Genomic DNA, 267,589 nt, shown 5'->3' with positions numbered 1-267,589 from the left:
CCTGCAAAGAAATTCCCCACCCTATCCTAAAAAGGTTTCTCCCCTTTTGTGCTTATGGAAATTAAATCTAATGAGCAGCGCATATTGACAATGAATACTGCAGTTAGTTGATGCCAAGTGTGAATGTGTTGTTCCACAGCTGTTAACATTAGGTTTTGAGCCATGAAAAAATTACAGTGAGGCACAAATAAATGAGACAGAGAAAGACCAGCTTGGAATATCCAGTCTGCACAGTAAAGTGATTAGGGATGTAATAATGTAACTGCTTCTGTGCACCTTCTGTTGCGTCTCCTCCTCAAGCAGTAAATGATGGGGCATGAAAAGAAGTCCCTCAAACCTTTTTGCAGAGGCTGCTGAACTCCAGTTTACTCAGTCCAGTCAACAAATCATATACAAATAAACTGTGTGCAAAAAATGTGTGTAAACATAGGAAGTGTACAGATCGCCATGGAAACATGTGCACGTTGGGCTTACCTTAGCAGCAGAGTCACTATTTTGTACAGAGATTGTGCTGGGACCCAGAGAAGCTTCTGCATATATGGATGTGTAAAATTTCTGCAGTTGAGTGCATTGCCCTTCATAAATAGAGGTCAGAAATCAAAAGTAATCAATCAATTCACTTTGCAGTTAACATCATTCATCCCGTTCCTTGTGCCCTTGTTAGGTATCACATATCCAAATAGAAAGAGGTTTTATGTTTTTTTTCTCTCTCTCACACACACACTTTAGGATGTATTTACCACCTTTTTGAAGGAATTCACTCAAGGCAGTGTACAGCAAGGAAAGCATGGCATAGTATGCTATGTTACAATGCCAACACAATACACAATAAAACATTTTAATAGCATAGGGTGTAAGCAAAGAGATGGAACCTCTAGATAGATAAAAGAGCAACAGGAGTGAGAAAAGAAGGGACATATAACTGTATCTATCCATCTATTGTACCTCTCTCCATATAAATATATATAAAGCCACCATTTCGAATGCACAAAGTGGCTGACAGCAACATACATACATCACAAATGATACAAAATCAGCATACCACATATACAGTGGGGGAAATAAGTATTTGATCCCTTGCTGATTTTGTAAGTTTGCCCACTGACAAAGACATGAGCAGCCCATAATTGAAGGGTAGGTTATTGGTAACAGTGAGAGATAGCACATCACAAATTAAATCCGGAAAATCACATTGTGGAAAGTATATGAATTTATTTGCATTCTGCAGAGGGAAATAAGTATTTAATCCCTCTGGCAAACAAGACCTAATACTTGGTGGCAAAACCCTTGTTGGCAAGCACAGCGGTCAGACGTCTTCTGTAGTTGATGATGAGGTTTGCACACATGTCAGGAGGAATTTTGGTCCACTCCTCTTTGCAGATCATCTCTAAATCATTAAGAGTTCTGGGCTGTCGCTTGGCAACTCGCAGCTTCAGCTCCCTCCATAAGTTTTCAATGGGATTAAGGTCTGGTGACTGGCTAGGCCACTCCATGACCCTAATGTGCTTCTTCCTGAGCCACTCCTTTGTTGCCTTGGCTGTATGTTTTGGGTCATTGTCGTGCTGGAAGACCCAGCCACGACCCATTTTTAAGGCCCTGGCGGAGGGAAGGAGGTTGTCACTCAGAATTGTACGGTACATGGCCCCATCCATTCTCCCATTGATGCGGTGAAGTAGTCCTGTGCCCTTAGCAGAGAAACACCCCCAAAACATAACATTTCCACCTCCATGCTTGACAGTGGGGACGGTGTTCTTTGGGTCATAGGCAGCATTTCTCTTCCTCCAAACACAGCGAGTTGAGTTCATGCCAAAGAGCTCAATTTTTGTCTCATCTGACCACAGCACCTTCTCCCAATCACTCTCGGCATCATCCAGGTGTTCACTGGCAAACTTCAGACGGGCCGTCACATGTGCCTTCCGGAGCAGGGGGACCTTGCGGGCACTGCAGGATTGCAATCCGTTATGTCGTAATGTGTTACCAATGGTTTTCGTGGTGACAGTGGTCCCAGCTGCCTTGAGATCATTGACAAGTTCCCCCCTTGTAGTTGTAGGCTGATTTCTAACCTTCCTCATGATCAAGGATACCCCACGAGGTGAGATTTTGCGTGGAGCCCCAGATCTTTGTCGATTGACAGTCATTTTGTACTTCTTCCATTTTCTTACTATGGCACCAACAGTTGTCTCCTTCTCGCCCAGCGTCTTACTGATGGTTTTGTAGCCCATTCCAGCCTTGTGCAGGTGTATGATCTTGTCCCTGACATCCTTAGACAGCTCCTTGCTCTTGGCCATTTTGTAGAGGTTAGAGTCTGACTGATTCACTGAGTCTGTGGACAGGTGTCTTTCATACAGGTGACCATTGCCAACAGCTGTCTGTCATGCAGGTAACGAGTTGATTTGGAGCATCTACCTGGTCTGTAGGGGCCAGATCTCTTACTGGTTGGTGGGGGATCAAATACTTATTTCCCTCTGCAGAATGCAAATAAATTCATATACTTTCCACAATGTGATTTTCCGGATTTAATTTGTGATGTGCTATCTCTCACTGTTACCAATAACCTACCCTTCAATTATGGGCTGCTCATGTCTTTGTCAGTGGGCAAACTTACAAAATCAGCAAGGGATCAAATACTTATTTCCCCCACTGTATATCTGCATTATCAAACCAGTCTGCCATCCATCTCACAGCCATTTTTGAATAGGAAAAAAGTCAGGATTTCCTGTTCGAAAATGGACAGCCGTTTAAAAAAAAATCCAAAATATGAATGCCAAAAAAGCAGGCACAAAACATTCCTGCAGAGCAGAATGGCAGTCTGTGGTCAATGCAGTGGACTTTAAAAAACAGGAACCAGGTACAAATCCCACTGAGGAAGATTTGTGAGAAATACCGGTGCCAGAAATGGTATTCAAAGCTGATGAGTCAGAGAAACTGAATGAAATCTCTAGACCTGGAAGATGTAATAGTGCAATTTGACAAATTGAAGAGTAGCAAATCACCTGGACTGGATGATATATATTCCAGAGTACTGATAGAACTGAAAAATGAACTTGCAGAACTATTGTTAGTAATATGTAATTTATTTGTAAAATCAAGCAAAAGGTTCCAGAGGTGGTCTGGGAAATTATAAGCTGGTGAGCCTGATGTAGTGCCGGACATAATGGTAGAGACTATTATAAAGAACAAAACTACAGAGTGTATTCAAAAGCATGGATTAATGAGACGTGAGCCAACATGGATTTAGTGAAGGGAAATCTTGCCTCACCAATCAAGTACATTTCTTTGAAGGGGTGAACAAATGTGGGTAAAGATGAGTTGGTTGATATTGTGTATCTGGATTTTCAAAAGGCATTTGACAAAGTACCTCATAAAAGACTCCAGAGGAAATTGGAGAGTCATGGGATAGGAGGTAGCGTCATAGGTGCCCGGTATAAGAGGCTTGGGGAGGCTAAGCCTCCCCAGCCAGAAGTGCAGCAAAGGCGGGGCGGACCGCCCCGGGTGCAGCTCCCGCTGCCTTGAACATCTCCCTCCCTCCCCCCCAACTGGTGTATGGACCGTGCGATCTTTACCGCCCCCCCCCCCCCGACTACTGCGGTATCGCTCTCTCCCTTCGCTCCTGTCCTGTCACGTCATCTTTGAACGTTGAGGATTCCTTCCAGTAGCAGCAGCAGCATCGGCAATGATGTAAGCACTGCTTTCAGCCTGCCCCAGAAGCCTTCTCTGGACAGTGTCCCTCCTACGCGGGAAACTGTACAGAGAGTGCTTCCGGGGCAGGCTGAAAGCAGCGCTTACATCATTGCCGATGCTGCTGCTGCTGCTACCGGAAGGAAGCCTCGAAGTTCAAAGACATGACAGGAGCCGAGGGGGAGAGCGATACCGAACTAGTCCGGGGGGGGGGGGGGAGCAATGCATCATGCCAGCCAGCTGCCAGACCAAAGGGAAAGGGGGTGGAGAGAGGAGAATGTGAGGTGCCACATCTAAGGGGAAGAGGGAGGAAGGAAAGCAATGGCAGGGAATGGGAAAAGGGGGGTGGAGAAAGGAGTGAGAGTGATGGAAGCAAGAAGGGGAGGGAAGAGAAAGGTGGGATGCATGAGGACACTAGAGGAGAGAGAGAGAAAGTGGAAAAGTGCAGGGGAGAGCCAGGGACATGCAAAAGAGCAGGGGAGCATCAGAGAGAGATGGGGAGAGAAATAGGGGACATGGAAGAGAGCAGGGGACAGGCAGAGAGAGATGGGGAGCAAAAGAGGGGACATGGAAGAGAGCAGGGGAGAGCCAGAGAGAGATGGGGAGAGAAAGAGGGGACATGGAAGAGAGCAGGGGAGAGCCAGAGAGAAGATGCTGGATGGAAGAGGAGAGAGAGAGAGATTAGTGGAAAGATGGGGAGAGAAAGAGGGGACAAGGGCAGGACAGAGAGAGAAGCTGCTGGGGAGAAACTGGGGGAGACCCTAGCTGTCAGACGGAGAAATGCTGAATGAAAGGAGGGAGAAAGAGGGAAGACACTGGACGTAAGGGTAGGGAGGGAAAGAGGAAAGACACTGGAAGGATGGGGATAGAGAGGACATGCTGAATGGAAAATGGTCGAGAGAGAGAACTGTTTAGAAGGAAGGGGAGACAATGGATGGAAGGAGAGGGAGACAATGGAAGGATTGGGAGAGGGTAATGGGTAGAAGGATGGAGAGAGAAAGAGGAATGACATTGGATGGAAGGGTAGAAGAGAAAGAGGGAAGGTGCTGGACATGGATGGATGGAGGGGAGGGAAGAGAGGAGAAATGTTGGACCAGGATGGAGGGAAGGAAAGACAAAGGAAGGAGATGCACACGGATGGAGTGGAAAGGAGAGAGGAGAAATGCTGGACATGGATGGAGGGGAGGAAAGACAGAGGAAGTTCATGCACATGGATGGAGGGGAGGGGAGACATGCTGGATATGGATGGAGGGATAATTGCTGAATTTAAGGGCTGGATTGGAACACTTTGAGGGCAGATGCTGAAACTGGAGAAAGGATAGGGACAGGGCTACAGATGGTAGACAGGACGCATAAGGACACAGGAGGATGGTGGACATGTTGAGAGAAAAAATATCAAATGGAAAGAAGACACTGGGACCAAAGCGAATAAAAAAACTGAATGATCAGACAACAAAGGTAGAAAAAAGTATTTTATTCAGAATTTATTAACTGGAATATGTCAGCTTTTGGAAATGTGCATCTGTGATATTTTGCATGTAAGTTTCAATTTTTCTAGTATTGCTGCATGCTAAGTCTGACTTCTTGAGGTAACTTTCCAGTTTTGCCTTCATATCTGTTGTGTCATGTGTTTTTCATGTGTAATCAAGGCACAGTATTCTACTAGTGTGTAGTATTTACAGCCCTTTTTGGGGTTTTTATTTTGTTTCACTAGGTTGTGTACTGGTGTTTTAGAGCCCGGTGTAATTACAGTGCTGCTTTTCCACGCATAAGGTTGTAGCTCGCCTGTCCTTGGAATTAGTGCTGTTATGGTTTGCTAAGGTTATGAGTGTGTTTTTGCACAAGTTTGTGTATAGTGTTTTGCAGTGGAGAGATTGTGTATTGGCATTACTGAGGTGGCACCAAAACATCAAAAAGGGTTTTAGAGCATAAATCATGACACATAGTAACATGGTAGATGACGGCAGAAAAAGACCTGCATGGTCCATCTAGTCTGCCCAAGATAAACTCATATCTTGAATTTGTACCTGTCTTTTTCAGGGCACAGACCGTATAAGTCTGCCCAGCAGTATTTCCCGCCTCCAACCACCAGTCCCGTCTCCCATCACCGGCTCTGGTACAGACCGTATAAGTCTGCCCTCCCCTATCCTAGCCTCCCAACCACCAACCCCTCTTCCCCCCACCTGCTCCGCCACCCAATTTCAGCTAAGCTTCTGAGGATCCATTCCTGCTGCACAGGATTCCTTTATGCATATCCCACGCATGTTTGAATTCCGTTACCGTTTTCATCTCCACCACCTCCCGCGGGAGGGCATTCCAAGCATCCACCACCCTCTCCGTGAAAAAATACTTCCTGACATCTTTTTTGAGTCTGCCCCCCTTCAATCTCATTTCATGTCCTCTCGTTCTACTGCCTTCCCATCTCCGGAAAAGATTTTTTTTGCGGATTAATACCTTTCAAGTATTTGAACGTCTGTATCATATCACCCCTGTTCCTCCTTTCCTCCAGGGTATACATGTTCAGGTCAGCAAGTCTTTGGTCATACGTCTTGGAACGCAAACGCCATACCATTCTTGTAGCTTTTCTTTGCACCGCTTCCATTTTTTTAACATCCTTCGCAAGGTACGGCCTCCAAAACTGAACACAATACTCCAGGTGGGGCCTCACCAACGACTTGTACAGGGGCATCAACACTTCCTTTCTTCTGCTGATCACACCTCTCTCTATACAGCCTAGCAACCTTCTCGCTATGGCCACTGCCTTGTCACACTGTTTCGTCGCCTTCAGATCCTCGGATACTATCACCCCAAGATCCCTCTCCCCTCAGTACCTATCAGACTCTCCCCGCCTAACACATACGTCTCTCGTGGGTTTCTACTCCCTAAATGCATCACTTTGCATTTCTTCGCATTGAATTTTAATTGCCAAACCTCAGACCATTCTTCTAGCTTCCTCAGATCCCTTTTCATGCTTTCCACTCCCTCCCGGGCGTCCACTCTGTTGCAAATCTTAGTATCATCCGCAAATAGGCAAACTTTACCTTCTAACCCTTCAGCAATGTCACTCACAAATATATTGAACAGAATCGGCCCCACCACCGATCCCTGAGGCACTCCGCTACTCACCTTTCCCTCCTCCGAGCGAACTCCATTTACCACCACCCTCTGTCGTCTGTCCGTCAACCAGTTCCTAATCCAGTTCACCACTTCGGGACCTATCTTCAGCCCATCTAGTTTATTTAAGAGCCTCCTGTGAGGAACCGTGTCAAAAGCTTTGCTAAAATCTAAGTAGATTACGTCTATAGCACGTCGATGATTCAATTCTCCAGTTACCCAATCAAAGAATTCAATGCGATTCGTTTGGCACAATTTCCCTCTGGTAAAGCCATGTTGTCTCGGATCTTGCAGCTTGTTGGCTTCTAGAAAATTCACTATCCTTTCCTTCAGCATGGCTTCCATTACTTTTCCAATAACCGAAGTGAGGCTTACCGGCCTGTAGTTTCCAGCTTCTTCCCTATCACCACTTTTGTGAAGAGGTACCACCTCCGCCATTCTCCAGTCCCTCGGAACCTCTCCAGTCTCCAAGGATTTATTAAACAAATCTTTAAGAGGACCCGCCAGGACCTCTCTGAGCTCCCTCAATATTCTGGGGTGGATCCCATCCGGTCCCATGGCTTTGTCCACCTTTAGCTTTCCAAGTTGTTGATACACACTCTCTTCCGTGAACGGTGCTATATCCATTCCATTCTCAGGTGTACTTTTGCCAGTCCCTCGCGGTCCTTCTCCAGGATTTTCTTCAGTGAAAACCGAACAAAAGTATCTATTTAGTAAATTGGCTTTTTCTTCATCATTATCTACATAGCGGTTCGCTGTATCTTTTAGTCTCACAATTCCCTTTTTAGTCCTTTTTCTTTCACTAATATACCTGAAGAAATTTTTGTCGCCCCTCCTTACATTTCTAGCCATTTGTTCTTCCACTTGCGCCTTCGCCAGATGTACCTCTGTCTTGGCTCCTTTCAGTTTCATCTGGTATTCCTCCCCGTGTTCCTCTTCTTGAGATTTTCTATATTTCTGGAATGCTAACTCTTTAGCCTTTATTTTCTCAGCCACTTGCTTGGAGAACCATATTGGTTTCCTTTTCCTCTTGCTTTTATTTACTCTCCTTACATAAAGGTCTGTGGCCCTATTTATTGCTTCTTTCAGCCTGGACCACTGCCCTTCCACTTCCTGTTCGTCCTCCCAGCCCATCATCTCCTTCCTCAGGTATTCCCCCATTTTACTAAAGTCAGCATGCTTGAAATCCAGGACTTTGAGTTTAGAGTGGCCGCCCTCCACTTCAGCTGTTATATCAAACCAAACCGTTTGATGGTCACTGTTTCCCAGATGTGCACACACTCGCACATTTGACACACTATCCCCATTTGTGAGCACCAGATCCAGCATCGCTCCCTTACTCGTGGGTTCCATCACCATCTGTCTGAGCAGAGCACTTTGGAAAGCATCTACGATCTCTCTACTTCTTTCCGATTTAGCAGACGGAACCTTCCAATCTACATCCGGCAGATTGAAATCTCCCATCAACAGAACCTCTTTTTTCTTTCCTAATTTTTGAATATCTGCAATCAGATCTTTATCTAGTTCCTCTAATTGTGTGGGGGGTCTGTAGACAACACCCACGTGGACAGAAGTTCTATCCTCTCTTTTTAAGGTGATCCATATCGCTTCTTCTTTTCCCCAGGTCCCTGTCATTTCAGTCGCCATGATATCATTCCTCACATACAGAGCTACTCCTCCACCTTTACGACCCTCTCTATCCTTCCTAAATAGATTATAGCCTGGTATGCTTGCATCCCATTCGTGGGAACTGTTGAGCCATGTCTCTGTGATTGCAACAACATCTAAGTCTGCCTCCAACATCAGGGCTTAGACTATGAGCATTTGTGGCCATTGCTTTCCACCTATATTTCTTGGTATGTGTTTTAACATTAGTGATTTGGGGGGTGTCTTTTCACTTTGGGTACCTTCATGTCTTTTTGTTCCAACTTTATTGCTTTTTCCTCTGCTTCAGTTCTATTTTCAGGAGCATTACAGTGCTGTAATGGAGCAAAAGAATTCTTTAGTGGCAACACTTGTGCGGGTGGATGCTTCTGTGTCACATGACGAAGTCTACTTGAGCCTACTGTGAACCATCTGTTCTTATGTGGTTTTATTCTTTGAGGGAGTGGTGAGAAGCTATTTCTCTGTGCAGTCCTAGAAGCTGCTTTAATTGTATCCAATTCTTGCATTACTTTACTGAGCTCTTGTTTAAAACTAGATAGTTGAAGACAGATAGGGCAAGCTTTAAGTCTCCAGATGATTGGCCTTGAAACTAAAGTACCACAATTATTGCAGAGAATAAAAGTCATCCTGATTTGTTGAATTGGGTATGAACAGGTGTACTTAGTTGGGGTTAACAGTCTGTAAGACTGCCTGTATATGATTAAGTTAATGAGGTTTGGTTTGTCTATAAATGAGTGGAAAACCCTGGGGTGGGTGGGATTATAAGTCCCAAGTGCCAGCTAACTACTGTTAAGGCAATTCTCTGGGTGGGACCAGAATTTTCAAATGATTTAACTTCCAAAATTGCCCTAGAATATAAAAAATAAACTTTCCTTGTTGTAATATAAATCCAGATATTCCCAATAATTATATCAGTTTCAACAATGTAAAATGCACTTTAGAGCCCCAATACAATACAGCCTCCCTCTCAGAGCTTGGTAGGAAGAGAAAAAGAAAGAAAATAAGAGGTTTCACAGGGCAAAATTAATTAAGCACTAAGCATTAAATTAAAGAGAATATCAGGAATTTCACCTATAGCCAGAAAGTTGAGAAGTTTGGAATTTAAAAGGTCCAAATTTGTTATTCTTTGGAGGAGTTTGCTTCAGGTACAGAGAGGTCAGCACCTGAGCAAAGTTAGAAATGGTTTGACCCCTATTCAGAGCTCAACCCTTACCTCCTGCTGTGTAATGATTAAGTCCCAAGTGCCAGCTAACTACTGTTAAGGCAATTCTCTGGGTGGGACCAGAATTTTCAAATGATTTAACTTCCAAAATTGCCCTACCTCTTGAAGGATCTACATATATTTGTTAATAAAAGGAGCTCATTGTGAACACTATCCACCCTAAAAGGGTGTTTTGTGATATGATCCCTTGTTTCATATTGTTGACGGTCTGCATTTTCTATATGGGTGGTATATTGGTGTATTAGGGTCTGCCTAGTGTTATGGTACAGTAAGGTTCTGAGTGTGTTTTTGCACAAATTTGTGCATAGTGTTTTGCAGTTGAGCGATTGTGGTTAGTATATGCTTTGAGCAACCATTTTATTCTTTGACATATGATACATATCTAATATCTAAATTTAATAAAAGGTATTAATTGTGACTATTTTATTTTTAATTTTTTTTTTCTGTTAATTGTGGCTATAAGCTCCTCCCCTGGCTCCACCCCCAACCCCGCCCCCTTTAGCCTCCCCAAACAGTTGGGCCACCGACCGCCTATGGATAGCGTTCTATTGTAGATTAAAAACTGGTTAAAAGAAAACAGAGTAGGGTTAAATGGTCAGTATTCTCAATGGAGAATGGTAGATAGTGTTGGGATTCCCTAGGTTGTCTGTGCTGGGACCACTGCTTTTTAAGTGATCTAGAGATGGGAGTAACTAGAGAGGTAATTAAATTTGCTGATGACACAAAGTTATTCAAAGTTGTTAAATTGCAAGAGGATTGTGAAAAAATACAAGAGAACTTCACAAGACTGGGAAACTGGGCATCCAAATGGCAGATGATGTTTAATGTAAGCAAGTGCAAAGTGATGCATGTGAGAAAGAGAAAGCCGAACTATAGCTACGTAATGCAAGGTTCCACATTAGGAGTCATGGACTAGGAAAGGGATCTAGATGTCATCACTGATGGTACGTTGAAACCCTCTGCTCAGTGTGCGGCGGTTGCTAAGAAAGCAAATAGTAACATAGTACATGATGGCAGAAAAAGCCCTGCACAGTCCATCCAGTCTGCCCAACAAGATAAACTCATATGTGCTACTTTTTATGTATACCTTACCTTGATTTGTACCTGTCCTTTTCAGGGCACAGACCGTATAAGTCTGCCCAGCACTAACCCCGCCTCCCAACCATCAGCCCCGCCTCCCACCACTGGTTCTGGCACAGACCGTATAAGTCCGCCCAGCACTATCCCTGCCTCCCAACCACCAGTCCCGCCTCCCACCACCAGCTCTGGCACAGACCGTATAAGTCTGCCCAGCACCATCCCCGCCTCCCGCCACCAGCTCTGCTTCCCAATCTCGGCTAAACTCCTTAAGATTATTATTAGGAAAGGAATGGAAACAAAAATGAAGACATTGTAATGCCTTTGTATTGCTCCATGGTGCAACCGCACCTTGAATGTTGTGTGTAATTCTGGTCACCGCATCTCAAAAAAGATATAGTGGAATTAGAAAAGGTACAGAGAAGGGCAACAAAAATGATAAAGTGGATGGGAAAACTTCCCTATGAGGAAAGGCTAAAGTGGCTAGGGCTCTTCAACTTTGAGAAAAGATGGCTGAGGTGAGATATAATAGAGGTCTATAAAATACTGAGTGGAATGGAATGTATAGATGTGAATTGCTTGTTTACTCTTTCCAAAAATACTAGGACTAGGGGGCATGCAATGAAGCTACAAAGTAGTAAAATTTTTTTTTAAAAGGGTGGGTATGTATGTTTGTTTTCAAGAATGTCTTATAGCTATTTACATTTGTATTTCTTTCAGACGCTCCTGTTATTCAAATTGTTGTAACTGGCTTACTAATAAAAACACTTATAAAAAAAAGTGTGTGGGGGGGGAGGGGGAGGAAGAAGGCCGATAGAATGAGCAATAGGGCCAAAAAATGGTTACATTGTATTCTTGGTATACTTTGCCCAACTATTGAAACTGAATCTTGCTAATTCATGTTACTTATGGATCAGTAGAAATTGCCATGAGGTGTCCACATTTCCATCTGTTGAAGGGTTTCCACTGAACTGAAAGGAAGTGGATAGGAATTTAGGTGTATTGTTAGACAATGATCTGACATTGACAAACCAGATTTCTTCAGTGGTGAAGGCATCTTTCTGTAGTTTATGTTTATTGTGACAGATTTATTTCTTGTTAGAAAGGATTTGATTAAATTAATCAATGTTTTATAATGTCTCAGCTGGATTATTGTAATCGCCTTTGTTGTGGCCTTCTAAAACACCAGCTTTGATAACTTTAACTAGTCCATAATACCACAGCTCAGTTATTGATGAATTTGAAGTCTTCGGACCATGTTACCCCTGTTTTGGCATCAGTTCATTGGCTGCCCATTGAATACCGTATTCAGTTTAAATTCTTTGGTATTTCAAGCTCTGTTCTTTACAATCTGTAATTCAGGCTTGTTAGCCTTCATGGAATCTTCATTACAATGATTCCTCCTCCAGGGCCAGGAAGGGTTAAGTTGCAGCTAACTAGCCAGTGTGTCTTTTTGGTGTGTGGCATTGGCTTATAGAATGCTTTACCAATGGAAGTAAAAGCCTGGTTTTATTCCAAGGCTTTTGGTTAGTTGGGAAGTTTTGCACTGGGTGAGGGGGGTTATGCATTTTATAACAATTGTTTAATTAGGCTAGGTAGGTGGTGAGGGAGGTTTAAAAAATTTTTTGTTCCATGCTTCAGGTTCTTTTGGTAAAAGAATGTTATCAAATATTGTAAAAGTAAAAAGTAAAGTTCCACCATTTTAATTCATCTGAAAGTCTGCAAACTTCAAAAGAGCCTAAGGAATCAGACCAGCACCCAGCTCAGTAGATAGGCATATATGGATTACCAGGTTAGCTGCACTACCTAAGGATCACTACAGTTAAGTTGTAAAACTGGAAACCATTAGGAACAGCACTTCCATGTCCCCCTCCGTTTTTCTTCATTTCTCTTTCTAGCTTTTGCTTCCGAAATCTTTCTTCCGCCTTTTCCCAACAAACCACAGGCGCTGGATTTCCATATTAGGATCTATTGAGTAGTTCTTCAAGGGACCTGCTGAGTTCAATTGATGACCTAGTTTGGCGGTCTTGATGTCCTTTTAATCTTAGGTTTTGGTGTTATGGAATACATTTTTATCCCTCCATATGCATGTTGATATTTGTAGTAGTATTTTGATGCCTGATTTGTAAAATATAATTGTTTGCTGCAGTGTTCTCACTATGTCACTTTTAAAATGAGGGAGATCTGGAGAGTCAGCAAGTGTAATGAGAAAAAAAACATAAGGTTGATACAATATAGGGGAATGATGTAGGGAAGGAATCAGTATAATGAAAACTGGGAAAACATTAAATGAAATGATCATTTATCCCTATGTAAATAACTAGCAAAAGTAGAGATTTATTCAGGCTTTACTGTGTTGTTAAACAGGAGCTTGTATTGAAGTTGTCACTGTCTGAGCCATCTGCTCCAATCCAAAGCCTCCCACAGGTAATTGCATAAAAGAAACAAAATAACACCATGAGAATGCTATTAAAACTGGTGCATAAATTATAATAACCTGAACATTGTGAGAATATCAGCCGCATTCTGCCAGCTGCCTAATGCTGCAGTGGGCGTGACAGCAGGAAGTGAAATTTCGTGGGTTGTTTTTAGTCATTTAAAGTTGTATAAATCAGTGTTGAGTACTGGTTGTGACAGCACTTTTGATCACTCAATGCTTTCAGAATCATGTGTTATGATACCAGGAATATATAATGGTGCTTATATTGAAGCACCATTATTTCAGAGAATCAAGACTCAAAAGTCTCCAAGGGTCTCTGTGAATTTTATCTTGTCTTCGCAGCCCTTTGAAAACATAAATTAAAATCACAAGTGCAGGCACACTAATCAATCTGATAGCTCTTGCCAGGGAAACAACTTTTATAGCACAACAGCAGAAAACTGTCTTTGACCAATGTTTAATGGAAGCCTGAAACCACCTGCCCCCCGCCCCCAGGTCCTATACCAAGGGCCTTTGCTGGTTGTGAAAGAAAGAAGCTTCAGACAGTACAGTTGGCGCTGGCTCTGGTACCAGGTGTCAATGCTTCTTTTTTTTAAATTCTATATCATTTTTTGGAAACAAAAAATCATTACAAGGGAAAGGGATTTGATACACCACCTTTCTGTGTTTTTTGCAACTACATTCAAAGGTTTACATTGTATATGCAGGTACTTATTTGTACCTGGGGTAATGGAGGGTTAAGTGACTTGCCCAGAGTCACAAGGAGCTGTAGGGGAAATTGAACCCAGTTCCCCGGAATCAAAGTCTGTTACACTAACCACTAGGCTACTCCTCAGTAAGGCGTATAAGATACCTTGCTGAGGAAAAGCAGAACAGATTTAATCACAAATACAAATAGGGAAAATCAGAATTAAAAGAAAGAAATACTTATTCTATTTTTCTTTAGAGCACAAATAAAAAAAGGGCATGTGGAGCTTTTAAGTTATAAAAAAAGGAGAATAGAAAAAAAGAAAAGAATAAGGATTTTTGTTTTTCTTTTTGTTTATGGAAAATTGGAATGCTTGGTTGTTGTTGTGTTGCCATGGCTGTAGTTAAAAATCTAATAAATAAAGAATTTTTAAAAAGAAGTAAGGCTTAGCATGAGTTATTCCCTGATTCAAAACATAACAATCAAAATTATCAACATGAACCAGCGGAGAAATAAAGTCTAAGAAATATCTCAATTGGTCTGATGAAAAGAAAACATATTTAATTCCAGAATATTGAACTATTTGCATGGATAGCACAAAAGAAATGAAGGGCCCTAGTCTCTAGTCTAATGCCTGAAAGCCAAAGAGCCTTCCTCTTCTCCTGCATAGTTTTAGCAACATCAGAGTATAACTAAACTTTCTGTGCCGTATACTGGGACTGAGAAAAGTGGAAGTGAAATACTCCATTTAAATCTTGCTCAAAAACAAAAGAAACCAACAATGTTGCTCTAGAAGTTTCCTCAGATACTGTCTCTTCAAGAAATGCTGTTTCTTCTTAGAAAAGGAAAAAATTGAGAGGCACTAAGAGGTCCTTTTACTAAGGTGCGCTGAAAAATGGCCTGCTGTAGTGTAGATGCGTGTTTTGGGAGCACGCAGAATCAATTTTCAGCGCACCTGAAAAAATGCCTTAAAAAATTTTTTTGCCAAAAATGGACGTGCGGCAAAATGAAAATTGCCGCCCGTCCATTTTGGGTCTGAGACCTTACCGCCAGCCATCGAGCTAACAGTAAAGCGTCATGCGGTAACTGGGCGGTAATGACCTACGTGTGCCAAATGCCACTTGGCGTGCATAGCTGACGTGCACCAGAAAATAAAAAACAGTTTTTCGGCGTGCATAGCAGACGCGTGCCACAAATGAAATTACCGCAAGGGCCACACTGTAGCCGGGCGGTAACTCTATTTTGGTGTACGTTGGGCACACGTAGATGCTTAAGCAGCTTAGTAAGAGGGCCCCTAATTATACAATGGCCATATTAAAATGTATCATGTAAACACGATGGTAGAAAATGTTTTACTACACCCAAGCACATCACTGAAAATCCTTCAAATGAGAGAGAGAGAGAGTTGACCAGATTAGGTGGCCAACATGCATACAGATAATGGGACTTTTGATAGATTTTGTTTGATTTAGGGGCTCATTTTTGAATCAAATATCCAAAAAATGACAAAAGAAGCAGATAGACATTTTTCTAGCAGAAAAACATCTTAATCATATAATCAAACATAGGGAAAAAAACACCCAAGACCACAAGCCGTTTACAAGAAAATGTTCCCAGAGAGGGCGTTTTGTGAGTGTGGCATGGGCAGTGTTACGTGATGAACATTTCCAGGCCATAACGGATAGCAAAACGACTTCCTAGAGGTGGGAAGAAAAATGTCCAGGATAAGGCCAAACCTGTCTTTAGCCCCATTTGTGATTTTGCTGAGTTGGAGAGGTGAAAGTGGTCATTTGTGAGAATGAGTGGAGGAGAGTTGCTGAGTGCTTTATTAACTTTGTCTGTTTGCCCCAGTCTGAACCTTTTGACCTTTACATTTTCTGACTTGCCTTCTCTGTGTCTCACCTCCTCAAGTCCTTGCCCACACCTGCTATCCCCCAGCCACACCCGTCCCTTCCTCTGTATTTTACCCCGTCCCTTAACCCTCACTGTCCCCAAACCCCCACACCTCATAATCTACATCCCTACCTGCTTGTCCTCTGTTTGTCAAGTCCCAGTTTGTCACCATGCTCTGTGCTGCTACTGTGTGTGTGAAGACTCTTTGCTAGTGCTGAGAGAGTGAGTGCTTTGTGCTGCTGCTGTGTGTGTCTGGATCGCTTGTCGATGGTGGGAGAGTGAGTGTTTTGTGCAGCTGGTGTGGGTCTCATGAGGTGCAGTAGATGGAGGTGTGCATAGTGGTGTTTCTGGGGTCAGAGGGTTGCACCTGTGGTGGTGGGACACTAGCACGCCAATCATGGATGTGCTGAATGTTTTGGTGGCTCATGCCATGCTGGAAGTGGATGAGAGTTTGGAGGAGAGGCCCTGGAGGAGGTATCCCTATCAGAGAGTCTTCAGGCCCCACACTCACTTCCTGAACCTCACTGACCAGGAGTGCCTTGCTAGGTTCTGCTTCAACAGTGCCTCAATACAGCACCTCTGTGACCAACTACAAACCCTCCTAAAGCCCAGCACACACAGGAATAATTCTGTGCCTGTCCACTTGAAGATCACCGCTTCCCTCGCCTTTCTGGCCAGCGGCAGCTTCCAGTAAGTGCTAGCAGTCAATGCAGGCCTCACCGAGCCTGCCATCTCCAACTGCCTTGCCAAGTTCCTTGATGCCTTCCTCACCCTCACCTCTGACTATATTACCTTCCCCACTACCACCCAGGGACTCCGGAACAATATGGCTCAGTTCTGCGCCATAGACTGCTTCCCCTCAGTCATAGGCATCATCAATTGAACACATGTCGCACTCATACCCCTCCCAGGCACACAAATAGACCTATAGAAATATGAACATGCATGTTATGTGTGATACCCAGGGGAGATTATGGATGTGTGTGCCCGCTATTGATGTTCCACCCATGATGCCTACATCCTCCAGCATTCAGGAATCTATCGCAGGTTTGATTGAGGAGAGATCACTGGCAACTGGCTCCTAGGTAGTCAGTACAGGGATTCCCAAACCCCATAGTCCCCTCCCCCTCCCCCTCCAAACCTTCAACACACTCCCTCTTTCTAGATGCCCCCAAAATCCACAACCGTTGTCCCGCCTCCATAAGGTCACCAAAGCAGCCAATATACACCCATATCTGTGATTCTGCTCCTCCTCACAGGTGACAGCAAACTTGGCTCTTAACTCCCATAATCCACCCCCAAATGAGGCAGAGAAGGAGTACAACAAGAGGCATAACAGCACCTGCACCATCACTGAACGCACCTTTGGCCAGCTCAAGAATAGATTCAGATGTCTGGACCATTCAGGAGGGGAGCTCCTCTACAGCCCTGAAAAGGTGGCAAAAATATTCATGGCCTGATGAATGCTACACAACCTGGCTCTCTGAAGAAGACAGGCCCTGCCAGAGGAAGGACAGCAACCACAACAGCAGCTGCCAGACCCAGTGGATGAGGAGCTTCCCTCCACCTCTGCCCACAGAGCTGACCAGAGAGCAGAGGGTCCATACTAAGACTCATTCTGGCAAATTTTCAGTGAAGTTAAGCTTACAAGTTATGTGAAGAAACAAAGCTTGCAATGTGACTTTATACTGCGCAACGTCTTATTATATGCCTTTAGGAATCACATGTTCTATGAACAGAATAGGATAGATATTTTATGCCTTGCTGTGACAGATAACAATAGGCTAATCAATGACCACATCTGCAAACAGAGCTTTCCTTAAATATTGACAACCTCAATCAGCACATTGGATCACACTCAGTCAAAATCCTCCATTGAACCACTCTGTCCTCCTAATCATATTTAATTGTGTGGCCTCTCTGTCTGGACTAGATTATAAGGACTAGGAACTGCCCATTATGCCATTCTGTAAAGTGTTGCACTATATGAATCATGATATTAAGAATAATAACAAGTTACCTTGAAGTTCTGACTCAGGAACACTAGAAGCATACTGTTTCACCCATGCAAAAACGTTCATTCCTATGGCTGGCAGAAATACAGAGAAGAAACATTGGCACTATATCTGCATTTCTCAGCTTGGCAGACCGTTTCCTTTCCAACATTTCAATCTTTTCTATTTCAGTTACTGCAGTTACTGTGCACTGTGAGCCAACAACTGGACATAAAGTTGAATGGGTTTGTGTGGTTGCAATAGTGCACAATACATGTGGTATCAATGTGGATGAGAGGAACAACATGGTGAGATGCAGGACTGCTTCTTGATAATACTTGAGGCAGGTCTGGATATGTTCTGTTTCCCGTTACACTGTTAGAAAAGATTTACCTTTCCAAGGCTCTATCCTGAATTCCAGGCCTTTATGCAGCCAGCAGGTCTTCTGGGCACTTGTAGTTTTTACTTGTTTCCTAAGCTTAATTTTGCAGTGATTATTCCAGATGGCTGCAAGTCATCTGAAAACACAGGAAATAGGTTTTATGTTGTATACTGAAGCCTGACCTTTTTCTGCTTGGAAACCACTCAAGATCAGAACTCTGAAAAAATTCAGAACATAAAAGTCACAGTCTGTATCAGTATTTTTCCACAATGGTAATGCTTAAAAAACAAAACTTGAACATACCTCCAATTTTCATGTTAAATTTTACTCTTACTAGAAGAACAGTCAATTTCATAAATATCACACACCAAGAACAACTGCTACGGCTCCCTTGCTATCAAGGTTTCATTTTGCAACTTAGGAGAATTTTCTGATGCTCAAACCGAGAAGTTCTGGCTGTGAATATGAGTAGGGCCCTGAGACTAGAAGTCCATTTTCTTAATAAATGAAATTCCCAGAGTCTCAGATGCTTGCCTTGACTAGATTTTAAGTTCTAGTAGCATTTTAGAAATAAGCTCTAATAGTAATTAGTCGTTGTTTCTATTTCCTGTTTTACAGTGTGTCTGCATACTGTAATTTCAAATTTAAGATCTGCTTTCTCTTTGAGCACCCATGCCCATGTCATTGAAGTGTTCTAATTAGAACTTACATGTCTCTTCCCTAAATGAAAGATTCTAGATCACATTTAAACATTTTGAGAAAGCTGCAGTTGTATGACATCATGCTTGAAACGTTTATTTAAATGTGGGGACAATATTAAGAAATTCATTGTGAAGTTTCTGAAAAGAAAGTGGGTAAATCTATAACACACAGAGGGGCATAATCGAACGCGAACGCCTATCTCCATGGGCGTCTATGTCCGAAAACAGGTATGTGAAGAGGCGGGACAGACTGTATTTTTGAAAAAATGGATGTTTTTCAGCTGGGCGTTTGTTTTTTTTAGCGATAATGGAAACTAAAAACGCCCAGCTCAAAAACGTCCTAATCCGAGCCATTTGGTCATGGGAGGGGCCAGGATTTGTAGTACACTGGCCCCCTTGATATGCCAGGACACCAACTGGGCACCCTAGAGGTCAGTGCGGTGGACTTCAGACAACGCTCCCACATGCATAGCTCTCTTACCACGGTTGCTGAGCACCCAACCCCCCTCCCCCAAAACCCACTACCCACAAATGTACAACACTACCATAGCTCTTAGGGGTGAAGGGGGCACCTACATGTGGGTACAGTGGGTTTTGGAGACCTCCCATTTACCAGCACAAGTGTTACAGGTAGGGGGGATGGGCCTGGGTCCTCCTGGCTGAAGTGCACTGCGGTACCCACTAAAAGTGCTCCAGGGACCTGCATACACGCAGGCCTCTAGGTCTTGTTGCTGCTATATAACATTGGCACACCAGTTGACACCTGCAGACTAATCTCTCCGAAAACGTCCTTTATTGGAATAAGCACGCTTACTCACAGTTAACTGCAGATCAGAGGTTGTGCCCCACTGGCAACGAGTCTCCCTGGTACTGAGATTAGCAGTAGGTCAGAGCTGGCAGAATGGCGTACAATGCCCTCTTTCAGCCACATCCAAGGTAAGAACTAAGTTCTGTAACGTGGCTAACACGTGAAAGGGATCTAAAACTGGCTTACAAAAATGGCCACTACCTTATGGTCTACCGGAAACAAAACAGGGCACACTCTGACCCAGTAAGCAGGGGGAAAAGCACCATGGGAGTAGAGCCTACCAACTACCAACATCGTGAGCATTTGCCACAAGCTAGTGGAATCATGGAGCCCAGTACCCTACACCCACCACAATGCATTGCTGATGTGACTTTGCAGTGCGCATAACAGAAAAGGTGTCACACTCACCGAGAGCCACATCAAAACCAGGGAAAGGCTGTCACAGGATAGAACACATTCTGCTGTCATGGAGGTGGGTACAGCATTTGAGGCTGGCATAGAGGCTGGAAAAAAAGTTTTAAAGTTGGGTTTTTTTGGTGGGAGGGGGTTAGTGACCACTGGGGGAGTCCAGGGAGGTCATCCCCGATTTCCTCCAGTGGTCATCTGGTCAGTTGGGGCACTTTTTTGGGACCTGTTCGTGAAAAAAAAGGGTCCAAAAAAAGTGACCCAAAATCGCGGTAAAAATGCCTTTTTTTCGATTATCAGCTAAAGACGCCCATCTCTCCTTGGCCGATAACCACGCCCAGTTCCGCCTTCACCACGCCCCATCAACTTTACCCGTTTCTGCGACAGATTGCAGTTGGAAACGCCCAAAATTGGTTTTCGATTATACCAATTTGGGCGCCCATGGGAGAAAGACGCCCATCTCCCAATTTGGGTCGCAATATAGGCGTTTTTCTCTTTCAATTATAAGCAGGACAGGCACTAAAATTTATGTGTCCACTCTGCACATAAATATTTATAGTACTAATATATACATGTCATATGCTAGGAGTGTAATTCAGAGAGGGAGAGGAACACACCTTACAGTTGATAGCAAGTAAAATGTCAGTTTGCGACAACGTGGTGTGGCTCTGGACGCCTCGTTGGGCAGACTGGATAGACTGTGCGGGTCTTTATCTGCTGTAAACCCCCTAGTCGTGGAGCAGGTAAATTTGAATAATTGAAGAAATAACTATATGAGTGTCACAGTTTTAAATAGGGTTCCCAAATAAACTCCACACAACCAAGGGATTTAGCAAGAAAAAATATTAAAGATTTTATTAAAGGGTAAAATGAATAGAGGGTAAAGTAAATAGAAACACTTGTTGGTTATGTTTCTTAAATGTTGGTACTAATTTTTACAGGTTGATGGTATTAAATAAAATTAGTGCAAGATGTTAAATGCTTTGAGATAAGTTACAAAGGAAATAAAGGCAATAACAAGTTTAAAACTACAATCACAGTCACCAAGAATCACAGTTATCAAGGATCACAGCTATCAAGACCCCAACTCCACATCTGCAGTAACCCAAAACATCCCACACTTGTACACAGCACTAATTAGTGTACTCAGATCTGATATATATAGTTTTCAATTTGTGTGCACACAATTTCGTTACCAGTATATTAAAGTCTTCGCTAGCATCGCTGCTTTCTTGTGTTGGGTACCTTAGTCTTCTCCACTTCCACGTCTCCTCGGTTGGTGAGGTCAGTTCACTAGTTCAGGAACTACAGGGACTCCACGATACCTACTACTCTGACTCAAAAAACTCAAAAAAGGAAAACCTTGACTTTCTGTGGAACTTGTGGACTAACTAAATTCAAAATAAAAAGATAAGCAAGGAAAATTCCTATCTCAACCGCCCAAAACATGACCCCTTTTGTTTTGTTCTGCTATACAACCACCCCTAATCTCACTGATGGACGGCTACACTAAATCCCCTAGAGGCAGGCACTCGCAGGACTCAAGGCTTAGGCATGGGCAACTTTCCCCAAGGCAGGCTTTTGTCTGGATCCCCAGAGGCAGACATAAAAAAAAAAACACATGTTCAATTTTAGTCTGGCCACTCAGTGCAGGGAGATGCCCCTTTCTCTCTCTTTGTGGATGCTCAAACCAGCAAGCTTCTGGGCTAGATCCCTTCTGAGGCAGGCACTCAAAAAGCACAGTTCCTTTTCTTATCTGGGCACTCAGTGCAAGGGGGGGTGTCTCTTTCTCTCTGCAGCCTCTTCTTTACAGTACAGTCACATGGCTGGCTTTCTCCTCTGCTCTCTGGACAGACAGACAGACAGACACACACACACACACGCGGATTGCCCTGGGTGGGTTCCTCTGGGGTTCTATCCAGCTATGCACTGCTCCCAGCACATCCCTGTGACCACTGTAACAGCAAATCTTCTGCTCCGCTCACCTCAGGCCCCCTTTCTTCTGTTCCTGTCTGCTTCAATGCCCAGCCACACTCACCATCTCTCTTTCTTCATCTGTGGATTCCAGCCTGCAGCTGCCTCTTCTTATTTGAGCATGCCCTGCTTCTGCCCCAGCTTGCAGCACATTCTTCCCTCAGACCATGCTTGTAGCTTCCATTGTCTCTAGCCTCGATTGCCTTCTTCTTCCCAGGCAGCCTCTGCACTGTAAAACTTTTTTTCTTTTTTCCACTCCTCCTGTCCCCTGGATTGGCTCAAAATTCGCGCCAATCTAAGGATCAGACTGCCTCCTGCCACCTCATTGATCCAAATTCGTGCCTTTTTGCAGATCCTGTCTCCTACTGGCTATCTCATACACTGTCCCCTCCTCTACTTCCAGTTCTCAAACAGCAAATCAGGAGCCTTGTACTGTGCTCTCAGACAGCCAATCGGGAGATTTGTAACAAGTTTCACTGTACCCTCCATACAAATTCAAACTCATGAAACTTTAAAAACACACATCTAGCAGCCATGGACATCTGGGTTCTTTGTACAACAGTGCTGGAGCATTTTAAACACTCTAAACATTTTAACTAAAGGTGCTAGCATTGTTGCTGGCTCTCAGCTTGTCCTCTGTGTCTCCCTGCTCTCTGCAAGATGCCCCCTTCCCAGGAAAGAGGGGGAGGGGGGACAAGGTAAAGGCTTCTTTTCTTCTCTATATTTACATCTGCCATCAATTACTATGGGGATTATTTTCAAAGCACTTAGATTTACAAAGTTCTAGAGGTTACTATGAAACTTTATAAGTCTAAGTGCTTTGAAAATAAGCCTCCATGTGCACATGCCAATATGGGGAAAAGGGAAATGGGGAAAAGGGACTTGAAATGGCACCTAAGCACTATTGTATTAATACGTACTTACATAGTGGTACAGTAGAGTCTTGCTTATCCGACATTCTTGATTATCTGACATAACTCAGTGATGTCACATCATTGTTACTGAGTTGCATGTGAGTTTCTCTTTCTTGGCATCACTTTTAGTTAAAGGCAACAGTGCTAGGTAAGATTCTTGGGGACATTAAGTTTTACACTCCTTTTATCCCTTACCCACCTGTATTATTCAACTTTTCAATTATCCAACAACCTGTTGGTTCCATTTACGTTGGATAATCAAGACTCTGCAAGGGGGACATATCAGGACACATGTAACTGACAGAACACTATAAGTTACATGCTTACCTGCTGCACTTAGGTCCCAATGCTCAAAAATAAACGCAGGCTCTAGAAGCCATTAGCGCCGTACTAGCGCCTGCATTTACCCGCACAGAATTTTCAGAGGCTTGGAGCATGGGAACAAATGAGCGCACAGGCAAACAATGCAAATAGTATGCTAATGTAGTCAAGTTCATGTTAATGAGGTCATTCTTTATTCCTCCCCAATGCTAAGAAAAGAGCGCCTGAAAGAAAACTGCCTTACTGCTACAAAAATAACGCCAGGTTGAAGCAGGCATTAAGGTGTTGGAAGAGAGGCTTCTCTCATGATTCTTTCTGCAAACTCTGCTGGTTTTGATTGCTTTTGGAAGCAGAAGGAAGCCCATGCAAGACCTTAAATGCTGGTCGTGAGAAACAGCAGGCCCAAGCGAAAGCACACGTGATCACCAGTGTGTGCTTCATGTTCAGGTTGTACCAGGTGCACACGCACAGGAGCCAAGCTTACTGCAGAACTCTTTTGCACATGCACCAAACACAATCTTCCTGTGCCAAAGCACAATCCTGCCACTGAGCTCCCTGATAATGCTATGAGTGTGCCTATATTTGCATCTCGGTAGCACTGAGCATTAGAAAGTTGTTCTCTGCTGATCCGGCAGTATTTTTACAGCACTATTAGAACAGCCCCAGAGTCTTGAGCATCGGGGCCTTAGGCACTCACACATATACCAACTTTATGCCTAAATGTTAGGAGCATTAATACCCAGTTATGCTAGTATTCTATAAAGGAAAGTAGGTGCCTACTTTCCTTCACAGAATAGGCTCTTCCAGTTTGCCCACCAGACACCTAATTGGGGATGCTGAGTTATAGCATTGCCCTCACAGTGTTCAGCCTTGATGCATTTTCTGGAAGGTTATGGGTGTGTTAGTCCTTCCTTATCTTTCTCGGCTTTAGCTACAGGCACCTTGACACAGGCTTCCAAGAGTTCCTGTCTGCTACGTGCTGTCTCTCATCTCTCCCCCTGGTTGTAATATGCCTTTTCCTTAATGTGGTCTCTGACTCAGAGCTGGCATAACTTGATCAGCACAGAGCTAAATCTGATAAGCATGTTGAAGCCTAGTCCAGAGGAGCCCAGTGACTGCATACTGTGAATGTCAGAGGCCCTGAGGCAGTCAGGCCTGCTTGGTCCACAGTCACCCAATCTTCAGCAACAGCAGATGGGAAGCTTTCTGCTCTTGATCTAATTTGCAGTGGTGGTAGAGATGCATTTCACAGTGACTGGAAGGTTGCTGCCTCCACAAAAACTTCATTTAGCACATCACAACCATTTAAACCAGTTACCTGAAATTGTCTGGGCCACAGATACCTTTGCTCAATAAGGTACACAATGTTATGACTTTATATGACTTTAATGATAATAGCTGTAATAAAAAATATGTCATGTCCCTGTGTGGAATATAATGCCACTATTTACAGGAAACTTAGGATGGGATTGTGGTCTATTGTTAAGAGCCCTGAACTGTAAATTAATAGAAACCCTCAAGCAAACAAGAGTCCACACTCCGCACACAGCAAACAAACAAAGGCAGCAGCCACTTTTGTCACCTCCGCTGTTGCCTTTGTTTGAATAGACATTGCCTCTGTATGTGACCTTAGATAAGTCATTTTGCATCAGTGCTTGGATCAATTTACTCAAATATAAATGATTAATAATAATGACATTAATAATAAGTTTCTTCTTTCTATGTAGTCCAGGTGCTAGAAATGTTCTACCAAAGCATCTACCCCATTCAAGGCTGCATGCATCTTTCTGACTTACTGAACTGCAAAACACCTTTGTATTCTCTTTGAGTGGAATGTGTTTATAAATTCTTGCTGTTGTTATTATTATTTATCTGTGTCTTCTACTTCTGGAAGAAAGGACCTTGTGATCTTAGAAGGTGAGATACAACATTATTGCTGCAATTTTCTAAATTGGCACTTCAGTCTAGGCACTCCAGTGCCACGATTTCATTATAGATTACTGGTGTAAATTGGCATTTGCTTGCCCATGTTTAATCCTCCTCAACCAACCAACAAGAAAAGGAAACAGTGAAAGTGATGAAAATCAAACAATACACCAAAACTGCTCAAACGTCCTTTAATCAAAATTTTCACTTGACTTGGCACGAGCCGTGTTTCGGCTAAATGGCCTGCATCAGGATTCTAAAGAATGCCTTGTCATTGATCCAATAAATGCTAAAGCACCAAAGCACCTGGTAATTCAAACTTGGCAAGCTTTGTTTTCAAAGATATAGCACGTAGTTTCAACAATGGAAAATCAGACAGTTCACAGGTTAAAAATGCGCCGCTCTCGTTCAAACACTCATCGGTAAAAAGGAGCCTTCTAAAACTCACAACATACCAACTGTACCTATAGATAGAAGACATCTACAGATCTGAGGGCTTTTGTCATGGTGCACAGTTAGATACAGTAGAGGGTCCTTTTACTAAACCATGGTAAAATGTGGCCTGCGGTGGTGTAAGCATGTGTATTGGATGCGCGCCAGGCTAGATTTTACCGAGACTGCAAAAAAGGGTGCTTTTTTAATGAAAAGGGAAAAGTGCATGCGGTAAAACTGAAACCGGTGTGCATCCAAAACCATCCGGAGCCCTTATTGCCCCCATTGATCTAATGGTAAGGGCTCACATGATGCATATGCGGTGACCAGTTGGCGCATGCCAACTGCTGCCAGAAATGACACGTGTGGGCGGAAATAAATAAATAAATCATCCAGGTGTTATGGGCGAATGCCAAATCTAAAATTACCACCAGGGGGTGCAGTAGCCTGACGGGAGTCTGGTTTAGGCATGTGCTGCACACACATAGCGCCTAATGCGCCTTTGTAAAAGGGCCCCTAGGTTTTTAGATGCTCCTGGAGGGCTCACAATACAAAATAAGGGGGTTAAGGTGGGATTTGTACCTGGGTTCCTTTATTTTGAGTTCACTGCACTGACTGCTAGGCTGTCCCTCTGCTCTGCTGCTAGAGTGTTTGTGTGGCCAGTTTACAAGGAATGGCACCACACAGCCATCCCTATTGCTTCTTTTTGTGCATTTTTTTCCTAGGATATTTGGTTTTTTTGAAAATGGTACCTAAAGAAATACGGACTGAGCACAAAAACGTCTGGAAAGTAGTGATTTTCAAAACAAAAAAAGAGACATTTTTCCAGTTCCAAAATTGCTGTGTTCAGGATGAGAACTTTAGATGTTTTCAGCAAAATGTCTACAATTGGACTTGGATGTTACATCAAAAATGACCTTCCATGTCAATGGCAGAAGTAATTTGGTGCACTAACGTGATATGCCTAGTTTATTTATCAAACATATAAATGGCAAGTGACCGACTCACCTGCAAAATGCGCAGTAGAGACTTCCCTCTCTGTCCCGCCCTCGTGTCAAGATGTGATGACGTCAGAGGGCGGAACAGAGAAGGAAACAGAGTCGGACTGTCGGCCGCTACCGCTGGAGCCTGGAAACGAACATCGTGCGCACCAACTTCCACCCTCCCCCCCATCCCCGCCGCTGCTCCCGCCCCCCTCCGTATTGGGCCCCCTGCACTGACCTGACAGCGCCTCTCACCTCCGTGTGGAAGCGCTTTCACACGGAGGTGAGAGGCACTGTCAGGTCAGTGCAGGGGGCCTGGCACGGAGGGGGGAGGGAGCGGCGGCGAGGAGGGTAGCTGGAAATCTCGCCCGTTTTAACGGGCTTAACAGCTAGTCAATCATATAAATGACAAGTGACCGACTCACCTGCAAATGCGCAGTAGAAACTTCCCTCTCTGTTCCACCCTTGCGTCAAGACGTGATGACGTCAGAGGGCGGAACAGAGAGGGAAACGGACACTGTCGCTGGAGCCTGGAGACAAAGCAATATCGCCGGCGCACCAACCTCCACCCCCCCCCATCTCCGACTTCGCCGCCACCGCTCCCACCCCCCTCCGCGGGCCCCCTGCACTGACATGACAGCGCCTCTCACCTCCGTGTGGAAGCGCTGCAGGCAGCAACAAAGCGATCTGCTGCTGCCTGCAGTGCTTTCACATGGAGGGGAGAGGTGCTCTCATGTCAGTGCACGGGGCCCGGCACAGAGGGGGGAGGGTGCGGCAGCGAGGAGGGTAGCTGGACATGGGGGGAGGGCAGGGGGGAAAGAGGAGGGTTGCTGGACATGGGGAGAGAGCAGGGCAGAAAGGAGGGGGGAGGCCAAGGGGAAGAGGAGGGTTACTGGACATGGGGGGAGGGCAGGGGAGAGAGCAGGGTTGCTGGACATGGATCGATGGAGGGGAGGGCAGGGGAGAGAGGAGGGTTGCTGGACATGGTGGGAGGGCATGGGAGAGAGCAGGGTTGGTGGACGGGGGGGGGGGGGGAGGCCAAAGGAAAGAGGAGGGTGGCTGGATATGGGGGAGGGCATGGGATAGAGGATGGTTGGTGGACGGGGGGGGGAGGCCAGGGGATACAGGAGGGCTGCTGGACATGGGGGGGCAGGGGAGAGAGCAGGGTTGCTGGACATGGATCGGGGGAGGGGAGGGCAGGGGAGAGAGGAGGTTTGCTGGACATGGATGGATCGAGGTGAGAATTATTACATTTTGCAAAACACAAATCTCACCCGTTTTAACGGGCTTAACGGCTAGTAGTATTCTATAAACTACAAGTGTACCTGGGAGACACACCCATGGTCCACCCATGCTCTGCCTATGTGTACTCCCCCTTGCAGTTAGGCACTATAGTACATAGGTGCTACCTTATAGAATAGTGTCTAGTGCACATAAGTGCCTAACTATTAATGGATCCTTTTATGCACCTAAGTGACACCTACTGCTAGGTACCAATTTATAGAATTGCCCCAGTTGACTGTTTGTGTCCACGTAGCAAAACAGATACACTGAACGGTTAACTCTTCCTCTTTAGAATATGTATTATTATTATTTTTTTTTTTATTATTATTATTTAGCATTTCTATAGCGCTACAAGGCATACGCAGCGCTGCACAAACATAGAAGAAAGACAGTCCCTGCTCAAAGAGCTTACAATCTAATATGTAGCTCTCCTATTTGGCCACTCGTCATGTTTTCACTGAGTTTTCCTTCTTCCATTGCACTTCAATAACAGATAAAACATCAGCTCTCTCTTTCCTTCACCAAATCTCCTTCTTAACAGCTTGCAAATGCTCGCAGATATGAGAACAAGAAAATGTCCTTTTGTCTGGAATGAGGCCAAGCAGAGAGGGACACATTAAGGAATTATTGAACTGCCTCGGCATTAGATTACTAAGTGTCTTCTATCTCTGTTACAACATACTGATGGAAGTAATTAAGGATTCTGCCATGCCTGAACCAGTCACTGGGCCTTTACCCAAGGTCATACTAAGCAAAAACAAACCCTTTTTGATTTCTTATGGGTTTTTTAAATACATTTCCTTCACCCAAGTCACTAAGCTCCTAATCATTTTCATTTTCTTAAGAATGTAACATAATAATGTGGAGGGGCATTATCAATATGACTTCCAAGTTCAATTGTAGATGTTTTGGTGAAAATATATAAAATTCTCATCCTAAACATAGCAATTTTCAAACTGGAAAAACGCCATTTTTTTGCTTTGAAAATTTCTATTTTCAGATATTTTTGTGCTCAGTACATATTTTTTTAGGTACCATAAAAACAAAAAGTACTAGAGAAAAACACAAAAAAAGAAACCATAGGGATGGCTATGTGGCAACATCCCTACTAAACTGACCACACAGACATCTCAGCAGAGCAGAGGAGCAGCATAGTGGTCAGTGCAGTGGACTTCACATAATGGGACTCAGGTACAAATCCCACCTTAAAACCCTTATGTTTTATTGTGAGACCTCCAGGAACACCTAAAAACCTACTGTACCTAAATGTACATCACTACAAAAGCCCTCAGGTCTGCAAGTGTCTCCTATTTATAGGTACAGTTGGTATTTTGTAGGTTTTGGAAGGCTCACAATTTCCACCACAAGTGTACTGGTTAGAGTGGGATATGGACCTGGGTTCCTTTCTCTACAGTCCAACCCAAAATTCTGGGGCTCATCATTGACTCAGTGCTTTCTTTTTGTCCCACAGGTATCTGCTGTGGTTAAACTTTCATTTTTCGAACTCTACATCATTCGCTTAATTAAAGCTCTCTTACACCCTCCAGCGATCAATATCCTCATATATTCTCTAGTAATTAGTCAACTCGATTATTGTAACATGTTATAACAAGGGCTTTGTGTCAAGGATCTTCAACGACTGCAATTAATGCAAAATACGGCTATTAAACTAATTATAGGTCATAATAAATTTGATCATGTCACTCAGCTACTCAAAGCAGTTCTCTGGCTCCCATTGAGCCATCATATAACCTACAAGTTACTGCTACTCATCTATAAAATCCATACCTCTGGTGAACCACCCTATCTATCCTATTTTCTCACCCCTTACTGTCCCTCCTGTACACTTAGATCCGCCCACCAGACTCAACTTGTAGTCCCATCCTTTCAAGAAATCAGATCTGATATGCACGAAGTTCCATCTTTTCTGTTCAAGGTCCCGAATTTTGGGGTAAACTACCAGCTCACTTGCATCTAACATCTTCCCTATCCAAATTTAAGACCGACCTCAAAACCTTTCTATTTACAGAGGCATATAGCTAGAATCATCTCTTAATGCTCAGTGCACCTCCTTGCTGCTTGCACCTGGAGCAGACCGTATCCATCGCCCCATCCTTGATATGCCACTGTGAGGGGCATAATCAAAAGGGGTGCCCAAGTATTCCTGAGGACGTCCTTGCAGGGCATCCCGGTAAAGGGGCGGGGAAACCCGTATCATAGAAACAAGATGGGCGCCCATTTTTTGTTTCGATAATACAGCCGGGGACGCCCAAATTGAGAAATTTAGGTCAACCTTAGAGATGGTCGTCCTTAGAGATGGTCGTCTCCGATTTTCGGCCATAATGGAAACCGAGGACGCCCATCTTAGAAACGATCAAATCCAAGCCATTTGGTCATGGGAGGAGTCAGCATTCGTAGTGCACTGGTCCCCCTGACATGCCAGGACACCAACCGGACACCCTAGGGGGCACAGCAGTGGACTTCAGAAATTGCTCCCAGGTGCATAGCTCCCTTACCTTGGGTGCTGAGCCCCCCAAATCCCCCCAAAACCCACTACCCATAACTGTACAACACTACCATAGCCCGATGTGGTGAAGGGGGGCACCTAGATGTGGGTACAGTGGGTTTCTGGTGGGTTTTGATGGGCTCACATGTACCACCACAAGTATAACAGTAGGGGGGGGATGGGCCTGGGTACACCAGCCTGAAGTACACTGCACCCACTAAAACTGCTCCAGGGACCTGCATACTGCTGTCAGGGAGCTGGGTATGATATTTGAGGCTGGCAAAAAATATTTTTAAAGGTTTTTTTTTAGGGTGGGAGGGGGCTAGTGACCACTGAGGGAGTAAGGGAAGGTCATCCCCGATTCCCTCCGGTGGTCATCTGGTCAGTTCGGGCACCTTTTTGAGGCTTGGTCGTAAGAAAAAATGGACCAGGTAAAGTCACCCAAGTGCTTGTCAGGGATGCCCTTCTTTTTTTCCATTATTGGTTGAGGACGCCCATGTGTTAGGCACGCCCCAGTCCCACCTTCGCTATGCTTCCGACACGTCCCCCGTGAACTTTGGTCATCCCCACAATGGAAAGCAGTTGAGGATGCCCAACATCGGCTATCGATTATGCCGATTTGGGTGACCCTGGGAGAAGGACACTCATCTCCCGATTTGTATCGAAAGATGGGCGCCCTTCTCTTTCGAAAATAAGCCTGTGTGTTTTCTAGGTCCTAAGTGTATATATTTACAAGTGGAATTCATCGCAAATGTACAACCAGGGTTCTAGTAAGCTCATGCAAAATGATAAAACTGTACTATCTTGTAATGTGTTGCCACAGTAAAACAGAAATGAGTCAAAAGAACTCCCAGACTGAGGAAACAATTTCTGCTTTGACGCACTAGTAGCCTTTTCCACCAAATGGAGATCTCAGGTATAGCATCTGGGTTTTTCTGGCAGGTTGCTCATCCTGTAATAACTAGAAATTCTAGTGGAAATAGACACACATCCTGGTCTGTCTTCACACTATGTGCCCTTCATTTTGACTGCATTGGAGCAGCAGATTGATCATGGCAGGGCACTTTCAGGAAAGGCCATGGGATCCTTGAAAGCTGGATGTTCAGATAATAGCTGAACCAGTGTTGGTGGCTGTTTGCATCATTGTGGAATCTTATAGTTGGACATGGAAGAGGAGAGGGGTTGGGTGCAAACTAAAAATGGAATCTTGCATGCCCAGATACTTGGGATGGGGGTGAGGAAAAGAGGTAAATGACAAAATCTGTTCTGTTCTATAGATGAAAGAGTGAACAGAAAAAGCTGGACAGAATGAATGGACCAATTAGTCTTTTTCTGCTTTTCATTATGGTGCTACTGTTTTACTACAAGACTTTTCTCAGCTGTGCAGGCAGAGAACAGGAGTAGCCCGAGGAAACTACATACAAAGCAGCAGAATATGACGCCTCATTTCTGAGAAGCTACAAGGGCTCCTGGTCTAGAGTTCTGGAAAATCGGTGGGTCAAATACCAAACCACTCCCACTGCAAACAGGTAAAAGGATGAGGGATTTGGGAAACAGGGATACTGGGAAGGAGAAAGCAATATGGTAATTTGCAGCTAGTATCCAATGGAAGTCTGGGAGCTGGAAAGATGATCACAGTGTGCCAACTGAAAACATGGTATAAAGGCTTGCTAGAGACAGAGAACATGGATCAGGACCAGGGAAGTACTTTTGAAAGTAAAAACTATTTGGCAGGGCCTGGATTAAATGCAGCTGATGCCCTAAGCACTGCCCAACAATGGTGCCCCTCGGCCCTTCTGTTGCTTAACTGAAAAGACATTTAAGACTCAATAAGTGCTGAGAAATATCATTATTGTACGAAACAAAACATCATATATATTTATACTGATTAAAAAAACACTGAAATTTATCTTGGATAATGGGTGTGTGGCAGACGGCAATGAAAGAGTTAAGGGCATCATAGCTAGGAGAAAAAACTCTGTGGTGCCCCCTTCCCTTGGTGTCCTAAGCACGTGCTTATTTTGCTTGGTGGTTAATGCAGGGCTGCTGTTTTGACTTGACAACATTTTTTTACAGGGGAAGGGAGATGTTAATGCTTATGCTTAATAAAAAATGTTTATACCACTTAACTTTGATTCAGCAAAGCAATTTAAAAGCTAAATTTACATATAAATAAAATCATAAGTAAGAAATCCATAATTATGATAGGAAAGCTTAAAAACTTTTATTCTAGAGACCTCATATACCTATATCAATCCTTGCTGATCATGTGTTCTGAGAAAAGCCGGTAAATCCTGTTAATATATCTCATTGTTGTATTCTACGTTGGTAATAGAATGCATTAGACTGAAATAAATGGAGACCACCTCACAAAGCCTTAAACTGGGAAAGGTGCAGGACCTCCACCTAGTCATCTGCGTGCTTGGGAGGAGCACAGTATGGCAGCACACTCCTGGGTTTTACCATTTATGTACTGATCTTAAGTCTACTAAAATTTGCTTCTGCTCTTAGAGAAGATGGCAGATTATTCCACAGTTCAGGCACCACATTAAAAAAAGGTCTTACACTGAGCAGACACCCATCTAGCTCTCTTCAAACTCAGTATTACCATTCTATTATCTTGTGAGGACTGTAAATTTCTGATTGGTGTATACGGGAGTGTCATGGAGTATAAACATCCAGGAGATTGTCCATAATAGACTCTATGGGCCAAAGCCAGCAATTTAAAATTGATTCTATATGATACAGGCAGCCAGTGATACTTCAAATAAAAAGGGGTGACACAATCATAAAATCTGTCATTTCCTAACAATCATTTCACTGTGTTTTGTAATGTTTGCAGCCATTTTAAATGAAAACTAGATGTTCCAGCTAACACTATATTAGCATAGTGTATTCTAGATACTAGGAAAGCATATAGTAAAGTTTGTAATGTTTTTTCATCAAAGTAGTATTTTATCATACGAAGTAATCTCAAGGTGTATAAACTGAGTTTCCTTAAAGAATCAGAGCTTAGATTTTAAGTTCTAAGGGGTTAGAGCCAAAGCCCATTCATCACAGACCAGGACTGCCACAGCAACTGATCAGCAGCTTAGGGACAAGCAAGTGGCTGCCGCAACACAGACACCCACAGCTTGCAGGTGAATAGCTTGTGCTTTTCAGATCAGTCACTCCTAAAGATTTAAAAGATGATAAAATCCATTTAGTCGACTTCAATTCTCATTGACAGTGTCCATGTGCAATTAGAGGCAATTAGGCAGAGGCAGAATGAAAAGTGTTTGACCAGGGGGACAACACAACAATCAGATTTCCCAACAGCTAAATGTAATTAAAGAGTATTACTGCCCCAACCTGCCCAGGAGGGCCAGTACATAAATGGTAAAACACAGGAGGGTGCTGCTACACTGTGCTCCTCCCAAGCATGCAGATGACTAGACAGAGGTCCTGTGCCTTCCCCAGTTTCAGGCTTCGTGAGGTGGTCTCCATTTATTTCACCATGGTGGCTGTCTTCCTGCTGATCCTTCTACTGGCCCTGCAAGGAACAACTCCCACGGAGAACAGCTTCCCCTACAAGGTACCTCTGGACCCTGAGAGCACTCTGATGTTGTCCTGGAATGTCACATACCCAGAGGAGATGGTGTACTTCCAAATTTTGGCCAAGGAACTGAAATTTGGGGTGCTTTTTGGGATGTCAGACCGGGGAGAGTTTGAAGATGCAGATCTAGCTGTGCTCTGGAGCGATGGGCATAGCTCCTATTTTGGGGTAAGATCATGTTTTGTTGTTGTCTTATGGCTGACATTTGGTAATGGGCAGAGTCTTATCTAAATGATGCAATAATCATGCCTGGACCCAGAGAGAAAAATTAGAAACCATATATCCAGAAATGTATCAGCTGAGTCTTTGCTGGTCTTCTCTCTGCTAGAACCTATGTGTGTCCATTGGGTAGAATAGGGGATATGGGATTCATGGATGCCTGGGTTGGGTTCTAGTCCCAGCTCTGCTACCTTGTTTAACTTTCCTATGCATCATTCTTATCTCAGACTGGGCACTTGATTTAAATCCATTATGTATATTAATATTAGCTTCTCTTTTTTTCACACTGCTATTATTTAATCTAGCTTTATATCATATGAGCTTCCATTCCTGAAATGGCTGTTTGTTATATGATTTATTCAGTATGCAGACATTAATGAGAAAATTTTAATGCACACCTCTGCTTCATTTCTTTGCAATCCCTGCATTTCTATGGAATCATTGTTATTAAATAAAAGAAGCATGCTTGCAACTTTTTGCTGTTATCACAATGTATATTAGGTGTGGTCTGTGACCACTGAGTTGACAGTTACTCCTGTAGCCAAAGAGGAGAGAGAGACAGTAAACAGAAAATGTGTGTTCAGGGCTCAGTGTGACTGTCTCACTTGTATGTTAGTTGTATGTATACCAGCAGGGCTCAGTATGGCTAATATAAACAGAGGGGATATTGTGCCTTTATGTGAGCAGAAGTGAGCCTTATATACCCAGAGGATTGTGTAGCTTTGGCTTTGTTTTTGAATACTATATTTAGTGTACCTAAAAACAGCAATTTTCTCTTTCTGTACTGCTGTATTTAGGATGCATGGAGTGACCAAAAGGGAAAGCTGCATATGGACTCCCAACAGGACTATCAGCTTCTGAAAGCTCACAACACACCTGAGGGCTTCTACTTGCTTTTCAAAAGACCCTTCAACACCTGTGATCCCAAAGACTACCTCATTGAGGTACAGTATACAGCACAGCCCCATTATAATTCATACCTTGACTGAATACTGAAGCAATGCAAACTGGCCTTATCTGTCACAGGCCTCGTCTCATAAAGGGTGTTTCCCTAGCTCTGTGTCTGTGCACTTCAGAAATAAGGTTGGACATCTCAGGTAACATTTTGAAGCTTCACAGTGGTAGAAGTTGATTATCCTTCACTCCATTCCCTTTGTTAGCATGGAACCTTCATTCTGATAAATTCCTACATATTTCTCACCCCCAAGTCACATTTACATCTTAAGTATGTAAGGCAATGTGCTTCATGCCTGCACCAGAACTACAACAAACTGTTAGCTGTGCTGGTTTCAGGCACTAGAGGGGGCTCATCACTTAATTGTTCTTCGGTAACAAATGCAGATCCACATGCACATACAGGTTAGTCCAATGCATTCTATTACCCAGCCATTTTCACATACAGTTGGTATACTGCAGGTTTTGCATGACATGTTATGTTTTCCTAGCAGAAGCTGACATGAGATCATCTAGTGTGCACAACAGTGGTTCTCAAACTTGTTCTAGGAGACTTCCAGCCAGTTGGCCTTTTACCTAGTAACATAGTAGATATTTCTGCCAGGTGTTTGTGACCTGGATTGGCCACTGTTGGAAACAGGATACTGGACTAGATGAACCATTGGTCTGACCCACTATGGCTATTTTTATGTTCTTATGGCAGATAAAAACCTGTATGGAACATCAAGTCTGCCCAACAAGATTAACTCATAGCATAAGGTATGATGTGATATTTCATATTTTTTTTAAATTTATTTTATTTATTTGTTACATTTGTATCCCACATTTTCCCACCTATTTGTAGGCTCAATGTGGCTTACATAGTACCGGAGAGGCGTTTGCAGACTCCAGTGTGAACAAATACAAAATGATGTTGTGGTAAGATAAAGTTCATGTGGCATAGCCACATTAGGGAATCGTGCAACGGAAGAGTTCTGTTATATCCATTACGTACTTTAGTATTGTTGTGTTGCAGAGAGCAGGCATTTAAGTTGGATCGGTAGGGTATGCCTTTTTAAACAGGTTAGTTTTTAGTGTTTTCCGGAAGTTTAGGTGGTCGTACGTCATTTTCAAGGCTTTTGGTAATGCGTTCCACAGTTGTGTGCTTATGTAGGAAAAGCTGGATGCATAGGTAGATTTGTATTTAAGTCCTTTGCAGCTTGGGTAATGCAGATTTAGATATGTTCGTGCTGATTCGAATGGGTTTCTAGTTGGTAAGTCGATCAAGTCTGTCATGTATCCCGAGGCTTCACCGTAGATGATTTTGTGAACCAGGGTGCAGATTTTGAAAGTTGATTTGTATCCTGATCTTCATTTGTCCTTGCCATTTTCAGAGCAAAAGCTGTAGAATTCTGCCTGGCACAGTCCTTGTTCTAAAACTTCTGAAGTTGTCATCAAAGTCCCTGAAAAGCTCCACTCCAGTCCATCCAAATCTGTACAGCTATGATCAGAGCACAGACCGTAGAAATCTGCTTAGCAGAGGCCTTGTTCTTCAGCTTCTGAAGTTGAATTTGTCCAGCCACAATATCAACTATGAATATTCATAAGTTAGATCTGAATGCATTACATTGTATCCAAATCTATCTCATGCATATTCATTGTGGAGAGAGATTCCTGAAAACTCAACTGGCTGAGAGTCCTCTTAGACAGGTTTAGAAATTACAGCTCCATAGGCTTAAATGTACAGAAATCAAAGACGAGTCTTACTTATTGGCAGTGGGCAGACCATTATTGCTATCCTTCCAGAGCACAGTCAGTAAATATCCAGTCACTGGGACTAGAAATAAGACCACTACCCCTCCGAAGGGACACCACCTTGTAAGTGGTGGAGGGGCTTCCGTGTTTCAATGACTTAGAGGGCTATGCTGAAGGGTTACCCATATCAGACAGGCCTCTGAGGAGAAACCAGACAAAGAGTGTCCCAAACTGGAGGATCCAAGATGGCGTCGAGGGAGGACGTACGTTAGTTGAGTTCCCGTTTTACACCAGAATACCTGAAGAAGTAGGCACACTCCCCAGAGAATGTGGAAGAAAAAAGGCAAAGCCGTGGTGTTGTCCTCCTCGAACACGGCTGGGGTTCCCACCACTTCTCAGTCTACTTTGGAGAGATTCGGGGTCATAACGTTGGGGATATTGGTTCCTGCTTCGGGGAACAGAAAGGCTTTATTGCCGAATTTCAGTGGAGAGGGAGTGACTTTGAGTCCCTCTGTTGGCATGACCTCTCCAAGACCCGGAAACAGTAACGCTTCGCTATGGAGGTCGACAGTGGAAACGCCCGAAGTGGGTTAGGATTCTCACGTGATCCGAGGAGGTCCTGGCGCAGCATTGACTCCGGATAATAAACCAACTGGGGGATTGGAGAGTGAGCTCTTCCCCCCGAAGATATCTGGAGCAGTTTCTGTGGAGAAATTGGACCTAGTGAAGCCAAAAAATGTCATAATGGACGCACTATGGGAAGTGCTGCAGAGTGTGAATAATTCTCTTCAGATGTTAAAAATTTTTCAGGAATAAATATGTGATTCTATCAATACTTATCTAACAAAGTGGAAGTCCAAGATATAAAAATAGAGACTTTGATTACGGAAATGGTTTCTCTACGAAAATCAGTTAATCTGGTAATGAAGGACAGTCATGTTTCTTGTAAAAAAGTGGAACTTCTGGAGAACCAATTAAGGAAAAATAACTTGAGAATGATAAATCTTCCTAAAATACCCTATATAGAGAGTTATATTACTAGTGGCTTTTGCCTTTGATTTAGATAGGAACAATGTTTTGAAATTGTATTTCCGATACATGGCTGATAGTTTTTTGGGTTCAAACATAAATATATTTCCTGATATATCAAGGGAATCGCTGACTAGGAGGTGTGAACTCTTGGCTTTTAAGCCAAGAATCATTGCCCTAGGTGGGACCTTCCTAGAGCGATTCCTTTGTAAGTGTTTTATTTCCTTATTACTTATTTGTTGAACCCAAGAAATTACAAGAGTTTGTGGAGTTAAAAGAACAGATGAAGAACCCTCTGCAGCAACTTCCTTTAGTTACCACTGTACCGGCTGAAATTACCGATTAACCTTCCTGCCTCAGAAAATATGAATTTGTAAGATTAACCAGTTGCTGTTTTTCTTATTTTCTTTGAGATTGTTTTCCTGATCTTGGATCCCCCAATTGTGGACAATTATATATATTGTTGTGAGAAAATGTTTTTTCTTTTTCCTTATATTAATTTCTGTTTTTCCTTACATTTACGTGATAAATGTGAATGTAATTAAGTAAAATGATAAAAAAAGAAAAAAAAAAAGAAATGAGACCACTATCCTGGAATTAATGCAGAGATGCCAAGTGTCACTTATTAGGAGTGTATCATACTCATGGGAAGGCTCTCTAACTCTCACAGTCTTTTAAGTCCCTTCTCTTACTTATTAAAGGCTGAGTCATAGGAGCCAGTTCTATGGGTGCTGTGGGTGTTTGAGCACCCCCAGTATTGAGCAAGCTCCTTGACTGTGTCCAGAAAGGGGTAATTGCCATTGGTTTTAGCACTTCATATAATTTTGAAAAGTTGATGCCTATGGCCTGAGTGCCACTACTTTCAGAACGGACAAGCCTAAGAGAAGAAAATCCAGGTGGCCCCATCAATAGGAAAAAGTTTGAGCACACCCTCCTGTGTACTTTGCCTCCCACTTTTCATCTCTTTTTTTCCGCAGCTAGAATTGCATGTACTATAAAACTGGTGTACTTACCTTTAGCCACTAAGTAGAGAGAGTGGTCAGCCTGGAGAATTTACCCAGGGAAACAGTTACCTGGGTAAACTCTTTTGCAAGTTGTCCTATTTCTTCCACTCTGTCTATTTTCTTTCAGAGGCACCAAAGAAAATGAAATATAATTTTGAATAGCTTCTCATTTACAAAACAATAGAACATTTAAATCTTTCTAGTTTTATATCCTGGACACACTACCTGAAAACTCTCACTCTTTAGGGTGGTAAATCTCACTCTTTGTTATAGTCCACCCTTGTCATCTCTGTTACTTTTATCTAGGTGCATATGTGACTGTGGGGGTGGGGATTGCAGGAGCATTTTAAAGCTTCTGTAGGGCATATTTGGAAGAGAAAAAAGCTCATGATTAACCTTCCAATAAGATACATTATAATAAGGAAACTTTGGACTAAATTAAAGGGCGTCTGCATCCTGAGAGTGGGCTCCTCTAAGGGAGTGATGATAACCTTGACCTATGCCTGTCGGTTGATATCACAACCATGCTCTAGCAATGACGGGATTTAGCAATGGAAAGTTCTGAGGTTCAGTATAGCAAAGGATCTCCAGGCAGCACCGGGAAGAGCATCTGAATTATAGCCCACTGCATTAAGGAGTTACTATAGCTCTTATTTTCCTAATTAAAAGCAGGACTATAAAGTCATATAATGATGATGCAAAAGAGAGTTGGATTCAACATCATTTGAGGAGACATAAAAAACACATGGTATCAAAACACAAGTGTTGTAAAATCTGTATTTTTTTTGTTACATTGTTTGCATTCAATTTGATATTATTTAGATTTTAATTCATTACATACATTACTTCATGCTTTTGTAATTTCCCTTCTAGATTACTGCAATACAGTCTATGTGGGTCTTCCTCAATTTCAATTACATCGACTTCAAACCCTTCAAGATTCTGCAATTTGCATGCTGTTTAGGGCAAAATGTTTTGATCCTGTAGCTCCATTATTTCTTGAACTTCATTAGTTACCTGTTCTTTATTGAATTTGGTTCAAGCTTTTGTTTCTTACTTTTAAGGCATTACATACATTATTCCCTACTCCCCATCTCGTATTCTTTGATCACTCTGCATTTTATTTTTAGCTCCGTTTCTATGGAATAATTTACCTTCAGATATTCAGTCTGAATTTTCTTTGACAAAATTTAAAAAACAAATTAAAACTCTTTTTTTTCATTTAGCTTTTCAGTCTAGTTCTTGTTGGCTTTATCTAGCCTGTTCCTGTTTAGATTGTACACATTATAACTTGTAATTTTTAAATTAGATACTTTATTTTATTTTTGTGTGGATGATTGTCTACTTTTCTATTGATAATGGTGTTCTTTTTCTTTGATTTGATGCTAATATTTTATATTGTTAACCTCTTTGACCTATTATGTAAAGGCGGTATATCAAGTTTTAAATAAACCTAAACATAAAACAGGAAATATTAAAAATAAATTTAATATCCTCTACTTAAAATTATATGACACAAACATCAAGTTGATGAAAATTGTATGCATTTGAATGGCTGGAAGAAAGGAACATGAGGTATTCTTGTGTTTTTGGATTTTTAATGACATTTGTGTCATACATATCAACTGATTTAGTTTTATCTGTTCTTTCTAGGAAATATACTTTGTGGGGTTTATATTTACCCTGTTGCAACTGTAAGTCAAAATATGGCCATGTTGGGTTTTAACCACCTCTTTTTGAGATACATTTTATGGTTAATATATATTTTTTTATTTTTTGTTACATTTGTATCCCACACTTTCCCACTCATGGCAGGCTCAATGCAGCTTACATGAGGCAATGGAGGGTTAAGTGACTTGCCCAGAGTCACAAGGAGCTGCCTGTGCCTGAAGTGGGAATTGAACTCAGTTCCTCAGGACCACAGTCCACCACCCTAACCACTAGGCCACTCCTCCACTCCAGTAACTTATGTTTAGTACTTCCTCTTGATTTTTGGTACCACAGGTTCTGTTTTTTGTGTCTCTATAAATTCATACATTCATACACCCCTATGTCATAAGGGACAGGCTGGGCCAATCCTGGGACTTCTATCCCTAATTTCTTTAAGAAAAGCAGGACTGCAAGTCCCTAAGTGCAGCAGAGCAAAACCAGGAGTGACTCAGATTATCCCCCCTTAATATGGAACTAGTCACCCTAAGAAAAGCAGAAGTTGAGTCCACTAATCCAAAAGGGTAAAACCAGGGCCAACCCAGACTTTATTCATCAGTCCTTGGTGATTTGGAGTTCTCTGTAAGAGAAAGCCCGGAGAGCTAAACAGAAGTAATAAAGGAAACAGATACACAGGGAAAGCAAGAGTGTGTGTCACAAAAAACCCTGAAACCTTGTTTCTTTCTATTCCCAGGATGGCACTGTTCATCTCATCTACGGGTTCCTGGAGAAACCATTTCACACCCTTGAGGCAATCAATGTCTCTTCCATTCGCAAGGGGCTCCAAAGGGTACAGCTGCTGAAACCCAACATTATCCTCCCTAACCTCCCTGCAGATGTGAGGACCATGGCAATAACAGCACCCCATGTGACCATTCCCAGCCAAGAGACCACTTACTGGTGCTATATTGTTGAGCTGCCCAGCAACTTCCCAAAACACCACATTGTCATGGTAAGAACCCAGTCAGAAAGTACCTTAGACTATCCTTTATAAAGCTAATAGAATCTGATAGCAGGTGCCCATCCTATCATTTCTATGCATTCCTCAACAATGTAAACAAAAAGTCATTTGAACTACAAATCAGACAAAGACACATGATCAGATAATGCAGGCCAGAAGTCAGGACTTTACATTCATTGAATATTGTACAGTTATTAATATTGATTTTTAATTAGAATTTTAATAATAGCAAGCAATAATAGCTTGCTGAGAAAATCACATTTCAGTAATAAAAAAAAGCATAGAAAAAGAACATAAGGAAATAGCAGTGCAAAAACAGTTCACAAACAAGGTAGGAGAGAATCCAAAAGGAAAATAAACCCTTGAAGAATCAAGCAAACATAATGAAATATTTGAGAGATATCAATCATTCATCACAAATTGCTATTTTGTATTCCATTTTCAATTGCCGAGACAAAAGCGAAATATAATCACAAAATAGAATAGGATAGAATTCCAAGCATAGCAAGTTCTTAAACAGTTACACCTTCAGGTATAGGAGACTCTATCTTCCCAGCATCCAGATATGTCTTCAACTGATTGAGATCAAAAAAAGTATATTTATAAGAAGAAAGTGTCATACAACATTTACAAGGAAACCTTAACATTAATTTAGCCCCAAGTGAAACCACCTGTTGCCTCATAGATAGAAATTTCCAGTGCGTTTTTTCTAGCAAAAAAGGTGCTGGTACTCAAATGCTAGGCCATCCTTCAGGGGTGGGGTGATCACTGAGGGACTCATCCCACAATAGCCAGGCCCCCTGCAACCAGTCACAGAATCTATGACAAGGCAGAATTGGTGTGTAGAGCCAGAGCTCTTTCATTAAAACTTGGGGGTCCATAGATCAATTTTAGCAGACAATGGAAAAGGTGCTGGTACTCAGTACCCCCAATACCCCCTCAAAAAAAGCCCTGGAAATTTCTCTCTCCAGTCTTGTATAATCTTAGTCAAATCATGGAATATCTATACTTTCCGTCATAAGCAGACGGAAGTAAAGCTTCATAGCAAGCTCCCTGCCTTGTAGAAAAAGAAAAGTGACCAAAAAGAGTTTCTCAAGACACCGTCTCTGATTCTGATTTTTCAAGAAACGCAGTCAAATCCAAACTGTCCTGGGATATGTCCCACCAAATTTGGAGTTGCACAAGTAGACACTGCCTGAGCCATCAAAGCTTTGGTTTTAGTAGTAAGATAGTAAGACTTTGCTATGGGAGGACAAGCTTCCTTAGGTTACATCAAAATTTCCTCAAAGGAACTCTTTAAGAGCTGCTCAGAGGAAAAAAAATAGGGTGTTTCGGAAATTTCAAAAAGCACAGGTTTAGGAACCTCATTGCATTCTCCACATTTTCAATGTGTCTATTAGAAATAGTCTTGTCTTTTACCAAGGCAGACTGCACTTTCAGTGACTTAGAACACTCACTGTCACCTTTCTGGACCAAAGAATGTAGAGATGAAACAGTACTATCATTTTTAACCACTATTGAATGAAGGTAACCACCGCCTTTAGCATCAATGTAACTGCTGCATGCAGGGAAGACAAGCCTTCCCAGACCAAATCCAGAGTAACATTGTCTGGTCTTATCAATGGGAGAGGAGCCTTCAATGCCTTGAAAATAGATTCATGTAACAATGTCTGAGGCAATCCAGAAGAAAATGGAACAGCACCAGAAGACACTCGATCTCCACTAACCGGAGCTTCACCCTCCCTCGAAGATGTTCCGAGAACCACCTCACACTGCGGGTTCCCCTCTCTGGCTAGGATGCTGTCATGAAACATTTGCTCCCGCAGCCCCTTCTTGGTCAGGAGTTCCAAAACTGGGAGGGGAGGTGCTTGTCGCACGCTGATCCAGGCTCAAGCTGACATCAGCATCCCCCATAGTCGCTGCTTCCTGTGACTCTGCAGAGGGGGGCAGTGTCTTTATAGCAGCGAAGGCCTCAGCAATAGACACTTGCTGGTTAGGGGCAGCCTGCTGAGACTCAGAGGGAAAGTCTCGCTGCTTCCCCTTCTGCTTCTTTCCCATTTCGACAATCAGGGAAGTGCAGAGCTGCTCCTTCCCTACTCTCAAGCGGCCATCTTGGATTCTTTCAATAATATATATTTTTTAAAAGACTGAGGAATGTATCAGGATAGGCCTTTCTCTGCACTCCCAGTAAGAGACATCAGAAAACAGGCAATTGACAAGTGGATCACTTCTGTGCATCTGGATTGCAAAGTATAATATAATAGCTTGTAAAGGAAACAATAACACCTGATAATTCAACTAATATGTCTGTTCTCCTGTCTAATTAAGGTTTACAGTTTAGAATTATTCATGGCAATGAGCAAAACTCATCAACATTAAATTACTTCTTGAGTTGTTATTTTTAAATTTCTTTAAGACACTGTCCTGTAATTTGCCTGCACCTGCAGGAGAAGGTTATATTTGCAAGAGTCCCAAATGGCATCACACACAGAGACCAGTTGTTTCTTCTAAACCTCTTTGTGAATAGGGCTTCACTCTTGATCTGCAGGATCCAGTTCTGTGGCTAAGAGATTCATTAGTTTCTGTGATGGTTAAGTCCTAATGTGATAATGGTTTATTTGTCCTCACATTGTGGACAGATGTCCACTGGGCCACCAGGATTGTATTCTCACAAGGGGTAGAGAGAGAAAGCACAGCGAAATGTTAACAACTCATTTCAGGTAGGCCACCAAATTATTTTTCAAGCTAAGAAATTCAGTGAGAATATAGGGGAAAGGTTAAACGTATTTGATAGTAATGGGTAACCAATTCACAAATTTAGTTGATGCAGAATGTGTAATTTTGAATATAATACAGAGTGCAAACTTCTGCATTTTAGATAAAACATATAAATCAGAACTGAGACATCTGGGTCAGGATGTGTGCAATTAATCCGGTAGTATTTTAGAAAAGGATCTGCCAGCATAGATCCTTTTCTAAAACACATGCAAGAATGCACATGTATGTACTGGCAAAGTGCAGCAGAAGCAACTATTTTACATATATCAACATCTAAAACATCAATGGAGGCAACTCAGCATCTGTGTGTCAGTTCTTATGTTACAAGAAATGATTTACTTGGGGAAAAGAGCTCTAGAGCACTCGCTACTGTTTATAATTTAAGAGCAGGCGTTGTATTTATAAGTTTTAGGATATTAATTTCTCCACCAATCACCAAAGGTGATAATTGCAATATTGCAATAAATTAAATAAATTAAGTATATATTTCTGTTGAAATGCAGTATTCTGTACTGTAAGATTTGAAAGCATGTACTCAGAGCATGGCACTAAGTTTAAAGGTGTCCATGCACTATCAGTATAACTTTAAAAGATACCATATACTCAGAACACAAAGAGACCATATTTTTAGCTTCAAAAAGGCTGATTTAATATACAAATCATGTAAATAATATTGCAAACCAAGAGGTAGGTCTTACAGATCTTTACAGATAATCTGTGCTTAAGTAAAGTAAAGTAGCAGGTCTAGATCAAAAGTTTTGTTACTTTCAAGTCCTTGTTACATAGTATGAACAGCATGAGGTAAGCATATGTTTGCAGAAGAGGTCCTCATAGCAGGCAGGTGGGCTACAGGTTCCAGGAAGAGAGAATCTGCAGAGAAGGATCTGTGTTGCAGTTGAAGGGAAGCATTCCCTTGTCTGGAACAGCTTCTATCTTTTATACTCTTGCAAGCTGCAGGAAGACATGCCATGTGGATCTTTGTCTTGGTTTCCTGGTTTGCACATGACCCTTGGGCATTTGCAAAGCATTGTGGTATCTTGGTCTCATGTCTTATGACATCACAAGACTTGCTGTCTGGATCTTGCTGACAAATGGTCTTTTAATGTGAAAAGGCTTCCTGCTCAGTCTCTGGAGCAGATACACATTATAAGTCCTTCCTTTCTGCACATGTCTGAAAGCTGATGGGAGGGGGCAGGTATACCTCTGATGACAGGCAAATGTTTTGTTTATGCTTTTCCTCTGAGTACTTTGTTTTCAATGGGGTCCCAGACTTTCTGTCTCATGGGTCTTTGGTTTTCGGAGATGTTTGGATGGAGTATTCAGGTACCCACCTTAGTCAAGCTTTTGTTAGGTGGGAGGGCAGAGGAAGCTATATATCTCTCTTTTGTCTTTGTTAAGTGTTTGTAATTGACTATCCCTGCTATCAAAAGTCCCCAGGAGAAAGGGAGGGGGAGAGAGGGGCTTGAAATGAAACTATTTTCTCTGCTGTAGTTTAAAACTGTATTTTTAAAGCTGTATGTTTGTATTGCTATATATGATCCAGCAAAATATCATGCTACATATTTCAATAATAAACTGATACCATTACACTTAAAGGTATAAATTGATAGGTCAGAACCTAGATGTGTACGTGCCCATACTTAGATATGTATGTCAGTCGTGTTGGAAACCTACATGTCTAAAAACTCTCAATTAAGTGCAGAGGCTATAATCATTTGGCATTATCAATTGGGGGGGGGGGGGCACTGGAGGACAAAGAAGACAACCTCCTCTAATCCTTCCTATAAAGCATGTCCAAAACAACCATTTTACAAGGTATCCAGGAGCAGTTATAAATCCCGATGCTGATATCTGTGATCACTGACTGGGGAAATCCATGTGCCTTTTTTGGTCTCACTCAAGTCATGCCCCTTTGCCATATGCGTATAGTTAAGATTTACACATGTTAATCCCAGCTTTCTAAAATTTGTTTTTTCATATTTATTCTTGGTATATGTATAAATGTCAGCATTTACAGGTTTATATCACAAATATGGCTTCTAAAATATTGGAAAAGGGTTAAATAGGTAATACTGACCATCTTGGTTGGTGACTATATTGCTTGCCTGATGGTAGTGATGACAATTACTGCTTGTCCTTTGCAGTATGAGCCAGTGATCACCAAAGGTAATGAGGCCATTGTTCATCACATTGAGCTCTTCCAGTGTGCTCCAGAATATAACACCTACCCTCAATACAATGGGCCCTGTGATTCCAAGATGAAACCAGAGCGACTGAACTTCTGCAGACATGTCCTGGCTGCCTGGGCTATGGGTGCTCAGGTACGTACTGCAGCCTAACAGACACCATTACCCTTTCTCTACTCTTGTGCTGGCCATTCCACCTTTTACACCCTCTCCTCCTGCCACTTGTAGGCATTTCCCTACCCAGAAGATGTCGGACTGCCTTTTGGGGGAGCTGGATCTAGGTCTTTACGTCTGGAGGTTCATTACCACAATCCGCTCCAGATAGCAGGTAAGATAATCTCAGCATGCAGGAGTGTGAAAACCCTACAGAAAGAAGAGGCTGAAAACTGGTGACTTATTATTTTCTCTTTAATAATTTAGGTCTTATTAATTAATATACATCTAGAAATCATATAGTAGCCATTAATATAATGCTGACTCTATAATCACTTGCTTAGTGACTACTTGAACTACCAGTGCTCTGAGCATGAGGTGCCAGAATATATTGGTCACAATACAACCGGGAAAAAGCACAAATTCCCTTTTAAGTCTATATAATTTAATGTGAAACCTACTTTTCCAAGGAAAGAAAGCTGATATATACACAAGCCATTAAGCCCATTAAAACAGGCAAGATTTTTTGCTAATCTTCAAGATGAGTTACCATCAATTCTTATATGTTAATGCAAGCCATTAAGCCCATTAAAACGGGCAACATTTTTTTTTGTGAAATGTAATTCCCTTATTGTAATATTTTGTGTGTGTGTGTGTGTGTGTGAGAGAGAGAGAGAGACAGTGAGTGTGTGTGTGTGTGTGAGAGAGAGAGAGAGAGAGAGAGAGAGAGAGAGACAGAAAAAGTGTATGTGTGTGCGTCTGTCTGAAAGAGAGAGCGAGAGTCAAGAAATGAGGAGATAAATTTCTCCCTGCTTCTGTTTGTCTTGTAAAAGTACAGGAGGTAATATTTTGTGTGTGTGTGTGTGTGTGAGAGAGACAGAGTGAGTGTGTGTGTGTGTGTGTGAGAGAGAGAGAGAGAGAAACTGTGTGTGTGTGTGTGTGTGTGTGTGTGTGTGTGTGTGTGTGTGTGTGTGTGTGTGTGCGACTGTCTGAAAGAGAGAGTGTGAGAGTGAGTTCAGAGAGAGAGAGAGAGAGAGAGAGAGAGAGAGAGAGAGAGTGAGTGTGAGTGTGTATGACCATCTCCTCCTGGCTCTCTTCTCTCCAGGTCCCTTCGCCTCCATGGGCACCATTTCTCCCCTTCCCACTCACAGTCTCCTCCTGTTTTCTCCTCTTTTCCCTTTACTTCCCCTCCATGGGCACCAGCTCTCCCCTGCCCTCCATGATCACCATTTCTCCCTTCCACTCCATGACCACAGTCTCCCTTGTTTTTTTCATCCCCTATTTCCAGCATCTGTCCCTCTCAAACATCTCTCTCTCTCTCTCTCTCTCTCTCTCTCTCTCTGCCCTCCTTCTACCAGCAATTTTTCCTGCTCTCCTAAATCCCTACCCCTCCCTGTGGTCCCCTTTCTCTCTCTCTGTTCACTCCTGAACCCTCACTCCTCCCCCACAGTCCACGTTCTCTCTCTTCTTATACCTGCGCCTCTCAGCCCTCCGACTTTGTCTTTAGTGCTGCAGGCGTGCTTCTCCTTTCAATCACCCAAAAATGCTGTAACGTCCTGCCCGGAAACAGGAAGTTCTGTCAGAAGAGGCAAGACGCTAGAAAGGCTTTGTCCAGCAATAATTTTGACCTCCAGCAAACCTGACAGCTTCAAGCAGCTGAAAGGAACAGCATGGCTTCATAACTGCAGAGCTAAAGGCAAAAATTGGAGGGCTGACAGGAGCAAGTATAAGGAGAGAGAACCAATGCTGCTGCCTACAGCCTCTCAGCCAGTGGTTACTTCTGGGAAGCGAGACGTTAAAGTTCTGTGGGTGGAGGGAGGGGAGAGCAGGTAATTATCCAGATAATGGCAATATTCTTTGAGACTTACTGAGCTGCCGACATGCCCTCAGGTGACTGTCCTGGTGGGATCGTCCGCGTGCTGGCTCTTGATTTGCCAGGCAGGATCGATCTGGTCCTGCCTCTAACAACGTCAGGAGTGATCTGTATATATATATACAGTGCAATCCGCTTAAGTGCAAGGGTCTGGGACCAAAGAAATACATGCAGTTAACTGGAGCATGCACTTAACTGTTGTGACCCAAAGAAGCGTAACATCTGATAAACATATGTACAGTACTGTTTATTATACGTACAGTATGCAGTCTCCATTAACTGACGTTATACAGTCTCCGTTAACTGACATTAGGCTTACTTGAAGTAATCAGTCATAGTTCTCTGTACACTCTTGTGTCAATGAGTTCCATAGACTACATATGCCAGATGGTAAAAACCGTCATAGCACTGACATCCAGTGGCCTCCAGATAGGCCTGCACGGTGTTGAGACTTTCCAGCGCTCTTGCAAAAGTGACAGGAGGTTGTTGAATTTCATCAGCATGTGCCTTGCTGCTCATTTCATCATCTGTTTCATCATCAGCCGTTGCCTGCGTGTAGGCGCATATCTCGACATCAGTGCTGTCGTCAGCTGTTTGTAGATCGTAATCAACAGCTATGTAGTGATGCAACTCCTCTTCAGTAACACCAGCTGGATGTCAATAGCCTGTTCATCTGACGCGTTTGCAACAGCTGCATCTGTTTCGTCCTTCTCCACATCCTTAACAAAGCTTGCCCGTTTGTAGCAGTTCACAATGGTTGCCTGTGTAACATGATTCCAGGCTTCTTTCTGCATATGTGGGGAATCCAACAGTGATAGATTACGAGCCAGTTCAACAGCATGTTTATCCTTGCCAGTCTGGTCATTCATAACGCTCATCAGATGACGTTGCACAAGAGCCTGATAATGTTGTTTGAAATTGGCTATTATGCCCTGATCCATAGGTTGGATCAGAGAGGTAGTGTTTGGTGGCAGGAAGACCACCTTGACATTAGACAGCCTGACATCATCACTGTGTGCAGCACAATTATCACAAAGCAACAAAATCTGATGCTTTTGTGCCCACATTCTAGTAACTTTTTTAGCCACTGCTTCCAAATTTCCCCAGTTATCCATGAATTTGTGTTAGCCTCGTATGACACAGGAAGTCGCTTAACATTCTTGAAGCAACGGGGCTGTTTGCTCTTTCCAATGATGAGGGGTTCCAACTTCTCACTCCCATCCATATTGCAGCAAAGGAGGATTGTCAGTCGGTCCTTCGACGTTTTACTTCCTGTAGTTTCGGCTTGTTTGAATGAAAGTGTTCCATCAGGAATCGCTCGCCAGTAGAGACCGTTTTCATCAGCATTGAAAATGTCACAAGGTGCAAACTCATTCAAGATGGTAGGAAGAACTGAAACAACCCAATTTTCAGCACCAAAGTCATCAGCGTCTTGTTTTTCACCTTGCTGTTTCTTGAATTTTATGTTGTTCCTCTCCTTCCATTTTTCCAACCATCCAACAGTGGTTTTGAATTCAGTTAGTCCAAGACTTTCAGCTAACTGATTAGCTTTCTCCATAAGCAGTGAACCACTGACAGGAAACTGTCTGTTCCTGACTTGAGAAAACCACCGAAGAAGAGCATCTTCTATATCCTCTGCTTTTCCTGCCCGTTTACGTTTCCGGTGTGGATTTGTATTGTTTTGCCAGTCTTCCAGAAGCTGGTCTTTCTGCTTCAAGATATGTGAAATTTGACTGAGATTGACACCATATTCTTTAGCAATAGATGCTTGACTTTGTTTTCTAATTTTTTAAGAACTTCTATTCGTTCAGCCAGTATTAAAGTCTTACGGTTGCGCGACGACGACGACTCCAGTGTACACTCTAACAACATTCTTTTGCTTATTCTGCCTGTGGCAGATAACCAATGAGATTTCAAATTTACCGCCCTTTTGTCACACGCCAATCGGCTTCCATATTCCGTGCGTGCACTTATGCGGAGTCTTTCCTGCAGAGGAGTGGTCTTAAACCATGCATATAAGTGAATCTTGCACTTATCAGTGGTGTACTAAACTGAAGTTTGTCCCCATAGAAATTGATGGCGCCAAAAACGGGACCAAAGTACGACATGCAGTTAAACAGAGCATGCGCTTATCCGATGTGCACTTAAATGGAGTGCACTGTATATAAAAACATAGAAACATGATGGCAGATAAGGGCCAAATGGCCCATCCAGTCTGCCCATCCTCAGTAACCACTAACTCCTCCTTTTCCTAAAGGATACCACGTGCCTGTCCCATGCTTTTTAAAATTCTGACACAGTGTATTGTATGTCTCCACTACCTCCACCAGGTGATTATTCCACGCATCCACTACCCTTTCCATGAAAGAGTATTTTCTTAGATTCCTCCTATGTCCTCTTAACTTCATCCTATGCCCTCTCATTCCAGTGTTTTCCATCATTTGAAAAAGGTTCTCCTCCTGTACATTAATACCACTGAGGTATTTAAATGCCTCTATCATATACCCTCTCTCCCGCCTCTCTTCCAGCATATTCGTATTAAGGTTCATAAGTCTGTCCTTATATGTTTTATGACAGAGACCACCTACCAATTTTGTAGCCACCCTCTGGACCTACTCCATCCTGTTTATATCTTTCTGTAGTTGCAGTTTCCAGAATTGCATGCAGTACTCTAAATGGGGCTTCACCAGAGATTTATACAAAGACACTATCACCTCTTTTCTTGCTGGCCATCCCTCTCCTTATGCACCCAAGCATCCTTCTGGCTTTGACTATTGCCCTTTCAACCTGTTTGGCCTCTTTAGGGTCAACAGACACAATCACTCTGAAGTCTTGTCCTTCTTCCATACATAGAAGCACTTCACCCCTTATATTGTACTGTTCTTTGGATTCTTGTAACCCAAGTGCATGATCCTGCATTTCTTAGCATTAAATCTTAGCTGCCAATTATCGGACCATTCTTCAAGCTTCGCTAGATCATTCCTTATGCCAATCACACCTTCCGGGGTGTCCACCCTATTACCGAGTTTGGTATCATCCACAAAGAGAGAAACCTTACCAGACAGTCCTTCCGCAATATCATTCACAAAAAAAATAAGTAAAAGAGAGAGCCGGCCCGAGGACCGATCCTAGGCTTCCACATCAGCTGCAGCAATGCGCCGGCCCGGAGACCGGCTAAAGAGGACTTCGGCTGGCGGGGGTTGTGGACCCCCGCCAGCACAGGTACCTGACAGCGGCGGTGGGGGAGGGTTGGCGGGGCGCCGGGGGGGGGGTCAAAGGTGGTGGTGGGGTCTATAGCGGGGGGCTAAAATGTGCCCCCTCACCTCGGCTCTGGTCCTCCCCTCCTGCCGAGGTCTGGCTACGCCCATTAGACAGTGTATTAGACAAACTATATTAGAAGTGTCACCCTTGGGGTGGTTGGCTGAGGGGCGGGGTGGGAGGGCCTAAACAACCAATGGTCTGAAGAATGTGTATGTGGTTGAAGGGCAAGGTGGGAGGGACTAAACAACCAATGGTCTGAAGAATGTGTTTGCTGTGAAACCTATCTCCAATGCTGTATTTTAAACCACCTTACCACACCTCTGCTTGATAACAAAGGCCTGACTCCAAGGCTAGGTGACTGCTTTAGAGAAACTGTGGGGGAGAGGATAGGAGACTAATAACACTATTGCAGAAATAAGGCACAGAAAAATCTGATTTCTTCAAAATCAGTGCTATCAAATAATAGAAAAATTAACAGGTTTAAGATAGTAGGAGCAGGGCACAAGCTACAGGTAAACAATCTTATATCAGGACTAAGTTTAAGATAGGAAGCAGTGCATAAGATATAGTGGAAGACAAGTTTGAAAATATTTAGAGAGAGGGAGACAGAGGAGAGAAGGAGAGGGATGTGTGTGTGTCCCTCATAACTTCTTCCCTTAGAGTATGATTCTCACAAAGATTCATCCCCAATGATCAGCGACCAGCGCGCCAAAGATTTTAGGACATGTGGGGGAGGACATGAGGACTTGGGCTGATCCATGTATGTCTGTGACCTATAGGTGTGCATGTGTGTGTCCCAGAAAGTAGACACCTTTGGTTCAGAATGAAATTTCTTGAATTTATAGTCATTTGCCTAAAACAACTGGTGGGCCTGGGAATAGAGTCTTGTAGATTCTCAGTTTGCAAATGGAATCAATTGTGAAGCTCTATCTTTTTTTTTTTTTTTTTTTTTTTTTAGTTTATTTATGCTTTTAATTACAATTTACAAGGATTACCTTGTTTAAGATAAACAGGTAGAGAAAAAAATAAAGAAATTATAAACATTCATGTTCATATCAGTTTACAACATTTTCATAAAAACTTAAACAAGAAGAAATTTTTTGCTTTAGAATGTTTTTCAAATAATTATATTAACCTTCCTTAGAGCTCGGGTAGGGGTGCAGAGAAAAGAGTTAGGGAAGTATTATAGAGTCTTGTAGATTTTCAGTTTGCAAATGGAATCAATTGTGAAGCTCTATCTTTGCACCATTTTGGGCTCTTTATCATGGAGAAGATGCACCATAGGGGGAGTGGAGGAGGGGGAGGGGGAATGGCAAAAGTTTATTCAAAAGTATCTTTGAAAACTGTGTGCTTGCGGGCTCTGAACGCAACTAGCATGCAAATGTATGCAAAACAGGGCTCTTAGCGCAAATAGTATGCAAATGCATGCTAAACCTATTCATCCCCAATGATCAGCGACCAGCGCACCAAAGATTGGCATGCTGACCACTGCAAACCCTACGCCAGCTTGGAGCTGGCGTTAGGGTTTGCAGACCATTGGGGAGGAATGGTAAGCCCTGTTCAGAATGCATTTGCATGCTAGCAGGCCCCAATTTCTTCAAATGCAGCAGCCCCCTACAGGAACCCCAACCCGACCCCCCCAGCAACAGGGGGCTGGAGGTCCGGCAGACCTCTGGTCCCCCCCTCCCCAGCATCCCTCTGATGTCCCTGGTGGCCCAGTGGGTAGCCGGTCAATTCCTCCCCCCACTTGGTGGTCTAGAGGCCCTTCCTCACCCCTCTATCTTCAGTTGGGGGAGGGAGGTGGCCTCCCTCCTCTTCCATGGGCGCTGCCTGGAGAATGGCGTGAAGCCTGCCCAGCGCATCCCACCAGATCTCCAGCCCCCCCTGAACCTGTGATGGGGGGGGGGGGTCGGAGGGACCTCCAGCCCCCATTTTGCTTGGCTCAGGGTGGGGGTAGTTGGGGTCTGGTGGTCTCATGGACCTCGAGCCCCTGTGTTTGACAGGCCTGGGCTTTTGACAGGATCCTTGAAAACTTTCCATGTTCCTTCCTTATGTCTGCTCCTACCAGTAGTTTACCAAACATAAATCCATGCTAACCAAATGTGTCTTTTGTGACCTTTGGAAATGTGGAGAAACTCTTCAGTAGATGGCTCCTTGCCCAAATTACCCCATCCAGTCAGTACCAACCCAGTTGAAATGTACAGAAACAGAGACATCACCATACAGGTGCAAATACTGCAGTGAGCATTAGCAGTAAATTTGAAAGACTGAGATCATACTCCACATAACCTGGCTTAGAAGTGAAGTTCATTACTGTCAGTATGTGCAAAATGAACTCCATTAGGAGAAATTGTCCCTAAGAGCAGCTTCTGAAAATCTTCATTTCCCAGCCCTGCACTATGATGATCCGATGTTCCCTCCTTCCATACCTTCCCTTGTGCTTCCTCTCTCCATCTCTTCTCCTCCTTCTCAGTGCTCAGCCTATGAAAGTTTGGCAGTCTCCTTTTAACATCTGTTATCGTAGCCATGAATGCAAACATATCAGCACTTTCTCCTTAAACATCACCACAATTTACCTAGACATGGCAGCCTCCACATTCTACCCTCTTACACTTATTCCTCCAGAAGTTAGAGAAGGTGCTGAAACTGCACCATAGCAAAAGTGCATTCATAGGCAGATGATCAAAAGCCCCGCGCTGTTCCAAACAGCGCTCTAAAAATAGCGCTGGAACAGTGCGGGGCTTTACTGCACCTATGATCAGAGATAATTGCATGCAAATTTAAGCACACAATTCTCTCTGATCATGGGGTAGAAGTGGAGTGGAGGAGTGGCCTAGTGGTTAGGGTGGTGGACTTTGGTCCTGGGGAACTGAGGAACTGAGTTCAATTCCCACTTCAGGCACAGGCAGCTCCTTGTGACTTTGGGCAAGTCGCTTAACCCTCCATTGCCCTAGGTACAAATAAGTACCTGTATAAAATATGTAAGCCGCATTGAGCCTGCCATGAGTGGGAAAGCGTGGGGTACAAATGTAACAAAAAAAAAAAAAAAAAGTGCGGGAGGATTGTGCCTGACCATGAACTCAGGCACAATCCTCCCGCACTTGACAATCCTCCCGCACTTGTTTGACAGGTCTGGGCTGTCAAAAGCCCAGACCTGTCAAACACAGGGGTTGGAGGTCCATGGGACCACTAGACCCCAAGTACCCCAAGTACCCCCACCCTGAGCCAAGCAAAATGTGGGTTGGAGGCCCCGCCGATCCCCCCCCCCCCCTGTCACAGGTTCAGGGGGGCTGGAGATCCGGTGGGATGTGCTGAGCAGGGCTTCATGCCATTTTCCAGGCAGCGCCAATGGAAGAGGAGAGAAGCCACCTCCCTCCTCCAACTGAAGATAGAGGGGTGAGGAAGGGCCTCTAGACCACCAAGTGGGGGGAGGAATTGACCAGCGGCCCACTGGGCCACCAGGGACATCGGAGGGATGCTGGGGGGAGGAGGTTAGGGTGGGCTGGAGACCCACCGGATCTCCAGCCCCCCTGAATCTGTGATGGGGGGGTTGGAGGAACCAGAGGTCTGCCGGACCTCCAGCCCCCTGTTTCTGGGGGGGGGTCAGGTTGGGGTTCCTGTAGGGGACTGCTGCATTGGAAGGAATTGGGGCCTGCAAGCAAGCAAATGCATTCTGAACAGGGCTCACCATTCCTCCCCAATGGTCTGCAAACCCTAACGCCAGCTCTGAGCTGGCGTAGGGTTTGCCGCAGCCAGCATGCCAATCTTTGGCGTGCTGGTTGCTGATCATTGGAGATGAATAGGTTTAGAATGCATTTGCATGCTACTTGCACTAAGAGCCCTGTTTTGCATGCATTTGTATGCTAGTTGCGTTCAGAGCCCGCAAGCAAAAAGTTTTCAAAGATACTTTTGAAGAAACTTTTGCCTTCCCCCCCCCCCCCCCCCCTCCACTCCACCTATGGTGCATCTTCTCCATGATAAAGAGCCCAAAATGGTGCAAAGATAGAGCTTCACAATTGATTCCATTTGCAAACTGAGAATCTACAAGACTCTCTTCCCAGGTCCACCAGTCGTTTTAGGCAAATAACTATAAATTCAAGAAATTTCATTCTGAACCAAAGGTGTCTACTTTCTAGGACACATACATGCACACCTATAGGTCACAGACATGCATGGATCAGCCCAAGTCCTCAAGTCCTTCCCAACGTGTCCTAAAATCTTTGGCGCGCTGGTCGCAGATCATTGGGGATGAATAGGTTTAGCATGCATTTGCATGCTACTTGCGCTAAGAGCCCTGTTTTGCATGCATTTGCATGCTAGTTGCATTCAGAGCCCGCGAGCAGATTGTTTCACGTGCTCGGGGCTCTGATCATAGGGCAGTAGCAAGCGCAGGCACTAGTATGGCGCTAACAGCTTCTAGCACCTGCATTTGCTTCTGATCATCGGCCCATCAGAATCTTTTCTGGTCCAGTCACTTTTCACCCCTAATACTAGTGTTATACTACTCTGCCTATAATGAAATAAGGACTCCTCAGTTTATCCCATAGAGGACAGGAGGTAACATCCTAAAACTGGATGGGAATATCAGTGTACCGATTGTAAAGCTTCTCCCAAATTAATGCCTTCAGATTATGGACAAGGCTATTAAGGAAGCCTCACTGTATCAAATGGTTGTAAGACAAACAGGGTCATGCAGGAGCAGTAAAACTAATCAGGATCCAGGAATCTCAGGAATGGAAGGATCTCTCTAGGGAACAGGTTGTACGATTTCACTTTCTCAATACTACACTAAAGTTTGCAGAAAGCCGAGGTGTAATAATTTTTGTCATTAAGTGGTAAAAGCAACAAAAACCAAATCAACAATTTTCATACATCACAAATGGATGCAGTATGTTCTCTACTGCTAAGGCTATTTATACTTGTTGGCAGTGTTGTTTAACGTACTAGGTAAAAGTACTTAAGTAAAAGTAAAGATAAATGCACAATGAAAATTGCATTAAAATGTACTCAATTAAAAGTGAAAAAGTAAGTGCCTAATATTATACTTTTGAGTAAAAAGTACTTTTTGAGACTACAAAATGTGTGTTTGTTTATGAAATATGATGTACTGCTAATGGCAGTTGTATCACAGCAGTGAACACAGTAAATTATCATATTCCCATGTAATTAAACATATAATAAAGAAAACATAACAAATGATCAACAACAAGTATCTAACCATGTTTCCCTTTTTCTACTGGGGTCCTTCTCGACCCCTCAATTCGTCCTTGTAGCCCAGTATCAATCCTGCCCTGCCCTCCCCCGTAGTCTAGCATGATGGCATCTCCCCTCCCTTCCCAATCTGGCAATCCTCCACCCAGATACCCACCAGCATTACAAAAAAAATTTTTTTTTTTTTAAATCTTGGTTGGAATAGAGACTGACAGAGCTAAGGGAAGCTGCAGCTGTAGCAGAGGCTCCTGACTCTTGAACAGCAGGAAACAAGGAAGGGGAGAAGGGCCCACCTGTAGTTATCCGCCTGCTCAAACTTTTTTTTTTGTCCAATGCGAAGCTGCAGTATTGAAGATCTGAAGTCATCTTACCTCGGGGTCCTGGCGGCAGCAGTGAAAGGTGAGCAGGCTCGGCGCTTCAGCTTTCCTTTCTCTCTCAGCTGTGGTCCCGCCCTTGCGGAAACAGGAAATGAGGGCGGGACCAGAGCTGAGAGAGAAGGGAAGGCTGAAGCACCGAGCCTGCTTGCCTTTCACTGCTGCTGCTGGGATCCCGAGGTAAGATGACTTTTAAATTCTGGGCGGCACGCAGGAAGGCGAGGGAGAAGAGGCAGGCACCGGGCAGGTCAGGCTGGCTGGGAAGGGAACTTCCGACTTCCAGCGGGTGAAAATATTGGGGGTGCTCAAGCGCCCACAGCACCCATGGAGTCGGTGCCTATGGTACTCGGTAACAAGTAAAAGTAATGAAATGTTTTACTTAAGTATTGAAGCAAATTACTTTAACTTCATTACTATACAACACTGCTTGCTGGGGGGAATATTCAGCCCTCAGCAGTAAATGCCTTGCAAGCTGTTTCCAGCTGTGGGCTGAGCTAACCCTGGAGGTTCAATGCCAGGGAATACATGGTTCCTGGCATTGAATATCCAGGTTTGTCAGCTGACCTGGAAGTTAATCTGGCACTAGCTATTATTCAGATGTTTTGCTGTCCTAACTTTATGTGGTTACTTAGCTAGTTAGCAGAATGACTATCGCCATTAACCGGCTACGTTGATATGCTGTCCCCAGCTCACCCCTAACCTAGCTGGTTGGGGCATGGCTGATTAGCAGGGATATTCAGCAGCATTAACTGGTTAAGTGCTGCTGAATATCCAGGACTGGTTAGCTTAGCAAGTTTAACCAGACAGGAGCCTCTTCTGCCTGTTTAAACCCTTTTGGATATTGACCCTGCTGTTTCTATCCCTGCTTGTCACATCCTAATGGTAACTAGTTCTCTCCCTCTGCTAGGGCGTCGTGATTCCTCTGGGATCCTCCTTCATTACACCCCCACCTTGCGGAAGTACGATGCTGGCATCATGGAGTTAGGCTTGGTGTACACCCCAGTGATGGCAATTCCACCACAACAAAAGGAGTTTGTGCTGTCTGGTTACTGCACTGAGAAATGTACTCAGCTGGTGAGTGTGGCAGCAATGCCCAGCCAGTTTGGCTCTGGAAAGAAGCTAAGGCACACCCCAAAATATGTCCTTCCAAGCCCGAATACAGTATTAGTGCCAGGGTAGATATATATATAGGGAGATACCTGAAGTGCATGTTAAGGCAAATGTTGATAACATAAATGGAGTCCAGCAAGATTTGTGCAAACATTCTCTTTAAGAGTAGATCATAGTGACAGCCACACACAGAAGGATTATGCCCCCAAAACATCCAGCACCGAGCTCCATTATGGAAGAAGGGTGGTTGGAGTCTTACTCAAATCCCATTGGACTCCTTTTATGTTTTTTTTGTGGGGGGTGGGGGGGTAAGAAATACCAACTGTCATGAATTCTTACTGCAGCAGGTCTCTTTGCAAGATGTTTTGATTTCCTTCTTTGTGACTAATGCTGAATTGGTTTAGTATTCAGCCAGTGGCAGTCAGTGTTTCTTTAAATGTTGACTGCCTCCAATTAATTTGGACCTGGATATTCAGTAATAGGTCCTAACCAGGCATTGGCACAGAATAACTGGTCAAAAACAGAACTGCCTTTTAAGAGTATAAATACATACAATACAGGCATAATTACAACTCCAAGTCATTTAAGATGATGGAGCAGATTTGAGCAGTCAAGGTGTCCAGAAATGGCGCCCAGAGTTTAAGAAACTGCTGCCTGGCCGGTCGCCCATTTCAGTTGACTAATAGTCTTTCCATGCGCAATAATTCATGCATATAACATCTCCTTTGTGCCAAGTTCGGGAATTTTGGATAAATCCATTGCAAAAGTATGCAGTGTTTTGCTAGGAGAAAAAGCCTTATGGAGAAAAGTCCCTTCAAGCAGGAGCCCTCTGGGATAGCGGACACATTATCAAGGAGACTGGCCTCACTGACATTGATACATTCCTGCCAGATGTGTCCATAATGCCTGCCAAAAATGGGAGATTGAAGGGCAGAACCATATGCAATGTTTGTATGAAGCATTGGGGGCACCACATTTAATACAAGCACCATCAGTTGGGCAGCCCATCCGTTTGGCTTGTGAAGGATGAATGTACATACATAAGAGAAACTTGTAATTCTTGTATTTGGATACTTTCCGCTAATAGTGGGGCTCCTGAATAGCTAGTCAAAAACTTGTCAGTAAGCTGATATCCAGAGACCATCACCCTACAGAGTGGGTGAAGTTGTCTTGGTATTTTCAAAATGTCATAGTGACAGCCCACCAAGACTTTAGTGACCACCAGGATCGGCCAAAAATCATCAAAATCTGGTTCATAGCAAGGAAGAAGTATAGTAGCGCACCTGTATATACGGATACCAGTCCGTTGGTTGGAAATGATATGTTCTCCTCAGTTCCTCATAGGATAAAAGTGCAGAGTCCTCCTCATCTATCAAATAGTGAATGTGGGTTAAACCTCTGTACAGCCAATGTTTAAAGCGTGCGTCCAGTATGCCCGGGACAAAGTCAGCATTACCCACTATAGGCAGATATTTGGAGCAATGGACTGGAAGATGAAAACAGTACATGCAAATCTCTCTCATGAATATTCATTGTGGATATCCTGAAAATCTGACTGGCAGGGGTGCCTCCAGGACCAGGTTTGGAATCACTGGATTAAGCCATTCAGCGCAGTTTGTATCTGGCGGTACTGTTCTTTATTTGTCGTTGTCCTGTCCCATTGTGCTTGTCTAAGCTGATTCTGTAACAATAAAATTTGGTGATTGAGACACCTCCCGCCAGTGGCCATATAAGAGATAATCTCTCCCCTCACGGCCTTGCCCGCTTCCCAAAAGAGGCCTGGGGTAGATCTATGGCGTGCATTCATTTGGCTATACTCTTCCCACTTTCGAGATAAAAAGTTCTGAAATTGGACATCATCCCTCAGATAATGGGGCATGCACCAAAGTGGTCAGAGTTCTTTACGAGGGATAGTCAAAGCTAAATGGACCAATGCATGATCAGAAATGCCTACCTGTACTATATCCACATCATCCACATTTGCAAAATCAGATACAGACATAAGGATAAAATCCAGCCTACTGTCTGAGAGGTGGGCTTGGGATACATGAGTGAAAGCATATTCTACTGGATGGAGCATTCTCTAAACATCCAGGCAATGAGGGAAGTTGAGTAGTACTTTAAGGATTGTTGGGAAAAATGTTCTATCATAGATGTTAAGGGCACATAAAGATACCAAAAGATGGGGATGCCCATACAGAGAGCAGTGCACTATGACACAGCAGTCCTGTTCATCCGTACAGCATTGATATTCTTCAAAGGGGACAGCTTTGTTGATCAAGATTGCAGCTCCGCCCATTGATAGATCGGGTTCAAGAAGTGGAAACAATGACCAACCCATTCCTGTCAAACAGAACTGCCTTTTATGCAGTCCTCCATGCCTTATTAACTGTGCAAGCAATGGCACTGAATATTGCCAGTGTCTGCATAACTCCCGGCTCCTCTCTGATTCTGCCTCTACACTTCCCTAGCAGAGTGTTGCAGTAGTCGCACTGTATGGTTAAGTGCCACTGAAAATCTAGGTATTGTCTGCTCATCATGATTTAACCAGGCAGGAGTCTATTCTACCTAGTTAAAAATATCAGCCCCTATATTTTTAGTTACACTCAGGTCAGGCCTTATGCCAATAAGAAACCTGCAGTTTTTATTCTTGTGGTACAGGAGCCACTTTAGTATCTAACTGAACACCTTTCAACCCGAGAAAGAAGGAAGCAATATGTCTTATAAGTTAAAGAGATCCCTCAAGGATCCTAGAAATATTTGGATAAAAATCAACTTTCCTTCCTCCATTGTGTTCTTCACACCCACCAGAGCTGGCCTGCTGAAAGAGTGTATCAAGAACAGGCAGGGGACTATGAACCGTCAGCTTCCTTATGCAAGGATAAAAGCCTCAGTGTGACTGAGAGGTGTAATAATTATCGAGGAGTATGAGCTGAGCCCTGGCAGCCTGTCTTATCCTGCTGGAGTGAGTGGGCAGAAAGGGAAATTATTTTTAGATGTGGCAGCAGCACTGACATTTAATTATTATCAGATTTTTCCTCCCCTTCTGTCAATATATAACCACCATTTCCACCTGTCAATAATAGCAAGAGTTTAAGTAGCCATTAATAATGTGCAGGAGATAATGGGGCAGCTGTTGGTAAAGGAGAACCAGGAGAGATGAGTAGGGAAAAGCTAAGGCCTCCTTCCTTCTTACAAAACTCTTATTCTCTTTCATAATAGAAAACCTGCAATTATATAATCACTTTTTATTGTTTTTTATACAGTTTAATTTCTGTACTGAAGACAGTTCTGAACCAGATTTTTGGCTTTAACCTAAAGGTGTTCTTAATGATCAGGCAAGTCTAATGCAAAAGACGACAGTAGGTGCCATAAAGGTGCCCTTAAAAGGGAGTCAAACTTCATATGCAGAATCTTGAATAGACCAGCAATTATACAAAGTCTGTGAGGAAGTTTTGAACTTGAAAACTGCCTAGGGAAAAAGTATGCACAAATACTATACAGTGGGAGCGGGCTAGCCGGAGATGATCCAGGCTGCTGCCATCATCAGATGTGTATAATACGTAAAATCTCCCCAGAGATCCTTGGTAAAAATGACTTCGAAACTACAAAACCAAAGATATAACTCCAACAGTATGGGCTAATAGCACCATACAAGTGGACACTCTCTTCAATAGTATTATTTTTCAATATTGTTGTTCTTTTAGAATTAGATGTCCACACTCGCCTAATCAAATTGAGTATTTGATAGAGAACCCTCAGAAACAACCACCACTTTTAAGGCAATATCATTTGTTTTTGCCCGGTGGCATAGCATATCTTTCATAGGGCTATCTCTAATATATAAGTGTACGTGCTATTACCACAACGCAAGAGTGCTCAAAAAATGAAATGTGTTCAATAAATAAACGTGAACTTATCTTTAGACGTTTTTAGTTCATGCTGTCTTTTTTCTGTATATTTGCTCTTTTTTCTTGCTGGAGGGTAACAACTCCAAACATTTCCCAGTCTCAAAAATTTAACAGTCCACAAGGCTTCCCCTGGTAGCGCTACCGTGGGAAGCCTTTATTTACGAGTACATTTCATTTTTTGAGCACTCTTGCACTCCAGCCCATCCATATCTATTCAGTTACGATCAGGGTGTAGACCGTAGAAGTCTGCCCAGCACTGGTTTTGCTTCCCAATTACCGGCGTTGCCACCCAATCTCCGCTAAGATTCCGTAGATCCATTCCTTCTAAACAGATTCCTTTGTGCTGTAACCTAAGACATCTGAAGCTTTGTGCATGTGCTGTCAGCATCATGCTAGCTATATGGATTGGCAGGGTGTCACACAAGTGGGGTGGGAATAGGGGCTGGTTGGCAGTGTGGGTCTGTACCTTGCTAGGCTCCTCCCAGACCCTTCTTGCTGCTGTGGGACCCTGAACCTCCCCTCCATGAAGAGGTGTTCCTCATTTTGCATTACTAGGATTGCCAGGAGGTCGCTTTCCTTCTCAGAGAAGATGTGCTCCCTCCAGCTTCTATCTTGCACATACATATGACAGGTCCCAATACTGGGCACTGTATATATTGTAGGGCCTGAACTACTTGCAAATGGCTCTGCATAGTGCCTTATGGCTTCCCTAGGCAGTAATGGGAAAAACCATGTATGTGTTGCCTGGAATGGCATTTGGACAGTGAATCTCAATATATATCGCTGCTACCAGAGACTGGATAGCAAGCATTGCAAGCAGCATGGCTGCAGGATGGCTAACATTGCATATGTATGACTGCCGCCAGGACCAAATATACATTTTTCCCTGCAGGTGCTACCCAGGTTTCTTCCATGGCTAGGGGTCTTTGCCACCACTGGGTACTGAATGTATTGTCCAGGCATGCACATATTTTCATATTTGGACCCACTATTTACGCCCCGTTTATGAACCAACATGACACGCTTATTGTATTTTGCTAATATTCACATGCATCGCCTATACGTTTTCTCAACTTTTTCAACATTTTACCTGGGGTGGGGGGAGGGCAGATATGTCAGTTTTACTTGGCACTTACATGTACAGCCATTGTATGTTCCATTTTCTGCATATTTTCACTAACAAATTGAAAGATTCATACATTCACAACCTATCTAAAATGGTATTATAAGTGACTTGATCAATGTCATGCAGTGAGTAGCAAAGATGTGGCTAGAGTCCAGGTTCCTATGACGATGCTACCATGAGTCTTGTGAGTGTAACTGCAGTGAATATCAGCCAAGAAGTGAAGATAAAACATATTAGGTCTTAGAGAAATTCATTGAAAGAGAGAAGGGGACATTTGGCTGATTGCACATACACTGAGAGGATAATTTTATAAAAGGGAACCTATTTTATGCTTTATCTTATAAAGGCTTGAAGAAAACAGTTCAAACAAACTCAAAGGAATATATCTAGGAGAATATTATTTATAGTAGGAACATCAGAAGAGCAATAAAATTGGAATTATTTATTAAAGCTTTCCAAACTGTGCTCTTAATTCTCATTCACTGGTCCAATTTTAAATTACAAAAATAATTTATATTAAACATGAATTTATCGGAAGAAAAATTCTTCTGCAAAAATCCATTCTCTAATGGGTCTTCAAGATTCATTCAATAATAAAAAAACATTCCATTCCAACACAATCATGTTTCAGGATATACTCTGCACGAGGGAAATTTCAAGAGTATGAATCATGAAACCAAAAAAGGAGTGGAGATATATGGGAACCAGGAAACTCTTTATTGCCAGCATTCAATCAAGACCTGACACAGCTATGTTTCAGTATAAGCATATGTCTGTGTCAGGGGTCACAAGACAAACTGAAATATAAACATAATTCCATGAGAAATACCAGATGGATAACATTGAAAACAAATAATCATAAAAACGTATTAAAAATAGATAAGCATTAATTGCATAAAAATAAATAATAAAAACGCATAAAAATACCAGAGAATCAACACTAGAAACAAATAATCAGAATATATTATCATATCTAAAGCCTAAGCGAATGCTCAAAGGAATGTATAATGGTATATAAAAGGATATGTAATATACTCATGATGTATATGCAAGCTCATTACAAACTATTGTAACATGCATATATAATATTCCAAAAGACTTAATAACATATAAATCAATAAGAGACTCAGACACACCATCTTTCCTTTAGATATCAATTAGACTGCTGATGATTTGTGTTTTTTGCCATAATTTGTACTAATAAATGAAACTGTGGCCTTTGTTACTACAAGTTGGTGTTGTGTCATGTTTAATGCAATAAATGGAGTAGTAGTTGTGGTGCAGGGTGGGGACATGGAAGGGGGGAGTTGGACCTAAGGTTGAATGGGTCCCAGCTCTGAGTATTATTCAGTTTACTTGAGAAGTCTAGGGGTAGGATCCTCAGATAATCGTTGATAAAACATATATTTAGATAACTGTCAAATAGCTTCTTCCAAAGAAATTGAGTGATGCAAAACTACAACAGTGCCACTTTTATCCACATGGCTAATCACTAGATCTGGGTTAGACCAAAGCAGATGTAGAGCTGTTTGCTGATCAGGTTCCAAGTTGGCACAACCGTTACCAAAATATTGTGGAGTTTCCAAATTCTGTATCTCCTTTAGCAGTAAATTTTGAAATGTCATAATATGAGAGTCAAAAGGATCTGGAGGTATTTGTCTAGATTTTGGTACAAAAATAGATAAATCCAGTATTGGTTCATGATTAGCAAAAAAAAATTATTAATTGGAGTTTATGAAAGAATTGATGTAATGCAATTCTCATTTTGAAAGGATCATATGAAACTGTATGAATAAAACCCAGATCAAGATTTAAAATATTCAGTCCAACTGTTGATCTTAAAGGAGCTGAATTGTTCACTGCTGATTCTGAGTTCGATATTGTCTTGTAACTGGGCTTGCCATTTAGATTGAGGGGCAACTCCTCTTCAACGTTCTCACCCTCTCACTCGCCAAAGCAATTGTTCATCTAAAAAAACCACATGTGTAGGTAGTCTCTCTCAGATAGATCACGACCACTACTAAAATGAGATTCATCCGAGAAATCCTAAAAAGCTACCACTTATATGTTCTGCTGGATGTGTTCCTATTAGTTTGTTTGAATTGTTTTCATCAAGTTTTGATCTCATAGATGGACTATTTGGTATCTTGTAAAGATGCCCATGTGCCTTTATAAAATAAACACCAAGAACCAGCCCCAACAGCACAGAAATTATCCTCTGAATGCCTTACTACTCCATGAATTGGAATTGATTGCTGTGCTAGCCAAAGGGGAAGCACCCCATGCTGTCTCTAGAACAAGGTTGCCATTGTGATGGCTCCCAGAGAGGGGAGGGGAGAAGAGTCACTACAGGAAGATAGTGAGGTAGGAAATAAGGAGCATTCAGTCAGCCTCTTTCAGAATATGGCAGAACCAAAAATTCTTTATGTTGTGTTGCTGGCTACAAGGTATAACATAGATAGGCGGCACACCCACCCGGCACTCCACTCATCTCCTTTAAGGCACATATTTAGCAAATGAAATACATCTAACAAGTATGTGAAGTCTTATGGGCCACAGCTTTATTATTAACCAACAACCCTCAAAACACCATTCAGGAAGCACCCAAGCCACATTCTACTGTTATTTTGATATACTTGACCCGCCATTCCTTTCCAGCTAGGTGGTTGTGTCTTCTTAGGATGTGCACTGACCTGCTTCCCAATTATCTAGCTGGGTCACATGACGTCAGCTTTTAACAGCAGGACAGCTCAAATTGGCGAATGCCTTTACGGTACTATGTAAGCCACATTGAACCTGCAAATAGGTGGGAAAATGTGGGATACAAATGTAACAAATAAAATAAATTCATGCCCTCTTTTTTCCTTCAGCTGTGCATTTCGCTGAACAGCTTCAGTCCATGCCCGCCTTGCACTAGCTAGGTGTTCCAGTAGCATCAAGGCACCTGTACTAGGTCCCAAGTCTTTGAGTCGCATTCCATGGAAAGTTGCCTTTTTGTACATACTGCTCCAAGGATGCTTCCTTGGCTTGGGTGTTCCTGCAGCTGGGACAACCAGGAAGATATAATAAAATACATACAATGCTCCTGATAAACTCAGCCCTTCACCAGAACAAGCAACATGAAAGAATCCTGACCCTGGGTGGCCACAGATGACATAAGTACATAAGTACATAAGTAATGCCATACTGGGAAAAGACCAAGGGTTCATCGAGCCCAGCATCTTGTCCACGACAGCGGCCAATCCAGGCCAAGGGCACTGGCAAGCTTCCCAAACGTACAAACATTCTATACATGTTATTCCTGGGATTTTGGATTTTTCCAAGTCCGTTTAGTAGCGGTTTATGGACTTGTCCTTTAGGAAACCGTCCAACCTCTTTTTAAACTCTGCTAAGCTAACCGCCTTCACCACATTTTCCGGCAATGAATTCCAGAGTTTAATTACACGTTGGGTGAAGAAATATTTTCTCCGATTTGTTTTAAATTTACTACACTGTAGTTTAATTGCATGCCCCCTAGTCCTAGTATTTTTGGAAAGCGTGAACAGACGCTTCACATCCACCTGTTCCACTCCACTCATTATTTTATATACCTCTATCATGTCTCCCCTCAGCCGTCTCTTCTCCAAGCTGAATAGCCCTAGCCTCCTTAGTCTTTCTTCATAGGGAAGTTGTCCCATCCGCGCTATCATTTTAGTCGCCCTTCGCTGCACCTTTTCCAATTCTACTATATCTTTCTTGAGATGCGGCGACCAGAATTGAACACAATACTCAAGGTGCGGTCGCACCATGGAGTGATACAACGGCATTATAACATCCTCACACCTGTTTTCCATACCTTTCCTAATAATACCCAACATTCTATTCGCTTTCCTAGCCGCAGCAGCACATTGAGCAGAAGGTTTCAGTGTGTTATCGACGACGACACCCAGATCCCTTTCTTGGTCCGTAACTCCTAACGTGGATCCTTGCATGACGTAGCTATAATTCGGGTCCTTTTTTCCCACATGCATCACCTTGCACTTGCTCACATTAAACGTCATCTGCCATTTAGCCGCCCAGTCTCCCAGTCTCGCAAGGTCCTCTTGTAATTTTTCACAATCCTGTCGTGAGTTAACGACTTTGAATAACTTTGTGTCATCAGCAAATTTAATTACCTCGCTAGTTACTCCCATCTCTAAATCATTTATAAATATATTAAAAAGCAGCGGTCCTAGCACAGACCCCTGAGGAACCCCACTAACTACCCTTCTCCATTGTGAATACTGCCCATTTAACCCCACTCTCTGTTTCCTATCCTTCAACCAGTTTTTAATCCACAATAGGACATATCCTCCTATCCCATGACCCTCCAATTTCCTCTGTAGCCTTTCATGAGGTACCTTGTCAAACGCCTTTTGAAAATCCAGATACACAATATCAACCGGCTCCCCTTTGTCCACATGTTTGTTTACTCCTTCAAAGAATTGAAGTAAATTGGTCAGGCAAGATTTCCCCACACAAAAGCCGTGCTGACTCGGTCTCAGTAATCCATGTCCTCGGATGTGCTCTGTAATTTTGTTTTTAATAATAGCCTCTACCATTTTCCCCGGCACCGATGTCAGACTCACCGGTCTATAATTTCCCGGATCTCCCCTGGAGCCTTTTTTAAAAATGGGCGTTACATTGGCCACCCTCCAATCTTCCGGTACCACGCTCGATTTTAAGGATAAGTTGCATATCACTAGCAGTAGCTCCGCAAGCTCATTTTTCAGTTCTATCAGTACTCTAGGATGAATACCATCCGGTCCAGGAGATTTGCTACTCTTCAGTTTGCCGAACTGCCCCATTACGTCCTCCAGGTTTACCGTGAAGTCAGTAAGTTTCTCCGACTCGTCCGCTTGAAATACCATTGCCGACACCAGTATCCCACCCAAATCTTCCTCGGTGAAGACCGAAGCAAAGAATTCATTCAGTCTCTCCGCTACGTCTTTGTCTTCCTTGATCACCCCTTTTACCCCTCGGTCATCCAGCGGCCCAACCGATTCTTTTGCCATCTTCCTGCTTTTAATATACTGAAAAAATTTTTACTATGTTTTTTTGCCTCTAATGCTATCTTTTTTTCGTAGTCCCTCTTGGCCTTCTTTATCTGCGCCTTGCATTTGCTTTGACACTCCTTATGCTGCTTCTTGTTATTTTCAGACGGTTCCTTCTTCCATTTTCTGAAGGCGTTTCTTTTAGCCCTAATAGCTTCCTTCACCTCACTTTTCAACCAGGCCTGCTGTCTTTTGGAGTTCAGTCTTTCTTTTCTAATTCGCGGAATATATATGGCCTGGGCCTCCAGGATGGTATTTTTGAACAGCGTCCACGCCTGTTGTACAGTTTTTACTCTCTCAGTTGCCCCCCTAAGTTTTTTTTTTACCGTTCTTCTCATTTTATCATAGTCTCCTTTTTTAAAGTTAAACGCTAACGTATTTGACTTTTGGTGTACAGTTACTTCAAGGTCGATATCAAAACTGATCATATTATGGTCACTGTTATCAAGCGGCCCCAGTACCATAACATCCCTCACCAGATCATGCACTCCACTAAGGACCAAGTCTAGAATTTTTCCTTCTCTCGTCAGCTCCTGCACCAGTTGCTCCATAAAGCTGTCCTTGATTTCATCAAGGAATTGTATCTCTGTAGCGTGTCCCGATGTTACATTTACCCAGTCTATATTTGGATAATTGAAGTCACCCATTATTATCACATTGCCCATTTTGTTCGCATCTCTGATTTCTTTTATCATTTCTGTGTCTACCTGCTCATCCTGGCGAGGCGGACGGTAGTACACTCCTATCACCGTTGTTTTCCCTTTTATACATGAAATTTCAACCCACAATGATTCAAAGGTGTGATTTGTGTCCTGCTGAATTTGTAATCTATCTGAGTCAAGGCTCTCGTTAATATACAATGCTACCCCTCCACCAGTCCGGTCCACCCTATCACTACGATATACTTTGTACCCCGGTATGACAGTGTCCCACTGGTTATCCTCCTTCCACCAGGTCTCAGTAATGCCTATTATATCCAATTTTTCGTTTAGTGCAATATATTCCAACTCTCCCATCTTATTTCTTAGACTCCTAGCATTTGCATATAGACATTTCAGAGTATGTTTGTTGTTCTTATTTGCATGATGCTTAGTACCTGACACTATTGATTTGACATCTTTTGTCTGATCTTTAGTTGTATTTAAGGGCACCTGGTCTACCACGGTCTGTTGTGCAACCTCACTATCCAGAAACCCTATCTTCCCTGTTTGTGAGGTATCTTTGCAAGATACCTTTTCCCGAACCATGCGCTTTTGAGAGACTGTCGGCCTTCCCCCCATTTCTAGTTTAAAAGCTTTCCTTTACCTCCCAGTTGCTGAGTACATAAAGAGGAGGCCAACCCCCATTTGACCCACTGAAACAGTATGAAATGACCAGAAAGCATGGCTGCACCCCAAAACCACTGCTGGACAAAAGTGCTTAGAACCTGGAAAATAATGAATAGGACAATGTAAGAAAGAAAGCATGAAGGGAGAAGGACAGCAGAACAGGCAACCACAGAACAACAGCAGCTGAGATAGCAGAAAAGCAAATCGGGAGTACCAGAACAAAGAGGTCACTGTGTGCTTGCTGCCACACTTTTATTTGAACGGGCAACTAAGTTCCTCTCCCCTGCCCTGGGCTAGCCACCAACCAGGTCAGGATGTATTGCCAATGTAAGGGGTGAGCCCCTCCCAACCAACTGTAAGACAGTCCATGAGATTGATGTCTGGTCCAAAAAGGAGAGGGGAAAGAAAGAATGACCGTGCCTCTGTGAACAACCCCCGCCATATTATTTCCAGCCACAGGTCTTCTATTTCTGATCTGCAGAGCAGTCACTGGACAAAATAGTGCCCTGAACAAGGGTTGCTTTCAACCCCCTTTTCCTTTCAGGCTCATGTTCTCACAGGCTAATTCCAAAGGATGACAAGGCATGTCCCCTCCACACCCAACCTGGCACTTCAGGTGGTTATTCTTCTTGTTGACTCTTTCTGATGGCCCTCTTGATTGGTCTCTGAAATACATCTCAAATAATATTGCCTGGGGATACTCCAAAAGTTACAGCTAATAAATATTCTGGATATAGTCTGCTTAAAAGTATCTCAGTTTCACTTCCCTCAACTGTTCATTTAAAAACAGTTGTGGATGGTAATGTAAAAACTGATTTGATGCCTATATTCCCCCCCCCCCCCCCCCTTCAAAAAAATAAAAAGCAGAAATGGGATTGTTACTTTTTTTTAAAGTAAAAAGTAAAAGTACTGGCTTCAAAAGTAGTGAAGTAAAACTAGAAAGTTTTATAAAAAAAATACTCAAATAAAAATAATAAAGTACAGCTCTTAAAACTACTCTTATACTACAAAGTGAAGAAGTATTCTTAACAAGTTGGACCACAGAATCTACTATCTTTACAAGCAAACTTCCAGGGGGTCACTTCCTAGGAAAAAAAAAAAAAAAACACCCTGAGCATTGCAGTGGGCAAAAGAACATTAATACACGTATTGGAAAACAAAGCAAGCTGGATTAGTACAGATTAGTCCTACACAGACACTTGATGCTAACAGAATACCCAGCCTTTTCCACACATGAACAGAGGTAACACCTTATGAAGTATAGAATAATTAACCACAAACAAAAAATAGAAAGATGTAGACAAAACCCTCAAGAAATCATACTCTGCATACAGTGCAATACCAAAGAAACAGTGACACATCCCTTTGTACCATGCAAAATGTAAGGAGAGCAGATGTAAATTTCAAAAACTTATATATTCCAATTGCTACAGCTCTGTGGGTATTTGAGCGCCCCCAATATTGAGCAATGCTTTGACTATGTCTAGGGAGAGGTACTTTCTATTGGGTTTGGCATCCCCAATCATTTTGAAAAGTTGACTCCTATGTCCCCATGTATCCAATCTTGCCCAATTTTTCTCACTCTCCCCAACCCATAGCTTCTGTCCCCCCTTTATCCAGTATTGTCTCAATTCTCTCTAACACACTCTCTCTCTCTCTCTCTCTCTCTCTCTCTCTCCCTCCCCACCTATCCAGTCTTGCCTAATTTCTCTCTCCCCCACCCCATCCACTGCAGCACAGTCTTCCTCCCTCCCATGCACCTACGCCAGACTTGTGCAAATAAACTACCATGGGAGACACATGGGACCCAGCTTTCTGCAGTACCACTAGTGCTTCCTGTGCCAGTCCCAGAGGTTTACATCACAGGAAAAGGAATGGCACAGGAAGCACTATTGGCACTGCAGAGAGCCAGGGCCCGCACATCTCCCATGGTAGTTTATTCATGCGAACCCGACAGAAGTGCAATGAGAGGGATGGAGGGAGCAAGACTGTGCCGCAGGGCCATGGTGGATGGATGGGGAAAGGGAGCAGGCCCTGCACATAGTGAAAGTGTAGTTCAGGCTGGGGAGGCAGCTGAGCCTGACAACAACAAAGTAATAGCAAATCAACAGCTGTTCTGGGAATGTGTAGCGGGTGAGGACTAGAGTTTTCAGGGATGTCAGACCCTGGCTTGCTTCTGATTGGCCCTGAACTTACAGTCCCTGCTCAGCTGTTTTTGGGACCAGAAGTTCGGGCCCAAGCTGCAAGCCATGTCTGACATTTATTTATTTATTTATTTGGTGCATTTGTACCCCACATTTTCCCACATAAGCAGGCGCAATGTGGCTTACATTAAGTCAAGAGTATACAATTCAATATAGAGATGGCACAGAAACAGAATGTGACAGGAGGGGGAGGTACACGGGATGACACGGGCAAAGGACAGGGGTGAAGAACCAACAAATGGTAGAGGTTAAATGGTAGAGGATGAAGGTGAAAGGGGAGAGACTCAGAAATAACCTGAGGAAATACTTCTTCATGGAAAGGGTGATACAAGGGCAGCCCGACCATTAGGCCACCTGAGGCACGAGCCTCAGGCGGCACTCTTTAGGAGTGGCATCTGGGAGGGCGGCTTTGCAGCATTTTACCAGTATTTTACCTGGTCATGGTATCACTTGGAAAGCCTGTAGAGGGGGAGAAGGAGAAGGATGGAAAATATATCTTTTTTTTAAACTACTTTCCAAATTTGTACTTTCTTACTAAGTACAAAAGTACAGCTTAAATGTAACTAGTTGCAAGTAAAAAGTATATATAATTGATTACCAATAAAAGTACTGCCAGTTATACTTAAGTACTGTAACACAGTACAAGTGCTTTGCTATTACCCATTTATGCCCCAAAGTAAGCATATATAACACACCTATGAAAGGAAACCAGTAGTAATATATTCCTGAACATTGAATGTTTTGTTTTTTTAAGTGTCTAAGATGGCCAAAAAGTTTAGTCAAAGAAGAAAGTTGAAGCAGGGAAACACAAACCAGTCAACTTTTGCTTCTTTACTCTCCAGAGCAGAAGTCTGAAGATTTCCCAACTAACTGTCTTTCTAGGCTCTGCCCCCAGATGGGATCCATATTTTTGCATCCCAGCTCCACACTCACCTGACAGGAAGGAAAGTGATAACAGTTTTAATCCGCAAAGGAAAAGAAATAGGAATTGTGAATCAGGACAACCACTACAGCCCACACTTTCAGGTACGCATAGGGATAAGTTTAATTTCTGTTCTGCAACTATCACTCAGCTGAGTTTACTGTGTTTTGTGGGAAGCCATGTGGACTAGAGCTGGGTGAAGGCTGGAAACAGCTTGTGTGTTTATGGTGAAACCCAAGTGAATTAGTTATCAGTGTGACCTCCCCTGAAAAAATGCCCCTGCTGTTGGGCACTGGGAGGGAGGATTTTCAGGGAGGTCACTAAGGCAACAAGGGCTGGGATTGCCAGCCTGGTGGGTGGACATAGGAGAGGCCAGCTCACTTGAGCAGGGCCAAAAGTTAATAAAAGGAATGGTTGTGAGAAGAACATGGTCTTTGGTTGCCTATCCCCACTGAGACCCAAGCACTGAGGGGGAAGTCCTAGACACTGAAGGGAGGACTTTTGCAACATCCAGTGGTTGCAGCCCCTGCCGCACGGCAGAGGGTACAAATGGGGTGTTCCCAACTTGGAAACATAAGGGAGTGCCTGGGGAAAAGACACCCCCAGTTGAAGAAATGGGAATGGGGGAGCCAAACTTCTGGCAGGACATTCAATGGGTGTTCGGAAGGGAGTCCTGATCCGGGATGGGACAGAAGTAAGAGAGAAACCATGCTGCTGATGATCAATGACTTCATTTCTTTTGGTGATTAGAGGAGATTATGTTTGAAGCTGATCTTGAACTATTACATGCTCTGACTAAACATATCAATTTACATTTCTGAACTGTTTTCAAGTTGTTAAAGTAAAACCAGTGGGTTGTTTTTGAATGAATGCCCAGAGAAAGATTACCCTTTAGCTTACCAGGATTTAGCCCAGGCCCAGCCTGCACCCAGCTCCAACTCAGGGAGTTCAACTCAGGGAGCTTAGCTGGTGGCTCTAACTGAAGGGCAAGCCAGGGGTTATATTAAATTCCAGGGGACCATATAAAATTAGACTAAGAAATTAAAAGATGCTCAGGGTCGACTCCATCATTAGGCAAGACTAGGTGGTTACCAAAAGCAATAGTTTCATGAAGGCAGAAAGAGCAGCTTCAGTCAAAGCAGAATAATACATTCTGATAACCACACAAATTCAAAGAACCATCAATAAGTACTTTTACATCCAGGAAGGGTGGGCAATTTTCAAATAGCTCTCTCATTATTCTGGTGTGGGTGATATACATACACACTAACATGAAAGCATGATGTCTTGGAAGGGGGCAGATTAGGGGCTTAAAAGTTAATTGAGAGGGTGCAGAGGATAAAAATTTGCCTAGGGTACCCAATATCCTTGCACCAGCCTGGAAGAAAGACATACATACAAAAAACAACATTTTTATTTGCACAAAATCTACATAAATAATAATGGTGCCTTCCACCAGACTTTATAGTGTTGGATGATAGATGAGGACAGAGCCCCGGGCTTAAAATGAGGCTGCTGCACTAAAATGAGATTGCTGGAAGGTTCACTGCATTTACTGCTAATTTCATTCTGCTAGCCTTAGTCATTCACCAGATCTTAGAACTAATGAGGGAAGCAGAGTACAGGAAAGGGTGACAGCACTGACAAGGACTCACCAGTACTGACAGTTCTTCTAAGTACCACATCAGTGCCCTAAGAAAATCAGCTCCAGGCCTGTAAAACTGTGTGGAAAGATATGAGCATTTTCTCTCCAACTTTGTTTTTATCCTACTTACATTTGAACCGTTGGTTCTGCTGACAAAGACTTCTGTTTTGTCACTCTCAGGAAATTCGCATGCTAGGAAAAATGGTTGATGTTCTCTCGGTGAGTATGCTCATAGTATGGGGTAAGGTCAACTAATTAACTCTATTCTGTCCACTGCCACATGACTACACTTGGAACTTGTTTCCTCCTACCCTCCTCTTGCTCTGTTTGGTTGCTGTATATTAAATAGTGTATAGCAACATATACTGTAAGCCATATTTGTAGAGATCCCTGAAAAACACATTCCTAAGACACCCAATCTATACACTAAATATTCTTAGAGGATATGTTCCTTTAATTCATGCCAAATCAAAAAAAAAAAAAGAAAACAATCTTCCACAAAACAGCACAGCAAAAGCACAAAGGTGGAAGATGCCACACATACAATATCAACAGGAGCAAGTCAAAAGTTATTGTCCATAAGTGCAAAACAAATGCTGACATATTGACCCAACAGAATCCATATTTCGGCAATCCTGTCTTCTTCAGGGGTCCTGAACTATCAGCAATAGAACACTTGCACTGTAAAATCAAGAACAGTGTAAAAGCTTAAGAAGCACATAAAATGCTAAAAACGCCTGCTCCAGTTGACGTGTGTGAGTGTGGCATCTTTCATTTTTGTACTTTTCCTTTAATTCATGTTCCATAACCCTTATGAGTGAGACAAGATCTAAATATATGTAATCATAATAAATAAATATACCCCAAAGAAGAGAAGAGAAAGGAAAGATATGTCTCAGAGGTATAAATGGATCTGGATTTGGTAACTCTTTTCCCAAAACTAGCTCAAGGTAAGTTAAAATTGGCCCCCCCAGAGGATTTACAATTTGTACCTGAGGCAATGAAGGATGAAATGACTTGCCCAAGGGCACAAAGAACGTCACTAGAATAAGCACAAATTTGAATCCTGGCATTTCTGCTTCTCAGCCTGTTGCTCCAACCACTAGGCTACTCTTCCATGACAAATAGTACACAAAAAGCAAATCTTCAATGGGAAGGAAGTGCTGCCATAAGTGGTCATTATATGAAACTAAAATATAATAAACTTTAGAGCTTAGGAAAAAAAGTCTGAATGGAAGGTGGACAACTTTCCAATTGAAGCAGCAAAGGCAAAACAACACTACTGGAATTCAAAAAAAGCTTGGGACAGGCACAGCAGATCCATAGTGGTAGGGAATTGGAAAACAAACTGAAGTAGCCTATGAAGTTGCATCAGAAAGAGAAAATAATCAATCTAAATGTGATCTTTATCTACCATATATTCTCTGCCTCTGAGCTGTAATGATCATCTTCAAAAGAAAGACGAGAAGGTAAATAATCTGACTCCTTGCCCCATTACTTAATTTTGTTCTTCCTGTTTGCTGTATTCTGCCTGGGTTTTGTCTCAGTGTTTCCTGATCATACCCAGTTCTCTCCATCACACTTTTAGCAAGTAATGTTATAAAGCATTTTACACGTGGAAAAGGGCTTTTATAAAACTGAGTGTCTGAAAAAGCACATATTTAAGTATCCACACTGACAAGTTAGGCAGCTATATTGGAGTGGAGAAGTAGCCTAGTGGTAAAAGCAAAAGTTTTAACATCCGGAGGTGGCCAGTTCAAATCCCACTGCTCCTCCTTGTGATCTTAGGCAAGTCGCTTAACCCTCCATTGCCTTAGATACAAATTTAGATTGTGAGCCCTCCAGGGACAAAGAAATACCCAGTATATCTGTATATGACTCACCTTGAGCTAGTACTGAAAATGGTGTGAGCAAAATCCAAATAAATAAATATTGTCTTGTAACCAGGTACCTCTCGTGTGCAGCCAAGGATAGAACAATCTCCTCCAGCCACAGGCTCCCGGTACAGTGAAGAAACAGATGTCCACCAGTAACTTCAATCTTAAGGACTTTTATTCCATGCAGGTTTCTAGTACACAGTTCCAACAGCAGCATAGCACATACCAGGATTCAATACAGGCTTACAGGCTCCAGTCTGGGCTCTTTATCCAGTGCACAATAAACAGTAATTCAATTCCCAAGACAAACAGTTCTTTCAGTTCATCATCACAGTTCAGTCACCCAGTAGCAGTTTCTACCTTCTATCCGCTTTACCTTCAGGAGAGTTCAATATTTTAGGGACTCCTTCTACCCAAGGGTTTTCCCCTGCATCCGCTTCACAGTAAATTCAATACTTTTGGGACTTCCTCTCACCCAAGGAATCTCAGCCTGCTTCAGTACTTTAGCGACCTCCCTGCCCAAGGATTCTCAGCCTGCTTCAGTACTTTAGGGATCTCCCTGCCCAAGGATTCTCAGCCTGCAAATACTTTAGGGACCTCCCTGCCCAAGGGTTCTCAGCCTGCAACTCCTTCTCTCCTTCTGCTTCTCTCTCTCTTGAACTGAACTGAACTGCTGGGACTCCTTCCCACCTGCCTAATCAATCCCTGGCTTCAGCTACCACCACCAATCATTCTCCTTCCATTAGCTTCCCCACACCCATACCAGCTGAGTTGAGCATTAAACTAATGAGACCAATGATGAGCTCCTGCACACAGGGTTTCCTAACTCTCTTTCCGCCTAGTGGCAGCCACTCTACACAATCTGCCAGCTTACACCCATGTCTTCCCCGATTGCAGCTAGGAGTCCAGTCCGGGTTTTCTATCTCACCCCCTGGCTCCTTGCCTGCAATGCCTTCTGGGACTTGTAGTTCAGACTGAAGCTGCCTTAACCCAGCTATCCTGGAGGTGACTTTATCACAATCTTTATGAAACTGGCCTAACTTAGGCACCCTTCTATAGCATTACCACCTTATATTGAGCAATTATTTTCAACATTAAACTGTTCAGGTGTAAACATAAAAATAGTTTGTATTTTGTCCAATTCACAGGGAGATTTACTCATCACATCTTGCACATATAACACAGAAGACAGAGACAAAGCTACTGTAGTAAGTTATTAATTATTCTGTAATTATTACTCTATTATAACACACTCTGTTCTTAATATCTAGATCTTAATATGCTGCAGAACCCTACTCACTATTCATTGACTCTTCTCTATTCTATGTTGACACATGTACATTCCAAGTTGAGAGATATTATTCCCTAATCCACCAACCTGCCTTCTCTTTCCTACGTTACAGGGTGGATTCAGTATATTTGAAGAAATGTGTGTGAATTATGTGCATTACTATCCACTGACAAGACTGGAGCTCTGTAAGAGTACCACAGAGCTCAGCTATCTGCAGAAGTATTTCCATCTCGTTAATATGTGAGTGCAAAGAGTCTATGCTGCAATTGTATTGCTTGTGCAACTGATACATTTCCAGATATCTAGAAAGATCGAGACACAAAACTGGGAATGTGTTGAGTAAATGTGAGACTGATAGGTCTGTCTTTCTCTGGCTCAGTGTTAAAGGAAAGCAAAGTTCTGCTGATGGGCAATAAAGGGGTATTAATGGGAATGGGACTTGATATTATTATTATTATTATTTATTGCATATGTACCCCACATTATCCCACCTATTTGCAGGCTCAATGTGGCTTCATGACAGGATCTAAGATACAATCGGTAGTATTCAGAAGATGTATGAGGGATTAGAGAGGTAAGTGATTAGGTAGGGTGGTGTAAAAGGTGTATTTTAATCCTTAAATGGGTTGGGTGGGATTAAGTCATTAAGGGTTCTTTTTGTAAGCTTTGTTGAAGAGATGTGTCTTCAAAGATTTGTGAAAGTTGATTAGATTATCCATGGTTTTCAAGGTTGTGGGTAGTGCGTTCCATAGCTGTGTACTTCTGTACGAGAAGTTAGTGGCGTATGCCTGCTTATATTTAAGTCCTTTGCAGCTGGGGAAGTTCAGATTGAAGAATTTGCGGGCTGATCTTTTGGCATTTCTGGGTGGCAGGTCCACTAGGTTTAACATGTAGAGTGGGGCATCTGCGTGTATGATTTTGTGTACGGTCATGCAGATTTTAAACTCAATGCGTTCCTTGAGAGGGAGCCAGTGTAGTTTCTCTCTTAAGGGTTTCACGCTTTCGTATTTAGTTTTTCCAAATATGAGTCTGGCTGCGGTATTCTGAGCTGTTTGGAGTTTTTTAATAGTCTGCTCTTTGCAGCCAGCGTACAACGTGTTACAGTAGTCCAGATGACTTATTACCATTGACTGTACCAGGGTGGGGAAAATGTTTCTCGGGAAGAAAGGTTTCACTCTTTTAAGTTTCCACATCAAGGAAAACATCTTTTTCGTCGTGTTCTTCACGTGGGTATGAAGTGTGAGGTTTCGATCGATAATGACTCCAAGAATCTTCAGATTTTCTGAGATGGGAAGAGTGCAGTATGGTGTGGTTATGGTGGAGTAGTTGCTTGTGTTATACTGGGAGGTGAGTACTAGGCATTGAGTTTTTTCTGCATTGAGTTTTAGCTGGAACGAGTCTGCCCAGGTGTGCATGATTTGGAGGCTTTGGTTGATCTCGTTGGTGATTTCATTTAGGTCATGTTTGAACGGGATGTAGATTGTGACATCGTCTGCATATATGTATGGGTTAAGGTTTTGATTGGCTAATAGTTTGGCTAATGGAGTCATCATTAAGTTGAAAAGAGTTGGCGAGAGAGGAGATCCTTGAGGAACTCTGCATTCTGGTATCCATGGAGGTGACATTTCAGCGTTCGTTGTTACTTGGTAGGATCTGGTGGTGAGAAATCCCTCGAACCATTTGAGAACTGGGCCTCCGATTCCGAAGTATTCTAGTATATTAAGTAATAGTCCATGATCAACCATGTCAAAGGTGCTAGACATGTCAAATTGTAATAGGAGTATGTTCTTACCGTTTGCAATTGTTTTTTTGAATGAGTTCATAGCAGACACTAATACCGTTTCGGTGCTATGATTTGATTGAAATCCTGATTGGGACTCATGTAGAATTGAGTGTTTAGTTAAGTATTCAGTAAGTTGTTTCGTCACTATGCCCTCCATCAGTTTGGTTATGAGTGGAATGGAAGCAACTGGGCGGTAATTGGTTACGTCCATTGTGTTTTTCTTGGCATCTTTTGGTAGCGGGGTGAGTAGGATGTTTCCTTGATCCGTGGGGAAAAGCCCATTTTGGAGTCTGTAGTTTACTTGGTTCGTGAGGTCTTTTTTGAATTGTTTGGGGGCGGCTCTTATTAGGCTAATGGGGCAAATGTCCAATTTGCATTGAGACTTGGCGTATTTTCTAAGCCACTGAAGTTGGTCCATAGTCGATCGGCTGGGTATTCCCCAGGTTTTGAATCTAGGCATTCAAGGATGGTTGTGTAGTCGATGGTTTTGGTGGGTAACATGCGTCGGAACTTTATAACTTTTTCGTTGAAGTATTTCACTAAGTTGGTGGCGGATGGGGTGTCTGTGTTATTGGAGGTAACCGGTGTGGTATTTAGGAGTTTGTTTATAAGTGACAAGAGTTTGTGTGTATCCTTGTAGTTTGGTCCTATTATGGCTTTGTAGTATGTTCTTTTAGTTTGTCTGATGTTGTATTTGTATTTTCTTTGTAGTTGTTTCCAGTCTTTGAGAGAGTGTTCATCTTTTTTCTTGCTCCATGCTCTTTCTAGTCTTCTGACTTGTGTTTTGAGTTCTTTTAGTTCTTCGTTAAACCATGGTGTTAAGTATTTTCTCTTTGAGGTTCTAGTTTGGAGCGGTGCTATATTGTCTAGTACTACTTTGCATCTACTGTCCCATTCTTGTAGCAATTAGGGTGAGTCTGTGGGTGTTGCCCATTCCTCGGTGTAAAATTGTTGCCGGAATATTAGTGGGTCTATTTTGCCTCTAGTAGTATAGGTTCTTTTTTCTTGTTTTTGTTGTGGCTCTTTTGTTTTCCAGGAGAGGGAAGTTCTTGCTTTGTAGTGATCGGACCATGGTGTGGCTGTCCATTTTGTGTCTGTGATTGTGAAGGTGGGTTCTGACAAATATTTGTGAGTTATGATGTCTAATGTATGTCCTTTTTTATGGGTGGGTTGCATGTTTGGCCAGTGGAGCTCCCATAGTTGGAGGAATTCTTTGCATTCATGTACATTGCTTATGTTAATATCTTCAAGGTAGAGGTTGATGTCTCCTGCTATGAGAAGGTTCTGGGTGGATATGCAGGTGTTTGATATGAAATCCATAAAGTGTGTTTGAGAATCTTGCCAATTGCCAGGAGGTTTGTAGAATATAATTAAGTTTAATTGGTCACATAGGTTAGGGTGGTTGATTCTAACAGGCTATTTCAAGTTGTGGAAGGATGGATTCTGCTATTGTTGTAACTGTGAATTAGTTTTGCTGACTACTGATCTGGCATTAGTGTAGCCTATTTGTATTAATTGGTATTGTTCTCTTGAATTCGGGATTGTGGTAATATTTATCAGTTGTCTATCTCCTTGGTGTGAAGGTTTGGTGCGTTCTTTCTTACCTATCCTTTGATGGTATCCATGGATATTAGGTTTTTCGTGGTCTTCTTTATCTTTTTGGGTGTGCATGTTATGTGCTTGACATAGGCGCCCCGTATAAGAGGCTAGGGGAGGCTAAGCCTCCCCAGCCCAATCGTGGACTTCCGTTTGTGATGCAGCCCACCCCCCCGCCCCGCGCATTTTGACCTTTTATTTCCGTGGCAGCGACGTCAATGAAGAAAAAGACTACAGGCTCGCCGCCAGCTTCTCCCTTCTCTCTGCACACAGTGTCCCGCCTTCTGCGGTGATACATTTCCTGTTTCCGCAAGGGCGGGACACTGTGTGCAGAGAGAAGGGAGAAGCTGGCGGCGAGCCTGTAGTGTCTTTTTCTTCATTGACGTCGCTGCCACGGAGCGTATGGAGGTAAGCTCCACCCCCTTTAGCCTCCCCAAACAGTTGGGCTACCAACCGTCTATGGTGCTTGAGTAGTTTGTGGCTTGTGAATTGTGGGGGTGTTGTTGTCTATATCGTGGGTTGAAGATGCGTGTTGGAGTAGGGTGAGATAGTAGATAATTAGGAGTAATTTATTGGCGTTCATATCAGTGTTAGTATGTGTGTTAGTTAGTGTGTTTAGAATATTAGGGATGTTAGAGGATTGGCAGCCTGCAGAACGAGATCTAATTCATTGTAAACAGTGTGCTCAGCGCAAGGCGAGCAGATTTTAGTTCATAGTAAACAATGCATTCAGATCAAGGCAATTAGAACCTAGTTCGGTATTAGCAGTGCATTCGAAACAAGGCAGCAGTATTTAGCTTGTTGTAAGTAGTTCAATCAGAATAGAGCAGCAATTTGTTTAGTTCATTGTAAGCAATGCACCCAGAACAAGGCTATAATGTTTCGTTTGCTGTGGGCAGTACACTCCCGGCAAAGCAGCAGTCTTAGGTTTGTTGCAAGTAGTGCACTCAGAGCAGAGCAGTAATGTTTAGTTCACTGTGTGTAGGACCTATTTGTCTCTCTTGCTCTCTGGAGGCGTTTTCCATGCTCTGGGTCCCAGTATGTTAGGCATTCAGAAAGCATCCAAACTACGTATGCATGTCAAACATTTAAGACCTATATGCATAAACATATATGCCTAGACACATGTGCATACTCATATGCATAAACTATTTATGTATGTCATACATTTAAAACACATTTAAATTACAGATGTGGTAATCCCCTGGAATGCCCAACAGACCTTTAAAAGCATATGTATTTAAAGTAGTTTCAGCAACCAGGCATTGAACGTTTATAATGAATGCACAGTCTAGCAACCCACTATTAAGGCATTTGCAGCATTTAGTACAGGTATCAGAGTATTCAAGGCAGTTTAAGAGCGGTTTTAGAGCGTCTATGTCGATCAAACCTGCAAACCATCGAGTTTCTGGTTTCTATCCTTCTGGGTCAGCTTGCTTCCATCTCTCCAATCGTGAGGGCTTGTCTCGGTTTACCAGCCAGAAACGATTGGTCACTAGTTCTGTCTGTGTTCGGGCCCAGTCTAGTGGAGCCAGGTGAGCGGTGGATTTCTTTGTTCAGGATCCACGTGGCGCTCCGAACATTAGGCCGTCGGGCTCCTGGCTATGGGCTTTTATCGGACATGCAGGCTCCCTCGAATCTCCAGTTCTCCCATCCGACAGTGACGGTTGTTTCCGGTTGTTCAGACCTGGTAAGAGGCGGCGTGAAGCGTTTGCAATTGGAGTTATGCCGTTCCTTCCACGTGCAGCCGGGTGAGCAGTTTTCCTCCAGTTTCTATCAGTTTCGGAGGTTCTTATCGTTTGGCCACCTTGCTGTGTTTTTTACAACCACATTCAAAGCAGTTCACATAGTATATGAACTGGCGGAACTATTGTTAGTAATATGTAATTTATCTTTAAAATCGAGAGTGGTACCGGAAGATTGGAGGGTAGCCCATGTAACGCAGATATTTTAAAAAGGTTCCAGAGGGGATCCGGGAAATTATAGACCGGTCAGTCTGATGTCAGTGCTAGGCAAAATGGTAGAGGCTATTAAAAACAACAAAATTACAGAGCATATTCAAAAGCATGGATTAATGAGACAAAGTCAACATGGATTTAGTAAAGGGAAATCTTGCCTCACCAATCTATTACATTTCTTTGAAGGGGTGAACAAATGTGGATAAAGGCGAGCCGGTTGATATTGTGTATCTGGATTTTCAAAAGGCGTTTGACAAAGTACCTCATGAAAGGATCCAGAAGAAATTGGAGAGTCACGGGAAAGGAAGTAGTGTCCTTTTGTGGATTAAAAACTGGTTAAAGGATAGAAAACAGAAAGTAGGGTTAAATGGTCAGTATTCTCAATGGAGAAGGACAGATAGTGGGGTTCCTCAGGGGTCTGTGCTGGGACCTCTGCTTTTTAACATATTTATAAATGATCTAGAGATGGGAGTAACTAGTGAGGTAATTAAATTTGCTGATGACACAAAGTTATTCAAAGTGGTTAAATCGCAAGAGGATTGTGAAATATTACAAGAGGACCTTATGAGATTGGGAGACTGAGCATCTAAATGGCAAATGACGTTTAATGTGAGCAAGTGCAAAGTGATGCATGTGGGAAAGAGGAACCCAAACTATAGCTACGTCATGCAAGGTTCCATGTTAGGAATCACCGACCAAGAAACGGATCTCAGCATCGTTGTTGATGATATGTTGAAATCTTCTGCTCAGTGTGCTGCGGTGGCTAAGAAAGCAAATAGAATGTTAGGTATTATTAGGAAAGGAGTGGAAAACAAAAGTGAGGGTGTTATAATGCCTTTGTATCAGTCCATGGTGCGACCACACCTCGAATATTGTGTTCAATTCTGGTCGCTGCATCTCAAAAAAGATATAGTAGAATTAGAAAGGGTACAGAGAAGGGCAACGAAAATGGTAAAGGGGATGGGACGACTTCCCTATGAGGAAAGACTGAAGCATCTAGGGCTCTTGTCAGCAGGCCACCACCTTCAGGCCTTCTTGCAGGTATGAACTTGGCTGACCCTGGAAGGGCCCTTCCCTGGACACAACACTCTCAGAAGCAGACTCCAAAAATATGCTTAAAACCGCTTTATTCCATTAGCAAGGCCAAGACAATTCCTCTTCCAGACACAGTCCTTGGTTACAGCACATATCACCCCTTGTTCCTTCCCCCCCCGCCGGCCACAGTTTCTGAATACAGTTTAAATCATTCACTGCTTCCCCAGCATGGTCTGATTCCTGGACACAGTTTTAAATCACTCACTGTTTCACCAGCGTGGCAGTGTTCTGAACACAGCTGAAGTCACTCACTGCTTCCCCAGCATGGCACCACTTGTGGACACAGTTGAAATCACTCACTGCTTCCCCAGCGTGGCACGACTTCTGGGACACAGTTTAAATCACTCACTGCCTCCCCAGCATGGCATGACTTCTGGACACAGTTTAAATCACTCACTGCCTCCCCAGCATGGCACGACTTCTGGACACAGTTTAAATTACTCACCGCCTCCCCAGCATGGCATGACTTCTGGACACTACTATTACTACTACTATTTAGCATTTCTATAGCGCTACAAGGCATACGCAGCGCTGCACAAACATAGAAGAAAGACAGTCCCTGCTCAAAGAGCTTACAATCTAATAGACAAAAAATAAAGTAAGCAAGTCAAATCAATTAATGTGTACAGGAAGGAGGAGAGGAGGGTAGGTGGAGGCGAGTGGTTACGAGTCAAAAGCAATGTTAAAGAGGTGGGCTTTCAGTCTAGATTTACAGGTGGCCAAGGATGGGGCAAGAAGTAGGGGCTCAGGAAGTTTATTCCAGGCATAGGGTGCAGCGAGACAGAAGGCGCGAAGTCTGGAGTTGGCAGTAGTGGAGAAGGGAACAGATAAGAAGGATTTATCCATGGAGCGGAGTGCACGGGAAGGGGTGTAGGGAAGGACGAGTGTGGAGAGATACTGGGGAGCAGCAGAGTGAGTACATTTATAGGTTAGTAGAAGAAGTTTGAACAGGATGCGAAAATGGATAGGGAGCCAGTGAAGCGACTTGAGGAGAGGGGTAGTATGAGTAAAGCGACCCTGGCGGAAGACGAGACGGGCAGCAGAGTTTTGAACCAACTGGAGAGGGGAGAGGTGACTAAGTGGGAGGCCAGAATGCAGTAGTCTAAATGAGAGGTGACAAGGGTGTGGATGAGGGTTTTGGTAGAGTGCTCGGAAAGAAAGGGGCGGATTTTACGGATGTTGTAAAGAAAGAAACGACAGGTCTTGGCGATCTGCTGGATATGAGCAGAGAAGGAGAGAGAAGAGTCAAAGATGACCCCAAAGTTTCGAGCTGAGGAGACAGGGAGAATGAGAGAGCCATCAACAGAAATAGAAAATGGGGGGAGTGGGGAGGTGGGTTTGGGGGGGAAAATGAGAAGCTCGGTTTTGGTCATGTTTAATTTCAGGTGGCGTTGAGACATCCAGACAGCAATGTCAGACAAGCACACTGAAACTTTGGTTTGAATGCAAGGTGAGATATCAGGGGTAGAAAGGTAGATTTGGGAGTCACAGTACAAATCATTCACTGCTTCCCCAGCATGGCCAGGTTCCTGGACACAGTTCAAGTCACTACCTGTTTCTCCAGCCGGGTCTGACTTCTGGCCACAGCTGAAATCATTCACTGCTTTACAGCACGGCACCTCTCTCCCCCTTGAGTGGAACAGCTGCTTAACTTTTCCTCCAAGCTTTCCCAAGCCTTGAAGAAGATCTGTTATGAAGCCTTTCAACTTCTTCCCTTGTACCTGAGCTAGAGCAGCAATCTCCATGGGCTCACTTCCCCAGTCATCTTGGGCTTGGATCTCCTCTCTGACCTCTTTCTCCACCTCCCATTTCATGGGCTCCTCTCCCTTTATGGTCCCCAGCTGGTCCTCTCCTGCCTGATTATTCCTCCTCAGCCAATCCCCCTCCTCTCCTTCAGAATCCTGGACTTGTAGTTCCCTTGCTGCTCCCTTTGCTTGCCCCCAGGGCTTTGCAGGGGTTCTTGGGAACTGTAGTCCTCCTCCCTTCTCCGGCTCTTGGGAAACTTATGCCTCCTTGGGGGCATGGCTTCCCAGCCCCTAGGATCCTGGGACTTGTAGTTGGAATCCCGGGTATGAAACCTACCCATCTTGCTCCTCTCCCAGATCCCTTCTTCCCTGACCCTCAGGGGTTCCTCACACTCTTCAGCTTGGAGAAGAGACAGCTGAGGGGAGATATGATAGAGGTCTATAAACTAATGAGTGGAGTGGAATGGGTAGACGTGAATCGTTTGTTTACTCTTTCCAAAAATACTAAAACTAGGGGGCATGCGATGAAGCTACAAAATAGTAAATTTAATTTGAATCGGAGAAAATATTTCTTCACTCAATGTATAATTAAACTCTGGAATTCATTGCCAGAGAATGTGGTAAAGGTGGTTAGCTTAGCGGGGTTTTAAAAGGGTCTGAACGGCTTCCTAAAGGAAAAGTCCATAGACCGTAATTAAATTGACTTGGGGAAAATCCACTGCTTATTTCTGGGATAAGCATCATAAAATGTATTGAGCTTTCTGGGATCTTGCCAGGTATTTGTGACCTGGATTAGCCACTGTTGGAAACAGGATGCTGGGCTTGATGGACCTTTGGTCTGTCCCAGTGTGGCAATACTTATGTACTTATTTGTACCTGGGGCAATGGAGGGTTAAGTGACTTGCCCAGAGTCACAAGGAGCTGCAGTGGGAATGGAACCTAGTTCCCCAGGATCAAAGCCCACTGCACTAACCACTAGGCTACTCCTCCATTCCATGCTAATCTGATCGACAATTCCTCAGGCCTGAAGAAAAGATGCAATGGTGACCAATAGGTTTTGAAGGCATCTAACTTTATCTACATTGTGGGATCACTGACTGTTTTTGTAGGTGACGTGGAGGCATATTTTCAAAGCACTCAGACTTACAAAGTTACGATAGTAACCCATGGATTTTAAGTCTAAGTGCTTTGAACAGAGCCCCATAATGCATGATAATTCCTTCTTCTTACTGGAGTAATCCGGATCCAAAAGAGTCAGCTGCACCCTTTTCTCATTATTTTCCTATACAATTATATTGTGTTAATTTGGTGTTTCTGATATGATGACCAACTTTACAATATCTTTTGGTTATGACCTTGGACAAAAAGAATGGTTTGGACTGTAAAAGTAGACTTAAAACTTGAATGCACAAAGCAGAAAAAATGCACAAGCTAGCAAGACTCATGTGTCTGACAAAATCACTTTGAGGTCAACAATCAGCTTAAGGAGATCATTTTAGAAGACTTGTAAAGTTTGTACACATGTACATACCCTAGGAAAGCCTGCTATTTCCATAAATAGATCTGCCGTGTGCACAGCTTCAAAAGAAGCGAACTGTGTTCATTGTTTAGTCAAGACCACAAAGTATGCATATATTTCCAATTTTAAAAAAACAAAACATACATATTTAAGAAAAAAGAAAAAATATCAAATGTCGCCATTTACAACTGCTCTGACAAAGATGTGCTAGCTAACTGCTCATTTGGACTTGGGGTTTGTACAAATAATTAAGGGGGTTATTTGTGTTTACCTCTCTGATATTTAACATCCTCTCAAAATTTTTTAGCTTGGCTCCTTTATTGGCTCTTCTTGAAATATCCAGTTTTGTAAAATTTAGCGCTGGTATTTACATGCATGTGTTATAAAATCAGTATTTACACGTGAAAGTACGGGTACCTACATGTTCAAAGTCCTGAGTGATGTCACTTTTTTTTTGAAAATCATATAAAATGACTGTTCTCGCTGGATGTGCCAACATTTACATATATATTTCCTTGCATCCTTATAAATATTTTACAAAAAGCTCTGTGTTCAGTGAACCTTTTATAAAATACTTGGGAAACCTAATTTGGACTTACGATTTCTTACCTAGATGCTGTCTGCAAAACCAGGCTTCATACTTATAAAGTCATACATATTTTCATCAGCATTATTCGTATATGTGCAAGCTTGAAAATCTATATTCAGCCGGCAGTGGTCAGTGGCAGGCTAAATTAACAACAGATACTCAAATCCAGGCCATATCTGGGCCCTGGCATTGAATATCCAGGTAACGTTAGTCACCCAGAAGTTAACCAGGCACAGGCCAGTATTCAGACTGGTGCTTGGTTAGCTCAGTGGATCCATGTGCCTAACTGGTTAGGAGACTGAATATTGCCACTAACCAGTTAAGTGCTGGCTATGCCCATGGACCTTCCCTACACTAACTGCACAGTGCATTGGCAGTCAGAGGGGATATTCAGTAGCACTATCTGGTTAACTGCCGCTGAATATCTTGGAATGGCCAGCTCAGCAGGGTTTAACCGAGCAGGAGCTTCTCCTGCCCAGTTATACCCTTTTGAATATCAGGCCATAGATGTTTACAGTTAGACCTGTTATTTATCCACTGGCACTTTGACAGATAAGTTACATGTTCAATAACTAAATTTCACTGGTAAATATTTAACTTTTGTTGCAGCCCTCACCAAACCAGTTCTCTTTTCTGGATGAATAAATTTGCTCATTCTATATAAGACATGAACAAATGTATCTGTAGAACCACTAGACATTTTATTTCAAAGTGTTTTTGAATAATTGCCTTGTGTGTGTAATTAGGAACAGAAAGATGCTGAACTTGAAGTTCAAAAGACCCAATCTGTTGTCTGGGTTCCTCACTGTAATTCTATTAAATAGCTACATTTTTAAAAATGAAATCAAATATTATGGAATATGAATGACAATATGAAGTGGAGGAGTGGCCTAGTGGTTAGGGTGGTGGACTTTGGTCCTGGGGAACTGAGGAACTGAGTTCGATTCCTGGCACAGGCAGCTCATTGTGACTCTGGGCAAGTCACTTAATCCTCCATTGGCCCCTGTAAGCCACATTGAGTCTGCCATGAGTGGGGAAAGCGCGGGGTACAAATGTAACAAAAATAAATAAAATAAATATATCTTCCTAACAGTACTCATCATATGCTAAAGAGCACTATCATATATGGTTAGTACAGATGAACCCAAAAATACATAAACACAGCTTTCTATCTGTTCTGCACAGGTTTGATGATAATGAGATCTGCACATGTCCCCAGGCTTTGGTCACCCAACAGTTTTCCTCTGTTCACTGGACCACCTTCAGCAAAGATGTCTTGAAGGCCCTCTACAGCACTGCTCCCATCTCCATGCACTGCAACCAGTCCTCTGCAGTCCGATTCCCTGTAAGTTCACAACACGGCTTAGATGTTTGGAGAGTGGAAGTGAAATTCTTATGTGTATAATGGAGAAGGAAGTGAATAAGAGATGCTTAAATCACATTTGTGAGAAGTGAATTGTGGAGGAGAGGAAATTAAAATTTTAAGCTAGCAATCCATTCATGTTTTACTATATTTACGCTTGAAACTTGTATTGCTATTTGCCGTGTATGCTTCTTACAGTGAAAAGGTGGAAGATACATCTTAAAATGTGCGGACTGAAAGGTCTCTAAGTTCCCATGGGGAGGAATTATAATTTCAAGCAGGACTATAGCTATCAAGAAACCAGCACAGAGCTATAGTGTAGTGAAAACTCCAAAATGACTGAGCTCACAGTATCCACACTTTCTTCTCCCAATGTGTCTTTAACAGCAGCTACCATGTCATGAACTGAGACCAAGGGAGAGGGACTGCTGGGGGCCATCTTGCAGTAATTGTGAGAGAAGTCCTTTCACCGGAGCTCAACCAGGGGCGTAGCCAGACACCCAATTTTGGGTGGACCTGGGCCCAAGATGGGTGGGCAGAAGAACTCCGTCTTGTCCCAAAGTGATTTGGTCTCTCCCTCTCTCACCTGCATGCCATATGATCTCTCAAACATCCCTCCCCTTGCATACCTTTTAAATAGATTTTCACCAGCAGTGAGCAGTAACTAATACACCTGCTTATGTTGGCCCCACAGCCTTCCCTCTGATGCAAATTCCTGATTCCGCATAGGCGGGAATACATCAGAGGGAGGGCTGTGGGGCCGGTGCGAGCACTATGCATCAGTCACTACTCACTGCAGGCAAAGATCTGCTATTTACAAAGTATGCTGGCGGGACAGTTGTTGGGAGTTTTCGGATGATGGGGCTTGGGGATTCCTGCCAGCCACATCATAGGTGTGCTGCTACTGGGTGTGCCTGAGCCCAAAGTGGGTGGACCTGGGCCCACCCGAGCCAACCCTTGGCTACGCCACTGAGCTCAACACCTCCAGCCCCTGGGGAAGTACCATTGACACCCTGCTCCCTCTCAAAGCATCGGGCAGTCTGATCTCCCAGTTCGCACGAGGAAACAGTGGTTCACTGAGCTAGAGATAAGAAGAATCCTAGGTATTATCATTCTTTTCCTCTGCCTTCCCATGATGATAAATGGGTCTTATTCCAGTGGCGCTCCTAGAGCTGAGAGTTATGAATCCATCTTATGCACCTCCCCCTCTCTCTATCTTTACCTTCCTCACCCCTCTATTTTCCCCCAATCCTTTTCCATATTTTTCTTTCCCTTTATTTATTCATTCATTCATTCATTCGTTATTTACATTCTGCCATATACTGAGGTGGATCATAACCGAATATACATGATACTAAACAAATATTTGCTCCTTTTCATCAAACCTTCCTTTGGAGAACCAATATCCCTTCAAAGCTTCCATCAGAATTTTATGTGGAAGCCCTGCTAGGCTCTACAATCATAGCCACTGTGATCCTGACTCATTTATTACTCTGCAAAACAGGAGTTGTCAAATGCGCACTCTCCAAAAAGGCTAAAAGGGGAAAGCGTCTATAAAGCAGAGTTAATTAAGATACCCAAGCTCATTTTGGAGATTTCATTGATTTGCAGACAGAAACAAATTAGTACCCTGCTGCAAATGGTGTTTTTGCAAGCATAATTATAAAGCATTTATTCTCCAGACTAAAAATATGCAAAAAAATAAATAAAAAGATCTGTCAGAATTTCCACCTACATAAATAAACCCTGACAACCAAAATTATTATCAAAACTGCAGCATCACGGTACCCCTAGCAGGGGGTTATGAAACATAGACCTGCAGCACTTTTCTAAATGTCAGCCATCCAGTTCCAGGTTTGTTTTTTTTGTTGTTGTTGTTGTTGTTGTTTCATTCAGGAGAACCTGGTCACACTCAGGCTTCCTTCTTTACTGATAAAGAATCCAATCATGCTTTCAGTGGCTTGTCTAAAGAATGCCATTGATGACTATCCAGTGTGTAAGATAGATTTGCATGCAAGTGGGATCAGTGCATGCAAATCTATCTCATGCATATTCATTGTGGTGATCGTAAAAACACAACTAGCAGGGTATGTCCTTCATCCAATCTACTTATTCTCAACTCCCACTTAGCATTATTTTCTCTTCCCCATCCTCTGAAAACCTCTACACTTGTCCTACATCATCTTGAACTATGACCCTGTTCTCATCTCTGGCACTTGCATTTGATTTTCATTCCACATATCCTCAACCTTCTCTATGAAGACATATTTCCTTAGATTCCTCCAGAGTCTTTACCTTCATTTTGTGACCACTACCCCCCATTTTTTTTACAGCAGGGGTACCCAACCCAGTCCTTCGAACACACACAGAGTCAGTTTAGAATATAAGAATAGCTATACAGGGTCAGACCAATGGTCCATCTAGCCCAGTGTCCTGCTTCCAACGGTAGCCAATCCAGGTCAAAGTACCTGGCAGAAACCCAATTAGTCCAAGCAAACAAAAACAGCACAAAGGGCCTTTAAAAACAAAAGGGACACAGTTCTTACATTGTCACACCAATGACAAGGAGGCTTTCAGACAAATTCAGAACATCTGATGATTTTCAAGGTTGTCTATAATATATTCCTCCATATATCATACAATATAGAGCTCACGCACACCTTCAGTGTCTATTTGATACTCACACTGCTGTGACCCCTGACGCAGGTGCGGTAGCACCGAAACAAGGCCCGTGTCGGGTCTCTCTTCAATCAAAATTCATTATTAAAGGATTTTTAAATGCAAGAACTGTGTCCATTTTGTTTTTAAAAGCCCTTATTGCTGGTTTTTTTTTTTTTTTTTTGCTTGGACTTTGCTTGTACTCAGTTCCCTCTCTTTGTTACACTATAGAAACCCAATTAGTAACAACATTCCATGCTACCAATCCCGGGGCAAACAGAGGCTTCCCGCATGTCCAACTCAATAAAAGACCATGGCCTTTTCCTCCAGGAACTTGTCCAAACCTTTTTAAACCCAGATATGCTAACTGCTGTTACCACATCCTCTAGCAACGAGTTCCTGAGCTTAACTATTCAGTTAAGAGAAAAAAAGTTCCCTCTCTTTGTTACACTATAGAAACCCAATTAGTAACAACATTCCATGCTACCAATCCCGGGGCAAACAGAGGCTTCCCGCATGTCCAACTCAATAAAAGACCATGGCCTTTTCCTCCAGGAACTTGTCCAAACCTTTTTAAACCCAGATATGCTAACTGCTGTTACCACATCCTCCAGCAACGAGTTCCTGAGCTTAACTATTCAGTTAAGAGAAAAAAATTTACTCCTATTTGTTTTAAAAGTATTTCCAAGTAATTTTAGTGAGTTTCCCCTGGTCTTTGTACTTTTTGAAAGAGTGGAAAATCGATTCACTTTTACCTGTTCTACACTACTCAGGATTTTGTAGACCTCAATCATATCTCTTTTCCAAGCTGAACAGCCCTAACCTCTTTAACCTTTCCTCATATAGGAGCAGTTCTAACCCATTTATTATTTTGATCACTCTTCTTTGAACCTTTTCTAATTCTGCTGTATCTTTTTTGAGATATGGTGACCAGAATTGAATGCAATACTCAAGGTGAGTTTGCACCATGGATATAAAGGCATTATTTATTTATTTTATTTGTTACATTTGTATCCCACATTTTCCCACTTATTTGTAGGCTCAGTGTGGCTTACACAGTACCAGAGAGGCCTTTACAGGCTCTGGTGTGAACAAATACAGTGTGATGTTGTGGTAAGATCAAGTTCATGTGGCCCAGCCACATTAGGGAATCGGAGAACGGAAGAGTTGTGTTATGTCCATTATGTGCTTTAGTTTTGTTGTGTTGCAGAGATTAGGCATTTAAGTTGGATCGGTAGGGTATGCCTTTTTAAACTAGTTGGTTTTTAGTGATTTCCGGAATTTTAGGTGGTCGTACGTCATTTTCAAGGTTTTTGGTAATGCGTTCCACAGTTGTGTGCTTATGTAGGAAAAACTAGATGCGTAAGTTGCTTTGTATTTAAGTCCTTTGCAGCTTGGGTAGTGCAGATTTAGATAAGATCATGTTGATTCGGATGTATTTCTAATTGGTAGGTCGATCAAGTCTGTCATGTAACTCGGGGTTTCTCTGTAGATGATTTTGTGAACCAGGGTGCACATTTTGAAGGCGATGCGTTCTTTGATTGGGAGCCAGTGTAGTTTTTCGCAGAGGGGTTTTGCGCTTTCAAATCGTGTTTTACCAAATATAAGCCTAGCTGCAGTGTTTTGAGCAGTCTGAAGTTTCTTTAACGTTTGTTCTTTACATCCCGCATAAATTCCATTTCAGTAATCTAAGTGGCTTAGTACCATTGATTGTATCAGGTTGCGAAATGTTTCCCTCAGGAAGAATTGCTTCACGCGTTTGAGTTTCCACATTGATTGAAACATTTTCTTTGTTGTGGATGCCACTTGGCTCTCTAGTGTTAAGTTACGGTCCATTGTAACACCGAGGATTTTCAAGCTGTCTGAGATAGGAAGGGTGTGATCTGGGGTATTGATACTTGTGGGGATGTCCGCGCTGTGTTGGGATGAAAGGATGAGTAAGTTTTTTCTTTATTGAGTTTTAGTTGAAATGTATTTGCCCATGAATCCATGATGTTCAGGCCAAGCTTGATTTCGTTGGTGATTTCTGTCAGTTTGGTTTTGTAAGGAATGTATATTGTGACATCGTCTGCATATATGAAAGGGTTAAGGTCATGGTTGGATAAGGACTTGGCAAGTGGGGTCATCATCATTATAGTATTCTTGGTCTTATTTTATTTATTTATTTATTAGGATTTATTTATTGCCTTTTTGAAAGAATTCACTCAAGGCAATGTACAGTAAGAATAAATCAAACATGAGCACTAGACAATTACAGCAGTAAAAATATTCAAATAACAATACAAAGTATGGCATAGTATACTACTTACAATGTCAACACATACGTAATAGAACATTTTAATAGACAGCTTAGGGTATCCTGCTGCCACTGCCTACTGAGCAAAACATTTCAGCGTATTGTCCACACTGACACCTAAATCTTTTTCTTGAGTGCTGACTCCTAAGTTGGACCCTAGCATTATGTAACTATGATTTGGATTATTCTTCCCAATGTGCATCACTTTGCCTTTGTCCACATTAAATTTCTTCTGCCATTTGGATTCCAGTTACCTCTACCTGCAATTTTTCACAATCCAAATGTGTTTTGACACTTTGAACATGAAGAGACAATCCCTGCTCGACAGAGTTTACAATCTAATTAGGACAGACAAACAGGACAAATAAGAGATAAGGGAATATTAAGGTGAGGATGATAAAATAGGGGTACTGAACAAGTGAATAAGGGTTAGGAGTTAAAAGCAGCATTAAAAAGGTGGGCTTTTAGCCTAGATTTGAAGACGTCCAGATATGGAGCTTGATGTACTGGCTCAGGGAGTCTATTCCAGGCATATGGTGCAGCAAGATAAAAGGAATGGAGTCTGGAGTTAGCGGTGGAGAAAAAGGGTGCAGATAAGAGAGATTTACCCAGTGAACAGAGTTCCCGGGAAGGAGTGTAGGGAGAGAAGAGAGTGGAGAGATACTGAGGAACTGCAGAGTGAATGCACTTATAAGTCAATAAGAGGAGTTTGAACTGTATGCGGAAACAGATAGGGAGCCAGTGAAGTGACTTGAGGAGAGGGCTAATATGAGCATAGCAACACTGGCGGAATATGTCGTGCAGCAGAATTTTGAACAGATTCAAGAGGAGAGAGATGGCTAAGTGGGAGACCTGTGAGAAGCAAGTTGCAATAGTCTAAGCAAGAGGTGATAAGAGTGTGGATGAGTGTTCTGGTAGTGTGCTCAGAAAGGAAAGGGTGAATTTTGGTGATATTGTAGAGAAAGAAATGACAGGTTTTAGCGGTCTGCTGAATATGTGCAGAGAAGGAGAGAGAGGAGTCGAAGATGACCCCAAGGTTACGAGCTAATGAGACAGGGAGGATGAGAGTATTATCCATAGAAATCTGCAAATTTAATCACCTCACGCATCATTCTGATTTCCATATAATTTATAATATATTAAATAGCACTAATCCCGTACAGGTCCCTACAGAACTCCACTATTCACCCTCCTCCATTGAGAAAAGTGGCAGTTTAACCCTACCTTCTGTTTTCTGTCCAATAGCCAATTCCTAATCCACAGAATGACTTTACCTTCTATCCCATGACTCTTAAATTTTCTCAGCAGTCTCTCATGAGAACTTTGTCAAAAGCTTTCTAACAATCTAGATACACTACATCAACCAGCTCACCTTTATCCACATGTTTATTCATGCCTTCAAAGAAATGAAGCAAATTGATAAGACAAGACTTTCCTTGGCAGAATCCAAGCTGATTCTGTCCCATTAAACCATGTTTGTCTATCAGGGGCATTTTCGAAAGAGAAGGGCGCTCTTCTTCCAACACAAATTGGGAGATGGGCGTCCTTCTCTCAAGGTCGCCCAAATCATCATAATCGAAATCCGATTTTGGGTGTCCTCAACTTCTTTCCATCGCAGGGATGACCAAAGTTCCCGGGGGCGTGTCGGCACTGTACCAAAGGCGGGACGGGGGCGTGCTTAACAGATGGGCGTCCTCGGCCGATCATGGGAAAAAGAAGGCAGTCCCTGACAAGCATTTGGCCGACTTTACTTGGTCCCTTTTTTTTTATGACCAAGCCTCGAAAAGGTGCCCAAACTGACCAGATGACCACATTAGGGAATCGGGGATGACCTCCCCTTACTCCCCCAGTGGTCACCAACCCCCTCCCACCCCCCAAAAAAATTAAAAAACATTTTTTGCCAGCCTCTATGCCAGCCTCAAATGTCATACCCAGCTCCCTGACAGCAGTATGCAGGTCCCTGGAGCAGTTTTTAGTGGGTGCAGTGCATTTCAGGCAGGCGGACCCAGGCCCATCCCCCCTACCTGTTACACTTGTGCTGGTAAATGCGAGCCCTCCAAAACCCACTGTACCCACATGTAGGTGCCCCCCTTGACCCATAAGGGCTATGGTAGTGTTGTACATTTATGGGGAGTGGGTTTGGGGTTTTGGGGGGGGGGGGGCTCAGCACACAAGGGAAGGGAGCTATGGACTTGTGAGCAATTTAAAGTCCACTGCAGTGCCCCCTAGAGTGCCCGGTTGGTGTCCTGACATGTGAGGGGGACCAGTGCACTAAGAATGCTAGCTCCTCCCATGACCAAATGCCTTGGATTTGGTCATTTTTGAGATGGGCATCCTTGGTTTCCATTATCGGCGAAAACCGAGGTCGCCCATCTCTAAGGTCGGCGATCTCAACATTTAGGTCGACCATCTCTAAGGTTGACCTAAATGTTGAGATTTGGGCGTCCTCGACCATATTATCGAAACAAAAGATGGATGCCCATCTTGTTTCGATAATACGTGTTTCCCCGCCCCTTCGCGGCGCCGTCCTTAGAGATGGGCGCCCTTAGAGATGGTCGTCCCCATTCAATTATGCCCCTCCATGTGTTCCATAATTTTATTCTTTAAATAGTTTCCACTACTTTGCCCGGAACTGAAGTCAAGCTTACTGGTCTGTAATTTCCCAGATCACCCCTGGAATCCTTTTTAAAAATCAGCATTACATTGGCCACCCTCCAGCCTTCAGGTACTATGGACGATTATGACAGGTTAAAAATCACTAGCAGAGGGATCAGAAATTTCTTGTTTGAGTTCTTTCACTACTTTTAATAACTCTTCAATAAATGGCACCAGTAAACAGATAATGGGAGCGACTTCCAAATGTCAGTAAAGGAAAAGCAGAAACAAGGCTCAGTCAGACTTTATGAATGTACTCATTCTCTCTCTCTCTCTCTCTCTCTCTCTCTCTCTCTCTCTCTCTCATTCTCTCTGCTACAGGGTGACTGGGATAAGCAGCCTCTGCCTAAAATCAGCAAACATCTGCCACAGACTTTCCCTCGCTGCCAACGCTCCACCAGCAACATTGGTTCAACTCCCATCATTCTCAAGGACAAGAGACAAAATGCAAGACTGACATAGATTATAGCTCCCTAAAATAATGAGGACAAGTTCAATAATCTGGTCTTCATTTGTTGAATCTTGTGATGCCCCAGCTGAGGAAGGGAAGAGAGAAAGGGAAGACAAGTGAACCGTCTCATATAGCGTACCATAAAGGGGTTCATTTTTTCCATCTGCATACATTTGACCTGGTTCCAGCTGCGTACTGCTGTTTCATGAGAAAGAAAGCCTTAACCAGTTTCCTTGCTAAAGTTCCATGTTATTCTGCTTGGAAACTGTTATATGCAATGCCATGTATCTAGAAATACTAGCATAGACAACTGTGAACATTCTCATTTAGATCAACTGAACTAATTTTAGTTGCTTATCCCCTTTCTGCAGAGGGTTTCTTGGCATTTCTGATACCTGCTCACTGAAAATACCAAACTTCACACACTAATGTAAATACAAGTGCAGAGTCACCAGATCCTAATGCATTTCCATACTTTTTGTCCAATGTATTGTGTTTTCTCATTCTATGTCTATGGTGAAAATGCTTAATAAAAGGGTCCTTTTTACATATAACTACTGCTGGTCAACTTTTTTGGATGACAGAATGAGAACCACTCCTAAAAAGGTTTGAGGAGTCGGTGAACACTTGGCAATTAAAATGTAACGCAACAATAGTGCCAAGCCATGCTTTTGGAGTGCAGAAATCCAAACAAGTATATTATTTATTTATTTATTTAGTTAGTTAGTTTATAATCCACCTACACCTAGGTGGAGTACAAAAACAAAACAAAAACTCATAAAATCTATGTAACACACACACACAAAGACATAAAACACAATATAATACTGCAATCCTGAAATCTGCACTGCTCAGCCTGTCTCAATCTGAAGGAAAGGCAAGAAAAAATAAGTATGTCTTCACATTTTTATTAAGCTGCCTCAAATTCCCACAAAGGTGCAAATATCCTGGGAAGTGAAAAACCAGCCAGCCTGTTCTCTGTATATCACTCAGTACGAAGAATTGAAATACTCAAATTTATTAGCATTTTCAGATCTTAATATGCACCTCAGATGATACTCCTTTAACATTTGGGATACCATACAGCTATGGCATTCAAAACCTGATGGATAAGCCACAACACCTTACACTTCACCCTACTGGCTTCTGGCAGCCAGTTTAGTTTGCTCAAAATAGTGGTCACATGGACAAACTTCGAAACATCAGCAATTATCTTGGCTGCTTTGTTCTGAACAACTTGCAATGCCTGACATCTTGCAGCAAAAAGGCCCAAGTACAGTCCATTGCAATAAATTCAATTTTGTTAATACCAGACATTGAGGGGCTTAATCGAACGTCGGAGGATACAACACATTCTGCTGTCATGGTGGTGGGTACGGCATTTGAGGCTGGCATATAGGCTGGCAAAAAAGGTTTTTAGTTTTATTTTTTTAGTTTGGAAGGGGATTGGTGACCACTGGGGGAGTATGGGGAGGTCATCCCCCATTCCCTCCAGTGGTCATCTGGTCAGTTGGGGCACCTTTTTGAGGCTTGGTCGTGAAAATAAAAGGACCAAGTAAAGCCGGCGAAATACTGCTTAACACCACTTTTTTTTCCATTATTGGCGAAAGCCGGCCATCTGGTAGCCACGCCCATGCCCGCCCATGTCCCGCCTTCGCTTATCTATCGATACGCCCCCTTGAACTTTCACCGGCGAAGCGACGGGAAAGTGGCGATGCAGTCAAAAATGCCACTTTCGATTATACCGATTTCGCCGCTTTTAAAAAATCGCCGGCCATCTCCCGATTTGTGTCAGAAGATGGCCGGCAATCACTTTCAATTATAAGCTGGATTGTACAACTCTAAAATCATATAGAGAAAACACTGGCTTCAGTCTCTGCAACATATGCAATTGAAAAAATGAAGACCAAATCGTATAATCCACCTGTTCCTGCATGGATAGCTTTGCATTCAACATTACCCCCAATCTCTTAACTGGAAGGAATCACAGAGGTGGCAACAGGGATATTCATTGGTAGATACACAGCATCCCATTTGCCCACTATCATAACCTCCATCTTCCCTAGATTCAAAGTCATTTTGTTTTTATCCATCTATGCACTCACACTATCCAAGCAATACTTCAATATCAATTTAGTGTTTGTATATCAGTGTATTCCCAGAAAAGGCTTACCACGGTTTACATTGAGTTGATATGCAGTATTTACAGAGTTACAGCAACACAGCAGAATAAAATATCCATAATATTACATGAGAGTGTGGTCATTTTGCAAACAAAGAGCATTATTGAATCGGATATTAGGCCTTTTTCATTAGTTACAACAGCAACATATAATTTCAGAGTTATGATCCATTTGCAAATGTTATCAGACATTAGCTTTAGAAGGGAGGTAGCTGTTTTACATAGGGCATCAATCGTCATATAGGAAAGTTTTCAGTTTCTTTCGAAAAGAGAAGTAGGAGGGGTTGAGGTGTTTTAAGGTAGGTAGGGAGTTCCAAAATGGGATGACTATAAAGAGGATATTAAGGAATTTGGAGAGGGGTACATTTTTGGTGCTTTGGGGGGGGGGGGGGGGGGGGGTGATATCAGAAAATGTTTCAGCCAGAGTGTACAAAGAAAGAATTTTTAAAGATACTGATCAGCATTTCAGAGGTTAGTCTGTATATAACTTGGAATAGTATACAGGGAGCTTTAAACAGAATTCTTTCTGAATGGAGAGTCAGTGGAGTCATTTTAGATAAGGCAAGACTCTATTATATTTCATAAGTCCAAAAATCAGGTGGGCAGATGTATTTTGGAAGAGTTGAAGTTTGGACATTAGTTTGGCTAAGAAACCTAGATAGAGGGCATTGCTGTACTCAGTGTGGGACAGTACTAGCATTTGAACAAGCAAAGCGAAGGATGATTGGTTAAAGTGGGATCTGGTTAGTCTCAGCTGTTTAAGTTTGTAGAATTTTTTTTTTTTTTGCCATAGTTGATGGATTTGTGGTTCGAATGATAGTGAGGAGCCCAGGATGACTCCTAGTACCTTGGATTTTTCTTCCACTGGTATAGATAGGCCCGGGGATAATGTTAATGCGGTGGAACCATAGTAGTTTGGTTTTGTTTATGTTTAGTTTTAGCATGTTCTCAGTGGCCCAGTTTTGAATGCAGTCTATGCAGGAAGAAAGTGTAGATAAATCAGTGAAGACTGGTATTACCATAAAGATGTCATCTGCTTATGAAAGTAGAAGTTCGTCCTGGAGCACATTAATGTTTCCAAGGGATGACATGAACAAATTGAAGAGGAGTGGTGAGAGAGGAGAGCCCTGTGGCACACCACAGGATGATTTCCAAAATTGTGACATCTCCTTGTTCTTGTGGATGCAATAACTTCTGTTAATCAAGAAATCGTGGAACCAGTTAAGTACTGACCTCGACAGCCTGATCTCACTCAGTTTTTCCAGTAGGAGATCGTGATCTACTGTGTCGAAGGCAGCAGATATGTCAAACTGTAGTAATATTGCTTGCTTGCCTAGTGATAGATGTGATTTCACATAGGAGGACAGGACAAGTAGTAGGGTTTCTGAATCGGAAGTAAGCAGGAGTGGTCGTCGAGGTATTTTGAGAGTTGTTGGCTGACATACGTCTCGATTAGCTTCAAACTCTCTGCCAAATTTCCCTTCCCCAATCTGCCAAATGGAAAAGAAAAACTGTATATCATCTACATAGAACTGATGTACAATATCCAGCTCTTGAAAAACCTGCCCCAAAGGTGCAATATAGATGTTAAAAAGTTAAGCAGATTCGGCACTCCCATATTAATAAAGTATACCAGGGATACCAAACCACCTATCTTCATCTGCATAATCCGCTCACTCAGATACAACATAAACCATTCATACACACTGTCATGCAACCCCATATAAACATAGTAGATGACGGCAGAAAAAGACCTGCACGGTCCATCCAGTCTGCCCAAGAAGATAAATTCATATGTGCTACTTTTTTATTTGTACTGTCCTCTTCAGTGCACAGACCGTATAAGTCTGGCCAGCCCTATCCCCGCCTCCCAACCACCAGCTCTGGCACAGACCCTATAAGTCTGCCCAGCACTATCCCTGCCTCCCACCACCAGCTCTGGCACAGACCGTATAAATCTGCCCAGCACTATCCCTGCCTACCACCACCGGCTCTGGCACAGACCGTATAAGTCTGCCCAGCACTATCCCCGCCGCCTAATCATGCACTCTTCCCAAAAGCTGTCCAGCATTACAAGATAGATGGAAATCTTCCCTGTTATCTCACGTTTCATTTCATCTACCATCAGCACTAAGAGTTTCTACACTATGTGCCTTCCTAAAATCACACTGAATAAGATCTAGCCACTGATGATCAGCGTCATAATCATTTAGCTGCTCCAAAAGAACATTTTCAACAGTCTTTGCCATTACAAGCAAGACTGAAATTGGCCTATAGTTCCCAACAACGTTTGGATCTAATGTTGAATTCATCAATATAGGTTTTACTGTAGCCAACTTCATCACATCTGGAACTGCAAATCCTTCAAAACACAGCCATAAGACTGCTATGTTCTGCTCACTGCTTTGATCATACAACTCCTTTACTGAAACAATATCACTGGCTACTGGTTCAACAACGCATCATTTATAAAGTGGTTATTCTTACATTAAAGCCTTCAGGTTACATAAGTACATAAGTATTGCCATACTGGGATAGACCGAAGGTCCATCAAGTCCAGCATCCTGTTTCCAATAGTGGCCAATCCAGGTCATAAGTACCTGGTAAGATCCTCAAACAGTACAATACATTTTATGCTGCTTATTCTAGAAATATGTTCATTTTAATAATAGTCTATGGACTGACTTTTCCTTTAGGAAGCCATCCAAACTTTTTTTAAACCCTGCTAAGCTAACTGCTTTTACTACATTCTCTGGGAATGAATTCCAGAGTTTAATTACATGTTGAGTGAAGAAGTACTTTCTCTGATTCATTTTAAATTTACTACTTTGCAGCTTCATTGCATGCCCCCTAGTCCTAGTATTTTCGGAAAGAGTAAACAAGCAATTCACATCTACCTGTTCCACTCCACTCATTATTTTATAGACTTCTATCATATCTCCCCTTAGCCATCTTTTCTCCAAGCTGAAGTGCCCTAGCTGCTTTAGGGTATGGAGACTAGCTAATAAAGTTTGCTTCTTTTTTTTTTTAATTCTGTATTTATCAATATCCTACAGCTCCTCTTTTAAACCCAATTTTTAAGTTACCAAGCCCAGAATAAAAAAAATGTCACTTACCCACAGAAATGTCCTGTTCTCTCAGAATTTCTCAGAAAGAAAGTTAAGTGGGACCTTTCAGCTTTCCTATTTCTCTTCTCTCCCTGTCCTCTACTCACCAGCCAGGGTTCTCCAGTCTATCAACGATCATTGCCTGATCCTACTGAGTCCTAAATTTGCTTGTCTTGAATCTACTAGACATAAAGCCTTCTTTTTCTCGTCACCACACATTTGGAACAATCTTCCCCTTCTTCTTCGCAGTAACCTCTTCAAAGTTTCAAATCTGAACGGAAGATGTGGCTATTCAAACAAGCCTTCAGGGATGTAGACTGACAAGAGCCACCACCAAACCCCATCCCCCAATACCAGTTCTCTACCTTCTCTTCCCCTCCCTCACCTCTTTTATCCCTGTTTTTACTTATATTTCCTTTTTGTGTGATAGTTTTATCTTTCTTATTATTGATGGAGTTCCTTTCCTTTTCTTAATTGGTAGTTTGTAAACCTCTCTGCTCTGCCTGTTAGTTAGGGCAGTATACCAAATTTTATTTACCGCCTTTTTGAAGGAACTTACTCAAGGCAGTGCACAGCAAGAATAAGTCAAACATAAGCAATAGACATTTACAGCAGTAAAAATATTCAAACAATAATACAAAGTATAGCATAGTATGCTACATTACAATGCCGAAACAATACGGCAATAAACTATAAACTAAACCACACCTTCACTCAAAGACCTATTTATAATTCTTCATGCAAATTGTGCAACATCCTCTGACATACAGCGAATGCTACATACCTGTAGAAGGTATTCTCCGAGGACAGCAGGCTGATTGTTCTCACTGATGGGTGACGTCCACGGCAGCCCCTCCAATCGGAAACTTCACTAGCAAAGTCCTTTGCTAGCCCTCGCGCGCCCGCGCGCACCGCGCATGCGCAGCCGTCTTCCCGCCCGAAACCGGCTCGAGCCGGCCAGTCCAGTATGTAGCAAGACAATACACTTCAAGGGAAGACACAACTCCAAAGGGGAGGCGGGCGGGTTTGTGAGAACAATCAGCCTGCTGTCCTCGGAGAATACCTTCTACAGGTATGTAGCATTCGCTTTCTCCGAGGACAAGCAGGCTGCTTGTTCTCACTGATGGGGTATCCCTAGCCCCCAGGCTCACTCAAAACAATAACATTGGTCAATTGGGCCTCGCAACGGCGAGGACATAACTGAGATTGACCTAAAAAAATTTACCAACTAACTGAGAGTGTAGCCTGGAACAGAACAAACAGGGCCCTCGGGGGGTGGAGTTGGATCCTAAAGCCCAAACAGGTTCTGAAGAACTGACTGCCCGAACCGACTGTCGCGTCGGGTATCCTGCTGCAGGCAGTAATGAGATGTGAATGTGTGGACAGATGACCACGTCGCAGCTTTGCAAATTTCTTCAATGGAGGCTGACTTCAAGTGGGCTACCGACGCAGCCATGGCTCTAACATTATGAGCCGTGACATGACCCTCAAGAGCCAGCCCCGCCTGGGCGTAAGTGAAGGAAATGCAATCTGCTAGCCAATTGGATATGGTGCGTTTCCCTACAGCCACTCCCCTCCTATTGGGGTCGAAAGAAACAAACAATTGGGCGGACTGTCTGGTGGGCTGTGTCCGCTCCAGGTAGAAGGCCAATGCTCTCTTGCAGTCCAATGTGTGCAGCTGACGTTCAGCAGGGCAGGAATGAGGACGGGGAAAGAATGTTGGCAAGACAATTGACTGGTTCAGATGGAACTCCGACACGACCTTTGGCAGAAACTTAGGGTGAGTGCGGAGGACTACTCTGTTGTGATGAAATTTGGTGTAAGGGGCCTGGGCTACCAGGGCCTGAAGCTCACTGACTCTACGAGCCGAAGTAACTGCCACCAAGAAAATGACCTTCCAGGTCAAGTACTTCGGATGGCAGGAATTCAGTGGCTCAAAAGGAGGTTTCATCAGCTGGGTGAGAACGACATTGAGATCCCATGACACTGTAGGAGGCTTGACAGGGGGCTTTGACAAAAGCAAACCTCTCATGAAGCGAACAACTAAAGGCTGTCCTGAGATCGGCTTACCTTCCACTTGGTAATGGTATGCACTGATTGCACTAAGGTGAACCCTTACGGAGTTGGTCTTGAGACCAGACTCAGACAAGTGCAGAAGGTATTCAAGCAGGGTCTGTGTAGGACAAGAGCGAGGATCTAGGGCCTTGCTGTCACACCAGACGGCAAACCTCCTCCAATGAAAGAAGTAACTTCTCTTAGTGGAGTCTTTCCTGGAAGCAAGCAAGATGCGGGAGACACCCTCTGGCAGACCCAAAGAGGCAAAGTCTACGCCCTCAACATCCAGGCCGTGAGAGCCAGGGACTGGAGGTTGGGATGCAGAAGAGCCCCGTCGTCCTGCGTGATGAGGGTCGGAAAACACTCCAATCTCCACGGTTCTTCGGAGGATAACTCCAGAAGAAGAGGGAACCAGATCTGACGCGGCCAAAAGGGAGCAATCAGAATCATGGTGCCTCGGTCTTGCTTGAGTTTCAACAAAGTCTTCCCCACCAGAGGTATGGGAGGATAAGCATACAGCAGACCTTCCCCCCAATCCAGGAGGAAGGCATCCGACGCCAGTCTGCCGTGGGCCTGAAGCCTGGAACAGAACTGAGGGACCTTGTGGTTCACTTGAGATGCGAAGAGATCCACCAGGGGGGTGCCCCACGCCTGGAAGATCTGTCGCACCACACGGGAATTGAGCGACCACTCGTGAGGTTGCATAATCCTGCTCAACCTGTCGGCCAGACTGTTGTTTACGCCTGCCAGATATGTGGCTTGGAGCACCATGCCCTGACGGCGAGCCCAGAGCCACATGCTGACGGCTTCCTGACACAGGGGGCGAGATCCGGTGCCCCCCTGCTTGTTGACATAGTACATGGCAACCTGATTGTCTGTCTGAATTTGGATAATTTGGTGGGACAGCCGATCTCTGAAAGCCTTCAGAGCGTTCCAGATCGCTCGCAACTCCAGAAGATTGATCTGTAGATCGCGTTCTTGGAGGGACCAACTTCCTTGGGTGTGAAGCCCATCGACATGAGCTCCCCATCCCAGGAGAGACGCATCCGTGGTCAGCACTTTTTGTGGCTGAGGAATTTGGAAGGGACGTCCCAGAGTCAAATTGGAGCAAATCGTCCACCAAAACAGGGATTCGAGAAAACTCGTGGACAGGTGGATCACGTCCTCTAGACCCCCAGCGGCCTGATACCACTGGGAGGCTAGGGTCCATTGAGCAGATCTCATGTGAAGGCGGGCCATGGGAGTCACATGAACTGTGGAGGCCATGTGGCCCAGCAATCTCAACATCTGCCGAGCTGTGATCTGCTGGGACGTTCGCACCCGTGAGACGAGGGACAACAAGTTGTTGGCTCTCGTCTCTGGGAGATAGGCGCGAGCCGTCCGAGAATCCAGCAGGGCTCCTATGAATTCGAGTTTCTGCACTGGGAGAAGATGGGACTTTGGATAATTTATCACAAACCCCAGTAGCTCCAGGAGGCGAATAGTCATCTGCATGGACTGCAGGGCTCCTGCCTCGGATGTGTTCTTCACCAGCCAATCGTCGAGATATGGGAACACGTGCACCCCCAGCCTGCGAAGCGCCGCTGCTACCACAGCTAGGCACTTTGTGAACACCCTGGGTGCAGAGGCGAGCCCAAAGGGTAGCACACAGTACTGGAAGTGGCGTGTGCCCAGCTGAAATCGCAGATACTGTCTGTGAGCTGGCAGTATCGGGATGTGTGTGTAGGCATCCTTCAAGTCCAGAGAGCATAGCCAATCGTTTTGCTGAATCATGGGGAGAAGGGTGCCCAGGGAAAGCATCCTGAACTTTTCTTTTACGAGATACTTGTTCAGGGCCCTTAGGTCTAGGATGGGACGCATCCCCCCTGTTTTCTTTTTGCACAAGGAAGTACCTGGAATAGAATCCCAGCCCTTCTTGCCCGGATGGCACGGGCTCGACCGCATTGGCGCTGAGAAGGGCGGAGAGTTCCTCTGCAAGTACCTGCTTGTGCTGGAAGCTGTAAGACTGAGCTCCCGGTGGACAATTTGGAGGTTTTTGAGGCCAAATTGAGGGTGTATCCTTGCCGGACTATTTGGAGAACCCACTGATCGGAGGTTATGAGAGGCCACCTTTGGTGAAAAGCTTTCAACCTCCCCCCGACTGGCAGGTCGCCCGGCACTGACACTTTGATGTCGGCTATGCTCTGCTGGAGCCAGTCAAAAGCTCGCCCCTTGCTTTTGCTGGGGAGCCGCGGGGCCTTGCTGAGGCGCACGCTGCTGACGAGAGCGAGCGCGCTGGGGCTTAACCTGGGCCGCAGGCTGTCGGGAAGGAGGATTGTACCTACGCTTGCCAGAAGTATAGGGAACAGTCTTCCTTCCCCCGAAAAATCGTCTACCTGTAGAGGTAGAAGCTGAAGGCTGCCGGCGGGCGAATTTGTCGAATGCGGTGTCCCGCTGGTGGAGAGACTCTACCACCTGTTCGACCTTTTCGCCAAAAATGTTATCCGCACGGCAAGGCGAGTCCGCAATCCGCTGCTGGATTCTATTCTCCAGGTCGGCGGCACGCAGCCATGAGAGCCTGCGCATCACCACACCTTGAGCAGCGGCCCTGGACGCAACATCAAAAGTGTCATAAACTCCTCTGGCCAGGAATTTTCTGCACGCCTTCAGCTGCCTGACCACCTCCTGAAAAGGCTTGGCTTGCTCAGGGGGAAGAGCATCAACCAAGCCCGCCAACTGCCGCACATTGTTCCGCATGTGGATGCTCGTGTAGAGCTGGTAAGACTGGATCTTGGACACGAGCATAGAGGAATGGTAGGCCTTCCTCCCAAAGGAGTCTAAGGTTCTAGAGTCTTTGCCCGGGGGCGCCGAAGCATGCTCTCTAGAACTCTTAGCCTTCTTTAGGGCCAGATCCACAACTCCAGAGTCGTGAGGCAACTGGGTGCGCATCAGCTCTGGGTCCCCATGGATCCGGTACTGGGACTCGATCTTCTTGGGGATGTGGGGATTAGTTAAAGGCTTGGTCCAGTTCGCCAGCAATGTCTTTTTGAGGACATGATGCAGGGGAACAGTGGACGCTTCCTTAGGTGGAGAAGGATAGTCCAGGAGCTCAAACATTTCAGCCCTGGGCTCGTCCTCCACAACCACCGGGAAGGGGATGGCCGTAGACATCTCCCGGACAAAGGAAGCAAAAGACAGACTCTCGGGAGGAGAAAGCTGTCTTTCAGGAGAGGGAGTGGGATCAGAAGGAAGACCCTCAGACTCCTCGTCAGAGAAATATCTGGGATCTTCTTCTTCTTCCCACGAGGCCTCACCCTCGGTGTCAGACACAAGTTCACGGACCTGCGTCTGCAACCGGGCCCGGCTCGACTCCGTGGAGCCACGTCCACGATGGGGGCGTCGAGAGGTAGACTCCCTCGCCCGCATCGGCGAAGCTCCCTCCGCCGACGTAGTCGGGGAGCCCTCCTGGGAGGTGGCCGCAGTCGGCACCGCACGCGGGTACCGACGTCGGGGACCTCACCCCGGGCGATGGGCCAGCCGGCGCCACGCTCGACGGTACCGGAGGCGCAAGCACCGCCGGTACCGGAGGGGTAGGGCGCAACAGCTCCCCCAGAATCTCTGGGAGAACGGCCCGGAGGCTCTCGTTCAGAGCGGCTGCAGAGAAAGGCATGGAGGTCGATGCAGGCGTCGACGTCAGTACCTGTTCCGGGCGTGGAGGCTGTTCCGGGCTGTCCAGAGCGGAGCGCATCGACACCTCCTGAACAGAGGGTGAGCGGTCCTCTCGGTGCCGATGCCTGCTGGGTGCCGACTCCCTCGGCGACCCAGAGCTCTCGGTGCCGACGCGGGGAGGGGACCGGTGTCGATGCTTCTTCGACTTCTTCCGAAGCATGTCACCGGAGCTCCCCGGCACCGACGAGGAGGACGTCGAATCCACCCGTCGCTTCCTCGGGGCCGAGACCGACGAGGGTCGATCTCGGGGGGGCTGTACCGCAGGAGCCCTCAGGGTAGGAGGAGACCCACCCGAGGGCTCACCGCCACCAGCAGGGGAATGGACAGCCCTCACCTGCACTCCACCCGATGCACCACCGTCCGACGACATCAGCAGACGAGGTCCTGGTACCACCGACGTCGATGCAGCTATCCGATGTCTCGGCGCCGATGCAGAGGCCCGATGCCTCGATGCACTCGATGCAAGGGCGGCCGAGGAAGATGGTCTGGACGCTGACGACGTCGATGCACTCGAAGATCCCGGTGCCGATGCCGACGAAGAGCCCGAGAACAACACATTCCACTGGGCTAGTCTCGCTACCTGAGTCCGCCTTTGAAGCAGGGAACACAGACTGCAGTTCTGAGGGCGGTGCTCGGCCCCCAGACACTGAAGACACGACGAGTGTCGATCAGTGAGCGAGATAACCCGGGCGCACTGGGTGCACTTCTTGAAGCCGCTGGAAGGCTTCGATGTCATGGGCGGAAAAATCACGCCGGCGAAATCAAAAGCCGAAATGGCGAAAATTGAAGCACCAAAATTTAGAGGGAGAAAAATCTCGACCGAGGCCAAAAAGAGGCCTACCCCGACGACGAAAGAAAACTTACCGGGGCAAAAAGCTGGAAGTACGGGGAGGATTGACACGAAACCCGGTGGAGGGTTTCCGGAACACTTCCCGACTTTAGAAAAGCTTTTCCTAAGAGAAAAACACGCTCAAAAAACAATTTGGACGCGCGAGGTCAACTTTCCGGGGCCCGACACGGCGAAACACGACCGTACCGAGTGCGGACAAAAGAAGACTGGCCGGCTCGAGCCGGTTTCGGGCGGGAAGACGGCCGCGCATGCGCGGTGCGCGCGGGCGCGCGAGGGCTAGCAAAGGACTTTGCTAGTGAAGTTTCCGATTGGAGGGGCTGCCGTGGACGTCACCCATCAGTGAGAACAAGCAGCCTGCTTGTCCTCGGAGAACTCTAATAATCACAGAGGAACAAGGATCCTGTACTGCTCTTGTTGGAGGAAACCACAAGCCACTATGGCACCCTCCATTATCAACCAAAATTCCTTCAACACAATCTGCTAGTTTTTATTTTTAAACTGGTTATCTGAGATGTTGTAAAGTGCTCATGACACTTCAGTTTGAGCTGCATTTTGGGTACTGCTCTGATGGATTGGCTGTTTTGTTTTGAAGCTCATATCTCCTCTGAGATCTCCTGACTTTCTAGTGTATCCAGAGGAGTTCCTTATGTGATATGGAGCAGACATACAGTGGGGCTCATTTTCTAAGTACTTATACTTACAAAGTTCTATAGATTACTATGGGGCTGATTTTCTTAAGAAACATCCAAAAAGTGTCATAAAACAGCATTTGGACAAATTTCTTCCCAAAATGTCCAAACTGGTATTTTCTAAACCTATTTTAAAACTATTTATCTATACAATTCATCTGCAGTGCATCCAAATCACAAGGGAGCATGTTGGGGATGGGATTAGGGCAGGCTTAGGGCGTTCCTAACACTTGGACATTTTATAGCCATAATGGAACAAAATGAAAACATCTAGGGTTAAAACTTCAATGTTTTGTTCTAGACCTGTTTTTAGAACGAATAAGGCACATGACCAGATGACCACTGGAGGGAATCAGGGATGACCCCCCTTACTCCCCTAGTGGTCACTGACCCCCTCCCACCCCCCCACCCCCAAAAGATGTGAATAAAAAATTACTTACCAGCCTCTATGACAGCTGCAAATGTTATAGACAGTTCTATTAGAGCAGCAAGCAGGTCCCTGAAGTAGTATAGTGGTTAGTACGGTGCACTGTAGAGAGGAGAACTCAGGCCCATATCTCACTTATCTGTTACTCTTGTGGTGAAAAGTGTGAGCCCTCCATAACTCACCAAAACCCTACATGACCCACATATAGGTGACCCCTTCACCCATAAGAGCTATTGTAGTGGTGTACAGTTGGGAGTGGTGGGTTTTGGAGGGCTTAGCAGACAAGATAAGGGGTAATGGTGAGATCTGTACCTGGAAGCTTTTATATGAAGTCCACAGCTGTGCCCCCTAGGGTACCCCATTGCTGTCCTGGGATGTCTGTGTGGCCTAGTCTACTAAGATTGCTGGCTCCTCCTACATCCCAATGACTTGATTTTGTGCGTTTTGTACTTGGAGTTGTTTTTTTTTTTTCAGAAAAGGACCAAAAAGATAGACGCACAGAGCACAAAACCATCTAGCATGTGGCCAGTTTTGAAAAAAAGACATTTTGCTGTTTTGAAAATGGCTATATTTCCTATTTGGATTTAGGACGCTTAGCACAAAATGTCCAAAGTCCAACTTAGGCATCATATCAAAAATGCCCCCCATGTAACTTTGTAAGTCAGTGCTTTGAAAATATCTCAGTGTGTTCCAAGATGTTTAAAAGCAAGGCCTAACATATGATACAATCCAATCTATTACTCAGGAACCTATATACAATAACATAACGTATTCTTCTTTACCATGTTTGTATGCACCTTAATGCAATACCACTTTCATCCTTATGTCGAAAAAAATTTCTCTATAATTGATGTAATGTTCTTTACCATGTATGTATGCACCTTAATGCAATACCATTGTAACTCTGCTAACCAGAAATGGCAATCGCCACTACGGCAAATGTAAGCCACATTGAGTCTGCAAATTGATGGGAAAATGTGGGATACAAATGCTACAAATAAATACCTCTCAAACCACAGACTTTCCATGCCAACAAGACAAAAAAGCTATCTATTTCAAGCCATGAAGGGAGACTGGCTGAGTTGGTGTACACTCATTCTTCTGGGTTTTGCACCATAAGGCTCTCTTCCCTCCTCTTGCCTTCTGGTACGACACTATATTCAGTTAGTGATACAGAATGCAGCCAGGCAGTGAATGGAGAAAATACAGCTGCAGTGATAAATATCTGCACCAGATATAATTCCCTGAGACATTGATTCTGCTTTGATGCACCTCATTACAGACTGTAATAACAGACTCTGCACTGTCTGCAGTAGTGAGTTATAAATCAGAACCTACCAACCCACCATAGATCAGAGGCAGTACCACTATGAACATGATGAATGAAGAACTATCACACATCCCCCAGTTCTAAGTCTTCTTCAAAGAAAAGTTCATAAACCATAATTAATTATGGGAAAGCCACTGCTTATTCCTGGGAGTAAGCAACAAGGAACAGATTTACTCTGGAATCCTGCCAGGCACTTGTGACCTGGATCAGTAACTATCAGAGACAGAATGTTGGATGCAGTGAACTTTTGGTCCTATCTAGAATGGTACATCTTATGTTTTAATCCTGCACGTAATGTGTGTAAATGCCAACATTCTGGCTATGCGCTATTCTATAAAAAGAAGCACCTACATGCAAGAGTGAATAGTTTGCAGGTGGGCATAGTCTAGGTCCCTGATGGCGAACCTATGACACGCGTGTCAGCACTGACACGCGTAGCCATTTTCGATGACACGCGGCGCCGCTGCAGTGTGGTCCGCCCTCGTTCCCAGAAACTAACCTTAAAGCCTCCTTTCACGTCGCAGCAAGCAGCAGCAGGGCAGGCCACTCCTTCCTTCCGTGTCCCACCCTCGCCTGACGTAACGCCCGCGAGGGCGGAGCACAGAAGGGAGGAGAGGTCTGCCCTGCTGCTGCTTGCTGCAACGTGAAAGGAGGCTTTAAGGTTAGTTCTGGGCCCGGTAGCGGGTGGAGGGGGGCCCCAGCGATCTCGGGTAGGGGGGGCCCGGGGGCGGTCCTAGTAGCAGTGATTTTTCTCGAAGTGACACACCACCCGAGTTATGCTCGGTTTTTTTGGCAAATTTTGACACACCAAGCTCAAAAGGTTGCCCATCACTGGTCTAGGTAGACAGACAGGGTGCAAATTTACACAGATACTTACATTAAGTTATTCACCTATCTCTGGAATCCAAATGCGAGAATTTACAACAGTTCAATGGTTAGCGAAAATGTTCATGTCTAAGCAAGTACACGCATATATATATTCAGATATGCCAGTATTTCTATAAAGGAAAGTAAGTGCCTATTTTCCCTTATTGAAAAGGCTCCAATTAAGAGCTCCATTATAGAACTGCCCCCTATGAGATTTGCCCTGCTTTCTCTTATTAGGAAGCAGAATTAAAAATTCTAGAGAATTTAGAAATAGGAGATACACTGTTATAAATGAGACCACAGAATCCTCAGCAGTGTTTACTCCTTGATAAAATCAACACCTTTTCAGTGTTATCAGTGCAGTATACATTCCATTAGTAACTCGGCCCTTTTTCGTTGTTAATGAATGCAGTTTAGCAGTAACCACACTCAGGGCCAGATGAACTAAACTTAACGAGCCAGCAACGTGGTTTTTAAACTGGTTCTAGCCAGTTTAGCGCGCAAGTAGTAAACCGGGACATGCACAAAAGGGTTCTCCGAGCCATTTTCCTGTCATGGTAGCAGCTAACGAAAACGGAATGCAAATGAGCTAATTACTATTATAATGTGAATGCGATGCACTACCGTTTCCGACCCCATGCACCATGGAAAACCTAACGGGAGGTCTGCACCTCTCGTTGGGGCTGCTGTGAGTGGGACCCATGCAGAGGACGCCCATCGCAAAAATCAGAAGAAAAAAATCTACAAGCTCTGAAAGCCAGAGACAGAATTTGTTGGTGATACTTTGCTGAACCAGAAACCAGTGATGTTGTCTAAGATGAGGGGAGATGTGGTCAGATTTTCGGGCGTGATAGAGAAGTTGGATCACAGTGTTCTGCAAAGATTAAAGTTTCTTCAAGTCAGTGGCGTAGCCACAGGTGGGCCTGGGTGGGCCAGGGCTCACCCACTTATGGCTCAGGCTCACCCAACAGTAGAACATGTTTAGAGGTAGCCGCTTCGGATCCCAAGATCCGCCAGTTGAAGACTTCCCCCTGATGGTAATGCAAATGCTACGCTCCACAATACCGGCATCTGCGCATGCGAAGTTTTCAATGCATGCCTGCTGCAGACTGCCAAGGTGGAAAGAAGAGTTTTCCCACCAGCTGAGATTTTTTTTTTTTTGGTGGTGGAGGAAGGGGAGAATAGTTGGTGCCCACCCACTTCTTGCCTAGGCCCACTTAAAATCTGCTGTCTGGCTACGCCCCTGCTTCAAGTTTGTTCAAAACAGAACCGAGTAAAAAATTGCAATAGGTTAACCTAGAAGTAAAAAGAGAAAGAATGAGAGCATGGAAAGAGTCACGGTCAAAAAACCATCCAACAGAAAGAAGCTGAAGAATAAAAAAGCCTGTATTGTGCACTCTGGATACCTGAGGGTCAAAGGACAATTAATCATCTAAGGTGACTCCTAGAGAGCGAAAGGAGTCAATGGGAGTGATAGAACTACCCATTAAAGAAAGAGAACCTGAAGATCAAGAAGGTGGCCTGTGATCCAACACACCACTGTCTTTTCCTTATTTAGGACCAGATGATTCTCAGAAAGCCATTTTGCAATTTTGTCTAGACAGGCTTGTAGCAGGGCTATTGAAAGATTGTTTGGGTTGGTGTGATAGAGTAGCAAAATATCATTGGCACAGAAATGTGTGAAAATTGCAAATGATTGGATGACAGCAGCCAAGGGACTCAAAAACTGATTAAACAAGAGCAGAGAAAGGATAGAACCTTGGGGGACACCACACTTTAAAGTTTTAGCTGCAGTATGTACCAAGACTAGAGGTTGGGATGTGGAAGAAAACCCTCATTCTGGGTGATAAGGTCAGAAAACACTCCAGTCTCCAGAAGTAAAGAGAACCATATCTGTCTTGACCAATAAGGAGAGATAAGAACCATGGTCCCTATGTGCTGGCTTGAGTTTCAGCAAAGTTTTCCCTATCAGACGTATTGGAGGATACATATACAGAAGACCTGTACCCTAATGAAGGAGAAAGGCATCTGAGGATTGTCTGCTGTATGATTCCAGTCTGGATCAGTATTAAAGGACTTTGTTGTTCAGATGATTGGCAAAGGTCCAATGAGGGGGTGCCCCACTCTCATAAAATCTCCCAGGCTACACCCATGTTGAGTGACCACTTGTGCGATTGCATCACCCTACTCTGACTGTCCACAAGGATATTGCTCTCTCCTGCCAAGTAAGTGGTTTTGAGCACCATGATGTGTTCAGATGCCCACCTGACTGCTTCCTGACACAGGAGGTATGACCCCATGCCTCCCTGCCTGTTGACATAGTACATTACAACCTGGTTGTCTGTTCAGATGAGAATAATTTTGTGCATCAACCGATCTCTGAAAGCCTTTAGAGCATTCTGTACCGCTTACACCTCCAGGAGTTTTATGTGCAACTGAATCTCCTGGGAGAACCACTGACCCCAAGTGTGGAACCCATCTACATGAGCTTCCCTCCCCTGGTTGGATGCATCTGTTGTCAACGACTTGTGGGGTGTTAAGAATTTAGAATGGAAGTCCTATTTTCAAATTAGGTTGAGTTGTCCACCACAAGAGACTCCTGCAGTGCAACAGTGATGATGATGACATCTGCCAGTTTCCCAGTGGCCTGTGACCACTGAGAAGCTAGAGTCTACTGGGTTGGTCTCAAATGGAGACATGCCCAGTGGAGGCCATGGGCCCTAACAATCTCAACATCTGCTGAGTCATGACTGCTGGCTCTGACAGATCTAGAGTGCAATACGGATTAGAGCGTCTGTGCACTGATTTGGAAAGAAGGCCCAGGCCTGAACAGATTCTAGAAGAGCTCCTATAAACTCCAATATTGGAACAGGAAGCAGATGGGACTTTGAGATTATTATGTCTTGCTTATCCTTGGATTATTAACAGATTATCATATTTAATTCAATTTCACATATAAATCTATAATTGAATTCCTGCAACAGTTTCTCATACAAAACAAATGTTTTTGCTAAAATATGTAGGATGCTAAAAAGCTTTTCTCACCCACCAGCAATATGTAGGATATATGCTGTACTGTTCTATATACCATGCTGCCATGACAGATGTTTGCTGAGGCTCCACTGTTCCCCGAACAAAAGACATTTGGATGCACTAGGAGTTCTTGCCTTTCTATTTATTTCTTTTATTGTTTCTTTCAGTGAGGGGTGAGCTCCAGCAGCCATCATGGCCCTGGCACTTAAACTGGAATCCTTCTAGGTTGTGATACCTTTTAAATAAAGATTTAATTTATTTAATTTCTTATATACTACCTGCAAGCCTAAAAGTTATTGAAGCGGTGTACATTTGGGTATAGCAGGTATTTTTCTATCACAAAGAGCAGGTATTTTTCTATCACAAAGAGCTGCAGTGGGATTTGAAACGGGCTCCTCTGGTTTTCAGCCTGTTACTCTAATCATTAGGCTACTCTTTGAGGATATACATGAGTTATGAGACCACAAAGATCCTGTGTCCAGAGCTGTAACTCTAGAAATACCCGAAAGGAGTGGCAAGTACAACTCTAGTCACTTTACTGGGCAGACTAGGTGGACCATACCATACTGACTTTTACCTGCCCTCATTAACATGTTACTGTATTATAGATACAGTATCTTGTGGGGCAGAAATTCCTACACCCAATGTTATCAGATGGTGATGTTTGGAGTAATTGCAGTAGCATCAGTTATAAACAAACAGAATCCTTGATCATCTCATCAGATTTGAAAGCCGATGGACAGTGAGTCAGAAACCCAATGTCCTGATTCTATTTATTTCTTGAATGTAATAAATTAATAATATTTCACTTCTCCAGCTGTAAGTCATACCAAGAGGTTGGGTTGTTCTGTCCCCAGGCAAACAGACATGCAGACGTAAGAACAAAACCATTGGAATACTGGAATAGACCGAAAGTCCATCAAGCCCATTATCATGTTTCTAACATTGGTCAATCCAGGTCCAAGTACTTGGGAAGATCCCAAGTAAAACAGATTTTATGCTGCTCATCCTAGAATAAGCAGTGGATTTTCCCAAGTCCACCTTAATAATGGCTTATAGACTTTTCTATCAGGAAACTGTCCAAGCCATTTTTAAACCTTGTTAAGTTAACTGCTTTTACCATAATCTCTGGTAACAAATTCCAGAGTTTAATTACAAATTGAATGAAGAAATATTTTCTCAGATGTGTTTTAAATTTACATACCGTCTTGTCTCATACTGGGAGACCTATCAATACTGGATGCAGAGAGGTGTGTGAAACACATGAATTTCAGCCCACTCAGCATCTGACACATTTCCAGGTTTTCCAAAGAACCTCTGTGGAAACCTGTCATATTTTTGTCACCAAATTTGGGCAAGGTGTTAAAAATTTTAAGATGTCAAAAACTCAGTTCAGCATTTCAAAAACATCCAAAGTCAAATATGTTAATCTGTTAAAAGATTGCACAGCAAATAGTATCTTCAAAATTGCTCCTTTCCAAAGTTTATTACAAAACAGCCAGCCCAATCTTGATGTGAAGTGAGGCATATAACCTAGTACCTGGTTGATAGCTATGTGTATGCACTAAGTGATACATGCCTGCAAGATCATCTTTATGAGACTTCAGCCAGCTTTTAATCACTAAAAAAAAAAGTGCTGTAGTAAGTGATACCTTATTGTATCAATGATCGTGGAAAATACAGGGCATTGTCTCAGAGCATTGCATAAGTCTTCACAACTGTCAGTGCAAGACCCCAATGGGGATTTGAACCAGAATCAGCCAAGAAATTTATCACGGGAATCCTAACCTTCAGATCAGCTAGTGACCTAAAGCAAGCCAAAACCATAGAGGAGAAAACTGTTCCAGACAGGACAAAAGCCACATCTGTAGGCAGAAGAATTGGATGGGACTCAATAAAAAGGGGATTTTAGGCACAAAGAGCAATTTGCTCTGCTCCAGGTTTAGCCATTACCTGCTTTCTGACTCCCATTCCAGATCTCTGGAATGGAATTCTTCCACTTCCTGTTCTAGCCCTGCAATCTGCCTGCTGACTCTAGCTCCAGGCCTTCAACCCTGGTCCAATTTCAGTTCTTGCTACCTGCAAGTTCCAGATCTAGTCCTCTGTCTACCCAATTGCAATTCCTTGGACTTTTAGATGCTTCCTAGCCTGTGCATGGCTCAACTGGGGCACCCATACCTATGGCTTGACCCTTGAGGGTGATAACTGTCTCTTCCTGCCTCTGCTATTCTATGAGCATCTGTGCCTGGTGCAACACCAATTCTGCTCTAATTCTTGCTACCTGCAAGTTCCAGGTTTGGGCTTCTCTATTTTCAACTGAAATTCCTCCTAGTTTTAGGTGCTTCCCAGCATGTGCCTGGCCCAGCCTAAACATCCACACCTAGGCTTGGTCCTTTTCTTCCTGCCTCTGCCTTTCTAGGAGTATGTGTTTAAAACAATGGTCAAAAGTTTGGTTTTATGAAGGCAAAATAGGCAGTGTGTGCAGTTACTGATAGGAAATCAAAAGGTACAAAGATGGACTAGTGAGGGCAAGAACTTAATGCTGAATGCTCATCTTACTTCTGACAATGCAGTGATAAAGGGAAGAGCTTCTGATGGTGTGAACTCACAAGTTGGTAGATGTAAGCCAAAGGCAAAACAAAACAAAACAAAATCTCTGTCTCAATCTAACATTGGTTATCAATAAAGTCTCTAGTTAGGATTTCCAACTTTGTGTAGGAAGCTATGGACCAGATACCTTGTTTCTATTCTTATTCTGTATTTTTGCACACAATGGTTGTTCCACCTAAGATTATAGAAGTCCCAATAACATTATTCCTCTAGATAGATTATAGAGTGTTGTTCTGCATCTTCCAAGGCACCAGAGTTACGTTGCATTGCACTGGCTTGCCTTTGTAGAGGATTCCAAAAATAAAGAGGGGTTACTGTAACTGATTTGAAAGAACAGTTTTAATTCCTTTAAAAAAAAAAGGTGTCATCATTTTAATTTCTATTAATGCAACAATATCCCTACATCTGGGCTATAAAAAAATTCTACTTTCTGTAAAGATCTGGTTGAAAACTCATAATCAACCCTAGACTGTAAAGTATCTAATCTGTGCTACTGCAGTTTCTAGTTAAGCCTCCCTTTGTGGTGCTACATTTTGGAAGGTTCTTAAGATGCTCTAGCTATCCCCTCTCCCATACTGTAAGAGTCTGGGTCTCAAAACAGGGCATTCTCATCATGTCTTTGTCCTGCCTTTCAATGGCAATCAGTAGAATACATCCTGCATCGTTCTCCCAGAGAAAATGAGGACAGTCTCCAACTGGTTGAAAGCTGAAAACCTGTTTCATAAATGAATCTGTTTTTTGTCTGCTCCTGGCATTTTTGTGGAAACAGACACCAGTCCTGGTCCTCCTGCTTTCTTCAGTACATTCCTTTCACTCTTTTGTTATCTGCATCAAATGGTGACTTCAAGTGAGCTGTTGCAGGATACAATACTCCCATCCTTTCCAGCGCAAACTCTCCATTTCTGACAAAGTCCAAGGAAACCTATAAAGAAATGAAGTGGTATCAGCTATGCAGAAAGGGTATGATACATACCTGTAGCAGTTGTTCTCCGAGGACAGCAGGCTGATTGTTCTCACGACTGGGTTGACGTCCGCGGCAGCCCCCACCAACCGGAAGAAGCTTCGCGGGACGGTCGGCACGCAGGCCACGCCCACCACGCATGCGCGGCCGCCTTCCCGCCCGTGCGCGACCGCTCCCGCCAGTTGAATGACAAGCAATAAAATATGAAACACACAACTCCAAAGGGGAGGAGGGAGGGTAGGTGAGAACAATCAGCCTGCTGTCCTCGGAGAACAACTGCTACAGGTATGTATCATACCCTTTCTCCGAGGACAAGCAGGCTGCTTGTTCTCACGACTGGGGTATCCCTAGCTCTCAGGCTCACTCAAAACAATAACCCAGGTCAATTGAACCTCGCAACGGCGAGGGTACAACAGAAATTGACCTACGAAGAACAACTAACTGAGAGTGCAGCCTGACCAGAATAAATTCGGGTCCTGGAGGGTGGAGTTGGATTTACACCCCAAACAGATTCTGCAACACCGACTGCCCGAACCGACTGTCGCGTCGGGTATCCTGCTGGAGGCAGTAATGAGATGTGAATGTGTGGACAGATGACCACGTCGCAGCCTTGCAGATCTCTTCAATAGTGGCTGACTTCAAGTGGGCCACCGACGCTGCCATGGCTCTGACACTATGAGCCGTGACATGACCCTCAAGAGTCAGCCCAGCCTGGGCGTAAGTGAAGGAAATGCAATCTGCTAGCCAATTGGAGATGGTGCGTTTCCCGACAGCGACCCCTAGCCTGTTAGGGTCGAAAGAAATAAACAATTGGGCGGACTGTCTGTGGGGCTGTGTCCGCTCCAAGTAGAAGGCCAATGCTCTCTTGCAGTCCAATGTGTGCAACTGACGTTCAGCAGGGCGGGTATGCGGCCTGGGGAAGAATGTTGGCAAGACAATTGACTGGTTAAGATGGAACTCCGACACCACCTTCGGCAGGAACTTTGGGTGAGTGCGGAGCACTACTCTGTTGTGATGAAATTTAGTATATGGAGCATGAGCTACTAGGGCTTGAAGCTCACTGACCCTACGAGCTGAAGTAACTGCCACCAAGAAAATGACCTTCCAGGTCAAGTACTTCAGATGGCAGGTATTCAGTGGCTCAAAAGGAGGTTTCATCAGCTGGGTGAGGACGACGTTGAGATCCCATGACACAGTAGGAGGCTTTATAGGGGGCTTTGACAAAAGCAAGCCTCTCATGAATCGAATGACTAAAGGCTCTCCAGAGATGGCTTTACCTTCCACACGATAATGGTAAGCACTAATCGCACTAAGGTGATTCCTTACTGAGTTGGTCTTGAGGCCAGACTCTGATAAGTGCAGAAGGTATTCAAGCAGGTTCTGTGCAGGGCAAGAACGAGGTTCTAGGGCCTTGCTCTCACACCAAACGACAAACCTCCTCCACTTGAAAAAGTAACTCTTTTTAGTGGAATCCTTCCTAGAGGCAAGCAAGACCCGGGAGACACCCTCAGACAGACCCAACGCAGCGAAGTCTACGCCCTCAACATCCAGGCCGTGAGAGCCAGGGATTGAAGGTTGGGGTGCAGCAACGCTCCGTCGTTCTGCGAAATGAGAGTCGGAAAACACTCCAATCTCCACGGTTCTTCGGAGGACAACTCCAGAAGAAGAGGGAACCAGATCTGACGGGGCCAAAAGGGCGCTATCAGAATCATGGTGCCGCGGTCTTGCTTGAGCTTCAGTAAGGTCTTCCCCACCAAAGGTATGGGAGGATAAGCATACAGGAGGCCGGTCCCCCAATGAAGGAGAAAGGCATCTGACGCTAGCCTGCCGTGTGTCTGAAGTCTGGAACAGAACAGAGGCAGCTTGTGGTTGGTCTGAGAGGCGAAAAGATCCACCGAGGGGGTGCCCCACTCTCGGAAGATCTTGCGTACCACTCTGGAATGGAGCGACCACTCGTGCGGTTGCATGACTCTGCTCAGTCTGTCGGCCAGACTGTTGTTTACGCCTGCCAGGTACGTGGCTTGGAGAAGCATGCCGAACCGACACGCCCAACGCCACATACCGACGGCTTCCTGACACAGGGGGCGAGATCCGGTGCCCCCCTGCTTGTTGACGTAATACATTGCAACCTGATTGTCTGTCCGAATTTGGATAATTTGGCAGGACAGCCGATCTCTGAAAGCCTTCAGTGCGTTCCAGATCGCTCGGAGCTCCAGGAGGTTGATCTGCAGATCCTTTTCCTGGAGGGACCACAGACCCTGGGTGTGAAGCCCATCGACATGGGCTCCCCACCCCAGGCGAGATGCATCCGTCGTCAGCACTTTCGTGGGCTGCGGAATTTGGAATGGACGTCCCAGGGTCAAATTGGTCCGTATGGTCCACCAGAGCAGTGAAGTGCGGCAACTGGTGGAGAGGCGGATGACATCCTCTAGATTCCCGGTGGCTTGAAACCACTGGGAAGCTAGGGTCCATTGAGCAGATCTCATGTGAAGACGAGCCATGGGAGTCACATGAACTGTGGAGGCCATATGACCCAGAAGTCTCAACATCTGCCGAGCTGTGATCTGCTGAGACGCTCTGGTCTGCGAAGCCAGGGCCAAGAGATTGGTGGCCCTCGCTTCGGGAAGGTAGGCCTGAGCCGTCTGGGAATTCAGCAGCGCTCCTATGAATTCCAGAGACTGAGTTGGCTGGAGATGGGACTTTGGGTAATTTATCACAAACCCCAGCAGCTCCAGAAGTTGAATAGTGCACTGCATGGACCGGAGGGCTCCGGCCTCCGAGGTGTTCTTGACCAGCCAATCGTCGAGATATGGGAACACGTGCACTCCCAGCTTGCGTAGGTAGGCCGCTACCACCACGAGGCACTTTGTAAACACTCGTGGGGCAGAGGCGAGCCCAAAGGGCAGCACACAATACTGAAAGTGCCGTGCGCCCAGGCGGAATCTGAGATACTGTCTGTGAGCTGGCAGTATCGGGATGTGAGTGTATGCGTCCTTTAAATCCAGGGAACATAGCCAATCGTTTTTCTGAATCATTGGCAGAAGGGTGCCCAAGGAAAGCATCCTGAACTTTCTTTGACCAGGAATTTGTTCAGGCCTCTCAGGTCTAGGATGGGACGCATCCCCCCTGTTTTCTTTTCCACAAGGAAGTACCTGGAATAGAATCCCTGCCCTTCCTGCCCGGGTGGTACGGGCTCGACCGCATTGGCGCTGAGAAGGGCGGAGAGTTCCTCTGCAAGTACCTACTTGTGATGGGAGCTGAAAGACTGAGCTCCCGGGGGACAATTTGGAGGCAGGGAGGCCAAATTCAGGGCGTATCCGTACCGCACTATTTGGAGAACCCACTGGTCGGAGGTTATGAGAGGCCACCTTTGGTGAAAGAATTTTAACCTCCCTCCGACCGGCAGGTCGTCCGGTACGGACACTTGTAGGGCGGCTATGTTCCCATGGATCCAGTCAAAAGCCCGTCCCTGGCTTTTGCTGTGGAGGCGCAGGGGGCTGCTTAGGCGCACGCTGTTGACGGGAACGAGCGCGCTGGGGCTGTCCCTGTGCCTGACGAGGCCTTCGGGCCGGCTGGTTGTACCTACGCTTCGCAAAAGAATAGGGTGCAGCCTGCCGGGCCCGGGAAAAACGCCCGCCCGCGGGGGCGGGTGCTGAAGGCGCCCGGTGGGAGAGCTTGTCGAGAGCGGTTTCCCGCTGATGCAGTTGGTCAACCATCTGCTCGACCTTCTCGCCAAAATATTATCCCCCCGGCAAGGGACGTCAGCCAGTCTCTGCTGGGTGCGGTTGTCCAGGTCAGAGGCACGCAGCCATGAGAGCCTGCGCATCACTATACCTTGGGCCGCAGCACGAGATGCCACGTCACAGGTGTCAAAAATCCCCCTGGACAGGAACTTTCTGCACGCCTTCAGCTGCCTGACCACCTCCTGATAAGGCCTGGACTGCTCCGGCGGGAGCTTATCGACCAGGTCCGCCAGCTGTTGCACATTGGTCCGCATGTGGATGCTCATATAGAGCAGGTAAGATTGGATGCGGGTCACGAGCATGGAGGATTGGTAGGCCTTCCTCCCAAATGAGTCCAGAGTGCGAGACTCCCGCCCCGGGGGCGCCGAGGCGGTATCCCTCGAACTCCGTGCCCTCTTGAGAGCAGAATCCACGACCGCTGAGTCATGGGGCAACTGGGGCCGCATGAGCTCTGGGTCAGAGTGGATCCTGTACTGGGACTCTGCTTTCTTGGGAATGGTGGGGTTAGTTAGTGGTCGCACCCAGTTCCGAAGCAGCGTCTCCTTCAGGACATTGTGCAGCGGTACCGTGGAGGACTCTCTAGGTGGTGATGGATAGTCGAGGACCTCGAGCATCTCGGCCCTCGGCTCTTCCACAGAGACCACGGGAAAGGGAATGCTTATAGACATATCCCGCACAAAGGAGGCAAAGGAGAGACTCTCAGGAGGTGAGAGCTTCCTCTCCGGTGACGGCGTGGGGTCCGAGGGAAGGCCCGTAGACTCCTCTGAGGAGAAATATCTCGGGTCCTCCTCTTCCCCCCACGAGTCCTCATCCTCGGTATCGGACATTAGCTCATGTAGCTGAGTCCGGAACCGGGCCCGGCTCGACGTCGAGGCACCAAGGTCTCGGTGTCGTCGAGCGGTGGACTCCCGCGCCGGCGGGGACGGAGCTCCCTCCATCGACGTCGACGGGGCCTCCACCTGCGTGGCGGTCGAGACCGGCACCGCAAGCGGCGGCGGTGTCGACAGCCCCGGCGCCGGGCTAGAGCTCGCCGGCGCCACAGTCATCGGCGCCGGGGGCGCAAGCACCCCCGACGCCGGCACAGCCTGGCGCATCAGCCCTTCCAGGATCCCCGGAAGGATGGCTCTGAGGCACTCGTCCAGGCCCGCTGCCGGGAAAGGCGGTGGGGCCGGTAAGGGTGTCGGTGCCAGAAGCTGCTGGGGGCCAGGAGACGGCACCGAGGTGCCGGAACCCCGACGCGTCGGTACCTCCACCACCGACGGAGATCTCTCCTCTCTGCGATGACGCTTCGGCGTCGACTCCTCTTCAGGGTGCACCGAGGGCTCCCGGTGACGGCGCTTCTTATCTTTTTTCCGGTGCACGTCACCGGTGCCGGAGGGCATGGAGGAGGAGGAGGTCGATCCCCCTCGGTCTCGAGGTACCGGGTCCGACAGGGTTCGGTCCCGTGGCTCACGAGTTGAGGGAGTGACCGGGGCCGACTGCCCACGCGGCCTCTCAACCCCACTCTCACCGGCGGACCGGCGGGCCAACGGGACCTGTTCTCCTGGGGTCGCTGCCATCGGTGCCGATGTCTCGGGCATCGATACCGGTACCGAAGAACCGGCCTTCGATACCGATGCCGTCGAGGTCGACGTCGAGGGGCCGGCGCAAGTTCCAAAAAGACGGTCCCGCAGAACTTGCCTCGCAACCTGAGTCCGTTTCCGGAGACCGAGACACAAAGCGCACGACTTGAGATTGTGCTCCGGCCCGAGGCACTGGAGGCACCAAGCGTGGGTGTCGGTCTGCGAGATCGGCCGGCCGCAGCGACCACACTTTTTAAATCCACTCGGGACCTTCGAGGACATCGACGGAACAATCGCGTCGGCGAAGTCAAAGTCGGCAATGGTGGCTAAAATCACACCACGAAAAAATCAACCGACTGAGCGGCCACTAGGCCGCAACGTGGCGTCCCCGCTAGAAAGCGAGGGAAAAGGGGGAGCGCGTGCTCCACACGCGCAAAAAAAAAATTTCTTTTTTTTTTTTTTTCTTTTTTTAAAAACAATACAAACAAAAAACAGAGGGAACCGAACGGTCCAAGCGACGATCCGCGTAAACGCGGTCGAAAATCCGGCGGCTGAACAGAGAGAGAGGCAAACGCACCACTCTCTCAGTCGCGGGAAAAAAGTAACTGGCGGGAGCGGTCGCGCACGGGCGGGAAGGCGGCCGCGCATGCGCGGTGGGCGTGGCCTGCGTGCCGACCGTCCCGCGAAGCTTCTTCCGGTTGGTGGGGGCTGCTGCGGACGTCAACCCAGTCGTGAGAACAAGCAGCCTGCTTGTCCTCGGAGAAAAATCCTTACCTATTATTGTAGCTCATTGTTTTACTCCCCCTTTTACAAAGCTGCACATTAATGCTGGCACAGCCCATTCATTTTGAATGGGCTGTGTTGGCATTACAGTTCTGGCAGCCACTAGCACAGCTTTGTAAAAGGAGGTGTGGGGGGGGGGGGGGGGTTAGTGCATTATTAGTTTGCTATTTTACTTTTATTATTGCTTGACTTTGCAGTAAACCACTTTGGGTTAAACTTCTGTTTGAGGGAGAAGTATACAAGTACAACACAACATAAACCTTACATATACATGAAACTTAAAAATCAAATCAATTCATAGCAGTGTTTAGTAAGGGCCTCCTCGTGTCCAGTTATGGAGTGACTGAGGGGTTCAATTTTGCTGAGACTTCTCAAGTACTGTCCCTAAATTAGACTAGCAGCAGGGAAAATGCAATTATGATTTTTAGAGCCTAAAAACTGGTAGCAATTCACCTCTTGCACAGATTTCCATGGAAACAAAGACCCATGGAGAAGGAGGGACCAGATCTCAGGGCCTGAGCCAGAGTGCGGTGGAGAGGCTAGGCCCAGGACAGGATAAGCAGAAACAGCAAGAATCAAGAACAGAAGGCTGATGGAACAGCAGGTTAAATAAATAAATAAAGTAGGAAGTACCAATGAAAAGGACAAGCTGGATTAAAGCCAGACAAAGGACAGGCCAGTAAAAAAGTGTACCAGGCTGACTTTCTTATAGATGGTAGACACACCCTTTGCTGGTCCAATGGGCTTCCTCCGGGGGCGAAGACATCCTTTCACTGTTTCCACTCATTGGATCTAAGGGCTGGATCAAGGCTCTACAGAACTTGTAGCTCACCAACAGGTCAGCAATCTCCAGACCATGGCCTCCTGGTTTTGAGCCCCAGCACACCTAACAAAAGGCCCGTGCTAAATTTTTTCTTCCAACTTGTTGCTGCAGGCTGGTGTTGCCACTGGCAGACAAACAGCACAGGGCTTGACGGTATGGGGGAGGGGGATAAGAAACTCTCACCACCATCCTTCAACCGAATATTGCCCGTTACCACCTAAAATCTAAATCTATCTCTGGTCCCTGCTCAAATCAGTTTCACTTATAACCCACCACTATAAGTGGAGGAGTGGCCTAGTGGTTAGGGTGGTGGACTTTGGTCCTGGGGAACTGAGGAACTGATTTCGATTCCCACTTCAGGCACAGGCAGCTCCTTGTGACTCTGGGCAAGTCACTTAACCCTCCATTGCCCCATGTAAGCCACATTGAGCCTGCTATGAGTGGGAAAGCGCGGGGTACAAATGTAACAAAAAATAAATAAAATAAAATGTGAACATTTTTCAATGAACCAGCAGCTCTGCTGGGTGAAGTCAAACCAAGTAAGTACAGGCTGGCAAAGTGGCACTTTTGCATTATGATTTCTGTTACCAACTGAAATGCATTGCATTAGAAGGCAGGTCTACCATGCCAGATGTATGTAAATGATATCCATTTTACGCTGGGAATGCTAACCAGAATATGTGGCAGCACTCTTGCTACAGGCACCATCTTAGATACACATCTATTCTAATGACAAGAGTAATTACTAAATCTTTTTTTACAGCAGGAAAAGACCTCAGGTGTTCAGCTATTTATTTTGTGAATGTTTTCCACAGGATTGCCAAAGAACTTCTTCACTGGTCTTAAAAACCTCCAGATTTTCTTGACTTTGCTGGCCCCTATATAGGTTTCGAAAAATTCTGTCAGCGGTTATCCCAACAGAGTGTCTCCGTTTCACAAAACTGTTTCTTCGGGAGACCACCAGAAAAATATACAAGCGAGTCAGAAGCAGGACACATGAGTGGAGAGTAGACTCAGAAAAAAAGAACAATAGTCAATTGTCTCCTGAAGAAGCAGTTTTGTGAAACGGAGACTCTCTGTTGGGATAACCGCTGACAGAATTTTTTTAAATTAAGTGTCGGTATACTCTCTTTCATATTTTATACGTCCTGGCAGTTGAAAGCAATACTGGAAAAATAACATTAAACCATTTATATAATGGAAACCCATATAAGGGCCAGCAAAGTCAAGAAAATCTGGAGGTTTTTAAGACCGGTGACGAAGTTCTTTAGCAATCCTGTGGAAAACATTCACAAAAAAAATAGCCGAACACCTGAGGTCTTTTCCTCCTATAAAAAAAGACTCATAAGTAATTAGTCTTGTCATTAGAATAGATTTTTTCTAACTTGAAATAATGGAGACAAATTGCAACAATCAATAAATGACTTGAGTAAATATTAAGGCTCCCTTTTATCAAGCTATGCTAGCGACTGCTGAGCAGCAATGCTGACACAGCCCAATCAAAGTGAATAGACTGTGTCGGCATTACTGCACCAGCAGCTGCTAGTGCGACTTGACAAAAAGGGGGCTTAAATTAATTATAGTGCTCAGAATCTTTATATCCCTCTTGCACAGGACAGGTGAAGATGTTCCATCATAGCGCCGTGTTCATCAATAATATTGAAAAAATGAATAAATCAAAATAAAGTACTTATCTTGAACGGGATGAAACAAGCGATGCCAAGAGTTATAATATAATATAATATTCAACCTATTTCAGGTAAAGCGAATGCTACATACCTGTAGAAGGTATTCTCCGAGGACAGCAGGCTGATTGTTCTCACTGATGGGTGACGTCCACGGCAGCCCCTCCAATCGGAAACTTCACTAGCAAAGTCCTTTGCTAGCCCTCGCGCGCCCGCGCGCACCGCGCATGCGCGGCCGTCTTCCCGCCCGAAACCGGCTCGAGCCGGCCAGTCCAGTATGTAGCAAGACAATACACTTCAAGGGAAGACACAACTCCAAAGGGGAGGCGGGCGGGTTTGTGAGAACAATCAGCCTGCTGTCCTCGGAGAATACCTTCTACAGGTATGTAGCATTCGCTTTCTCCGAGGACAAGCAGGCTGCTTGTTCTCACTGATGGGGTATCCCTAGCCCCCAGGCTCACTCAAAACAACAACATTGGTCAATTGGGCCTCGCAACGGCGAGGACATAACTGAGATTGACCTAAAAAATTTACCAACTAACTGAGAGTGTAGCCTGGAACAGAACAAACAGGGCCCTCGGGGGGTGGAGTTGGATCCTAAAGCCCAAACAGGTTCTGAAGAACTGACTGCCCGAACCGACTGTCGCGTCGGGTATCCTGCTGCAGGCAGTAATGAGATGTGAATGTGTGGACAGATGACCACGTCGCAGCTTTGCAAATTTCTTCAATGGAGGCTGACTTCAAGTGGGCTACCGACGCAGCCATGGCTCTAACATTATGAGCCGTGACATGACCCTCAAGAGCCAGCCCCGCCTGGGCGTAAGTGAAGGAAATGCAATCTGCTAGCCAATTGGATATGGTGCGTTTCCCTACAGCCACTCCCCTCCTATTGGGATCAAAAGAAACAAACAATTGGGCGGACTGTCTGTGGGGCTGTGTCCGCTCCAGGTAGAAGGCCAATGCTCTCTTGCAGTCCAAAGTGTGCAGCTGACGTTCAGCAGGGCAGGAATGAGGACGGGGAAAAAATGTTGGCAAGACAATTGACTGGTTCAGATGGAACTCCGACACGACCTTTGGCAGAAACTTAGGGTGAGTGCGGAGGACTACTCTGTTGTGATGAAATTTGGTGTAAGGGGCCTGGGCTACCAGGGCCTGAAGCTCACTGACCCTACGAGCCGAAGTAACTGCCACCAAGAAAATGACCTTCCAGGTCAAGTATTTCGGATGGCAGGAATTCAGTGGCTCGAAAGGAGGTTTCATCAGCTGGGTGAGAACGACATTGAGATCCCATGACACTGTAGGAGGCTTGACAGGGGGCTTTGACAAAAGCAAACCTCTCATGAAGCGAACAACTAAAGGCTGTCCTGAGATCGGCTTACCTTCCACTTGGTAATGGTATGCACTGATTGCACTAAGGTGAACCCTTACGGAGTTAGTCTTAAGACCAGACTCAGACAAGTGCAGAAGGTATTCAAGCAGGGTCTGTGTAGGACAAGAGCGAGGATCTAGGGCCTTGCTGTCACACCAGACGGCAAACCTCCTCCAATGAAAGAAGTAACTTCTCTTGGTGGAGTCTTTTCTGGAAGCAAGCAAGATACGGGAGACACCCTCTGGCAGACCCAAAGAGGCAAAATCTACGCCCTCAACATCCAGGCCGTGAGAGCCAGAGACTGGAGGTTGGGATGCAGAAGGGCCCCTTCGTCCTGCGTGATGAGGGTCGGAAAACACTCCAATCTCCACGGTTCTTCGGAGGATAACTCCAGAAGAAGAGGGAACCAGATCTGACGCGGCCAAAAAGGAGCGATCAGAATCATGGTGCCTCGGTCTTGCTTGAGTTTCAACAAAGTCTTCCCCACCAGAGGGATGGGAGGATAAGCATACAGCAGTCCCTCCCCCCAATCCAGGAGGAAGGCATCCGACGCCAGTCTGCCGTGGGCCTGAAGTCTGGAACAGAACTGAGGGACCTTGTGGTTTACTTGAGATGCGAAGAGATCCACCAGGGGGGTGCCCCACGCCTGGAAGATCTGTCGCACTACTTTGGAACTGAGCGACCACTCGTGAGGTTGCATGATCCTGCTCAATCTGTCGGCCAGACTGTTGTTTACGCCTGCCAGGTATGTGGCTTGGAGCACCATGCCATGCTGGCGAGCCCAGAGCCACATGCTGACGGCTTCCTGACACAGGGGGCGAGATCCGGTGCCCCCCTGCTTGTTGACATAATACATGGCAACCTGGTTGTCCGTCTGAATTTGGATAATTTGGTGGGACAGCCGATCTCTGAAAGCCTTCAGAGCGTTCCAGATCGCTCGTAACTCCAGAAGATTGATCTGCAGATCGCGTTCCTGGAGGGACCAGCTTCCTTGGGTGTGGAGCCCATCGACATGAGCTCCCCATCCCAGGAGGGACGCATCCGTGGTCAGCACTTTTTGTGGCTGAGGAATTTGGAAGGGACGTCCCAGAGTCAAATTGGAGCAAATCGTCCACCAATACAGGGATTTGAGAAAACTCGTGGACAGGTGGATCACGTCCTCTAGACCCCCGGCGGCCTGATACCACTGGGAGGCTAGGGTCCATTGAGCAGATCTCATGTGAAGGCGGGCCATGGGAGTCACATGAACTGTGGAGGCCATGTGGCCCAACAATCTCAACATCTGCCGAGCTGTGATCTGCTGGGACGCTCGCACCCGCGAGACGAGGGACAACAAGTTGTTGGCCCTCGCCTCTGGGAGATAGGCGCGAGCCGTCCGAGAATCCAGCAGGGCTCCGATGAATTCGAGTTTCTGCACTGGGAGAAGATGGGACTTTGGGTAATTTATCACAAACCCCAGTAGCTCCAGGAGGCGAATAGTCATCTGCATGGACTGCAGGGCTCCTGCCTCGGATGTGTTCTTCACCAGCCAATCGTCGAGATATGGGAACACGTGCACCCCCAGCCTGCGAAGCGCCGCTGCTACCACAGCTAGGCACTTTGTGAACACCCTGGGCGCGGAGGCGAGCCCAAAGGGTAGCACACAGTACTGGAAGTGGCGTGTGCCCAGCTGAAATCGCAGATACTGTCTGTGAGCTGGCAGTATCGGGATGTGTGTGTAGGCATCCTTCAAGTCCAGAGAGCATAGCCAATCGTTTTGCTGAATCATGGGGAGAAGGGTGCCCAGGGAAAGCATCCTGAACTTTTCTTTTACGAGATATTTGTTCAGGGCCCTTAGGTCTAGGATGGGACGCATCCCCCCTGTTTTCTTTTCCACAAGGAAGTACCTGGAATAGAATCCCAGCCCTTCTTGCCCGGATGGCACGGGCTCGACCGCATTGGCGCTGAGAAGGGCGGAGAGTTCCTCTGCAAGTACCTGCTTGTGCTGGAAGCTGTAGGACTGAGCTCCCGGAGGACAATTTGGAGGTTTTGAGGCCAAATTGAGGGTGTATCCTTGCCGGACTATTTGGAGAACCCACTGATCGGAGGTTATGAGAGGCCACCTTTGGTGAAAAGCTTTCAACCTCCCTCCGACAGGCAGGTCGCCCGGCACTGACACTTGGATGTCGGCTATGCTCTGCTGGAGCCAGTCAAAAGCTCGCCCCTTGCTTTTGCTGGGGAGCCGCGGGGCCTTGCTGAGTCGCACGCTGCTGACGAGAGCGAGCGCGCTGGGGCTTAGCCTGGGCCGCAGGCTGTCGGGAAGGAGGATTGTACCTACGCTTGCCAGAAGTATAGGGGAACAGTCTTCCTTCCCCCGAAAAATCGTCTACCTGTAGAGGTAGAAGCTGAAGGCTGAGGCGGGCGAACTTGTCGAATGCGGTGTCCCGCTGGTGGAGAGACTCTACCACCTGTTCGACTTTTTCGCCAAAAATGTTATCCGCACGGCAAGGCGAGTCCGCAATCCGCTGCTGGAGTCTATTCTCCAGGTCGGCGGCACGCAGCCATGAGAGCCTGCGCATCACCACACCTTGAGCAGCGGCCCTGGACGCAACATCAAAAGTGTCATAAACTCCTCTGGCCAGGAATTTTCTGCACGCCTTCAGCTGCCTGACCACCTCCTGAAAAGGCTTGGCTTGCTCAGGGGGAAGAGCATCAACCAAGCCCGCCAACTGCCGCACATTGTTCCGCATGTGTATGCTCGTGTAGAGCTGGTAGGACTGGATCTTGGACACGAGCATAGAGGAATGGTAGGCCTTCCTCCCAAAGGAGTCTAAGGTTCTAGCGTCCTTGCCCGGGGGCGCCGAAGCATGTTCCCTAGAACTCTTAGCCTTCTTTAGGGCCAAATCCACAACTCCAGAGTCATGAGGCAACTGAGTGCGCATCAGCTCTGGGTCCCCATGGATCCGGTACTGGGACTCGATCTTCTTGGGAATGTGGGGATTACTTAATGGCTTGGTCCAGTTCGCAAGCAATGTCTTCTTCAGGACATGGTGCAAGGGAACAGTGGACGCTTCCTTAGGTGGAGAAGGATAGTCCAGGAGCTCAAACATTTCAGCCCTGGGCTCGTCCTCCACAACCACCGGGAAGGGGATGGCCGTAGACATCTCCCGGACAAAGGAAGCGAAAGACAGACTCTCGGGAGGAGAAAGCTGTCTCTCAGGAGAGGGAGTGGGATCAGACGGAAGACCCTCAGACTCCTCGTCAGAGAAATATCTGGGATCTTCCTCTTCCTCCCACGAGGCCTCACCCTCGGTGTCAGACACGAGTTCCCGGACCTGTGTCTGCAACCTCGCCCTGCTCGACTCCGTGGAACCCCGTCCATGATGGGGGCGTCGAGAGGTAGACTCCCTTGCCCGCATCGGCGAAGCTCCCTCCGCCGACGTGGTCGGGAAGCCTTCCTGGGAGGTGGCCGCGGTCGGCACCGCACGCGGTACCGACGTCGGGGACCTCAACCTGGGCGATGGGCCAGCCGGCGCCACGCTCGACGGTACCGGAGGCGCAAGCACCGCCGGTACCGGAGGGGTAGGGCGCAACAGCTCTCCCAGAATCTCTGGGAGAACGGCCCGGAGGCTCTCGTTTAGAGTGGCTGCAGAGAAAGGCTGAGAGGTCGATGCAGGCGTCGACGTCAGTACCTGTTCCGGGCGTGGAGGCTGTTCCGGGCTGTCCAGAGCGGAGCGCATCGACACCTCTTGAACAGAGGGTGAGCGGTCCTCTCGGTGCCGATGCCTGCTGGGTGCCGAATCCCTCGGCGACCCAGAGCTCTCGGTGCCGACACGGGGAGGAGACCGGTGTCGATGCTTCTTCGATTTCTTCCGAAGCATGTCACCGGAGCTCCCCGGCACCGACGAGGAGGACGTCGAATCCATCCGTCGCTTCCTCGGGGCCGAGACTGAAGAAGGTCGATCTCGGGGGGGCTGTACCGCAGGAGCCCTCAGGGTAGGCGGAGACCCACCCGAGGGCTCACCGCCACCAGCAGGGGAATGGACAGCCCTCACCTGCACTCCACCCGATGCACCACCGTCCGACGACATCAGCAGACGAGGTCCTGGTACCACCGACGTCGATGCAGCTATCCGATGTCTCGGCGCCGATGCAGAGGCCCGATGCCTCGATGCACTCGATGCAGGGGCGGCCGAGGAAGATGGTCTGGACGCTGACGACGTCGATGCACTCGAAGATCCCGGTGCCGATGCCGACGAAGAGCCCGAGAACAACACGTTCCACTGGGCTAGTCTCGCTACCTGAGTCCGCCTTTGAAGCAGGGAACACAGACTGCAGTTCTGAGGGCGGTGCTCGGCCCCCAGACACTGAAGACACGACGAGTGTCGATCAGTGAGCGAGATAACCCGGGCGCACTGGGTGCACTTCTTGAAGCCGCTGGAAGGCTTCGATGTCATGGGCGGAAAAATCACGCCGGCGAAATCAAAAGCCGAAATGGCGAAATTTGAAGCACCAAAATTTAGAGGGAGAAAAATCTCGACCGAGGCCAAAAAGAGGCCTACCCCGACGACGAAAGAAAACTTACCGGGGCAAAAAGCTGGAAGTACGGAGAGGATTTACACGAAACCCGGCGGGGGGTTTCCGGAGCACTTCCCGACTAAGAGAAAACTTTCCCGAAGGAAAAAAACATGCTCAAAATAAATTGGACGCGCGAGGTCGACTTTCCGGGGCTCGACACGGCGAAAACACGACCGTACCGAGTGCGGACAAAAGAAGACTGGCCGGCTCGAGCCGGTTTCGGGCGGGAAGACGGCCGCGCATGCGCGGTGCGCGCGGGCGCGCGAGGGCTAGCAAAGGACTTTGCTAGTGAAGTTTCCGATTGGAGGGGCTGCCGTGGACGTCACCCATCAGTGAGAACAAGCAGCCTGCTTGTCCTCGGAGAAAGCAATCTATTCTGGAACAATTCTTGTACAGTCTTTGCTCTTTAGTATATTCCAATCCAGTGTAGGACGCTTTGGCGCTCATTTTCAAAGCACTTAGACTTACAAAGTTCCAAAGGTTACTATCCTGCTTACAATCGAACGAGAAAAAACGCCCAAGTTCCGACCTAAATCGGGAGATGGACGTTTATCTCACAAAAATGAATAACGCGGTATAATCAAAAGCCAAACTTGGACGTTTTCAACTGCACTCCATCGCAGAAGCGTACAAAATTGACGGGGGCGTGTAGGAGGCGTGGTGAAGGCGGGACTGGGGCATGGTTATCACCCGAACAGAGATGGGCGCCTTTCGCCAATAATGGAAAAAAAGTATGCGTTTGTAGCTAGAATTTAGGGCACTTTTCCTGGACCCTGTTTTTTCACGAATAAGGCCCCAAAAAGTACCCTAAATGACCAGATTACCACCAGAGGGAATCGTGGATGACCTCCCCTGACTCCCCCAGTGGTCACTAACCCCCTCCCACCACAAAAAATGATGTTTCACAACTTTTTATTTTCACCCTCAAATGTCATACCCACCTCCCTGGCAGCAGTATGCAGGTCCCTGGAGCAGTTGTTAGGGGGTGCAGTGGACTTCAGGCAGGTGGACCCAGGCCCATCCCCCCCTACCTGTTACAATTGTGCTGCTTAATGCTTAGTCGCCCAACCCCCCCAAACCCACTGTACCCACATGTAGGTGCCCCCCTTCACCCCTTAGGGCTATAGTAATGGTGTAGATTTGTGGGCAGTGGGTTTTGAGGGGGATTTGGGGGGGCTCAACACACAAGGGAAGGGTGCTATGCACCTTGAAGCTCTTTTACCTTTTTTTTTTGTTTTTGTAAAAGTGCCCCCTAGGGTGCCCGGTTGGTGTCCTGGCATGTGAGGGGGACCAGTGCACTACGAATCCTGGCCCCTCCCACGAACAAATGCCTTGGATTTATTCATTTTTGAGCTGGGCGCTTTCATTTTCCATTATCACATTAAAACAAAAACGCCCAGCTCACAAATTGTCGAATAAAACATGGACGTCTATTTTTTTCGAAAATACGGTTCGGTCCGCCCCTTCACGGACCCGTTCTCGGAGATAAACGCCCATGGAGATAGACGTTTTCGTTCGATTATGCCCCTCCACGAAACTTTGTAAGTCTAAGTGCTTAGAAAATACACCTCTTTGTGAACTCCTCATGTGAAAATCCCAAATTATAAAATCCAAATTTCAAACTCTTGCTCAACATAGAGCCATTTTTTGCTAATATATCTTCAGGAGCTGACTGCAAAATAAACTGAGAAAGAGGCGAGCGGAGGATATTTGAGAGTTTCTCCTAGCCTAGCCACATTATGTTATGATAAGATGTTGTAGGTAAAGATTAAATTATAAGAATTAAAGATTAAATTGCTCATATAGAATACATTTTTTTATACTTTATAAATATATTATTGAATTTAGTGTGTTTATTTTGCAGTCAGCTTCTGAAGACACATTTGCAAAACACACCGTTATGTCGAGTGAGACTATTTGAAATTTGGATTATATAATGCTTGATTTTCACATGAGGAGTGCTCAAAGAGGCCTGCACAGCACAGACTGCTTTACCTGAAATAGGTTGAAGATTTAAGGCTCGTTTGCAAAGCCACGCTAGCAGCTCCCAGTGCGGTACTGCTGACACAGCCCATTCACTTTGAATGGTTTCTGTTGGAATGCTGAATGGCTTTGTAAACGGGGGGGGGGGGGGGGGGGGGGGGGTATATTAGAACAATTTTAGGCATTGCTTCTTTCATCTCTCTCAAGATAAGTACTTTATTTTGATTTATTCATTTTTGCAGTATTATTGAATTGAACATGGTACTATGACAGAATGTCCCCACCTATCCTGTGTAGGAGGGGTATAAGGATTCTGATCACTATAAATTAATTTAATATTTACACAAGTTATTTATTCATGGTTGAAATTTGTCTCCATTATTTCAAGTGTGAAGTATATAGAGGAAGATGGGTTAAGAAGATATATATTCCCATTGTGGTATTTTTTGATAGTATCAGTTACATCTTTCCAAAAGAAAAAAGGAAAGAAAAGTTGAGGGGACTTTCCAGAAATCTAGCTTTCCTGCAAAGTGGCTTAGATCTGTTGGAGAGCAGCGGTAAGCAGATGTGAATCTGCATATACTCACAGGGCCTCTGATGGGGTTCCTTAGGTACCCATATGCAATGGTTTTATCAATGGCAAATCCATAGTCTGCTCGGCGGATGTGACCAACTGCCTGACCATTCCGCCAGATGGCCTCCAGTCCAAACATTGGCACCTTCCTACAAGGCGGAAAGCAGAATTAGGAATTTTAAGGACAAGCAATAAGAAAGGCTCAGGATGAGAAAATCACCCTTCCAGAACACTGCACTATACTCTGTCCTAGTTGGAGTGGTTTCATTGGTGGGTGGGTCAGAATGGGTGCGTAAGCTGTGTTCTATCTTTACTGTAACTCATCTGAAGCTACTTGGTGAGATGTGTATCAAATACTGGAAAATACATATTGCTGGTCCTGACGAATGGAATAAGCTTCCTAGCCACCTTAGGTTATGGACAGACACAGCAGCAGAAGAGAATGCTATTTATACAGGCCTTTCCTAACTTACTTTATTAAGAATAGTAGGAGGTCTGATTGCAGGCTAATTATCCAGCTTATAATTGAAAGTAATTGCCGGCCATCTTCTGTCACAAATCGGGAGATGGCCGGCGATTTCTTAAAAGTGGCGAAATCGGTATAATCGAAAGTGGCATTTTTGACTGCATTGCCACTTTCCCGTCGCTTCGCCGGCGAAAGTTCAAGGGGGCGTGTTGGTAGATTAGCGAAGGAGGGACATGGGCGGGCATGGGCGCGGCTACCAGATGGCCGGCTTTCGCCGATAATGGAAAAAAAAAGCGGTGTTAAGCAGTATTTCGCTGGCTTTACTTGGTCCTTTTATTTTCACGACCAAGCCTCAAAAAGGTGCCCCAACTGACCAGATGACCACTGGAGGGAATGGGGTATTACCTCCCCATACTCCCCCAGTGGTCACCCTTACAAACTAAAAAAATAAAACTAAAAACCTTTTTTGCCAGCCTGTATGCCAGCCTCAAATGCCGTACCCACCTCCATGACAGCAGAATGTGTTGTATCCTCCGACAGCCTTTCCCTGGTTGCGATGTGGCTCTCGGGTGAGTGTGACACCTTTTCTGTTAGGTGCCCTGCAGAGTCACATTAGCAATGCATTGTGGTGGGTGTAGGGTACTGGGCTCTACTCCCATGGTGCTTTCCCGCCCTGCTAACTGGGTCAGAGTGTGCCCTGTTTTGTTTCCTGTTGTTGTCCATGCGGTAGTGGCCATTTTTGTAAGCCAGTTTTAGTTCCCTTTCCTGTGTTACCCACGTTAGAGAACATAGTTCTTACCTTGAATGGTGCTGAAAGAGGGCATTGTACACCATTGTGCCAGCTCTGACCTACTGCTAATCTTAGTACCAGGGGACTCTTTGCCAGTGGGGCACAACCTCTGATCTGCAGGTAACTGTGAGTAAATGTGCTTATTTCAAGAAAGGACTTTTTCAGAGAGATTAGTCTTCAGGTGTGAACTGGTGTGCCAAAGTTATACAGCAGCAATAAGTCCTAGAGGCTGTATGCAGGTCCCTGGAGCAATTTTAGTGGGTGCAGTACATTTGTGGGTAGTGGGTTTGGGGGGCTCAGCTCCCAAAGTAAGGGAGCTATGCACGTGGGAGCTTTTCTGAAGTCCAGCGCAGTGACCCCTAGGGTGGCTGGTTGGTGTCCTGGCATGTCAGGGGGGGCCAGTGCAGTAAAAATGCTGGCTCCTCCCACGGCCAAATGCCTTGAATTTGGCCGGGGTTTGAGATGGCCAACATAACTTTCCATTATTGCTGAAAAACAAACCTGGCCATCTCAAACCCGGCGAACTCCACGGCATTTGGCAGGGCTAAACCGTATTATCGAAAAAAATGATGGCCGGCCATCTTTTTCGATAATACGGTTCCGGCCAGCTGTAGCGCCGCCGCCAACATAGATTGCTGGCGAGCTATTTGGCCGGCGACGTTCGATTATGCCCCGCCACATGATTTATCTAGGTACTTTACATTTTTTTTGTCTAAGTTTTGTTGTCTAAGTTTTGATGAGCTATTCACTCATGCATTTTCTCCCGGATTCCAATATATTGCCCTGAGATTTCCGCACGGAAATCAAAGCGTATTCCATAACAATGCGCATAATCTAATTGGTTAACAAGCCAATCAGCGTTAATTGCCAATTAACAAGCAATTGACACTAATTAGAATTCATGCGCAGAGCTAAGTGCTGCTCGTAAATTCTAACTCACATAGTTGAAAAGGGGGCATGGCCATGTGCGTTGAATGGGCAGGTCATGGGCGTTTCTAAAATCTATGCCTCTTGTTACAGAATACACCAGGTCCGCGCATAATTTAAGCGTCTGCACTTACACCAGGTTTTACTTGTTGTAACTGCCCATGACTAAATTTAGTCGCGCAGACCAGTGCTCGACGTATTCTATAAACTGTATGGAAATTTAGGCTTATTCTAGAGTGATGTGGTAGCCGTGTTAGTCCACTTTTAAAGGTAATCAACAGAAATAAAATAAAACATAGAAAAAAAAATAAGATACCTTTTTTTATTGGACTAACTTAATACATTTTTTGATTAGCTTTCGAAGGTAACCCTTCTTCATCAGATCAGAAATAAGCAAATGTTGATAGCTCCCTGATTCTCATCTAATCTATCCCATCCTCTTCCTGTGAGACTGTCATTGGAATGCTTTGATGTTTCACTTATATATACTGTTATTTACTGTTTTATTTTTTGTTTTTATGTTGCTTTGTGTCTAATTGTTTTTTATATGGTTTTATTACGTATGTTACAGTTGTATTCTGCTGGCACCCCGGCACTGAATATCTGGTTTAGATTCATCTTGCAGTGTTCAGTGGCTTTGAAACTGCTGATCGCCACAACCTAAATATGTATGTGGGGGGAGGAGGTGAGTGATTTTATACCTCTTTTTACTCACACATATAATAATTATTTTAAACACTGTGTTATCCTACTTTTGTTGGATTATTGTATACAATGTACAATATTACTACTCCCAGGTCAGTATATTCGGATAAACCTAAGGTTTCTGAATGTTATAGGGATTTTAAAGCATTTGATCTAACAAAGTTTGCCACCCTCTGCCAATCTGCACTGCCACCTCTCCCCTTTGCTTCATTTCCAACCAATGTATCGGATGGGCTCCACTCCGTACCTGATTTTTTCTTGATCAATGGATGACCATGCTATTGGCTGGTCTACCTCTCTCTCCAATATATATGATAAGGTTGTCTCATACAACCAAAAGCTCACTCTACTTATCGGTGCCACCCTTGGTTTCACCATGGCCTCAGGCTTTTAGGAGACAGGATCAAAAGGCTGAACGTGTATAATGGAGGACTAAATCTCAGACTGACTTATTAATTTATAGAGAATGTTACAATGTATATCATGGGGCAGTTAAAGAAGCAAAGAAACAATATTATTACTTCCTAACTGCCACCTTATTTCAGACTGTATCCTTCCTGACCCTACCATGGGCTCTTCATGAACACAGTCTGGATCCTGATGCCACATCCACTTTCTTTGTGTCTAAGATGCAGACCCTGGTCACGCTGCTATCTTCATTGACATCTTGCTCCCTGCAAAAACATCTTCATCTCTAGATCTCAACCTTCAATTACAAAAAATGGGTAATTCAGGAGATGCGTCTCTGACATCTACATGGATGTCATTTACTCTTAAACCTATTCTTTATTTACAAAACTCCCGTCTTCCTTGAACTCCTCTCCTCATCTTTAGATTCCATGAAGGTGGTGCTTCTTAAGGATCCTGCATTGGGTATTAAAGTCTCAATACTATGTCTCATTAACTGCAGTCTTCATTCTGGTCAATTTCCATCCAGCAGGTAATGAGCTTTATTCTATCCTTTACCAAGCCTTGGCTCTAAAGAGTTTATGAGTTATTGTCCTGTTTCAAACCTCTCATTAATTTTCAAGATCATATAGCAAGTGGATCTGCTTCAACTGTAAACTTTTCTGATGAAACCATATGCTCTCCACCCTCAGCAATTTGGTTTCTGCAAGCATCATAGTACTGAAACTTGCCTGCTATTTTATTTTACATGAAACTAGGCAGCATCTGGATGCAGGAAGTTATATATCGCTGCTTTTGCTTGATCTGTCAGCGGCATTCGACCTTGTCAATCATCATCTCCTTCTAGCTGCACTGGCAGCTCTTGGGATTGAGGGTACTGTATTACATTGGTTTGATTCATTTGTTTCTGGTCATTCTTTTCAGGCTGCCATTAACAATTCTCTCTCTGTCCCTGGGTTCTATATTGGCCCCTGTTCTTCTTAATATTTTCCTGAATCCTCTGGCACTTCTCATTGAATCTCTAGATTTAAGTCCATATTTCTTTGAAGATGACATAAAAATATTATACTCTACTGACAATATATCCTCTGATCTTACCTCACTTAATAATTCCCTTGCCTAGATAAGTGCACGGCTGTCTTCTCGTCAGTTGATTGTCCAAGTGTCAAGCTTTGTGGCTGATTCCTTTCCTACCCCCAGGCAGACTGATTCCTTTCCTACCCACATGGTTTTGCCTGTCCTTATGGGATAGGTAATACAATTGTCAAGTCAATTCAAGACACTAGCAGGCTTATTTTTGAAAGAGGACGCCCATCTTTCGACACAAATCGGAAGATGGGCGTCCTTCTCACAGGGTTGCCCAAATCGGCATAATCAAAAGCCGATTTTGGGCATCCCCAACTGCTTTCCGTCACAGGGATGACCAAAGTTCTCGGGGGCGTGTCGGAAGCGTAGCGAAGGCAGAACTTGGGCGTGCCTAACACATGGGCATCCTCGACCGATAATGGAAAAAAAAGGGCGTCCCTGACGAGCATTTGGATGACTTTACCTGGTCCAGTTTTTCTTACGACCAAGGCACAAAAAGGTGCCCGAACTGACCAGATGACCACCGGAGGGAATCGGGGATGACGTCCCCTTACTCCCCCAGTGGTCACTAACCCCCTCCCACCCTCAAAAAAGAATTTTAAAAATATTTTGTGCCAGCCTCAAATGTCATACTCAGGTACATCGCAGCAGTATGCAGGTCCCTGGAGCAGTTTTAGTGGGTGCAGTGCACATCAGCCAGGCGGACCCAGGCCCATCACCCCCTACCTGTTACACTCGTGGTGGTAAATGTGAGCCCTCCAAAACCCACCAGAAACCCACTGTACCCACATCTAGGTGCCCCCCTTCACCCGTAAGGGCTATGGTAGTGGTGTACAGTTATGGGTAGTGGGTTTTGAGGGGGAGTTTGGGGGGCTCAGCACACAAGATAAGGGAGCTATGTACCTGGGAGCTTTTTCTGAAGCCCACTGAGTGCCCCCTAGGATGCCTGGCTGGTGTCCTGGCATGTCAGGGGGACCAGTGCACTACGAATGCTGGCTCCTCCCACGACCAAAGGGCTTGCATTTGGTCGTTTCTGATTTGGGCGTCCTTAGTTTTCATTATCGCCGAAAATCAGAAACGACCAAGTCTAAGGACGACCATCTCTAGGGACAACCTAAATGTCAAGATTTGGGCGTCCCCGACCTTATTATCAAAACAAAAGATGGATGCCCATCTTGTTTCGATAATACAGGTTTCCCCGCCCCTTCGCCGGGACGTCCTGCGAGGACGTCCTCAGGAAAACTTGGGTACCCCTTTCGATTATGCCCCTCCACGTGTCATTTTAGATTCTGAGATCTCCTTTGAGGCCCACATGTCTGCAGTTGTTAAATTTTGCTTTTTTGCACTTTGGCAGATAGTTTTACATCATGCATTGCTTTTAAAGGAAGCAATTCATACTCCTATCACCAGTTGATTTGATTATTGTAACTCATTACTACGTGGGGTATGTAAAAACAACCATACATTATCTCCAACTGATGCTAAATATGGCTATTCGTCTGCTCTATCATTCCCATCCTTAAGATCATGTTACTCCACTTTTATGCCAATATCACCGACTATCAGTAAATCATTTTATTGTTCAAGCTTTTGGTTGGCACATTTAAGACACTGAAGGTAGGAGTATCTGCACCCTTGTTTGATTCATTAATACCATTTGCCTTGGCAGATTACTAACAATTCCTCCACCTTCACAAGTGCAATGGAAATCTACTAGAGATTCTATGTTTTACATCTTAGTCCTTCTCCTGTGGAATTCAATTTCTAAACATGTATGGTTTGAGTCTACACTGCCAAGACTTAAGTCTGCTTTAAAGAAATTTGTTTCCTTCATTAAAGATCTTGTTGAGGTTTAAATGAGTCCTGCAGTATTGGGACGGGGGGAGGGGGGTCGTGGTACTTTCCTATTTTTCTTTCTGAAAACTCTTATTATTATGTTTTGATATTGTAAATCACTTTGACAAAGACTTGAACTGTGATATATCAAGCCTGTGAAGAAAGAATAAAGTTGATTCAAAGGATTTACTGGAGTCCAGGTTTTCTACTCCCAGCCCTACACATTCTACTACTGCTAAGCATTTATATAGTGATACAAGGTGTATGCAGTACTTTATAGACACGAAGAAGAGATATTCTGATTCTTGTTCATCTGCTCTAAAACCATTTCTCTTTCCCCTTAGCAATGCAACAAGAGTCAGGGCTGTAGCCACTTTTTCTTGTCTCCTTTTATTAACCAGAGATGATGCCTTTTCTTGCTCCTTTGGCACTCTGTTACCTTATCACTCCTAATCCCTGTTTATCATGTACTACGTCTGTTTCTATCTGCAGCACTGTTTAACTTTTTGCTACTATACTGTAAGAATGATGATAATTTTCTATTCCTTACTGTCTTCCTTCCCCTCTGTATGAGTTACAGTCGAGTCCATTTATAGCACTATACTAGAATACAAGGACAGTAACACTCACGCCTCAATTGTGAATCCAACCAGGCGTTTATGGACCCCTTCTGCCTTCTGCTTTTCCACAGCTTCCCGCCCCAGAAAAGGGGTGCTGGTCTTAAGTTTGCAAGTGAAGGCCAGTCCTGCCTCTAGGGGAGTATCATCAGGGCGAAGATCTGCATGCCAGTGTCTGTACCCTATGGGGGGAAAAAAACATCCACATGCTTCAGTTCGGAAAACAACTGTTTCATCAAACATCTGTCTATCAGAGCCTGAAATCAGGAATTGGACACATTGCCGTACTTGGGTAAAGTTTTTCATAAAGGAGGTACATAAATCCTAACGAATAAATATGATCATAAAACCAAATAAGCTTGAGTCCCCATGTGGTAAGAGATGGGACAAAAGAGATACCCAAGTGTAAAACAACAGGAAGTGGCATACAGCCTCCTATGATAGATGCATTTGTATGTTGTAGATGTAACCAGGCACTAGGAATGATGCTACATACGGTATAAAACATCAGACCCCACTTATGTTGTTGGAGCACTGGAAATAGTTACCAGTTGCTCTTGGTGTTGTGCACTGGATGCATCCCCCTCCAAACATTCAGAAATCAGTCCTGGTGGAAACTGCTCCATAAACCCACAGAAAAGATGCAAGTCCTAAAGGAATGGAAATGGCCTTGTCAAAGGCTACTTAACAGGAAAATTTAGAACAAAGGGATAGGAGTCGATATCCTGCTCTTCCACCTTCACCAGCACAAATATGCTCTGAATGATAAAGTTAATCAAAAGCAGACTTACCTTTCTCAATGCTGAGAGAATCAATAGATCGGTACCCAGCATTGGTGATGTTGTGCTTGGTGCCTGCTTTCATCACTGCATGGTACACGGGCACACAGGCTTCCCTGGGCATGTGCAGCTCCCAACCCATCTCACCTACAAATGAGAGCCTAATGGCACGCACCTGTTAATGACAAGGCAGGTCCAACATGAGCTTGGTCTTTACTGCAATCATAATGCAAGAGAACAAATTATTATTTGATGCTTAAAACTCTGAAATGTCTTTCTGATTTTACACATCTCAATCAACAAGCAGCAATTAAGAACACAATGACTGGTGTATATCAGGCAACCTATACTGTAAAAATTAGTTTTTGCAGGACATAAATTAAAATTACCACCTTCCTCACATTCTCCATTATTTTAACTAATGTGTCCTACTCTTCAGTACTTTCAAACAGGTATCTTTTGGAAACAGGTGTCCTAGTCAGAGGACATACATCCCTGTATTCCCCCTTTATTACATGGTATTCAGCATCATCTTTTAGGTTCCACTGTGAGGCTAATATAATTCAAGAATGCAAGATAAGGGGGGAGGAGGAGGAGGAAGAGTAAAAAAAAAAAAGGCAAACACTTGGTCTCCTCAATGTACAAAGCAGGAATTCCTTGTCTCAGTCACAAACATCAATAAAATATGAGAACTAAAAAAAAAAAAAAAAGTTTCACATAGTGATTCTTTCCCTGTACAATCAATGCAATTTAAGCTGTAAACATTTTTTGAGCAGTATTCTACTGAAAAGGCAATCTATAAATTCAGTAAATCAAATCATATCAACCAAGGAGGCGTGCTCTCAAGAGGCAGACCCCCTAACACATTTGCTAATAGGAGGCCATACCAACAAAACTCATACTTCCCCTGTTATTCTTCCCTCTTGCAACAGAGTTGCCAAAGCAAACTCACCTTACCCTAGTGGTTCTCAGCCCACTCCTCTGGGCTCACTCAGATAATCGGGTTTTCAGGATATCAACAATGAATATACATGAGATAGATTTGCAATCAAGGAGGCAGTGCATGCAAATCTCTCATGCATATGCATTGTAGATATTCTGAAAACCTGATTGGCTGGGTGTGACTTGATGACTGAGTTGAGAAGCACTAGCTTACTCAGCAAAGGGGAGTCTATGAGAAGAAAAATGCTAGTCTAAATTGAACATATAAGGAAAGACCCTTCAATCTTCTGACTATGCAGTGCTCTCTCCAGGCAAACATTTGAAGCATCTTGGTCATCCAGGTCCAACCAAAGTTTCTACCACTCCAGACCTAAGAAACCTTACCCTGTCCTTCCTTAGAGCCCCATCTTGACCCAGCCTACAATTTTCTGCCTTTACAACCCAGTTCAGTGTTTTCTCTACTCCAAAAAAATGGTCTAATTGTCCTCACAGTTAGTGGCAGGCTAATTTCTTTGTGTATGCATGAGGGCTTGGAAGAAGGTAACTTTCACAAGCATTCAGTCCAATTCCACTACGAAAATACATTTAGGATGACACACCATAGTAATGTTCAGATATTGCTGGCTGAAAAATAAAGAATGGGAAAAACTGTAGGGAAGGTTGTGTGGGGAATTACCATCAACTGAAGGCATAGGCGTAGTTTGACTGTTTCATTTGGGGGGGCAAAGAATGGGCGGGGCATATTAGCATATCATTTGCATATATAAATATGCAAATGAATATGCTAATATGGAGGAAGGAAATGAAATTTACAGGCAAAATATCACAGATGCACATTTCAAAAAGCTGACACATTTCAATTAATAAATTATGAATAAAATACTTTTATTTACCTTTGTTGTCTGATCATTTAGTTTTTCTATTCGCTTTGATCCCAGTGTCTTCTGTTTTATGCAGTGTCTTCTTTCCAGTAGGCTTCCCTCTGCTCCCCACCCTCCCAGTCCCATCCATCTCTTGCTCCTTCCCTCTGCTCCCCAACCCTCCCAGTTCCATCCGTCTTCTGTTCCTTCCCTCTGCTCACCATCCCTCCGTCCCATCCATCTTCTGCTCCTTCCCTCTGCTGTGCCTGACCTCTCCCAATCCCATCCATCTCCTGGTCCATCCCTCTGCTCCCCATCCCTCGCAGTCCCATCCATCTCTTGCTCCTTCCCTCTGCTTCCCACCCCTCCCAGTCCCATTCATCTCCTGCTCCTTCCCTCTGCTTCCCACCCCACCCAGTCCCATCCATCTCCTGCTCCTTCCCTCTGCTTCCCACCCCACCCAGTCCCATCCATCTCCTGCTCCTTCCCTCTGCTTCCCACCCCTCCCAGTCCCATTCATCTCCTGCTCCTTCCCTCTGCTCCCCACCCCTCCCAGTCCCATTCATCTCCTGCTCCTTCCCACCCCTCCAGTCCCATCCATCTCCTGCTCCTTCCCTCTGCTTCCCACCCCTCCCAGTCCCATCCATCTTTTGCTCCTTCCCTCTGCTTCCCACCCCTCGCAGTCCCATCCATCTCTTGCTCCTTCCCTCTGCTCCCCACCCCTCGCAGTCCCATCCATCTTTTGCTCCTTCCCTCTGCTCCCCACCCCTCGCAGTCCCATCCATCTCTTGCTCCTTCCCTCTGCTCCCCACCCCTCGCAGTCCCATCCATCTCTTGCTCCTTCCCTCTGCTCCCCACCCCTCGCAGTCCCATCCATCTCTTGCTCCTTCCCTCTGCTCCCCACCCCTCGCAGTCCCATCCATCTCCTGCTCCTTCCCTCTGCTTCCCACCCCTCGCAGTCCCATCCATCTCTTGCTCCTTCCCTCTGCTCCCCACCCCTCCCAGTCCCATCCATCTCTTGCTCCTTCCCTCTGCTTCCCACCCCTCCCAGTCCCATCCATCTCCTGCTCCTTCCCTCTGCTTCCCACCCCTCCCAGTCCCATTCATTTCTTGCTCCTTCCCTCTGCTTCCCACCCCTCCCAGTCCCATTCATCTCCTGCTCCTTCCCTCTGCTCCCCACCCGTCCCAGTCCCATTCATCTCCTGCTCCTTCCCACCCCTCCCAGTCCCATCCATCTCCTGCTCCTTCCCTCTGCTTCCCACCCCTCCCAGTCCCATTCATTTCTTGCTCCTTCCCTCTGCTTCCCACCCCTCCCAGTCCCATCCATCTCTTGCTCCTTCCCTCTGCTTCCCACCCCTCCCAGTCCCATTCATCTCCTGCTCCTTCCCTCTGCTTCCCACCCCTCCCAGTCCCATCCATCTCTTACTCCTACCCTCTGCTTCCCACCCCTCCCAGTCCCATTCATTTCCTGCTCCTTCCCTCTGCTTCCCACCCCTCCCAGTCCCATCCATCTTTTGCTCCTTCCCTCTGCTTCCCACCCCTCGCAGTCCCATCCATCTCTTGCTCCTTCCCTCTGCTCCCCACCCCTCGCAGTCCCATCCATCTCTTGCTCCTTCCCTCTGCTCCCCACCCCTCGCAGTCCCATCCATCTCCTGCTCCTTCCCTCTGCTCCCCACCCCTCCCAGTCCCATCCATCTCTTGCTCCTTCCCTCTGCTTCCCACCCCTCCCAGTCCCATTCATCTCCTGCTCCTTCCCTCTGCTTCCCACCCCTCCCAGTCCCATCCATCTCCTGCTCCTTCCCTCTGCTTCCCACCCCTCCCAGTCCCATTCATCTCCTGCTCCTTCCCTCTGCTTCCCACCCCTCCCAGTCCCATTCATCTCCTGCTCCTTCCCTCTGCTTCCCATCCCTCCCAGTCCCATCCATCTTCCCTCTGCTCCCCCCCCCCCCCCCCCGAGGTCCAAGATGGTGACTCCGTTTACCCCCTCTCTTCCTCCTTCCCTTCCTCCGGTGCAGGCAACAGTCTTCAGCTTTTTCAGCGTTCCTGGCAGCGGTACGATGTACACGCTGCCTTCGGTCTGCCCCGGAAGCCTTCTCTTCAAGTTCCTGTTCCCACCTATGCGGGAACAGGAACTTGAAGAGAAGGCTTCGGGGCAGAGCCAAAGGCAGCGTGTACATCGCTACCGCTGCCAGGAACGCTGGAAAAGACTGCTGCCTGCGCCGGAGGGAGGGAGGAAGAGAGAGGGGTAGACGGACACGCTCCTCTCCGTCCGCTTGGCTTCCCTGCCCTCTCTGTCTGCATCCCGCCCGAAAGGAAATGACGTCAGAGGAAGGCGGGACACAGATAGAGAGGGCAGGGAAGCCAAGCGGATGGAGAGGAGCCGTGCCTGCATGTGTTTTTTTTTTTTTTTAAACTAATGGCGCGGCGGCGCCTCGCGTCGTTTGGGGGGGCATTGCCCCCCCTCGCCCCCCCCAGTCTACGCCTATGACTGAAGGGGAGATGGAAAAAAACATCAACATGCAGGCTTTAACTGTCACTAGTATAAAAGGCCCGTTTCCGAAACAAATGAAACGGGCGCTAGCCAGGTTTTCCTCGTAGTGTGTATGTTTGAGAAACTGTGTCTGTGAGAGTGACTATGTCAGACAGAGAGAGAGAGAGTGCGTGTGCGATTGTGTGTCACAGAGAGATTGACACTGGGTGCTTGTGTATCTGTGAGTGAGTGTGTGTGTTTCAGAATGTCTGTGTGCGACTGCGTATGTTTGATACAGTGAGAGAAACAGAGTGTTCACACAGATACAGGGTGTTTGAGAGGTTGAGAGTCTGGTTTTCCCCCTTCCCTCTCCCCCTCCTACTCTTCCCTTCCGTTGCCCCCCTCCTTTTCCTCCCTGTCCCCCCTCCCCCCCTCTTTGTGTGTGTGTGAGAGTGAGTGTGTAGAAGAGAGACTGTGTGTGTGTGTGTGTGTGTGTGAAACAGAGACTGTGAGAGTGAGTTAAGAGAGAGTGTGAGTGTGTATATGTATGTATGTGTGTCTGTGTGTGAGACAGAGAAAGTGTATGTGTGTGTTTGTGTGAGAGAGTGAGTGTGTGGAAGAGACAGTGAAAGTGTGTGTGTGTGTCTGTGTGAAAGAGAGACTGTGAGAGTGAGTTAAGAGAGTGAGTGTGTGTATGTATGTGTGTCTGTGTGTGTGTGAGACAGAAAAAGTGTGTGTTTGTGTGTGTGTGTGGAAGAGAGAGACAGTGAAAGTGTGTGTGTGTGTCTGTGAAAGTGAGACTGAGTTGAGAAAGAGTATGTATATGTATGTGTGTCTGTGTATGTATGAGACAGAGAAAGTGTGTGTGTGTGTGTGTGTCTGTGTGAGAGAGTGTGTAGATGCATGTGTGTGCACGTGTCTGTGTGAAAGAGAATGTGCAAGGCTAGTGTCAAAATGAAGAGACAGCAGCAATATTTTGCATAGCAGAGCACAACCATTTGAGCCAGTTGTTATCTTATCTCCCCTGCCGTCCCCTCCATACCCAATGATTCTTTTTTTTTGTCTTCCATTCCCTCCGTGTCCCGTGTGTGTGTGAGAGAGAGAGAGGTGCTAGTAGTCCCTGTGACAGTGGAGGGTCAGTTGCTCCTTCTAGGCAGTTAAGAGAGAGAGAGAGAGAGAGTGTATGTGGTGGGTTTTTTCCTCCCCTCTCATCTCCTCCGTGTCCCTTGTGTGTGTGTGTCTGAATACAACGGTCAATTTTTTTTTTAATTTCTCAAGTGTAGTGAGAATGTGTATATGTGTGTGTGAGAGAGAGAGTCAGAGAAAGTGTGTGTGTGAGTGAGTGTGTGGAAGAGACAGACAGTGAAAGTGTGTGTTTGTCTGTGTGAAAGAGAGACTGTGGGAGTGAGTTAAGAGAGAGAGTGTGTGTATATGTATGTGTGTCTGTGTGTGTGTGAGACAGAGTAAGTGTGTGTGTATCTGTCTGTGTGAGATAGAGACAGTGTAAGTGTGTGTGTGTGTGTGTGTGTGTGTTTGTGAAAGAGAGTGTGCAAGGCTAGGGTCAAAATGGGAAGCCAGCAGCAAAATTTTGCATAGCAGAACACAAACATTTGAGCGGGTTCTTCTCACTTATAGCCAATAGAGAGAGAGAATGAGAGAGAGTGTGTACGTGGTGGTTTTTTCCTCCCCTCTCATCTCCTCCATGTCCCTTGTGTGTGTGTGTGTTCTAGAGAGAGTTAGTTTGGATGTTAGAGATCCAGTGCGAGGCAGCTGTGGGAGGGGGGAGCATTTGAGGGAGTCTGCCACATGTGATGTTACTGAGGTGCGGTGCAGGCCGTTGTAAACTCCTTGTGAGAAATGTCTCTGACCTGCCTTCTGTGATGTGTGCTGCTGTTGATCGTATCTGTGGTCTCGTGACAGCCTGTCTGCGTCAGACTTCGGAAGATCTGGGCACACTTGAGTGTTGTAAAGTAGCAGCAACAACAGTGAAAAAGACCTGCCTCTCTCCTAGCCCCGATCGATCGTAGCTACTCTTTAGTGTTTTGTTTTGTTTTTTTTTAATTGTTGGCTCGTGCCAGAAGGCAGATTAATTATCGTGTGAGGATGACACTTTCGTGCAGTTGCTAACAGTAAAAATAAAGACGTATGGTGCCCTCGAGATGAATTAAGTGTATTGTTTTGAGATGTCAGTGTTCAGGCTGCATTTTTTCTTTTTCGTAGAAATCCTGAGTTTCATCAAAAGGAGATCAGGCTGACAGGCAGTCTCAAAGCGCTAGTTTTCTGAGTGTTAGGGAACTTGTTTTAGTCATCTCACATTGGTTGTCTCTGCAGTCGCTCCTCCTCTCCCCTCTGACGTCGCTGTGCTCCTCCGGGGTCTTCTCCAGGGGCAGTGACGTAAGGTTAGAGGCGAAGCGGATGCAGAGACGTCAGCCAATGTGAGATGGCTGTCTTCGGAGGTGTGTATTAGTTTTAAGATCTTTTTTGTGTTTTTTCTTTATGTTCCGTTTGCTGCTGCTGCTGAAGAGGATAAGCAGCAGCGACCGGATAGAGTTAGTTTTTTCGGCTGCGGGTGGCGAGGTGGGTGATGTGGTTGGGGAGGGGGGCTTGGTGATGTGCCAAGGGGGGGGGGTTGTGTGATGCGGGGGGGGGGGGGAATGCGCCGTGGGGGTTAGAGGTGTTTCGTGGGCAGGGGAGGGGCTTGTGTGGGTTTGTGGGGCACTGACCGTTGTTGCAATTCATTGAGTGTCAGTGCTCCGCCCTTACGTCATCACGCTTGACGCGTGGGCGGGGCTAACACTCATGTAGGAAAAGTGGTCTCTGCCACCTCACTTTTAGAACGTTGGGAAAGTGAGGCTTCATTAGAACGTTGGAGGTGCGTTTTATATAGCGAGATCATCTACTATATTACGTGGAGGCGTATTTGAAAAATTTAGACTTACAAAGCTCCATGGTAACCTATGGAACTTTGTATGTCTAAGTGCTTTGGAAATGAGCCCCTATGTATTTTAAACTTTCAAGTCTCAAACTAGCACATGAAAAATGGATACAGGAGATAAGAAATGTATTTTTATATTTTACTTGCAATATCTCATTGTTCTTTTATATGTACCATCACTTCAAAGCTCCAATAAACAGAATAGGCTAAATAGTCAGAAGAGTTTAAATCTACTACATTTGTCAAAAGAGATAGTTCCAGTGGCGTACCTAGGGTAGTTGACACCCGGGGCCGGTCATTTTTTAACACCCCCCTCCAAAATCCAGTACTAGGCATACCGAGAATATAAAACACTCAGGACCTATAGAGCAATTCTACCATACCATAAGCAGTCATTTCTATGAGTCACACAAGGAAAAGGAAAGCATCTTAAACACTACAGTGAGCACTAGAACATCAATTCACCTATTGTAAAACAAAACCAGACAGAATAGTACAGATCGTCGATCCTGCACAGTCAATGCCAACTGAAAGCCATGTCTTTTTCACAAACACAGATACACCCTAATCCACTATAGAATAAGTAATCATATACTTTCCATTTAGACAAAAATTAAACTGAACCCCCAAGATGCCAGACTCTGCATACAATGCAACACCACAGAAACAGAAAATGTCCCCTAGTACTGTGCAAAATATAAAAGACAGCAGATGTAAATATGAAAAAAAACTAATACCAATCACCACTTTACAAATTAACAAATAGAAATAAAACAAATATAGAAAATAAAATACCATTTTATTGGACTAATACATTTAGCTGTCAGAGGCCAAAACCTTCTTCCTCAGGTCAATACAGTATAGTGTGTTACAGTGTCCTAACCTGACCTGAGGAAGGGGGTTTTGTTCTCCGAAAGTTAGTCAAAATTTATTAAAATTAGTCCAATAAAAAGATTACCTTATTTACATGTTCTATTATAAACATTTATTAACACAGCTACAATACTACTTTATCCTAAAGCAAAAAAAAAATAAAAATATGTATTTTATTTACAGTTTGTTGTCTCTGGTTTCTGCTTTCCTCATCTTCTTTTCACTGTCTTCCTTCCATCCAGCATCCGTCTTCGTTCTTTCTCTGCCATCCAGTGTCTGCCCTCTCTGCTGTCCCCGCCATCCAATGTCTGCCCTCTCTCCCTGCCCTTTCCATTCACTGTCTGCCCTCCCTCTCCCCCCCCCATCCATCCAGGGTCTGCCCTCCCTCACCCCCTTCCATCCATCCAGGGTCTGCCCTCCCCTCTCCCCCCATCCATCCAGGGTCTGCCCTCCCTCTCCCCCCCATCCATCCATCCATCGTCTGTCCCCTCTCTCTCTCTGCCCCTTTTTTCAGCCACCAGTTCCAGCCCTCTTATCCCACCTGCCCCTAGTTCTAGCCCCAGCCCACATCTCCCACTTGCCCCCCCTTTTCAGTCCCACTATCCCACCAGTCCGCAGTTTCAGCCCCAGCCCTTTTCTCTCACCAGTCCTGAGCTTCAGCCCCAGCCACTTCTCCCTGTCCCCTTTTCAGCCACCAGTCCCCCCAGTTTCTGCCCCTGCCCCCCTTTCAGTCCCCAGTTCCAGTACTAGCCCCCTTATCCCACCTACCCTCCTTTTCAGCCCCAGACCCATTTTCCCACCAGCCCCAGGCATGGCTCCCATTTTCTCGCATGGCCCCTTCCCCACCCCCCCTTCTCCCCACCCATCCCCTTCTCTCCACTTCTCCCATCTGAGATCCCCCACCCCACCCCAGTCCCCTTCACCCATCTGAGACCCCCCACCCCCCTTCTCCCCTCTTCTCCCATCTGAGACCCCCACCCCCCTTTTCCCATCTGAGATCCCCTCCCCACCCCAGTCCCCTTCTCCAATCTGAGGCCCCCCTCCTCAGTCCCCTTCTCCCATTTGAAAACCCCCTCCCCAGTTCCCTTCTCCCATTTGAAAATCCCCTCTCCAGTCCTCCTCTTCCATCTAAGCCCCCCCAACTCGACCCACCTGCCACCTTTGTGGAGAGACGACAGCCCTCGTCTCCTGCCTCCATCCTGCTGTGCCTTAAAGAAAATCTGAAAAGCGGCATGGCAGGCATGCTTCGTGTCTGCCCTGCCTGCTTGTAAAAGAAAGCGGCAAATCTCCTCGTCGACGTCGCGACGTTGCGTCGGGTCTTCCCTCACTGGGTCCCGCCTCCGCGAGGGCGGGACCCAGTGAGGGAAAACCCGACGCGACGTCATGACGTCGACGAGGAGGTTTGCCGGCGCTTTCTTTTACAAGCAGGCAGGGCAGACACGAAGCATGCCTGCCATGCCGCTTTTCAGATTTTTTTTAAGGCACAGCAGGATGGAGGCAGGAGACGCGGGCTGCCTGCAGTGCTGACGGAGCACCCCCCCCCACCCACTGACACCCAGGGCGGACCGCCCCCACCGCCCCCCCCTTGGTACGCCACTGGATAGTTCCTACATAAAATGGCATTTGAAATGAATAAATTAATGAGGGTGATTTTGAACAGCCTTACATTAGTTTTTATAAAATTGAATTCCTGATATGTGGGTAAAGTTATATGCATAAAACCATGTAACTTTACCCAGACTGAGCACAGGTATTCCTTGACGCAAGGTGTGATTTTACATGCTTACTTTTGAAATCAGGCTGTACCTACATAAATTAACCCAGAAAATGTGTGCACACCAAAGAGCAGGTGCAAATGTAAGTGCACAGATTTCCTGGGGAAATTTTCAAATTGGAAGCAAATGCATGCTTTTGTTACGAAAATTTGCTAAAGTGCACATGGGAAAACAATGCACATATTTTCCACACTTGCGCACAGCTATAAAATACCCCCAATGCCTGCTATTTATGCAGAAGCTTCTCAGAATCCTGGAACCTGCAAATGGGGACAATTTCTAGAAGAGTGCAGTAGCAGCGCCACATGCCTAAAATTAACATTATGTGTGTATAAGAAGGTAAAATTATGTATAATCATACCTGATAATTTTCTTTCCATTAATCATAGCTGATCAATCCATAGACTGGTGGGTTGTGTCCATCTACCAGCAGGTGGAGATAGAGAGCAAACTTTTGCCTCCCTATATGTGGTCATGTGCTGCCGGAAACTCCTCAGTATGTCGATATCAAAGCTCCATCCGCAGGACTCAGCACTTAGAGAATTACACCCACGAAGGGACACTCTGCCCAGCTCACCACCGCCGAAACGGAGGAGGGGAATTAACCCAGCTCATCCCCACACAAGTGGGGGAGGGGAATCCGTCCAGCTCATCCCCGCGGAGCGGGGGGAGGGACACCACACCCGCCGATGCGGGGGGATCTGGCTTATCCTGCAACCGCAACCGCGGGAGGAGCTGACTGACCCTAACACCGCCGAAGCGGGAGGGGTACAAAGCTGCCCTACAGCCGCACGAAGCGGGAGGGAGTGCCGGCAGAATTTTAAGTCTCAATCCAGCCCCGTAAAATGGAGGGGAGAGGAATGCAGCAGCTCACTGTAACACAAACTCGTCTTAACTCTTGAAGAATCCAAGTGAAAAAACTTGAACACGAAGTCTTTCTGAAGTAACTGAAGACTAAACTTGAACCTGAAATGCAACCAGAATAAAAACAGTACAGATATCTGGGAGGGGCTATGGATTGATCAGCTATGATTAATGGAAAGAAAATTATCAGGTATGATTATACATAATTTTACCTTCCATATCATCAAGCTGATCAATCCATAGACTGGTGGGATGTACCGAAGCAGTACTCACCCAGGGCGGGACATTGAAATCCCTGACCTCAACACTGAAGCTCCAAACCGGGCCTCCGCCCGTGCAGCCACAGTCAAACGGTAATGCTTGGAGAATGTATGAGCCGAAGCCCAAGTTGCCGCCTTGCATATCTCTTCCAAGGAGACGGATCCGGCCTCTGCCATCGAGGCCGCCTGAGCTCTCGTGGAGTGAGCCTTCAGCTGGATAGGCGGCACCTTCCCCGCGGCCATATAAGCCGCTGCAATGGCTTCCTTGACCCATCTTGCCACTGTAGGCTTCGCAGCCTGCAGACCCTTACGAGGACCTGCAAACAGGACAAACAGATGATCCGATTTCCGGAAATCATTGGTCACTTCCAAGTATCTGATGATGACTCGTCTCACATCCAGATATTTAAGAGCAGAGTACTCCTCTGGGTAGTCCTCCCTACGAAAGGAAGGGAGACAGAGCTGCTGATTCACATGGAAGCGAGAAACAATCTTCGGCAGGAAGGAAGGCACTGTGCGAATAGTCACTCCTGCCTCAGTGAACTGCAGAAAAGGCTCTCGACATGAGAGCGCCTGGAGCTCGGAAACTCTTCTGGCTGAAGTGATAGCCACCAAAAAGACTGCTTTCAACGTCAGGTCTTTCAGAGATGCCCTCGACAAGGGTTCAAAAGGCGGCTTCTGCAATGCTCTTAGTACCAGGTTGAGATTCCACGCAGGCACCACTGAGTGCAGAGGAGGGCGCAGGTGATTAACTCCCTTGAGAAAGCGCACCACATCTGGCTGCGAAGCCAGGGAAGCACCCTTCAGGCGGCCCCTGAAGCAAGCCAGAGCCGCTACCTGGACTTTAAGGGAACTGAGCGACAGGCCTTTCTCCAGACCTTCTTGCAGGAACGCCAACACTGAAGAAATTGGAGCAGTGAAGGGAGAAAGTGAGCCTGCTTCACACCACGCTGCAAAGATACGCCAAACCCTGGCGTAAGCAGTAGAAGTAGAGCGCTTCCTCGCTCTCAGCATAGTGGCGATGACCTTGTCTGAGAAGCCCTTCTTCCTCAGACGCTGCCGCTCAATAGCCAGGCCGTAAGACCAAAGGGGGAGGGATCCTCCATCACCACGGGACCCTGATGTAACAGGCCCTGCTCCACTGGCAGCCGCAGAGGATCGTCGACTGAGAGCCTGATCAAGTCCGCATACCAGGGACGCCTGGGCCAATCCGGACCCACCAGGATTACCCTGCCGGGATGCTTTGCCACCCGGTCTAGCACCCTGCCCAACATGGGCCAGGGCGGGAACACATAGAGAAGCTCTTGTGTCGGCCACTGTTGGAGAAGAGCATCTACTCCCAGGGATCGAGGGTCCCGTCCTCTGCTGAAAAAGCGCGGCACTTGGCAATTGGCCGATGACGCCATCAGATCTAGGCTCGGCTGGCCCCAGCGCTTCGTGATGTCCAAGAACGACTGAGCAGATAACTGCCACTCTCCGGGCTCCAAGGTATGGCGACTGAGAAAGTCCGCCTTGACATTCATGACTCCGGCAATGTGGGCCGCTGAAAGCTGCTCCAGGTTCGCTTCCGCCCACTGGCAAAGATTCATAGCCTCCTTGGCTAGAGGGGCGCTCTTGGTACCTCCCTGGCGGTTGACATAGGCCACAGCCGTGGCATTGTCCGACAGGACCCGTACAGGCTTCAACACCAGTACCGGGATGAACTCCAAAAGCGCCAACCGAATGGCTCTGAGTTCCAGGAGGTTGATAGACCACTTTGCCTCTGCAGGAGACCAGAGCCCCTGCGCTGTCCTTCCCAAGCAGTGGGCTCCCCAGCCCGACAACGAGGCGTCCGTCGTGACGACAATCCACTCTGGGGTCACCAGAGGCATTCCCGCAGACAACTTGTCTGTCTGCATCCACCAGCTCAGCGCCTTGCGCACTGCTGGGTCCAAGGGAAGGCGCACAGCATAATCCTCCGACATCGGAGTCCAGCGCTGCAGCAAAGAGTGTTGAAGTGGTCTCATATGAGCCCTGGCCCAGGGCACAACTTCCATCGTGGCCGTCATAGAGCCCAACAGCTGCACATAGTCCCAAGCCCGAAGGGGAGAGGCTACTAGGAACTGGTCCAACTGAGCCTGAAGTTTGACAATCCGATTGTCTGGCAGGAACACTCTGCCCACTTGGGTGTCGAATCGAACTCCCAGGTACTCCAGGGACTGAGTCGGGCGCAGCTGGCTCTTCTCCCAGTTGATGATCCATCCCAGGGAGCTCAAAAGAGCAACTACCCGGTCCACAGCTTTGCCGCACTCTGCATAAGAGGGGGCTCGGATCAACCAGTCGTCCAGATAAGGATGGACTTGTACCCCTTCCTTTCGTAGGAAGGCCGCGATGACCACCATTACTTTGGAAAAGGTCCGCGGAGCAGTAGCCAACCCGAAAGGGAGGGCTCTGAACTGGAAGTGTCGTCCCAGGACTGCAAAACGCAGAAAGCGTTGATGAGGAGGCCAGATGGGAATATGCAGGTACGCTTCCTTGATGTCCAAGGATGCCAGGAACTCTCCTGCCTTCACTGCCGCTATAACAGAGCGGAGAGTCTCCATGCGAAAGTGCCGCACTTTCAAGGCCCGATTGACCCCTTTGAGGTCGAGGATAGGCCGGACAGAACCTCCTTTCTTTGGTACCACAAAGTAAATGGAGTAACGTCCCTTGCCAAGCTGACTTTCTGGCACCGGAACGACCGCGCCCAGGCGGATCAGATTGTCCAAGGTCTGCTGCACTGCCACAGCTTTGACCGGAGACTTGCAGGGAGAGAGTACAAACCCGTCTTTTAAGGGTCGGCAGAACTCTAGTTTGTAGCCGTCTCTGATGACTTCCAGCACCCACGCGTCTGAAGTTATTGTGGTCCACTCGCCCAGAAACGAGGACAGCCGTCCTCCAATTTGCACTGGGGCGTGGACCAAGACCCCGTCATTGGGTACGAGACCCTGGGGGAGGACCGGAGGGAGCACCTCCGGGACGGCGGTCTCTGCGAAAGGAATGCTGCTTGGGGGAGAAATTCCTCTTGAAGGAAGAGGGGGCAGAGGAACCCGACTTGCCCGGGCGGTACCGACGGGCTTCCTGCAACCGTCCTCTGGAGGTACCGGGACGAGTACTAGCCCGAGCCCTGACCTCTGGTAATTTCTTGCCCTTAGACGTGCCGAGATCGGTCACGATTTTGTCCAGCTCGACCCCAAAGAGCAGCTTGCCTTTAAAAGGCAACCTAGCCAGGCGGGATTTAGAGGCGTGGTCAGCAGACCAATGTTTCAGCCAAAGCCACCGCCGCGCAGAGATTGTCTGAGCCATACCTTTCGCTGAGGCCCTCAAGACATCATACAGCAAGTCTGCCAAATAGGCTAAGCCCGATTCCAAGGCCGGCCAATCAGCCCTCAAGGAATGATCCGAGGGGGAAGCCCGCTGCACCATAGTCAGGCACGCCCTGGCCACATAGGAGCCGCAAACTGAGGCCTGCAAACTTAAAGCAGCCGCCTCAAAGGACGACCTTAAGGCCGCCTCCAATCTTCTGTCTTGGGCGTCCTTTAGGGCCGTGCCACCTTCCACCGGCAACGCCGTTTTCTTAGTCACCGCAGTGATTAAAGAATCCACGGTAGGCCACAGAAAGGCCTCACGTTCACTCACAGCCAAAGGATAGAGGCGGGACATAGCCCTAGCCACTTTAAGGCTCGCTTCTGGGACATCCCATTGAGCCGAAATTAAGGTGTGCATGGCATCATGCACGTGGAAGGTTCTAGGCGGGCGCTTCGTCCCCAGCATAATGGCAGAGCCAACAGGGGCTGAGGGAGAGACGTCCTCCGGAGAGGAAATCTTCAAAGTGTCCATGGCCTGTAACAACAGGTTGGGCAAATCCTCTGGGCTAAAAAGCCGCGCTGCAGAAGGGTCATCCGCTCCATCCGAGCGGGGATCCGTCTCCTCCAAGGAATCCGCAAAGGACCGTTGGGAGACCTCAGACACGCTGCCCTCATCTACATCGGAGGAGACAAATTCCTCCAAGGCCTGGGAATCAACCCGAGGGCGTTTACCTCTGGGAACCTCAACCTCTTTACCAGACGAGGGAGCAGGGGCAGCGTTGTGCATGAGGAAGGCCTGATGCAGCAGCAAAACAAACTCGGGGGAGTAACCCCCCCAGACTGTGCACTTCCGCAGCCTGGACAACAGCCCTAGACGCACCCTCAACCGGCGCTCGCAATAGCAAGGGAGAGACATGCTGCGCATCCAAAATGGCGTCCGGCGCGAAACTCCGCGAAGGAGCCGCGCGGGAAGAACGGCTCTTAACTTTAGCCGCTTCTGTGCCGTCGCCCAAATTAAGGGCGTTCATGGCATTAATGTCTCCAACCTCAAGGGCGGCCCAAGAAGAAGCCGTCCGAGCCGCGTGGCCGGCCAAGATGGCGGAGGCGAGGAGCGGGGGATGGGCGTTTATGGCGGGAAAAACCGCCACGCCGGAGGAAGGACCGGGACATTCATCGGTCACGAAACTGTCACCCAACAAGGGCGAATCAGGCTTTAAGACCCCCGCATCCCCTCTAGAAGCGCTCAAGCGACCCGGGGAGCGACCCTTTGCGCCCTCGCCCTCCGACGCCATATGCCACGAGGAGAAGAATCGGGGAACCCCCTGCCCGCTATAAAAAGGTAAAAATTACCTGCTGTCCGCTCCGAGTTGTAACGACCTGGTGTCCCAGTGAGTAGCTGCAATAGACGCTTAAATAAACGTCGAAATAAACGCCTTTAAGGACGTTCAAAATTTTTTTTTTTTTTTTTTTTTTAACGGAGCCAGCGGGAGGGGGGAGAAAAGGAGGGACCTGGCACCACCAGGTTTGCACTTGCTCAAAAGAGCCCTCAACCCCAGGCACTCAACAAAACCTAAAAATTAGGCTTTGAGGCCTAGCCAGAGCTGCTGCTGTGTGTGACCACCACTTGCTGAGATAGAGAACATACTGAGGAGTTTCCGGCAGCACATGACCACATATAGGGAGGCAAAAGTTTGCTCTCTATCTCCACCTGCTGGTAGATGGACACAACCCACCAGTCTATGGATTGATCAGCTTGATGATATGGAACTGCATTTTGCTTCACAACTACAAACGTGACATTTTTGTCAGCTGAAAGTGGAGAGATATTTTAGCTTAAAGAGAAAAAGAGAGAGCGAGAAAGAGAGAGAGAGAGAGAGAGAATGTGAGTGTGTACCCCTGCTATGACAGAAAACATAAAATTAGCCCAATTCATAGTAATTTTGCAAATGATGACACATTTAGTTTGCCTATTTGTCCTTCCTCTCTAGTTCTCCATCATTTTGAATAGATAAACATATAATTTCCCATATTTAACCAACACCAACTTCCTCACATGAATTTTTACCTGACCTCTAAATCCTATTCTTACCACTGCCTTCTACACTTGCCCCGACCATCCAAATTCTGTTATACTGCTGGCCTCTACTCCCTCCACTTGTAAGCTATTTCAAGCCCCTTGCCATATTTCTCTTAATCCAGCCAGCCACCCTCTGCTCACTGACCTTAGGGCTATATCCATGGCTGCTCTGTGCAAATTACACTATCCTCCTATCTGTCTATATTGCAGATTTTATGGTAATTGACTACTAGGTGATGCCAGTTTTCTCTGCTATCAGCAGCTAGGCAGGTCCAGTGCATATTAACATACTCTGCAAAGGTTCCTTTTGTTATGGAAAGGAGCAGCAGATTTCAGATTTTAAGGCAGTTTCTGCTTAGCTTGGAAGGGACAGAAACAGAAGGGAGAGTTCAAAAGAGTAATTATCATGTGGATAAACAATCAGATCCTTGCACGCACAGGGATCTGGAACTAAAAGAAAAGTGAAGCCAGCATCATCAGTGCTAATGCAGTCCATACAGCTGCATCACTGCCAGGGTACATGTTAAAAGAGGACCACTTGAACAGCCTTGACATCATTGAGAAGTACTATGCGAAAGGGCAGCCTAATGGTTAGTACAGTGAGTTGAGAACCAGGAGGACCAGGTTTGGTTCCCACTGCAGCTCCTTCTGACCCTGAGAAAGTCACAATCCTCAGTTGCCTCAAGTAAAAAACTTTGATTTTGAGCCCACTAGGGACAGAAAAAATATGTATGTAATATGTAAACCACTTTGGCTGTACCAAAGAAATGCAGTACATCAAAATGAATTACTTAAAACAATGAAAACAGGCCAATTTATCAAAGTTTTATAGGCTACAAGCATAGAGGTAAACTCTCAAATGTCACCAAAATTTAGGTGTTGGGATGATGTACGTTAAATGCAAATGCAATGGCTGTTGTCTGCACAACTGCTGTTATAGACTACTAGTTTAAGTCCACAGTTATGCATCGAACTTTAAAAATGAGCACTTAGACCCAGCTCAATAGCTGGCGTAAATGCTTGTGCCTAACTGTAGGTAGTTGGGCATGTAAATGATAGCATTCTATAACCTATCTGACATGCCCCAACCCGCCTATGTCCCTCCCAGGTCCACAACCCCCCAATTTGTGCGCATAACTTATAGAATAGCAACTGAGGGCAGTTACGCACGTAACTAATAACTGGTACCAATTAAGTCCAATTAAACCTAATAATTGGCTGTTAACTCCAATTAACAGTCAATTATTAAGTTACCGGCACTACTGACCTGTCTATAACTTGTGCACACAAATATGTGCGCTAGCTGAAAATCTGAGTGTTCCGTTTATAGAATTAGGAAAGTACTGCACACAGTATCAATAATAATGAATTGCTTATGGACAGTCCAGTATCAGACATCACATCCTAGAAGGGCCTAAGTTGGCTGCAGCACTCAGGGCATTGACCATCAGTGCAAACCTCTCTGCACAAGTACCCACAGAAAATGTTTCAAGAGTAGGATGCATAACAAAAAAAAATAGGGATACAGAAAAACAAAACTGGAAAAGCAGTAGGTAAAACAATTAGATATCAAAATCTCAGGGGGAAAAAGAAGCTCCCTTTGCTCCCTCATGCAGGCACCCAGGGCCGGTCTTAGCAAGTGCGGGGCCCTATGCAGACCAATTTGGTGGGGCCCCATCCTAGCCTCGCCCCACCGTAGTCCTGCCCCCACTGTAGCCCCGCCCCTACCCTAGCTCCACCCCATTGATAAGATTATTCCATTTTTAGAACATTTTTTATTTATGAAATTTCAAATAAAGACAAATGAAGCTAAACTTGTACAAAAAAACTGATTGAAATAATAAGCACAATGCTATCATGAAACCTCCCCTCCCCAGAAATTATTCAGTTCAAGTTCACTACAATTAGTAGTTCCAATTCTCATAACAAAGGAGAATAAAGGAAAAATATTAAGAAAAGATTCAGTACTTTCAAATTCCCCTATTACTCTGTAACCCATATATGCAATAAAATAAAAATGAAATGAAAAGATATACAATAAAATAAAGTGATGTGTGAAATATAATGTACAATATAAAAAAATATAGACCACCAAGGTATTAAAATTGTTTTAAAATATATACCACAGCTCTCTGACTCAAGAAGACTCCGACTCTGTCTGTCATCCATAACTGTCTGACAACACAGAAAAAAATAAGTAAAAACAAATTGTCACAATTAATACCTTATACACCAATATACCAGCCATACGGAAAATGCAGACCGTCAACAATATGAAGCTAGCAAGGGATCATAATACCACAATTCTCATGCAGAGCCACAAAACACCCTTTTAGAGGTAGTGTGTCATGATTTAGGCTCTACACCCTTTCTGATGTTTGGTGCCACCTTAGTAAGGCCAACACACAATCTCTCCACTGCAAAACACTATACACAAACTTGTGCAAAAACACACTCATAACCTTAACAAACCATAAACAGCACTAATTCCAAGGACAGAATGAGCTACAACCTTATGCGTGGCATGGAAAGGCAACTGTAATTACACCTGGCTCTAAAACACCAGTGCACAACCTAGTGAAAAAAAACAAACAAAAAAGGATTCAAACTATACGCTAGCAGAATACTGCACCTTCCTTGATCACACCTGAAAAATACATGAAGGCAAAATACTGAAATGGAAAGTTACCTCAAGAAGTCAGACTCAGCATGCAGCAATACTACAAAAATTGAAACGTACATGAAAAATATCACAGATGCACATTTCCAAAAACTGACATATTCCAATTAATAAATCCTGAATAAAATAGTTTTTTCTACCTTTGTTGTCTGGTGACTTTGTTTTTCTGATCATGCTGGCTCAGTATCTGATAGTGCTGCTATCTGTCCTCTTAACTCCGTTTCCAGGGCTTCCTTTCCATTTATTTCTTTACTTTCCGCCTTTCTTCTTCATTTCTTGCCCTACATCCGTAAGTAAAAGCTGGGTCCTCCACAGACTTGACTGTCCAGTGGATCCAGCTTCTGCCTATTTTCTATATCCATGTGCACTTTTTCTCCTCTCTTCCTTTTCCCTCACCTCATCTCCTTCCTCACTCTTCCCTCGCCTCCATCCATGTCCAGCATTTCTTCTCTCTCCTCCATCCACCCATGTCCAGCTACCCTCCTGTCCCCCCTGCCATCCATCTATGTCCAGCAACCCCCCCCTGTCCCCTCTGCCCTCCCCTGCCATCTACCCATGTCCAGAAACCCCCCTCCTATGCCATCTACCCATGTCCAAAAACCCCCCTCCCCTGCCATCCACCCATGTCCAGAAACCCCCCTCCCCTGCCATCCACCTATGTCCAGAAACCCCCCTCCCCTGCCATCCACCCATGTCCAGCGACCCTCCTGTGCCCCCTGCCCTCCACCTATGTCCAGAAATCCCCTCCCCTGCCATCCACCCATGTCCAGCGACCCTCCTGTGCCCCCTGCCCTCCACCTATGTCCAGAAACCCCCTCCCCTGCCATCCACCCATGTCCAGTGACCCTCCTGTGCCCCCTGCCCTCCTCTGCCATCCACCTATGTCCAGAAGCCCCCTCCCCTGCCATCCACCCATGTCCAGCGACCCTCCTGTGCCCCTGCCCTCAACCTATGTCCAGAAACCCCCTCCCCTGCCATCCACCCATGTCCAGTGACCCTCCTGTGCCCCCTGCCCTTCCCTGCCATCCACCTATGTCCAGAAGCCCCCTCCCCTGCCATCCACCCATGTCCAGCGACCCTCCTGTGCCCCTGCCATCCACCTATGTCCAGAGCCCCCCTCCCCTGCCATCCACCCATGTCCAGCGACCCTCCTGTGCCCCCTGCCATCCACCTATTTCCAGAAACCCCCCTCCCCTGCTATCCCCCCATGTCCAACGACCCTTCTGTGCCCCCTGCCCTCCACCTATTTCCAGACCCCCCCTCCCCTGCTATCCCCCCCATGTCCAGCGACCCTCCTCTGCCCCCTGCCCTCCACCCTTGTCCAGCGACGCGACTCTCCTCGTTCCCCTGCTCCCCCTCCTTCCAGCCACCTGAGCCCCCCTCCCCGACCCGCCAAACGACCCTCGTCTACCACCCGACCCACCGGCACCTCACCTGACCCAGCATTTTAAAAAAAGCTACAAGCGGCAGTGCCTCCTCGCGTCTGTAAAAGAAGAAAAGTCGCTTCGTCCATTGGCCGGCCTTCCCTCATGTCCCGCCCTCTGATGTAACTTCCGCAAGGGCGGGACATGAGGGAAGCCCGGCCTATGAACGAAGCGACTTTTCTTCTTTTACAGACGCGAGGAGGCACTGCCGCTTGTAGCTTTTTTAAAAATGCTGGGTCAGGTGAGGTGCCGGCAGGTCGGGTAGTAGACGAGGGTCGTTTAGCGGGTCGGGCAAGGGTGGCTCAGATGGGGGAGGGGCTCAGACGGCTGGAGGGAGGTGGAACAGGGGAACGAGGACTGGAGAGTCGTGTCGCTGGACATGGAGGGCAGGCGAGCAGTGGCGGTGGTAGGAGAGGCGAGGCAGACTTGAGGCGGGCCGCACGGGGCCCCCTTAGGCGCGGGGCCCTATGCGGCCGCCTCAGTCGCCTCTGTCTAAGACCGGCCCTGCAGGCACCCATGCTTCTGTGCTCCTTTTCCCTTTCCTTCCTTGTTCTGCCCCCAATTCTACCCAATGGAATATACTTTCAGGAGAATAGATAAGAGGTACATAGTTTAATATGTGTTCACCAGTGAGATCAGGTGTGTAAATACCAGGGAAATGGCAAGACTTCATACAGAATTCTGCATTAGGCCTCCACTGTGACCCAAACTTTACACTTTAATTCTGCCAGACCTGAACACAGAAAGCAGGCTCAGGTATATCATAAGAAGCAGACTGGATTTTAAGAGTAGGACCTTTTAAAGAGATAATGCACTGAAGTTACAAGTATGATCCACATCCCAGTCATAAGGACAGGCAAGGGCCAGGCTGGAATCACTGTATGAGAGCGAGAACGAAACATTCTACATTAAAAACCATCCCAAGCTGCACATGCTTGAACACACACAAAACACAGGCATAACACTCACACCAGACAACACAAAAACATCTGCACACAGAAATAGAACACTCAAAAACTGCTAACCCACCTACACTGATGTTACATCAAACACTGTTTATATATATATATATATATATATATATATATATATATATATATACACACATGCATTAAAAATTGGCCAGGAGCAAAAGAGAAGATATTATTTCATTAAATTGACTGGTATTGAGGTTATCAGAAGTTCTGAAAGCTTTGTTTTTGGCCCTCCTCCTAGGGAAAGCGCAGAAAGGCTGGAGCTTGGTCTGTAATCCAACACAAGCTAATAGAATTTAAGTCTTAATGTTTTCCAACTAAATTAATTTTTAAAAGTTACAAATTGTTTCTAAAGTATCCAAAGGAAGTAGAATCCTATCTAGGCAGATTCCAGCTTCATGCCTTTTCTTGCCCTCCCCGATTCATATCAGAATAAATTCCCTTCAACCTAGCTTGTCACAGAACAAAATTATATGCACCATCTTATCCCACATCAAAATTTCTAGCAACTTTCTAAAATCAACACTGAGCATTTTCTATTTAGTAAACTTGTAAGCATGTGCACAACTTTCCTATCTAGGTCAAAAAAACTTCAGATCAGATCTCCCCTAGGTTTTTGGGGTGTTTTGAGGCTAAAATCCTGGACTATTCCCTATTTAGTAAAGAACTGCTCACAGACGTGGCATATCATTGATAAGTCAGAAGTATGAAGGGTGAGTTCTAATGGACTAATGCAGCTCTTTATATGGCTTACTAATTATGTGTGTTTCTTATGTAACCTGGCCAGAACTGTGGATGGAGCGGGACATAAATCTGTAAATAAAAAAATAAATACAAATAAATGACAGTGAACCCTGTGGAGTAGGGACTCAGGTTACCATATGGCTCCAGAAAAAGGAGGACGGATTGAGCCAGCCGGGTTTTACTTCCATTGCTTGAAAGCAATGGAAGTAAAACCCGGCTGGCTCAATTACTTCCATTGAAAGCAATGGAAGTAAAACCCGGCTGGCTCAATCTGTCCTCCTTTTTCTGGAGCCATATGGTAACCCTAGTAGGGAGGATCTTGCTCTTAAAAGAAGGGTATCAGTATTAATGTAAGGATGTATTTGGTACAAGACCAAGAATCCTACTCTGTTTTTATATATGAAATTCTTGAAGACCCATATCTCCTTCTCCTTAATAAAGGAAATGCCAGGAAGGTTAGAACACAATGCCAAAAAAATCACTAAGGTTTGCTGACAGAGATCCAGACTGAAGTAAGAAAGGCCTGCAACCTAGGTTAGAAAAAAATCTAGGCCTGCCAAATACCATACTATCACAAATATTGAAAGGGGGTTTCACCAAACCACAAAAGAACAAAAGTAGAAAGCAACATTTATGGCTGGTTTCTTACCATATGGCCAGCTGTTTTCACCAGCTTGTGAGTTGAGAATGGGAAGGCCTCATTACTCAGATCCGTGTCCAACAGCTCCTGCAGCAGCGCACGACTGGGAACAAAGCAAAGAACCACCATTACTATAGCCTCAGCAGCAACACATGTCTCCCAAGAAAGACCATGGCTTGATCATCACCTCCAAAATCTTGCTCATGTACCAAGAAAACCTTCTCCTAAGAGCTTTAGAGTAAGATGGGACAGGACATAAGAATGCCAGCAAGACACCAGCAATATTTTAAAGGAATGGACATGCTTACAGGTGTGTTCTCAAAACGCCCTATAAATGATATGATGATTTTCTATCCTTACATAAAATATACAGATTATATACTACTGCACAGTAGTAAAAGATAAATGATTCTTCAAAGGTGATAATGTGGAAATGACACAAACAGGAAGTAATGGATCATGAGTGGAGACCTAGGATGCTGACTGCAGTTCAGTTCTAATATTTTTTTGTAATTTACAAAAAGAGAAAGTGTATTGTGACTATCACATTTTCTTTAGGATCAGAATGTAGAGTACTAAACATTACAAAGATGTGGTAGGCCTAGGTTCAATTCCTGGGTCAGATCTTCCACTACTCAGTTGACTAGGGATGCTGCGAAGGAAGCATTCACAGCCCCAAAGAGGAAGAGGGAGGGAAGGAATCCCAGCCATTGGACACGTATGACAACTTGTACCCAGATTTAGGGCCCATAACTGCAGGGTTGTGGAAGGAGTCCTGGTGCCTGGCTCCCTGCCGGGGACTGCTGCTGCAATATCTGGATTAGCTGAAAAAATCCCCATGTAATTGTGGATGAATGCTCATGTGCTGAGACCCAACAGAGGCTGTTTCTAATTAAGATAGAAGCCCAAAGAAGTGGGAGAAAATTGCTGAGTTTAAAAAAAAACCCTAAATTAGAAATGGCCATGTGTACTCTGGTTTGATGGGAAAGATGCATGCCACTGCTCTGGTTAGATATACTCAGGACAGACTCTTCACCTTCAACTTTCCAACCTAAGGCCAATGATGCCCACCATGGGAGAGCTGTTACCTGATGCGATAAGCAGTGCCACGTCTTTTAGCACGGACTGGGATATACTGCCTTATGTGGCTACTGAAGTATTTTTATTCATACATATATATCTGTTAGTATTTAGTATGTAAGTACTGAATGAAGAATATTGACTATGGGTGTAGGATTTGTGATTTATTTAGGAATATAAGGTATTGAAATCGTTTATCATTTATTAATTTGATATACCGCATATTTTGAGCATGAGTCGAGGCGGTTTACATACAATTGTTCAGGTACTTGCACTGACCCTAATGGGCTCATAATCTAAGTAATAAAATGTATTAACATACCATACATATGAGAGGTGGATAAGCCTGTTTTGCTACAGATCAGACTACTCCTGTTACATGTTGGCTTCATGTTTACAAGGAAGTAGCATGTTCTGGATTAGAAGGTATAGGATCTTGTTGATATGATATTTCATGAGGCCCAAATCAAATCAGTGCAATAATTATTCTATCTTATTCACTTTCTTGATGGCCCTTTGTAACCAAAATCATATCAAAGCAATATACAGTATAAAATTAAAAAAAAAAAAAAAAAGACGAGAAGAAAAGTGAAAAGGAAAAAATACCTCTTTGCATGTGAATAGTGGAAGCCTTGGCCATTGTCTGGCTTGCCAGATATTATTGGCAGTACATAAAAAGAGAAATTCAAGAGCCCCAAAATTTCTCTGACATTAACCTTGCTGAGGATCACTGTCTTGTTCCTGGGGCTAATGTGCTCTTTGTTGATGTCCGAGAGGTCAGAGACAGAATGGAAAGGGGATTAATACTACATTTTCTGCCTGCCTTTTATTTTAGTTTCTCAGGCAGCTCTAGCAGCTTTCTCTGTGCTGGCTGTCCTAAGTGATGGATTCTAACTAGTCACATAGGGCAGGTAACACCACAGGGCTCCCAGCACTGCCTGCCCTCTGCAGCAGGGACTTTATTAATATAATGAGTTTTCCCTTCAGAATCAGAAACACACATACATGTTTTCATTGCCTTTAGCTCTCTATTCAAAAGCAGGATTGTGCCCTTCAGAGTAGTAAAAATAGCAATCTTACTCCTACTTCCAGCTCTCCAAGCCCAAAAAAGTCTGACGTCAAAGCATGGGAATGAAAGCCAAGAAGATAGAGATTTCATTAGACCTAGATTGACTGTTTAGCACCAGCTCATCTGTGATGACCTTAAACCATTTGGTAACAGGGATTACCCTGGACTCTGCAGCCTATAATCCCTTTTATTGAGGCAACCAAAATTTCTTCAAAGACGACAGTGCAAGAGAGCTTAGAAATATCATGTGACTTGTTTCTGGATGGGAGATTATCGACAACCCCTATTGATGCATTTTGCTACATGCAGAGATGATTTCAAATAGAAGAGGTAAAATGGCAAACTCCAGAATGCAGCAGAATAGAAATCAAAACCAGGACCAGATAAAAGGTGCCCCTCTAGAAGTGAGGTCTTATCACAACATTGGATCAAATACCTGGATGCCTTTCTCAGGCATCAGGTTTCAATAAAGGTGATATCCGAAGTTATTGCTGAGTCCTTTGTGAAGGTCCATGAAAATGTATTAATGACTTATAATGAATTCCGGGCCCCAGCCAATCAGTATTCAGAAATGCGGGGAACACCTGGAAAACTGCATAAAAATTACTGAATATATCTATCCCCATATTTTCAAAGCCAGGACTTATCCAGTAAATTTTCTGAATATATCCAGCTAGTTATCTAGATATACAGATGCATAAATGACCCATAACCACATTATCTTCGAAATCACAGGCAAATCCTTAACAACCCAACTCGAAACAGCCTTAATCAGAATCCAACATAAAACCCTGCTTGACCACCTAAACTGTATCCTGTTCTACAGACCACCATGCAATTGGAACGATAGCCAGTCAAACTTCATAGACTTCATCTCCAATACTTGTATATCCAACTCAAACATACTGGTACTAGGAGACATAAATCTTCATCTAGAAGACCCAAACTCGGCCATCGTATGAGAATGCAAGGATTTCCTTCACTCATGTGATCTTAAATGGCCTCACATGCAAATAACCCATGTGAAAGGGCACACACTCGACCTCATCTCACACAAACTGTCCTCAGATGAGAACCTATTAATAACAGAAACCAAATGGTCAGAAACACCATGGACCGATCACTACAAACTAAACCTAGACCTAAAATGGCGGCAAAGGGGGTCCATCTACACATGAGAACATACAACCTACACCACAAGAGGCCAAATAGACTCAGAAACATTCTGGAAATAGATTTACAACAATAATTGGACAGCACAAATGGACTCCACACACAACCTCTCAGAATGGGACAAAAGATGTAAACAGACACTAGACAATATAGAACCCTTACGAACAAGAACCTCATGCAGACACAACACAATACCGTGATTCAATGAAGAACTATAAAAATTAAAAACACATTCCAGGAAACTGGAATGTGCATGGAAAAAAATGAAAGATGAATACACACTTAACGCTTGGAAACAATTACAAAGGAAATACAAATACACAATAAGACAAACCAAAAGGTCATACTACAAAACTGAAATAGGGCCGGACTACAAAGACACAAGGAAGCTATACCATCTTGTGAACAAATTACTAGACACAACACCGGCCACCACAACCAATAATGACACCCCATCTGCAGACAACCTTGCTAAATACTTCAACGAACAAATTCTGAACCTATGCAAAACATTACCTCAGGACAACACGGACACCGAAGACTTCATAAATGGCCTGGACCCAACCCCCGGTGAATACCCAACAGACCGAACCTGGTCAAATTTCACCCTCCTCACCGTCGACACTGAGGGGCATAATAGAACGCGAACGCCCATCTCCCTGGGCGTCTATCTCCGAGAACAGGTATGTGAAGGGGTGGGACAAACCGTATTTTTGAAAAAAATGGGTGTCCATCTTTTTTCTGATAATACGGTTTGTGCCAGCCAAATGCATCGGATTTGTGCGGATTTGAGCTGGGCGGTTTTGTTTTTCAGCGATAATGGAAACCAAAGACGCCCAGCTCAAAAACGACCAAATCCAAGGCATTGGGTTGTGGGAGGGGCCAGGATTCGTAGTGCACTGGTCCCCCTAACATGCCAGGACACCAACTGGGCACCCTAGGGGGCACTTGTAACAATTAAAAAAACAAAGCAAACTACCTCTGAAGTCCATAGCTCCCTTCCCTTGGGTGCTGAGCCCCCCAAATCCCCCCCCCAAAACCCACTCCCCACAACTCTACACCATTACCATAGCACTTATGGCTGAAGGGGGGCACCTAGATGTAGGTACAGTGGGTTTTGGGGGCGGTTTGGAGCGCTTCCATTTACCACTACAAGTGTAACAGGTGGGGGGGGGGGGGATGGGCCTGGGTCCACCTGGCTGAAGTTCACTGCACCCACTAACAACTGCTTCAGGGACCTGCATATTGCTGTGATGGAGTGGGTATGACAATTGAGGCTGGCATACAGGCTGGAAAAAAAAAGTTTTTAAAGTTGTTTTTTTTGGGTGGGAGGGGGTTAGTGACCACTGGAGGAGTCAGGGGTGGTCATTCCCGATTCCCTCCGGTGGTCATCTGGTCATTTAGGGCACTTTTTTGGGACTTGTTTGTGGAAAAAAAAGGGTAAAAAAAAGTGACCTAAATTCGCGCTAAAAATGCCTTTCTTTTTTCGATTATCGGCCGAGGACGCTCATCTCTCTTCGGCCGATAAACACATTCCAGTCCCGCCTTCACCACGCCTCCGACACGCCCCCGTCAACTTTGGCCGTTTTCGCGACGGATTGCAGTTGAAGACGCCCAAAATCGGCTTTCGATTATACCGATTTGGGCACCCATGCGAAAAAGACGCCCATCTCCTGATTTGGGTTGCTTTTTGGACGCCTTTGACTTTCGATTATGAGGCGGACTGTCTCATCATCTCCTCCCAATACAACACATACAAACCCAAAAACCTAAGTATCCCAGGTAATACCCTCCCCATCTCAGACAACCTAAAAATCCTCGGAGTAATAATCGACCAGAACCTCACCCTAGAGAACCAAGCAAACTCTACCATAAAGAAAATGTTTCACTCAATGTAGAAACTCAAACGCGTGAAACCATTCTTCCCGAGGGATATATTTCGCAACCTGATACAATCAATGGTACTAAGCCACGTAGATTATTGCAATGGAATTTACGTGGGATGCAAAGAACAAATTATAAAGAAACTTCAGACCACCCAGAACACAGCAGCCAGGCTTATATTTGGAAAAACATGCTATGATAACGCCAAACCACTCTGAGAAAAACTGCACTGGCTCCCAATCAAAGAATGCATTGCCTTCAAGGTCTGCACCATGGTTCATAAAACTATCTACGGAGAAGTCCCGAGATACATGATAGACCTCATAGACCTACCAATCAGAAACACTACAAGATCATCACAAACTTACCTAAAAGCGAATGCTACATACCTGTAGAAGGTATTCTCCGAGGACAGCAGGCTGATTGTTCTCACTGATGGGTGACGTCCACGGCAGCCCCTCCAATCGGAAACTTCTCTAGCAAAGTCCTTTGCTAGTCCTCGCGCGCCCGCGCGCACCGCGCATGCGCGGCCGTCTTCCCGCCCGAAACCGGCTTGAGCCGGCCAGTCCAGTATGTAGCAAGACAATACACTTCAAGGGAAGACACAACTCCAAAGGGGAGGCGGGCGGGTTTGTGAGAACAATCAGCCTGCTGTCCTCGGAGAATACCTTCTACAGGTATGTAGCATTCGCTTTCTCCGAGGACAAGCAGGCTGCTTGTTCTCACTGATGGGGTATCCCTAGCCCCCAGTCTCACTCAAAACAACAACCATGGTCAATTGGGCCTCGCAACGGCGAGGACATAACTGAGATTGACCTAAAAAATTTACCAACTAACTGAGATTGCAGCCTGGAACAGAACAAACAGGGCCCTCGGGGGGTGGAGTTGGATCCTAAAGCCCAAACAGGTTCTGAAGAACTGACTGCCCGAACCGACTGTCGCGTCGGGTATCCTGCTGCAGGCAGTAATGAGATGTGAATGTGTGGACAGATGACCACGTCGCAGCTTTGCAAATTTCTTCAATGGAGGCTGACTTCAAGTGGGCTACCGACGCAGCCATGGCTCTAACATTATGAGCCGTGACATGACCCTCAAGAGCCAGCCCCGCCTGGGCGTAAGTGAAGGAAATGCAATCTGCTAGCCAATTGGATATGGTGCGTTTCCCTACAGCCACTCCCCTCCTATTGGGATCAAAAGAAACAAACAATTGGGCGGACTGTCTGTGGGGCTGTGTCCGCTCCAGATAGAAGGCCAATGCTCTCTTGCAGTCCAATGTGTGCAGCTGACGTTCAGCAGGGCAGGAATGAGGACGGGGAAAGAATGTTGGCAAGACAATTGACTGGTTCAGATGGAACTCCGACACGACCTTTGGCAAGAACTTAGGGTGAGTGCGGAGGACTACTCTGTTATGATGAAATTTGGTGTAAGGGGCCTGGGCTACCAGGGCCTGAAGCTCACTGACTCTACGAGCTGAAGTAACTGCCACCAAGAAAATGACCTTCCAGGTCAAGTACTTCAGATGGCAGGAATTCAGTGGCTCAAAAGGAGGTTTCATCAGCTGGGTGAGAACGACATTGAGATCCCATGACACTGTAGGAGGCTTGACAGGGGGCTTTGACAAAAGCAAACCTCTCATGAAGCGAACAACTAAAGGCTGTCCTGAGATCGGCTTACCTTCCACATGGTAATGGTATGCACTGATTGCGCTAAGGTGAACTCTTACAGAGTTGGTCTTGAGACCAGACTCAGACAAGTGCAGAAGGTATTCAAGCAGGGTCTGTGTAGGACAAGAGCGAGGAGCTAGGGCCTTGCTGTCACACCAGACGGCAAACCTCCTCCACAGAAAGAAGTAACTCCTCTTAGTGGAATCTTTCCTGGAAGCAAGCAAGACGCGGGAGACACCCTCTGACAGACCCAAAGAGGCAAAGTCTACGCTCTCAACATCCAGGCCGTGAGAGCCAGGGACCGGAGGCTGGGATGCAGAAGAGCCCCTTCGTCCTGCGTGATGAGGGTCGGAAAACACTCCAATCTCCACGGTTCTTCGGAGGATAACTCCAGAAGAAGAGGGAACCAGATCTGACGCGGCCAAAAAGGAGCAATCAGAATCGTGGTGCCTCGGTCTTGCTTGAGTTTCAACAAAGTCTTCCCCACCAGAGGAATGGGAGGATAAGCATACAGCAGGCCCTCCCCCCAATCCAGGAGGAAGGCATCCGATGCCAGTCTGCCGGGGGCCTGAAGCCTGGAACAGAACTGAGGGACTTTGTGGTTCACTCAAGATGCGAAGAGATCCACCAAGGGGGTGCCCCACGCTTGGAAGATCTGGCGCACCACTCTGGAGTTCAGCGACCACTCGTGAGGTTGCATAATCCTGCTGAGTCTGTCGGCCAGACTGTTGTTTCCGCCTGCCAGATATGTGGCTTGGAGCACCATGCCGAGACGGCGAGCCCAGAGCCACATGCTGACGGCTTCCTGACACAGGGGGCGAGATCCGGTGCCCCCCTGCTTGTTGACATAGTACATGGCAACCTGGTTGTCTGTCTGAATTTGGATAATTTGATGGGACAGCCGATCTCTGAAAGCCTTCAGAGCGTTCCAGATCGCTCGCAACTCCAGGAGATTGATCTGTAGACCGCGTTCCTGGAGGGACCAGCTTCCTTGGGTGTGAAGCCCATCGACATGAGCTCCCCATCCCAGGAGAAACGCATCCGTGGTCAGCACTTTTTGTGGCTGAGGAATTTGGAAAGGACGTCCCAGAGTCAAATTGGACCAGATTGTCCACCAATACAGGGATTCGAGAAAACTCGTGGACAGGTGGATCACGTCTTCTAGACTCCCAGCAGCCTGATACCACTGAGAGGCTAGGGTCCATTGAGCAGATCTCATGTGAAGACGGGCCATGGGAGTCACATGAACTGTGGAGGCCATGTGGCCCAGCAATCTCAACATCTGCCGAGCTGTGATCCGCTGGGACGCTCGCACCCGCGAGACAAGGGACAACAAGCTGTTGGCCCTCGTCTCTGGGAGATAGGCGCGAGCCGTCCGAGAATCCAGCAGAGCTCCTATGAATTCGAGTTTCTGCACTGGGAGAAGATGGGACTTTGGATAATTTATCACAAACCCCAGTAGCTCCAGGAGGCGAATAGTCATCTGCATGGACTGCAGGGCTCCTGCCTCGGATGTGTTCTTCACCAGCCAATCGTCGAGATATGGGAACACGTGCACCCCCAGCCTGCGAAGTGCCGCTGCTACCACAGCCAGGCACTTTGTGAACACCCTGGGCGCAGAGGCGAGCCCAAAGGGCAGCACACAGTACTGGAAGTGACGTGTGCCCAGCTGAAATCGTAGATACTGCCTGTGAGCTGGCAGTATCGGGATGTGTGTGTAGGCATCCTTCAAGTCCAGAGAGCATAGCCAATCGTTTTGCTGAATCATGGGGAGAAGGGTGCCCAGGGAAAGCATCCTGAACTTTTCTTTTACGAGATATTTGTTCAGGGCCCTTAGGTCTAGGATGGGACGCATCCCCCCTGTTTTCTTTTCCACAAGGAAGTACCTGGAATAGAATCCCAGCCCTTCTTGCCCGGATGGCACGGGCTCGACCGCATTGGCGCTGAGAAGGGCGGAGAGTTCCTCTGCAAGTACCTGCTTGTGTTGGAAGCTGTAAGACTGAGCTCCCGGTGGGCAATTTGGAGGTTTTGAGACCAAATTGAGGGTGTATCCCTGCCGGACTATTTGAAGAACCCACTGGTCGGAGGTTATGAGAGGCCACCTTTGGTGAAAAACTTTCAACCTCCCCCCGACTGGTAGGTCGCCCGGCACTGACACTTGGATGCCGGCTATGCTCTGCTGGAGCCAGTCAAAAACTCGCCCCTTGCTTTTGCTGGGGAGCCGAGGGGCCTGGCTGAGGCGCACGCTGCTGACGAGAGCGAGCGCGCTGGGGCTTAGCCTGGGCCGCAGGCTGTCGAGAAGGAGGATTGTACCTACGCTTACCAGAAGAGTAGGGAACAGTCTTCCTTCCCCCGAAAAATCTTCTACCTGTAGAGGTAGATGCTGAAGGCTGCCGGCGGGAGAACTTGTCGAATGCGGTGTCCCGCTGGTGGAGAGACTCTACCACCTGCTCGACTTTCTCTCCAAAAATGTTGTCCGCACGGCAAGGCGAGTCCGCAATCCGCTGCTGGAGTCTATTCTCCAGGTCGGCGGCACGCAGCCATGAGAGCCTGCGCATCACCACACCTTGAGCAGCGGCCCTGGACGCAACATCAAAGGTGTCATACACCCCTCTGGCCAGGAATTTTCTGCACGCCTTCAGCTGCCTGACCACCTCCTGAAAAGGCTTGGCCTGCTCGGGGGGGAGAGCATCAACCAAGCCCGCCAACTGCCGCACATTGTTCCGCATGTGTATGCTCGTGTAGAGCTGGTAAGACTGGATTTTGGCCACGAGCATAGAGGAATGGTAGGCCTTCCTCCCAAAGGAGTCTAAGGTTCTAGAGTCTTTGCCCGGGGGCGCCGAAGCATGCTCTCTAGAACTCTTAGCCTTCTTTACGGCCAGATCCACAACTCCAGAATCATGAGGCAACTGGGTGCGCATCAGATCTGGGTCCCCATGGATCCGGTACTGGGACTCGATCTTCTTGGGGATGTGGGGATTAGTTAGAGGTTTTGTCCAGTTCGCAAGCAATGTCTTTTTGAGGACATGGTGCAAGGGAACAGTGGACGCTTCCTTAGGTGGAGAAGGATAGTCCAGGAGCTCAAACATTTCAGCCCTGGGCTCGTCCTCCACAACCACCGGGAAGAGGATGGCCGTAGACATCTCCCGGACTAAGGAAGCGAAAGACAGACTCTCAGGAGGAGAAAGCTGTCTTTCAGGAGAGGGAGTGGGATCAGAAGGAAGACCCTCAGACTCCTCGTCAGAGAAATATCTGGGGTCTTCCTCTTCCTCCCACGAGGCCTCACCCTCGGTGTCAGAGACAAGTTCACGAACCTGTGTCTGCAACCTCGCCCGGCTCGACTCGGTGGAGCCACGTCCACGATGGGGGCGTCGAGAGGTAGACTCCCTCGCCCGCATCGGCGAAGCTCCCTCCGCCGACGTAGTCGGGGAGCCCTCCTGGGAGGTGGCCGCAGTCGGCACCGCACGCGGGTACCGACGTCGGGGACCTCACCCCGGGCGATGGGCCAGCCGGCGCCACGCTCGACGGTACCGGAGGCGCAAGCACCGCCGGTACCGGAGGGGTAGGGCGCAACAGCTCTCCCAGAATCTCTGGGAGAACGGCCCGGAGGCTCTCGTTCAGAGCGGCTGCAGAGAAAGGCAAAGAGGTCGATACAGGCGTTGACGTCAGAACCTGTTCCGGGCGAGGAGGCTGTTCCGGGCTGTCCAGAGTGGAGCGCATCGACACCTCCTGAACAGAGGGTGAGCGGTCCTCTTGGTGCCGATGCCTGCTGGGTGCCGACTTCCTCGGCGACCCAGAGCTCTCGGTGCCGACGCAGGGAGGCGACCGGTGTCGATGCTTCTTCGATTTCTTCCGAAGCATGTCACCGGAGCTCCCCGGCACCGACGAGGAGGACGTAGAATCCAGCCGTCGCTTCCTCGGGGCCGAGGCCGAAGGAGGTCGGTCTCGGGGGGGCTGTACCGCAGGAGCCCTCAGGGTAGGAGGAGACCCACCCGAAGGCTCACCGCCACCAGCAGGGGAATGGACAGCCCTCACCTGCACTCCTGACGATGCACCACCGTCCGGCGACATCAGCAGACGAGGTCCCGGTACCACCGACGTCGATGCAGCTATCCGATGTCTCGGCGCCGATGCAGAGGCCCGATGCCTCGATGCACGGGCGGCCGAGGAAGATGGTCTGGACGCTGATGACGTCGATGCACTCGAAGATCCCGGTGCCGATGCCGACGAAGAGCCCGAGAACAACACGTTCCACGGGGCTAATCTCGCTACCTGAGTCCGCCTTTGAAGCAGGGAACACAGACTACAGTTCTGAGGGCGGTGCTCGGCCCCCAGACACTGAAGACACGATGAGTGTCGATCAGTGAGCGAGATAACCCGGGCGCACTGGGTGCACTTCTTGAAGCCGCTGGAAGGCTTCGATGTCATATGGGCGGAAAAATCACGCCGGCGAAATCAAAGTCCGAAATGACGGAAAAAGAGCACCAAAAGATTTAAAGGGAGAAAATCTCGACCGAGGCCGAAAGAGGCCTACCCCGACGACGAAAGAAAACTTATCGGGGCAAAAAGCTGGAAGTACGGGAAGGGTAACACGAAAACCGGAGCACTTCCCGACACTTTAAAAGACTTTTCCGAAGAAAAAACACGTCAAAAAATAACTTTGGACGCGCGAGGTCGACTTTCCGGGGCTCGACACGGCGAAACACGACCGTACTGAGTGTGGACAAAAGAAGACTGGCCGGCTCAAGCCGGTTTCGGGCGGAAAGACGGCCGCGCATGCGCGCGAGGACTAGCAAAGGACTTTGCTAGAGAAGTTTCCGATTGGAGGGGCTGCCGTGGACGTCACCCATCAGTGAGAACAAGCAGCCTGCTTGTCCTCGGAGAATCTCCACTACCCAAGTACTAAAGGACTCAAATACAAATCAACTTATGCATCCAGCTTTTCTTACTTAAGCGCACAACTATGGAACGCACTGCCAAAAATAGTAAAAACAACGTACAACCACCTGTTTCCGGAAAGAACTAAAAACAAACCTGTTCACCGACCCAACATAAAAATCAAGTTCCTGCGACACAGCAAAACCAAAGACTGTAATGGACACACCTTAACCCTCATCCCCTCTCCCTAACTTCCCCTATGTATCTACCAAACACGATCCTTTTACCATCAATAACACCTGTATTTGTTCACACCGCAACTGGCGAACGCCATTACGGTACCATGTAAGCCACATCAAGCCTGCAAATAGGTGGGAAAATGTGGGATAAAAATGAAACAAATAAATTAAATAAATAAATCTGTTGTCAGACTCCCCGCCTTACAACCCAGTTAGCACTGAAAATAACTAAATGGCGATGTGTTGTCTGGTCAGTGTTGAGTATCTGGTGGGAAATCAACTGAAGCATTCTAGATATGTCATGAAACTTATAGTCACAATGCATGGCTGTCAGGCCCAAACTGGGTAAATACAGAAGTGGCCAAAGATTCCAGCAGCCATGTAGGTGAGCACAGATGGCGTTGTGAGATGTGTCTTCATGTACCTAAGTGCTAGCGGCAATGTAACTAGGAAGGCTGTGCCCTGTACCAAGGTGCATACCAGGTATATGCCCACATATCCAGGTATATGGTGCCTCATATCTAAGTACATGATGCACTCCTCAGAACTCTAATGCCCTCGTGCTAGAGCCCCTTTGTAGTTTGGAGAGAGATGCCAAGATGCCCCCTGGCAAGAGGCTCCCAGATATTTCCAAGGAGACAGCCCTGGATATCTTCTGAAGGATGGTCCTCCAGCACGAGACAAAGCTCTACTCTGAAAATAAAAGAGCCAGACCGAGCACCTCACAGAATTTGTAGAGAAGGTTCAAGAACAGGCTAGAAAGGTAAGACCACACAATGCTAGTGAAAGAATGTGTTCTCGAGGTTGGGTAAGTGTAGTGTAATAATTTATATTATTGTCCATTGCCCTTTGGCTTACACTATGTAAACAGGTCAGCTGACTCTTAGAATATCTTTTGTCCTGTAAATGACTCCAGTAGCTTGCGCATGCTCTATAGCTATATGTTGTATAAGATGTTTTCTTCAGGTCACGCAGTGAATGTGTGGTCACTGCATGCTCGCTGGGAGGGGAAGGCCATAGGCCCCCAAAAATGCCTCCTGGGGAGGAGGGGTGGAAGTTAAAACATTTATTCCAGGATGGAATGTAGAAATCTTTGGAGATTTGGCTCTGGAATGGGTAGAGAATGATGATTTATTTAGGGATCTGGGGGAAACTGTAGAGGATGGGGAACTGATACATGTGTCTTGGTGTTTGAGTAAAACTCCAGTTTAGGGGAGGAGGACACTCAATGTACCCAGAGCCAGTGTGCTGAATGCTTTGTCCTATGTAACTGGACTGTATCAAAGGTTAAGCTGTGTAAATGTTATACTATGCCCATGAAACATGTTTTTGCAACCTCAGTTAAATGGTGATATGATCTAATGGAATACCAATAAGACTTTTGATGATTTAGTGTGTATATGGGTGGAGCATAATCAAGAGTATTAACTACGAGTCCCAGTGTTTGAACCATTCCTGCTCACTGATTTGTCCCAATTAAAGCATGTTGTTAATGCTACCATGATCTACTATAATAAAACGCAGCCTCAACATTCTGAGGACACTGACGTCACTGAAGTCACTCACACACCGGTTCGTGGTTTCATGGTGGTAAAGCCACACAACATCTTCATGCCCCGCCCTCACGTCACACGTGATGACGTCGAGGGCGCAACACGAAAACAAGGCTAATTAACGCACGGGGAGCAGTAGTCTACTCCTCCCCTTCCAAAACATCCCAGCCTCTCAGGACGTCCACATCAACCCGGCCCCTTTTCCCACATAGCCCCGCCCCTTTGAAGTTACCGCCCCGCCCACGGTACCACACTCACCCTCAGCAATGTCCCTCCCCCCCGTCACCTCCCCTCCCCTTCCCTTCCACCTGTCTCCCTGGTGGTCTAGAGGTACCTGTTCGGTGGGGGCAGGAAAGAAAGAGCCCCCTCTTTCCTGCCCGTAGCAGTGGTGGTAGCCTCCTTGCTACATCGTGTGGGAGTCCGGCTCTCGGCGTTTCAAAATGGCCGCCGAGAGTTAAAGCTGCATAGCGAGACTTCAACTCTCGGCGGCCATTTTGAAACGCCGAGAGCCGGACTCCCACACGATGTAGCAAGGATGCTACCACCACCGCTACGGGCAGGAAAGAGGGGGCTCTTTCTTTCCTGCCCCCACCGAACAGGTACCTCTAGACCACCAGGGAGACACGCGTAAGGGGAGGGGAAGGGAGTCCCCTGCCCGCTAGCGCCCGTTTCATCGCCGCCAGAAACGGGCCATTTTTACTAGTACTATAATAATTGGACACTGTCAACTAGTCTATACTGCAGCATGAATTAAATACCTTGTGTCAGGATCACTCGCTGTATCCTCACCACTCCTTCACAGTCTCTTCCCTCTCAACATCGCACACCATCCACTCCCAGGGTTAAAGGTCTGCAATCAGTGTCTCAGGAAAACAAGAGATTCACTAGAAGTGCTTTACTATCTCCTTAATACCTCTATTCTTCTTTAAGTCTTCCTAGACCTTCCCCTATTACTGGAATAGTCCAACTTTTGAACACAGTTCAAATTAGCACTGCTTTTCAACACAGCTCAGTTTAGCACTGCTTTTCAACATAGTTTAGTTTAGCACTGCTTTTCAACACAGTTCAGTTTAGCACTGCTTTCAACTCAGTTAACTCAACAGCAATATGGTCTAAATCACTTTCTCACTCTTAGACCTAATGACCCACCTCCCTCATTTGTCAGCACATATCCTCCTGACATCCACTCACCGGGTCAATCCACCAAGTCTTCATTCACTCTCTCAGGTTCAGTTCAAAACTCACTTTAAGAGCCCTCCACCAGTATTTCCATTTCCTCCTCATTCTCTCCTTCTTCCACCTCCTCCCCTTCCTCTTGATCTAGGGGCCTCTCCCCTCCCACATCTGATTCCATTTCCCAATCAACCCCCGGCTCCTCCCTTTCTTGCCTAGAATTCTCTCCCTTCACCTGATTCCTCTGCTGCTGCTGCACTGCCTTCTGGGCCTTGTAGTTTCTTAGTTCCTGGTTTCTCTGATGTTGCACTGTCTTCTGGGCTTTGGAGTTTCTTAGTTCCGAATTGCTCTGGTGCTGCACTGCCTTCTGGGCTTTGTAGTTTCTTTGCTTTTCACACTTGATAATGTCTAATCAATTAAGAGCAGTAGGAGAATCATCCAAAAGGCTCATTGAACATCACTGGTATGACATTTTCTTTGGATGGCCCCCTCTACTACTGCTGTTCTGAATACTCTATTCCATCCTATGCTAATTGTAATTCTTATACTAATCCTCCTTAATATATGGAACTGTCTCTTTACATATTGTATCTTTAAGGGTGTTGACCTGCTCGATCAGTTTTAATGCATGGTCTCCCCACTGATCCACAGGTGGAGTGTGATGGGCCTAGAAATTAGGCTTAGCGTGGAGTCTGCACTTTAGCTGACCTTTCATACATGATTTATTGTGAAAACTTGAGCAGACTGCAAAAAGATCTTAAGAGGATGTCAAGCAAGATGCCTGAAGCAGCAGAGACCGGACAGTCTAAAAAAGAACTGACCAACATCCGCATAAGGCTGACAGGAATGAAAAAATAGCCCTGGACTAAAAAGACAGAGCCTGCTGCCAAACGGAGCCAGTGCGTGACTTCCTCCACTTTGGAAATGGCAGGCTAAGACCTCTGAACCAGCCGCCGTCTAGGACTGTGAAGAGGAGAAAAACAACTGAGTTTCGTGATCCAGACACAAGCTGTGCCCCACAAAAAACAAAAATCAAAGCAACTGGTACCAGCTCGGAAGGGTCCATGATCAGAATCAGGCACCGGCCAGCAAAATTCAAAGAAACTTCGCAAGAAGTCCCCTAGAATACATTGCCAAAGGTGGGAAAATAAATCAGGTAACAGGCAAGAGAAAGAAGGAAAAACAAAATTTCTTCTTTTTTTTTTTTTTTTGCAAAACAACCTTCTTCACTAGTGACAGGAATTAATAAAGGTTTACCTCAGAGGCAGAAGAGGAGGGAAAAACAAAGTTTCCTTTTTTTTTTGTAAACAACCTTCTTCACTAGTGACAGGAATAAATAAAGGCTTATCTCAGAGGCAGAAATTGAGATATACCTATCACCACAAAAGAGAAGAACCCCCACAGGGGAGACAAATTACTCCATGCCACAATCAACCATCACCCTGCTAGAAAGATAGCCAGGGGAGGGAACCAGGGTCACTGGATATCACCCTAGCTGGCAGATGAGGAACTCAGGACCACTGAGTATCATCTAAAACTAGCCCCAACACGGCTACTACCAGCACACCCTTGGCTCCACAGTCACCAGAAGAATCTGGGACAGGAGCTACCAGCCAGCAATCCAGAGCAGCTGCACGATCCGTCCACCATCCGCTAGGAGACAGAGAAAATACTGAACATTCCAGGCTGCACGATACCCTTAAGGGGCGGTTTACTTGGAACTATTTTCTCTGTCTCCTTCCGCTTTTAGATGGACACAACCCATTGGTCTGGACTGGTCTGGTATAGATGACAAGGAAGATATTGTTATGTCTCATAGACTGAACATACAGAGTTAGCTGGAAACGTGACGGTATAACAGTATGCACATTTGCATGGGACTACAATTGTGGTCACATGGTATGTGAATATCATGAGCATCTTGGAGGCAACTGGAAGGTTGTACAGTCCAGGAGGCATATAACTATGATCTCTGGCTATCTTTAAGCAGGAGCTGAAGGACTGAATTAAACCTTCAACTATCTTTCTCTTCCATTTTAAATGTAGGGGGTTATCCTCTCCCTTGGCATCCCTCCCCTTTTTACATTGGAAATAGTACAATATAATTATGAAATTCATTGTGAAACACAAAATCTCTCCACCTCCTCAGTGACTGAGAAGCACATTAGATGCAGTAATGTGTGAAGTAGTGTTCAGTCTTTTTCTGGAAACAAGACTCAAGGTAGTACGGAAGACTTTTCAAAGAAAAACAGAAACAGCTGAGGAAGCAAGTTCTGATGTTAAGATAATTCTGAGATTAGAAGCCATAGAGGGAGAGGATTCCCATTTGCTTTCTGTTCTGCATGGCTCACCTCGCTGGTCCCTGGATGCTGATCATACCCAGGTCCTCAGAACAGTCAATCAGTGTGCATCGGAAGTTCTTCTCCTGCAGCACATTATTGATGTGACACCAGTTATGCTGGGCAGCTGCTCCCCCAATAGCCAGATAATAGCCATCCCCTGGAAGAAGAAACAAGATTTCTATTATAAATAGCTCATAAAGACAAAAAGACTGTATCACTCCAGTGAATAAGGTCAGGAATACGGAAGAATCTATGGCTCGTGATTATCCAGAGAGCAGAATTTATATTATATAAATGAAGAAGAACCTCAGCATTTGTCATCACTTTTGCAAATGTATGCTCCAGTTAGCAATCCGAGTTACTTTCAGCAGGATTTATTTATGATTCCTGGACCCATAGATATTAAGCACACAAGCACTAGATGCAGAATATTTAGGGGGAAATATTTTGCCACGGTGGTCAGCATTTGATTTAAATGCCATGGTTATTTTATAAAATTTGGCTGCCAGGTATCATCAATATTCAGACCGATATCCAAGCAAGTAACCAGATAAAGTTAAAACTGAAAAGCGTTGCTAACCAGGTAAGTAAAAACTTTACCCAGCAGGGTAATGCAGCTAAAAATCTGGGTATAGACCTGATGAGTGGGACTTATCCAAGTCGGAGTTGCTCCTTTCCGAATAAATCCTGCCAAATATCTGCCCCTTAGATTTTACTCTGCCTTATTGTGGAATGTTACCGTTTTGAAATTGTTCTAAGCCTAACTACCTTTAGTATTGTAAACTCTTCAATGAATGGTTGTTTGAACATGTGTTTCCATGACTGTTGCACAGAGGGTTATTTGATATTGTAAGTGAATGATTATTTTTTATTATTATTGTTTTAAGCTGTTACTGGTCATTATTCAAACACTGCAGTCAGCATGTCCTTAAATGCTAGCTGTGGTGTTTAAAACTATTCTACAAATTCAGTGCTGCTATCTGGATAGTGAGTGGCACTGAACATACATGGAGAGCACTGAGTAACAACATTCAGCTGCTATTCAGACAGCTATGTGGATTAAGTTAGGGCAGCTTTTTTGTTGGCCTATCTGTATAGCTATATGTTTAATGGCTGAATATTGGTAACTATCTGTAAAATTAGGTAGAAAACTGATGTTCTGCCCCAGTGCTATCCAGATAGTGCTGAGATAGTCTGTAAGACTATCCAACGGTACTATCAGGAGAGTGCCTCTGAATATTGGTGGAAAGAGCACTTATCTGCATAGCAGCTGCTACCATATGGATAACTGATTTTGAATATCTGGCCCCTCGTACTTTGTGTGTGTTATTATATGACTAGTGAAAAAGGCCCGTTTCTGAAACGAATGAAACGGGCGCTAGGAAGGTGTTTCCTCAGAGTGTGTATGTCTGATAGAGTGTGTGTGAGAGTGAGTGTATGAGAGAGAGAGAGAGAGTGAATATGCGAATGTGTGTGTGTGTGACAGAGAGAGAGTGAGTGTTATGATTGGGGTCAGAACCCCTCTCAAACTTACCTCTTTCCTGGGGGTCAGCTTCTTAGCTGGCTTCTGTTTCTTTTGTCTGTCCTGTCTGAGCTGGCTCTGTCTCTGTGCTGGCAGCTTCCAGCAGCATGGGGTTAATTGGTTCATTTCACCACAGCTGTGTGGGTGGACTGAGTTAGCTCTACCTGTCTTTGGGTGTACTGGCTTCAAGTGCTTCACGGTTTTGCATTGGTGTGGGTTGGGCCTCTCTGGGTCAGTGTGCTTTTGCCTAGGTCTAGGGAGTGTGACATCACCAGGGAGGGCCCTGATAAGGAAGTGGTGTTGTTTCCTTCAATGCCTTTGCAACAGTGGTGTTTGCTTTAGGTAGGGTGGTGCAGTGTGCACTTCTGACTTTGTGTCTAGTTTCCCCAGTGGCGTAGGAAGGGCGGGGCGGTGGGGGCGGTCCGCCCCAGGTGTCAGCGGGTGGGGGGGTGCTCCGGACAGCCCTCGTCTTCTGCCCCCTTCGTTTTTTTTTTAATCCATTGCAGCGACGCAGGCAGCACTTCGCGTCTGCCCTGCGTGTGCTGTGAAGATAGAAAATCACCTCGTTAGCGTCGGCCCTTCCCCCGTTGTGTCCCGCCCTCTTCTGAGGTAACTTCCTATTTCCTCAAGGGCGGGACACAACGGGGGAAGGGCCGATGCTAACGAGGTGGTTTTCTATCTTCACAGCACACGCAGGGCAGACGCGAAGCGCTGCCTGCGTCGCTGCAATGGATTAAAAAAAAAAAAAACAAAGGGTGATGGCAGGAGACAGGGCTCTGTCAGCTCTCCACGAGTAGGGTTACCATTTGTCCGGATTTCCCCGGACATGTCCTCTTTTTGAGGGCATGTCCGGGGCGTCCGGCGGGTTTTGCCTGCATGCACGTTTGTCCGGATTTCTGGACAAACGTGCGTGCGGGAGGGCGCGCGTGCGTGCAGTTGCGCGATCCATCGGCGCCGTGGGTCTCCCCTCACCTTCCTTACCATCTTCCCTGGTGGTCTAGTGACGTCTTTCGGGGCAGGAAAGAGCCCCCTCTTTCCTGCCCGGAGCTCTGCCTTGCCCATCCTCCTTCTCGGTCTCTGCTGGTGATTCAAAATGGCCACCGAGAGTTGAAGTCTCGCGAGGCCGCTTCAACTCTCGGCGGCCATTTTGAATCCTCAGCCGAGACCGAGAAGGATGTAGGCAAGGGCAGGCAGCGCTCCGGGCAGGAAAGAGGGGACTCTTTCCTGCCCCGAAGACGTCACTAGACCACCAGGGAAGATGGTAAGGAAGGGGAGGGGAGCATGTGACAGGGGGAGGGGAGTATGTGATGGGGGGGTGCGGGGGAGGGGACTATGTGAAGAGGGGAGGGGAAAGGGGGCGGAATTACGATCCAAAAGGGGCGTGGCAGTGGGCGTGGCGGGTGCAGGCGGGGGCGTGGCATGTGTCCTCTTTTTCAGAGGACACAAAATGGTAACCCTATCCACGAGGGGGGACGGGACCGGGTCGGGGGGGGGGGTCAGATGGGAGAGGGGGAGCTCAGAGGGGAGAAGGGGTGGGGGTGTTCAGAGGGGACAAGGGGATTGGGAAGGGGTGGGGGAGCCCAGAGGGGAGCTCAGAGGGGAGAAGGGGAAGGTGGGGGAGCCCAGAGGGGTTCTCAGATGGGTGCTCGGAGGGGAGAAGGGGATTGGGGAGGGTGGGGGAGCCCAGATGGGACTGTCTTTCTTCTATGTTTGTGCAGCGCTGTGTACGCCTTGTAGCGCTATAGAAATGCTAAATAGTAGTAGTAGTAGAAGGGGATTGGGGAGGGGAGGGGTGGGGGTGCTCAGAGGGGAGTGCTCAGATGGGAGAAGGGGTCTGAAGCTGGAACTGGGGTCTGACAAGGGGCAGGAGGGAAAATGGGTCCATGCCTGGGACAAGTGGGAGAATGGGTCTGGGGCTGAAAAGGGGGGATGCAAGGCATGTGGTGGATGAAGGGGGCTGGAACTGGGGGTTGAAAAGGGGACAGGGAGAAGTGGCTGTGGGCTGAAGCTTGGGACTAATGGAAGAAAAGGGCTGGGGACTGGTGGGATAGTGGGGCTGAAAAGGGGGGCAGGTGGGAGATGTGGGCTGGGGCTGGAACTGGGGGCAGAGAGAGAGGGGACATACCCTGGATGGAAGGGGGGAGTGTGAGGGAGGGCAGACCCTGGATGGATGGATGGGAGAGGGAGGGCAGACGGATTGAAGGGGCAGAGAGAAAGGGCAGATGGTGGGTGGAAGGGGGAGAGAGAAAGAGGGCAGACTGGGGCAAATGGTGGATGGGAGAGAGAGAGAGATGGCAGACTGGTGCAAATGGTGGATGGAAGGGGCAGAGATAGAGGGCAGATGTGGATGGAAGGGAGAGAGAGAGATGGCAGACTGGGGCAGATGGTGGATGGAAGGGGCAGAGATAGAGGGCAGATGTGGATGGAAGGGAGAGAGAGAGATGGCAGACTGGGGCAGATGGTGGATGGAAGGGGCAGAAATAGAGGGCAGATGTGGATGGAAGGGAGAGAGGGGGCAGACAGTGGATGGAAGGAGCAGAGAGAGAGGGCAGACACTGGATGGCAGAGAGAGAGAGCGAAGACAGATGCTGGATGGAAGGAAGACTGAAAAGAAAATGAAGAAAGCAGAAACCAGAGACAACAAACTGTAAATAAAATACATATTTTTATTTTTTTGCTTTAACATGTAAATAAGGTAATCTTTTTATTGGACTAATTTTAATACATTTTGACTTAACTTTCAGAGAACAAAACCCCCTTCTTCAGGTCAGGATAAGATACTGGAACATCACTATACTGTATTGACCTGAGGAAGGAGATTTTGGCCCCTGGAAGCTAAATGTATTAGTCCAATAAAATGGTATTTTATTTTCTGTATTTGTTTTATTTCTATTTGTTAATTTGTAAAGTGGTGATTGGTATTTGTTAGTTTTTTCAAATTTACATCTGCTGTCTTTATATTTTGCACAGTACTAGGGGACATTTTCTGTTTCTTTGGTGTTGCATTGTATACAGAGTCTGGCATCGGGGGTTCAGTTTAATTTTTGACTAAATAGAAAGTTTATTATTACTTATTCTATAGTGGATTAGGGTGTATCTGTGTTTGTGAAAAAGGCATGGCTTTCGGTTGGCATTGACTGTGCAGGATTGACGATCTGTACTATTCTGTCTGTTTTTGTCTTACAATAGGTGAATTGATGTTCTAGTGTTCACTGTAGTGTTTAAGATGCTTTCCTTTTCCCTTGTGTGACTCGTACAAATTACTGCTTATGGTATGGTATAATTGCTCTATATATAGGTCCTGGGTGTTTTGTATTCTCGGTATGCCTTGTACTGGATTTGGGGGGGGGGGGGGGTGTTAAAAAATGACCGGCCCCGGGTGTCAACTACCCTAGCTACGCCACTGAGTTTCCCTGCTTGCTTTTCCTAAGGTCCAGGTTAGTGTTAGTGCAGTGTGCACTGGTGACTGTGTGTTTAGCTTTCCTGCTTTTCCCTTATGGTTCCCCTGCTTTTCCCTCTTGGTTTTGGAAGCATTGCTGTGTGTAGGGCTTTGGAAGCTCTGTTGCTGATAGAAGTACTTCAGGGTTTGGTGTTGTTAGGAACACTGCAGAGTTTGCTGTTAGAAGTACTTCTGGTGTTTGTGCTATTGGGAGCATTGCAGTCTTTGCTGTTGGTGTTTGGTGCTTTAGAAGCACTTTTGGCTTATGTGTTAGCTTTCCTGGTTTTTCCTTGTGGCTCCCCTGTCTTCCCTTTTAGTGCTAGGAGCTCTTCTGGTTGCTTACCAGAGTAGTGCTTAGGAAGCACCTTGTTAGTTGTATCTAGCTTGCTAGAGCAGTGCTTAGGTAGCTTGGTAGTTTTGTGTTTAGCTTATTAGTGTAGAGCTCTGCTTGTAGCTTGGTGCTTAGTAGCACCTGTGTTAGCTTTGTGTTTAGTTCCCTGCTCTGTTAGTTTAGGGCTTAGGAAGTCCCTTTCTTGAGCAGGGCTTAGGAGCTCCTGTTTAGTATAGGTGCTTAGGAAGTACCAGTGTTAAGGTCTGGCATTTGTCTTCCCTTCCTTTTCCCTTGTGGTTTCCCTGCACTTCTGTTAGTGTAGGGCGTAGAGGCACCCCTGTTAGTTTCTGTTGGGAGCACTGCTGTTAGTGGAGGGCTTAGGAGCTTTTCTGTTGGTGCTGGGCTTAGGAACACTTTTGGTCACTTTAGGAGTTAGGTGCACTTCAGTTACAGCTTGTTCTAGTCCTGGTCTCTGTGTCGTCCAGTAAGTCCTGCCGGCTACTCGAACCCATGAGCTCAACTCCTGGGGGGCTTAGTAGCTAAGTGCAGGTGAAGCTGTGTGGACCAGTCCAGTGTGCTCCGGTCCCGTGTTCCAGTCCTGTGTCCTCCAGTCCGGGGGACCAGTCCAGTGTGCTCCAGTCCAGTGTGTTCCGGTCCGGTGTGTGTTCCAGTCCGGGGGATTGCAGTTCAGTGTTCCAGTCCTGTGTCCTCCAGTCCGGGGGATTCCAGTCCATGTGTTCCGGTTCGCTGGGCAGTGCCTGCAGTCCCTGCCGGTGTGCTTACCCAGTGTTGGTTGGTGGGTTTTGCCTGCTGGTGTCGCTCCTCGTCAGCAGCCCAAGGGCTCACGTTTGCTCCAGAGCCCAGCCCCGCGGGCTCTGAACCTGAGAACCTGACAGTGAGACTGGGTGTGTGTGCGAGAGAGTGAGACTGGGTGTGTGTGTGCGTGTGTGTGTGATAATGAGAGTCTGTGGGGGGAGGGTCCCCTCTCCCCTCTCCTCACTCCCTCCCAGTTCCAGTGTGGTCCATCCAGTTCCAGGGTTGTTGTCACTCCCCATTTCCCCCCCCCCCCCCTTCCATGGTCATCCCTACCTCCCAGTTCCAGGTTTGGTCACTCCCTACTTCCCTGTTCCTGGTCCCCCACTCCCTCCCTCCAGGTTCCTGCTCCTTCCCTCTGTGTTTGTAGATCCTCCCTCCCTCTCTCCGTCCCTGTTTCTGGATCCCTTCGTCCGTCACAGTTGGAGGGTCCTCTCTCCCTCCCAGTTCCAGAGTGCTCCCTGTCTTTTCTGCCTTTTCTCCTACATTGCCCTGCCATGCGGTATCTGTCCCCAAGAACCCCATGTCCACCATCATTCCCTTTCTGTTCCCATCCATGGCCCTCCCCCTGAGTTATGCAGTTGCCGTTGCCCCTGAGGTCGCCGGTCACCGACCCCCCCCCCCCCCCGCGTCTTACCCCCGTTATAAAGTGCTGCTCGCAGCAGGCCAGACCATCCATGCCCCTCCCCCTGAGCTCTCCAGTTGCCCCTGCCCCTGAGATCGGCGGTCACCATTTCCATCCCTGGCCCACCAACCTCTTTCTTGTCCCACAGAAGCTCCGGTGTAGTGCTGCATGCAGTACGCCTCGCCAGCCCAGCAGTTCACTTCCTTTTGGGTCGTCTTCCCTCCTTGTGTTCCGCCCTCTTGTGACGTAATTTCCGGAAGGGCGGGACACAGGGAGGGAAGTCGACCCGAAGAGAAGCGATATGAGAGGCAGTGTTCGTTCATTGGAGGGGGCGTGGTCCGTTGCTAGGAAGGGGGGCGGGTGGCGCGGCGAAGTTGTGGGCGTAGCGGTAGCATCGGTGGGTGAGCGAGCGATCGACCTGGGGCGGGTAGCGGCCAGAGGCTTTGTGGGATGTTTTGCGCAGGAAAGCGTGTTGTCCTCAGGTTCCTGCCAGGGGGGGTCCGGGGGGGGGGGCAGAAACGCGAAGGGAGGGGGGTGTTGAAATTGGAGGGAGGGGTGAGTGTTGAAGTCGGTGGGAGGGACGGGAGGGGCGTTGAAGTGGCAGCGTTGTAGGAACAGAGTGACATCTGTGAGGGTGGGGGCGTGGTCTGGTGGTTCGAGCGATCCCTTCACTGTTATAGATCCGCCCTCGACGTCATAACGTTTGACGCGAGGGCAGGGCAGAGAGACATTGTGAGTGGGATGGCTTCACCACCATGAATCCACGAACCCTTCAGCCTGGGAGTGACGTCAGATGGCTTCAGAACGTTGAGGGTGCGTTTTATTATATTAGATATTTTCTATATTATTTGTTTGTATTGTGATATCTTGGTATGGCAGATAAGTCTGAGAAATGAATATATCAATCAATTTTGACAAGAAAAGAGGAGGAGCTGTATCTCATGAGGCTGCCCCCACCACCTTCCCCCAAGTTATCTACCTTTGTTCAAGATCACAGCCTTCCTCATTCCCTTTCCTGCTGTGCTTAATTGTGATCTGGTTTCTGGATGTGCTGTGCACATTTCAACAGCAAGGGAAGAAGGTATTAATTGTAATAGATCTTTCCAGTGCTTTTGACCTGGTTGATCATCAGGTGCTGAAATCTAGATGTGTGGCACTGGAGAGAGGGGGAACAGTGCTCCAGTAGCTAATCTCTTTTCTAATCAGCAGATATCAGCTGGTAGAAGTGAATGGAAATTTATGTGCATGTGCATCAACAAATATGCAGTCAGGGGTACCTCAGGGTTTAGCTGTCTCTCCCCTGTTGTTTAACCTTTATATGCATCCATTAGGGGTTTTAATGGGAGGTTGCAGATGACATTCAATTCATTGCCTCTACAAGACAACCTGGAGGTGTCAAGGTTAAGGGTTAACATGGTTTGAAGGCATCTCATGGTGGCTCAGGACAAGTGGACTTAAATTGAATAACACAAAAACTGAGATGCTGAGATTGCCTGAACCAGATCCATTGGAACTGAGGAATGATATGAGGGGTGGGATGTGGTTTTAGTTTATCCGGTAAAGAATTTGGGACTGCTTTTGGAAAGCACCTTAGTATGGAAGCACAAGTTACAGCTGTTATCTATGGGACCCTTTTACTAAAGCTTATCGCATACTAACAGACACTGGTGCGTGCTAAATGCTGCACATCCTACTTTATACCTATGGGCCATGTAGCACTTAGTGCATGCTAATGTCCATTCATGCATGCTAAGCTTTAGTAAAAAGGCCCTTATGTTAGTATTAACATTAGCAATAATAAAGCTGGATTACTGTAATAGTGTTGTGGTAGGTTTGCCATCCCAATTGTTAATGTACGTAAATTTCAATAGGTACAAAACACAATAGGCTAATTTGTTTTTGGAAAGCTGTGATGTGACAGAGCAACTCTGTTGTTCCGATCCCTCTATTGGCTCCCAGTGGCTATGTGTATTAACTTTAAATTGTCATTACTCCTATTTAAGATCCAGAGAGAGGAGAGACCCACATACTTTGAGTCAAGAATTTAATGGCCCCTTTACTAATAAGTATCCATGCTCAAGTAATGAATGTACATTGTATGTTCCAACTGTTCATGTTGTGCAAAGAATATACCTCCTGAGATGAATGTTTTCTGTTGTTGCAGTCCAGTGGTAGAATAAGACACCTTTGGCTTGAGAGCTGAACAGCAAGTTAAATCAATTACAAAGAAATTGAAGACTTCGTTGTTTCCCATTGAGTAATGGAAACTGTACATACTTTGTATATGCTGCTTCTATTGTTTTTTTTTGTTTGTTTGTTTTGTGTACACCTATTGTAGACCACACTGAACAGATGCCAATTTGTAAAAGCGGTATATAAACATGTTTTTCAGATTTTCCATAATCATAAATCACAAAATGTATGTGGTACACTTAATAATAATAATAAAAAATATTTAAAGAAACGTAATTATGAAGAAAACTATCAACCCTTTCGTCCACAATATATGTAGGCCAAGATCCAGGAAATAAAAAGAAATAACACAAGAAAATATTCTTCACTGACACTAGTTTCATATAGGATCTCACAGCCAGCCTGTGAATAGATACAGTCAGTAAAAACTCCAACTTCCTCTATTGGCATAAAAAATGTGATAACTGTTCAGAGTCAGAAAACATATAATATTTACCCCTCAAGTATAAACACACATGTACAAGGAAATCAAAATACAAAGCTCAGTTCCAGGGTTAGAAACATAGGCATCAATTCTAACTAAGTTGCTCTAGAATATCAGGAAATACCCTAATTTTAGACCCTAAAAACAACTCATCCATCACACGAAAGTAAGCTTTCAAAACTACATTCCAGTCAATTTCCAAGGCAAAAGTAACTATTCAAGTCATTCTTCGTGTAATACCCTCCAAAGAGGGTTCCGGGAACTCATTCAGATTTAAATAATCTCATCACCCATAAGAATCAGTGCGCGCTGGCAAAAATAAATATCAAGCTCACACTATAAGTGGCATTGTCTCTGATGGGAATTTCAAAATCTCTTGCATATACTTACACACCATTTCAAGAGGAGGAATCACTGGTGATTTTGCTAAATTTAAGAATCTTAAAGTGTTCTTTCTCATTTGGTTTTCCAAATATTCCTGTCTCCTATGCAAGTACAATTTCTTTTTAATTAAGGACGAATTGGGGACTTCTGGTGGAGCTCTCGGCCAAGATGGCCATGAGCTGTCCACTCCCCCCCCCCCCCCCCCAATGTAAACGACCGGCTCCACACCAAACTTTAAAAGGATGAATTGACTGCCTGAAGATTTCCTACTTTCATTTCCAATTCTTCAAATCTAATAGTATGCTGGACCAGCTCTTAGGAATGACTTGCTGTGGTTTCAGTAGATTTAGAAAGGTCATTCCCAAGGTATATGAATGTTTTAAATCAATCAATCAATCAATCAATCACATTGTTCAATGTATCACATGTACATATAGCTTCACTTTAGCCCAGTGCCACTCATTCCATCATGTGTTGTGTGACCAGTCCTCTGTTTTCTCTGCTCCTCTCGCTATGTTTTAGCCAAAACTTGCAGGGTCATACGTGCCTGCAAACCACTCTCAAGAGAAACCAGCTCTGTAAATCCAGGAAGCACCAGAATATCCAAGTACAAAAGAGCAGGAACCAGGTCACACCAGGTGCTTCTGGCCTCTGAGTAAAACTCAGCAGTAAGTCAATAGTCTGGCAAGTGAAGATATAAGAAGTAAAAATAATCATATTATTTTTTTTTACCTTCAAACTTTGGAGCCAGTGGAGAAGACTGGAGTCCAGGATCGATGCGACTGACAGTAAGGTCACTCTCTGTGCCACCATGCTGATTTAACATACATGTATAAACTGTGGACCCTGAGGAAGAGAACACAACACCTCTAAATCACATCCTCCACATTGCTCCTCAGCAAGCAGGTTAAATAATCTTGGTCTTTTCTTTAAGTAGTCTCAGTAAGTATTTTATTTTATATTTTGGATTCTCCAGCTCCTTTGGTCTTCCAGCTCAACCGGAATGGGGGTAGATATCTGGTGTTATGAGCCTTCTTCATTCACAACTACCCAAGCGCCCTAAATCCAGCCACTAGGAGTTACCATTGCACAATGACTTACTCTGTCCCCAAGAGGGCTGTAAACTCTTTTCCACAGCAAACCCAACTGACCCAGAGAACAGAAGAACCAAGTAGAAACTTCCCTCTGCATGGTAGTGTGCAGCACTGTCACAGAGTCATTGGGCCGACCTCACATAGTAATACAGTACACAAGAACATAATATAAGAACATAAGCGTTGCCATAATGGGACAGACTGAAGGCCCATCCAGCCCAATATCCTGTTTCCAACAGTTGCCAATCAAGGTCACAAGTACCTGACAAGATTCTAGAACAGTAAAACATAGTAACATAGTAAATGATGGCAGATAAAGACCTGCACTGTCCATCCAGCCTGCCCAACAAGAGAAACTCATAGCGTATCATATGATCACTTATGCATACTTGATCCTGATCTGTCCTTGCCATTTTCAGTGCACAGAGCACAGAAGTCTGTCTGTCACTGGCTTTTTTCAACTTCTGGAGTTGCCGTCGAAACCCACTTCTGACCAACGAGATCTGTCTAGCCATAATCGGGGTACAGACTGTAGAAGTCTGCCCAGCACTACCCTTACTTCCTAACTACTAGATTTGCTGCCTAAGCACAGCTAAGTTTTGTTTTGATTCCTTTATGTTTATACCATGCATTGTTAAATTACATTACTGTTTTTGTCTCCACCACCTCCCACGAGAGGGAATTCCAGGCATTTGCCACCTTCTCCATGAAAAGTACTTCCTGACATTACTCCTAAGTCAGCTCCTCTGCAACCTCAATTCATATCCTCCAGTTCTACCATATTCCCTTCTCTGGCAAAGATTTGTTTGCATATTAAAACCTTTCAAATATTTAAAACCCTATCCCTCCTTTCTTCTAGGGTATACGTATTCAGGACCTCAAGTATCTTCTCATACATCTTTTGGCGCAAACCCCATAACATTTTTGTTGCTTTTATCTGAACTGTTTCAAGTCTTTTTATGTCCTTAGCAAGATGCAGCCTCCAAAACTGAACACAATATTCCAAGTGGGACCTCACCAACGACTCGTACAGGGACATTAACCCTTCCTTTCATCTACGGTTATACCTTTCTCTATGCAGCCTAACATCCTTCTGGCTATGGCCACCACCTTGCCAAATTAATTCGCTGAATTCAGACCCTCAGACACTATTAACCCTTCTGAACTATGCTTATCAGTCTCTCTCCTCCAATCTTGCACATCTCCTTTGGATTTTCGCAACCAAAGCACATTTAGGCCCTGATGCTCAAAAATGTAAATGCGGTCGCTAAAGGCCATTAGCACCAGTCAAGCGCTCGCATTTACCAGCGCAGGATGTTCAGAGGCCTGGAGCATGGGAACAAACAAGCATGCAAATGCATGCTGATGAGTTCATTCACTAGTCATCCCCACAATGCTCAGCAGGCAGTGTGCCAAAGATGGATGCTCCTCCCGCTGAAACCCTACTACAGCTCAGAGCTGACATAAGGGTGCATAAGAAGCAGGAGAATGCAGTTCAGCTGTCATTTACACAGTCTCTTCAGCTTTTGACCAACCACAAACCTCCCTGTAGCCAGCTTCATTTTGCCTTTTGTTTCATGCAGCTCAAAAAAAAAATGTCTACAAGCTTTTTTACAAGCCAAAAATAAAAAAATACAACCCCCCATAAAACAGAAAATGTATATGTATTTAACTTTTCTTGAAGGCAGCACTGTAACAGCCAGCGGCTGTTGCTTTTTCTGGACTCTATGTGCAACCAACCAGAAGCTCTTCCTCCTTCTTCCCTCCTCCCCCTCTGGCAATCTGGGCATGCGCTTAAGAACTGTGCTTGATGCACAACTCTTGATTGCATGTGCCACGCACAATCCTCCCACTGAATGCCATAATGCTCAATGCTAAAAGCATGCCTAAATGTGCATATAATTAGCGTTGAGCATTAGGGAGTTCCTTTGCTGCTCTGATCTGGTGGTGGTATTTTTCTGGTGCTGTTCACAACAGCACCAGATTTTTGAGCATCAGAGCCTTAATATTTAAAAGGAGTGTAATCAGTCCTGCTTGTATTTTTAACATATTTTTGGCCAGGTAGTTTTCTCCTTTGGACTTGCAGCTCTATTGCACCTTCACTCACAACTACCTAGGGATTTGATCCCCGTTTTCTATCTGCTTCAATTTACTTTTTCAGTTATTGTACCAGAACCAGGAACCAGGGTTCCCTCCAGAGCCCTGTAGTCATGGGCCTTAAGTTAAGCCACTCTGTGTCACAGTTGCACAATGATTGGGACTCCCTGATGAATAGATTCTTGCCTAGAAGTAGAACCCAGATCCTTTGCATAGCAGCAGATTGCAATCTCACTGAACCTCCAAGCTGGGACAGCTGTTGACATCTTTTGCCTCACTGGCATAAAACCATTAGGAAAGATGTTTCAGTACTAATTTTATAATGCATGACTACATAGCAGCGATTCCTCTCTCTGTATCTATGGCCAAGAGAAGTTACTGAACTACCTAATGTTAGCAGATCTGGAATGTTTGATGTATTCACCTCAAACCCATGCTAGTTTTTAGCATTTATTTATTTGTTACATTTGTACCCCGCGCTTTCCCACTCGAGGCAGGTTCAGTGCAGCTTACATAGAGGACCCAATATTCAGACCATGGGAGGCAGTCCGCATAAGTGGCGCTGACCCCGGATATTCAATGCCAGGCCGTTTCCAGTGACCGGCACTGCATATCCTTTTTTTTTTTTTTTTGGTCAGCTCAAACTTAACTGGCTAAGTGAATATTTAGCACTGGCCGGTTAAATTTATACCAGCCAAAAATAGGACTGCTATTTAGGCAGTCTGATTTGGTTGCTAAACGTAGCCAGTCGGCACTGAATATTGACAGTTATCTTTTTGGCGCTTACTGCAAATATTTAGAAGAGCTAACCAGTTATCTCATACTTTATATTAACAGTTAGGTGCCAAAATGCTATTTAATCGGTCAGCTGCCATTTCTGCCCAGTTAAATAGCACTGAATATCGGCCAGTAAGCATTTTTCAAAAACTGTTAATTGTGTTATTATTTCATTTGTTCTCACCAACAGGTTTGCTGACATCAGCACTAAAGAGCCAATCGGCTGCTTTCCTGGCATCTGGTCCAACCAAGTAGAATTTCCCAAAGTAGGACATGTTGAAAACAGCAACTGTATTTCGGCATGTTAAGCATTCTCTCCGGATCTAAGGAAAGGAAAAAAAGAAGGGAGGCCACCAGCTGCAGACCTGACACAGAAATCACAAAGGAAAGTCCTGACAAAAAAAAAAAGTAAAAGTAAAGAAAAATCCCAGGACCTGACTCATCTAGAAGTTTGTCATAAAAATATTCAAATGCATTTTCCCCACATAAGCAGTTTTTATAACACAAGAGCGCTAATCATTTCTGACTTCTGCTTGTTAGAGTAACAATGTGGTTCTCAGGTGCTTAGGTCCTACTGTCATCTCAGTTGTCACTACCTTCCTTTCTCCCAGTCATCATCGCCCACTTTCTCTGCATTGGGCTCCTGGTGGCACTCAGTCCTGCAATCCTCTGAGCAGGTAGGTATAGGATCCAGCAAATTAAAAAGGATGGCACAGTTCAATTGCAATTATCTCTTTCCAACCCTATAACTCGCCTCGGGTATAGTTTATACAAATCAAACAGTTCCCCTTTTCTATAGCACAGTCCAGAGGGCTAACTTCTCCATCACGGCTTAGTTCACCTTTGGCAGGCCAAAGGTAGCCCCTCTCAGCCTCTACATGCTCCCAAAGAATGGAACGCTCAATGAAGAAAAAAAAATCACCACCAGTCCCCTGCCCCAGGGAGCTGACCACTTTGTTGTTTCAGTCCCCCTCAGGAGTTCCTGCCCTCTGACTCAAGTCTCTTTCAGTCCTTGCAGGTGGGGCTCATTCCTGTTCCCTTCTGGGTTAAAAAAAAAAGTCTTGCCCAAAAATATATGATAATGGCTACCCTTAACAAAATACCTTTGTCTGTGCAGGGCCACAAAACAGGGACAAGGTGAGGAAGGTCTCCACCCACCCTTCAGTATCAGGACCCTCATCATGACCTTTCTGGCAGCCTTCTAACCAAAACTTTAACTGGCATAGCCTTATCCTCTTTCTCCAAAATAAAACAAGGAAAAAAAAGTTTCAAATACAGCACCTGCTGTTCATGCTTTAGGTTCCCTAGAACTCCATGGGAATATTCTCTGGCTCAGCTTCAATTACGGGCTCAGTTGTATTCATGGGTTCCATACCTGGATCAGGTTGTGTCTCCATTGGCTGAAGCAGCTCTGCTCACTACATAAATCTAAGACAGTTCCCCTTCCTGGACCAAGCCTCACAGGGATTCTTTGGCCCCACTGGTTCCCAGCCCTGCTCACCATCTTCCCTCGAGGCCCAGGCTGGCTAGGGGATTTGCTAATCATTGAACAGCCTGCCCCTTCCAGGAACTAGGAAAGTCTGTGCTCCCTTCCCAGGACCAGCTGGTTTCCTGCTCCTTCAGGTGAGGACAAGGAGGTTTGATTGAGAACAGGAGATGGCATGCTTACACTCAAAACAAAGCAAACAAACCTATGAGCTGCTGCATCCACGTTGTCGTCCTTTATCGTTGGTAGCATTTTTTATTTAATCTCACTTATATTTTCAAACATACCAGCTTTTGCAGCATATGGATGTACAAATAGGAAGTATAATAACGGAATAACTTTTCATAGGTAGAGCAGTAATTTGTTATAAATTGTAATCAGTGTGTCATTTGGAAGGGCTGGTTATAGGGACACACTAGCATGTGTTATATTCATGCAGAGATTTTTTTTTTCTCCTGGTAAAGGGTCACTAAAACAGACGTCATGGTATGAAAATCAGGTGCTCAACATTCAGAGTTTCTATCTATTTATTTATTTTTAGTTCAATCAGTTTTTATTGATTTTTCCATAAAAGACAATAGTAAAGAAAATTTAGTACCTTTGACTTAATAACAATTTAACAAGTAGGTCAATGTACTCAGACTTATACTATTCATACTTGTATCCCAGAATTATCCAAAAACAAGCTTTGGTTCAATGTGGCTTATATTTAACAGTTCGTAGAGATGACATTGATTTAATTACATTTACAAGGTTGTAAGATGCTATCTTTTACAGTGCTTGGCAAGATAACTATTAGTATGGAATAGTCATTGGGTTTCTTGAGAAGATACGTCTTAGGTCATGTTGGCTGTGTCTCATTAATCCATGCTTTTGAATATGCTCTGTAATTTTGTTCTTTATGGTAGAGACTACTATAAAGAACAAAATTACAGAGCATATTCAAAAGCATAGATTAATGAGACAAAGCCAACATGTATTTAGTGAAGGGAAATCTTGCCTCACCAATCTACTACATTTCTTTGAAGGGGTGAACTAACATTTTTTATTTTATTTTTGTTTCATTTATACCCCGCGCTTTCCCACTCATGGCAGGCTCAATGCGGCTTACATGGGGCAATGGAGGGTTAAGTGACTTGCCCGTAGTCACAAGGAGCTGCCTGTGCCTGAAGTGGGAATCAAACTCAGTTCCTCAGTTCCCTAGGACCAAAGTCCACCACCCTAACCACTAGGCCACTCCTCCACTCCTATGTGGTTAAAGGTGAGCCGGTCAGTTTTCTGTATCTGGATTTTCAAAAGGCGTTTGACAAAGTACCTCATAAAAGACTCCAGAGGAAATTGGAGAGTCACGGGATAGGAGGTAGTGTCCTATTGTGGATTAAAAACTGGTTAAAAGATAGAAAACAGAAAGTAGGGTTAAATCGTCAGTATTCTCAATGGAGAAGGGTAGATAGTAGGGTTTCCCAGGGGTCTGTGCTTGCAAGATGCTCTATGTAGGCAAAGCTACTAGGGCACTAAAACAACGTCTCAGCAAACACAAACACAACATCACGCATAAGAGATTAGAGGCTCCATTAGTAGCACATAGCACAACTACCCATCATGAATTTGAAGATTATCAATGCTTTGTCATAGATCAGGTACAGCAGTCATCACATGGGGGAGACCGAGACTGGAAACTAATCCAAACAGAACAATGGATATACAAACTACAGTCAATTATTCCAAAAGGTCTAAACAATAAAATCGAATGGAGAACCTTGTTATAAAAGTTTTCACAAAAAGTAATAACAAACAATCCATTTAGACTTTAAATAAACAAGCAGGGTGTTTCTCATTAAATATAGTAATTATCAATCATCTAATTCCTAGACCGGATAGGGTGTACGCAGAGGCTTCCTTTTAAAAGTGAGCCGCCATTTTAGATTCCTCCCCTGTCACGAACGAATCAACTTTGGAAGAAACTGGTAGGTAGTGAGCTACTATACGCTGAATCACTAAGCGCTGATGAGTCCTCTTATAACCAAAAAATTTTTTTCCCTGTTTTTTAGGACATCTTCCAATTGGCTAGCGGTTCATCTCCCGACAAAGCTATTGAGAAATGGAGGCTCTCTGTACAGTGAACCACAGAGCGAAAGCCATAATACAGATAAGTGCCCATTTTCCATAGTGACCCTTTACATAACCATAATAAGCAGCAAAAAGCAATAGACAGGGACCACACTATTGTAGGCTTTTCTGACTAATGAGGAAGCTCGTCCGGCAGATAAAATAACAATACACAAATAAAGCCGAGCAACTGAAGTCTTTTCCTCCAAAATCACATAAGAATATAGAGGACTCCATACTTATTGTTTTGGGTGAACCACTGTGGTGGCAATCTCCCCCTACTACCTGCAAGCTCCACCTACTGGCTTCAACCCATATAACGGGCTAGATAGCTTTGCACTGTCTCCTGTTCTCAATGTAACCTCCTAGGGTGGGGTGGGGATATTTACTCTTTCTACCCTTAGGAGCTCTGTGGCCAGAAGGAGATGGAGCTGTTTTCCCTAGGGGGTTTCACATAATTTGTAGCACTCTCTCTCTTTCTCAGGTTAAAGAGAAATGAGTGTATTGTCTGACACCGACAATAAAAAAAATCTGATAATTTTCAGTAGGGAGAAGGATGGCCCAACACTGCAGGAAAATTCTGCAATAGTGACAACATTCTTAATATATCAAAGTGAAGCAAGCATGGAGGGGCAAGCTCTAAAAATCTGGCTGCAGGTTAAAAGCATTCAGAGGGAAGTAACTGAAAGCAAGCCTTCCTCAAGGAAGGGGCACCTAAAAGTGAAAGGGCCTTTGGTCTGGTTGAGTAGCTGAGGAACCCAGGGGAAATGCTAGAGCTAGTCCACTTTTACTGGTCAAAAGGCAGCACCATTTTTCTTGTGTCTATTTGCATGACAGCACAATATAAAGAATGAAACCACAGCCACAAGGAAGCACTAACCCGTAGGAAAGGAAATAAATAAATAGGAGAAAATAAAAACACTTCCTTTACTCAGAACAGATAGAATGTTTACATTTTTAGGCCTCCCATATTGGGTAATGTCTCCAAATGGATAAATTGTACACATACCATGGCTTAGATCAACTTAATCTCTATGCCAAGGTATACTGAAGATTATTTTAATATCTTAGATTCATTCCTAATGCTTAACTTGCATTGTTCAACAGTTGGCCACCTTCTTCTGGAGCCTCTCCTATCTGGTTAATAAGGGCTGAATATCAACCCTACTATGTTTAGTGTCTTGCTGTGATTTCTGACAAAACAGATACAGCAAAGTGAAAGAGAATGTGAATACAGAAGCAAGCATGAGAAAAAGACCCCTCCCTCTTGCCTCCTACTCTCACTACTTCTCCCACCCACCCTCAAGCACCACATAACAAGCTCAATATGACTAATGCTGCTCCTATAGCAGCTAAGGAGATCAGAACAGAGATTGACTGTCAGGGCTTTTTCCCTTTTCCCATCCCCTAGGGGGTCCAGAATATAAAACCTTTTAAAATTCAAAGTCTGAATCATGGGCCATCAAACTGCCAGCAAGGTCACAAGACAAAACACACAAAGTCCATCCATCATAGACAGCTGCATCCTTTTCCAGGCTTACCACATCATGATGCGGAGGAAAATTGAAGGTGTACTCTTTCCCCAACAGCTGGTTATAAGTATAACCTTCATGTACTCCATGGCCATAAGCACCATAGTAATCATAGTCCAAAACCTGATGATCAAGAAGAAGTGGATTAAAATAAAAGTATGCATATAGGACAAGACTGAGATGCATGTGTTTGTGAGGGCCCAAGAGCACATGCTGCAGGTGCTTTAGGATTTAGCTAATGTAGGGACTACAGGCTATGCCATGTTTTATTGAGCTGTGTGCTATGTGAACCAATAAACAGAGGTATTGCTTGCAATGATTTCTGGACTTGTTATGCTACTGTGAGACTGAGACTACTATTGTGGAAGAAAACATTGTGCTTTCTTTAAAACTGCTGACCCTGTGGAAATGCAGGTATCTGGAGACCTCCAGCTGTGGTAACCCTGAGGTAATTATGTTTCCACCAAGAAGGCCTGAAATTTTGATGAGGTTTTCTTGACAGCATCTTTCTCTAATCACCTGGCTCTGTTGCGCACCTGACAACAATAAAGGATGATTTGATTTGCCCATTTGGTATCAGTGAGCTCTGCTACAACCAATCAGGGTAATCACTTCTAAAATTTGAACATTTACATACAAGACTAGTAAGGTCAGAAAACCTTTTTCAAAAGAATGCAAAAGCAAAAGCTTCTGACTTTTAGCCACCACACTACATGTTCGGTACTAGAATAGTCTGAAATTTACGCTCTTGCCTATTCTCTTTGTATACCATCTGTGCAAGTCTGCCTAGACTCTGCCTCAATCATGGTTCTCCAAAAGAGGGGTTAAAACTGCTGGAACTGAGGCTTCTTAAATAACCCTGTCTGAAGTCTTGGAGCTGTGCCAACTGCCCGAAATGGGATGAAGACAGGCATTTCTCTCACTTCCATGAGAAACCAGTATCCAAAAGACTACACAAGGCTGAGGTTCATTTACCTTAAGGTAGTGGGATTAGATAGGGATTTATTCCATTATTCCAGATTCTATAAATGGCATCCAAAATCGTGCGTGATCCTGAGATGTGTCCACAAATAAATTAATGAGCCGTTACCAATCAATAATTGGCTGTTAATCAATTATTGAAGTTAATTGGCACTAATTTGGATTGCGCGCTCTGACCACACGCGATTCTACAAAGATCCATGCCCAAGTCTTCTTGTGTGCAACCCAAAAGGGGGAATAGCTATGGTAGGGGAACAGACAAGTCAGGAATGTTCCAAAGAATTATGCACAGTGTTCTATAATTTGGGGGCTGCGCACCAGGATTAATGCCAGGTTTCAGTTGGTGTAAGTCCTAGGACCAATGCTAAACACTAGAATAGGTATCAAACGCTATTCTGTAAAGAGCACTCAGCCTGGAGCATCCTTTATAGAACAGCGCCGAATGCAAATTTTTTCCGGCGCCTACTTTTCCACACCATTTACTTAATCTGGCCCTATATGCCACCTGCAAGTCTAACCCAGGGATGTATTGGTGTTAGTGATATTTCTTTCTAAGAAATATCTTTCTAAGCAAAGTCAACTGTTTGCCTGAACTAAAACTAAAAATAGCATCCCTTATTATACATGCTGATGTTGTGCTTGTCACAATAAAGCTTTGTGAACTTGAGTTGTGCTCAATGTAGTCCTTTTCTCAGATAACTTGCATTGGTAATTAGGAGTCTCGCATCTTGTGTCTTGGCAGCATTGTTAGGGTCCTCCTAAGCTCCCACAGTATCCATCCAGTACATTGCCACAATCTGCCAGTCACAGACCTTATTATTATAACAGGCAGAGTTAAACTTATGCTACACAGCAAGATAGAAACAGAAACTGTCTGCTTAGGAGAACTAAGGGGGTCTTTTTACTAAACTATGGGGAATACCCCCCCACCCCCAAAAAAACAGCCATGTGGTAAGAGTACTCTTACTGTCAACAGTGGCCATGCAGCAGGAAGCACTTACCACCACTCATTCAGGTGGTGGTAACAGCTCCCGTGGTAACTGGGCAGTGTGCGGCAATGCCCGATTACTGCCGGGTTAGAACCATGCTAGAAAAAAAAATATTTTCCCGGAATGAGCTCAAGCTGGAACTACAGCCGGTGGCTATGTTGGGCTGGCAGCAGTTCCAATTTAGCGTGCGGTAAGCCTACATTGGGCTTACCGATGCTTTGTAAAAGGGACCCTATGCAACAAAGCTCCTGTGCTTTTTCATGGAAATAAAAATACTGTGCCACAGAATATTATAAGAGACTACTGGAGGGAAATTCTTTGGTTATGGAGCTGCCTGTTACCCACTGCAGGCTTCCATCAGAGATCAGCTTATTCCCTCACCCCCTCCACAGATATCTGGGCTGCATTTCCATTCAGTAGGCAGATTTAATACTGAGAATTAGAGCTGGGCTTCCCAGGTTTACATTTCTATGGATAAATGGAGATGGAATTGAAAGTTCAGTTTCCATTTTCTTTACTGAATTATTTTTATATGAAATAACGGAATAAATTTGATGTCACCTCCTATTGCACTCTCACACATCTAAGCAAAAAAAGAAAAAAAAAAAAGGATGCAAAGAAAATTTTTAAAACAATACATGTATTTTTAAAGAGGCAGCCACCTTAGTACATCTGTATAAATAAACATCCGAGGGAGCCAAAAACAGGAAGGTAATGTGGAAAAAATATATATTTCATTATTTGTTGAATTATGTTATTCCCAATATGTAACTCAGGGCCCTGTTTACTAAGCCGTGTTATAGGCATGTTAGCATTTTAAATGTGAATTAACCATGTACACGCCTACAATATCCCTATAGGCTCCTACACGATTAGCGCGCGCTAATTGTAGGCATGTTAAAAATGCTAATGTGCCTTAGTAACAGGGCCCTAAATTATATGTTTACGATTATGAGATTCTTGATGGGATATAAAGAGAGAATTTGACAATCCTCACCAGGGCTGCTGAGAGACTGAGCTGGGCCAGGGGCAAGGCCGCCCCCCTCCCAATCGCTACCACTGTTGCCTCCCTCTCCTGCTCTCAGGCCGCCGGCACCGCATTCACCAGTCTCCACCCGCACACCCCCAGCCCCGTCGACAGCCCCTCTCCATCCGCCATCGGGCCCTGCATTCAAATCGGCAGCACCTCACCTTCATGTGAAAGCGGCAGATCGCCTCCCTTCAGGCCCTCCCTCACTGTGCCCCGCCCTCGTGGAAACAGGAAGTTACATCAGATGAGGGCGGGACACAGTGAGGGAAGGCCCGAAGGGAGGCGATCTGCCGCTTTCACATGGAGGTGAGGGGCTGCCGATTTGAATGCAGGGAGCCCGGTGGCAGAAGGAGGGGGGCTGTCGATGGAGTCGAGGGCGGGCACGTGAGATCGGGGACTCCAGCGCCAGCGGCCTGGAAGCAGGAGGAGAGAGACCCCAGCGCCGGGCCCCCCTTGGAGGCCCGGGGAATTTTGTCCCCACTGCCCCCCCTCTTGGCGGCCCTGATCCTCACTGTGCAGAATTCCTTTAATCATTAAAAATATATAAAAAATACAAGTTTTCAATCAAGATTATTTATAAGCAAGAGAAAAAGAAAAAATGATACAGATAGAAAAGGCTAAAAAATTAAAAATTATAATCATGATATATGCCTTGAAATCATTTGGTAGGCCCCTTATTAATGCTAATTCTGTCAATCAGAAAATGTATATTGCTCCATGGAAGAGCTATAGATATGTTTCACCTCCCCCATCAAATCACAGACTTCATGGCCTCCTATCATGAGGTGTAGCTTTTGAGAATATTTCTCCCACCCTAGTGCTTACTGGAGCTGGTCCCTGAGGATTGAACCATCCAGGCCGTTCCCAGCCATGTCTCTCCTGGAATACACAGCCCTGCTGGAGAAGCACCTACGTAGGGGGGAAAACAAGAATATTTGGATCAGATCATGCTCAGTTACAGCAAAGACACCCTCATGTGAGACACCTGAGTTTATAAAAGCAACATATGTGCCCATGTGAAAGGGTATTTTCAAAATGGCGTCTAAATCCAATTTGGATGTTTTGATGAAAATATCCAAAAATCATGTGGCAAACATAGCCATTTTCGAATCTGGAAAACGTTTTATCTGTTTCGAAAATGGCCATTTTCTAGAAAACAGAGGGTACAGTTAAATGGTCAATAATCTCACAGGAAAAGTGTAAATAGTGGGTTTCCCCAGGGATCTCTACTGGGACTGTTGTTGCTTTTTATTTTTTTTAACATAAATGACCTGGGAACAGGAATAACGAGCGAGGTGATAAAATTTGCTGATGGCACAAAGTTATTCTAAGTTATTAAGTTTCAAACATTTTTTATTGGTGACCATGGAAATAACAATATAATAAACAATGCAAAAAGCAGGGGTGTAGCCAGACCTCACAGTGGGAGGGGGCCAGAGCCCAAGGTGAAGGGGCATATTTTAGTCTGCCACCACCGCCCCACCACCACCTCACCGCTCCCCCCACCTGCCGCACCCAACAGCAGCAAATACCTTGGCTGGCGGGGGTCTCCAACCCCCACCAGCTGAAGCGTTCTCCAACACCGGTCTCCAACGCCGTCGTGTTCCCTGCCCTCTCTTCCTCCTCACTTCCTGCACGCTCCTTTAAGTGAAACTAAGCATGCTCAATTTCACTGAAAGAAGTGTGCAGGACGTGAGGAGGAAAAGAGAGCAGGGCAGGGAATGTGGCGGCGCTGGACAAGGCTTCAGCTAGCGGGAGTTGGGGACCCCCACCAGCCAAACCAGGGGCCCAGGCCCCTGTGGCCCCCACCTAGCTACGCCACTGTACAGAACAAAGGCAACTTATTTTCTTTACCCTACCCCCACCAAAAGAATCCTCCAACCCCACCCCTTTCCCTCCTGTCCTATGAAGAAAGCAGCCAGAAGTAAAAATTTGGATCCTTAGTCTCCCTCCTCGAGATTAAACAAAGAACAGAGGATAAACCACAGCAACAATAAACCTCCCTCCCTCCTCCCTGCAACCTAACCAACCCCCCCCCCTTCCCACTTTTCCATGCAAAGACCAAACTAAGGAGGTGTGCAGTAGTAGACCATGCAAGCGTTCCTCCATAACCAATGGGAGAGAACTTCTGGATCAGTCCAGTGTTTCAAGGTACATTTCTTTCCCAATATGCAGGCTTTCTGGACCTAGGCTCTGTGATGTTTATTACTAATTCCCAATATAGAGACTTGTCCCAAAATTAGACCATCAGTAAGGAAAGAAATTGCACACTGGAAAATCCATTTCAGAAACCTCACCAAGGACCTCCAGAAGATTTAACAGCCGGGCACGCCCAAAAGGCGTGATAAAAAGTGTGAGAAAGCATACTACATTTGGCACACTGAGGAATAGCAGCACAACCCATCAAGTGCACCTGTGACATAGAAATATAGGCCCAAAGAATCACATACATCTGACATTCCCTAAGTTCTGCACTCATCACTCAGTGAGAAGTACTATGGATACAGCCTAATAAATCCTGAGAACTGATGAAAGATTGCAAATCTCCCAACCAACACTGTGCAATGAGACAAAGATCCCATGGAGGACAACAGATTAACAATCACTTGTGCAACAAAGAAATAGAGACAGGATCCCCCAATGGCACATCAGAGAAACCTTTAAATCTAGTAAGCAAATCAATACTGAGGTAAGTCGAATTCAATGACGCCACATAATGGGAAAGTTGTTGATGAGCAAACCAATCAGCAAAATCAAACCCCTCAGGAAAAAGAAGGGATGGAGCCATCAAAGTACCGTCCGATAAAAGAAAATGATGAAAAGAAATAAATCCCCTCTTCACCCATCTCATCAGCCAAGGGTAGCGCTATAGAAATGATTTGTAGTAGTAGTAGTAGATTACCTGATCCCAGGGAGAAAGCAAAATTCCCCTGAATAAGTATTAAGACACTACAATGGGGATCAAAAGCCCACAGTCACGCCAAATCCCACCACACCGCACGCATCAGCTGCACCAAGACATTCTTACTGAGGTGGATCGGCAGAAGGAAGAGTCGGACATGCAACATAAACTGAAGTTGTGCCAGGGAACACACGGCACTCTCCATCTAGATTGGCTTTGCAGGAAGAGGCATATATCCTATCACATAAAGTATGGAAGCCCCAGGTCTCCATGCCTCGTTACCCACTAAATTCTAAAATTTTATTTTTGGTTTTTTACCCTCCGAACAAAACCATGAAATTAAACTAGGTAAGAGTTTCAAATCCCTAGTCATCAAACACAAAGGCAGGTTTGTAAAAAAATACAACCATTTAGGAAAAATAACCTTATTAAAAAGAGCAATGTGACCTAAAAGGGAGAGGGGAAGACCAGACCATCGTTTCAATAAGGCCCTAGTGAAAGAAAACAATTTGGAGATACTAGCAACATACAATTGAGCAGTATCCCCAGAAGGCTGAATCCCCAGATAAGTAAATGCAGTGGTGTGCTGGAGCAGGCTCTCACAGGCTCGCAAGAGCCGGTTGTTAAGTTTTTAAGAATTTTGGGAGCCGGTTGTTAAAGTAGGGCCCTCCATGGCTATTTTAACAACTGGCTCCCAAAATGTGGGCTTGGGCCCCCTGCTGAATTCTCTTTTACTTTGCTGGTGGGGATGCTGAGCCCTGCCAGCCAAGTAAATAGACTGCTGCTGCTCCCAGCTCCTTGTTTCCAGCTCTGAGCAGCAGGCTCGGACTTCTTGAGCATGTGTGAGAAGTTCCAGCATGCTGCTCAGAGCAAGACGTTGGGAGTGGTGGCAGTCCATTTATTGGCTGCCAGCAAAGGTATGCCTAGCGTGCCCGCAAGAAGGGAGGGAGGAGAAAGAGGCAAGTGTTGCTCCCTCCCTCAGCCCTTCTAACTGCAGAGCTGGCTACATCCAGAGAAAGAGCCTGTTGTTAAAAATGTACTAGCACACCCCTGAGTAAATGCATTCTGAGCCCTCCGCAGTGCAAAGAACACCACCCACCAGTCACGGTCAGTTAAATTAAGCGTTTAAACCTTATATTTAGTAACCCCTTTAGTGTCCAATGTTCCCATCAATCTGTTCCCATATGGCTTATTACGGGAACATTGGACACTAAAGGGTTATTAAGAACAAAATCCAGAGAAGTCCACTCATTCTAAAAAGATGTCTAACAGAGCTGGCAAGGAAGTCTGAGGGTCCATAAGAAGGAATAACAGATCATTGGCAAAAGCAGAAATTTTAAACTGTTCCAACCCAAACTGCATCCCCTGTATGTAGGCTGTACCCATATCTCTAATCAGAGGGTCCAAAACTAATAAAAACAAAACGGGGGACAGAGGTCAGCCCTGTCTGTTTCCCTAAGATATAGCAAAAGAGGTAGAGAACACCCCATTGACCGAACTTCTGCACGGGGATCGTGATATAAGGCTCTAATAGCTGCCAAAAAAGAACCCATAAAACCATAAGTATTCAACACCTTAAACAAAAACTTAGTCGAATGCCTCCTCTGCATCAAAACTGATGAGCAGAGACGGCGTAGAGCAACGACCCACCATCTCTAAAGAAGCCAAAATCTTCCTCATATTCTTCGCCACTGAGCGAGATCTCAAAAACCCCACTTGGGGATCTGCCAATAATTGAGGAAGAATTTGCACAAGGCAATTTGCCAGAATCTTTGCAAAAAGCTTAGCCTCAAGCGAGATGGGCTGGTAAGAGTTCGCCCGGTGGGGATCGAGTAACACCACTATCTACGCCTTCTGCAAAGAATCTGGTAAAACACCACTGTGTATAAAACAATTGAACACTTCAGTCATATAAGTGACAATGTCCATAGCCAGTATTTTATAAAACTCAGAAGACAGACCATCCACTCCAGGTGCTTCGTGGAAGGGACTAGCCTTAATGCCCCATCACACTATCTTCTGAAATAGGTGCACTGAGCAAAAGCTTCTGTGGCTTTGTCAAATGAGGTAACGACTGACCCAAAAGATAGAAGATGCTCTCCAGACCAACATCCTCCAGAGGGGAATACAGATGCTCATAAAAATCCCGAAAAATGGTAAAAATGCTCTCTTCAGTCCAAACATAATGTCCCATGCAATCCTGTTCCTGGGCCACCCATAGCAGACTGTCCACCTGCGTCACCAAATGGGCAGGTAACCAGCTATGCTTATTAGCGTGGTTATACAACTGATAATAATAAAGATAGTACTGTTGAACTTTAGATAGATCACCTGGTTTAATGCAGACTGAGAGGCTAACAAATGAGCTTTAGCAATGCACTAGGGTGACTACCAAAGAGTTCCTGATCCTTTTTGACTTGGGCTTCTAAGCGAAGAAGCTTTGCCTCCCAAGCTCACTTCTTATACACCAAGTAAGAGAGAACATCACCCCTAAGTACGGCTTTTGTGGCTTCCCAAAAAAGTACAGGGTTCTCAGAAAAACAATATTTATTATTGGCAACATATTCTTTCCACTGACTAAGTATATAAGAATGAAATGTAGTATCACAATATAAATCTCTGGGAAATTTCCAATTAAACCCTCCCTTGGAGCTCGAACCCCAATCCAGGACTATCCAAATCAAGGCATGGTCTGATACCTGAGTGGGGCCAATCTCTACCTGGTGCAAAAAAGATGACAAAACCGAGGAGGTGAGAAAGTAATCAATACGTGATTGCATATCATGAGCCCTAGAGTGATGAGTGAAATCCTTGTTACCAGGATGGAAAAATCTCCAACAGTCAAGCAAGTCCAGTGAGGCACACAACAAAGATACTCCCTTAGAACAGTCCACTGGAGTGATCTTAGACAGACTGGATCTATCTAGCAAGGGATCAAAGATTGTATTAAAAATCTTTCCCCATCATGGGAATATTATCAAAAGAGTGTAAATGTATAGTAAGTAATTTTAAAAAATGTTATCATATTGGTTAGGTGCATAAACGTTAAACAAGAACAGCTTATGATTCAAAATAACATGTGCTACAATGTATCTCCCCACCGGGTCCACTATAATGCGTTTCTTTTCTAACAACAAACTCTTACGAAATAAAATAATAACCCCTGCCTTCCTAGTTTGCATAGGACCCTCTATGTAATCCCTCACCCACCAGCGACACAGTTTCTTGTTTTCCAAGGAGTTCAGATGTGTTTCTTGAAGCATGACCACATGGGCTTTCTGCCTGTTTAAGGCTTTACTACTGCAGCAAGACTCATAGAAGGTTGCAAGTGATGTGACCACATCACACTATTTTTGTAAAAACTTCATTGGCAACCAGTACAATACAGGGCTAAATTTAAAACTCTATATCTGATCTTCAAGGCCCTTAAAGGAAATGGTCCAGAGTACTTGAAGGTGACTCAATAAAACAATGATGCTGCACTGGTCTAGCAGATTTATTGATCAACATCAACTCAATCGATGTCGTTGATCAATAAATCTTCTAGACCAGTACAGCATCATCGTTTTATTGAGTCACCTTCGCTGTCTTCTTAGAGATTTTATCTCTGCATGGCTTTTCTTCTTCTGTATTTTTCCAGAGTACTTGAAGAACAGGATGACCCTTTACACACCTCCAAGTACACTAAGATCCTCCCAAGGGGTATCCCTAACCACACCCTATCCAAAAGACATTACATGATATGATACCCGCAAGCGAGCCTTCTCCGGAATAGCCCCCACACTCTGGAATGCTCTCCCTGAAACGCTCCGCTTAACACAAGACTATCTACACAGGCTGCACATACTGCAGCATGACATGCTTATCCACTCCTACCCTAGCTAAGAAAACATTTAATCATCTCTCTGACCTCATGTGCAACCTTCTTTAGTCACCTTATTTTCTAACTCCTCTTACTCCCATCTATATGTTCCATCTTTGCTTATACCCTTCACTATCAATTAAAATGTTCTATTACATATTATGTTGACATTGTAAATAGTATACTGTGCCATACTTTGAATTGTTATTTGAATATTTTTACTGCTGTGACTGTCTATTGCTTTTGATTTAGTCTTACTGTACACCGCCTTGAGTGAATTATTTCAAAAAGGTGGTAAATAAATCCTAATAAATAAAATAAACAAATAAAATAGGGGATGTGATACCACCTACATTCCAAGACACCAATTTAGCCATACTCCCCAAAACCCAGAGCAACCAAAGTATGTAAGAACCTAATAAGGAACAATGGTGAAGGTTGCTCCAGCCTACACCCTCCCCCACACTACACAACCAGTACAGGGTCCCTTGGAGTGAAGATATAAAAAGAGAAAAGAACAAGAGCAAAACAAAGGACACACACCCCACCCCCCAACATTAACGTCATACATCCCCTCCCCAAACCCTGCCCCCTCCCATACCCCCTTCCCAAACCAACTAAGAACCCCCTCCCATCTCCTGTCCCCACCTCCCCAAAAAAGTTGCTAATCAAATTCATCATCGGTACCTCTTCCTTCCTTAAGCCAGATTCCAAACTGAAATAATATCTCCCTATATAGGCATGAGAAGGTACATGTAAATAGTGCATAGCAACTGAGACCCAGTTCCAAGCCCCAATACCTAGCATAACATTGCCAAAGAGCCCAAAAGAATATCTGGAGTATTGTGTTCAGTTCTGGTCGCCTCATCTCAAAAAAGATATAAAAGAATTGGAGAAGGTGCAGAGAAGGGCGACGAAAATGATAAAAGGGATGGGATGACTACCTTATGAGGAGAGGTTAAGAAGGCTAGGACTCTTTAGCCTGGAGAAAAGGCAGCTGAGAGGTGATATGATAGAGGTCTACAAAATTTTGAGTGGGGTAGAGCGGACAGATGTGAAGCGTTTGTTTACGCTTTCTAACAATAATAGAACTAGGGGACACAAGATGAAATTAGAATGTGGTAGGTTTAAAACAAATTGGAGAAAGTTTTTCTTTACTCAGCGCGTGGTTAGACTCTGGAACTCATTGCCGGAGAAGGTAGTGACGGCAGCTGGCCTTGCTGAGTTTAAAGAGGGTCTGGACAGATTCCTGAAGGAAAAGTCCATTGATCGTTATTAAATTTTGGGATTTTGCCAGGTTCTTGGGGCCTGGATTGGCCGCTGTCGGAGACGGAGTGCTGGGCTTGATGGACCTTTGGTCTTTTCCCAGCGTGGCAGTGCTTATGTACTTATGTACTAAAATACCAAATAACGCAACAAAGTGCAGAGAAACCCTGACAGTACAGCTCTCAGGAAAATCAAAATAGAGCAGCTAGGCACAAAAAACAGTTTCTGAGCTGAAAAAGCCACCGAACAGAGGGCCAGTAACTGAGCGATGGATGGCATATTATAAGAGTACAAGCTCGTATAACAGAGAATCAGCCCTCAGAGTAAGAGTGCAGAAACATTTTGGCCAAATCCACATCTTCAAAAAGCTTTCCAGCTCCGTCATAATATACTCTCAACTTAACCAGATAGAGCAAGGAGAACGTGATCTTCTTTGCGTGCAGTGCTGCACAAATGGGGACAAAAGCCTTTTTGGCTGAGGCCACCTGGCCAGAAAAATCCTGAAAACACCATGTGATCCATCGTCGTCGATAATACAGAAACCTTCTGCTCAGTGTGCTGCTGCAGCTAAGAAAGCGAATAGAATGTTGGGTATTATTAGGAAAGGTATGGAAAACAGGTGTGAGGATGTTATAATGCCGTTGTATCGCTCCATGGTGCAACCAAACCTTGAGTATTGTGTTCAATTCTGGTCGCCGCATCTCAAGAAAGATATAGTAGAATTGGAACAGGTGCAGCGAAGGGCGACTAAAATGATAGCGGGGATGGGACGACTTCCCTATGAAGAAAGACTAAGGAGGCTAGGGCTTTTCAGCTTGGAGAAGAGACGGCTGAGGGGAGACATGATAGAGGTATATAAAATAATGAGTGGAATGGAACAGGTGGATGTGAAGCGTCTGTTCACGCTTTCCAAAAATACTAGGACTAGGGGGCATGTGATGAAACTACAGTGTAGTAAATTTAAAACAAATCGGAAAAAAATATTTCTTCACCCAACGCATAATTAAACTCTGGAATTCATTGCCGGAGAACGTGGTGAAGGCGGTTAGCTTAGCAGAGTTTAAAAAGGGGTTAGCCGGTTTCCTAAAGGCCAAGTCCATAAACCGCTACTAAATGGACTTGGGAAAAATCCACAATTCCAGGAATAACATGTATAGAATGTTTGTACATTTGGGAAGCTTGCCAGGTGCCCTTGACCTGGATTGGCTGCTGTCGTGGACAGGATGCTGGGCTCGATGGACCCTTGGTCTTTCCCAGTGTGGCATTACTTATGTACTTATTCTAAGCTGTTAAATCACAAAAGAATTGTGAGAAATTTCAAGAGGGCCTTATGAGACTGGGAGAGTGAGCATCCAATTAGCAAATTAAATTTAAATGTGAGCAAGTGCAAAGCAATTCACATAGGGAAGAGCAACCCAAACTACAGCTATATGATGCAAGGTTCCATATTAGGAGTCACCACCCAGGAAAAGAATCTAGACGTCATCATTGATGATACTTTGAAATCCTCTGCTCTATGTGTAGTGGTGGCTAAGAAAGCAAATACAATGTTAGGAATTATTAGGAGAATAAAACAGAGATTATTATATCACCTTTGTAAACGTTCCATGGTGTGCTAGCACATTGAATACTGTGTAGAATTCTGGTCAACACATTTCAAAAAAGATACAGCAGAATTAGAGAAGAGCAATCAAAATGATAAAGGGGATGAACAATTCCCCTATAAGAAAAGGCTAAAGAGGCTCAGGCTCTTCAGCTTGGAAAAGAGACATCTGAGGAGAGATAATGATAGAGATCATGAGTGGAGTGGATGGGTAGACGTGAATTTCTGGTTTACTCTTTCCAAAAGTACAAGGACTAGGAGGTACACACAACGCTTACTAAGTAGTTCATTTAGAACAAATTGGAGAAAATATTTCTTCACGCAACAAGTAAGCTTGCTCTGAAATTAGGTACCAGAGAATGTGTAAAAGCAGGTAACGTATTAGGATTTTAAAAAAAAGGTTTGGACAAGTTTCTAAAAGAAAAGTCCATAAACCATTATTAGGGCTGCCTTGGGAAAAAAAAAAGTTCTAATTTATATATTTATTTGAATTTTAGTTCATTGTGAGCTACATTCAGGTATAGTAGATATTTCCTGTCCTCAAAGGGTTTACAAAGCTAACTGTGTAACTGTTTCATTTCTTGAATCTTTCTGGTACCAGGTCTTTTCTGAGTAATTGTGGAATGATAACTCTTGTGTTGTTCATTAAATAATGGTGTCATGAACACTAAAGCAGTTAAAAACATTTTTTTTAAACCCCAATTCTACATTCAAATTACAACTAGAAAGGGTGTATGGTTCTGGAAATTGTGCACCTCCCAGCAGCCCTGGTGGGATTATTCCACCCTGCTGCCTTTTGAAACTGGCAGAAATGGGAATATGCCGACTAGTACGTTTAGTTCACAGGGAAAGTGTGGGGTCATTTGCTATCCCCATTACACAGGAAAACAGAGCGTGCATGGCGAATACCTCTCAGTGGAGGGTATGATTAGGAGAACAGAGGACACGACACACGGGTGCCCTTATTCAATCAATACTGAGAAGCACGACTCAGTCAGACCTTGAGAGCAAATGCAGTGATTAACCGTCCCAGCAAAATATGCCAGTACCAATCCCTCCCCTATTCTTTATGTCAGTCAGTAGGTTCCCTCCCGCTCGTTACTTTCCCCACTTCTATTCTCGCAGCTCTGTCTGCACTGGCTGGCAGGAGGAGGCTTCTTCGACGCACGTGACCGTCGTTGCCTGGCAACTGACTGAATTAAAAAACCTACAGCAGAAAAGTCCCCTACCCGTGCCAGAAGGCGGGAAGCGAAGTGACAAAAGTAAGAAAGCGAGAGGGATAGGGAAATGTTGCTCTGCACTATCCAAAAGCGAATGAGAAAAACAATCCAAAAATACAAAGAATGACAACTACGGAGCGTGGGAGACAAAAACAAAGAAAACACAGACACAAATAAAGAGAGATAAAAAAAGTACAAAATGTGCAGCTCGAATCTGTGGAAAACTGTTGAGAGGTGAGAGGAAAAGTCTCCAAACCCTTCAAGGCTGTTCACCACACTCTTCCTCTTTTATTGAGCTTTCCTCAGGAAAGAGAGCCAGATAATAGATAGATATATACAACGCTTTTGTATATAGAGCCTTGTGTAGAGTACTAATTAAAAGTGGAGGAGTAGCCTAGTGGTTAGTGCAGTGGACTTTGATTCTGGGGAACTGAGTTCAATTCCTACTGCAGCTCCTTGTGACTCTGGGCAAGTCACTTAACATTCCATTGCCCCTGGTACAAAATAAGTACCTGAATGTATGTAAACCGCTTTGAATGTAGTTGCAAAAAACCTCAGAAAGGCAGTATATCAAGTCCCATTTCCCTTCCCTTATAAAATGTATCACTTATAAAAAGTAAGGCTGATGATCAATAAAAATGAATGGGAAATATCTTTCTCTTTCTGGCCAAAATACCTACCAGGAAATGTTCAAAAGCATGGACTAATGGGACAAAGTCAACATGGATTTAGTGAAGGGAAGTCTTGCCTCACCAATCTGCTGCATTTCTTTGAAGGGGTAAACAAACGTGGACAAAGGTGAGCCGGTTGATATTGTGTACCTAGATTTTCAGAAGGCATTTGATAAGGTCCCTCATGATAGACTACAGAGGAAATTAGAGGGACATGGGATCGGAGGTAGTGTCTGTGGATTAAAAACTGGTTGAAAGATAGGAAATAGAGAGTAGGATTAAAAGGTCAATATTCGCAATGGAGAAGGGTAGTTAGTGGGGTCCCTCAGGGATCAGTGCTGGGACCTCTGCTTTTTAACATTCATAAATCAAATTTGCCGATGACACAAAGTTATTCAAAGTAGTCAAATCGCGGGAAGATTGTGAAAAACTACAAGAGGACCTTACGAGACTGGGGGACTGGGCGTCTAAATGGCAGATGACATTTAATGTCAACAAAGTGCAAAGTGATGCATGTGGGAAACAGGAACCCAAACTATAACTACATCATGCAAGGTTCAGCGTTGGGAGTCACGGACCGAGAAAGGGATCTAGGTGTCATTGATGATACATTGAAAACTTCTGCTCAATATGCTGCTGCGGCTAGGAAAGCAAACAGAATGTTGGGTATCATTAGGAAAGGGATTGAAACCAAAAATAAGGATATTATTCTGCCATTGTGTCGCTCCATGATGCGACCGCACCTCGAGTATTGTGTTCAATTCTGGTCACTGCACCTAAAAAAAAAAATAGTGGAATTGGAAAAGGTGCAGAGAAGTGCGACAAAGATGATACAGGGGGTGGGACGACTTCCCTATCAGGATAGGCTGAAGAGGCTGGGGCTCTTCAGCTTGGAGAAAAGGCAGCTGAGGGGAAATATGATAGAGGTCTATAAGATAATGAGTGGAATGGAATGGGTCAGTGTGGAGCGTCTGTTTACGCTTTCCAAAACTACTAGGACAAGGGGGGCATGCGATGAAGCTGCAGTGTGGTAAATTTAAAATGAATCGGAGGAAAGTTTTCTTCACTCAATGCGTAGTTAAACTCTGGAATTCGCTGCCGGAAAAGGTGGTTAAGGCAGTTAACCTAGCGGACTTCAAAAAAGGGTTGGACGGCTTCCTGGAGGAAAAAGCCATAGAATGTTATTGGACGAGGGAATAATACAGTATTTCTAGGATGGGCGGGACAAATTGCTTGTTCTTTTGGCCGCTGTCAGTGACAGGGTGCTGGGCTCAATGGACCCTTGGTCTGTCCCAGCATGGCAATGCTTATGTACTTATAAAGCTACAAGACACACACCTGGCTGGCCCTATTATCTTTACTGGGACAGAACCTCATAGTTTACTCGCTTTCTTGACCAAGCCCCTCTCCACCACAGACTTAAATGGCTATGTCCTCATAAATATTACTACCCACTACACTCTGGGTCCACAAACTACTACTACTTATCATTTCTATAGTGCTACAAGGCATACGCAGCGCTGTACACCATACACAAAAAGACAGTCCCTGAACTCAGTTCATTACCCAGTCAGGTTTCCCACAGTTCACAGTAAAGGTATATGAGATCTATTTACCCAGTATGGAGATAGTGTGAAGCATAGGGGCCAACTTTTCAAAATTATTGGGGGTGCTAAGCCCAATGGAAATGACCCCTCCCTGGACACATACAAAGAATTTTCTCAATATTGGGGGTGCTCAAGCACCCACAGAGTCAGCTCCTATGGTGTGAAGATACCTGCTTATTCACCGAGTAAATCCTGAAAAACCTGACTGAAGTTTAGCTCTTCAGGACCAAGTCTGGGGATCCTGGGCTACAAAATAGTACAAAAATATTTTTAATTAATGCTACAGGCCCATAGCCTGCTACTTGTAGGACTGGAGGGCTCAGGCAATGGGCAAGGGATACAAATTCTTTGCAGTGGAGTAGCCTAATGGTTAGGGTAGGGAACCAAGAGCCACTGGAACTGGGATTTGATTCCCACTGTGGCTCCTTGTGACCCTGAGCAAGTCAGTTGACCCTCCATTGCTCCAGATACAAAACACTTAGGGCCCTACTTACTAAGCAGTGCTATAGGCACAAGCTAACACTAGAGACGCCCATAGGAATATATGGGTGTCTCTAGCATTTAGTGAACGCTAATGTTTACACACGCTAAAAACACCAGCACACCTTCACTTTAGTAAACAGGGCCTTTTGATTGACAGCCCACTAGGGACAGAGAATGTCAGTGGCATACCAAAGGCGGGGTGGGCGGGCCGCCCCGGGTGCAAATAAAAAGGGAGTGCGCTGCTCCAGTCCCTCTATTCAGGCCATCGCTGTTGCCTTTCCTCTGCAGTCCCCAGTCTCCACCTGCCCATCCTCAGATCCCTCGACAGCTCCCTTCTCGTTTCTGCTGCCCTGCTCTTTCAATCAAACAATTGTGCCTGTGCTCTGTCGAGCATCAAAATATAACAAAATATTTAAACACACATGAATACAAGTGTATTGCTTCTTCAGCTTATTGAGAGTGGAGTAGTCTCATATATAACACATGATAAAGATTATTTGATTTTTCACCCAATGACTGGGTGTATTATCTGTGTGTATTGTCTAATCATTGACTTAACCTCCACCACCCTTTGCTAATCTTATATATGAAAATATATTTCTGTTTATCAATATGCTATCATCTAATTTTATGCAGCACTTAGCTTGAACAAGTTGGTGCTCTTAAAACCCCGACAGGTCCCCGTTTCGTGGCTACTTTTTCAAGGGGGAGTCACCAGTTCTAAAACCAAAAACAAGATGCAGCACAAAGTTACTTACAAAATTGTTCTAAAAGGCATATTAGTTGTATAATTACTTGTATTCTAAATAAAAATGCTGGTGGCTTACCAGACAGTTACTTGGTAAGCCACCAGCATTTTTATTTAGAATACAAGTAATTATACAACTAATATGCCTTTTAGAACAATTTTGTAAGTAACTTTGTGCTGCATCTTGTTTTTGGTTTTAGAACTGGTGACTCCCCCTTGAAAAAGTAGCCACGAAACGGGGACCTGTCGGGGTTTTAAGAGCACCAACTTGTTCAAGCTAAGTGCTGCATAAAATTAGATGATAGCATATTGATAAACAGAAATATATTTTCATATATAAGATTAGCAAAGGGTGGTGGAGGTTAAGTCAATGATTAGACAATACACACAGATAATACACCCAGTCATTGGGTGAAAAATCAAATAATCTTTATCGTGTGTTATATATGAGACTACTCCACTCTCAATAAGCTGAAGAAGCAATACACTTGTATTCATGTGTGTTTAAATATTCTGCTCTTTCAATCGGCAGCATGTCTGTGAAATAGGAAATTATACCAGAGGAGGGTGGGACAGTGAGGGAAGGCCCGAGACGACCTGCTTCTTTCACAGAGGCTGCATGTTGGCGCTGTGCTGCCGATTCAAAGATTTAAAAAATGCAGGCGCTGGGTTGCACAAACGAGAAGGGGGCTGTGGATCGAACTAACAGCTAAAATAGGGGCTAGGGCTGGAACTTGGGGGGGGGCTGAAAAGAGGGGAACTCAGATGGGAAAAGAAGATCAGATGGGAGAAGAGGGCTGGAGCTGGAGGCTGAGGAGGGGACAGGTGGGAGAATGCAACTATGGCAAGGGTAGGTGGGAGAATGGGTCTGGGGCTGAAAAGGGGGGGCAGATGAGAGAATGGGTCTGGGGCTGAAAAGGGGGGCTGTAATGCAGGACAGGTGGATGAAGGGGGCTAGGGCTAAAACTGGGGACTGGTGGGATAATGGGGTTGAAAATGGAGACAGGTGGGAGAAGTTGGCTGGGGCTGGAACTAGGGGCAGGTGGAATAATGGGGCAGGGCAGAGAAAGAGGGAGGGCAAACCCTGGATGGAAGGGAAGGAGAAAGAGGGAGGGCAGATCCTGGATGGATGGGAGAGAGACAGAGAGACTGAATAGAAAGGGTTGTGAATACTTGGAGGGTCCTCCCAAAAGAGGTGGCAGAAGCAAAAACAGTGCACGAATTAAAAAAGGAATGGGATATACTACTACTACTACTATTAAACATTTCTATAGCGCTACTAGACTTACGCAGAGCTGTACAAATTAACATGAAAAGACAGTCCCTGCTCAACAGAGCTTACAATCTAAATTGGACAGACGAACAGACAGCTAGGGGTGGGGAAATTGTAGTGGTAGGGGTGATAAGTGAGGGTGTTGAGTAAGAGAGTCATGGTTAGGAGTCGAAAGCAGTAGCAAAGAGGTGGGCTTTAAGCCTAGACTTGAAGACAGCCAGAGACTGAGCCTGACGTACTGGCTCAGGGAGTCTATTGCAGGCATAGGGAGCAACGAGATAGAAGGAACGGAGCCGGGAGTTAGCAGTGGGGGAGAAGGGGGACGACAGGAGACATTTACCCAGCGAACGGAGTTCACGGGGAGGAGTGTAGGGAGAGATGAGAGCAGAAAGGTACTGAGGAGCTGCGGAGTGGATGCACTTGTAGGTCAAAAGGAGAAGTTTGAACCGTATGCAGAAGCGAATAGGGAGCCAGTGAAGCGACTTGAGGAGAGGGCTAACGTGAGTATAGCGACTCTGGCAGAATATAAGACACGCAGCAGAGTTTTGGACAGATTGAAGAGGAGATAGATGGCTGAGCGGGAGATATACTCAGTGGTTCCCTAAAAGGCAAGAAGGACATACTGTGGAGTACTTCAAAATGGACTTTTGCACTTCTAATAAATCATGAGAAAAGTAACCTGTACTGTGGAGCAGGTACAACCCCTACAACCTTCCTGGGCAGACTCAATGGGATATGTTGGTCTTTCTCTGCAATCATTTACTATGTTACTATAATATGGGTCATATTCATAAGTATAGGCCACAGAACATCCAGACATTCTTAAAGGAAGCAGACTACTGTCAATGAGAGAAGAAATGCTTTTACAGTTTTATGTACAAAGCGGGGGTGTAGCTAGGTGGGGCCACGGGGGCGTGGGCCCCCACAGATTAAGCCCTGGCTCCCTCTACTTTGACCCCCCCCCCCCCCCCCGTGCTGCCGACCATCCCCTGCCACTTTGGACCTCCCTCCCGCTGCCAACCCTCCCCTGTCGCTGCCAGGTACCTTTGCTGGCGGGAGTCCCCAACCCCCACCAGCTGAAGTCTTCTTCAGCACCGGTCGACTCCGGCGCCTTCGCTGATGATCTGTTTCTGACTCCTGACGTTCTGCATGCACGTCCTGCACAGGGCTACACACAGGACATCAGGAGTCAGAAACAGATCATCGGAGGCGGCAGGGGGGGTTGGCGGGCTGAACTGTGCCCCCCCACCTCGGGCTCTGGACCCCCCCTCCAGCCAAGGTCTGGCTACGCCCCTGGTACAAAGTCATAATTAGACAGGCTTATGTCTTCCTCTTCTCCTCTACACCCTGTCTAGAAGTAACCTTCAGCATGCACTTTTGCACTTAGCATGCAAATTTGCACAGACAGGTTATAAAATGGCATTTACATGCATAACTTGTTAAATTATAATAGGCTATAACTGGAGTTAATTGGTGCTAATTGGCAGTAATTTGCAATGTGCATAACTGACCTTAGTTGTAATTCTATAAGAAATTAATAAAAAAAACATCACTTCAGTACATAATTCCTTTAGTGTGCAACTGGGGAGGTGTGCATGTGGGAATGCCATGAGTGGGTCAGAGGCATGCCCAGCACACACTTAGGTTATAGGATACTGTCAGTTAATACATGTAACTGACAGCAGTTGGGTGCAAGTATTTCAATCAGCCTTTGAATAAAGTTAGGCGCTAAAACGCAGACTCACATTAGTACTCTATAATGGCAATTATGCACATAATTGCCAAAATAGGATTTGTGTTCAGTGCCCAGAATTTTAGCGCCCAACTTTAGGCAACCTTTCCAGAATTACCTCCTAAGTGGATCCAGTTTTTCAGGATTGGCTGAATGACTCTTGGGTCTTACCCCAACACGGGCATGGATTCTCAGTCCGGTTTTGTAGGTGAAAATCAGATCTACATCCCTATGCATGAAATAAGGTATAACTAGGAATGGATCAGCCTGATCTGAAAACAAAATGGAACCAGTTGGTGATCTTCTCACTGTCTTCTTTGGTCATACGTGTATGCCTTCCTCAGTCATCTATGGTCCTATACCTCATGGAGTGGGTCCTTTCTCATGTTACGTCCTGCTAGAGGCTCATCGTGGGAGAATACAACAGAGTAATTTTTAGCATATGATTCATGGCTGCGTTCCCGGATCCAGCGGTTGTTGTTCGTGAGGGAGCAGTGGAATCTCCTAGAAGGAGGAAAAAAAGGGGGAAACATATCTAAGAAAGAGAATCCATTTTACCACACAAGAAAATGCAGTACAGACAGTGAAGAGTAGTCAACCATCGGACTCTCCAAGGGAGAACCAACACAAGAAAGGAAAAAGCTACAATTTGGCAACAAGTAATGAATCACAGCAGATAGTCTCTTAACAAACTGAAATGAGCCATTAAAGCCAGGACTATCAAAACCATATTTGCCTTTTGCTCTTTCAGTGATATCATTAGCAACTGCCCCCAGGTGAAACCAGCCCTGCATTAGAAACAATGCAGGTTAATGTTTCCTTTCATCATCTACAATTTAGAATGGAAGAAAAAAAAAAAACCTAGCTCTAGGCCCTCAGCATTTCCAAGCCTCTTAATAGATGTATGCAATGAAGACATTTCATTTATTTAAAGCTAAGAGAAGGGAAAATTATCAGTGTTTAATGTAATTGCTTTCCCACTTTCAAAGGTTTATTTAATTTCTGCAGTAATTCAATGAGGCTCATTTTCAAAACACTTAGACTTACAGTTCCATAGGTTACTATGCAACTTTGTAGGTCTAAGTGCTTTAAAAATACACCTCTATATCTGTGTACGACACTGGTGGGAACACACCTAGAACATTATGTCCAATTCTAGAGGTCATAACTTTGAAAAAACAGAAAAGCTGGAAGAAGTCCACAGAAGAAGCTACCAAAATGGCACTAGGTTTACACCCAAAGGCCATATGAGATAAGACTTGAGGAGATACTGTATGATAGTGGCATTCAGATACCGTAGGAATGTAAATTTTCATAGAGGCCATGGTGGCCAGTGTTACAGAGGCAGGTTTGTTTTATTTTTTAAACTTTTATATTTGTAGATACAAAGGTGTGTATTTTCAAAGCACTTAGAACTATGTAAGTCTAAGTGCTTTGAAAATGTGCCCCAAAGTATGTGGATTAAAGATCATCTGAAAATTTCCCAATGAAATTTCCTCCCCCTCCCCACCCCCAGCCACTATACATCAGCTGGCCCATCTAATGTCTGCTCCTGGTTCTGCCTTTTTTCCCTGATGAAGAGAAGGACACTTTCCAAAAGAGACCTTCTCTGCAGATAAATTGTCTTGTTCATGAAGATTCCCTTTGAAAACTGTCCCCAAAATGTACAAATACTGTACATGAAGCAAAACAATGCCAGTGTGGATTAGCATCTTGCCACTGGTAGCAAACTCATTACAATAGGATAAGGAGAGAAGCTGAAAGTTTATTTTTTATTTACACGTTTTCTGTTTTTAGCTGAAAACAACCACGTGTTTTTGGAGAAAGCCAAAAATTTGTGCTTTGTCCCGTTTGTCTCCTTCCCTCCCACCCAGTTGTCCATTTTCCTGGAAACCCTATGTGCCTCCCCCCTACCCATAGGCCCTCCAGACCTATCTTACAATCCCTGGTGGTCTACGAGTGTAGTTGGGGCAGGAGCAATCCCCAGTTACTCTTGCCCATTCCAGCTCTGCTCTCAAAATGGCTGCTGCAACTGGGACATCACTCCTGCCCTGACTAGACCACCACTAGACCACCAGGTATTGTAAGGTAGTCCTCCTGAAGGAAGGGCCTATTCTTTGTAGTCTTTTTTTTTTTTTTGTACAGTGATTGCAAGTAATGCAGTTATGGTCTTGCACAATAGTTTATATGGTAAACAGAGCTCCAAATGAATGTTTCTAATAGAATTTAGCAGGAATTTAAGACTGTAAATTTAGGATGATACGGTCCTTAGGAATTAACCTCTCTGTAGAGTTATGATGTCAGTTGAAACTCCAAGTGTGGTGCAAAAACCAGCCACTGTAAAAGCACTATGGCTTTTAGTTTCAGTTTTCATTAGCTGCAGTCCATGTGTGTAGAGGCTATTTTGCTTGGAGGTAAGATACAGTCTTTCATTATTTAAACTGTTATATTCTGGCTTGGATACTGTGGATTTAACAGGAGACCCAGCAGCCCTCACTGGTTTACATTTACACAACCAAACTAGAGTTTTCTGTTTCATTTTCAGCTTCAGTCGAAACCAGGTGATGAGTTTTGGCTTCCATTTTCGTTTTGGCTGGAAGGTTTCAGACAATTTCAGTGGCAGTTTTACTTTAGTCTGAAACTGAAAAAGAATTTTTGATTGGCCTCTCCATCTAACACATTAAGGGGGTAATTTACTAACAGCAAGCACTGTTAGTACATGACACCCTAAAAGTATTACCTGCCTCAGTTTATGAAAAGGTTGATATGCAATCAGAAAAAGTTAGACTGAATAGTTTTGTTCTTCTCTCATCCAAACCATGTACTTAGGTATGTTTCTTTTAAAATAAAGCTTTGTGTCCTTGGATTCACCCCAACACAGCGAAACAATTAAAACTTGTCCTTGTGTATTTTTTTCTAGGTAGCTTTTAACTAAATTAATGGATTGGCAAGTCAATAGAAGACAATTATAAATCACAGATAGCAACCTGGGTTCTTCTTATTGGTTCTTTCACTATAGCAGTTTGAAGTATATGATCTTTCATGATGTTGAATGTAGGCAGCACACCAGATCCAATGCAGGAATCTTCTGCATGATCCAGACTACGCACAATTCAAAGCAAGAGTTGCTCTTTCTGTTACACCAATGTACCGACAATGCTTTTCTCTGCTCCTGCATAATTTCACCCTGCCAGAAACACTAACAGAGTGATGAGGAACATCAGCAAATGAAGGAGTTCAAGCACAATTTGGTCTTGTGTGGGATTCTTGGTAAATATCCACATTTTCTGCGGATCTATATATCCATGCTTCTTTCTGGCATGCTCATCTCCTGCAATTGATTAATTTGTCTCTCACACAGCCCAGCAGTGGAAGCCTCAGAAGAACTGGTGAGACAAAAATGTGGCAAAATATCTATTTCCAACTGAAATGCACTTGAGTCAGAAAACATGTAGGGGGAAACATAAGGAAAATAAGACTGTAGCCACAATCACAGAAAATCTGTAACAAAATTCCTGAACTATCAAGAATATATACACTACTATTTAAGTACGGGGAAAGGTCAAAACTTTCTTAAACTGAAGTAAATTTGAACAAAGCCATATTTGTCCGGGAACCAGCTACTGAAAAGGAACTTGACTTAGGACCCCTTTTACCAAGCTGCGGCAAAAGGGGGCCTGTGCTAGTGTCGGTGCGCGTCAGGCTCCCTTTTACTGCAGCAGGTAAAAGGTAGGTCTTGTTTTTCTGCAGCAAATGGCCGTGTGGCAAGTAAAGCACTTGCCGCACAGCCATTTCAGGAGGGAGCGCTTACCGCCACCCATTGAGGTGGTGGTAAGGGCTCCCATGCTAACCCTGAGGTAACTGGGCAGGGAATGGCACAGCCTGATTACCGCTGGGTACACACCGGCACTACAAAAATAAATATATTTTTTTAGCACTGGATATGACAGTGCACTGAGGGTGAGAAGTACTGCCGGGCTGCTGCGGTTGGGCTTACCGCCGCTTTGTAAGAACGGACCTTAATGAATGAAGGTTTCATGGAAGCAATTACTAAAGTCAATAAAATATTAACATTCAAGCATTCTGAATAAATCAGCATTTCAATTGATAGAAAGAACAGAAAAAAAAACCCCAAGAACCAGTAATTCTACAAGTAAAAAGTCAGTAAAGAAAAAGCCTTGGATGTGATATAGGGAAAGAGAGGCTAGACACAGATGACACAACAGATCACCTCATAGCATGGGCAGTGCCTTCTCCATAAAGAGGAACGTCAATTGGAAACATTGTTTCAATTGAAATCCTCACCTTCATTATTAACTTAGAGAATAATTAGGCACAGATTTAATTACAGTGCTGCAGCTTCATGCTATCCAAGGGGACACAGAATGATCACATTAAGCAAAAGAGAATAAAAAGCAAGTATAGCAACGCAGTAAAGAAATTACTACAGAACTGATTTGGGTTCCTTGCAGGGAAAACAAGAAGGCACTTACTGTGACAAGGCAAGATCATAAAAATCACCTATCCCCAAAGTAGAAGCTGCTAGACGCTGTGTGATCAATCGCATAGGCTGGTATGAGCCACCCGTCGCTCACTGTGGTATATCAGTACAGTACTATGCTGCTCAATCGCCCTTCACTAGCTGTACAAGACCAACTTACCATTATTTATTTGGATTCAGCTCACACCTTTCTCAATATATATTCAAGAACACGTGGAGGGGCATAATCGAAAGGGACACCCAAGTTTTGTTGAGGATGCCCTCGAAAAGCATCGACGGAGGGGCGGGGAAACCCGTATTATCGAAACAAGATGGACGTCCATCTTTTGTTTCGATAATACGGTTGGGGACGCCCAAATCTTGAAATTTAGGTCGTCCTTACAGATGGTCGTCCTTAGACTTGGCCGTTTCTGATTTTCGGCGATAATGGAAACCAAGGACGCCCATCTCAGAAATGACCAAATGCAAGCCCTTTGGTCGTGGGAGGAGCCAGCATTTTTAGTGCATTGGTCCCCCTGACATGCCAGGACACCAACCGGGCACCCTAGGGGGCACTGCAGTGGACTTCATAAAATGCTCCCAGGAACATAGCACCCTTACCTTGTCTGCTGAGCCCCCCAAACCCCCCTAAAACCCATAACTATACACCACTACCATAGTCCTTACGGGTGAAGGGGGGCACCTAGATGTGGGTACAGTGGGTTTGTGGTGGGTTTTGGAGGGCTCGCTGTTTCCTCCACAAACATAACAGGTAGGGGGAGGATGGGCCTGGGTCTGCCTGCCTGAAGCGCACTGCACCCACTAAAACTGCTCCAGGGACCTGCATACTGCTGTGGTAGAACCGAGTATGACATCTGAGGCTGGCATAGAGGCTGACAAAAAATATTTTGAAAGATGATTTTTGAGGGTGGGAGAGGGTTAGTGACCACTGGGGGAGTAAGGGGAGGTCATCTCCGATTCTCTCCGGTGGTCATCTGGTCATTTAGGCCACCTTTTTCTGCCTTGGTCTTAAGAAAAACTGGACCAGGTAAAGTCGTCCAAGTGCTCGTCAGGTACACCCTTATTTTTTCCATTATGTGTCGAGGACGTCCATGTGTTAGGCACGCCCAAGTTCCGCCTTCACTACGCCTCCAATACGCCCCCTTGAACTTTGGCCATCCCTGCAACGGAAAGCAGTTGGGAACATTCAAAATCGGCTTTCGATTAAACTGATTTGGACGACCCTCTGAGGACACCCATCTTCCGATTTGTGTTGAAAGATGGGCGTCCTTCTCTTTCGAAAATGAGCCTGTATTTCCCTGTCCCCAGACGAAGTGAATGGGTTGTGTCAACATTTGCACATCGGCAACCAGTAAGTTTGTACCTGAGGTAATGGAGAGTTAAGTGACGTCCAAGAGCACAAGGAGCAGCAGTGAGATTTGAACTGAGCTTCCTTGGGTGTCAGGCACTCCATGGTACTTCTGCACTCACGTAGCCTTTTTTTCCTCCCTCAACATATCCATCCATCCCTACCTCCATTATTTCTGCACTAGACTGCTTCAGTATAATCTCAAATAACCCAGCACCTGATACCATAAATTATGGTGTTCTAACCAGACCTTAGCAGTAATTCTTTTCACACCGAGAAGCAGCCCAGCGATTCACTGACATCATCATCAGTCTTACCCTTGATCGTTTTTTTATTCAAACTTTTTAAATTTATGTATATAGATTTCAAGTATTTATAAAACAAAAATATATTGTATAACTTGAGAGAAATATAAAGCTGCTTAGCTTATTCAACAGTGTGCTGAACCATTATAGGACCCTCACCAATGTGGCCCATGTTTCAGCATGCTGCATCGAGGTTTGGTCCTAGCATTTGCCTCAGCTTCTTACTCATAGAGACTCAAAATCTCTATGCTTCAGTGGCACTTCATACACTACAGCTACCGCCATGAGACTGTACTTTAACTGCTTAGACTCTGAAGCACAGGGCTGGCATTAGAGGAAGGGGGGTGGTGCAAACAGGGCAACTGCCCTGGGCCCCCATGCCACAGAGGGCCCTAAGCTTACCTGAAGTGAAAGAAAGTGCAGCCTGCCAGCTGGCTTTGGGATCTCCTCCCAAATTTCTGCCCTGGCCCTAGAATGTTTTACAACAGTCCTACTGAAACACCAGAAATCTAATGCCAGTGTTAGACAGAAGAGACAAAGGGAGAAGTGACATGGAAGTGCATGGACCAAAAGAATGAGATCTGTGGAAAATATTATGAGGACAGCCAGACCAAGGGAGGAAAGAAGACACCCAAAACGAAATGAGCAAGAGGGCAGAAGAAAGAAATCACCAATCAATCATGAGACTGTCACCTGCTATTAGAATTTTGCAAAAACTGTAAACAAAATACAAATAAATTGTGGGTTAAAGTAGAGATTTATAAAGTAGCGCAACCCCGAGAAACCTAAGATTTTGGTACAGATGGCATTTCACAAAAATGGGAGAGATGGGCTAAGAGCCGTTCTGTTTTGTGCTGCTTGCCATATCTCAGGGCCAGATAAAACCCAAGGTTCTCTGAATTATACAGGAAGGTGCACAGCAGATAATACAGTAACTGGACTGGCTCTGTATCCTGGTCTGGTCCTGTATCCTGGCCCCTTACTAAAGGTTCTGGTACATTTCAGCTGTGAAGGGGCAGGGGTGGGGCCGTTTCTTGTGTTTTTAATTAATTAAAGTAATAGTGCTTTCCACTTGTGCAAAATTAAAGTTACTCATCTTTCAGGTACAGGATTTAACAGCTCCACCATTCTCTAGACTCTTCCAGCAGCTGATAAGACATTGTTTCTTTTAAACACATCTAAAAATATAATTTGTAGCTCATACTTTACAGAGGCAGTGTGCAAAAGCACCATCCCGGACAACGTTTAAAGCCAGCACTGTCTGGTCTACAAAGAAGCCCGATACCAGACAAGATGTCAGCATTTGTAACTTCACTGGCAAAAGCATCCACTCCACACACCCACACCCCTGACACCCATATTAATTTCCCTTTATTTTCTGATTAGTCAGGAGAAACAAAAAAATTTCAGGGGAGGAGGAAGGAGAACAAAGCCACAGATCAGCTTCAGAAAGAAACCAGTGCAGCAGATGGAAAGGTTAGAGCTGTCACCTTGATCAGAAATCATTTCCAAAGCAGTCACTCACTCAGCTGCTCTGTGTGCAGGTGCGTTCAGCTACTGCAGATCCTCTGTGAAAGAAGCATGGCAGGCACACACTCTTCCTACCCTGCGGACTTGTTATCTGGCCTTCCAGCAACAGCATTAAATGTGAAATATTTGTGTGCCAGAAAGCTTTGTGACCATAAGCAAACTGAACAGAAAGCTCTAGCTTGCTTGCCAGCATGTAACATAATCTAATTAAGGATTGTTGCAGATCAATCAGTCAAGACTGAAAGGGAGGATAGAGGCCCTGAGCCATCCAAACAGCAGGCTCAAGCCATCAGCAAGAATGAAGCCCATTCCCTGGCCCACCTGTGCAAGCTGGTCAGCCTTAACTGCAATTCTCAGATTATTCCACTAGGAATGAGTTTATAAAAACATTGCCCACAGTTGAGGGGATGCTCATAGCACAAGACAAAGAAGATGTCACACTTGCCTGATGTCATAGGCGTACATATCCTTTTCTGGACGACCATGAATTATCCAGTAAGCCAGCTCTTTCCCACAGCCACCTCCAAGCATCATTCCTGGACTCCAAGAAAAGCAGAGATTGAAAAGAGTAAACAAAATGGGGGCGGGAGCAGATAACCAAAGGACCCTAGGTTAACAATGCACACTCTTGGACTCTGGTACTAGAAGACAATCAAACATCATTTCAAATCAGCCATGCTCTCCAACAAAACTTTTCACTTTCACTAGAGTAAAGCAATATGTGTATCCATTTCTATATGCATCAATACCCACTATAAAAGTAAAATGCATGCCCTAAATAGGGAGAAAGCCAGCAACACCTCACCACAGGGCCCTTTTACTAAGCCACGTAAGGCTCTACGCGCACCTTTGTGCCAAAGTGGAGCTACCGCGTGGTTCTTGCGGTAATTTCATTTTTGGAGCACGTCCAATACGTGCGCCCCCCCCAAAAAAATTTCTTTTATTTTCAGCCGCACAGTTACCACGTGAGACTTTACTGCTAGGTCAATGGCTGGCAGTAAGGTCACAGGCCCAAAATGGACACAATGCAAATTTGATTTTGCTGCACATCCATTTTCGGCAAACATTTTTAAAAGGCATTTTTTACAGGTGCGCTGAAAATGATTCTGCACGTGCCCAAAACCCGCGCCTGCACTACCGCAAGCCATTTTTCAGCGCAAGTCACTCAGACACCTTGACACAGAGCTCATTTATCTCTGTCTTGGGATATTCTGTAGATAACTTACAAGCTCTTTTTTAACTTCACCAAATTTGCCTTTCGTTGTGAAGAGTGAACAGAGAGGAGACAGGGCGAAGAAAGCAATTAGAATTTTCCAAGCAAAACATTTCCGGGATTCTCTGCTTAAGGCACAGTCCTCAGACAAGCGGTCATCCACTGCCTCATACTTGTAGAAGAATGGAAACTCTAACATCAGCAGGAAGAGAATAAGCCATATCTACTGTACTAGGAGTTCATTTTGCAGAGAACTCCTAGAGAGGGACAGTGAATTTTCCACTCTGCATCCAGTCTTACCTGCACTGTTAAAACCACAGCCAAGGAAATACCCTCGCACTTCAGGGGCCTCTCCCAAGAGAGGTTTGTGGTCTGCAGTGAAAGACTCTAGAATGTAAGATAAGAAACTAATATTATGAAAATAAAGATTATTATTTATAAAATCTTTATACATAAAATCATAAAAACAGACCAGTAACCATACACATCACCTGAAACTTTACAACAATGTAAAGTTGACCAACGGCATTTCAATATTTGTCTTAAGCAAGATAAAAAGGAATTCTTTACATCACAAATTAATTCTGCTATTAATAGTTCTAAATAGCTTTTACTAGTTTGTGAAACAACTTTGTCACCCTTCCCCTAAAGCATCAAACACGTTGGAACCTTCCTCTTATTTTCTATCTAAAATTCAGACTCTCTGTAATTCTTTGGGTGCTACTAGTTCAGCAGAGCCATCTCTGGTAGTCACTCCCTCAATATCACCAGGTTCTGTTTCTTTTTCTTCTTTTCCTGTAGCTATTACATGGGACACATTCTCACCAGAAACAATTTCTTCTTTTTCATCATTGAGGCCAAGCACTTGTCTTTTAGATCCTATTCCTTCTACTTGAGTAAAAACCACCATAGCAGATCTTCTTCCACTTATCTCAGGTATTACTGAAGCCAGTCTATAGACAGACTCTATTCCCTCTGTTTGGAAAGAGGCTGTGGTTTGCCCCATTTTAAAGTGATGTGGTAGCTATGTTAGTCCACTTTTAAAGGTAATAAATAGAAATAAAACAAAACAGAGAAAAGAAAATAAGATATCTTTTTTATTGGACTAAATACATTAATAAAAATGTATTAAGTTTACATAGGTATCATCTTTGTTTTATTTCTACTTATTAGCCCCTTTTAAAGAATTCATCACTTGACCCTGCCCTGCCAGCGAACTATAGACATGCCTCAAATTTGTGTTTTCGTTCCAAATTGAAAGGTTAGTGTTTCTCAACTTCTCTCATATAGAGCATTCCTCTATTCTCCACCCCCCCCCCCCCCCCAGTCAAGCTGGCTTTAGGCAATTCAATAGTACTGAAACTGTTGTTACATCATTATTAAGTGATTTATATTCTAAACTTGATAAAGAGAATCTACCTAGTCATTTCTTTCGATCTCTCAGCTGTTTTCGATTTGGTTGATCACTCTCTTCTGTTTGAATGACTGTCCTGTCCTGATGTCTCCACTCCCATTCTATCACATAGAAACATAGTAACATAGTAGATGACGGCAGAAAAAGACCTGCACGGTCCATCCAGTCTGCCCAACAAGATAAACTCATATGTGCTACTTTTTGAGTATACCCTACCTTGATTTGTACCTGTCCTCTTCAGGGCACAGACCGTGTAAGTCTGCCCAGCACTATCCCCGCCTCCCAACCACCAGTCCCGCCTCCCACCACCGGCTCTGGCACAGTCCGTATAAGTTGTGGTGTTCCGCAAGGCTCTGTACTGTCACCTGTTCTTTTTAATATTTTTCTTAGCCCTTTGGCTACTCTAGTACAATCATTTAATATTACACTGTATTTCTATGCAGATAATATCTTGCTTCTGTGGCCAACTTCCCCTACACAGGCCACTACAACTTTGCTTGAAAACTCTTACAAGGTGGATGCGAGACCATAAAATAGTTTTTAACCCAATTAAAGCTGTCATTTGCTGGATTTTGGGATCACTGACAGCCCCTACTTTACCGTTTTGTTTATTAGATCAGCAAATTACTCTTTCTCCCTCTTTCCGCTATCTAGATGTTATTATCGATTCCCGGTTGACATTCCAAGACCAAATTTCTACAGTTCTCAAGAAAGGCTTTATTTCCTTGTGGTTGGTTAGATTTCTTCATAACATTCTTGATTTTGCTGCATTACATTGTTTGATTCATGCATTTTTTTTCTCAAGATTAGATTACTGCAATACAATCTATGCAGGTCTCCCAGCTTCTCAAATTAAGCATTTGCAGACTCTGCAAAATGCAGCAGCTTGGTTATTACTTAGGGCAAGAAAATATGATCACGTTAAACCACTGTTAATCAAGCTACATTGGTTGCCCGTTTCATTTTCGTGTTTCAAGATACTTTATCTAGCACATAGAGCTTACTATACTAGTCTAGCACTTTATCTTTCTATATTAACTATCCCCTATACTCCTTATCGTGCTCTAAGATCTCTTGATACACACAGGTTAGTACTTCCCTACCCTAAGTAGACTCAATATGAGACAATCCGACACTCTGCTTTTTTTCGTGGCCCCGAGGTTGTGAAATGATCTCCCTTCATCTATACATTTGGCATCTTCTTATAAAAAATTCAAAATATTATTGAAATCCCATTTTTTGGCTTGGTTTATGGAATTCAGGCAGAGGCCATAGACAGTTGATGGGAGTTGGAACAAGCGGTTCGGCTATTATTGGTTTTTTCTTGGTATGAATGGTTCTATCCTTTTAATATTGTAGTTCCTTTTCTTGTTTGTTTTAATATTATTTTATATACGCTGCTGTGATATGTTTGTCAGTCCAGGCGATATATCAAGATTTTAAATACATAGCTATAATCACTCATCAACTAACATCAAGACCCAAGCGCAAATATCTCAGTTTTCACTACTTCACTATTTCAGAGAAAAGAAGCCCTTATTATTGTCATTAAAACCAAATTCCCGTTTGATAATAAACCTCCTCAATTTCGCCATACTCTCCCCCAAACAATATCACCAGAAGAATATGACAGTTTTTAAGTACTTCCTAAAGTTGAGCAGATTTTCCTCTACCCACAGCTCTTCAGGAAGGCCTTCCACATCTCTGGCTCTACCACTAAGAATGCCTTGGTTTATCCTTCCACTTTTTAAAATGTTTCTACTGATTGAATACATAAGTTGCCTTGAGAAGATCACGCTAACCTTTCCCATAAGTATTGTGGTTTTTGCGTATGTATTCCTTTAAAAGTTATCACCAAACATTTATATCTACATCTGCTTTCAATGGGAGACAATGCAAATATTACTGCTACTAACCATTGTGTCCCTTAAGTAGAAGAGATTCCCAGACTCCCTGCAGGGAGGAAAAAAAAATCACTTCCTCCCCAGCCCTGTTCTCCACCCCCAATTTCTCAGAGATTCCAAACTGGGTCTGCTACTTTGTAAATATCACAGAGCACCCAAAAACAGGACTCACAGCTTCCACTAGAGAATTTTCACTTGGGCTCTTCACTTCTTTAACAAGACCTTGTCTTACTGGTAGAATCTAAAGAACAAGCTGTTTCTGCATAAACAGTGTGAGCTCTGGAGTTATTTTACTGAAGTTATAGTAAGAAGGATGGGCTGGAGCAAAAGAGGCCTTGAAAGGAGTTGAAATCCAGGGAACCTTAATGTATTGAAGCTGCTAGAGTATAGCTTGAAATGGGATAAAATAGAGGTGAGGAAAGAGAGTGAACACATTGAGAAATGAACTTGATATGTCTACTTGATATTTCCGCTTCTCTGTGTCAAGAGGTTTTTAAAGTAAACCTAGTTTTCTGATGAAGCCAAGAGGGCAGGACCCTACACACATCTCTCCTTCCTCCAAATATATGAAATTGACAATTATTTGTAAAATGAAGGTTTTAAATTTAGTGGGTTCTAAAATTTAAAAAACTGAATAAATTATTTGTTGAAAATACCTAATCTAATTTTACCTTTCTGCATGAGCTGCTCAATCATCTAGAATTATTTTAATAAATATTTCTCTCTTACAATTCCACGGTGACATAGAGGGGCATAATCGAAAGGGGCGCCAAGTTTTCCTAAGGACGTCCTCACAGGACGTCCCGGCAAAGGGGCGGGGAAACCTGTATTATCAAAACAAGATGGGCGTCCATCTTTCGTTTTGATAATACGGTCGGGAACGCCCAACTCGTGAAATTTAGGTCGACCTTTGAGATGGTCATCCTTAGAGATGGTCGTCCCCGATTTTCGGCAATAATGGAAACTGAGGACGCCCATCTCAGAAACGACCAAATGCAAGCCCTTTGGTCATGGGAGGAGCCGGCATTCGTAGTGCACTGGTCCCCCTGACATACCAGGACACCGACCGGGCACCCTAGGGAGCATTGCAGTGGACTTCAGAAATTGCTCTCAGGTGCATAGCTCCCTTACCTTGTCTGCTGAGCCCCACAACCCCCACTCCCCACAACTGTACACCACTACCATAGCCCTAAGAGGTGAAGGGGGGCACCTACATGTGGGTACAGTGGGTTTCTGATGGGTTTTGAAGGGCTCACATTTACCACCACAAGTGTAACAGGTAAGGGGGGAATGGGCCTGGGTCTGCTTGCCTGAAGTGCACTGCACCCACTAAAACTGCTCCATGGACCTGCACACTGCTGTCAGGGAGCTGGGTATGACATTTGCGGCTGGCAAAAAATATTAAAAAAATTTTTTTTTAGGGTGGGAGGGGTTAGTGACCACTGGGGGAGTAAGGGGAGGTCATCTAGTCAGTTCGGGCACCTTTTTGAGGCTTGGTCATAAGAAAAAATAAACCAAGTAAAGTCGCCTAAGTGCTCATCAGGGACAACCTTCTTTTTTCCATTATTGGTCGAGGACGCCCATGTTTAAGGCACGCCCCAGTCCCGCCTTAGTTGTGCTTTTGACACACCCCTGTGAACTTTGGTCGTCCCTGCGACGGAAAGCAGTTGAGGACGCCCAAAATCGGCTTTCGATTATGCCGATTTGGGTGACCCTGGGAAAAGGACGCCCATCTCCCGATTTGTGTCAAAAGATGGGCACCCTTCTCTTTCGAAAATAAACCTGATAGTGAAAAGAAAGTGTGGGTTGTATATTGTGTGTCCACAGTACACTGCCTTCATTGTTCTGCCCTGGATTAATTGAACCAGGTCCTTCATATTAACCAGTTTCTGCTAATAAAGGTTTATGGGAGTCAGATAAATACCTCTAAATTATTGTATTGTATTGTATTGGGGTGAATATTCAGCTAGGGCTGAGAGACATTCATAGTGCCAGTGAAGGGGGTACAGTTTGAGAAAGGGCAGATGAAACTGTCCAGCTTAGCCACAGTATCACCACTGGCAAAGACTGAATGGGTCCTGAGAGGAAAAATTAATAGGACCCTCTATAATACTTACTTATTTATTTTATTTCAAGGGTACTCAATATACCATCTATATGCATGAAGCGTTACAAGGTGGTTTACAGAAAGGAAATCCAAAATTTAAGAGGAATGGTAGAAATTAAAGTAGCAGACAAAAAAAAAAGGAAAATTAATTAATCATAGGAAAGTTGAAATAGCCATGCTTTGAGCTGAGTTTTGAACTGTTTCAGAGAAGGGGCAAGACAGATGTGATCTGGCAAGGAGTTCTATAAGGGCACGTCAAGGTACACAAAAACAGTCGTGCAAATATGAGGGTGATAGTTAACTGAAAAGCATGTGATGGAGGTGAGGAGGACCAGTTAGAGGGCGAGAGGGATGTCCATCACAGCTCCAGTAAACAAACCTTGAACACACACATTCCAGACCTATATAGAAAATCTGTTATAATAATAGAAATAGAAACCGAAATGTAAGATATCGGAGATTTATATTTCCTAAAGCTGACATACAGTGGGGGAAATAAGTATTTGATCCCTTGCTGATTTTGTAAGTTTGCCCACTGACAAAGACATGAGCAGCCCATAATTGAAGGGTAGGTTATTGGTAACAGTGAGAGATAGCACATCACAAATTAAATCCGGAAAATCACATTGTGGAAAGTATATGAATTTATTTGCATTCTGCAGAGGGAAATAAGTATTTAATCCCTCTGGCAAACAAGACCTAATACTTGGTGGCAAAACCCTTGTTGGCAAGCACAGCGGTCAGACGTCTTCTGTAGTTGATGATGAGGTTTGCACACATGTCAGGAGGAATTTTGGTCCACTCCTCTTTGCAGATCATCTCTAAATCATTAAGAGTTCTGGGCTGTCGCTTGGCAACTCGCAGCTTCAGCTCCCTCCATAAGTTTTCAATGGGATTAAGGTCTGGTGACTGGCTAGGCCACTCCATGACCCTAATGTGCTTCTTCCTGAGCCACTCCTTTGTTGCCTTGGCTGTATGTTTTGGGTCATTGTCGTGCTGGAAGACCCAGCCACGACCCATTTTTAAGGCCCTGGCGGAGGGAAGGAGGTTGTCACTCAGAATTGTACGGTACATGGCCCCATCCATTCTCCCATTGATGCGGTGAAGTAGTCCTGTGCCCTTAGCAGAGAAACACCCCCAAAACATAACATTTCCACCTCCATGCTTGACAGTGGGGACGGTGTTCTTTGGGTCATAGGCAGCATTTCTCTTCCTCCAAACACGGCGAGTTGAGTTCATGCCAAAGAGCTCAATTTTTGTCTCATCTGACCACAGCACCTTCTCCCAATCACTCTCGGCATCATCCAGGTGTTCACTGGCAAACTTCAGACGGGCCGTCACATGTGCCTTCCGGAGCTGGGGGACCTTGCGGGCACTGCAGGATTGCAATCCGTTATGTCGTAATGTGTTACCAATGGTTTTCGTGGTGACAGTGGTCCCAGCTGCCTTGAGATCATTGACAAGTTCCCCCCTTGTAGTTGTAGGCTGATTTCTAACCTTCCTCATGATCAAGGATACCCCACGAGGTGAGATTTTGCGTGGAGCCCCAGATCTTTGTCGATTGACAGTCATTTTGTACTTCTTCCATTTTCTTACTATGGCACCAACAGTTGTCTCCTTCTCGCCCAGCGTCTTACTGATGGTTTTGTAGCCCATTCCAGCCTTGTGCAGGTGTATGATCTTGTCCCTGACATCCTTAGACAGCTCCTTGCTCTTGGCCATTTTGTAGAGGTTAGAGTCTGACTGATTCACTGAGTCTGTGGACAGGTGTCTTTCATACAGGTGACCATTGCCGACAGCTGTCTGTCATGCAGGTAACGAGTTGATTTGGAGCATCTACCTGGTCTGTAGGGGCCAGATCTCTTACTGGTTGGTGGGGGATCAAATACTTATTTCCCTCTGCAGAATGCAAATAAATTCATATACTTTCCACAATGTGATTTTCCGGATTTAATTTGTGATGTGCTATCTCTCACTGTTACCAATAACCTACCCTTCAATTATGGGCTGCTCATGTCTTTGTCAGTGGGCAAACTTACAAAATCAGCAAGGGATCAAATACTTATTTCCCCCACTGTATTATAATTAATAAATTGAGGAAAAAATACTTTTTTTCTATTTTTGTGTCTGAATATTACTTTGGTACTTGTGTATTTTTTCTGCTTTTCTTAATTCTCTTTCCAGGATCTCCTGACATTTCTTCTCTGTATGCCCACCATCCCTCTGTATCCCTTATCTATCCTGTCCAGCATCTTCCCTGTGTCCCTGCCCTATCCTCTCCCCTTGTTAAGCAACTGCCCTCTCTGTGCCCACCATATACAGCATCTCTCCTCTGAATCACTAATTATTCAGCCCCTTCTCTCTGTGTCCCAGACCCTATGCTCCCTCCATGCCCAGCATGTCTTTTCTGTGCCCCATCCCTCCTCCCTAGGGCAAGCATCTCTCCCTCTCTCTCCCATGCTGCCCTTGCCCCCTCTCCCACCCCAGGGCCAGCATCTCTCCCTCTCTCAATGTGATCCCCCCCCCCCATGGTCTGGCATTTCTCTCTAGCTCCCTCCAGTGGTCCAGCATTTCTCCCCCCCCGATCCAGTCTTCCTTCCCTCATCTCTCTCCCTCGACTCTCTTCTCCCACCCCTGCAATTCCAGCATCTCTCTCCTCCTCCCCCCCTTGTGAATCATGTGTCTCTCTCTAGCTCCCCTCCCACCCCCCAATAGTCCTTCAAACCTGCACCAGCAGCAATGACAACAGCTAGCCTCCAACCAGCCCCACTAGAGCTTTTCCTCTACCGCATCCCACCTCCTCTGCTATAACTTCCTGTGGATGAGATGAGGCAGAGGAAAGGCTCTGGTTGGGTCAACCAGAGGCTACCTGCTTTTTCACTGCTTTCACTGCATGTTTGGAGATGATGAACAGCAGGGATGCAGATCAGGAAGCCAATGAGAGGGCACTCTGGTTTGACAGCAGGTGGCCCTGGGCCTTTTGCCAGGTTCACTCAATGTTAGCTACGCCTCCGAGTATCACCTATGCAGTTACTGCAGAGAAGCACAAAAAAACACCCACACTACTTACAGGGGAACCAAAACAGACTCTGGGTTGTTATTTACTTTATCTTGTTTGCTTCTTTAGCAAGAAAATAATAATTAAAACTTAAACCAAAGGACAAAACTGCTCAGATTTGGCAGGGTTTCAACATAAAAGGAGGGGAAAAAAACCCCTCAGAAATTAATGACAATATAGGAACTCAATGCTGTGGTTGACATGATTTTTCTTAGCGGTTCAATAAAGTTTTGGTGCCACCTGCAGGAAAATTATAGAAATGCTACTACTGTCCTATATCTTACACCTACCTTCCAACAAAGTAGCTCACTGCATACCTTTACAATGCTGAATTGTCCAAAGCTAATTTCTTTCCCATTTCATAAAATCTCAGCACTGCAAAGATTGTGCCTCCTATAGCCACTGGACAAAATGACCAAGGCAATGAACAGATAGCTTATTCAGACAGTAGTAGCTAAAAATCACGTCTATCCAGATTTGCTCAGCCCACCTTCACTCCTTCCCAAATCCAACCACTTACTATATGGATAGTATCAGGCAGGTTAGAGGGGTTTTTGTCCCAGTACTATCTGAATAGTCACCAAAATTCACAGATAAGCAAGCTATACATTTACTGGTTGGTGGTGAATGTATAACTTGCTTTGAATATTGAGCTCAGTATTTCTGGAAATAGACCATGTAATCATCTTCCAGAGGAGGCTGTGATTTTTAGAAACTGCACTGTTTAAAAAAATGTCCTTGATTATATTGTGACACAATGCTGCAGCAATAGGAACCTCATTTTCATTTTTTAGACATGTTTATATTCATTCTAAATATCCCAGTGAATTGCAGCAAAAGTCAAAAACTATAAATTAATTTTAATGTTACTACAGGGAAGAACTAAAGTGATTGCAAAAGCGCAGATCCCAAAATTGGAATCAATTATAAAAAATGAAATAAAAGGAAGGATCATAAATTAAGGAAGATAAGTTTCCAAAATGTCCTTTGGTAAATGATCTCACAGGTCATTTACAATAATATTAACAAATCCAATGCAGGGGGGTCTACCCTTTAAGTGACTACAATTATTCCTTATCCTACAACACATTTCACTTGTTCCTCCACTCCTAATTGGTGATTGGTCTCCATGGATTGCCTTATAAGCACTACCCAAGTTTTTTTTTCTTACATTTGTACCCCGTGCTTTCCCACTCATAGCAGGCTCAATGCGGCTTACATATTATATACAGGTACTTATTTGTACCTGGGGCAATGGAGGGTTAAGTGACTTGCCCAGAGTCAAAAGGAGCTACCTGTGACTGCAGTGGGAATCGAACCCAGTTCCCCAGGACCAAAGTCCACTACTCTAACCACTAGGCCACTCCTCCACTCTGCCTATCCCTGTGCTTTGCAGAACATTAGGCCTAAAATTAAAAAAAATACAGCACAACCGTCTCCTACCTGGGCCACACACGGTCGACTTAATGCCTGTTTTCTCCAGCACTGGGACTCGGTTCACGGCCCCTTCGATGTGCTGTGTGAAAATATCCCAGTCCAGATCAAATAAGCCAAAGGAAAAGTCATCAGAAACCTGGAAAAGCACAAGGGGACATGCAGTGAAGAGGACAGAAGTGTTTTAGGACAGGAGACCTCACTGCATACCTTTATATGAGGGTCATAAGTAAAAGCCAGATGTAGTGAATGATTTTTTTTTCCCATTGTGTGTTGTACACCATAATCTAAGTCATACACTAAATCTAACTTTGAAAACAAAAAGAGCGGAAGAAAACCAAAATAGACCAGATCCACACCACAAAAGAGTAAGAGCTCTTACTCTTTTGTGGTGTGGATCTGGTCTATTTTGGTTTTCTTCCGCTCTTTTTGTTTTCTATGTGCTTTCTGCGGGAGACTTGGACCTTCATTTTGTTGGTTTGACTAAATCTAACTTTGTCAGGATGGGGGAATACCTTAAGGAGTTGTTAGCTGGATGGGAACATCAGAGAGAAGTAAAAAAGCAGTGGGTACAACTGAAAGCAAGAGGAAAAGACAATTGCTTTGGATCTCAAAAGCAGTAGCTGAAAAGGTAAGGAAAAACAGGTTAGACTTCATAAAGTACAAGAGTTTGCAGAAAGAGGAAGACAGGCAACAATACCTAAAAAAGCTAAAAGATGTTGGAACAGTAGTCAGGAAAGCAAAGATGCACTTGGAATAAAAAAAAACTGCCAATAAGATAAAATGGGGGAGACACGTCATTTTTTTTTTTTTTAGATATGCTAGTGATAGGAAGAAGTGCAGAAGTGGCACTGCTAAGCTCAAGATTGAAGTGGAGAAATATGTAGAAGCTGATAAGGATAAAGAGGATTGCTTAAGGAGAAATTAGATCTTATCTGCTAATTTTATTTCCTTTAGGCTTTCCAGAACAGTCAAGATGCTTGGGTTATGCACGCCTACCAGCAGACGGAGACTGAGAACACAGACTATGCATACAACCCCTGTGTAGTTGCCATAAGCTCCACCACCTCCAAAGATGTTCCTCTGCATTGCAACCCCAATCAGAGTTTGTTTCGTTGTTTCTTTTCTGCCCCTATTATGCCTTTTTTTAACACCTAAAACCACAACAACAGAATTGAATACCATAAAACATGCAAGAACAGACAACCATCGAGCAAAAGCAAACTCCAAAACACTATCTGCCAACACACACGCCAACCCAAAGTTGTTTTCATTCTCTCCTAAAACCTGGGTGGGACCTTGCATCCAGACTGGTCAAGATACTTTGGAAGTACTAAAGCAGTATACTCAAGGGTGGGACCCTCTGAGCCCAGAAACGAACACACTGGTGCCAAAAGCCGCGTCCCTAGATGCCTGCATGTCGACATGGTAATGCTTCACAAAGGAACGCAAAGAAAACCACATTACTACTCTACAGATATCCTGAGGCAAAATCAAACTACTCTCTGCCCAAGAAGAAGCCACACCACTAGTTGAATGAACCTTGAAGATAGAAGGAACCACACACCCCTTAAGGAGATAAGTGGAGACAATCACTTCTTTCATCCATCTTACAATGGAAGCCTTTCGATGCTGTTGCTCCTTTGTTGGACCATCAAACAGCACAAACAGATGATCCTACCTATGAGACTCCCCTGTGCAATGAAAGTACTCCAGCAATGCCCATCTAACATCCAAATGAGCCAAACGTCACTGTTCTTTATCACCTGAAACATTCCCCAAAACAGGGAGTGAAATAGACTGATTCACATGAAATGCCAACACAACGTTAAGCACGAAGAAGGGAACCGTCCGTAAAGTGACTGTCTCTTCAGAAATCTGCAAGAATGGAGTCCAGAAGGACAAGGCTCTGAAAAAATATGCACCAAAGAGATAGCAACTAAGAAAACTGTCTTTAATGTCAAGCCCTTCAGGTTTGAGGAAGCTAGAGGCTCAAAAGGTGAGGACACCAACACCTCCAAAACCATATTCAGGTCCCAAGGAGGTACCAAAGGATGCCATGGAGGCTGTGTAAGCTTTACCCCCTGAAGAAAATGAACCATATCTGGAATGGACACCACAGACTTACCCTCAATCATCCCCTGGAAACAGGCCAAGACTGCCAGCTATACCTTAATGGAGTGACAAGGCCAAACCCTTATCCACACCCTCCTGGAGAAACTCCAGAATCTGGCGCCACAGAAGCCCTGAATGGTCCGTAGCCCCTCTCCTGACATCAGGCCTCAAAAACACACCAGACAAGCACATAAGCCAGCAAAGTAGACCACTTATGAGACTGCAATGTATTAGAGATCACTTTAGTAGAAAAACCCTTCTTTTTCAGATGTGCCTTTTCAAGATTCATACCGTAAGCAAGAATGGAGACAGATCCAGCGTCACCACTGGCTCTTGCCGCGGTATGTCGGCCACCCCCTGAACTCAGTGGGTCACTGACCATCAGACACACCAGATTCCTGAGCCATCTGACTCAGACAATGGGCTCCCCAGCCTCCCAGGCTGCCATCCATCATCTCCACACAGGGGCCTCATGCCCTTCTCTAGATTTCTGTTCTGCAGCCATTGCTGCAGACTGCATCATGCCTCCCCCCTGAGAGGAATGAGCTCCTCCAAGGCATTGGTCTGCGGAGACAGGTACACTAGGAACGCCACCTGCAGGGGATGCATGTGAGCTCTGGCCCACTGGACCACCTTCAGGAAGGCTGCCATGCAACCCACATCCTGTGCCCGTATCGCCAGAAGCAAGCAAACCTGCTCCTGTAGCTTGAGAATGCACTGGGGAGGCAGAAAGACATGACGAAGAGAGTATCGAATTGAACTCCCAGAGTCTGTGAAGGAGAGAGGTGACTCTTAGCAAGATTGACTATCCAGCCCAGCTGCTCTAGAAACTAGACCACCCGAGCCATATTGCACTCACTTTTCTTAAAGGATTTCACCCAAATAAACCAATCTGGAGTCACTGTGTTGTTGTTTTTTTCCTCAATAAATCACAAACGGTCTGCAGCTGAAAGAGGAACCGGGCACTAGAGAATGACAGGGGGACAAAGTTTGTCCATGTTCCCATCTCCACAGGCCCTATCTTCATCCCTGCCCTATCTCTGTGGGCTCTATCCTCTGCAGAAGCCTCGAACACATGATTTTATATTTAAATCTTTGTATAAAAAGGAACAATATTCTGTGCAACTGTTGTTCATAAATCACAAATAGAAAACAATAATAATAATGACAAGCAAGAATAATAATAATGATGAACATTTATAATAACCCCCCACCACCACAACCCTCTACCCTTACAACCCCAACAACAGCTGACTTCTACTACCCTAAGAAACTATAATCCACCCCATTAAAATGTACAGGGGTACAAAATACAACCCTCTCTGTATGCCCTAGCAGAGAAGAAATATAGACTATGAAGCACTGTTTTGATTTTTTAATCTGTGGATGAAAAAGAAGTCATCAATAATCTCAGGATTCAGTCTAGTTCTCCTGTCTTCCACAGTACTTCCAGCAATAGAAAATGTCTTCTCAGAAGATGTGCTGGTAGTAAGAATTCACAAGATCCCCTGTGCAAATTTTGCCAGTTGTGGTCAGCACTTTTGCTTGTTTTTCCAAAAATGAAAACAGTGTTGTCTGCATCACTCGAACATAAGTAACTGTCCAATTCATTAACAGTCTAAAAAGTAGAGAATGACATGGGGACAAAGTTTGTCCCCATCCCCGCAGGCTCTGTACCCATCCTGTCCCTATGGGCTCTGTCCCCATCCTGTCCCCACGGGCTCTTTCCCCATCCTGTCCCCACGGTTACCACAGTGCACCGTCCTCGTGTCATTCTCTGCCAGGCACTCAAGGCAGCCAGCAACGCAGGAGCCGAGGCACACAAGGTCTCTCAGAAAGGAGAACCTGCCATGGGGGGAGGGACCCTGTCTTCCAGGTGTGAGATCCCCAGGGAAATTAAGTGGCCCCCAAAAACCAGCACCCCCCAGACTGCAAGAGGTAGAGACAAAGAACACACCACCACCAGGACCAAAGGACCATTACCAAACCCCCAGGGACCCCTTCCCAGGCCTACCAGACATCCACCATCTGCTGGGAGACTGTGAAATGCTGGCTGGCTGGCAACTGCACAGGGGCTATATACGGTGTTCAGAGTCAGTGTTCTCCATTTTCATTTGCAGGTAGGGGTACATAACCCAGTGTCTTCACCAATCTGGATGGCTGCTAAGGAACAAATATTTATGTTCTGTGTTCACTGATTAAGGGTTGAGAATAGGACCACAAAATAAATGCTAATAGGAATGGAGGTGTGGTAGACCTTGACTGATTTTCAAAAGACTGTGTTTATGAGGAGCTAGATAAAGTAACCCTATTGGCTTTGTCTACCTTTAGACAGAATACATACAAGGGTATTGAAGAAACTTAGGGAAGTTCTGGCAGCTCCGCTGTCTGACCTTGACCTTTTCAATACTTCTCTAGTCTGGAGTGGAACCAGAGACTGGAGAAGGATGGATGTGGTTTCTCTCTGCAAAAGCAGGAGGAGGTTGGGAAGTGCAGGCTGATTAGACCGAATTCTTTGGTGAGTAAATTAATAGATACATTAATTAAATAAACAGAAAAGCTTCTGAAGCAGAGAGAGGATAGTGAGGTTTACGGAATCCAGTGGGTTATAGGACCCAAAGCAGCATGGTTTGCTAGACAGACAATCTGATTAATTTCTTTGACTTGGTGACCAGACAGTTGAATCTAGGGAGAGCACTAGATGTGGTGTACTTAGACTTCAGTAAAACCTTTGACACAGTTCCACATAGGCAACTGATAAATAAACCGAGTGCCCTTGGTATGTGCCCTAAAAAGGCTGGTGAGTTGAAAGTTGTGGTAAATGGATTTTACTCTGAGGAACAGGATACTACTATTAGTATGCCACAAGAATTGGTCCTTGTGAGCAATATCACAATACAGCTGTCTGGTAAGGTTTATCCTCTTTGCTGATGATACTAAATTATCTTTATTAAATTTCTTTTATACTGCTTATACCAACACAAAGTGCTTGTTCAAAGTGGTTTACATAAAAACATTCATAAAATAGTCAACATACTACATCTCAACACAGAAATTAACATGAAAGAAAGCCAGCACAGGTTAAGCCACATTTTAACTTCTTTTTAACTGTTTTCATTTGTTTTCCAACTTGAATTCTCTATATCCATTTTCCCGGGTGCTTCTCTCACCCGCCCTTTCACCCACCCCTTATTGAAGCTTACCCATATCCCACTTTGTGAATCCATTCACAATTTACATGTACACTTTGACTCAAAGCCAGCATTTAAACCCCATATTGACTCAGTTCATTCTTCTTTTTTAGCATTATACCAGCTTCGTTCAGTGATCATTTCCTTAGGGGCAATTCTATAAAGTGGCACCAAAATTAAAGTGCTGCAATGGGGTGTGCTTAGTGCCAATTCTACAACAGCACTAAGGCGTGCCTAACCCCTGATAAAATACTAGTGCAAAGCACCTTTGATGTGCTGAAACTTAGGCATGACCACTCATGTCAGGTCAATGACTGGCGTAAGTTCAAGTGCCAAAGTGTGCCATGCGGTGTGCACAACCGATAGTATTCTATAAGTTGAACTTGCCATATGGTGACACGCCCATTACATGCCCTCAGACAGCCCATGGCTACAACCAACTTGCAGTTATACGCTATGGAAGGGGCACACAATTTATAGAATAGGGGCAAGCACTTATGTGAATAACAGCCAATAAATGACACCAATTACATGCGTAAGTTCCGCTATTCTATAATCCTTGGTGCACAATTGGCACCTTATTTTAGACACAGATTTGCCTTTCATGTATTTTCTCATCTAGACTACTGCAACTCTCTTTATTGTGGTCTCCCTCAAGCATCTCCAACTCATTCAGTCCTCAGCCATTAAGGCCCAGATGCATCAACCAAACGTCAAAAAAGCAAAATCGTAAAAGCCATTACCGAATTTTAAAAAACGAACAATGCTCCAAAAAAAACAAGTCGCACAAGTTCGGTGTGGTATTGTAAAGAACCATGCATCAATCCCCGTCGGTAATCGGCTCCTAAAGCATGCGCAGAGCAGCCAAGCATTATGCTCTGCGCATGCCAGAAATGTCAACCTCCCCCCCCAAAAAAGAAAACAATACAAACACGTGGCTCCACGCTTCTCCGTTCACGAAATACAAAATGTTAAAAATCTAAACTTCTGCATCGCCAGGCCCCCCGCCCTTCCTGTCTCTCTCTTCTGCTACTGTCGGTAATGCTCCGCCTCCTGCCATCCTCCGCCTCCAGCCCCGCCCCCTGAGTTCATCGCTGCCGCTCCCCACCTCCACCGGACCCCCCCTCTGCCATAATGGCCGGAGCAGCGCCTCTCACCTGTGTGATAACTGACGTCAGAGGAGGGCGAGCACAGGAAGAAGGAGAGAGACGTCGGAGGAGACAGAAGCGATCGAGAACAGCTGATCCAACCCGTGCAGCGCCTTTACACACAGGTGAGAGGCGCTGCACCGGCCATTATGGCAGAGGGGGGGGGTCCGGTGGAGGGAGGGAGCGGCGGCGACAAACTCAGGGGGGCAGGGCCGGAGGCGGAGGATGGCGGGAGGCGGAGCATTGCCGACAGTAGCAGAAGAGAGAGACAGGAAGGGCAGGGGGGGCCTGGCGATGCAGAAGTTTAGATTTTTAACATTTTGTATTTCATGAAAGGAGAAGCAGGGAGCAGCAGCGATCTCGGGCGGGGGGGGGGGGGGGGGGGGAGGGCAAGGCCGTCCACACAGGACGCTCCTGATGAGCGCCTTTGCCCCCTCCCGATCCTTTGTTAATGTTTGTGGAGACATTTTTTTATGCAGGGGAAAGCAGGGAGCTCACTTTTCTTTTTAAACTACTACTACACATGATTTTTATGGTGCAGGGGGCAGCGGGGAGATGACAGCTCAGGCCTTAACGACAGGTCTGAGCTGACGTTAAATTTCTGACGGTAAATGATTCGTTGCATCGTCGGTATGGTTAGTGCATTCTGAATTGACCACATTTCAATGGTAGTTTCTCGTTTGCATTCCGTTTTCGTTAGCTGCTAGCCTTGTCGGAAAATGTCCTTTAATGCATGCTACGGTTTAAAATTTCCTCGTTAAAGGGTCGTTAAAGTTTTGTGCATCTGGGCCTAAATTACTCCACAATGCTCGTCACTTTGATCATGTGACTCTGCTCTCTCTCTCTAAACATTAGCTATCAATTGTCACTTGGCTTAAATTCAAAATCATTATACAAGTTTATCAGGGACTACCACCTGGTACTTCACACCTCCTCGCTAACCTGTTTATACTTACAACCCACCCCGTGTACCGTGCTCCTCTCCGCAAGCACTGCTCTCTCTTCCCCCTCCTCATGGCTTCACCTTGAGATTGCTTGTGATTCTGTCTTTTCTTACCTTGGCCCACACCTCAGGTACTCACTTCCACTTGACCAGTCTACCCCAAGTTTAAAAAATACCAAAAGTTAGCTTTTTCCACTTATCTAAGAATCCAGTAAAACCTATTCAATTTCCTTTGCCTTTTCACCTCCCTCCATTTGTGTTATATTTAACTTGCTTTTTCATCCTCCCTCTACCTTTTTCTCTCCTTCCTACCTGCTATTCACCCCTATTTTGATCCTTTGTCTCTCTGCTCTCTTAGTCTCTTCTTTTCCACACTCAAAAATTGTTGTAAACCACTGAGCAGAATCTTAGGTGTAACTGATGGTGTATTAAACCAATGAAACAAAATTAAATAAATAATAAATTCCAAATGGGTCACTTAGGGGTCCTTTTACTAAGGCGTGGTAGGCCTAATATGAGCCTTCCGTGCAGTAAAAGGGCACTGTTGTGGGACACGCTGACTGAGGCGTCCACGGTAGTTTGGCCATCAGCACGTGCTACTCATATGGTAAAAAATACTTTTTATTTTTCGCTGCGGCAGGTGTGTCTAGGGGTGGAGAGTAGGCATGCCTGTGCTAATTGGGTAGCGCGGGCACATTACCGTGCATTACCTGATTAGTGTGGGAGTAGCACAGGAGCCCTTACCACCTCCTAAACAGGTGGCAGTAAGGTCTCTCAGCGGTAATGGCCATGCGCCAAAGAGGAAATTAGCGCATGGCCACAAAAAAAAAAAGCGGCCATTTTACTGTCGCACTAAAAGTGGCTATAGGACGTGGGAAACCGATATGATGACAGCAACGCTGGGCACGTTTTAGTGTCGCTTAGTAAAAGGGCCTCATCTGAGAAGAGCCACATTTTTACTACAATTTTTTTTTAAATTGCTTCTCAGTATTTTACAGCCCGAGTTCTCTAGGTAGCATATTCCACCAAGTAGGCACCATAATGGAGAACATCCTGCATCTCAACTTTCTCCTTTTATTTCCTTTATAGTAGGGACTTTCAACAAGGTAGTCTGACTCAATCTCAAAGTTCTTCCTGGAATATATCTTTGTAATCTAGCATGTAAACAACCAGCTTTAAAAGTCAACAGCATGAAGAGGGATCTAGCTAAGTTTGAAGAATGGTCTAGAATTTGCAGCTAAGATTTACTATTAAGAATTGTAGGATCATGCATTTGAGGCGCAAAACCTGAGGGAACAGTAAATTACAGGGGGTGAAATACTTCAGTGCATGAAAGTACAATCAGACTTGGGGATGATCTTAAGGTGGCCAAACAGGTAGAAAATGCAATGGCAAAAGCCAGAAGAATGTTTGGGTGTACAGGAGAATGCCAGCAGAAAAAAGGAGGCAATAGTGCCTCTGTACAAGTCTCATTTAGAGTACCAGGTACAGTTTGGGAGACCACACTTTCAAAAAGATATAAATAGGATGGAGTTGATCCAGAAGGCAGCTACGAAAATAGTGGTCTGTCATAAACCCCTGGATTCTATGCAGGTCGCCCAAAGTTGGGTGCCAGAATTTTCACACAGATTGCAACTTAATGAGGAAATGAGCACCAACTGACTGCTTAATTGGTGCTTGATTGAAGTTGCGTTGGATCTCCCCTGCACACTATTCTATAACTTAGCAACTAACCTTTCCCATGCAGAACCCAAAATGGGACATGGCCAAGGGAGGGGCATAGGTGAGTCATTGGCGTTCCCAAAAGTTAGGCACCAAATTAAAGAATAGTGCTATTCCACGCCTATCTTTGGGTGCTGGACTTATACCTGTTTCTATCAGGCGAAAGTCCAGCGCTCAAAGTTAGGAATGACCTCCGAGCTATGCCAGTATTCTACAAAGGTTGGGTGCCCTTTATAGAATAGGGGCTCAGCATGGATCTTTTTGGCACCTAGTTTTCAGTGTTATATATAGAATTCCCCCCAAAGTGTATGGAAACAGACTTCAAGACTACAGCATGCATACTTTGGAAGAAAGACAGAAGGGAGATATGATACAAACATTTAAATACTTTCATGGTATAAATGCTCAGGAGGCAAATCTCTTTCAACTGAAAAGAAACTCTGGAATGAAGGGGCATAGGCTGAAAATAAAAGGGGATAGACTCAGGAATAATCTAAGGAAATACTTATTTACCGAAAGGGTGATAGAGGCGTGGATCGGCCTCCTGGTGGAAGTGGTAGAGTTGAAGACTATCTGAATTCAAGAAAGCATGAGAAAAGCACGTAGGATCTATTATGGAGAGGAAGAGATAGTAGATGGTAATGAATGACATACTGGGTAGACTGTATATCCTTTATCTGCTGTCAATGTCTATGTTTCTATGTAAAAGAAACTGTCTCCTCAAGCTAGCAGTTCCTGGGTTTGCAGCAGAGCTACACAGGAGGGAGGGAATCCCAGCCAATGCATAAACCAATACATACTGGCTGGCTAATGGTAAACTCTTGTCCGATTCCAGGGTGGCCATCTGTCCAAACTTCTCTCAGAAGGGTGGCTATTTTGGATGATCTAGACAGGCAGAGGGATAAAAATATGGAGGAAAGCCCGGGATAGTAGTGAATGAAACTTCTGGTGCCTCACTTCCAGGTCCCAAATAAGCAAAAAAAGGGCACAAGACAACTACCCCAGAAATATGACAAGTGCCACAAAATCCTCAGTATATTCCATTTTCTGCTTCACATCAATGGGAAGATTTGGTTTTCAATGTGAACAGGTGTTCTAGTAAATTTCTAGCACATTTATAGTTTTGGTGGTCAGTCTTTATATTTTTGAAATTAATATCACTAAATTTTAATAATGCCTGGATTTGTAGACAATAAAGAACAATAATTATAAATCAGTACTTTGAGAAGGTTCTCGAAATCTGACTGATCTGTGTGGATTATTGTCTAAAATCTAAATGGCTGTTATTCTTAACTCGCTTTACCTCAGGTATCATTTTAGGAACCACTGATTGCACAAAGAAGTCGCTGACTTTTAAATAATTTCTTAATTCTAGAGACCTGAATGTAGCAACATAAGAAGAGCATTTCTTTCTTAATTAATATTTGGTCAATTTTTGAGCTGAAATTACATTTGCTCACATACAAGGGCAGTCCAGTCTTACTCACATCATCCCAGAAGACTGGATTTGATTCATATCCACCTACAGACAGGGCATCACCCTGGAGACGTAAGTATACTGAAGCATCATGGTCTCTAACGTTTGGCATGTTCTAGAAATATACAGGAAGAAACATCATCTCATTACTGGTGGACAGAAGGCAGGTACACTTAGTGAGTGGTACACAGTTAAAAGTTTCAATTCTTTGGTAGCAGTCTCAAGGTACAAATAAAATTAAATACAAAAAGAAAATGAATCAAATACAATCCTTTTCAGTTTTTATCTGGCCAGTGCTAAATTTTTCCACCTACTTTAAATATGAATCTGTATTTTACTACTACTACTATTTAGCATTTCTATAGCGCTACAAGGCATACACAGCGCTGCACAAACATAGAAGAAAGACAGTCCCTGCTCAAAGAGCTTACAATCTAATAGACAAAAAATAAATAAAGTAAGCAAATCAAATCAATTAATGTGAACGGGAAGGAAGAGAGGAGGGTAGGTGGAGGCGAGTGGTTACAAGTGGTTACGAGTCAAAAGCAATGTTAAAGAGGTGGGCTTTCAGTCTAGATTTAAAGGTGGCCAAGGATGAGGCAAGATGTAGGGGCTCAGGAAGTTTATTCCAGGCGTAGGGTGCAGCGAGACAGAAGGCGCGAAATCTGGAATTGGCAGTAGTGGAGAAGGGAACAGATAAGAAGGATTTATCCATGGAGCGGAGTGCACAGGAAGGGGTGTAAGGAAGGACGAGTGTGGAGAGATACTGGGGAGCAGCAGAGTGAGTACATTTATAGGTTAGGAGAAGAAGTTTGAACAGGATGCGAAAACAGATAGGGAGCCAGTGAAGGGTCTTGAGGAGAGGGGTAGTATGAGTAAAGCGACCCTGGTGGAAGACAAGACGGGCAGCAGAGTTTTGAACCGACTGGAGAGGGGAGAGGTGACTAAGTGGGAGGCCAGCAAGAAGCAGATTGCAGTAGTCTAAACGAGAGGTGACAAGGGTGTGGATGAGGGTTTTGGTAGAGTGCTCGGAAAGAAAGGGGCGGATTTTACGGATGTTGTAAAGAAAGAAACGACAGGGCTTGGCAATCTGCTGGATATGAGCAGAGAAGGAGAGAGAAGAGTCAAAGATGACCCCAAGGTTTTGAGCTGAGGAGACAGGGAGAATGAGAGAGCCATCAACAGAAACAGAAAACGTGGGGAGCGGGGAGGTGGGTTTGGGGGGGAAAATGAGAAGCTCGGTTTTGGTCATATTTAATTTCAGGTGGCGTTGAGACATCCAGACAGCAATGTCAGACAAGCACGCTGAAACTTTGGTTTGGATGCAAGGTGAGATATCAGGAGTAGAAAGGTAGATTTGGGAGTCATCAGCATAGAGATGGTAGGAAAAGCCATGGGATGAGATTAATGAACCAAGGGAAGAAGTGTAGATAGAAAAGAGGAGGGGACCAAGAACAGAACCCTGAGGTACGCCGACAGGCAGAGGGATAGAAGTAGAAGAGGATCCACCAGAGTGAACACTAAAGGTGTGGAGGGAGAGGAAGGAAGAGAACCAGGAAAGGACAGAGCCCTGGAATCCAATTTTCTCATCTGTTCTACACAGCTTATTTAAATGGCAAGGTATTTCACTGCATTTCCTCTCCCTTCTCCTGGCACCTGCCCCTTGCATGCAACAGGCCTAAAACTACTCTTGATACAATTCTCTCTCACTCTGCATCACCTCAGGCAAACATCCTGCCCACTGAGACACCATAGTCAACACTCCAAAAAACCTTCCCTGGATCAGTTACTAGAAAAACAGATTCCAGTTGAATCTAACTGCTAACCTGAATCCCTTCTATCCGTTCAGTGACCACATAGGCATGATGCATGGCAATCAGAGGCACATTTACTCCTGCCATCTGCCCCAGGGTTCTTGCCCAGGCACCTGTAAAGCAGAAGAAAGATATAAAGCATTCTAGGTGTCAAAAAATATCACACAACAAAGGCAATCTTAGTACCAACAGTCTCTGGGCACATCCAATAAACAAGTTGGTGCAGATGTGACAATTTGGCAGCCTCCAAAAGGGACCTCACCTTGTGCAGCCTTTGCCCATTTTGAGGATAATCTTCAAAGCCAGTGATTTATGTGCATTAGTGGCTTGTTATACATTGTATAGACTTTAAACATAAATGTCATTTCACATATTGCTTGCCACAGATAAAACTGAGGCTGGGCTCGGACTTACACACATACTTTTGGTTTTTCAAAAGTATACACAGATTTTCTTTAAATTTTGTGCATACTAAATAGCAGGGATAAATGTAGGGAATTTTTAGTGGGGTAATTTTCAGCAGAGATGGGGGTTGTTACTTTTTTAAAAGTACTTAAGTAAAACTAAAAGTAAAAGTACTGGCTTCAAAAAAGTCTTATGCAAAAAAATATACTCAAATAAAAGTGCAACTCTTAAGACTACTTTTTTTTTTAATTACAAAGTAAAAAGTATTCTTAACAAGTTGGGCCAATACTGTATTGTGATTATGAACATATCAGATTGTAAAATGTCTAGGTCTCTGTGGGTACAATGGAACATAAACATAATAAATGAAATTATAAATTTAAATTAATACCTTTTTAACAAGTTTGTTAAATTTATGAGAGGGTGGAAGGAGAAGGGCGTTTGTGTTTTACATTTTCAAATGACTGCTGCTATAAAACTTTTTAATCATTATATGCATACCATTTTTAAATGTACATTAATTTTACATTTGTAAATGTTTTGTCTTTTAATTTTAGAGTTTATGGACTCCTGATGCAGTGGAGAGACATTCATTCAAGAATCTGCAGGGATCATATGTACATATCAACTTGTAATCTGGGAGGGCACTGACTAGAGATTAGAGCAGCACTATAATGAAAAACCACACACTATTTCTGTATGCAGCAGAGACTAAGGAGACTGTCACTGTGTGCAGGTACACAAGGAAGGAGGGATGATGGGGCAGGGGTGTGCTGGCAAAGTTTTAACAGTGGGCTGTCTCTCCAGGCATAGCCAGCTCTGCAATTTTGGAGGGGGGAGGGCAACGCATGCCTTTCTCTCTCCCCCCCCCCCCCATCGTGTGGGCATCCTATGCATACCTTTGCTGGCAGGGATGCCTCCTTACCAGCCAATAAATGGACTGCCACCACTGCCCGCTGCTTGTTTCTGGCTCTGAGCAGCATGCTGGGACTTCTTTCACATGCAGAAGTTCCAGCCTGCTGCTCACAGCTGGAAACAAGGAGCGGGGTAGGGGGTGGGGGTGGGGGTGCAGCAGCAGTCTATTTATATGGCTGGTGGAGCTCAGCATCCCTGCCAGCAAAGTAAAGGAAAATTCAGGAGGGGGCCCATGCTCACATTTTGGGAGCCAGTTGGTAAAGTAGCCATGGTGGGGGGGGCCTACTTTAACAACCGGCTCCCAAAATTCTTAAAAACTTAACAAACGGTTCTCATGAGCCTGTGAGAGCCCGCTCCAGCACACCAACGGATGGGGGGGGGGGGGGGGGGAGGCAATCAGTGTAGTCACTAAAGCATTTCCCCAACAGGCAGAATGTGGACGTGGAGCATCACCACCATGCTAGGCTTCCACGCAGGAAACTCCAGCAAGAAAGAGGACTAGGAATGGGAAAGGGAAACCCTATTCAAGAGAACAATATGGCAAGCCACTGGTTCACACAGCTTTCCCTCCCCCCCCCCTGCAACCCTAAAGAGGTTAGACAAGCCAGGGAGTGGCACCTGCAAATATCCAAGTCTCTGTCTGTTCAGTGGTGGGCTGATTGCTTAGTTTGCTGTAGCAAAAAATAATACACCTAACCTGGTACTGCTGCAGAGTGTAGCGCAGACACAGAGCTAGCAGACTACAAGTTAGCAGCTGTGACTAATGCTATCATCATCACAGGCAGCGGGTGAGCAGCATACTACCTCCTGGCAGCACATGGAAGTCTCTGGAAAATTTGCTCAACTGCAAATGGAGGTCCCAACATACACGCGCCAAGTTAGGTGACCTCTGATGCTGCTGGTTGTGCATGTGTCAAGCAGTGTGAGCCTGCATCAGCCTGGGCAGAAAGGACTTAGTTCCAGGGAGGCTTTCCTTGCAGACTGATTGCAGTCTTGCAGAGCAGTGCCAGCCCATCTTTGGTAAGGAGCTGCACCAGGTCCTGCGGTCCTGGCACCTGGAGATAAGTGAGCAGAATTAATGGAAGGGCTATGGGCAACTTGGTCAGGCTGCAGGAGCAGGACTTCGCTGAACACGTACATGTGACCATTTCAGCACATTACTGCTCCCTCAAGAGATTCCTTGCTTCAATGAGCGCAGCCGCACTAGTCTGGTGCTAGAGGAGGAGGAGTAGGCAGCTTGGGCCACCTCGGAGGACTCTGGGTAGATGAGAGGCTGACGGTACACTACCATGCCCAATCATACTTGAGGGGGGTGGGACTACGGTTTTCAAGTGATGTCAGACGCTGGCTTGCATCTGATTGGCCCTGGACTTCCAATCCCAGCTCAGCTGTTGTTGGGACTGGAAGTTCAGGCCCAATAAGCTGCAAACCAGGTCTGATATCACCTGTAGAAGAGGAGAAGCAGAGGTATGGAAAACACTTTTTTTTTTAATACTTTCTAAACTTGTACTTCATTACTAAGTAGAAAAGAACAGCTTACTTGTAACGAATTACAAGTAAAATGTAACTTGTTAGAAGTAAAAGTACTGCCAATTGTACTTAAGCACTGTAATGAAGTACAAGGACTTTGTTACTACCCATTTCTGATTTTCAGAGGGAAAATACGCACCTATTATCCCTTTGAAAATGTATGTAGCTTATTCACATGTTGGTTGCACAAGTTAGGCAGCCTGTTATAGAATTACCTTCCCTCTGTGTCCACCAACCAGAGGAGCCACTGCAGTGGAATTTCCCTTTCTAGAGTGTCCTGTGTGTTAATAGTGTTCTGTAGAATACACCAGCAACTTAGCCTTTCCTCTCCTCCTTCCTTAGGATTGGTGGCTCTTCAACTGCTGAATTGAGTCATACAAGAATGCAAATCTAGTGCTCAGCGCAGCTCTTCTGTACGAATCTTAGTAACTCACTCTGAGAATGTTTTACAGTATCTTTTAGCGTTTCAGTCTTTCAACAAGTGAAATAAAAAAGTGCCAGCCAGGTTTAGGACAACCATTTCCACCTTCAAATTTAATAAATGCCCATAATGAGTTACTGAAAAATTTTATTTTGCTGCTGTGCCAGTAACACTACAAAGATAGGGCCACCTTGTGCAGGTACAGATAAAGCAGATTATTACTGAACTGTAAAACCACTAGCTTTAGGGAATGTGCAAAACAGAATGGACTTTTCTATTTGGAATATTCTACATACATCCAAATGATCCAGACTGACCACTGTCAGAGTGACAATGCTGGGATCAATGGATCGTTGGTCAGACCCAGCTTGGCAATTCTTATGCTCCTAAGGATGGCAACGCCCACCTGCACAGTTCACCACACAGGTCGCTTGGACAGTGCCATGTCTTGTCTCCACAGCCACAACCCTTTTCATGCCCAGGTCATCTGTCCTCACTTGTACACCAGTCACTGGACAGTTCTCGATTATCTGCCATGAAGAACTTGAATCATGAGTTAAGCAATATCAGCCAAAACAGGAGACATATCTCACGTCATTAATGACCAGCGGATAGGGCAGATAGCCAACTGCATGCTGTTCCCTGCCATCACCTGACTCAAAGCGAAAAAGAACTTAGGGGTCCTTTAACTGAGCAGTGGTAAGTGTTAGTGCGTGCTTACCACAGTTTAAAATGGCTTCCAATGCTCGACGTCCTGTGTTAAGTTACTAATCTGTGCAAATTACCCGCCTGCCAAGAAATATTTTTGCACGGAGGGGGACTGTCTGGGGGCAGAGAGCAGATGTTTTTATGCTAATCAGTTAGCACAGCTACATTACCACACGCTGATTAGCGCTGGATTACCACGTGAGCCCTTACCGTCCACAAAATAGCTGCAGTTAAGTGCTAACATGGTAATTCTTTTTAATGGCTGTGTGCCAACAGTGACATCAGTGAATGGCCATTAAGGAAAGAAAAAAAATGAAAATCAGCCATTTTACTGCTTCAGTAAAAACAGCCTTAGCACGCAGGAAAAACCCACTTAAGGGCATGCTAAGGCCACTTTATACTGCAGCTTAGTAAAAGGACCCCCTTAGAGAACTAATTGGTGAGACACACACTTCTGCTCTTAGAACAATATGTTGTTCATACATCAGACTTGTGCATCTTAGACAATTCCATATACTGCAGTCCAGTAGTGGAAGTTTTCCAACATGCACTTCTTGATTACCGTGGCGCCTCGTGCAGTGGCGGCCCTGGCAAGGGTAGTGCAGGTGCCTGCAGGATCCATGGTGCCATCTTTAGGAACATAGAGTGTGCCATAGAGGTCATCCACATTCATTAGGGGATACAGGTCCTTGGTTTCTGATGGAGACAGGACGTAGGACTCGACACCATACACCTTCCCGAGCTACAAAATGAATACAGGGATCGAAGAGAGCCAAGAAAAGATTAATGTGCTACATGGCAAGGCATCAGTTTTACGAAGTCAAAGAATTCCAGATGTTCAAATTACCAATTTGGTGCAGTGAACTGTCTCAAGAGGTAAAACTGCACGTGGCCAAACACAAGATTTGGGGTTCATTTCCCCGATTTGACTTTTGCTCTTAGGTTGGATGAGGTTATACAGTATCTCTGTTTTCTTCCAATACCTGGATATCTAGGCACTGATTTAGGACTACAGCATTTCAACTATTTTTGTACTTTTCTTGGCTTATGTAAAGATGTACATGTTTTTACTACTGAACATAGAGGTACCAGAGGTCAGCTATAATAATTCGATCACACAATGAATTTACAAAAATTAGGCCAAAAGAAAAACTGTTAGTAGTGGCACTCACAGACATGAGTCTCTTGTATTCATCTAGCCGCTGCTTGTTGGAGGCAATAAAGAGTCCTCCATTCTGAATCCAGCCTGTGTGAAGACCCGTTTCCTCCTGTAGGTCTCTGCTCACCACATTACGAGTGTGCGCCAACAGCTCCACTTCCACATCACTGGGCCGCAGCTGCCAAAGAAGGCCTGCAAGAAACCACAGGCGCACCATGAGATACTGGCCTGGCACCAAAGACATTGCTGGGGAAAGCAGAGATGTACAAGGATGTAACAAACTTGTCAATGGATAAGCTTTGCCTAAACAAAATCTTCTCCAACCAGCATCTCACCAGCATCTCACCAGGAAAGAGAAAGAAAGACAAAAAAAAAAAAAGAGATCATGCATCCTTAGGAAAGACACAGCTGACAACTGGACTAAATGTATGTCTGTGTTTAGAAGGATGCTTTAGAGCCATCACCACAGCTAAGAATGAGGTCAGACCCCTAGTCCTCTATAGAACATCCAAAAAGGTTTTAAATACTATGCCATGTCAACACTCCACCCAGTATTCAAAACAAAGGAGTTTAACCGGATAGGAGAGGCTCATACCCAGTTAAACTCTACTGACCTAACTTGACACACGATACTCAGCAATACCTAACCGGTTAGTGCCACTAAATATTGCTGCTAACCAGCCATCTCCTAACCAGTTAGGTTAGGGCAGGCCAGAGGCGGAGAACCTACTTAGCAGAGATTTTCAGTGCTACCCAGGAGTGTAGCTATGTGGGGGCATGAGTCCCTCAGATTTGGCCCTAGCCCCCCCCCCCCCCGCCACCGACCCTTTCGACCCCCACCCTTCCCACCGCCAACCCTCTTCCGCCGCTGCCGTCGGGTACCTGTGCAACCCCCACCAGCCGAAGTCCTCTTCAGCGCCGGTCTCCGGGCTGGTGTGTTGCTGCAGCTGATCTGGAAGGATTCTGTTTCTGTGTGAGTCGTTCTGATGTCCTGCACGTAGGAATGTGCAGGACATCAGGACGACTCACACAGAAACAGGATCCTTCCAGATAAGCTGCAGCAACACACCGGCCCGGAAGAGGACTTCGGCTGGCGGGGGTTGGAGACCCCCGCCAGCACAGGTACCCGGCGACGGCGGGGGAGGGTTGGCGGTGGCGGGAAGGGGGGGGTCAAAAGATGAGGGGCGCCAGGGTAGGGTCAAAAGTGGTGGTGGCGGCAGCGCTTCTGGGGGGGGGGGGGTCGGAGGTGCCGGGGGGGCTAAAATGTGCCCCCTCACCTCGGGCTCTGGACCCCCTCCCACCAAAGTCTGCCTACGCCCCTGGTGCTAACCAGATAAGTAACCACATAAAGTTAACCGGGCACCAGTCTAAATATTGGCTGATGCCCAGTTAACTTTCAGGCATCCCCGGCATTGAATATCCAGGGTCAGTCCAGCCTGTGGCTGTGAGCGGCTCAGACGCTGCCTACTGCCACAGCCTGCATGTCATGTTGAGCGTATTCAGCCAGCATAGGGACAGATCCTTAAAGCCCCTGATAAACTTGTCTAAGCCAGACTCCTGTGCAGTAATGACACCTAAACATCCAAAAACATCCAACTGCTTTCATCTGCTCCTTTGAGCTTCCTTCCTAAATCAGAACCAGCCTCTACTAGGGCTATAGTGTCATTAACAACTACCTCAGAATGTTCCTCCTATCCCTTCTTCCCACTCCCTAAATAAACATCTATAGTACCCAACAGTCCTTGGCCATGGGTCACAGACCACAGTTCACCGAGTCCCTTCCCAAAAGGCTGAGAAAGCTGCCTGCACAGTAAGGATAGTGGTATATTAAGGACATGAACTCTTTCATTATTGTCCTCTGTGAACATTACACTGCATCCGTAAAACCTAGATAACAAGTTTAGAATTCATATTGCCCCCCTCCCCCAAGAGTAGTATCCCAAAGACAGGGTGGAGGTCAGTCACTTAGCTCACTGGATTTAAGTCTATCTGAACCAGTGCATTTTTTCTAGTGAAAAAGGTGCTGGCACTCAAATGCCGGGGCACCCTTCAGGGGTGGGCTGATCACTGAGGGACCACACCACAACTGTCAGGCTCCCTGCAACCAGTCACAGAATCTATGGCAAGGCAGATTGTTGTGTAGAGTCTGAGCTATTTCATTAAAACTTGGGGACCATGGATCAATTTTAACAGACCATGGAAAAAGGTGCCGGTATTCAGTACCCCCTCAAAAAAAGCCCTGATCTGAACCATTATTCTCTTCTATCTCATGGACAGTCACAGATCCTTCCGGCTGCCTCTCACCTGCGGTGTGCCATGTTGTTCCCGATGTTAAACGATCTCTTTCCAGTAACAGAACATTAGACATTCCCATCTTAGCTAAATGATAGGTGGTCTGACAGCCCAAGCTGCCCCCGCCAATAATGACCACATCTGCAACTTTTGGGAGGGGTTTGCTTGGCCCTTTCTCCTGTGGCGTTTCTTCCTTGAGGGTTCTGGTATAAGGGACGCTCTTCTCGGTTGTTGGAGCTGCAGTGCTACTGAAGCAGCGGAGGCTTCGGCCAGAGAGACAATGCCTGCAGGAGGCAGTGCTTCGCATAGCAGTGCTCACAAACATCATACCAATCTGCTGAAAAGGAAAACAATATAAATCTGTCACCTCACTGTTTGATATCAAGTTTCATTAGAAATTTACTATCCCGCCAATCATGAGTGATCTCGGGCCCATATTTGGTAAAATTTATCTAACAGAGGTGATCGACTAAGTCAAATGCTGCCATGAGATCAGTAGGAGTGAATTTGAAACAGGACTATTAGGTATAGTAACTATGACTGTTGAAAAAAGCATTACAAAGAGTAGTAATTTTATCCCTAAAAGAGTCTGCAAGATCTTGACAGGAGGGGAGTACTGATGGATCGACAGAAGGGGGCTGGGAAGTAGTTCATATCAGCACTCTGCACAAATAAGTATAGCTTATTCTGGATTCTGTTTAGGTCGCCCAAATTTGGATGTGGATCTCAGATCCATATGTAAACCAGTCAATTAGGCACTAACAATTATTGGAGTTAACAAGCAATTATTTGGCAATAATTACAAGTTATGCATGGATCTGCCCTACGACCTATTCTATAACATGCGTGCCTAAATTTCATTGCACGCAACTCCAAAGGAGGCATGGGCAGGCCAGGGGTGTTCTCAGAATTTAGGTGCAATGTTATAAAATATCCTCATTTATGCACCTTACTGCCATTAGATGGTGTGAAGAAACAATGTGTTTTAAGCATGTAAAATGTATTGGATATTTTCCTGTATTGTTCTGAAGAGTATTTCTCCTGTTTGGCCAGCAGATGGTGTGTGTTTATGCTTAAAGCTGTTACAGTGGAATAACTTGTCATTCTTTATTTGGCACACAGATACTAGGAAGTGTGATGTAACCAGTTTTTATTTGAAACTTGACTGTTCTAGGCTCTGATTGGCCTGGAGTTTGAAATTATCCAGTAGGGCTAACTGTTTCTTCAGTCTTAGCCTGGAAGAAGAGGAAGACAAATCTCTTTGCTAAGGCTCTGTGAACAATTATATGTCCAAATCTTCCCAGGTACTGTTTAGCCAGTATGCAAATGTTTAGTTAGTGTTATAATTGATCCATATTTCAGTTACCTGTTATTGTATGCTAATTGCACATTTGTTTTGTTCATTGCTGCAGTGTGAGAACAAACATATTTGTTTGTTCGTTCTGCCTGTATGGACTGATAAAGAATCCTGGTGGTTTGTGTGTTGGGTCTGTAAGTGCTTTCTGGGAACTGTGGGACCACTGGGAGCGTGGCTCCAGTAATCTAGAAATCACTGGGGATAATTTGGGAGTGGGAGACTCACCCAGAGGCGGTTGTAACTCAGTTGGTGGGAGGAGTATGTTAGTGTACAGCACAAGCGGCAGGTGGACCCAAGCTGTGTAGGGATAGACCCTCTGAGTGGGCATGGGTGCCAGCTTTACATCAGCCTTTGGCAGGTCTAAGTGCTTGTGCCCAAAGTTAGGCATGAAATGCTCGCAAAATGGAAAGGGGTAGGGACTTGATATAAGTGACTTGCCCAAAATCACAAAGAGCTACAGTAGGAATCAAACCCAGTTCCCCAGGTTCTCAGGCCACTGCACTATTAGGCTACTTCTTGACTCCTTAGGCTAGTATAAAGGATGCTTTGAGTAAACATCCTTTACAGAATACTAACTTAGCGTGGATCATCCCTGCGCCTAACTTTGGCGCCATTTATTTAATCTAGTTCATACAGGCTAAATATCACTCCTGTATGGACAGTCTTTGGTTTTGTCCCTTTGCTATCCAGATCGTATCAGGGTGATCAGATGTATTTTCAGACCAATATCATCTGTGTAAACATATCTAGTAAACATACAAGATCCATAAAAATTTGACCTCTTAGATCCTAACCTACAAAACTTCTCTATTTAGGCCTGCCAAATAGGAAACCTACACTAAACAGATCATAGCAGTGGAGCTAAGTATATTATGGCCCTGATTTTATAAGTCACTAGTAAAAAAAAGCTCGCTTCTCACTGAAATGAAACGGGCGCTAGAAAGGTAATCACCTTCTAACATTAATGTTTTTAAGGCAAGTTCCAGCGTCCCCCCTCCCTCCCAATTCCAGGGTCCCCCCCCTCCCTCCCTTCTTCCCAGTTCCAGGGTCGTCGTCCCTGGAGGAAGTTACATGAAAATACTTTTAAAACAAATAGGAGGAAATATGTTTTCACTCAACGAATGGTTAAAGCTCTGGAACTCATTGCTGGAGGATGTGGTAACAGTGGTTTGCGTATCTAGGTTTAAAAAAGGTTTGCACAAATTCCTGGAGGAAAAGTCCATAATCTGCTATTGAGGCAGACACAGGAAGCAACTGCTTGCCCTGGGATTTGTAGTATAAAGTGTTGCCACAATTCGGGTTTCTGCCAGGTACATGTGACCTGGCTTGGCCACTGTTTGGAAAACAGGATACTGTGCTAGATGGAACATTGGTCTGACCCAGTATGGCTACTCTTATGTTCTTACGATCATATTACATTTTTATGTTCCTCGGGTCAGTACATTAAATAGGTTCCCTGAATAATAGATCACCATCACCAGAATACAGATATAGGGTTATCAATAGAAATCAAACAAAATAAAACATGGAAAAGAAAATAAGATGATACTTTTTTTATTGGACATAACTTAATACATTTCTTGATTAGCTTTCGAAGGTTGCCCTCCTTCGTCACATATAGGGTTAAAAACTGGATATAGCTTTTCAGAAAAGGCTGGTCCAGTCCTGATTTTATTCTACTGCATGCAGAGACTTTCGTCTAGCTTTTCTTAGGGAACTTAATTGGAAAAATAGAACAAATTGTTCTTGCATGTAATTGGGAACAAACAGGATTGAATCAGCCCATCCTGAAATCCTACAGCCAGTTAGCAACCCTAAAGCAGAAGCTAGTCTGTAAACCAGCCCATATCCAAACTTTATTAAAGTAGGCAACCAGTGCAAACTGTGAAAATAGATCTTGAAAAAATACAAGCAGTGCACTAGCTCACCCTATGATCCGGATTATTTATCTTCTGTCTCTTACCTGAGGAGCAAACGTCCACGTCCCAGTAAAAATTGCAAGCAGCTCTCAGTACTCCCACTTTCCAGGCCTGCCTGCCTGAGCACTGCCTGGCAGTGACTAACTAACTATAACCTAGCTTTGTTGTGGGGAGGAGGGAGGTGGCAGAAAGCTGTCGGCTGATTTGCTGGGAGTTCCTGGGGCGAGGAAGTGGGGCAGTGTTAAAGGCACAGTGCGATTGGGTAGTTTGTTAGAGTGCTGCAACTTTGTCAGTTTAAGACATTTTCTGCCTGTGGTCTGGATCTGCTTCACATATGAGGAACACATCCAGGAGTAAGAAATGTATTTTCCAGGATAGGATAAGGCCTTATAGGTTCTTTCAGCAGGAAGATGGCTGGATAAAGCAGTGTGATAAAGTGAAAAAAAAAACAAAAACCAAATAGGGAGTATGCAAAATATATAAAAAAGTAAATATCTCAAAAGCAAAATTTATCATTATTAGCTGTGTTGTTTCACCCCCTTATTTTTTAAATTGCTTTTGGGATATTTTCTTGTTTATATTTTTTTAAAATATTTTTGGGATAAAGCAGTGGCCAGGCCAATGATTACTTTTGGTACTCCCTTTCCAGATTAATCCTTTTGAAGGCCCTAAGCAAACAAACGGGTGTCTAAATCTCCATCATCTCCTCCATAGCATAACTATGTTTCTCCGTGGACAAGCAGGCTGCTTGTTCTCACGACTGGGTTGACATCCACGGCAGCCCCCACCAACCGGAACAAAAACTTCGCGCACACAGGGCACGCCCACCGCACATGCGCGGCCGTCTTCCCGCCCGTGCGCGACCATTCCCACTCAGTTTTTTTCGATTCCGCGCTGGAGAGAGACGTGTTATCGTCTCTCTCTTTGTCAGCCCCGAAAACCGGATCGCGGCCTAGCCGCGAGCTTTTTTCTTTTTTCGTGCGCGTTCGCGCTTCTTTTCTTTATTTTCTGTGTTAAAAAAAAAAAAAAGAAGTTGGTTTGTCCCCTGGTCGTCCTTAGCCGCGGGGGCGCCTCGTTGCGGCCCTGTGGCCGCGCGGTCGTTTCTTTTTCGGGTGTGCTTTTCACCGCCACCATCGACGACTTTGACTTCGCCAACGCAATTTTTCCGTCGATGTCCTCGAAGGTCCCGAGTGGATTCAAAAAGTGTGGTCGGCGCGGCCGGCAGATCTCGCAAACCAATACCCACGCTTGGTGCCTCCAGTGCCTTGGCCCGGAGCATAATACCAAGACGTGCACCTTGTGTCTCGGCTTGCGGAAGCGGACACAGGTGGCGAGGCAAGTTTGTCGGGACCGGCTTTTTGGAACTTGCACCGGCCCTTCGACATCGACGGCATCGGTGTCGACGGCCGGATCTTCGGTACCGGTACCGATGTCGGCGAAATCGGCACCGACGATGGCACCGACCCCAGGAGCACAGGTACCGTTGGTCCTCCGGACCACCGGTGAGGGTGAGCGACCACGCGGGCAGACGGCCCCGGCCATTCCCTCTACCCAGGGCCATCGGGACCGAACCCTGTCAGACCCGATCCCTCAAGGCCGGGGGGGGGGGTTCTATCTCCTCTTCATCTCTGCCACCGAGCGCCGATGATGGGCACCGAAAGAAGACTAAAAAACATCGTCATCGGTCGCCCACGGCGCATGGGACTACCAGTTCCGGCGCCTCCAGAGATGACTCGACGCCGAGGAAGCGGCAGTGCCGAGAGGAGCGTTCCCCCCTCGGTCGAAGAGGTGTCGCTGCGTCAGTCCATGGGTGCTTCGGTACCGTCTCCTGGACCCGAGCAGCTTCCGGCACCGGCACCCGCACCGGGCCCCCTGCCTTTCCCGACAGCGGGCCTTGATGAGTGCCTCCGAGCCATCCTTCCAGGGATTCTGGAAGGGCTGATGCGCCAGGCTTTGCCGGCACGGGGGGTGCTTGCGCCCCCGGCGCCGTTGATGGAGGCGACAGCGTGCTCTAGCCCGATGCCAAGGCCTCCGACACCGACGCCGCTTGCGGTGCCGGTGTCGACAGCCATGCAGGTGGAATCCCCGTCAACGTCAATGGAGGGAGCTTCATCCCCGCCGGCACGGGAGTCCACCGCTCGACGCCACCATCGAGGACATGGTTCCTCGCAGTCGAGACGAGCCCAGTTCAGGTCTGAGCTGCAAGAGCTCATGTCCGACACCGAGGAAGAGGCCTGTGGGGGGAGGAGGAGGACCCCAGATATTTCTCCTCAGAGGAGTCTGAGGGCCTTCCCTCCAACCCCACTCCTTCACCGGAGAGGAAGCTCTCGCCCCCTGAGAGCCCCTCCTTTGCCT

At 45.2% G+C, this 267,589-nt stretch overlaps 2 protein-coding genes across 4 annotated transcripts; one reads left to right on the top strand and one right to left on the bottom strand.

Annotated features, from left to right (window-relative positions):
- The first annotated feature begins 33,825 nt into the window (after positions 1-33,825).
- On the top strand, positions 33,826-98,171 carry DBH (dopamine beta-hydroxylase). Its single transcript, XM_030206097.1, has 12 exons — positions 33,826-34,170; positions 35,019-35,165; positions 41,344-41,601; positions 46,533-46,709; positions 46,803-46,902; positions 58,354-58,520; positions 73,080-73,223; positions 74,945-74,983; positions 77,790-77,849; positions 78,045-78,172; positions 89,403-89,562; positions 97,511-98,171. Exons 1-12 carry the CDS (start codon positions 33,829-33,831, stop codon positions 97,649-97,651), a joined length of 1,863 nt encoding a protein of 620 aa, XP_030061957.1. The 5' UTR covers positions 33,826-33,828; the 3' UTR covers positions 97,652-98,171.
- Positions 98,172-116,912: 18,741 nt separating this feature from the next.
- Positions 116,913-265,386, bottom strand: SARDH (sarcosine dehydrogenase). Of its 3 annotated transcripts, none has more exons than XM_030207696.1 (21): positions 265,279-265,386; positions 261,971-262,292; positions 259,680-259,858; positions 259,070-259,249; positions 258,206-258,329; positions 254,541-254,641; positions 252,725-252,829; positions 242,128-242,257; positions 232,502-232,588; positions 231,434-231,524; positions 223,667-223,808; positions 206,751-206,846; positions 202,947-203,060; positions 197,995-198,133; positions 194,575-194,688; positions 184,061-184,208; positions 167,006-167,099; positions 144,165-144,327; positions 143,387-143,555; positions 136,552-136,687; positions 116,913-119,420 (listed from the first exon to the last, which is right to left on the bottom strand). In XM_030207696.1, exons 2-21 carry the CDS (start codon positions 262,284-262,286, stop codon positions 119,295-119,297), a joined length of 2,754 nt encoding a protein of 917 aa, XP_030063556.1. In that variant the 5' UTR covers positions 262,287-262,292; positions 265,279-265,386; the 3' UTR covers positions 116,913-119,294. The 3 variants fall into 3 exon arrangements, with proteins under 3 accessions (XP_030063556.1, XP_030063558.1, XP_030063557.1); XM_030207698.1 differs by having other exon boundaries at positions 206,763-206,846; XM_030207697.1 differs by having other exon boundaries at positions 261,971-262,295; positions 265,279-265,385.
- Positions 265,387-267,589: the final 2,203 nt, after the last annotated feature.

The sequence above is a fragment of the Microcaecilia unicolor genome, chromosome 6, assembly GCF_901765095.1.
Source record: "Microcaecilia unicolor chromosome 6, aMicUni1.1, whole genome shotgun sequence".
Classification (NCBI taxonomy): Eukaryota; Metazoa; Chordata; class Amphibia; order Gymnophiona; family Siphonopidae; genus Microcaecilia; species Microcaecilia unicolor.
Note: the sequence above shows the minus strand (reverse complement) of the source record. Positions and strands in the feature narration are given on the sequence as shown.

Coding starts and splice junctions, on each gene's coding strand:
- DBH (XM_030206097.1), top strand. CDS start 33,829: ATGCAGATGACTAGACAGAGGTCCTGTGCCTTCCCCAGTTTCAGGCTT. Junction 58,521..73,079: donor CTGAGAAATGTACTCAGCTG/GTGAGTGTGGCA, acceptor CTGTCTTTCTAG/GCTCTGCCCCCAGATGGGAT. Junction 74,984..77,789: donor AAATGGTTGATGTTCTCTCG/GTGAGTATGCTC, acceptor TCCAATTCACAG/GGAGATTTACTCATCACATC.
- SARDH (XM_030207696.1), bottom strand. CDS start 262,286: ATGATGTTTGTGAGCACTGCTATGCGAAGCACTGCCTCCTGCAGGCAT. Junction 198,134..202,946: donor TTCCTCCGCATCATGATGTG/GTAAGCCTGGAA, acceptor TCCTTTCCTTAG/ATCCGGAGAGAATGCTTAAC. Junction 167,100..184,060: donor AGCATCCAGGGACCAGCGAG/GTGAGCCATGCA, acceptor CTTTGTTCCCAG/TCGTGCGCTGCTGCAGGAGC.